This window comes from Sciurus carolinensis, chromosome 18 (assembly GCF_902686445.1).
Source record: "Sciurus carolinensis chromosome 18, mSciCar1.2, whole genome shotgun sequence".
NCBI classification, from domain to species: domain Eukaryota; kingdom Metazoa; phylum Chordata; class Mammalia; order Rodentia; family Sciuridae; genus Sciurus; species Sciurus carolinensis.
The window spans coordinates 29519017-29797384 of record NC_062230.1 but is presented as its reverse complement, the minus strand read 5'-3'; the positions used below and the strand labels follow the sequence as shown (position 1 = coordinate 29797384).

The window sequence follows — 278368 nt, the reverse complement described above, 5'->3', positions numbered from 1 at the left end:
GACATTCTATGATGATTAATTTTTGGCATTGACTTGACTGAATTGAGGGATGCCTAGGTGGCTAGCAAAGCAGCAGGTGTGTGTGCCATGGTTTGGCTCTGGAATGACCCCTGAGTTCAGTTGTTGAAGACTCGGTCCCCAGCTGGTGGCACTATTGGAGGTGGGACCAAGTTGGAAGAGGTGGGTCACTGAGGGTGTGCCTTTGAAGGGTATATCATATCTCCAATCTCTGGTGCTCGCTCTCTCTCTCTCTCTTTATCTTTCTCTCCTTTCTGAGGTAAGCAACTTTGCTCCATCATACCCTTCCATCATGATGTTCTGCCTCACTCCAGAAACAATGGATCAATCTATGATCATGGATTGAAAATTCTGAAACCATGACCCAAAACAAACCTTTCTCTCCTTTAAGTTGACTTTCTCAGGTACCTTGTCACAGTAACAAAAGGCTGACTAACACAGTCTATGAGGATTTTTTCCAGAGGAAATTGGCCTGTGAGTTGGTGGACAGAGCAGGGAAGATCCGCCCTCAGCGTGGTCCATCCAATCACTGCCCACCCCCATGGACAATGAAAAGGCAGATGTAAGGTCCTCTCTCTATCTTTCCCTCTCTCTGTCTCTATATCTCTCACGTTTACTTGTGCTTCCAGAAGAGACTCCCTTCTCTTGCCTCTGGACATTACAACTTGAGGTTCTTTGGACTTTGGAAATTGCACCACCTTACCCTACTCTGGGGACCTGTGGCCCTTCAGCCTCAGATGGGGGTTAGCACCTCTGGGCTCCCTGGTCTGAATCTTCCAGTCGAGGCTGAGCCACATGCCACCTTCTCTGGTTCTTCAGCTTGCTGACAGCTTGTGAGACTTCTCAGCCTCTGTGATGCTGTGAGTCAATTCCCCTAATAAGTCCCCCCATTGTCTCTCTCTCTCAGAAAATAGATTTACTGATTTTCTTGTATTGAAACACCTATGCGTTCTCTGGATAGATCTAATTTAATCATGATATATGATCTTTCTATGTGCTGCTGGATTCAATTTGCTAATATTTTGTTTCTATATTTATAAAGGACATTATCTATAGTTTTATTGTTACATCTGTCTGGATTTGGTATCAAAGTATTGCTGACCTCATAGGATGGGTTAGGAAGAATTGCCTCCTCTTCTATTTGGGGGGAGAATTTGAATAAGAATTAGTGCTCATTGTGTTAGTCAGCTTTCCATCTCTATGACAAAATACCTGAGAATATCAAGTTTAAGGAATAAAGACTTACTTTGGTTTGTGGTTTCAGAGATTTCAGTTCAAGGTCACTTGACCCTGTGACTTTGGACCTTTGACAAGGCTGAAGTTTATGACAGGGAGCACATGGTAGAGCAGAGCTGCTTACCTCATGATGGCCAGGAAGGAGAGAGAGAGAGAAAAAAAAGAGAGAGAGAAAGGCCAGGGACAGGATATATCCTTCAAGGATATGCACCCACTAACCCACCTCCTCCAACCAGGCACTACCCCAAACTCTTTACCACCTCCAAAGAGCACCACAGATTGTCAATCAACCCTTTAGCACATGGTCAAACCATAATGCTAATTATTGAAATGCTCAATTGAATTTGCCAATGAAGCACCATGTCCTGAACTTGTCTTTACTGGAATTTTTTATTGTTACTGATTCAATCTCTTTACTTATAGATCTATTCAGATTTTCTATTTTTTTCTCAAGTTACTCTAGGTAGGTTTATGTGCTTTTAGGAATTTATCCATTTCTTCCAGGTTATCTAATTTGTTGACATATAATTGTTTATAGCACCCTTTTATCATCTATTTTATTCCATTAAGGGTGGTAGTACTCTTTTTATTAAATTTTAAATTTTTATTTGTTCTAATTAGTTGTACATGACAGTAGAATGCATTTATGCATTTTGATGGATCATACATAAATGGAGTGTCATCTCTCATTTTTCTGATTATACACATTGCAGAATCACATCAGTCATGCAGTCATATATGTACATGAGGTAATTTGAGTCTTCTTTACTTTTTTCTTGGTCAGTTTAGTTACAAGTTTATCAATGTTGTTAATCCTGTTGAAGAGTCCATTTTTGGTTCTATTGGTTCTCTTATTTTTCTTTATTTCATTTACCTTCCCTCTTTATTATTTTCTTCTGCTGCTTGCTTTGGATATACATTGTTTTTCTTTTTCTATTTCCTTAAGGTAGAAGAATAAATTATTGATTTGAGATCTTTCACTTTTAATGTAGGTGTTTTCAGTTGTAAGTTCACCTCTGATCTTTTTTGCTGCAACATTGAAGTTTTGATGAATTGTATTTTTTTCATGCTCTCAAAGTATTTTCTAATTTCTTTGTAATGTCTTCTCTCTCCCATTAGTTATTTGAGTTATTATTAATTTTTATGTATTTGTGAATTTTCCCATTTTCTTTCAGATACTAATTTCTAGGTTCATTTCCTCATAGTTGGAGAGAATAGATTCTTTGTATGGTTTTAATCTGCTTAAATCAGACTTGTTTCATGTGGATCTCAAAGAACACCCCATGTGCACTTGAGAAGAACGTGTATCCTGCTGCTGTTGAGTGGAGTTTGCCATACAGATATCTGTATGTCAGGTCCAGTTGCTTTATAGTGTTAAGTCTTCTATTTCCTTTTGTCCACTTGCTCCATCTGTTATTGAAAGTAGGATGCTCCATTGCAGAACGTGTCTATCTTGCCATTCAATGAATCAGTTTTTGTTCCATTTTATTTTGAGGTTCTGTTTTAGACACATCTACGTTTATAATTTTTTGATGGTGTTATCCTTTCATTACTGTATCCTCCATTGCCTCTTAAATAGTTAAAGTCTATTTTTCTGATATTAGTATAACTACTCCAGCTCTTTAGTTATTATTGACATGGAATATGTTTTTATCATCCTTTTCTTTCAACTTCATCTTTGGGTCTAAAGGGAGCATATATAGGTAGCCTTCTTTATCCGTGGAGTCCACGTTAGCAGATATACTCAACTGTCAACTGAAAATATTTGGGAAAAATACTCCAGGAAATTCCAATACGTAAAACTTGAATTGACCACATGCCGAACCCTGTGCTATTTCCATGCGGATGAAGCACTGTGTACGCAGGCTGTGCTGCAGCCTCCACGTCACATGGGTCCTCAATTTCTCTCTAGCATGCACCGTCTGGGCATGGCCCACCTTGCATTTTATTTGTGCACTGTGTAGTTAGGATTGTGATAGTTGCATCTGTACTGAACACATATAGGCATTTTGGGGTCACTAGTCCCTAAACAATACTGTACATAACAATACTTACATAACATTTACATAATACTATGTATTGTAAGAGATCGAAAGATGATTTAAAGTATGTATAAATAGCCTCAGATTTTGGTATCTGCAGGGTCCCCATGGATATTCAGAGATGATGTAGTTGGTGTATGTTATTTTTTTTCATTTTGCCAATCTCCGCCCCTTACTTGGAGAGTTTCACTCATTTACATTTAATGTGATTGCTGATGAATAAGAATTAACTTCTGCTAGTTTGCTATTTCTTTTTGTTCTTCAATTTCTCTATTACTGCTGTATTTTGAGTTCGATATTTTCTAGTGTACCATTTTGATTCCACTCACATCTGTTTTACTATGCATTTTTCAGTTTTCTTAGTGTTTGTCCTTGGGATTATAATTAACATGTTTTTTTCACCAAATATTTATTTACCTATTTTGTTAGTGCATATTAACTACACAGAATAGGTCTCATTATGCATATTCATATATGTGTAGAGCATATTTTGATCATTGCCACTCCATTATCTACTATTTTCCTCCTCTCCCTCCCCCATGATCCTCTTCCTTTTCACGAATAGCCACCCTACTACATTAATGTAATTTTTGTTTCTTTCAGATTCCACATATGAGAGAAAACATGCGATACTGTTCTCCTGAGTCTGGCTTGTTTCACTTAACATGATGATCTCTAATTCCATCTATTTTTCTGAAAATGACATCATCTTGTTCTTCTTTATGGCTGAATAATACTCCATTGTGTATATATATGTAGCATTTTGTTTTTCTGATGAACACCAAACTGATTTTATAACTTGGCTGCTGAGAATTGTGCTGTGATAAACATGGGTATGCAAGTGTCTCTATAGTATGTTGACTTAAAAATATTTTGGAGTAGTATAGCTGGGTTACATGGTATAGTTCTCTTTTTAGGTTTTCGAGGAAACTCCATATTGATTTCTACAGTGGCTGTACTAATTTACATTCCCATCAACAGTGTTTAGGGTTTCTTCCTGCTATCCTCACCAGCATTTATTATTAGTAGTATATTTGATGATTGTTATTCTGACTGGGGTGAGATGGAATCTCAAGGTATTTTTTATTTGAATTTCCTTGATGGCTAAATATGTTGACTATTTTTTTCACGTAGTTATTGGCCACTTGAACATTTTTTGAGAAGTGTCTGTGTATTTCACTTGTGCATTTATTGATAGAGTTATTTGTTTTATGTGGTGTTAAGTTTTTTTGTTTTTGTTTTTTATTTTTTGGGTTTTTTTTTTTTTTTTTTTTTTTTAGTTTTTTATGTTCTGAATGTTAATCCTCTGTTAGAAGAGCAGCTGGCAAAGATTTTCTCATATTCTACAGGCTGTCTCTTCACTCTGTTAATTATTTCTTTTGCTGTGAAAAAATCTTATTATGTGATGTTGTCCCATTTATCAATTCTTGCTACTATTTCTTGAGATATGCGAGTCATATTCAGCAAGTTGTTGCTTGTACCCATATCTCAGTCTTTTGCCATGCTTTCTTCTGGAAGTTTTAACTATTTTTTCTTTTATATGGTGCAGAATATTCAAAATAGTTCATTCAGGTCTTATCCTTAGGTCTTTGATCAATTTTGAACTGATTTTTGTACAAGGTGAGCAATACTGATTTAATAACCATCTTCTACATATGGATGTCTTATTTTCCCAGCATCATTTGGTAAAGGGGTTGTGTTTTCTCCAAAGTTTTAACATCTTAATTTATAAAAATCTAGTTCAAATTAATATGAACTTCAATTGCATGCAAATATTTTACTCCTATTTAGCTCCATTATTGTCATTATGTTTTTGTTATGGAAAATTTCTAATCCCAGTGACTCTGGAGACTGAGGCAGGAGGATCAAGACAAGTTCAAGACTAGCCTCATTAACTTAGCAAGGTCCTAAGCAACTCCAAGAGACCCTGTTTGAAATGAAACATAAAAAGGGCTGGGGATGTGGCTCAGTGATAAAGTGCCCTTGGGTTCAATCCCCAGTACTGCTAAATAAATAAACAAATAAACAAATAAATAAAATAAAGTCTGCATTTTGCATCTTTACATACTGTGTGCCCATGAACATAAATTTGTAATTGCTGTTTTATGAAGCTTTTTTGAATCATATAGGAAACATACATTAATACTGATGTAGTTATAAAATACATTTACCTTTGTAGTTCTCCTTATCAGTATTATTTATTTCTTCATGTGGATAAGAGTTATTTCCCGATGTCCTTTCATTTTAGCCTGAAAGATTCCTTTTAGCATTTCTTGAAGTTCAGTCCTATAGTGATGATCTCTCTCAGTTTTTGTTTCTATGGGAATGTCTAAATTTTAACTTTATTTTTGAAGGATAGTTTTGGAGTTACAGGATCCTTAGGTGTATATTTTTATTTTGGTATATTTTTTCTCTCTCAGGTCTTCAAATATATCATCCTACTGCCGTCTGACCTTTATGGTTTCTGATTAAAAACTCAGCTTTTACTCTCGTTGAAGATCCTTTGTAAGTGACACGTAGCCTCTGTCTTGCTATTTTCAGGATTCTCACTTGCTTCTCCCCTTTTACAGCTTAATTCTAATGTGTCTTAGCATGCATCTCTTTGATCTTGTCCTACTTAGGTTTCATTGATTTTTCTTGGATGTGTAGATTCACGTCTCCCATCAAGTTTGGGAATTTTGGGCTATTATTTCTTCAAAATTTTTCTTTTTCTTTTGTTTGATGCAGAATATTCAAAAGAGTTGATTCAAAGTTTTTGTCTAGTAATTATGACGTCTATTTTTACAGTCGACTTTTGTTTTATTACTCGGTTCAGGATCTGGTCAAGGCAATGTATTGATTTGGTTGTAATGTCACCTTTCATCACTCTCAAACTGGAAATGTTCTCCATCCCTTTTTGGTTTTATTTTTTGACTTTTTAAGAATGGCATTGGCTTTGGTGGGGAGCATTACTCAGATGTCTGAAAGAATATTCGACCTCCTGGGTTTGGGTCATTGTTTCCTCAGGATTAGATTCAGACTAAACATTTTTGGCAAGATGATACATAGGTAATGTGCATACATACATAGGTAATGCCTTTTTAGGGTGTTGATGGTGAAATGAGTTGAAGTCAAATATTTTCAGTCCTGGTGCCCTTTGGATCCATATTCACATTTTCAGGGGGAAAGAATCTAATTGTCCAGGTGGGTTCACATGCCCGACCCTTGAGCAGAAGAGTGAGGACCTTTTGACGGACAGCCTCATGAAGAATATTCCAGTAAGGGAGTGGGTAGCTCTCCGACATAAAGCAGATGATATTTTCAGAAGCAGGAAAAATGGGTAATGAGTAACAAAAACTTACAAGTACCCCTTTTTCCTGTCTCCCAGTGACTGTTGCCATTCACTTGACTTCTATTATGTACACTATTTGACTCCTAGAACGAAAACAGACTTATTTCTCCATGTCCAGGTCACTTTGACAGCTGCCTGCTCTGAGTCTGTGCTTGAGTGTCTTAGAGTCATCTAAAGCAAAACTCCATGTCACCCCCACCCGTCACTACCTCCACCTTGCTGAGGAACGGGATTTATTCTACAGCATCATCGCCCTCCCAAGGACCAAAACCTAAATTCCTGAGCCCTTCTAGTCTTCTGAACTTTATCTCTATTACATAGTTTGTATCCATTCTCACTTTATTCCCACACATACCATCCTAATCTACACCCAAAGACCCGTCTAGAGTTACAAATAAGAAAGGAACAGGTTTTCAGGCCAAAGAAATTTGGTTAGACAAATCTTGTTTGTGAAGAGAAATGACAATTTTTTTTACTGCAGAATTTCTCTCAGCCTTAAACAAGCTGATGTGATTTTTAAAGAGTCGGTATTCTTTTTTTTTTTTTTTTGAAAATTTTTATTTCAAAAAACAACCGAAATATACCATTCTTCCAAATGGTACGATACATTTTTTAATGCCCTTCCCCAACCTAGACAGCAGCTGGCATTTCCTCATTTCCAATCATTTCACCTCTAAACCTCACAAGGTCTCCCACGTTAGCTTTTGGGGGTCACCTCATGTCTGTGAGAATATTTGCACACAAGATATGCGTTACTGCTGAACCACGTGAAAGCTGTGTGCATTATGCCCCATACATCTGAATACTTTGTATTTCCTAAGAATAATGACATCTATTATTTAATAAATAGTCCCTTGATAAGTCCATATGATAAGAGCATTCTTGGATAAAGAAACTGTGGTACATGTCCACCAAGCAATACTGTTTCGTCAAGAAAAAGAAAAAAAAAAAAAAAAAAAAAAGACTGAAATCCTAACATTCATGATAACAGGGGTTATAGTGTTAAGTTAAAAAACAGGAACAGGAAGATAAGTATCACACGATTTCACACATATATGGAATATTAAAAAGTTGGTGGCTGTGCACAGAGAGGCAAACCCATAGTCCTAGTTTCCTGGGAGGCTGAAGCCCAGGAGTTTAGGGACAGCCCAGGCAACATAGTGACACTCTGTCTCAAAAAAAAAAAAAAAAAAAAAAAAAAAAAAAACCAAGCTGATCTCATAGAAGGAAGAGTAGAATGGTTAAGAAAGTCTGGAGCTGGGGGGCGGGGTGGGGGGTGGGTGAGTGGCGCAGGCCTGTCATCCCAGCAGCTTGGGAGCCTGAGGCAGGAGGATTGTGAGTTCAAAGCCAGCCTCAGCAAAAGTCAGGCACTAAGCAACTCAGCCAGACCCTGTCTCTAAGGAAAATACAAATAAAGCTGGGGATGTGCGCCTCAGGGTGGATGCACTGCTACTGCCCGTCTCCATCCATCGCGAAGGAGTTGCAGATTGTCAGTCTCCCTCCTGGGAGGGATCTTACCACACCTGTGGCTTCATCATGGCCGAACGCATGCCAAGGCACTGTGGGTGTTATCAAGGACCGAGCGTGCTAAGGAGCCTCCCTTGCAGCTAAACTGATGGGGACGCAATGGAAGAATTGTAACAGAGGCGGGCACGCAGGGCGGGCAGGAACCTTCCGCTTGGGTGAGAGATGCCGGGATCCTTTCTGGGGAGGCAGATAAAATAGTTACCAGCGCGGAGCCTCCCCGCTCTTCATTTGCAGACTGTGCTGCTTCCAGGCGTCTTCCTTAGGTCAGCGTTCTGCGAGCCCTTATTCATTTCAGGATGAAAAGGAACAATAGCTACTGTCCTCCCAGGGCTTGCTGCACACTGGGCCCTTGACAGGTGAGCTTCCAGAGACTTCCAACATAGGAAGGTAGGCGTCCTACCAATGATCTTCAGGTCCGCTCAGATGCCACCTTCTCAGTGAAGCTAACCTGGATGGTCTCATGTAAAATCGCAACGCCTGCACCCTAGCCCGCCTTCCCAACTCTCTTCACACCCTTACCGCCTTCTCACGCGCCTTGTGATGGACTTACTAAATCTGCTGGCTTATTGCCAGACATGCCTCCACCCTCCTCTGGGGAGATAGTCACCATGACAGATCCGGATTCACTCCTACGCCGTGAAGGATCCCAGTCCTATGCACCTGACCCTTGATGGTCATAGATTCTGCATCACACAGTCAACCAACCTAGAATGGAAAACTGTGTCTGTACTGAGCATGTGCAGACTTTCCCCCACATCATCATCATCCCCTACACAACACAGGACAACGCTCTGCATAACATTTACATGAGAATGGAATTATAAAAGATCTAGAGATGATTTCAAGGACGCAAGGATCTGCACAGGTGATACGCAGATACTGCAGGGCTTACGTGAAGGACTTGAACGTCTGCAGATTTGGGTATCCATGTGGGATCCTGGAAACAGTGCCCCAAGGATGCTGAGGGATGACCTATCACCATTCACAACTTCATTTTTTCTTGCTTTTGTTTTTGTTTTGAGAGGAGGTCTTGCTATGTTACCCAGGCTGTTCTCAAACTCTTGGGCTCAAGCCACCTTGTGCCTCAGCCTCTCAAATAGCCAGGGCTGCAAGTGTATGTCACCGCCCATCCCATGCTGCCTGCCTTTGGCTAGTTCAAGCATCTGGTGATGAATACCCTTGGACAACCACCTTTGTGTGCTTATGGGGTAGGACAGATTCTTACCTAGGGAGAGAATTGCTAAGTCACAAGAACAGGAATAGTGTACATTTTAATAGATACTGCCAAACAACCCTTGCAAAACCCCCACACCTATTGATTCACCCACCACTGTTATGCAAGAGGCCTCTTGGAGGATTGCTGAATTGGAGGTAGGTGTGGGGAGGGGCCCGCGCCTCTGTGCTACTGAATGACTTACACTTGCAGCCACAGACTCTTACTGTTGAAAGGGACAGACAAGTTCATCTGGTTCTGTCCCAACACTCTTCCGAAGGCTGCAGTCCCCTCCCAGACAGCCTTGTTTTGAGTTCTTCCCTTCTCAGAGGCTGGGGTCGAGCCCCCTGTCTCCAGTTTACCCAACAAAGCAGCACCAAGAGGGATCTTATTGCTTCCAGTAAGTTCACTAGGACTTCACCAGAACAAAAGCTACCTTCCCGTAACTCTTTCCCCCACCAAGCTCCATTCTCAGGACCAATATAAAAGGGCTGCTGGCTAATCCTTTTTCTGCATGACAGCTCTCAAGACATTCAAAGACTGTATCAGATGTCCTCTGAGGCTTCTACTTCTGGGATCAACCTTCCCGGATCTGGTCAGACGGGCACATCCCCTGACTATGAATGTGCCAAGCTGGAGGCCCCTGAGCTCAGATGCCCTGCACAAGGGCTTAGGATCTCCCAGGTTTGGGTTCTACTCCCCATTCTCACCCTTTCTAGATGACCCTGAACTTGGCCTTGAGTTTCCTCCCTTGTATAACCATAGTACCCACCCAGTGTGCTGATGAGGCCCTGGGTCATGTGATGACTTTTGTTTATCTCCTTTCTCCATTAAATAATAATAATAAATATTTTCTTCTTATAAAATATATACATATGACTGCATTGGTATCAAGATAAATATGATAAAGGGTTACTTTTATTTCTCTTCTGATTTGAAAAGAACTAAAGTATTTTCATGAGACTTAGAGGTATTGTGACCTTAGGTACCCGGGCTTCTGTGATTAATGCGTCCATGGTCCCTGGTAGCTAGGAGTGATAAAGGGCCTATGTGCCAGGAACATGCAGTGCTCAGCACGACACAAGCTCTGGCTCTTTGTTTGTTTGCTTTTGTGGCACTGGGGACTGAACTCAGGGTGCTATACCACTGAGCTATACCCCAACCCTTCCCTTTTTGTTTTGTTTTGTTTTGTTTTGTTTTAAAATAGGGTCTCAGTAAGTTACCAAGGCTGACCTCAAACTTGTGACTCTCCTGCCTCAGCCTTCTGAATAACTGGGATTACAGGTATGTCACTGCTCCTTGCCAGGACTGACTATTCGTAATTTAATAAGTGATGATAAAAAAAAAAAGATTGTGCAGAGTACAGAGCGTAACCTGCTTTATCAGCCTGGTTGGTACTAACAGACTCACTTGAATGAAGGTAACGTAATTACTGGGCCCATTTGTTCTCAGTCTCACAAGAGATTCTGCCAAGTGGACATGCAGTCTATGACATTTATCTGCAAAAAAGAGGAAATATACATTTATGGGCATGTGCATGAAGAATTCTAGAAAGAAACACAAGACATTAATAATAGCAATTGCCCATTGGGAAATCTTGGGAATATATGAACAGGCACAGGGGTAAAAAGGACACTTTCCACTGTGTCTTTTTTATACTTTTTGATGTTTGAGCAATGACAATGTAATGCTGATTCCAAAACCTTAGTAGTTTTTATTTTGAAATATATGCACACAATTTTTTAAAATCCAGTTTAAAAAGGTGAAAAACATATCTCCTTGCTAACCCAGGAGTTCTTACTAAAAAGATCTAATTTGTCACAAAGGATGTAAAAATCCTCTTTTGAAAATATTATAAAATTTTACTGAGAAACTTTTTAAAGGATATAAATAAATGGATATAAATCAATGTTCATTGATTAGCAGATTTAAGATTTTAAGGTGTTAATTCTCCTTGCATCAATTTATAGATAAAATGTAATTCCAATTAAAACTTTAGGATTTTTGTTTTTGTTTTTGTTTTAGAATTTGAGAATCTGATTCCAAAACTGGTATAAGAATGAAGGGAATGAAAGTAACCAAGACATATATGGAAGAGAAAGGAAAAAATAAATAAAAGAAGGAAGATTTGCTTTACTGAATATTAAAATTTATCCTAAGACTGGACTACAGCTATTAGGATTTACATAATACACAAAGAGTATTTAAAAAGAAGTATGTTGATAAGTTCAACCAAACTAAATTTGGAAATTCTTTGCATCAAAAGAAACTTCAACAAAAGAGGGTTAAAAAAAAAAAAACTCACAGAGTAGAAGAAGGTATTTGAAATGCCTATGTGATGAAGAATTTGTATGTAGATGAAATAAAGAACTTCTTGAAATCATTAAGAAAAAAACAGACAGTTGATAGAAAAATGGCAAGAGACTTGAATGTGCTCTTTCAAAAAGGAGAAAATTCATTTGACCTGAACATATGAAAAAGTGCTCAGCCTAGTGCTGGGGATATATATATAGCTCAGTTGGTAGAGTGCTTGCCTCTCATGCACAAGGTCCTGGGTTCAATCCCCACACCCAAAAAAAAAAAAAAAAAAAAGGTGATGCTCATTTGTAGTCGGGAAATGCAAATTATAAGCACAATGAGATACTAATACACAGTTGCATGTATTATACACTTCTTTTTATAAATGCATACTATACTTTAACATGATTATGCATTTTTAAAAATTATATATATATAAGTTAAATTTTTTTTTCAAACAAAACAAATGGGTGAAAAAGAAACTCTCTGTACCACTAGATTTCTCCCTCCAAACATCTAGTATTCATAGTGTCTGGTGAGGCCTTTTAGAGGTAGTAAGTACATGCTTACAATGGCATCTAAATATACATGGTCACCTTTTCCTGAGACTTACTTACTTGGATTATGGTTTGACTGGGAAGCAGAACCTTATGGGTCCTTGACACTTAATAAAAAGTAATGAGGGGTATGAAAGATGGCAGAATGAGACAAACATCATTACCCTATGTACATGTATGATTACAAGAATGGTATGATGCACAACCATAGAAACAAAAAGTTGTACCCCTTTTGTGTACAATGAATCAAAATGCAGTCTGTAAAAATAAAATAATAATAATGTCAAAAAAAATAATGTATTATTGAGGTTTTACTCAACTGGGGAGCAGGTGGAGAAGTCTATGGAAAACTGCTTCCTCTGTGCATTAGAGCATTTTCTGTTGCTTAAACTAAATGCCTGAGGCTTGGTGATATGTAAAGAAAAAAAGGTTATTTAGTTCAATGTTTTGGAGGTCGACACTTCAAGATTGGGTGGCTCCATTTGTTTGGTCTCTGGTGAGGGCCTCATGGTAGATGACTTCAAAATGGTGGGCTTGTGTACCAAAGAGATTTCATGGCAAGACAGGAAGCCAGAGGGATTCAAAGGCCAGGTTTACTCTTTGAAAACAACTTGCTGTCGTGAGAAATGACTCAGTCTGCAAGAACAGTATTAATGCCCTCTGTGACCTAATTACCTTTCACTAGGCCTCACCTCTTAAAGTTCTACTACCTGAACACCACCAAGCTTCCAACACACACATCTTTAGGAGACACATTTAAACCATTTCTACACAATATCAATCTGCATATGATATTGGGTCCAAAACTGCTGTAGGTCAGCCAAGCTTGTGGTTCCAGATGGGAGATGCTGGACATGAAGTCGGGTAGAGGGAAGACAAAACAGAACCAACATCTGGGGTTTGTTTTGTTTCATTTTTTATTTTTTTACAGTGTGTTGGGGAGGGAACCTAGGGTCTGGCACATGCTCAGCAAGCACTCTGCCACTGAGCCACCTCCCCAGCCCTCACATCTGTTTTTGATGTTATCTTTTTAAAATGACAGTTGTTTTGGTCTGTCTACAATAATAGTTCATGGTGGTTTGCTAGAAAAATTTTTTTCTTTTTCTTTTTTTCTTTTTGGTGTTAGGGATCTAACCTAGGACCTTGCGCATTAAGTTACAATCCCCAGCCGTGGTTTGCTGAAATACTTTAGAGGAAGTTGCAATAGTCATGACATATTAATTTAAACACTGCAGTATACATCTCTTTTAAAAAATCGTGCCTGTCAGTTCTGAAACTTTTTCTCATATTATTTCTTTGATCCTTTTATTTCTCTCGTATTATTTCCTTTGGGGGACACCTCACATCTAAACCATAACAAGGATCCTCCCAATTCCTTCTCTTGGGAGGTCAGGTGACTCACCAGAGTTGTAGGGTCCTTAGAGGGGTCCCGTCATTCATTGGTCCCTGGATGATATTGGAAGGTAATGGTAAAAATAGTAGTCTGTTTTTTCTTGTTTCTTTTCTTTTCCTTATCTCTGGTCTCCAAGTTTCTGTTAATGAACACATAGAAGTTCAGTTCCACCAGTCCTAAAGTGAGATTAGTGGGTTTTAGTTATAGCTTTGGTAATTTTAGTTATGCTTTCCATTTAATCGAGGTCATTATTAGTATTGGCAGTCGGTCTCACTTCCTATCTGTCCTGTAGGTAATGGCTTATTATTTCAAATGAACTTAGGTTATTCCATTAGAAGTATATTTCTGCAAAATGCTAACAGGCAACTGTTTAAAAGTTTTACAAGGGAAATACAAAACAGAATAAAGAAGAACAAAAACATACTTGGTTTGTTTAATAATTCTGAGCTGAAAACCACAATTTTTTGTAATACCACTAATGTACTTTTGATATCGGTTTAACCTCTAAAAAAAAAGCCTGTAACTTGTCATAACTTGTCAACTGAATCACACATAAAATCTTTTGCAAGTTCTATTTCCTTTGAAACTTTTTTATAAACTTTAAATACTTTCATTTACCCAAACCCTTACTTAGGCTTTCATTATCTATCTCTGTGTTCTGGAATCACAGTAACGTTTGCGACACAAATGCATCATTTTGAACAGAACTTTATTTATTTATTTATTTATTTTTGGGTGCTGGGGATACAAACCCAGGGCCTCATGCTTGCAAGGCAAGCACTCTACCGACTGAGCTATCTCCCCAGCCCCTGAACAGAATTTTAAATGAGATCGAGTTCAGTTGCTTTTGAGCCAACCTCACATGGAACCGCAAGAGGCAGAACCAGGTGAGGCTGCCTTCGGACAGATCTTCAAGAGTTTTATAACTGCAGCTAATCCTTGCCCCTTTTAAAATGTCCTCCTCTTAAGAGTATAAGGAAACGAAGTTCACACATAATGTTTTCTGAGTCTTTTTAAGGAACAGTTGGCCTAAAAGCATCATATCTGAAGTATGAATCAAACAGAAAGGCTAAGAGAACTCTCGATTTCGTCTCTTTGTGGAAAAAGTGGCAAGACATGTTCACGTTTTACATTGCCAACCTTTAAATCAATCGGTATCTCCCTACTAACTTTCAAAAAGGACATTCAAAGTCCCACTCTCAAGCACAAAACGTAACATAACTCTTCATATATGGCTTATCAATAACAGCTTACTTTTACCTATTTACTGAATATTAAATGATATTTAAAAATCCCTAATTACTAAAAAGAAATGACTTGGCATGGTGGCACATGCCTGTAATCCCAGCAACTTGGCAGGACGGGGCGGGACTGCAAGTTCAAGGGCAGCCTCCACAGTGTAGCAAGACTCTCTTTAAAACAGGGGCTGGGGATGTAGCTTAGTGGTAGAGACCCTGAATTCAATCCCAGTACCTCAAAAAGCAAAACAGAAATATATGAAAAGTTTTCTTTTTTTTTTACTTTTTTGTTTTTTTTTTTTTTTCTTCTTTGGTTTTTTTGATTGAACCCAGGGACACTTAACCACTGAGCTGCATCCATACCCTATTTATATTTTATTTGGAGACAGGGTCTCCCTAAGTTGCTGAGGCTGGTCTTGAACTTGTGAACCTCCTACCTCAGTCTCTTGAGTTGCTGGGATTAAAGGAGCCACCACAGCTGGCTTCCAGCTTGTTTTGTTCTGTCTCCCTTTTTCCTGGTTTGGACTTTAGGACATAAATCTTACTTTACCATATAAAATAATTTTCATCCAGAAACAATCTCCAAAAACTATGTCCTCATACTCAAAACCTCCTATCTCTTTCCTAATACTTGTTAATTCTTTTCTGCCTTTTAATCTTCCTTAAATTTATCATTTGAAACAATCCTTTAAAAAGTCTGAATTTAGACAAATCACTTCCTTTTTCTCAATGATATAAAATATGTTATGCTTTTTTGCAGTATTTTAAAATCAAAAAGCTCAAATTCTTTGTATTCTTTGCATATACAGTTACATTTGTTAATTAATATTTTAGTTGTTGGTAATATTATATTTTAATTTAATGCAGACACAGGAAAAAGGCAATCTTAAATTGTTTCCCTCCACATATGGACAACTTATGAAAATGCATTGAATAATCTTGAAATATATTGTTTTTTATAGACCTTAAGAAGCCAACAGGTATTATATTTACCAACTGATATTTTAGTATTCAACTTACAAATGACTCACATGTTTTCCCCAATAAGTACACTTATAAATGTTTATCCCATTTATATCAAACCTAGTTTACCCAATTTAATAACTATTTCCAAATTACCCGTGAAACCAAAAGATCGGACCAGCATAACTGACAGTTTAAGTTATTTTTTTTCCTGCCGAAGAAAAAGTGAAGGACACTACTTCAAGCATCCTCACAAAGAAAAACAGTCCCATTTGACTAGTAACTGAGGCAAAACAATACGTTTTAATAATTTCAAAGCAATGGACTTGTATTAACTAATTTATCAAAGATTTATTTAAGTCATGTGAACTAAAAGGCATTTGGGTTTATGTATTTTTTAAATTGATGAGTGCTCATTTGTGTATAAACCATTTTGGCACAACACACAATACACACATGTACCCAAACATACATAAAATAAAAGTAAAGGTTTTACAGCTCTCATTTAGATTTAGCATTTTCAGTTTTCAAAAAGTTAGGTTGTTGATGTTTTCCATAGCCCTAAGCCATCCTTATTCTTAAATCCACACAAAGATATGAGTTAGTTGAAACAAGATGAAAATTTTAGTTCCCAATGACAGAGGATAGTCTAAACATCAGCACAAAGGTGTAGACAAAGGACCAGAAAAGGTTGAAAATGAGGCTTGTTATGTAGAGTTAGCATCTTTTCCTGGCTTAACAGCTAATCAAACTCAGTGTAACCAAGAGACCCTTACCAATGGAAATTTCTTTTATAAAAAGTTAGGAAAATCATGTTTTGGAGAACTATCTAGTTGATGAGTCCCCTTGACTTAACTGGTTTTTCAAAAATCAGAGGTAGCCCTTCAAGGAGTAGGCCCACCCAACCTGAAAAAGCTTCCTTTCCACTTTCCAAAGCGTGGTTAATTGAAATTTTGCCCCAGTACTGTTTTTAGAACTACTTTTTAGAGGCTCATCCGGTGGCTGGAACAAAAGTCAATGTTACAGTCTCTGGGCTTTCTTTCCAGAGAATCACCAATGGGCCAGTCAAAGGAAGAGAAAAAGAAAAAGTTCTGTGAAATGTTTTTTATTGCTGCATTTTAGTTCTACAGAGTAGCAGGTTCCTTTTCACATAATCACACACGCTTGGTTTGTGAGTTGCTCCATGTCAGTCCCCAGTACTTCCTCTTTCCCTCCCCATGTTCCTCTTCCTCTTCACTACTGGTGTATCTTCTATTTATTAATTTTTTTTAAACTGGTACTTCATAGATATACACAAATGTGGAATTTTCTGTGGTATATTCATATATGTACCTAGGATGATTTTGTCCGTTGCATTCTATGGTTTCTCCCTTTTCCATGTCTCCTCCCTCCCCTCAATCTCCACTCCACTGATCTCCCCTCCAGTTCTGTGGGCTCTACCCCTTCCTTCCTCAGCCCTTTATTTTGCTCTAGCTTCTGCATATGAGAGAAGACATTCAACTCTTGACTCTCTGACTCTTTCTTATTTCATGATAATGTTCTCCAGGTCCATCCATTTACCAGTAAAAGCCATAATTTCATTCTTCTTTATGGCTGAGTAAATGTTAGTGAGTATATACCCACCTTTTCTTCATCCATTCATTTGTCAACAGGCACACTGACTGGTTCCATAACTTGGCTATTTCAAGTTATGCTGCTGTAAATGTTGACGTGCCAGTATCACTATAGTTTACTGATTTTAATTCTTTAGGATAAATCTGAGGAGTGGGCTCACTGGGTCTTATGGAGGTTCCATTCCTAGTCTTTTGAGGCGTCTACATACTGCTTTCCAAAGTGGTTGTACTGAGCTGCAGTCTCATCAACAATGTATCAGTACCTTTGTGGCACATCCTCACCAGAATTTATTGTTATTTGTATTCTTGATGATAGTCATTCTAACTGAAGTGAGATGAATTCTGATTGCCAGGGATGTCGAATTTTTTTTCATTTATTTATTGGCCAATTGTATTTCTTCTTTTGAGAAATGTCTGTTTAGTTCTTTCACCTGTTTATTGATCGGTTATTTCTTTTGTTTTATTTTGGTTTTGGTGTTAAGCTTTTGAGTTCTTTATGTAGTCTGGATACTAATCCCCTGTTGGAGGAGCGCCTGATAAAGATTTTCTTCCGTTCTGTAAGCCCTCCTTTCAGGCTCTTAATTATTTCCTTTGCTGCACAGAGATTGTTTTATTTTTTAATTTTTTTAATTGTAGATGGACCCAACACCTTTATTTCATTTATTTATTTTATATGTGGTGCTGAGGATCAAACCCAGTGCCTCACACATGCTAGGCAAGTGCTCCACCACTGAGCCACAGCACCAGCCCCAATTTTTATTTTTTGATTCTATGCCATCCCACTTAACTGATTCTGGGTTTCAAGAGCTTCAGGGGTCTTGTTAAGGAAGTCGGTGGCTGTACCTGTTTGTTGAAGGGTTGTCCCTAGGTTTTCTTCTAGTCGCTGCAAAGTTTCTGTTCTAATTGTTAAGTCTTTGCTCCACTTTGGTTTAACTTTTGCACAGGGTGAGAAAGAGGGATCCAGTGTCATTATTCTACATGTGGATACCCAGTTTTCTTAGCATTTGTTTAAAAGTTGGTCTTTTCTCCAACATACATTTTTGGCACCTTTGTCAAGTATCAGATGACTATACACATGGGATTGTCCCTGTGTCTTCTTTTCTGTTCCACTGGTCTCCAAGTCTATTGTTACACCAGTTTTTGCCACTATAGCTTGGCAGTAGAATTCGATCAGGTACTGCAATTCCTCCAGCGCTGTTATTGCTTGGGTTGCTTTGGCTATTCTGGGTCTTTTATTCTTCCAAATACATTTTGGACTGTTTCTCCTGATTCTGTGAAAAACGTCCTATGCCTTTTGATGGGGATTGCATTGACTCTGTAACACTCTTGGTAATAGAGCCATTTTGACAGTATTAAGTCTACCTATCCAAGAACAGGGGAGGGCTTTGCAAATCCTAAGGTCTCCTTCCGTTTGTTTCATCGGTGTTCTATAGTTTTTATTGTAGAGGTCTTTCCCCTCCTTGGTTAGATTTATTTCCAAGTATTCACAAATGTTGATCATACATCCTCCTACTTTGCTCAATTTGCTTATCAGCTCTAGATAATGGTCTTCTGGTGGAGGTTTTTTGGGTCTTCTAGATAAGGGATTATGTCATCAGCAAACAGAGATAATTTGGCTGCTTCTTCTTCTTCTTTTTTTGGCTTCTTTTTCTATTTCTAGTCCTTTAATTTCCTTCCAGCCTGATTGCTCTGGTTAGAGTTTCAAGGACTATGTTTCATAGGAGTGGAGAAAGTAGACATTCTTATCTTGTTCTTTCTTTTAGAGGAAATGCTTTTTAGTTTTTATTTTTTCATTTAGTATGATGTCAACTTTGGGATTATCATATCTAGACTTGATAATTTTGAAGCAAGTTCCTTCTGTCTATAGTTTCTCCAGCACTTTTTAACATGATGGGTGCTGGATTTTGTCAAAGGCCTTTTCTGCATCGATTAAGAGGATTGTGTGATTCATGCCCTCGATTCAATTTATGTGGTGAATTGCATTTTTTGATTTGCATATGTTGAATAAAACTTGCATCTCTGGAGTGAAACCCACTGGATCATGGTGTACGATCTTCTTAATGCATATTTAATGCAGTTTCCTAAAATTTTATTAAAAATGTTTGCCTCTATGTTCATCAGACATATTGGCCTATAATTTTCTTTCCTTGGTATGACCCTATCTGATTTTGGTGTCAGGCTCATACTGACTTTATAGAATAATTTTTTTCTATTTCATGAAATAATTTGAGGAAACCTGGTTAGTTCCTCTTGAAAGGTCTTGTAGAACTTAGCTGTAAATCCATTTGGTCCTTTGCTTTTCTTTGCTGGAAGGTTTTTAATTGTTGCTTTAATCTCATTGCTTGATGTTGGTCTGTTTAGGTTTTCTCTACCATCCTGGTCCAGTTTGGGTAGGTCATATGGGTCTAGAAATTTGTCAATATCTTCTATATTTTCCAGTTTATTAGAGTATACATTTTAAAATGAGTTTCTAATGATTCTCTGTATAATATAAAACTGCTCCCCTGCCCTTTACGCTGCAGCCATTTCCCTGCCTCCCATCTTACAGCCTAGCTTGTCAGTCTGTGAACATCCTGCTAGCCATTGGTTCATCAGTCAGCCTGCGAGTCTCCTTCTCAGTTATGGGTCCCTTAGCCCGCGGAATTCCAATATTTAGGAGAAGCTCCTGCACCATTCTTTCTCTTTTCCTTTCTTTCCAGCCCGTAGCGGACCCTCTGATCATCTGCCTAAATAAAATCTCTGGCGTGAGTTCCGGTGTCCGGAGTGGCTTTCTGGGTGTGTCACGGGCACCCAGAGTGCCTGCTCCCCTTGATTTAAGGTCTGAGCTGCCTTGGGACCCGAGCTGAGCCGCACTTTTCTTACACTCTGGATTTCAGAAGTGTCTGGGATGACATCTTTTTTTCAATCTCTAATTTTGCTAATTTGGGACTTCTCTTTCTTTTGGTTAGTTTGGTCAAGGGTTTATCAATTACGTTTATCTTTTCAAAGAATCGACTCTTCGTTGCACTGGCCTTTTGTACTTTTTTATTCTCAATTTCATTAATTTTGGCCCTGATCTTAATTATTTCTGATCTTCTGTTAATTTTGAAATCAATTTCTTCTTCTTTTTCTAGGATCTTTAGCTACAGCATTAGATTATTTATTTGGGATCTTTCTGTTTTTTCAGTGTAAGCACTCAGTGTTATAAACCTTCCTCAGAGAACTGCCTTTTACTGTCCCAGAGATTTGGATATGTTGTGTCTCTGTTCAACAGAGTCATTTTTTTACTACTTGAATAGACCAGGTATGGGATCCCCACAGTAGGGGACAAGAGAGTCAGACGCTGCACATGGCAGATTCAAACACTTGCCAGGTTTAGAGCTTCAGAAACCAGAACGGAGCCTGTCTCAGTGTGACACAAGTAGGTAGTTCTGGCCTGGGGACGCTCATACAGTTGGTCATGGCTGGGGCAGAATCTACCAACCATGGTCAGGTGACACCTGACCTGATCCATGGGGTGGCTCTTAACCATCACTGTGGTTTATCTTCCTCCCTAGGCCCCTCTAAAGGGGAAGGTTTATTTATTTCCCTTATTCTCAGTTGAATTTGTGAGTCAGCCCCTCAGGAACTGTTGAGGTAACAGCCCTTGAATAACTGTTTTTAAAAGACAGTGGGACTGGGAGCCAGATAGATCTCTGTCCATTTTCAAATCTATATTCTCTAACTTACATTTGGCTCAAGCTGTGTTACAGAATAAGCTGATTTCTTTTTCTTTACAATCTTGACCTTATGACAATTTGGATGACTTATTATGCACCTGAGGGATGAAGTCTCAGGCATAGACACTGAATTACCCATGATCTGGTCATGTGCATGGTTCCAGGGTTTTCATGTGGTATTCGGGTGGGGGACGGGGGGAAGGAAAGGGGAAGCTAGAAAGAGAAGTCTCTTTGAGTACTCAGTGAGTCTCCGTTGGCATCTGACGTTCAGAGCTGTCCCGCCCTGCCAGTCTGCTGGTAGCTAGGCATCCCTGGCACTGGGATGCAGCCCAATTTTAAATGAGTAATGCTGACTCAGACCTTCTGCAAATTATTGGCAGAAGGTGCATCCTCACCCCTATAAGCAGATCCCTGCTTCCAGGCATTCCTGTTAGGTCTCAGAACCCTCTCTTTTGGCCAGGTGCAGCGTCAAATGCCTGTACTTCCAGTTCATCAGGAGGCTTTGGCAAGTTCAAGGCCAGCCTTGGCAACATAGTGAGACCCTGTCTCAAAATAAAATTTTAAAAAGGGCTGGGGACCTAGCTCAGTGGTAAAGCACCTTTGGGTTCAATCCTCAATGCCAAAACAAACAAACAAAAAACCCAAAACAAACAAAGAAACAGAAAACTTTCTCTTTTGGGTCTTCAGGAAAAAAGAGAAGTCTCAGTTCATTATAAAAGACTATCACTGATTCTTAAATGATTTTGGTGCTCTTAACAACTTGAGGTTTTAAAGTAGCAAAGACAGAAAGACCTTGCAGAGAGTTTTTAAGAGAATTTAGGGGCATCCTGGCTAGGATAAAGTTATATAGTCTTTAATAAAAGTCTATTTACAGGTGATGCCTTATTTTCAGTAACAAATTCAGATCACTGTCTAAGTTTTATAACAGCTTGAATTTAAGAGAGTTTCCCCCACTCTTTGGTCTCAAATGAGACTGGGAGTTGACTCACAGATAATTCACATTCTAGCTGGATCCGAGATAGCAGGTCTTTGCAGCAACATGCATCGGGCAGACGGTTGAGAAATCTATAGGTAATCCTGCAATTGCAGTGTCTGAGCAAAGCGGGAAGGAGAGGGATTTTGCAGAAGAACACTGAGCTCCTTCATGGTTTTAGAGTTCCAAGACCCTTACCAGATTCCAAGGACAGTGTGGACCATCAACTTATTGCCACCTGAATCTACATGGCTTGGGAATTCCCCAGCCACCCACAGAAGGGATTCACAGCAAGCAGTTGACCCAAGTTTATGCTCTTCAAGTGAAGGAGGCAGAGGGAGAGAGACTGGACGTGTGGGAGCATACACAGAATGAGACCTCGCCAAGGCAGAAAGAAGAGTGTTGGGGTGACCTTGCCAGTAGGTGCCTCAATGAGAGCTCCACATTGGTTGTCACTGAGCTGGGCATGGTGTGCACACCTTGTAATCCCAGTGACTTGGGAGGCTGGGGCAGTGGGATTGCAAATTTGAGGACAACCTCGAGCAACTTAGGGAGAACTGTCTCAAAATAAATAAATAAATAAATCAAAAGGGCTGGGGATGTAGCTCAGTGGTAGAGCACCTCAGTATTCAGACCTCAGGACCAAAGAGAGAGAAAGTGAGAGAGGTCCATCAGAGGAGTCCCCAGAGATGGGATGTGCCTTGACTCAAGGGGGCGTCCTTTGTGTGTGTGATGGGAAAAAAATTTCAGCATGCGCCAATCAGAGACACAGGGAAAATTTATTTAAGAAAGTAGATCCACGTTCAAGGGCAAATTGTGTGTGTGTGTGTGTGTGTGTGTAGAAAGAGAGAGAGGGGAGTCGCCTTTGGGGGTAATGCAAGGAATACACATTCCAGGGAGAACGGGGGCCATCCACAGGGCAAGAAGCAGCAGCCCCTTGGTCTGGGGTTGATATTCACAGGGGACAGTAGCCAGGGGCTGACATGGAGGTGGAATGGAAGCAGAGTTCACCATTTTCCTGTACTTTTCCCTGAACTTTCACGTTGTCCTGGTATCGTGGTACTTTCTGTGGGCAAGAAGGAGGGCCAAGGATTGGGGCCAGGAGCTGGTTAGGCTGCTCCCGAGTTGCTTATTTTGCATTACAAAGTTTCATGGGCATTTCCAACAATTCATAGGGGGCTTCTCTTTTTGAGATAGAGTTTAACTTTCTTTTTCTGCATCCCCAAATTCCTATCTCAGGGAGGCTGAGGCAGGATGATCACAAGCCTGGACAAAATAAAATAAAAGCGAGATCCTGTCTCAAAATAAAATAAAAAGGGCTGGGGACATAGTTCAGTGGTAGTGTTTGCCTAGCATGTGTGAGGCCTTGGGTTCAGGCCTCAGCACCGCCAAACAACAAAAACCTCTTTGCCAGAGACATCTGTTCTGGGCGTGATGGTTGCTAACCCGAATCTGGTGAGCCTTTAGATCTAAAGTTTACAGAAAATGCAAGGACAGAGGAACAAATTAAACCAGACCAAAGAAGAAGCAAAGAGAGAAATCCAGAATGTGGGACATTCTACTGCGTAATTGGCTTGTGCTTCTTCAACAGTGCACTGTGGAGAGGGGGCAGGTGAGAGAGAAAGGGGAGAGAGAGAGAGAGAGAGAGAGAGAGAGAGAGAGAGAGAGAGAGAGGAACCGTCTAGATTAAAAAATGCGTAAGAGAGGAGACAACCCAGTGCAGTGTGTGATCCCTTCTTGTGAGAAGCCAAAAGCAGGATCAGACAGAGAGAGTAAAAGTCAGCAGGCAGTTCTCCAAGGTGGCATATGAGGCCCAGATAAAGCCAGCTGCAGAAGGAACCGGAAACAATATTTCTCAAAAGGCTCCTCACAACTGCAAGGTGCTAGAGCGACCCCTTCTTGGAACCACCACGGCTTTCTGACTCACTGAGAAAGTGTGTTCCTTAAAATGATAGATGGTCAGAAAATGTGCAGTTCAAGATAAAATCAAGCCACGTGGTCAGCACCCGCTTACCATCCCAGCAACTCGGGAGACTGAGGCAGGAGATTGCCCAAGGCCAGCCTGGGCAACTGATCGCTATCGCTTCTCAAAATGAAATCAAAAAAAGGGGCGGGGCTCAGTGGCAGAGCACTCCTGGTTGAAATCCCGAGTACCGCAAGGTAAGTAAAATACTATCTCAAGAAGAGCCAGGGATGTCGCTCAGCGGTAGGATGCTTACTCAGCGTGGGGAAGGCCCTGGGTTCAATTCCCAGCACCACATGCAAAATTAAATAAAATGATACCAGATAAAAACAAAACAACAGACAAGGAGGGAGATCACATGTGAAGGTGCAGCTGCTACAGCCACCACCATCGCTTCTGAGGTGGAGGCGCAAGCAGGAGGGACGAATCGCACTGTGCTCCTGACCAAGGACCATCGAACTCCCAGCATGCCGAGCTGGAGGCTGACCCCAACCATCAAGCCCTACAAGGGACATGGATTGATTCTGTCACAGGGGACATTCACTCCTGCCTTGAGGGAATGGCCAGCTGCCCCTGTGGGGAGCAGTTCAGGCCAGGCAGGGAGGCATGCAGAAAAACCTGCACCTCTATCCCCAAGAGGCGGGGAGGAGCCAGCAGCCGGCGGAGGATGGCCTTCCACGGAGGCCACTGCCACCATAGAGCGGGGTCAAGCTAAGGAAGGCCTCAAGGCTCTGGGCTCTAGCCCTTCCCCTCCAGAGTGAGACGTCCTTCAGAAAAAAGGTGCTTTCAGTCACCCTTGGAAAAAAACATCTTTCCCGGTGTTGTTCTGAGCTCCGTATGTTGGCTCGGCGGCCGGACCAAATGTAAGCTCGGTGGGTCTTGGCGGGCACAGTTAGCGGCCAAATAAACTGGGACAGAAAGTGGCCAAAGCAAGCTTTATTGGAATTTGGCTCTGGGGCGAAATTCCCAGACCTGGGGTATAGGGACCCGGAGAAAATTGCACGTGGCCCTGGCTGCCCAGGGATTTTATAGACTGGGATGGGAGGGGGTACTGTTGAGTGACAGGTTGGTGTAAAGGGTCAGTGGAACTTTCCATCCACCTTGCTGCGAACTTTCTGGTCACCTTTGGTGGGCTGGTCTTTGTTCGGGCTGCTCAGCTTTGCCCCCTACAGTCGACTAATTTCCGACCTAACAAGGGGTCTTGGCCCCTCGACCTACACATTGAAGAAAAAGATGGAAGTGGTAGGTACGTGCGTCCTCCATGAACCTGAGAGCAAACGTAGCTGTCGCCTGTGACTTCTCTTTTCTCTGATTCCCTGAATTTTGGCCACTTTGACACACGTGCTGAATATTCTCAGCAACCCAAAATCACCATCCAGGAATGCTTCGTGTGTGTGAGCTGATTTATTTTGGTTCATAGTATCCCTGTTAGGAGATTCTATTCCTCTTTGGGAAATGAAATAAAAGCAAAAATATCTTCCTTGTAAAATGCTGCAGTGAGCCAGGCCTGTAATCCCAGCAGCTTGGGAGGCCGAGGCAGGAGGATAGCTGGTTCAAAGCCAACCTCAGCAACTTAGTGAGGCCCTAAGCAACTCAGCAGGATGAGATCCTGTCTCTAAATAAAATAAATTTTTAGAAAGGGGCTGGGGATGTGGCTCAGTGGTTAAGTGTCCCTGGGTTCAATCCGGGGATCCAAAAAAGAAAAGAAAAAAAAAAAAATGTCGCAGCAGGACCATGCTAATAGAGGAGATTAGATGGTTTTGTTGGATTTTTTTTTTTTTTTTAACTCAGGGGCGCTTAACCACTGAGCCACATTCCCAACCCTTTTTTATATTGTATTTAGAGACAGGGTCTCACTGAGTTGCTTAGGGCCCTGCTAAGTCGCTGAGGCTGGCTTTGGACTCTTGATCCTCCTGCCTCAGCCTCCCAAGCTGCTGGGAATCCAGGTGTGTACCACTGCGTCTGTCCTTGTCTGGATTTCTCCAAAACCCATCTTGTCCTCAGGTGTATGAAAAAGTCCCCCGCTTCACTCTGGAGACAGCTTGGCTTCCACGTCTCATACAGCTCCAGGATTTCTGTGATTAGAAAGTGGAGACTTGGATTGCTGGAGTCCCAGCTCCTTTCAGACTGAAAGGAAAGGCTGGCTTTTGCTGTCCCAAAAGCCCTGCTGTGGGGCCTGTGCTCACACTGGCTTTCAGGCTGCACGGAGAGTTTGCCAGAACAGCGGCCAAGCGAGAAAACAGAGCAAAGAAGTCAATGAAAAGGAAAAATGATTTCCAAAATAAATACTACATTAAAGAAAAATAAATGCACTTCTCCCCAAACAAATAAAATCATACCAGGACAAATGACATCTCTCCCTTTGTCTTGGAAGATCTAAGTCTCTTGGACACCCGGAAGCTACCTGCAACTCCAGCCCTGGTAGAGAACTCCCACTTGTTAAACTTTCTGTGTCCAGGAGCAGAGAGCTCTGGGTGTGCCCTGCCTTGGACCCCTGCACCCACAGTCCCGTGGCGCTCGATTTTCACCTGCCCCGCCCCCGCCAATCGCACGCTGACCAGACCTCGCTAGTGACTGGTGAGGTGTGCACAGTTGCTCTGTGTGTACTTCCTCGTCATAATGAGTGATAAACCCAGGTCAGGCTGACCCCAGGTTTCTCCCTGGTACTTTTTCAGGTTGGACTGAAACAACTGGGTCATGTTTGAAAGTGCCAGGTTTTTATTTATTTATTTTTGCCATGCTGGGGTCAGAGCTCTACCACTGAGTCACACTCCCAGCCAAACAATAGTTTTTTTTTTGGTGCCAGGGATGGAACCCAAGGTCTTTAACCACTGAACCACATCCCCAGCCCTTTTAAATATTTTATTTAGAGACAGAGTCTCACTGAGTTGCTTAGGGCCTTGCTAAGTTGCTGAGGCTGGTTTTGAACTCACCATCCTCCTGCCTCAGCCTCCCAAGCTGCTGGATTATAGGCGTGCACCACCCAGCTCTGACACAGTTCCTTTTTTCTTTTTTTGGCACCAGGATTGAGCCCAGGGGCACATAACCACTGAGTCACATCCCCAGCCCCTTTTAAAAATTTTATTTTATTTAGAGACAGGATCTCACCTTGCTGAGTTGTTTAGGGCCTCATTAAATTGCTGAGGCTGGCCTTGAACTCACAATCCTCCTATCTCAGCCTCCTAAATTGCTGGGATTACAGACATGCTGGCTCCAACACTGGTTTTTTAGAAAGGGTATTTTGGTGGAATCAGGGAAATCTGAAGGTGAATTGAGTTAGATGATATTAGGAAATTTTGTTAGGTGTGATACTGATGTTTCAGTCACATCCTTGGCCATGAGGATCTTGGAGAGGTGCTTAGTGGAATACCTGGGGAAAAGTGTCACCAAGTCGGATTTCTTTCAAATGGTTTCCAAAAAGGAAACCAGTACTTTCTACATGGACAGATAAACATGAAGAAAATATGACAACAGGGGATCAATGGGAGACCGGGTAGTGAACACGGTGTGTTCTGTCGTCCTTCCTACTTTATGTCCGTTTATGTTTTTATTTTTGTTTTTTGTGGTGCGGGGGTCAAGCCCAGGGCCTTGTGCGTGCTAGGGAAGTGCTACTGCACGTTGAAAGTCACACCAAAACCAAAACCAAAGCCTGTCCTTGCACAGGACCCTTGGAGCTCTGGTGCTGGTAGCCTGTTGGAAGGTTCCCGGTTCTCAGAGCCTGGCCCTGTTGGTAGGCTTTAGGGAACTGGGTTCCCTCCATGAGGTCACCGACTCTCGGTTCCTCCTTTGCAAAGTCCTTTTCTAAGCATCCTCCAGACCCAGCAGAGGGAGCATACTACAGGAAAGGGTAGTGGCTCCGGGGTTGGATGCCCACGTCGCCACCTGCCAGTGATGTGCCGTTCACCCCGTGTCTCATCTGTGACATCGGCACAGGTGTAGTTCCAGAGGGGTCCGCTGCCACTGTGTCATCCCTGCCCTCAAAAGAAAGAACTGGAAGCCATCTGGTGGTTCATGGTTGTTGCTGAGGCTGTGAATCCCTTGGGGTGGCCTCTCAAATCCCCAGGGCCTCCTCCCTTCTCAGCGTGGCTGTGGCTCCACGTGACCATCAGCACACAGTAGGCCAGCCTGGCTGTGTGTTGCCCAAGACAACACGGGGAGCCTTGGCGAGGCCCTGGACCCCTCCCAGCCACCTCAGCCTCCCGTCCCCTTCTGTGCCCTGCCCTCGCCCTTGCCCTGTCTTCTACGCTCCGCCCCCTGCTCCTCCCTCTGCTCCTCCTCCCACGTCCTCCTCGTCTTGAAGGTTCCTGGAGGATTCAGGGAGCCTGCGCTTTGGTTTCCTCTCTGCTTTGAGAATCAAATACAGATGGGCGTCCCGGGCCCTTGGCCCTCCTTTCTCATGGTCTGTTGCCCATTTGCTCGTTCGTTCATGGCTTTGTCCACTTGGCTGGGTGTGGACCTGGCCCGGGGCAGGTGGGGACCCAGCAGTTTGAGGCCAAGGCCTTGGAGGCCTCCTCAGAGTGTCTTTGTCTCTCACACCTGCATGGGGTCTGTCCGCAAATCCTACGGGTTCTCCCCTCAGATCAGGCTGAGAATCAGTCGCCTCTGGCCGCCCTGGCTTCGAGCTGGTCCTCATCCACTCTTGGATTCTTGCTGGGGTCGCTAGGCCTTTCCCCTCAGAGCAGCCCTGGGGGTCCACCCCAGCCTGGCAGCACCTGCTGTTCCTGCTAAAACACCGGTCACACTGCTCCTGGGCAGTGCCTTTCCAGGACGCCCTCCTAGGCCTCCCCGCGGTGCCTGGATCCCTGGTCAACCTCCCTCTCCGCCCCCGATCTCTGCTGTCCCCGGCCTTGCTTCTTCCGCCTGTCCTCCGCATTAGCCACGCCCTCAGCTTAGGGTGACCTTCACCTGCACAGCCATGTGACCCTCGCATCCTTATGGGTCACCTCCTCAGCCAGGTCTCCCCTGGTCACCCAGTCTGAAATACCCTTCCTCCCCACCTTGCCCTCTGGATCCCCCCCACCACTTTTATAATTCCTTCTTGCGTTTGATTATTCTAGATCGGAGTTACCCAATATTATACATATTTATCTTGTGAACATGCTAATCTGTTCCTCTTTCTTGCTAGAATTTCAGTGGGGGATTTCAGCATTTTTGTTCACTGAGGTACCCAGATCACGTAGGCCAAGGGTCCGCACACTTTCCTGTCAAGAGCCAGAGAATAAATCTTTTAGGATTTGCAAGCCACACAGTCTCTGTTGCAATCACTCAACTCTGTCGTCGTAGTGTGAAAGCAGCCATAAAAAAATTACATAAACAGATGGGCATGTCTGTGTTCCAATAAAACTTTATTGATAAACACAGGCAGCTGATAATTCACTCACTCCTGTCTGGAACATTGCCTCAATTAATATTTGTTGGTTGAGTTCTTAATCAGCTTTCCATGGCTCTGACAAAATACCAGAGAGGATCACCTTGAGAGGAAGAAAAGTTTATTTTGGCTCATGGTTTCAGAGACTTCAGACCATAGTCACTTGACCCTGTTGCTTTGGGCCTTTGGTGAGGCAGTACATCATGGTGGGAGAGGCCTGTTAGGCCCGTGGTGTCCAGGAAGCAGGGAGAGAGGAAGGGGCACAGGTCCCAATCCCAATATCCCCTCCCAGGGCACACCCGCCCCGTGACCTCCCTCCCTTCCACTGGGCCCCGCCCTCTACAGGTTCCACCATCTCCCTATACTGTTACCACTAGGGGTCAATCCTTCAGCAAATGGCTTTGGGGGAACATTCAGGATCCACATTATAGCAGGAGACCGTCACTGTAGAAGCAGGGACAGGCGGATGAAGCAAATTCAGTGTTTTGTACTATCAAGAAAATAAAGCAGGGGACAAGACAGAGGGGGTAGGCTCACCAGGGAGCCCCACCCCTCTCCCAAGGTGGCCTTGAGCTGAAGAAGGACCGGCTGCCTGAAGCCTGGAGGCCGAGGGTCGCAGGCAGAGGGACCAGCAGAGGAAAAGAGTCAGAGGTGGGGACAAGTTTGGTGTGTGTCCAGGAACAGAAAGCCACCATGTGGTTGCCACACACCAAGGAAATGAGGTTCAGGATGCCTCTGAGCGGTGGGCAGAGGCCAGGTCCCAGAGGGCCTGGAGGGATTATTTTGATGACCATTCTATTTGGGTTCCTTTTATTCTTTTTAAAAACTATTTTAATTATGGTAAACTAGGCGTAACACAAAATTTAACCATTTTTAAGTGGTAGGTCTGTGGTCCTGAGCACTCTGACAGTGCTGTGTGACCCCGGCCACCACCCCTCTCCAGGACCTGCCCATCACCCCCAGCATTAGGTAACCACTCCCGGTCGCCCTTCCTCCAGACCCCGGGACCACCTTTCCACCTTGTTTCTAGGAGTGCGTCCAGTCCAGGAACCTCATGCACGAGGACTCACGGAACATCCGTCCTCGGGTACCTAACCTATTTTGATTGGCACAATGTCGCTGAGGTTCATCCACGTTGTGGCCGGTGTCAGAATTTTCTTCCTTTTCAGGAGGAGTCATATTCCACGGTACAAATGTCTGCTTTGCTTATCCGTCACCCATCCAGGGACACTTGGGTGGCTTCCCCCGGGGCCATGGTGAATAACGCTGATGTAAGCAGGGGCGTGTGGACATCTGAGTCTTGCTTTCACTTCCTCTGGGAGTATCCCCAGGAGAGGAACTGCTGAATCATTTCCCGTGGGATTGGACACTCAGGGCCCTGCGAGGCCACTGCAGGCTGGAGGCTTGATCCCTCTGGCTGCCTCCAGGGTCCCTGACGACAGCGGGGAGGGAAGGGGAAGGAGGAGTCCCTGCAGACGGCCGGTGCAGGGGTCAGGGTGAGAGATGGCGTAGCTAGAAGCTTCCGGCCTGGCTGGGGAGGCCATAAGGAGCAGACAAATGAATGAGTCCAAGAGTACAGGAGATGTGAACGGGGACGGGTCTCACGATCACAGGAAGGGAAGAGAATATAATAAAAGGCCTTCTCGGGCATCTTTTGATGAGGTTTACCGGACTCGCCAGGCTGCGGATGCTCAGCATTGTATTCCCAGATGACTCTGTGGCCAGTGGGTGGCCTCCTGCTCTGAGGTGTTGGTTATGGCCTGGACATCCCAGAGAGGAGGAAGGGGCTTAGGGAGAAGGTGTAGGCAGCTGCGGGGGTCAGTGAGTTGGTGGCTAGGAGGACACTGAGCTTTCTCTCTGCCGAATCCCAGTCGAGGGATTTGTGAAAGTGGCTAATTCTTGAACCCCGGTTTCTGCTCATGGAAAATGGTACTTATTCATTTGGTTTATCATCCATTTCCTCTTCTTCCTCCTTTTTTTTTTTTTTTTTTCTTTCCTTTTTTTGTAGTGCTTGAGGATGGAACCCAGGTGCCAGGCAAGCACTTGCCCCCAGCCACACCCCCAGCAACTCTTCCTCCAGGGAGAGCAGGGATCTGTGTTTGTTCACTATGGCGTCTATGGCGACTCACCCAGTCCCTGGCATATGGCAGGCCTGCCATAAATATGGTTACCTTACTCATTGTTTTAATCGAAACAATTAATCAAAGCCAGGTGGAGTGGTGCACACGGGAGGCTGAGGCAGCAGCTTTGCAAGTTGGAGGCCAGCCTGAACTCTGTCTCAAAATAAAATTCAAACAAAAGAAGGGATGTAGCTCGGTGGTAGAGCGCTTGCCCAGAATGCAGGAGGTCCTGGGTTCCATCCCTAGCACCACACAGACACACTCGGAAATTCATCAGGGTGTGATTTTTACAGAGCCAGGTAACCTTACTCTTAAGGGTCAGGCTCAAAACATTCCATTCATTGATTTATTTTTGTGACACTGGGATTGAACCCTGGGCCTTGTGTGTGCCAGGCAAGTGCTCTACCACTGCCAGAGCTACACCCCCAGATGTTTTTTAAAAAATAATTTGAGACAAAGTCTTGCTACATTGCTGAGGCTGGCCTCAAACTTTTGATCCTCCTGCCTTAGCCTCCCTAGTCACTGGGATTCCAGGTGTCAGCCACCTCCCTCAGCTCAATGCATTTAAAAATTCTTACATGTAAATAAAAAAATACACGTGTGTATGTGTGAATATGTAAATATATATTAGAAACCATGTGGGCCGGGGCTGTGGCTCCGTGGCAGAGCGCTTGCCTAGCACATGTGAGGCACTGGGTTGGATCCTCAGCACCACATAAAAATAAAGGTATTGTGTCCATCTAAAACTGAAAAAAAGAAAAAAGAAAAGAAAAGAGGAAACCACGTAATTACCAGCAGATCAAGTTATGGACCAGCTCCATCTCCTTAGCTGGGTCTCTCGTGCCCTCTCCTAGTCCACGTCCCTAGGGACAACCACTTCTCTGACTTTGACCCACGTGTTAGTTTTGCCTGTTCTCGAACATCTTGGAAATGGTAATGAGAAATGCGCTTTCCTGCATCTCCCAGCTTGTGCTTCCTCTCAGGCTTTGGGGAGGTCCACACACTCCTGCTGGAGCACTCCTGGTGGACGTGTGGGGGTGGACACAAGCCGCTGCTCCTGGAGAGGTCGGAATCTGCTGTGTCACCCTGTGGTTGCATGTTTAGGTTTAGTAGAAATCGCCCAAGTTTATTCCGAAGGAGTTGAATTTGCATGTCTGCGATGACTAATGGTGTGGAAGGCCCTTTCATAGGCTTGCCCAGTTGAAAAAAGGGAGTCTGGAGAGAATGAATGAACAGAGGATAAGACTGGAAATAAGTCCAACTTTGTCACTCGTCCTGCCCCAAATCCATCCCTGGCTCCCTGTTCCCCACCCGCCCCTCCCTGCTAGTAGCCAACAAGATCCTGCATGCTGGGGCCCTTCCCTCCTGTCCCAGGTGGATCCCTTCTATGTCCCTCTCCAGACTCCTGTCACCCCAGCGGTATTTGATTTCCTTCAAGAACCTTCTGTTTCTCTGCTTTTCCATTAGCTGCTTTGGTCTTGATCACGGAACACGATCCCAGACCTCATTTCTGGTACTCTGCTCAAAAGCCCTTTCCTCCAGGAAGTCTTCCTGATTTCCACCCTCAGCAGGCCAGGACCCCTTCAGTCTCTGTTCACCTTTTCTTCCTAGCTCTTATCACAGTTGTAAATACAATTTCTGTGATTATTTGATTAACGTATCTGCTGCCTTATGTAATAATTAAAACACGACAAAAACCCAACTCTCAAAGTTCCTTAAGAGTTTGAATGGTTCCTAAAGAAACACCTGACACACTGGGCGGGATGGCACATGCCTGTAATTCCAGAGACTCCAGAGGCTAAGACAGAGGATCGTAGGTTCAAGGCCGGCCTCAGCAACTTAGTGAGCCCGCATCTCAAAATGAAAATCAATAAATAAAAAGAAGTGGGAGTGCTGGTCGGTGGTAAGGTGCCCCTGAGTTCAGTCCCCAGCACCCCAAACAAAACAAGACACCGGGTGTTTACTAGATGGTCAATAAATGGTTGCTGACTGTATACATGTTGAAGGAACAACAGTGAGTACTGTCACCTGCAAGTAATTATGTCTTAGAAAACTCACTCTGAGGGGGACCTGGGTCAATACAAAACCCCACACAAATCCTGTCTCCTCTCTCCCTTCCCTCACCAAGTCCTTTAGGGGGTCTCAAATTCAAACATGGTTCCTGTTTTAATGGCTTCAGCTGCTATGCGTGTGTGTGTAATGGAAACCACACAGGAGGCAGGGGAGAGGGCCGGCATGCTGGAATCTCAGAAGGTCCACCTCCCAGACCCCGGCCCCAGCTCTGTGACTCTGGCTACCTGGGTACTGGGTAGTTCTGAGGGGACATGGTACAATGTGACCATGATCCATTTCCCTTTCCCCAACCCGACCACCTCAGTTACAAGGTGAGTTTAGTAACTTTCCTGAAAATTTACTCGGCCTCCCTGGGCCTCAGTCTGCTCATCTGCAAAATGGGGAGAATGATAGGCCTTATCTCACGGGTTGCTGTGTGCGTTACACTTTCTTCAGGTGAAATGCGAAGCCCACAGCCTTGGGGAGCTCCCTGTGAGTGTCTGCTAGTTATTATTACATCCCGAGGCCTCAGTTTCTTTGTCTGAGATGAAGATAAATTACCCTGTCATTTCCTGGGTGGTGTTCAGAGGGCTGAGAGGCAGGTGTGCTTCACCTACAGGTGGGGGGGCCACAGGTGTGTGCGATAAAGATCAGATCCCTGGGCCCAGAGCACTCGGGGCTCAGTCTGATCCTGGTGCACCCCACTTTCACTACTTTCTGAGTGGCCGGGAGCACGTCGCTTCGCCCCAGCCTCAGTTTCCCCATCAGTAGGGGGTAGATAACAGGAGTCTGCACTTCCTGCTGGGTGTTCTGCGGCCAGCTGACCCTGCTCCGCTTCTGCCGGTTGAGAACCGGTGACCCTGGAAAGCCGCTGGGCACCTGGTTCTCTTCCTGCACCAAGGGGAAGTGGTCAGGCGAGGGTCGGATCAGGACGCAGCCGGCGGCGCGGCGCACCCGGCCGGGCGTGCGACCCCGCGGGTTTCCCCGCGGGTCCCGGCGGCGCGGGTCGCGCCCGAGCTCCGCCCCCGCCGAGGGGCGCGCGGGCGCGGGCGTGGCCGGCGCCGGGGTCCGCCGCGCTGCCCACGCCGCGCCGGGGAGCGGGCGCCGGGGCGGGCGGGGCGCCCGGGGCGAGGCGCACGGGGCGGGGCGCCGCTCGCATCCCGGTGACGCGGGCCAACCCGGCGGCGTTGCGGCTCCGCTCGCTCCTGCGCCGCCACCCTCCGCCGCCGCCGCCAGCCGGGCCCGTCCGCGCCCGCCCGGTGCCCGCGCCGCCGCCCGCATGGCGCTCCGCGGCTTCTGCAGCGCCGACGGCTCCGACCCGCTCTGGGTACGTGCTGGGCCGCCGCGCGGGAGGAGGACGGGGCCGGGCCGAGGAGGCCGGCGGCGGGCGGGGCCGGGCCGGGCCCCAGCGCCCGGCTCCACGCGGGGCCAACTCGGGCCGCTCGGCTCCGGGCACGGCGGGGCGGGGAGCGCGGAGAGGGGCCTCCCTGCCCGGGGCTCTCGGGTCCACTCACCTTCAGGACCCGGGACGTGGAGCTGGGGGGAGCCGGGTGGTTGGGGGCCCCCTTGCGCCCCTAACACCCCACTACTACAGGGGTGCGCTGGCGAAGGGCCCAGACTCCAGAAGGGGACTTCCCGCCGGTGGGGCTGGGGCTCGCCACCCCCTCCCCCCGTGTTTTACTCCCTGTCACTCTGTAGTGACACGTTTTTGTCATCGTTTCCTTCCTTTCTGCCTAAATGCTCCAGGGCAAGTTTGGGGGAACGAACGGGAGGAAAGACAGGGGAGAAGGTGGCGGATGGGGCTTGGCCTGAGTGACCTGGGGGTCAGGTGTGGGGTACAGCCAGGATGCTCAGGACCCAGGTCCCTGTGGGGTGTGCCTCCGGGCCCCTTAAGTTGGTGAGCCTCCTCCCTGGGGATGCCCCCTGGTTTTACCCCTACTTGGGGAGCGTTCTGAAATGTGGAGGGCTGACCCTGGCTGGGTCCCCAGAGTCCACTTTCTTGATTTAATCGCCAGCATTTGGGGCGTTAGGGTCACTGTAATTCGAGTTGCCCCTTTGTTCCAGGGTGGCTTTCTTGTGTCCTGCTTATTGGTGAACACAATATGCAAATCTGGACACAGTCTTTTGTTTTGTTTAGGAATCAGGAAAAACACCCTTGACTCACAAGAGGTGGTGATTAGCATCCGCAAACCCCCTCTTGTCCTTTCTGTAGTCCTTTCCTGAGTGTTGAAAAGTTCCCCTCAAGGGCCCAGTGGAAGACTTTATTCTTTGGGGGTGTCATTTTGGTTGAACAACCAAGTGCACTTTGAGATGTCATTTGAAGCCACAGAAGTTGGCCATGTGCTCCGGGCTAGAAATAGCACTCAGGGTGGGGAAGAGTGGAGGCTATGGAGTCTCTTCAGCAGAGAGAGACACCTGTGGGTCCCTGTTACCCAGGTGTAACTACAGCAAGGTTATGTGCGCAGGGATCCACAGGGGACCTGGTTTAGCACTGAGTGCTGGAGTGTTTCTGTGTTTATTTTCTCTTAAATTAAGGTGGGGGACAGAGGTGCCTGTCAATCAGTTTCTATCCCGATGTGTCTTATTAAAGGCTGCTGGCAGTAGATGGCTAATGAGTATGTTTATAGTAACCTGTGTCCTGTAATTATTTAACTAAGAAGCCCATGCAAGAAAACCAGTTGGTGGTGTTTGTTTTTTCTTCTTCCGAGGACTTTTTGCTACAAAAACTGTCAGATGGTACTGGTGGCAGTACTTGGCCTTCACCCCTGACATGTCCGTGCTTCTTCTTCCCTCTTGGCCTTGCGGACGCTCTCTGCCCCTCCTCCCTCTGGATCCTAGACCTGCTGGATGCCCCAGTTTCTGGAGGTGGCCTGGAACCAGAGTTGGCGAGTGGGCAGCAGGCAACAGGAACCACAGGAGAGTCGGGTGCAATCCAGAGCAGCTGGCTTATGTTTCCCAGGGTGGCTTGCAACACTCTGGGAGATGCCCGTGAGACCTTGAGAAGCCACTTTGTTGCTCCCTGCCCCTCAGTTTCCTCATCTGTAAAATGGGACCAACAGATGCCTTAACCTCCTAGGTTGCTGTGAAGAGTTAAGGAGTTAATCAGTGGGCAGCTGTGCAGATCACAGAGGTAACCTTTGCCTCCAAGGTGGAACTGGGTGTCCTGATCCTTGTCCTTCCCTGGGGCCCACTCATAATGGGCTCCTCTCACTACCAAAGGTGTGTGCTTAGAAATCAAGGTTGCCATCCCACGAGGGACTTTCTCAGAGCCTGTGCCTGGGCCACTTTCTGCCTCTGACCCCCTGAAATATCCAGAAAAAGCAGACGAGGCCTTCTGAGGACGCCGCCGGCTCACCCCCTTCTGCCGGGCAAAGGCTCTGGGATGCGAATAGAGGACTTTAGTTACCTCAGTGAAAAAATAGAGCTGAGGTTCTGGTACGGGGCTTGTTTTCTCCCCATGGAGGGTGCTGGTCAGGTTTGGAGCTGGTGGGGGGCGGTTTTGTGGCTGATGTTTGAATAATGGTTGGGAGAATGCAATGGGTCTCTCCTGGGCAAGGCCTTTTTTTTTTTTTTTTTCTTTTGCACCCGGAATTGAACCCAGGGGTGCTTAACCACTGAGCCACGTCCCCAGCCCTTTTTATATTTTATTTTGATACAGGGTCTTGCTGGTGGCTTAGGGCCTCGCTAAGTTGCTGAGGCTGGCTTTGAACTTGTGATCCTCCTGCCTCAGCCTCCTGTGTGCCAGTGCGCCCGGCCATTGGCAAGTGAATGTTTAAAGACTATGTCCTAATGTGTTTCATGTCCAGTGTAGAAAAATTGGAAAATACAGGGCAGTGGAGAGAACACCTGGGCCTCAGTGTGGCCTGGTGGCTTGGAGCTGGCGCTTAGCTACCGTGGGTTCAAATCCTGGTTCTGCAGCTGAGGTGAGTCTGTCCCCTTTCTGTGCCTCAGTTTCCCTGCGTGTGGTCCTGTAGCTCCCAGTGAACCGCAGCGATTCGGAGAGTGGCCAGCAAGTCCTTGGCAAGCTGTCCGACGGTGCTGCTTGCTCTGTAGTTAGTGCTTGGTGCGGAGCAGTGGTCGCCACCCACTGGAATTCTCCGGTGAACTTCTGCCCCAGCACCTGCCCGGAGCAGAAAGGAGTCGCAGTTGCGTCCTGGGGTGGAATTCGTTCTTGAGCCGCGTTGCCAGTGGGGTGGGAACTTCGCAGCAGCGATTAGGAATTCCTCTTGGGGGAAGGAGTGGCCTTGGAGTTGGTCTGTTCCGGCCTGAAACCTCCCCTTGGAGGTGTTCCCGGTGCCTGGAGGGAGCCACGCTCTCCCCTCCTGCAGGGATCTGCTGCTTTCCAAACCTGGGCTTTGCGCGCTCGCTCTTGCCTTCCCCTGGGTCTCCCTCCTTCCACACTCCACCCCCCACTTTCTGTGAATTGCTAGAGCTGGAGGGACCTCAGACTGGTGGGGTCCTCCCCGTGCTCACCCCACGGGATGGATGTTGAATCTGAGGCCCAGCATTGCCGCATGACACGGTCCAAGGTCCTGAGGCCTGGGGAACCCTGAAGGGCAGGGCGTGTGCTCATCCAGGGTTCCCGGGTTTGCCCTTCACCCCTTCGGCCTCCCAGAAGGAAGGCCCAGCAGCCCATTTGGCCGAGACCCTCAGGAGGGCCGGGTGCGGCCTCTTCCTCTGAGCCGGGCTGCTCCTTGGCCACAGTCTTGGAGGTGCCTTACCTCTGGGACGCGCTGGTGGGTGACGATCCCTTCCCACTCATGGACTTGACTTCTAGGGTCTGGTCTTTACACAGATGTCCCTACCTTGCCAAGTCCCACAGGAGCTCAGCTGAGTCTGCATAGACTCCAGCCGGGAGCTGTGGCGTCCTTGACTCCTGATTTGCCTCCCATTCTGTATCTGACCCATCAGCAGATCCTGCTGCCCAGTGCTTCCAAACGTATCCAAATCTGCCTTTTTCTCACGACCTCCACTGCTACCGCGGGGCCTGAGCCACTGGGCCAGCTGCCGGACCGAACGCTCGCCTTCTGCTTCTCTCCCTACCTCCACCTTTGACCCCTACAGTCTAATCTCAGCTGGCAGCCAGCGGGATGCTGTCAAGGTAGACATCAGATCCTGTCCGTCTTCTGATTAGAACTCTGCAGTGGCTTCCCATTTCCCTCAGGGTAGAAGTCAGAGGGCTCATGGTGGCCAACAGAGCCCAAGCATCTGGCCCCTCATCCCCAGCTACTTCCAGTTCAGCCACATGGCAGCCAGGCCTGCTCCTGCCTCAGGGCCTTTGCATATGCTGTTTCCACTGCTTGGAACACTCCCTCACCTTTGTGGTCTTGTTTGGATGTTGCCTTGCACAGCCTTTTTCCTGACCCCTGCCACTTCCTTCATGTTCCTTTCTCAGCCCCCCATCCCATGGCTCTGTTGCCTTCAAATACACTGAAGTTTTTACTTACTGTGCTTACTCTGTACATTTCCACCAAAGGATCAACCTTCCCTGGGATTTACAGCTGTAATCCCAGCACCTAGGTGCTCAGTAAATGTTTGTTGATTGAATAAGTGACCTAAAGCTCTAGAATGGTTTTGGAGCTGCCTGAAGGCTTCTCTCCAGAGGTGTTTGGGGTGCAGTAGTCTCTCTACCGTCTGGAGCAGGTGCTCAGACTGAGCCCTCAGCTCCCATCAGGCTACTTCTGTTTTGCCTTGCAAGGGTCCAAATGGGGTCGCGTCCAACTCTTTCCCAGTGGCTCGCACACAGTAGGCCCGATCAGTACTTGAATTTGAGCACCCCAGTTGTGTTCTGAGCGGGAAGGGGGGAGGTGGATCTGGCCCCCGTAGGGGCTTGGCCTTATTTTAATTGAATGCATTGCTGTGATTTCCAGTGTTTACTCTTTGGAAGAGTTCAGAGAAGCGTCTGGATTTCTGGCTTCTCCTCCAGGGTCAGAAGATCCCCGGGCCTGGCTGGGGCTCCGGGTTGCCACAGCCCTGCTCCTGCTCCCGGCTGCTGGCTCCATGAGACTGAGTCGGTCGTCGTCTTTCTCTGTCCTTTGCCACACCTGTTGGCTGCCCTCGCTGAGGGAGCCCGGCACCTGTTGGTATTTGAGTTGGCATCTCCTGTTTTTAGCCCGGCCTTCTGGTGACTGGCTGGGACCCATCTGACTGCTGGATTAAAAGAAAGTTGTTTCCTCTTTTTTGGGGGGGGGGGGCTGGAGCCCCGGTCCTCGTGCATGTAGGCAGGTGCCCTTCCACTGGGCCACACCCCCAGCCTGGCACCCCGACTCTGGCCGCCTGGTGGTGGCGGGAGGGGGAGGGATCTGAAGCAGGCCCCATTGTACCTTGGTCCAGATGTTCATGGTGGTAGTAAGGCCTAGCTCTCACGGCCAGGTCTTAGTGGCTGGTCAAACTCTGCCTCCTAGCATAAAAACTTGGCCTGAACGTTTTGGCAAAACTAAATAAATGGGTTGGGATAGTAGGGACGGCTGGAGCATCGCCAGGCCGGCTTCCCTGGCTCTGCTGGAGCGTGGACCTGCCCTCTCCTGAGGGCCAGAGGCAGAGCGGCCCTTTGAGGACCCCACGGTGTGGCAGGGGGTGAGGGAGGTGTGGAGCCTACTCCTCAACCTTGACCCCTGGCTCGGGCGAGGTGGCCTCTGGTGTGGGAGTCGTCCTGGGCACCGGGGGATGGTTGGCACCTGCCCTTGCCTCTGCCCGCTCGATGGCAGTGACACTGCCCCTCGTTGTGACAACCAGGGAGGGCCCAGGAGTGCCGGGTGTCCTCTGGAGTGGACCGGCGGTCACCTGCTGTGGGGGCCTGGGGGAGGCCCGGGGCAGCCTGGCGTTTCCTGGAGAGGTCAGTGGAACTGGCAGTGTGGTTGGCTTACTGAGCTGCCCTGCAGGAGCTTAAGGAGCCACTAAGGAGGCTAAGCTCCAGGCACCGCAGAGGGGCCTGGGCGGCCCAGCCTGCCCGCCTGTCACTGGGCCTGGATTTCTTCCCGATGGCTGCCGTTCTTCTGGAGAGGGTTGGGGACAGGTTGCAGTCGCGGAGAAGAATGTCCTCCCGTGGAGGCCGGCTTGGAGGCTTGCTCCTTCATCTTCAGCTGCCCAGGACAGGCAGTGACAGAGGCGAGACTGCACTGAAGTGTCCCCAGGGCTTAGTTGTGGGATTCATCTCCTGGCGCTGTAGACCAGGCCAGTGGCCCTGGACTGGCGTCCGTAACCCTCAGCTAGTAATGGACTTTTGCGGGAACGCCCGCCTTCCTCTCGCTGTGCACTAGCCTCTGGGCCCGGCCCGGCTCCTGTGGGCCTCGGGAGAGTCCTTGGTGCAGGTGCTGTGTGGGCAGAGGGCTTGTCCTGTGCCCAGGAGCAGGAACTTCGGGGTGGTGTGTGAAGGCCCGGGATTCATTCTCTTTTGTCTACAACCATTTTTCATTCTTTGATTGACATAGATGATGATGATGATGATGATGATTTATTAACTGAGCATCTACAGTGTTCCAGACACTGGGGATACAGCAGTGAGCAGGACAGACGGGCCCATGTTCCTTTGGGGCTTGCCCTTGGGGTTGGAGATCGCGGTGAAGGCTGCAGAGTCCCTGGAAGAACTGGGGTGGGTGCAAGCTGGAGAGGGACACCCTCTGAAGGCCTTTAGGGAGAGGCACATTCCACGGAGACCTCAGTGTCAAAGCCTGCCATGCAAGGATCTGGGGGTGGGAGGGCGGGAACAGGCCCTGGGGAACTTGATGTGGAATTCACCTCAGAGGAACGGCAGGCCTGCCCGTGGAATCGCCTGGAGCATTCTGCCAAACAGGAGGCACCCACAAGACGTGGGGGTCACAGTGAAGGGCTGGGAAATTCCACGGAGGTTGCTGGCCCTTGTCCCCAGAGGGGAGGGAGCAGTGCTTGGTCCCCAGCAGAGACACGGCCTTCTGATCTATGATCCTTTTACATTTGAGTGAACTTCAGGTTTTTAAAGTCAAATTAAGCGTATTTTATTTTTTTCCACGTGACTCATCTCTGTCTGAGAACCTTGGCTGAGGTGGAGATGGGACTCCCCCTCCCCAGCTGCCTTTGATGCTCATGCAGAAAGCTTTTCCTGACCCACGAAGATGACGAGGTACTTCCTAGTCTAGTGGTGACTTTTCTACAGATTACTAGAAACTACTTTTAAAACTAGATGCGATTGGCCCATCTGATCAGCTCGAGGAGTTTCTTGTGCTGTGACTTTTTTGAGGTTGCTGTCACTTAAACCAAGGTGAGCTGATAAAGGGAAGGTCAAGGTTGTACTTCCCCTCCTGGCTCCCAGAAGCAGCCATTGGTAGTTTCTTGAGGAGAGACCTTCTAGAAAAATCTCAAGCTTGTGCAAAGATCTGTGCTGATGTGTGTGTGCTTACATACCTGCCCCCTCCTCCCCCAAATAGGTTCATGTTCTAAATGCTGATTTTCTTTCCGTGTTAAGTACATGCAAATCGAAAGAAAAAGGAAATAGCGTTTTGGTATTAAGCCACACACTCGTCACTTAATAGCTGAGCCCTGTTCTCACCGGTCGCCTCTTGGTGGCTGTTGGGGTCATTTTCAGCTCTTGGGTGTATTAATCACTGCTGCCTTGCTGGGCAAGGGCCGTTCTCATGTATGCAAATCTATGCAAATGACTCAGCAGACTTAGTTCTCCGTGGGAAACTGCTGGGTGGAGGGATGTTTCCGTTTTGAAATTTGAGAGTTAATTGCCATGTTGCCGCAGCAGGCGGTACTCCCACTAACAGACCCACCAGCAATTATTAAACACCTATTGTGTTCCTGGCATGGGTCAGGTTGCTTCCTGTAATGTGGGGGCTTAGGTGGAACCTTACATTCCAGAGGGTGTAGGTCGGGGAGCCCCAAGTAGGAAGGTGTTTTGATTTTGTTCCAGTGTTTAAAAGAAGCATTTAAATTTTGAGCATTTTTGACCTGTTATTTAAAAAGCGCTCTTAAGTCAACGAGAGAACACGGGTAAAGCTCCCCTCGTGATCCTACCTTGCCAATGTCACGGCAGTCTAGTTTTTCCACATAAACTTTCTAGTCTATGCGTAGAGTTTTCTGATTTCAAAAGTGAGAAAACAAACCACATGGGGATATTTAAACGAGCTTGAGCAAGTGCCTAGTCTGACCCAAGACCCAGGTGTTGTTCCGGTCCTTTCTCTTTACTTGTCGAAAAATTTGCACACTTAGCTAATAGGGTTAGGGTGAAGTGGAGTGTTGCCGTTCTCTGCTGTTTTAGCACCACACACAGGGGTATGCAGAGCCACACCGACCCTTTCTAGGGGTCGCAGCCTGTTCTGAGTTACAGATTGACGACAGCTGAGCTATGAGCCTGTGATGGATCCATCATTGCTTGGGTAGAATTCCCATTTTTTTTTTTTTCTTTTTATTCAGCAGGCAATGGCCAACGCCTATCTTTGTACCTGGGTCAAAATCATGTAAATTTTTCTCATGAATAATATAGGCTGGTTATTTTCCAAAAGGAGGCTGATCCTAATGGCACTGTGTGGAAAATTCACGTTTCTCAGCAGTTTTCCAGCACTGAACGTGACCAGATCTTGTTGATTTGTCGAGGGAGGAGAGGCTTTATTTTCGTCTGCCTTTCCCTTAGAGCTGGCAAACCTGTGCACTCCCCGGTGACTGGGTCTTCCTTCCTGTGGGCCTGCTTTTGGGGTGTGCCTGATGGGTTGGTCTTCTCTGGTTAATTTGCAGGGTGCACTGGGGGTCTTGACCCTCTGTCGTGTGTATCGTAAATATTTTTTCAAGGCCAGTATTTTTTCCAGTCTCATCTGTTTGTGGTTTTGCAGGGTTGCACTTGTAGATCGGGTATCTTGTGTTTTTATTTACCGTTGTAAGAATTTTTCCATGAGCTCGGGCGTGGAGGCGCACACCTGTAATCCCAGCAGCTCGGGAGGCTGAGGCAGGAGGATCTGGTGTTCAAGGCCAGCCTCAGCAACGTAGCGAGGCCCTAAGCAGGTTAGTAAGACCCTGTGTCAAAATAAAAAATAAAAAAAAGGACTGGGGATGTGGCTCAGTGGTTAAGCACCCCTGAGTTCAATCCCTGATACACACACAAAAAAAAAAAGTAAAAGGCATTTCCCCACGTTTCTAAACAACCCTTGTAATTTTACCTTTAAGTGTCCAGCTGCAATAGTCTGTGGACTGTAATTCTCGCCACTAGACCTGTGGCTTGACATTTAGGTGCTGTGTTGTTTTTCTTCCTCCCTCCCCCTTTTCTCCTCTTAAAGAAAACGTTGATTGAGTGATGTCTTGTGGCTCCTGTGCCTTTGGCTTATTTCAGTGAATGCATTTTCAGGAGTGGAATGAATGACTCAGGACCTTGGAAAGGTGACCCTTTAGCTTTTGCCTTATTTTCTAAAAGAGAACACTCACTGTCCTGGCGAGACCCAAGGATCCCCACTGTTGTTCTTGGGACCAGCTGTGGGCTGGGTGGGGCTCAGTGGTGAGCGCTTGCCCTGTGCCCGGGCCCTGGGCTCCACCCCCAGCACTGCAAAAAAAAACGGGGGGTAGGTGATGCCAGGCAGCTCTCTGGTCCCTGCAGGCCGGCTGGACGCGGCGGCCACTTGGCGCTGGGAAAGGTGACCTGGTGGTTATAATTAGGCCGCTGTCTCTGGGAGCTCGTTGATAAGGCCTCTTAGTTCCCTTGCCAGGACCTGCTGGTGAGAGGCGTGTGCCGGACCAGTGTCTCCAAGGGTGGCAGTTGAGCCTGCCTGGGGCTCTCCCGTCCTTTACTTTTGTCCTACCAGAGGCGTGGGGAGTGCAGGGGGCTGTTTCACCTTTGGTGTTGGGGACAGAGCTGGCCCACCTCCAGGTCACCTTGTCCTTGGTGGGAGGAGGGACAGGAGAGAGGATCTGCCTCTGGGTCAACCTCTCTTTGCTCTCCAAAGGCCCGTGAGGCCAGGAAGGTGTAGCCCCAGAGAGAGCTGGGGAGACTGAGGCCACCCTGGGCTGGTTACTTCCCTTCTGGGAGCCTCAGTTTCCTAATCTGTAAAGTGGGCGCCGTGACCGTGCGGGGATCTCACAGAGGAAAAGAGATGGCACTGACGGGGTACTCAGTTCAGCACCTGGGTTCAGTGGCCACTGTGGGAGGTGCCTTGCAGGCGCCAGCTGGGGTCCCAAGGAGGCGGCTGGACAGGCAGGGACAGTGGTGGATGGGCCAGCTGTGGAGTGAGGATTTCTGGTGTTCTCTTCCCGCAGCCTCTGGGCCCAGGCCGGCCTTGGCAGCCAGGGTGGAGCCCAGGCGGACATCCTGATCCATTCCTGGTTCATCTAGGGGGCCAGAGACTGCTGTCAGTTGCCCCAGGATGTCGTTGGAAGGGCCCGGTGATGCCCTTGAGGAGTCTCCGTCTGCCCCAGGCATCAGGGGTCAGCACTGAAAGGGGACTGCCTAGGGGGGAGTTCATCCTGAAGGTGTTACTGTAGTTCAGGATTAAGAAAACCGCAGAACCGCCTCAATCGGGGCGTCCACCTGAAGCCAGGCAGTGACGACTCTGAGCTGCTGGTGTCCCAGGCCTAGGAAGCCCCTGGTTTCCTGATGACCGTGAACACGGCAGTGACTGGATTACTTAAAGGGCCTGTCATCATCTGCTTTTCCTTGTGTGACACTACAAGAGGGAAGCTGTAGAATGAAAAAGAAAGGGGGAGGGAGCAGGTGGAGCTCCTCCGACCTTACTGTGCGAGATGCTTTCTGGGTTGGCGGGTTGGAGGTTTTTTTTTTTTTTTCCTTGTGCTGGTGCTGGGGATTGAACCCAGGGCCTTGTGCATGCAAGACTCACACTCTACAAACTGAGTTATATCCCAGCCCCAGGTTGGTGTTTTTAATTTCCAATTTCCTCCACAAAAGCTGAATATACTGTACTTTTATTTGTTTGGCAGTGCCGGGACTCGAACCCAGGCCTCGTGCATGCTTGGCAAGTGCTCGACTGCTGAGCTACACCTCCAGCCCCTTAGTAATTTTTATTTATTTGAGGTGCTGGGGGTGAAACCCAGGGGTGCCCTACCACTGAGCGGCATCCCAGTCCTTTTAATTTTGAGACCGTCTTGCTGAATAGACGAGGCTGGCCTTGAACTAGGGATCCTCCTGCCTCAGCGTCTGACTAGGAGAGCCCTATTATGGCACGTACTTTATTCTTCTTTCCATTGACTTGTCTGTCTTGGCTCCATCCCATTTTTCTTAACAGATATGTACTTGCAGGTGAAGTGTAAACACGATCCTAATTAAGTACTTTGCTAATAATTGTTCCCCTTGAGGCAGTTGGTCAGAGCCTTACTTTTTAACCTCTGGGTACAGAGTCATCCTGGGAAGACGGACAGGACTTGGGTGGGTGGGTGGGTGGGTTTCCCGGACCCTCGACGAGGCTCCTGGTGGGACAGAGACCCCCTGAGGCCTGGTATCCCAGGCTGAGTTGGTCCCATGGTGGCCCCATCCCATCGACAGTCTCCGAGGGTCTCCTGAATGTCCTTGAACTGGACTCTGCTGGGAACCAGGGTGTGTAGGCAGGGTCTTCGTCCTCCTCGAGCTTGGCCAGTGGGAGAGATGGATCAATAAATGGGAACTCGTAACCACGGGTGCTGTGGAGGGGGTTACTGGGTGCTCGGGAGCGCAGGGAGGGTTTGATCTGGCCAGAGGGAGGAGACTCCCTGAGCAGGGAGCTTGTGTGCGAGCTGGTTTGTCAACCTGGCAAAGACCTCAACTGCAGGGGCCCAAGACGCAAAGTAAGTGCTCTCTCAGGTTAAAAAAAAAATCTCAGCTGGCAGGGCATCTCTGTCCCTGGAACAAGGAGACCCAGGCTGCTCCATCTCATTGCCCTGTTGCCTTGGGAAGGGGAAGAGGGCGCACCCTGCTGGTTGCCCTCAGCTTTCCTCCCATTGGCTAGTAGCTAGTCACATGAGCACATCTAACTGCAAAGGAGGCTGGGAAATGTAGTTTTCTGAACAGGTGAGTTCAGCCATCATTGCTAGTGAATAAGGGAGAACAGATATTGCAGAGCTACTGGCAGATCTGGCTCCATGGGCAGGAGGAGGAGGCTGGAATGTTCTAGGCCATGGAAAACATGTGCAGAAGCCCCAGCATATCAAGCGCGGGGGGGTGGGGGCCTGTGTGGCTGGAGCTTGGAGGGAAGGGGGAGCCTGGGGCCGAGAACTGGTGTGCAGAGCTGGGAACCCCCGGGGAGCCTGGCAGTTTCCTTTCCCCTCTTCTTGCTTAGCCAGCAGCTCCGAGGCAGGAGTGTTTGACACAGTCCTTAAAGGCAGGTGTTGGAAAAACCAGCGATTTAAGTCACTTTAATCTTTGCTTTGTCCCTTTTTCCCGGTGACTTTGGAAAGTGTAATTTTGTAAATAACAGACAGGATCATTCCTGTGTGTCCTGTAGGATGCCACACCCTCTCTGTGCAGTCTTTGTTTTAGGCCCACGGCAGTGCTCTTTGGGTCCCTGTTTTAAGGTGGGAAACAGTGACACTCGTTCAGGCTCACACACCAGCAGGAGGTGGAGGCAGTTTTCCAGCTCCCCCGCCGTGGGACCTGCGCTCCAACCTGTTGGGTTTCACCTCAGTCCTTTGAAGTCCTCATGATTTTGACACTTGGGTCTTACCTCATAGTGGTTTGGATTGCAGTTGACTGCAAGAGATAGACAGCCTGGCTCCAGGGGTCTGAATGTGAAGGGTTTTTTCTTTTCTTTTTTTTTTTTTTTTAAACCTATCAGGGCTTCCGGCACCTGTGGCTTTGCTCTCAAAGCTGCCATTTCTGCCATTTTCATGATCTTTTCCTCAAGGCCCCAGAATAGCTGCTGCAGCTCTCACCACCACATCGAGGTTCAAGGTAGGAAGAAGGGGGAGCCAATACCAGCCTCATGTGTCCCCTTTTATTTAGGGAAGCAGAAGTCTTCCCAGAAGGCCCCTCTGCCCACGCTACTGACTCCTCATGTCTTCTTGGCTTTACTGAATCATCTGACCAGTCTGGCGCTGGCGGCAGGAAGAGTGAGCCCTGGGTTTTGTCCTTGTCTGGGGGGCGGCGCAGGGAGGGAGGCGTGCAGGCTGTGACGACTGGCTGACTTGGTGCTGCTCTAGCTCAGTCATCTTGCATTCGACTGCAGTACATCCTCACTCAGCAAGCCTCCTGCCACTTCAGTGTCTGTGAAGTCACAGGGTGGTCCTATTCAGCACCTTCGGGTGGCCGGTAAGGCGGCATCGCATCTGTATCTGCAGGGCGTTGGTTCCGGCACCGCCCCTCCCAGCCCCACGTCCCAGGCCCGCCCCTCGGGCGACCCCAGGTGTTTGCACACGGCCCTTTGCTGGATCCCTTATTGGCCCTCACAAGACAGGGAAGTGCTCCTGGACTGCCCCGTTTAGGGGCCAGGGGCCAGAGGAGCGTGCTCTGTGGTCCCGCCGGCTGTCCGTCACTGCTGCTGGGGCCCTGTTTGCTCCTGGTGGCCGTGAGGCAGCCACACTGCCCCGTGGCCTGCTCGCTGGCTTTGGAGGTCTCCTGCGGTCTGCGGCACCGTTGGGTGCAGCCCGAGTTCCAGGTACACCTGCAGACGTGCGCCAGCCCGCAGACCCAGGGGCCCCGACGCCCGGCGGTTGGGGTCAGGGTACCTTGGCAGCTGAGTCTGTCCAGGTGGCTGCTTGGTAAAGAGCGCTGCTCAGGGAGGACGCTGCTGCCCTGTGGCCAGCCAGGAGCCCGACTCCTGGTGACCACGTGCTGAGGGAGGCGCCGTGCCCAGGCCAGTGGGTGATTTGACGGCTGCCTCTCCGTCTGGGTTTGGCAAACACAGCCTGGCCCGGGCTTGTGCCCCGTGAGGCAGGAAGCAGCCGGCGGGCGGAGGTGCTGGGGAGCCACCTGCTCAGGCCCCGCGACAGTTAGACCCGTCCTTCCCACTCGAGTTAACGGAGGTGCTTCAGGGCCGGGGCCAGGCGTGGGGATGTGGCGATTGTCCCCCTGGAAATAGGGGCTCCGTGCTTCCCCTTCGTGATCTGGACACTTTGACCAAAGCCTCTCGCCATTCTGAGCTGGTGCAGTTAGAGTGGAGGCCGCACCCCGATACAGACACAGACGTGCCCCACGTCCCGGAATGCAGGCGGCCGGCAGCTGTGACGTGCATCCCAGTGCTGGAGTCGTGGCCTTTACAGGACAGACGGACAAGAGTGGCGGGCCTGGCCTGTGTTCGTAAGCAAAGGAACATGGGTCTTCGAATCAAGGCTGCATTGGTGATTGCGTCCGGTGGCTCCCTCCTGTGTGTTAACCCTTTATTGTAGATTGGAACTGAGTGCAGTGGACACAGACCACAGCAAGTGAGACAGCCACTGTCCCTTTCTTAGGAAGGCCACAGTTATAGCCACATTTAGAGGAATGGTACAGAGAACCACTGCATCCTCCATCAGATCCTGCTTCTGCTGCTCACTGGCTGTGTGACCTTGTACAAATGACTCGACCTCTCTGGGCCTCCATTTTCTCATGTGCAAAATGGAGAGAAGAGGAGGGCCTCTCTGAGTTGTGAAATGGGTTAACATGCTGTTGATGTGCCAGTTCTTTTGCTGGGATGTTCTGTTCTTACCAATATGGCTGTACCATCAACATCAGGGGCATCGCTTGGTCCAACGGCGTCCTCACCCTGGTCAGGAGCAAAGTCCCTGACGAGTCCAGAAGGGAGCAGAGGTGCAGGAAGTTGAGGCAGTTCTAGGAAGGCCGCACTCAACCATGGCCACTGCAGGTCCCCAACTTCCCGCTTAACTGTGATACCGTGACGTGCTGGGACCTGCATCCGGGCAGTTCCAGCAGGGGCTGGCCGGGTTGCCCTGAAGCCCCTCGGAAGGGAGGACGGGCTCTTCTGCCTTGAGCACATCCGTTCCTTGTAGTCCCACTGAGGCTGCGTCGTGGCCCCTAGGTCGGCACCGACGGCCCTGGTGTGTCTTGTCCACGATGGGCCTGCAGTTGCCCATTTCCAACAGGCCTCCTGTCCACTTGGCTTCATTCTTACAAGCCAGGAGTTTTCCTGGGTCTTGCCGTTGGGATTTTTTTTTCCTGGTTGTCCATGACCTTTATTTCGTTTATTTGTTTTACGTGGTGCTCACACTCGAACCCAGTGCCTCACACGTGCTCGGCAAGTGCTCTGAGCCACAACCCAGCCCCACTGTGGTGATTCCGTATGAAAAAAGTGGGCTTTGAATGGAGCCCAGCCTCTCAGCATGCTGGGCGGGCGCAGGCGCCATGGCCTTGTCCTGCCTGGGCCCTTGGACCTGGCTCCCAGGGAGGCGCTGGGTGCCACCCTGGGGACGAGGCCTCAGGCCCCCCGCGGCGTCCCGGGGTGCTCGCTGGGCCAGTGCCTCTCTTCCTGTGTTTGAGTCCTGCCTGGGCAGGTGAGCTCCAGGGACCGGTGAGCGACAGGCGGGAGCGAGGTGAGGACTCACAGCCTTCCTGAGCCCCGCGGTGCCCTGAGCAGGGACTGTGGCTGTGCCCACTTCACGGACGGGAGGCCCGCAGAGCTGCTCACTCCGCTGGGAAGCGGCGCAGCCGGTGGAGAGCAGGCTGCCTGCTCCAGAGCCCGGCCAGGTCCCCCACCCCGAGTGGAGGGGGGCTAAGGAGGCACACGGACCTTGGCTGTGACGGACGGACGGCGGGGAGGCCTCTGCCTCCCACCGTGTGGGAGACCGTGTTGGGGGGAAGGTGCAGCCCACCGGGTGGGCGAGGGACTTAAAGGCCCAGAATAGCCCGAGAGGCAGCTGGGTGGGTGTGAAGTGCGGAGCCAGATCCTCTGCGCCAAGGGAGGGGCCTGCCTGGCTGCCGGGCGTGGGCGTGCCCTGCGCTGCTGGTACAGCTGCTGCAGCTAATGATTAACTCATGGTGCTTCTTAGTCCCGGGCACTCTACCAAACGCTTCCCTCTAAAAGGGCCTGGGGAGCCAGGCGCGGGGCCCTCGCCTGGGTCCCAGCTCCTCGGGAGGCCGAGGCAGGCAGACCTCTTCCAGGTCAGCCTGGGCAACTCAGGGAAACCCCGTCTCAGAATGCCACAGCCGGGGGCTTAGCTCAGAGGCGGAGCACTTGCCCAGTGTGCACAAGGCCCTGGCTTCCATCCCTAGTTCTAGAAAAGAAGCAAAAAACCGGCTCCGTGAAGTCAGTAGACATCATTCCCATTTTACAGTGGGGAAGACTGAGGCCCAGAGGGGGCTTTATGACCTGCACAGGCCACACAGCTCCTATGTAGCAGAGCTGGGCTGGAATCCCAGCCATCTGACCCAGATTCCAGGTTCTCAGGCGTGGGGCCATCCCACTGCTGCGATCGAGTGTCCCCAGTGGCCACCACAGTGAGTGCGAAATGGGCATCAAGGTGCCTCCCTGGTGCACGGCTGGCAGGAGCCCCTGGGGAGGGCCAGAGAGGGGTCTTTCCCGGCAGCTGTGTCAAGGACCAGCCAATCCGGGAGCAAGACAAGGAAATCTGTCTCTAGGAGCCTCTGGCAGCCTGGGCAACTCAGCAGGACTCTGTCTCCAAATAAGAAATAAAAAGGGCTGGAGGGCTGGGGGTGTGGCTCAGGGTAGAGCACCCCAGGTCCCAGCCCCAGTACCAACGAAAACAAAACAAAACCCAGAGGTGGAGGTTAGTCTCTCCATTGACTCGTGGGTCCTGGAACTCAGAGAGGTCGGTTGACTTTCCCAAGGCAGCACAGCCAGGAAGTGGCACCGGTCTGCTGCTCCAGAGCCTGCCCTGACTGCCAAGCTGGACCCCTCCTCAGTGCTCCCCGCTGCAACCTGTCCTCATTGCCATTGCTGCCTGGCAAGGACGGAGTGCGGGTGAGGGTGTCTGGGGCAGACCTTGGGGTGGGGAGGCGGGCGAGCCAGGAGGCTTCCCAGACGGAAGGCTCCAGAGCTGGGTGGTGCACCGGTGGGGAAGGGGCGCCTCCAAGGGGGCGGCTGGCGATGACAGTGTCTCTCCAGTTTCCTGTTCTAGCTGGATTCCAGCGGGGAAGGGGGAGTCCTAAGTTTTCCGTCTTGATTTCACAATTCCTGGAGGTTTAGCAATAACCGGGTGAGACTCGCTTTCCTGGGGAGAAAGTTTCTGTTAGTTGTTGATGAACCTTTTTTGCGGTGCTGAGACTTGAACCCAGTGCCTCACACGTGCAGGCAAGCGCTGTACCACTGAGCCACAGCCCTGGCCCTCCCGGGGAATATTAAGTGAGACTCAGGCCCTCACTGTGGCCCTGGCCTGTCCTCTACCTGCAGGCCTTGAACTTGCGCGGGGACCATTCCCCTGGGACTCCTCCCTCCCACCTCTTCACAGTGGTGGGTCTCTCCTCGATTTTACCTCCTTGAGAAAACCCCATCTGACCTCCCAGGAGGAAATAGCAGCAGCAGCTTCCACTGATAGGGTGGTCCCTGGGTCCCCATCTCCTGTCACCTCAGTGACGTTGTCCCTCTTGGGAACATGACCTGCAGTCACGAGCCAGCCCTCCTGAGTGGAATGGACCTCTTCCACTCAGGTGTGCACCCTGGGGCCGGCTGCTGTTTTAGCCACTACTTCTGCAAAACAGGGACCGTGCACCCACTTCAGAGGCTTGGAGTGAAGAAGTCATTTGACATGGAATTTTATCTTCACAATATCTCTGGAAAAGCAGGTATCCTGCTTGCCCTGAGGATGAGGAAGTGGAATGTTCCTTTCCTTCGCTTTGTGAGTTAGCCCCTCTCTCCTTTTCTGGACACCTCTTGCTGTTTTTGTGTATCTTTTGGATGCCTCTGTGTGCTTCCGAAATTCTCCTGCTCAGGTGTTCCTCAGACCTGGTGTTAAGACCTAAGCTGCTGAGGGGTGGGGTTCTCTTCCAGGCCTGCTGTGAGCAGGGCTGGGCAGGGGGAGAGGCCCTGGATGTAGGTGGCAGGGGTGGGACCAGATGCCGTGGATCTCCACTGGGGTGATCACACCCAGAGGACACGTGGCCACGTCTGGAGACAACTCCATTGTTGGCGGTGTCTGGGGACCGTGGTGCCTAGCGGGGAGAGAACCAGGGAACGCTGGCACCCACCCTGAGCACAGGACAGACTTTCCCTAAAACCTCAGCAGAACTGAGGGTAAGAAGCCCGAGTTAAGGGCCGTAGCCACAGGAAAAGATGATGCATTTAATTTTTTAAAACAAATGCATATGAGTCTGCTTTTGATGGTAGGCTCTCCCGCGAGGTGGGAGCAGGGTGGTCTGCGTGTGTTGAATTGTTTTGGGGGGTTGCAAGGTCCTCAGGACAGCACAGGTTCAGTGAGAATTGCCCGTGGTCAGAACGACCCTGGGTCTTGCTCACCTGCTTTTGTTTTGAGGAGGTTTGTCAAGATACAAGTCACGATTCACCCATTTCAAGCTCAGGGCTTTTAGAATCCAGAGTCATGTCAGGGCCAGGGGAGGTCAGGACATTTTAATGCCTGCGCAGTGACCATACCCCCCAAGACCTGGGGCTGTGCCTGGACCAGGGGCCTCCCAGGTGGCCTGTGCCGGGTTTCTCTGGCCATGCCTCCTTCTGGTGTGGCTGTAGGTTCTGCAGGTATTTCATGTGCCCAGGGACTGTGCAGCCACTGGGGAATGAGGGTCGAGGGACACCACCTGAGCATTCCGTGTCCTCTGGGAACTGATGGGGTGGGGGAGCGAGGTCTGTAAAAATAATAATCATAAAGGAAACGGCTCGAGACTGCTGGCTGTGTCCCAGGGCGGGTCCAGGCCGTTGTGTCACTCTGGTGAAAACTGGACGTTCTATAAATAGCATTCCCTGTAGTGCGCAGAGCGCAAACCGCCAGGAACACGCGCGCCTTCGCGGGGCCGCGAGCAGCGAGGGCAGACTGGGTCCCCGCAGGCATTACCCGCCCGGCCTCTGTCCGCGCTGCCAGCGCACCTGGCCGAGCCCTTTCCTCGGGCGCCGCGACCCCGCCGCCTGCGCGCAGCTTGGGATCGGGCTTTCCCGTGTTTTCTTTGGCTTAAGGAGCAGTTTCTGGGGGAATTCACTGTGTCATTGTTTGGAATAGCAAGATTGGCCGCCTTCCGAGGGACGGCCAGCAGGGCCGGGTTCCTGCGGTCCCTCCACCCGCGGAGCCGTCCAAGGAAGCGCGGGGGCGGGCTCCAAGGCCCCAAGCCCAGGCGTTGGGTGGAGGGCGCAGCTCCGGGCACGAGGCCCCGTGGAACCTCCTCGCTGGGCCTCCGCCGGTCCAAAGGGACTCGGGAGAGCTCAGCAGGTGGCTCCCCGCAGGGAGTGGGCGGTGCGTTTGGGGCGAGCCGGTGGCGGGTGATCACTGGCACTCTGCACCAGGCCCCATGCAGCTTGGCGATGTGGTGGGCGGCAGCAGACCACTGGGGAAGGCCAGGGTAGTCCCGCAGGCTCTCGGGAATTGCAAACTTACCCTCCTGGGTGCTGTCACAGCGGTGGGAATCGGGCACAGTATGGCCCCGGCCATTTGTGGGGATGCTGATAATGTACTCGAGAGTGCTGATGAGTGACCACTACTGGTTTACCCTGTCTGTCTGTCTCTCTCCAGGGATTGAACCCAGGGGTGCTTAAACACTCAGCCACATCCTCGGCCCTTTTTATTTTCAAGAAATTTTTAGAGCAGGTCTCGCTAGATTGCTGAGCCTCCAGTTGTGATCCTCCTTCTCCAGCCTCCTGAACCTCTGGGATTACAGGTGTGCCCGGCTGTCTTGCCCATATTTCCGGGTGTGCTCCTTCCACTTAAAATCAGATAACTGTAGAGCAGCCTCAGGCGGGTCCTCCAGGAGGACTGCGGAGGCATTGGCTGCGCTCAGGAGATGACGGCTCCGTGCGCGTTCTTGCCTTGAAGACCTCCCAGGGGCACACGCTCGGAGGCCAGTACAGTGCTTACCACAAGACAAGGAGCTGACAGCCCTCTGCGTGACATGCAGTGGGTTTGTTTGATTGAAATAGGGTCCTCAGAGTTGGTGACTTGGGGCTGTTTCTGTGTCGGGCACTGTCCCCACATGGTGGCTGTTTAGAAGCATCTCTGGCCTCTGTCCTCAAAGTACCGATATCAACCCCTTGTCCACCAGCCCCCAGGTCCAACAACCAAACTGTTTCCAAGCATTGTCAAAAGTCCCCTGGGAGACAAATTGAGAGCCGATACGTTCAAACATAAATCTGTCACTCTGAGTGACAGTCGGAATCCCCAGAGTGGCCTGGGAGTCCTATACAGCCTATTTCCTCCCTGCCTTCATCTCTTATTGCCATCGAGACATTTTGGTGTCTCCGAGATGCTCTGCACAGTCCTGCCTCGGGCCTTTGCACGTGCTGTTTCTTCTGCAGGGAGCACTGTTCCCTCCCCGCATGGCCACTTGGCTTATTCCTTGTTTCCTTCAGTCCTTTAAACTACCATCCTCCGCCTGTGCTTCTCCCTTCTGTGCCCCTCTGTATATACAGTCCCCATATCCTTTGTCTTCTCTACTGTCTGTCCCCTCCCTAGGTTGTCACCTCTGGGAGGCCAGGCCCTTTATTCCTGTTGTCACTGCTGGGTTTTCCACCCTAGGGACAATGCTGTCTCCATCTGTCCTGTTCCTGCCGTGTTCCCAGATGCACACGGCCCTGTGCCTGGCACATGCCTGAGCCCTCACGGGTCCTGGGACATGACCCAGGGGTTCAGTGACGCTCACGAGTCTCACGGGAGGAGAGGAAGCAGCTGGAGGGGCAGGGTGCTGGTGGGAGGGGCCTCGCGGTGCGGGGGAGGTTGGTGGTCCCCGTGGGCCGGGCAGAGGGCGCCCGTGGTGGGCGGCCGGCTCTGACCTGACCTCTGGCGGGGAGCGCTGTCAAGGCAGGAGCTGGTCCTGTGTGGGCTCCTCACCTTGCCGCAGCCCGGCGCCTGGTTCTGTCTTGAGCAGGAGGTTTTGGGGCGCTGGCCAGGCAGGGCCGAGAACGCCTTGGCCCCAGGCCTGCCTCCCCAGGCGCTGGGGTAAGGTCTGGATGTGCCCCCTCCCACATTTCTGAGCTTTATTCTTAGCTCTGATGAGTCAGAGGGCAAGGGAAGGGTCACTGGGCCCAGCAGGGCGGCCTTGCTGCCAGCCCTGGCACCTGGCGCCTCCCTGCTCGGTGCCCTGGCAGCCCGGCTCGCCTTGCCGTGTCTGGGCAGGGAGCCTCAGAGCTGCCCCGTCCTGACTGTCCAGGGCTGGCGGGAACGAGCGCCCAGGCTGTGTCTAAGCAGGATCAGCGCCTGGCAGCCCGCAGGCCCTCTGCCCTCCTCTCCTCACTGTCCTGACTCACACCCAGGTGCTCTGAAGGAGGCCCTCACCACGGCCTGTTGGCTCGCCCTTGCCAAGTGGGCCCGTCCTCGGTTTCAGGCATGCCGCCGGCCAGAGGCCCGTGCCAGCCTGCTAGGTTGGCGCCAGACTCCCCCGCGGTTGCCCCAGGGACTGTGGTTTTCCTCCCTGTCTTTGGGTCCCTCCGTCAGAGGAGGATGACACACTTCTGCCTGGAAGGCGGCCCCATGGTGACACGGGAGCCCGTGACTCTCGCACACAGCCCTGGCGTACGCGTGGCACTTAGCAGGAGCTGCCGTCTCAGTATTAAAACTTACTAGCAGTGGTGCACGCCTGTCATCCCAGGCCCAGGAGGCTGAGGCAGGAGGATCGCAAGTTCAAAGCCAGCCTCAGCAACAGCGAGGTGCTGAGCAACTCAATGAGGCCCCGTCTCTGAATAAAATACAAAATAGGGCTGGGGTGTGGCTCCGTGGTTACGCGCCCCTGGGTTCAACCCCTGGTGCCAAAATGACAACAACAAAACCCCAATAACTTAGTACCTGCAGCCAGGCCTGTGGGGCACACCCTGCCTCAGCCCCAGAGCCGACCCCTCGGAGACCCCGAGCCGCCGCGGGCTCACTAGGTGGAGCCTGGATGGGGCCCTGTCCTGCCTGCTCCAGGTGCCCCGTCCCCGCTGGTGCTGTCCTGCGTGTCCCTCCGCCTCCCTCCCCCAGGGCCCCTCCACCCCCGTGTCTGCAGAGCTAGCGGCACTCAGGGTTCAAAATGCGAAGGAGAAAAGGCCCCTGCTGGGAGCCGCCCTGCCCGCCCTGGCGCGGCCTCCCGGGCCCTTCCCTGGACGGCACCGCGTCCCAGTCTCCTGCGTGGTTTTTGTGAGCACCGCCCTGTGGGGCGAGCCGTGCGCCTGCGCCCTGCCTTCTCACGGGGCCTCCCGCAGTGCACGTGGCGCAGTCTGCGGGGCGAGCCGGGCGAGGCGTCCGGCGGGTGGACTGTGCTGCCGCTTCTCCCCGGCCCGGTGCTCTCCTCCTAGGCCACACGGTGACATTCGGGAGCCCCGTGGGTGATGGCTGCAGCTCAGTGAGTTTGAACGTGGTGCTGTGCAGACTGTCCCCACGGCCCCTGTCACAGTCGCACCCTCCCTTGTGATGAGAACACTCCAGTCTGCTATCCAGTAGATGCAGGGGGCTGGCCGGGCTGACCGGGTGGCGGCCCCTGGCATCGCCTCACCTGGGTCCTGGAAACTTGGCGCCTTCGACCCGCCTGGCCTGCTGGCGGCTGCCTTCCCCCTGGGCCTCCTGACCTGGCTTCCTTGGTCTCCGTGAGTGGGACCCCGCAGCACCCTCCGCGCCTGGCTTTCGTCACCTAGTGCGTGTCCTCCACGCTGCTGCTGCACGGCAGACCCCCCAGCGGCTCTGAAGCGGATCCACGTGGCTGTGCCCGTGCTGGACGGCTGGTCTTCCCTGGCCGGCACCCAGCTGAGCCTGCGGGGAGCTGGGATTGCAGGTGGCCCTTGTGGTCTGGGGACACCTCGGGTCTGGGGCCGGTGTTGCCCAGGATGGCCGCACAGCCGCGTGGTCCCACCTCAGAGGTCAGGCGTTCTGAGGTGGAGGAGCGCAGCGGGAGGTCACAGGTCTGAGAGTGGCGGGGGCTAGCGCCTTCAGTGGGTGGAAGGAGCTGCAGGGAGCCTTGCTCCCCGTTCTGCACAGGTGAACCTGGAGTCTTGTTCTGGACGGCCGCTGCCTCGGGGCCCTGGGCTGGGCGGTGTGGCCATGGCCTTGTGAAGCCCCGGGAGGCCCCAGCACCTGGTTTCGGGGCTGGGGAGCTTGCTGCAGGCTCTCTGGGGTTCAAGTCTGGCTCTGTCCCTCCTGGTTGATGAGCTGAGGCAGTTGGCACTGACCCTCTGGACTTGAGAGTCCTTGCTGGGACAGGAGGGCGTCTGAGGAGGCCCAACCCAGAGGCCCGTGGAGGCTGGATTGGGCGCCCTGCCCGGCGTGGCTGCAGGTGCTGTTGTTACTGGCGCCCAGTGACCGTGTGCTTTCTCTTGTTCCCAGCTCGGCCCTTAGAAACCTCTACCCCCGAGTTCCTGCTGCTGTTTATTTATTTAAAGTGTGAACTGGCCTGGGGATTGTTATCTTAGAGGCAGGACGCGCAGCATGAGAAATTCACACAGGGCGAAAGACAATAAACCAGAAGCTAATGATAGTGTCTTCTCGCTCCTCGGCCGTCCCCCGCAGATGAGCCACGGCCCCTTCTAAGAACGTCTCCTTTCCAGCCCCAGCGTCTCCTCCATGCCAATGCTAATGGGAGCAGCGGGGGGTTCCGTTTCCTTTTTACATGGAGGCGTCTGTTCTTGGAGTCAGACTCCTGGCTCTGCCTGCCGCGTGCCGGTTACACGCGTGCCCGGGTCTCAGCTCTGTGTCTGTAAAATGGGTGGATTCACGCCCCGCACCTGTGTGCTGGGTTTGCCCTGATGTCCAGCCCCAGAGTAGCACCTGGCGTGTGCCACTCGTGACCTCGGGGAGCCTAGCCTTATTCTCCCCTAGGTAGAGTGCGGCCTGTGCTTTTTCTTTGAGTCTCTGCTCAGAGGTTGTTCCCGACTGGGGACCTTTTTCCTGATGTAAAATCCGCACCGTCATCTCCAGGGCCTCTGCCGTTGGCGGGTGTGTGCCATGTCTTTACTTGGTCGAGTCCACCTCTCTTGACGGAATTGAACTGTGAGAGTGGAGATGTGGTTGCCAAATGAGACTGGCACCCCGTAGTCCCCGGTAAATAACCGACTGGTAGAAGCCTGATCATTGCAAGTCATTGAAATGGTTGGTCTGGAAAATGCATTTCGGTCCCGTGGGGTGGGCGGTGCCCAGTGGGCTCTGCTAACCCGGCGAGAGCTCCTCGTGCGCTCTCACGCCGAGCCCGGGTCCAAGTCCAGTCCTCACCCTGCCCACCCTCTCCCTGGCCTTCCCTCCAGTCCAGAGCTGACCAGCTGGTCCTGGGCAGCGCTGCTTCCCTGGTCCTGGCCAAGGCTCTCTCTGGAAACTGTCATCCAGGCTGGAGGGGCGGGGCAAGGCCCAGGAGAGGCCTGGCCCTGGGCACTTCTGAGCCAAGTGCAGTGGAGCTGGGAGGCTGGTCGCGGCAGGGTGGCCTGGGCAGGGCTCCCTCTTGCCTGTGTCCACAGGACTTAGGTGCTTTCAGAACCTGACCTAGTCGTGAGGCACAGGTTGCTCCTGGGGAGGTCCATGGAGTGGAGTTTGGGCGGGCATGGTGGGCAGGACCGGGGCTTCCCCAGGTGCATGCCAGCCAGTCCTGCAACCGTGACTGCGTGGCGAGGAGGGCTGAAGGCGCAGACACGGCTGGCCTCGAGTGGGAGGGCCTTCGCTGGTCTGGTGGGTCCGTGGAGGTGGAGGCTGGGCCTGGGGGCCGGGCCTCTGGAGGCTGGAGGCTTGCAGCAGCTCCGCCGGGAGCAGGTGAGGGCCATGCTGAACTCAGAGCTTCCTCCGGGCAAAGGCTGGGGCCCGGGAAGGCTTGGTTAGGGTGTGTGTGTTCCCTGGCAGCATGAGCGGCCTGGCATGGGGCGGGTCCCGGCCTGGCACTCGGCTGAGCACCCAGCTGGCCACTTACAGACCTCCCATTTTGGTCAGGGTCTCGACTTCCCTGTGTCCTCTACCACACGGGAGGCAACAGCCTCCTTACGGGGTCCCAAGGATGACAGGAGTCGGTTCACGTCAAAGGCACAGAGATAGCACCTGGCACGTAGTCAGTGCTCAGTTAGCGCGGAGCTGCGGCCGCGCGACCCCCAGTGCCGTCAGGGTGTCACCTTGAGAGTGTGTTACAAAGCCTCACCTGTTTCTTCACTGACGTGAGGCACGCACCGCAGTGTGGCCTTTGAAGAGATTCTCATCTCCCGGTGCCTCGGTTTCCTCCTCTGCCAAATGAGTTAGGAGCTGTGCTGCTGGGAGGACTGAGTGGGGTTTGGCCTTCTGTGGAGACTTAAATCGGGGCCCAGAGAGAGGATGGTACCAGCCGACACCATAGCTGGAGTCTGATGATCTCATGAAGCCCAGGTGGACTTGGACTTGCTCCCCTGGTCCTCGAGGGGACATTAAGAGGCCACTGGGCTGCCGGGCTGTCCCGTAGAGACTGGCCTTGGTTGGGGGTTGGGAGGGTGCACTCTCACGGTCACACTTCTGGGGGATTGGGGTCCCTGAAGCCCTGGGGTTGGGGCTTCTCTCCTGAGCTGCGGTTCTCGCCCAGCAGTTGGGTCTGTAGCAGAATCAGAGTCGCGGTCAGGCTCTCTGAATTAGGAGGGCGCCCTGGGAGCGAAGACCAGGGTCCCTGACGTCCCTTGAGTGGGGAGCCCCTCCCTTGATCCTTAGAGCAATGCCGACACCCACCATTTCCCCGGAGCCCCCAGGAGAGACGGCCATGCTTCTTGCCTCCTCCAGTCGTGGAGGTGAGGTGGGTGAAGGACACATCAGGATCTGGCTGGTGAGGGACACGCAGGGGACACCTGGCACCCTTACCCTCAAGGTCAAGGCTGCCCTGCCCGATGGGTGGGCTCTGGGCTGCTCCCTGCCACAGTGAAGGTCCTGCTGAGAATCGGTCTCCCTCTTCTGTCCCCGTCCCTTCCTTCCCTTTCTGCTGCCCTCTGGGTGCAGGTGACCTTCTGGCTTGGAGCAGGCAGCCAGCCGCTCCCGTCCCTCTGTGGGGACTGCCCTCTTCTGCTCCCGACCTCTCCTCCCAGCCTATGGTGTCCTCAGATGGCCCAGCTGTGCCCCTGAGCTGATGTCCCTCCAGAGCTTTTCCTTGTCTTTTGCACTTGACCCTGGACTGGTGGTGGCCAGGGCTGTGATCGTCACAGCTGCTCCTAGGAGCCACCGCTCGTGGGCTCAGTCTGTGTCTCACATGGTCCCCTGACTCCTCGCCAGAGCCTCCCTACCGGTGTCCTCCTGTCTGCTTGACCAGGGAACCCTCCGAGGCTTGGGGAGTAACACCACCCACCCAGCATCACACAGGGGCAGGGTCTGACTTGGAATCCACACCCACCTGATCAAGAATCCAAGGCTGCTCGCCAGACTGGTTATTAAACGAACCAACCGACTGAGCAAAAGCCCAACAACCCCAAGCAAAGCGGGAGCTGGTGCTGGGGAGGGAGGTGCCTGGACTGTCCGCGCGATTCAGGCACGTGCTGGGTGAGGAGGGTCAGAGTGAAGGTAAAACAGGGCGGGCACCGAGGCCTGCAGTCCAGGCTGGTGATGGACGAGGAAGGTGGGCATTGCCGCGGCAAGAGGCCTCAGAGGGAGGGCGAGGTGTCCTGTTTCCTTTTGTAATCGGTGCCTGGTAATCGCACGGTAGTGGTGGGCTCCTTGGCACCTGTCCGCGGTGTGCACCTGTAAGGCTGCGCCCCAGCCGGCCTGGCTCGCCAGGTCCCCGCCTCCCTCCCTGGTCCCTTTCCCGGTCCACCTTCTCTTTCCATAAGTGCCCCCCACCTTTTTCCTTTGTCCCCCCTGGCTTCCACGCGGGAGAGAACGCGACGCCCTGCAGCTGAGTTCCGCTGAGATATGAGGCTCTCGGGTTCCACCCGTTTCCTGCCAGCGGTGCAGCCTCGTTCTCCATGGCCAGCCCTCCGCTGTGCACCTGCCCGCATCCTCTCGTCCGTTCCTCTGTCAGTGGACACCTCGCTGGTTCCTGTTTGGCCGTGTGAACTGTGCTGCTCTGAACGTGGTGTGCTGTGTCCCTGTAGTGCGATGGCTGATTCTCCAGGACCAGCACCGAGGAGGGGTGCAGCGGGGTGGCGGGTGGTCCCGGCCTCGTCTTTGGAGGAGCCTCCCTGCTGGCTTCCACCCCACCCTCAGTGCGAGAGCGTTCCTTTCTCCCCACGTCCTCTCCAGCATTATTAGTATTTCTGTTCATGATGGTTACCGCTCTGACTGGTGTGAGATGAGATCTCAGTGTGGTTTTGATTTGCGTTTCCTAGTGGCTAATGACGTTGAATATTTTTTTCACGTATTTGTTGGAGGTTTGTATTTCTTCTTTTGAGAGGTGTCTGTTTATCCTTTGCCCACTTATTAATTAGGTCATTTATATTTTTGGTGTTCCGTTTTTTGAGTTCTTTATACATTCTAGATACTAATGCTCTGTCGGAAGAGCAACTGGCAGAGATGTCTCCCATTCTGTGTGTTCTTCCTTCACATTCCTCTTTCCTTTGCTGTGCAGATGCTTTTCAATCTGATGTCATCCCATTTCTTAACTCTTGGCATGATTCCCTGAGCTGTCGGGGTCCAGAGGATAGGTGCCTGTGTCGGTGTGTTGGAGTGTTGACTCACGTTTTCTTCAAGACGTTGCCTACTTTCTGATCTAAATCCTAGGTCTTTGGTCCATTTGGAGTTGCTTTTTGTGCAGGGTGAGAGATCAGGGTCTAGTCGCGTTCTTCTGCATGTGGATAACCAGTTTTCCCAGCACCTTTTCTTAAAAAGGCCGTCTTTCCCCCAGTGTGTGTATCTGGCACCTTTGTCGAGGGTCAGCGAGCGTACCTGGGTGGGTTTATCTCTGTCCCACTGGTCTGTGTGTCTGACCTTTGCTGAGGACCGTACTCTTTTTGTGACCCCAGCTCTGTAGATGATTTGAAGTCGGGTATTGTGGTGGCTGCAGCATTGCTTTTTTGGATTAGTATTGCTCTGGCTATTCTGGGTCAGATGAATTTTGGGACTGTTTTTTCTAGTTCTGTGAAGGAAGTCATTGGTATTTCGATGGTTGCATTGGATCTTACTTTTGGTAATGGGGCCATTTTAACAATATTAATTCTGCTTGTCCGTGAACGTGGTAGTGGTGGTGGTGTCTGTCCATCTTCTCATGTTTTGGAGGAGGGCTCCTTAGTGCCTTCTTATCTAAGGTAGGGTTTGAAGGATGAGTAGGAGTTGGGGCAGAAAGACACTGCAGAGAGAGGATCCAGCAAGGAAAGCACTCATTAGCTCAGATGATGGGGGAACACCTTTAGGAAAAGGATCAGGGCTTCCCTGAGTCTCCAGGGCCTTGGATACCACCTTGCAAATACCTATTTGTGTAAATACCTGGGTTGGCACGTTGGGGAGCAGGGCAGGAGGAAGCACAGACGATGCAGGGGGGCCTCAGGAGTGGTGGCAAGCCTCAGTTCTCGGAGGCAGTAGGGAGCGGCGGGCTCTGTGGTCCAGAGCAGAGGTGACCCCATCTGTCTCATTTATTTCTGTTTTTGTGCGTTTGTGGGGCTGGGGATGGAACCCAGGTTCTCATGCGTGCTAGGCAAGCATCCTACCATTCCTTTTATGAATGAAAGTATGTGAATTTGTGGCGTTTCCTCTGAGCAGAGTTCGCCCTCTCTGAAACAGACTTGGACGGGTCCCCAGTCCTCTGCCCCTGAGAGGAGGAGTTGAAGCTGCGGGGAGGCATGTTCTCCGTCAGGTGGGCAGCTGGTCTGGGAGGGGCTGCCCCGGGCCTCGTTAGGTGGAGCACAAGTGGATGTCACCTGTGGGGAGGACAGTGCCTACCCACATTTCAAACGTGTGCCCTGTGACCCAGCAGTGGCACTTCTAGAAAGCCGCGTCACAGAAACTCTCACTCGGGTGCGAAAGGAGGACCTTCCAGGCAGTTGGCGTGGTGCCGATTGGTTCAGGAGCAGCCCGGATGCTGAGGCGGCGGGAGAACCATTGGAAGTCAGGTGCGCCCACCCGAGGAGCTCAGAGCGTGCGTGACAGAGAACCAGGGTTCGTGCAGGTTTCAGGTGGTCGCAAGGTGCAGAGCACGGTGTGGAGTCCGCCTCCTTCCACCCAGAGCCGGGCCATCTGCTTGCGCTACGTACACACCAAGTCGTTTCTGGAAGGATACGGAAGAGATGGGAAGTGGTTCCTTCTAGAGAGGGGAACTGGGTTGGGCGGAGAAGGAACGAGGGAAAGATTTCGCTTCCACCTCTTTGCTCAAAGGAAGTTAAGACGCCAGAGTTGAGGAAGTATTGAGTTAAGAACGCTCAGCGTGGAGCAGAGGGCGTCTCAGGGTCGCCCCGGGAGAGCCCACAGGCTGTGCCTGGCATCTGCCTGGAGGGACGTGGAGGGAGCGGGGGCTGGTGGTCGTCAGCGTGTCTACGCGTTGGGCGGGCGGAGAGGCCGTGAGTTAAGGGGGGAAGACTTATTATTTTTTTAACACCATCTACCATTTTAGGTAGTTTGGAAAAGTTTGGAGGCGCCACGTCTCCCCTATTCAGTGCCACAGAGAGGAGGGGCTGAGTCGCAGCCTGGGTGGTGGATACGTGCGCGCAGGTGGGTGCGCAGGTGTCCGTGGGGCGTGGCGGGGGCGGCGTCGCTTTGGTGAGGGCTGGCAGTGGGTGGTTAGGTGTGTCTGCGGCTGCGCACCTGCCTTTAGTGGGAAGGCCCTGGGGGCGGTGGGGAGGGTGGCCTGCCGTCCCCATGGTCCAGGCCGGGAGCCGGTGGCGGGAGCCGTTCTCAGACGCGGACCAGATGGAGTGGCCGACCCGGGTGCTGTTTCCTCCCTGAAGGGCCGAGGCCTTTGGAATCAGCCTTTTCTGGCAGCTGCAGAGAAACTGCTCTGTGAGCAAGGGCCACCAGCTGTCTGATCCTTTGTCAGCGTCACCTTAAGCATTAGCAGGAGCGTGAGACCAATTAAAGTCGTCGGGCTCTAATGGGAACCGGTGCTGTCCACGCTGGAATTCCTCTGCAGAGGCCGCCTTCCAGACACCCGGCTCGCAGAGACCGGAGCTTCCCGGCCAAGTCGCGGGTGCGCTGCTGGCCCCAGAGGGTTGGCTTTGCGGTCACGCCTGGTTCCCAGTTCTGGGAAAGTAGACCTGTGCCTGACGGAGTAGCCACGCTTCTGAAGAACCAGTTTAGGGACTCGCTCTACACCTTGATCTCGCCTTGATAAGTCTGTTTATTTTAAATAGTTTTATAGCCATCACAACTATTTTTAAAATGCATCGTTCAGTAGCCACAGGTGTATTCCTGGTGTGTGTAACTCACATGCTTTTTTGGGGGAACATACATTTTAATCACATTGTCACCTTTTTTCTCTCTTTTTCTTTTTCTTTTTTTTCTCAGTACTGGGAGTGCAGCCCAGGGCCTTGGGCATTCCAGGCAAGCCTCTGTCACTGAGCTGTGTCCCCAGCCCTCCACAGTTCCCTTTAAGTGCAGCAGCACATGCCTGTAATCCCAGCAACTCAGAAGGCGGAGGCAGGAGGAGCTCACGTTCAAGGCCAGTCTCAGCAACTCAGTGAGGCCCAGTCTCAAAATAAAAAATTAAAAGGCCTGGGGATGGGGTTCAGGGGTTAAGCACCCCGGGGTTCCGTCCCTGCTACCAAAAAATTTTTAAAAATTAAAAAAAACGAGTCCTGCTTGCTTCCTTCCCTTTCTCTGCGTGTGTTCGACTGGCTGGTGAAGCCTGTCCGGGCGCGTGTGAGGTTCCTGGAGCGCCTCACTGGTCTCACTGGGTGCTGGTGGGCAGGCTGTTGGAAGGGGAGATGTCTGGAGAGCAGGTGCTTTGTGGTCACCACGGTGGGCTGGAAGAGAGGAGGGCCTGGCAGCCACTGCAGTTGCCTGGGACTCATGGACCTGGTCCAGAGACTGGCTCCTCCTGACTCCTGCTGCTGGGTATGAAGCAGGAATGTAGGCCCAGATGTTCTGATTTTTTTTTTTTTTTGGTACTGGGGATTGAACTGAAGGGTGCTTCACTACTGAGTCACATCCTCAGCCTTTTTGAAAAATTTTAAAATTTTGAGATACGGTCTTGCTAAGTTGCTTAGGGCCTTACTTAATTGCTGAGGCTGGCCTCAAACTTGGAATCCTCCTGCCTCAGCCTCTCCATCTGAGATTACAGGCACACACCACCATGCCTGGCTCAGATGTTGATTTTCTTTTTTTCTTTTTTTTTTTTTTGGGTGCTGGGGATCAAACCCAGGGCCTCGTGCTTACAAGGCAAGCACCCTACCGACTGAGCTATCTCCCCAGCCCCCCCAGATGTTGATTTTTAAAAAGGAATCTTTTTATGAGATGGTCTGATTTTAAATGTTGGCAGCTAACCTAATTTTTAAGAAAGCATGCCTAAAGCAACAACAACAAACCATCGGTGGGCTAAGTGGCCACTGAGAGTCAGGCACTGTTTCAGACTTCTCATTTCACCCAGCCTAACCACGCAGAGACGGGAAATGAGACCCCCCAACCGAGGGTGATAACGTTTCCCACAGTTGTACCACTACTCCACCAAGAGATCAGGCCTCGAGTTAAATTTAAGTGCTCCATGATAAAACTGCGAGTGGAATTAATTCTTGGATGCCTCCATCTGACCTAGTTATGTACGTGCGTATCATTTTAAAAAAAATCTATTTGGCATGTGCTGTGTGCAAAACACAGTCCTTTTTTTTTCTTTTTCTTTTTTCCCAAGTGATTGGAAAGTCTTGTTTCTGCGGCTGGAGGGTTTCGTGGTAAAAGGCGGGAACTGGACCAGGTTGCCTGAGTGTGAGTCCAGCTGCAGAGCTTGGCAGCTTTGTGACGCTGGCCTGTCATCGAACCCGTCGTGTCCGTTTCCACATCTGCAAAAGCAGGCAGGGCGTCCTCAACGCACAGGGTCCGAGGAGGTGCGGGTGGCTGAGCACTGGCGGAGGGCCTGGCACCCACCTGCGTTTGGGCCTGAGCCCTGCGGCTGCTGCTGCTGGTGACAAAGATGACAGAAGTCTTCATTTCACAAGTCAAAGTGACCCCAACGACCCAAGGCTTCTTCAGGATGCCAGACTCTCCTCCAGGGCCCCTTGAAAGGCCGCTGGTTGTGCTGCAGGACTGGCCACAGGCCTGGGACCTCGTCTGCTCTGCAGGGGTGACAGAGGTTGCCTGTTCCCGCGACCTGCGTCTCCTTCCCGCCGACCGCGCCCTGCTGGAGGGTGCGGACTCTGTGGTTCCGCGGCGTGGCGCGCCTGCCGCCAGGGCGCTGCCGCTGACCTGTCGTGTCTGCCCGCAGGACTGGAACGTCACCTGGCACACCAGCAACCCCGACTTCCCCAGGTGCTTCCAGAGCACCGTCCTGCTGTGGCTGCCGTGCCTCTACCTCTGGGCCTCCTTCCCCCTCTACTTCCTCTGCCTCTCCCGACATGACCGGGGCTACATCCAGATGACACCCCTCAACAAAGCCAAAACCGTGAGTCCTGGTCGTCCCGCGGCCGAGGGTGGGCACCTGGGCGGGGCAGCAGCACGCTGGGTCGACGCTTCCGTCCACTTACCTGTCTCAGGTCCATTTTTTCTAGAAGGTGGAGCCACGTGGTAGGCAAAGCCTGGAGCTCTGGTGGCCAGGCGGGGCTCGGATCCCTGCTGTGCCACATCCGGCTCAGCGACCCTTGAGCAGAGTGACACCCCCGAGCCCCACAGGAGCAGACAGGAGGGGCTTCCTCCAGGGCCGACCGGATCAGAAGGTCTTCCTCCCTTGTTAAAGTCATTTGCCTTTTATTTTATTTTATTTTTCAACTTCTAAAAGACTTTTTATTTTGCAAGTCATTTTTTTTTTGTTTGTTTGTTTGTTTTGTTTTTTTGGCGGTGCTGGGGATCGAACCCAGGGCTTTGTGCTTGCAAGGCAAGCACTCTACCAACTGAGCTATATCCCCAGCCCAAAAGACTTTTTATTTTGAAGTACAAAATTGCAGCATGTCGAGAACCACCCCTCCCGTGCCCGTGCTGATGCTGATTTCCAGCCTTTAGCCGTTGTGCTTGAGGGCGGCTTCTGCTCTCTCCACACGCGCGTCCTCTTATTCTGAACCATTGGAAAGAGGCGGCGTCTGCCACGCCTTTGCCCCTCACTGCTTCAGAGTTTATTTCCCCTGAACAGGGATCTTTGTTGATGTGACCACAGTACAGAGATGAAACAGGAAAGTCACGAATGGCCCAGTGCTTAAAAAGAATGTCTCTTGTCTGTGTTCTGGTGTTGTCCTTTGCCCTACCGCTGTTCTTTCCAGCATCTTCTCCCTCTGGTTCAGAATCCAGGCTACAACCCTGTTGCTTTTAGTCATGTTTATCTCTTGAGCTTCTTTTAATTTGGAAGACATCTTCACCTTTCTTTATCTCTTAGGACATTGGGGTATTTGAAGAACAGTTATAGTGTAGTACGTTCCTCAGTTTGAGTTTGAGTGATGTCTCCTCCTGATTCTGCTCAGAGAACTACAGACGAGCCTTGTGTCCTGCTTGGCGTGTTTGTGTCAGCCAGCTTTCTGTTACTGTAAGAAATACCTGAGATAAATCAGCTTATAAAGAGGAAAGGTTTATTTTGGCTCACAGTTTTGGAGGCTTCAGTCCAGGGTTGGGCAGACCCACAGCTTTCGGGCCTGCGATGAGGTTGCACGTCATGGCGGGATGCGTAGCAGAGCAAGCCATTCACTTCATGGCCAGCAGTGGAAGGAAACAGAAAAAGAGCAGGGTCCCCAAAGCCCTTCAAGGCCACACCTCCAAGTCCTGAAACTCCCCACTGGGGGAGGTCACTCTCAGCAGCGCCCGCTGGGGACTGGGTCTCCAGCCCGTGGCCCCTGGGGCACATTCCAGGTCCGCAGGAGAGCAGCCTGCCCTCTGGAGTTGTGTGCTGTCCGTCTCCTTCCTGACGGGCGAATGTCAGTCACTTGGTCCGGGTGCTGCCTGGCTTCTCTGTGTTGGGGCCTGTCCCCACGTGAACTGACAGGTGTGTTGAGAGCCAGCAAATGTCGTGCTCCTGGTCCGCCTCGGTTCTACTTTTTTGAGATGGGGTCTCACTGTGCGGCCCACGCTGGCCTTGAGCGTTGACCCTCCTGCTCAGCCTCCTGGGGAGCTGGGCCACAGACACGTGCCGTCCGTCTCGGCAGTCGCGGTTCCTTTTGAAGCCGTACTTCCCAGGACCCTTGGTGAACAAGCAGGCTTGGATGATTTGGCCAAAGCCCCTGCCTGTGATACCCCGTCCAGACCTGTCGCGGCGGTTCCGGCCCCTCTTAAAATGTCACCAGCTGGGCAGATGGAAGCCACGGTGCGGCGCCCCTGCAGGCCTGTCGGGGTGGCCACTCCAAGCTGTGGAGCGCGGAGCCGCGTGGACTGGGCAGGAACGCGGAGTCGAGCAGCCGCTTTCGAGGCGCCTGGTGGCCTGACCTGGTGACCCTGCAGCCCTCTCCTGGGTGTTTGCCCGAGGAGTTAAGAACTTAGGTCCACACAGACCTGCACACACGTGGTCACGCGGCTTTTCTCATGGTGGCCACAGCTCGGAGCAGTCGAGATGCCCTTGAGGGGACAGAATGAAAGAAACCTGTCGTGCGCCCGGACAGTGGGCCGTACTCGAAGGAAACGAGCCCTCGAGCTGTGGAAAGACGTGGAAACCCAAGTGCACCCCCGGGAAGCCGGTCTGGGGGGCTGGGGTGCAGCTCGGCGGCGGAGCGCTTGCCTGGCCGTGCGAGGCCTTGGGTTCCGTCCCCAGGACGCAAAACCAGCAGGAAACCAAACCCCAGAGCAAAGACAAGCCAGCGTGGAAAGGCCACAGAGTGTACGGTCCAAGCCGCGTCACCTTCTGGAGAGGACACAGTGGCCACAGCTGACAGATCGGGGTTGGCCGGGGTGTCGAGAGGGGAGAGGTCAGCACAGGTGGGGACCAGGGCAGCGAGCCAGTCGATAGGACCGTGGTGATGGACACCTGGTGTCGCGCCCTGGGCCAAGGCAGGGCGGGCTCAGAACAGGAAGGAAGCACCTGTGGGCGGATCCGGGTCCCTCGTCGTCCCTGGACCCCCGGGCGGGATGCTGGTAGCCCGGAGGCTGTGTGCGGGGGGAGCGCTGCATCCCGATTTTTCTGTGAACTTAGCAATACTCCAGAACAGTCTTAAGAACTGTCGCCTGCCTCCCACCTCCCTGCCCTCAGCTGGACGCGCCGTCCTCCTCAGTCCTGGGAGCCCTTTGTACCTTTCTTGGAGAACATCATCTCCTTTTTGGAGATCATTCAGATTTTATCCCCGCTTTGCTCAGAAACCCTCCATTAGCGTCCACTCCTGGGAGTAAAGACCCAGAAGGCCTCCCAGTGTCCGGGGCCCCCGGCTCCGGTTCCTCCTCCTGCTGCGCTCCTTCCACGGCAGCCACAAACCCTCGGCCCCACCCCGGGGCCTTTGCACTTGCTGGGCCCCTGCTCAGGGGGCTCTTTCCTGCACACGCTCCCTTCTTCCAGCTCCCCTGCCACCTGGCCACGGGCCCCCGGGCACTCTGTCCTGCCTTCTTTTCTGCACAGCCCCTGTTGCTCTCTGGCGTGACGCTGTGTGCGTTTCCGCCTGTTTCTTGATGGTCATCTTGCACTGGAGCGTCGGCTCTGGAGGCAGGGACAGTGCTGTGACCTCTGTTGTTGGCCTCGGGTGACGGGGCTGGCCGCGTGGCTCCTGCGGAGGGTCATGGAGGCAGCGGAGCTCTGGGGTTTTGGTGCCGGGAGGATGTCGGCCAGGCCAGTCCTGTGGGCAGGGGAGCACGTGGCAGGCTGGCCACAGACCGGCGTGTGCGTGAGGTGGCCTGCTGGCCGTCCACCCTGGCCGGCTCCGTGTTCCGGGCACCGTGCACCGTGCTCTACCTGAGGAGCGTGGCTACGGTCTGGGGTTGGCTGGGTCCCCAGGCGCAGCTCCCGTGGGCTGCGTCCCGTCCCCTGCCGTCCGCGTGACTCGCGCCTTCCCTTGCAGGCCTTGGGGTTCTTGCTGTGGATCGTCTGCTGGGCGGACCTCTTCTACTCTTTCTGGGAAAGAAGTCGGGGTATCTTCCTGGCCCCAGTGCTGCTGGTCAGCCCGACCCTCCTGGGCATCACCATGGTGAGTAGGAGCCAGCTGGGAACCTGGGCCATCCGCCAGGCGCACGGAGGCCCACGGTAGGAGGCCCACGGTAGCCGGCGTGAGAAATGAGAAGGTGCAAACCTAGAAACCTGAACTCTTTTCAGAAATCCTGGGGACTGGCTGCTGGGAGGGGCGGTCAGAGGAGCTGACCACAGTCCCTGCCTGGCCTGCTGCCCACCGTCCTTCCCTGAGGCGGTGGCATGTTGTGTTCCATTGCGTTTGCCGCGGATCTAGGACTTTTCCCAGCTCCTGGCTGTGGGATAGGGTGGGATACCACACTGAGCAGGATGCAGCCCTGCCCTCCAGGGGTCCATAGTCGGTGGGCAGTGCAGACGGAGAGCAGTTTGTTAACGACAGCTGATCCGCCCAGCAGCTTCTGCAGGGGTGGAAGCTGAGGCACAGAAAGGTTAAGGGCGTTGCTTGAGGTCACACAGCTAGCAAGCAGATGAGTGAAAGGTGGGAGCCCAGCCTCGTGCTTTCAGTGGCTGATGGTGCAGCCTCGGGGCTGTGGTCGGAGTGACCGGCTCCGGATCCTTGGCAACCTGAGGAGCCCGCGAGGTTCTTGGAGAGCAGAGTCCTTGGGGTTGGAGGGGGCGGTGGCTTAGGCAGGCTGTTCCAGTAGGGAGGACGGTGTGTCCAGAGAGGGGACAAGCTGTCCTGTGAAGCAGGATCCCAGTGGAGGTTCAGAAGAGGGGGCAGCAGACACAGTCCCAGAGGTCAGGGAGGCAGCGGGCAGCCAGGCTGGGGAGGCCCTGGACCTTGCTGTGTCGGACGCAGTGTTTGTCCTGTGCCCTCCTCCGTCTGAGACCCTCTGAGCATGACCTCCTTCACGTGTGTCTGCTCTTTCTCCACGTTTTATAGACGAGCACACTGAGGTCCAGAGAGGTGAAGGAACTGGTCCAAGGTCACACAGCCAGGAAGCGGTAGAGCCAGGCCAACACGCTGCAGCACTTGCTGCGTGGTGCAGTGTTTGTGGTGACTCTTGGCTTATTGTCTGGCTTTCCCGCTGAGGGTGGCTCCTAGTGACTCTCTGGTTCCTAGGAGTGGGACACAGGAGGCAGTTGGCACAGTTTTATCCTCCCCGTTCCCAGAGGTCGGGAGGTGGGGCGTGTGGCGTGGCTGTGTGCACACTGACTGGAACGTGCGCAGCCGGCCGGGTGGAGGTGGGGAGCCGACGGAGCTGAGGCCCCAGGCGGTGCCGGCCGAGGTGGAGGCTGCCCAGCCCGGCTGCTCGCGCCGCGGGCGGGCGGGAGGGAGGAGGCCAGCCTGGGCCTGGTGGCTGGAGAGGGGTGGGGGTGGGGAGATGGCTCAGACGGTGCCCGCGGGGTCTGCGTACCCGGCATCTGTACGCAGTCAGGTTCACCTGCCCCGAGGGCCGGCGCCTCTGCCCGCGTTCCCTCCGGCCACCCCTGTGCTCACTCCCTCCCGCCGCCCTGTTCAAACCCGGCGGCCGAGGTGTCTAAAACCCCTGACGAGAGGCGGCTGCCCTGGTGACGCCTGCCAAGCCCAGGCCTGGTGTCCCCGGTCTCCGGTGCTGTCGGGGTTCCTGGCGGCTCCCTCGGGCTGTGGCACACCTGGTTTCTGATGTGGGCGGCAGAGCCCTGCTGTGCCCACACCACCCTGCTGTCCCGCCTCCCTGCTCGGGGCACTGGTTACGGGACGTGGAGATCGCTGCCCACCCAGGTTCCTGGACTCCTGGGTTCTGGCCACGGCCCAGTTCTGCACCCGTGTTGAAATCCCGGGTCCTCAAGGGTGAGGTTTTGAGTGGGGTGAGGCAGCCTGACGCAGGGGGACCATGGCCCCCAGGTGGAGAGTGAGTTCCCAGCACAGGAGGCGAAGCCAGAGCCGGTGTGAGGGGAGGAGGCCGGCACCAGGTGACCCCGGTAGACTGAGCCCAGGTCTCAAGGCAGAGCCGGGGTGTGGCCGAGGGGCTTGGGGAGGAGGGCGGGGGGGCGAGGACAGGGCGTTCCGAGCCGCGCCCTGGGGAGGCGGGAGCAGCTGTGGGTGACCTGCCCCTCCTGAGTCTGGCTGGACACCCCAAATGTTCTGCTTCTCCCAGTGCTCGGCCCCTGGGGAGTGACCACAGTGTCATCTTATTTCAAGGAAAAGCAGATTGATGGATTTTCTCTCCCTGAGTGTTGTGTTCAGTGGAAGCAGTAGCCCACATACTGGGGATTGGGTCAAAAGCCCCCCACCACAGTCCCTCTGCACTGTTGGTACTGATGACTTCTTTGAAGGCGAACTGTGTGGCCATGGGTAGGTGGTGTTCCCTCTCTGGACCTCTGTTTCCACATCTGCCAAGCGAGGCTGCTGGCAGTTAGTATATGTGAGGGTCTTTGTGCGGGACACATGTAGCAGGTGCTCAGGGAAGAGCGGTCCTCCCTAATTACCATTGATTACAGCAGCCGGGATTTGAACCCAGGTCTTTGTGGCTCTAGATCAAAGGTTGGTGCCTGGCCCTCTGCTTGTTTTTGTAAATAAAGTTTTATTGGCACAGGCAGTCACGTCCATTCATTTTCATGCAGTTACTCTCACGATAAAATGGCAGGGCTGAGTCGTTGGGGCAGATGCTGGTATTTATGATGTGATCCTGTAAGGATCTGCTGAACTGGCCTTTCCCCCAGTGTGTCCATCCGTCCTGGATCTGTTATGGTCTCATTAAATCCTGACAGCTCTCCAGGTGGATGCTGTTGCCTTTGCTTTGCCAATAAAGGGCTCCAGAAGGTTCCTGGACTGGCCCAGAGGCACCTGGTGTGACAGTGGAGCTGAGCTGGAGCTGACTCTCCTCATCCCCTAGGCCCTGGACCCTGGGCCTCGGGTCCCGCCCTCCCTGAGCCACGCCCTCTCTGCTCCTCTTCCAGCTGCTTGCGACCTTTCTAATCCAGCTGGAGAGGAGGAAAGGCGTTCAGTCCTCGGGGATCATGCTCACCTTCTGGCTCCTAGCCCTCCTGTGCGCCCTCGTCATCTTGAGATCCAAGATCATGAACGCCTTAAGAGAGGTGAGTGTTCTCTGGGCCTGCATGCTCTTGCACGCTCTGCGGAGGGACGCCTGCTGGTCTCCGTGCGGGGGTCCTGTGTTGCCATGGCAACCATGGGAGGGTACCGCAGAGGCCAGCTCCTTCCCCAGGGACCTGCCTGTTCCTCCAGATAATCATCAGGTCAGTTGTGGTGTTCGTTCTAGAACCTTCTTTCTGGCCTCCACTTGTCCGTGTGGGTCCTACAAGGGCAGGAACCACGGGCCTTAGTGGTGTCACTCTGTGAGTGGGACACACCAGCTCCACGTGTCTTTGGCCTGGGGAGAAGAACAGCTGGGAGCAGGATTTGCAGAGTGGCCGTTTCCCCGGGGGCCAGAGACGTGTCCCCAGGTCTGGCTGGAGATGTTACTTGTGTTGGCGGCTGCGTGCTGCTCCCAGGAACTTGAAGCGTGTGCACCTCGAGGCTCCTGGCTGCTCCTCCCTGCGGCCTGGAGCTCACCAAGGCCCGCAGGAGGCCGAGGCGGGAAAGGAACAGAACGGTTATTGAGCGCCCACAGCATACCGAGTAGCCTCTTGTTAGCGTTGAGGGCAGCAGATGTTTCCGAGTGCTGCGCGGGGGACCCAGTGTTCTTCAGGAATAATCATTTGACGGCTCTTGGTGACTGACGGCCTCCTGGACCTCAGCGCTAACTCACATTCTGGGTTGGACGCCTCTTTGTGACTGGGCATGCTCCTGTGTCCTGGGGGATGGCCTCCCCCTGCTGGGTGCAGTCACACCCCTCCCCCACAGATAATGACAAATGTGTTCCTAGACTGCAACTTGATCCCTGGGAGGTCCTCTTGGTTGAGGACCATGGGTCTGTTTGTAGGTGGGGAAACTGAGGCACGGAGAGGTTAAATAAGTGAATAAGGTCCCACAGCCTGTTCGAGCTGGGCCAGGCCTTAGACGAACCTCAGTTTGACTCCCGTGCCCAGGCTTCCTCTTGCGCCCAAGATGCCCTCAGCAGACGGGTGGGCAGGGTGAGCACAGGACAGGCCCTCTCTTCTGTCTCAGGAGGGTCGGGAGGCTTCAGCCTGCTGCGGACCTTGTCTTGGTCCGCTTTCTGTTGCTATACCTGAGTACACAGCTGGGTGGTTTATAGAGCACAAAGGTTGCCGCGGCTCGCGGTTCTAGAGGCGGGGAGCTCCAGGGTTGCACGGCTGCGTCTGGCCAAGCCCACTCGCTGGTGGGGCTCTCGGCAGAGCCCCAGGCGGCTCAGGGTCCAGGGCCAGGCGGAGCCAGCGTGGGTCTCTCTCATGAAGCCCCTCGTGCCGCCCTGGGGCGTGGGGTCCCAGACCAAAGCTGTTACTGCAGGATCTGGGGACGCCGGGCTCGGCTGTCCAGGCGCTCCTGCAAGTGACCTTCCCCTCCCTGTGTGCCGCGCAGGACGCGCAGGTGGACCGGTTCCGCGACACGACCTTCTACATCTACTCCACCCTCGTGCTGGTCCAGCTCGTGCTGTCCTGCTTCTCAGACCGCCCGCCCCTGTTCTCCGAGACCATCAACGACCCGGTGAGTGTGACCACAGACGCGTGTGCCAGGGCAGCCATGCTCGCTGGCCGGCGCGTCCCGGCTCTGGGCCCGGGCCCCTCGTCCCTGCAGGACCCTCTGTCCTCATCTGCCCATGGACAGTGGCGAGGCTGGGCGCGGACACGCCTGGGCCTGCTCAGAGGAGGGCCCGTTCGGGGCCGCAGGTCAGGCCCCTGAGCCTGCGTCTCCTCGCCTGCTGGGGGCGGGAGAGGTGTGAGCAGGTGCTGGGGTGGGCGGGTTTCACCTGCACAGATCCACCAGGTGTTGCGGGAGGACGGGAGGCTCGGCAGACCAGGGCCGTCCCCCACCTGCCGCATCCACAGCCGCTGAGGCGTGTGGCCCGGCCTGGCCCCAGGCTCCTGCTCCACCACCCCGCCTGCCTCCTCCAGGACCTGGGGTTCAAGGCCTTTGTGTCTCGGGGCAAGTCTGCTAATCCCCTGGGGTCTCCTTTCTCCCCCCTCCCACCAAATGCCCAGTGCCAGGGCCCCAGTCTGGGATGCGGCTGAGCCTGATGCTGTCAAGGGGGGACAGACGGTAACCCAGGACCCAAGAGTACATCGGGGGCGGGCAGCATGGAGAATGCCTGGGCAGCCTCCGGTCAGAGGGTCAGGCTCGGCCTCTCTTGAAAAATGCATGTGAGCAGATGGCTCGAGGGAGGGAGGGAGAGGTCCAGGCAGAGAGGCCGAGAGTGCAGGGCCTGGGCCCGGAGCTGGCAGGGAGCATGGAGGGAACCGCCCAGCAGCCAGTGTGCTGGACCCTGGAGAGGCAGGAGAGGCCTGAGGTGGTCCCCAGGGGCAGAGGGTCTCCGGTGGTCCGGGAGCTGTGTGGATTTTCGGGAGTGTGTCTGGAAGCCTTTGGAGCGTCACGTGAGGCTCTGTTCCTGGTCAGCCGCTGTCGGTGAGCGAACGCAGTGGGAGCCGTGTTCTCTGCCATGGGCTGTGGCTCTCTGCCGGGTTCGCCGTGAGCCCCTGAGGGACTGGGTGGGGCCGGGCTCAGGCGCCTCGGGGAGAAGCCGACGTAGCCAGGGCCGCGGGAGCCCGTGTCCGGGGCCCTCACAGCTGCCCTGGTCTTGAAGCTGCTCAGGGAGGAGCAGGGTTGGAGAGAGGAGCAGGTGTGCGCGTCTGCCCGTGAGTTCACTGCGCGTGATTGTGTGTTCTGTTGTGTTTGCACGTGTGTGTAGGGGTGGAGTGTGAATGTGTCTGGGTGTGCACGTGGGTTTGGGCTCGCACGCGTGTGAAGTTCAGAAAGGCAGAGACTGTGCCCGCGCGCCCCGCCGGATCCTCCTGCCCTGGCCCTGTGTGTGGGGGGGTCAGGGAGCGCTGGTGCCTTCGGTGGTGGGCTGTGCCGTGGAGCAGGGTCACGTCACGCCAGCTGGGCGGCCCCATGCGTAAACAGAGTCCAGGGGTCTGACTGGCCAGGCATGGGGATCACCTGGCCCTTGACACTTCCTGGGAGAAGTGGGGTGTCCTGGGAGCCTCACGGAAGGGGTCTCAGCTCTCCTGTGGGGCTCTGTGCGGAGTCCCTTCTCTTCCCTGGCGCTGGTGCTGTTGCTGACTGGCAGAGCTGACCTGGTCCTCGTCCATACTGTCTGTGCCCCCAGCAGGCCGGCCCAGGGGTGGCCTGATGCCTTCTTGGGGTGGCGTGAAGCTCTTGGCTCGGGCAGCTGACAGTGGGACCGGGACGCGGCACGGAGTCCTTCTCTGCACCCGCGAGCCCACCTTGTCCCCAGTGATCCCTCCTGACAGCCGCTTGTGGAGCAGGCGCGCCGTGTCGGGCGGCAAGGACTCTGGAGGGAAAGGCGAGCAGAGCCATCCGCGAGGGTTGTCGGCAGGCGATGCTGTTCACACGCGTGAGGGACTTCAGCGTCTCAGAGCGCCTGTCTGAGGGGGTCCCGGGTGGACACGGGAGACGGCCACCTCTTACTCCATTTGTACAGGCGGACCTGTCGCACGGTCCTGGGGATTGACGGGGCTCAGCCAGGGGTTCCGTCACAGTCACATGGTGGCTGCGGCTCCGGTCAGCCCTCTATCTGGCGCCGGGATGAGTGCAGACCCTGGCCGGGCCCTGGCCTGGCCGACACCCCGGTCGTGGCTGCCGCCTGGCCATGGCACGGCAGCTGGTCTCCCAGACTGCGTGGTCCAGGTGGAAGCTGTGTTCCTCTCAAGGACCTGGCCGAGAGTCACGGGGCGTCCTGCACTTGGTCAGGGTCACGCTGGTGGGGAAGGGGCCTGAGGGCCTGCCTCTGCACGGGGCGCGCTGGGCCTCGCTCAGGAGTTATGCTGGGCACCGTCCTGCCGCCTCTGGAAGACACAGGCCGCTGGAGGGAGCTGCCGAGCAAGCTGCAGACAGGTGGAGGCGGGCAGGTGGAGGGGTGGCCTGAGGAGCAGCTCGGTTTGGGACTTGGGACAGGCCCCTCCTCTGTTGGGACCTCCAGGTCTCCTTGGAAGTGGACGGCAGCCCGAGCAGGTGCCGGCTGTGTGGCTACCCAGAGCTGAGGCCTTGGCCTGGGGACACCGTCAGGGTCCATGTCCCCAGGGCCTTCGGGTCTGAGTCAAGGTGGAACTTGAGAGGTGGGGCACCCAGCCCTGCCGCCCCAGGGCAGCAGCGGCCACTGCCTGTCCCCAGGGAGGCTGGGCTGGGTGGGGCTGCAGGCTGCCTCCTGCTGAGTCACCCGGTCGCCATCCCCCCGCGGGCCCTTGGCCCACTCTGTGACTCAGATGCCTATTCCTGTCCTGGCTCCCCAGGGGGACTCCTCCCATCTGTCCTCCCCACCCTGGGGCTGCCTGGGCTTCTGGGAGCCGGGGTGTGACGTAGAAAGCCTTCCGGGGCTTTCCTAGGCTGCCGCCTGTCCACAGCCTCTCACTGGCACCAAGGCTGTGGGGGGGGATGGGGTGGGAATCGGAGCCTCGCGAGGTCACTCGGCAGACCCTCCTACTCTGAGTGGGCTTCCGGGGCCGGTGGCCTCTGCACAGGTACCCGGGGCTTGTTAGGGGTCCCGCCCCAGGCGCCATCCAGACCTCTGGAGTTGGAATCTTCTCTAACAAGAGTCTCTGGTGGTTCAAAACGCTCTGCCCGTTTGGAGCAAGAGAAGCTTCTGTCTGTCCGTCCAGTACAGAATGCTCTCCACCCATGTCTCCCGCATCAAGAGTGGCAGCTGAGGCTGGCTAACCCGCCGTCAGGCGTCTGTCTGTCTGTCCAGCCAGCCCAGTGCTAACACTCTGGACACGTGATTCCTCCTCTGAGGCGTGGCCTCCCTCGCCCACGACTGCTCCCCACAAGTCGTTAGCCAGAGTTCAGCGGCTAATTCCGTCCTTTTTCCTAGAAGTGGAACTTCCCCACAGTGACATTGTGGTCTTGGGTTACTCTCTGATGAGTGACCGAAGCCCAGGCCAAGGTGCAGGACATCCCTGGCCCGGAGAGGTCCCTGGCGCCCCTCTGTGATCCTCTCCGCACCTGCCCGGGGTCCGGTGGTCTTGGACTGTTGATTAAGTCAGTGGTTTTAGTTTTTGGCCCTGGGGATTCAACCCAGGGCCGCTTTATCACTCAGCTACACCCGCAGCCCTTTTTGTATTTTATTTTGAGGCAGGGCCTCGCTAAGTTGCTGAGGCTGACCTGGAGCTTGGCGAGCCTCCTGCCTCAGCCTCCCAAGTCCCGGGGATGAGCCCGTGCCCCACCACATGACCCAGCAGTGTGCACTCTTCTCTCCCATCCGTCCTCCTGCTGTGGTCATTCGGTTATTCCCCGTGGTGCCAGGGTGGAGCTGGGTGGATGCCAGCAAAGCGGAGTAGCAGCAAAATAAACCAGCGACTGCGAAGCCGGGATCGAAGGCATGAGGGCCTCTGCCTGGGGAGGAGGCTGGGGGCGGCGGCCAGGTGGGGGCTGTTCCCACCAGAGGAAAGCAGCCGGGGAGGGTCCAGTGGGGAGGGTCCAGCCCCTGGCGGAACGTGGGTGTTTGAAGAGCGCACACATGTGCTCGGCTCTGCGGGGGGGGGCCAGGACAGGAGGCTGCCGGGGAGAGCCCGGTAGAATTCTGTGTGCGACAGGGACTCCGCGTCTTATTCTGTCCACGGTGGGAGCCCATGAAGGTTCCGCACCAGCTGAGCAGCCCTCAGTTTGGGCGTGCTTTTGGAGGATCCCTCGAGCTGAAAGGAGGAAGGTGCATTGGACTCGGGAAGGTTGGCACTCGCAGCCCAGGCACCCAGACAGGCCAAGAGGGAGGCTGGGACGGGCAGGGAATACCGGGAAAAGAAAACGGGCAGGTTTGTGGGGGAAAGGGCGTGGCTGAAGGATCCAGGTGTGTGCTGCAGAGAGGAAAGGGAGGGCCCGGGCAGGGAGGGGTTTGTGCAGCTGGCGTGCAGCAGCGCAAACAAATCCAGTGTTTACGCTGTGCTGGAAAAATCTCCTTGCTGGATGTTTAGGTTGTCCCAACAAATTGTAAGAGCAGCTCAGCACACTGTTTATTAATGTAGTTAATCCTTTCAGTAGCCCAGCGAAGCAGGATAATGAGATGAAGACACAGAGGGTCAGGGTGGCGTGTGTCACTTGAGCGCGCAGCGGTGTTGCCTGGAGGACGCAGGCTGCTGGGCCCACCTCCATGGTTCCTGAGACCGTAGGTTCGGGTGGAGCCCAGGCATCTATAACAAGTTCCCAGGTGCTGCTGGGGTGGGGCACGTGAGAACCGCGGCTCTGGGCCTCCTGGCCGCTTCCTGCACCTCACACTGCAGGCAGGGTCTCGGTGCAGCTCTGAGCGACCCGCAGAAAGCCGAGTGGGAACTAAGCGCAGAATCAGAAGCAGGGGATTTCTGACGCACGGGCTGGAACGCGGCAGACCCAGCCCAGGTCCCCAGACTGTCCCAGGTGAGATTGTTCGTGACCAGTTCTCAAGGAATCGGTGTTGGGGGCTGTTGGACCCAAGTGGTTTTGGCCTCAGGGTTTCTGACCTTGCCTGGCCACACACAGGCCCACGTCGTGCTGAAGAGTGTGTCCCTCTGCCCTCTGACTGTGCAGTGACCTGGCCCGCCCCCTTCAGCTGGGCTCATCCAAGTGGTCTTCCTTCTTAGTGAGTGAGGGGCCGTTGACAAGCCTCCTTCTTCCCACCCTGGGGGGTCATGCTGCAACCCAGTCCCTGGGGCCGGGAAGCCCCCCGCCCCCACTCTGTGGTTTCCCTCTAATGAACCCCATTAGGAAGTCCTCAGTGGTTCCCCTGGACGCTGTGCCGCCGGGTCCCGAGCCACTGGCCCGTTCTTTCCTCCTCTTTTGCTGGCAACCCTTGCTGTGGGCAAGTCCAGCCGTCTTTATTATCCGTAAGACCTTGCATGTCAGACGGAGGCTTCCAGAAACCAGCTCTCAACTGACACGTCTCCCTCTCTGCCAGGGCAGGAGCACAGTGGTGGCGTTTCTGGGCTCTGCCCTGCTCCCGAACTTCAGATCATCCGAGATTGAAGGGAGGGAGATCCGGGGAAGCTCGGGAGCAAGCGCTGTCCTGTGTCCGGCCCTCCCTTCTGCCTCTGCAGGCATCCGCTCCCAGTGCCTGGGACTCTGACCAGTGGCAGCAAGGGTTGGTCTCCACGGACCCCAGGGGTCTTGTGGCTCTGGGAGCGGGTTCCGTGGAGCCCCCTACCTGTCTCTTGTCCTTGTTAGGTGAGGATAAGGGAAGCCAGGCTTTGGAGGGAAAAGATGGTCCTCTGGGCCACGCTTCACCCCTCAACAATCACGGTGCCTTGGGGCTTCGAGGTGCGATATAAAGAGGGACCAGCCGACTCTATTTAAAGGGGCCGGCTGGGAGGTGCCTCAGGTGCATGCCTGCGTTCTCTTTGGCAGTATTCAACTCCACTTTTCCAGCTGAAGAGCAACCACATGGATGAATGAGTGGATGTGATTGTGTTCCAATAAAACTTTATTCAAATAGCCAGTCTGTGGGCTGTAACACACCCCCTTCCCACCAGGTATGAAACATCTGATAGGGAGCTAGTGTGTCCACAGCAAATGGCCGCCATTGGGGTTCCCTCCCCTTCCGGTTTTGCCGACACCTCTGGGCAGATGTGAGTCCCATGCCTCTGTGACGTGCGTTTGACGGGCATGGAAGCCTTCGTGATTGTTCTCGCTGCCCATAGTGTTGCCACAGCTGGAGTTTTCACTGCGCCAGGCTCTGTTCGAGGTACTTAGATTTAGTCTCATTTACTCTTTACCCTTAAGGAACTTGCCCAAGGTCCCACGGCTAGTGCAGGGCAGGGCTGGGGCCCAGACGTCCCTCCCGGCCACTGGCTGCCTGTGGCCCACACCCAGCTACCCCTCTGTCCACACCCTGCTGTTCCCCTTATTGCGTTTCCCTCTCCGGCTCTGCCTTTAGTGGCATCTTGGTGCTTACTGTCCACGTCCACCAGGGTGGGAAGCCACTCAGGGCGGGGCCTTGACCTCTCGCTCCCCTGTCCCCAGCGCTGAGCCCTCCTCCTGGCGTATGAGCAGGTCCTCCCACGTGTTTGCCTGAAGAGTAACTGAGTCACTGCCAGCTGCACCCACCCCACCTCCCCGCCCCGCCCACAGCACCTCGGCTTCCAGCAGAGGGTAGAGCAGGCCACAGTCGAGGTGACCAGTGATCGATCCTGGAACTCACCCCCTGCCGTGGGAGGGGCAGGCCTGCGGGCAGGAAGGGCTCCACCGTTCTAGGAGAAAATCCAGGCCGCAGGAGATACTTGCCTCCTCCTTGAGTAATGTGGCCACTTTGGGAAAATTCCAGCTTCTGACACAGCCCCAAGGACCTCACTCGGCCCTCCTGGCAGCCCTGGGAGGACTCCCATTTTCCAGATGTGAAAGTCAAGTCTTGGAGGCGAAGGGACTTGCCAAGGGCTATTTAGCTAGAGAGTAGCAGAGTCAGGATTTGAACCCAGGTCCTCCAGGCCCCCCAGTCTGAGGTTGGTCTGGAAGAGGCCTGTGGACCAGCTGCCTCCAACCTAGTTGGCTAAAAGTACGCTTATGCCAGGGCCCAGCTCAGAGGCCCTGGGCACCTGCCTTAGCAAACTCCCCAGGAGATGCCACGGCAGCCAGGGCAGGAGCTCTCACCCCTCTCAGCCCAGGCTGCGGATTGCTGGAGGCGCTTTGCCTGTAGCTTTTACGATGAGCACATAAACTAGTGGACTTCACCCTTGTCACCGTGCAAACATTTCAGTGTGTGTTGCTGGAGGACATGGATCAGCTTTTGTGTTTATTTTTAATAACTTTTTTTTTTCCAGTACTGGGGATTGGACCATTTGGCCGTCCTCCGCTACATCCCAACCCCTTGTTAAATTTTTTTCCTCTTTTTTTTTGAGATGGAGTCTCACTGGGTTGCTGAAGGTCCTGCTAAGTTGCTGAGACTAACCTCCACCTTGCAATCCTCCTGCCTCAGCCTCCTGAGTTGCTGGGATTATAGAGATGCACCAGTGTGCCCAGCTATTTCTGTCAACTTTTAATTTTGAAATGGTTTGTTTCCAAAAAGTTGCAAACATATTAGTGTTTCCATGTACATTTCCCTAATGACAATGTCCGAATGATAAAGATCTAAAAAAATACAACTGTCCAACCATTATCTGGTTGAAAAATATTAGTTATATCTATATGTATTTTTTTTGTACCAGGGATTGAACCCAGGGGTGCTTAACCATTGAGCTGTATTCCCAGCCCTTGTTATTTTTCATTTTGAGACAGGATCTCACTAAGTTGCTGAGAGCCTCGCTAAGCTGTTGAAGCTGGCTTTGAACTTGGGATCCTCCTGCCTCAGCCTCCCTAACTGCTGGGATTACAGGCATATGTCTCCATGTCCGGTGACAGTAATAATAAATATCAAATATTCCACTGAACTGTTGTGTTGCAAAATGGTTCATTATATCATTAGATAATATTATGTTATTCCTTTAGTTCTTAGAATTTTCACATTTCCCTCCTCTCTTTGATCACCCTGACCATCCTTTGGAAAATGGTGCTCATCATTTAGAAAAACTGGGGGAAAAGTTCTTGTTTCCCTTTTTCCCGTGTGCACCACAATGACCTGGCTTCCTGAGCATCTCCTCACGAGTGACACCAGGGTCTTCGTCTTTCTAGCCCCAGCATCCACGTGAACTTGCGTATTGAACAGTGGTGCTGTGTCTTGGAGCATCTACTTACTCTTGTCCCCTTTTGGCCGGTGGGCGCTGTTTTGGGTCGCTCCTGGGGCTTCTGAAATCCTGGTCAGTTGGCGTGCTGCTGGGCGTGGCTGGCGAGATGTTCTGGGCTTATCTTGCACATTTCCTGACCCGCAGTGTTGCCAAGAAGAACTTAGAAGTTTAAAACAGAAACCGCATTTTGACTGACGGCCAATTCCAGCCCCGCCCAGCCTAATCTGAATGTCCGGGTGGCAGCCAGGTGCGGTGCTTCCTGGGAGCTCCTGGCCCGGGTGGACAGCACGTGGGTAGAGCGCCCTGTCTTGGCTGGCCCTGCCACGTGGCTCGTCTCTGCCGGAGGAGGCGCGTGCCCCCCTGCTTCCACTAAGGCTATGCTTCACGTGTAGCTCTGGAGGTGTCTGTGGTGACAGTGGCCTTTGCAGGTCCAGAGGCTCTGAGCTGATGTCCCTTCCCATGTCAGCTCATTGTCTAACTGGGAAGCAGCATCTCTGGAATCTCTGGAAAGAGACGCTTCTGACAGCAGCGTGGAATCTCTCCAGGATTCCCTGTGGCCCTTAGGATGGAAACCGAGATTCCTCCTGTGGCCTCCAGTGAGATCAAATACAACCCCCACCGTAGGCCGCTCAGGCCCTGTCTTTGCCCTGGAGTCTCTGCCTCCATCGGCCATCGGGCCTCTGCGCATACTGCTCTTTGCTGGGCAGGGCTTGCCTTGTCTCTGACTTACCTTGCCTTGCTCGATCTTCAGATGCCAAGTTGACCCTCTGTGACCCTGGCACACTAGATGGGTCCTTTATCCCCTTGCCTGGACTCATTGGTGGCACTGACCTGCCCTGGAGGCACAGGGACTGTATTAGATTCATTTTTTGTTTGTGATCATTTGGTTCCTGTGTCTCTCTGGAGCCTGATTATTTGGGACTCACATCCTGGCTCCTCCACTTTTAGCCTTGGGAAAGTCATTTCACCCTGTCCCTCTGCTTCTTTAACTGCAACACAGGAATGATACCTCTGTTGTAAGGGGGTTGTGAAGAGTAAATGGGATGATTTGTGTAAGGCACTCAGGACAGAGCTGGCCCGAGGAGCAGGCCAGCAGGAGTTATCATCACTATTATCACTGTAGGTGCCAAGCGCCACAAAGACAGGGTGGTGTCTCTACTCAGATTCGTTTATGGGACTCAGCACATAGTAGGCACACAGGAAATATTTGATGGATAAGTGTAGCGGAGCTAAGCATCCATAGGGGATATAAAATCATGTAAGTGTTTAGCTCTTTGTAGAGTGCCTGACACATAGTAGGTACTCAGTCAGTACCTGTTCAATGAATGAGTGAATACAGTGGAGGATAATAGTGGCACCAGTTCATGGGGTTGTCGTGGGAGATAAGGCAGGGCTCAAGTGCTTTGGAGAGTGGCGAGCACATAGTAGGTGCTCAGGAAGCACTTGCAGAGAGAGCGAGTCCACCATGGAGAAGGTGACCACAGCTCGGGGCCCGTGTGGGTTGCAGGTCGGGTGGGCTGGCCCTGTGGCACTGTGCGCCCGCCAGGTACTCTCGGGATGTTTGCTGGTGACGCAGGAGGAGCAGCTGGGTCTCTTCCTCCCGGGGCTCAGGAGAGGAAGCTAGGCCATGGGCGAGGACGGCGGCCCTGGCAGGAAGGGGTCTGCTCTGCAGCGATGGCAGTGTGACATTGTGTACCCCTCCTCCCCACCCTGTGCTCTTCTCTACCAGAATCCTTGCCCGGAATCCAGCGCCTCCTTCCTGTCCAGGATCACCTTCTGGTGGATCACAGGGTAAGGCCAGGGCCCCGGCCCGCGGCGGGTGGAGGGAAGGACAGACGAATGCGTCTCGCAGCTCCGCTCACAGCCGGAGTCTTCCGGGGCTGGGCGCCGACTCTGTCCCCAGGTTCACGAACCTGAGTGTGACGTCCACACAGACCTCAAGTTGCTGTCCTGGGGACGCGGCTGCAGCTTACCGAGCCGTCAGGGCCTCTCAGGGAGCGAAGAGGTGGGGACATGCATGTGTGTGGACGGACAGAGGCAGAGGGCTGCCCGGACGTGGGTGACGAGGTGGATTCTTGGTACGGCTCATGGGGTTTTTCTAGAAGTCTGATTTTATTTTTTGAAAGGTGAAAATTTTAGTTTTGTTTTTTATTCTCAAAGTCCTCACATAGACCAGTACAGATCAAGCATCCCAAATCTGGAATCTGAAATACCCCGAAATCCAAAACTTTCTGAGCCCGACCGTGACGCCACAGGGGAAGATTCCTCCCCTGGCCTCAGGTGACAGGTCACAGTCAAAACACGGGTGCACCAAAAATCGGCACAAGGGGTCCTCCAGGCTGCGAGGAAAAGGTGTATTGGAGACGTGAATGAATCTCGTGGGGCTGGGGCTGGGGCTCAGTGGTAGAGCGCTTGCCTGGCATGTGCGAGGCACAGGGTTCGATTCCAAGCACCACATATAAATAAATAGATAAATACATATGTGCATACATACATACATACATGTGCCGTGTCTATCTACAACTAAAAATATTAAAAAAAAAAAACGAATCTAGTTCTCAGACTGGGTCCCATCCCATCTTGTTTGATACATATGTGTGCAAATGCTCCGAAACCTGAAATTCAAAGCACTTCTGGTCCCAAGCATTTTGGATGAAGGAAGCTCCCCTTGTCTCATAAAACTCGACAGACTCATCCCTTGATGATCACAGTGCTTTGTCATCGCTGCCTTTTAAACTCTAAACTGGAGGTGAACCGGCGTCACCCTGGTGGCTCCTCCTGATTATTCCACGCGTCTCTGTAAGCGAGGCCTTCTTTCCTGGGCAGCCTAACGGAGTTCACTGCAGTTACTGAACGTGTCCTCCCGTCCGTCGATTTGGATTTTGCCAACCGTCAGCTGCCTGGGGTGGCGGGTGGCTGTCACGGGGGTGCAGACCCGGGCCCTGGGGTATGGAATGGGCCCTGCTGCCCGCTGCCCCCACCCACACTCACACTGTCCGCCTTTGTGTCTTGGCCCCAGGTTGATGATCCGGGGCTACCGCCAACCCCTAGAGGCCAGTGACCTCTGGTCCCTGAACAAGGAGGATACGTCCGCTCAAGTTGTGCCTGTGCTGGTGAAGAACTGGAGGAAGGAGTTTGCCAGGTCCCGGAAGTAAGTGTGGCTTCCGACACTCCCAGGGCAGCCAGCCATGCTCTGGGGTGACCCGTCGCCTCCCTCCGCCACTGCGCCTGAACGCGGACTGTGCTGTGGCCCCGTGGCCTCTCAGGGCTTCGCTGTCCTGGGAACATGGCTTCCTTTCCCTGGGCCGCAGTCTGCCCAGTGGGTTAGAGCCTTTTGGGAGCAAAGGCGATTTGGGTGGAAAAGAGAGACAGGGTCTGCCCAGGTGCTGAGTGACTCTTGGTGACATGCAGCAGGGCCCTGTGACTCTCCTGAGTCCGCCTTGGTGTTTCGCCTGCCTCCGAGCATCTGGCACGTTCCTGAATGTTCCTGCTGCTTGGCTGTTTCTGTTCGGCCTGTCCTGCTGACCCCAGGGGGTAGGATGGAACTTGCACCAAAGCTCTGCCTCTGTCTGGCCCTCAGTGGATTGGCAGCGGGTACAAGTGACTGCTGCTTTTGCGGGTGCACTCCCGGCCCTGGGGCTCCGCTGGCGGAGCAGGATGCTGGGAGTCAGGTACGCGCTGAGGTCTTGGCTTTGCAGCACCAGTGCCGGGTGAGGTTAAAACGAAGCGAGGGCAAGAGTGACCGAGGGACTGTTTTAGATGTGGTGGTCAGGGGCCGCCTCGCTGAGAAGGTGACGTTCCAGCAGACTCTTGTCAAAGGAGGAAGCGAGTCTGTGCATATCCAGAAGGGCTCCCCAGGTGGAGGGAGCAACCATGCCAAAGTCCTGAGGCGCCCGTGGAGCAATCAGGGGGCCACATGCTGGAGCAGAGTGAGGGCAGGGTAGGAGGTGTTGGCGATGCTCCTGGGCTTGATTCCAGGGCGGTGAGGAGATGGAGTTTTGCAGGTCGGTGTTGTGACCTGAGCTCTGTCGTACAACACCCCCTCGGGCTGTCCAGGAGGAGGTAGGTTGTAGGAATGAGCTCGGAGGTGGGGCCAGTGGGGGCCCTTCACTCTGGGCCTCCGTTTTGTCCTTGGAGTGTTTCCTGAGCAGGGGAGGTGGATGCCATCTGGTGAGCCGTGCCCTCGTCCTGGGTGCTCTTCGCGTAGTTCCAGATGCCTGAGGAGTGTTTATTCATCGGGGCTGGAGGCACCTGTCCCACCAGAGGGACGTCATGAGAATTGGCGTCCGGGGAGCTGAAGCGGGTTCCCCAGGGGCTGGCTCCTTTGGTATCTGGGACTTTAGGATGCTCAGCTTGGGGAGAGGTCACTTGCTTTGTCCCCAGAAGGATGAGCCAGATCTGGCCCCGCCCCTCCTGAGGATGTGGAGGGGTAGGGACGACGAGTGTCCCCGGACCGGAAGTTCTCGGCATGTGCTGCTGCATCCAGGGATCTTCAGCTGGCCTAGGGGGTTGCAGCCAGACCCAGCCTGGGCTCCCCGGGCTTTGAGGAAGCAGGGAGGGCCTCGTGGGCAGGAGGCTCTGCCTTGGCGTCCTGGCCCCTGGCTGCTCTTGGAGGCCTGGTCAAGCTGCCCGCCCGCCCCAGCCTTGGGCTGGACACCCAGGGCTTTGCTGGCTTGTGTTCCCTGCAGCCCGCGGCCACCCGGAGCTTGAAGCTATTTCGGATGGTGGTTGCTGTTGGCATGGGTGTGAACGGGTTTGGCAGGTTTTGAAAAGAACTTAGACATAGTTACCACTGCCAGCCCTTCCACTCCCAGGCAGGTGCCCAGGAGGGCTGGAGACCTGCGTTCCGAGGCTGCCATTGTGGTAGCTGAGGCCAGAAGCGCAGTGCAAGGTCTCTTCAGAGGTGAGCAGGTGTGAAAGCCGTGGTGCGCTCATAGCACGGGCTCCTGCTAAGTCCAGGAAGGAGCCCTGAGACACAACACAGGCGGGATCTGTGAAGGGAACCGACAGCAAGGACATAGCCGTCCCTCCATGTCTGCAGCGGATTGGTTCCCGGACCCTCCTTGGTGTTCAAGTGTGCAAATAATCTACTGGTGTATCTAATTTAAAAAGGATCTATATGCTCTCCCTAGACTTGAATAAAAATTAAGGAATTTACAGTAAGGTGAGATGTATTTCAGTGTGTGTTACACCAACTAAATCCCAGCTGGCCCCTTTGTGTCGGGAGATCGTGTTGTCTGAGGACGACTGGAAGCCTCCTCACCTCAGAGATGAGATTTTACAAAGCACTGACCAATACTTGGCAAGGTCCGGAGCAAAATACTGTCTTCTCTTGATTTGCATAGTAGTTGCAGTCCTAAAAAAACTGAAGTGTAGTTATCTCCCCTTGTCTGCAGTTTCACTTTCAATGGTTTTGTTTCTATGAGTCAACTATGGTCTGAAAATATTATATCTGAAATTCCAAAAAGAAATAGTGCATAAGTTTTGAAAAGTACACCCTCGTTGCACAGTCTCATTCCTTTGCCTTGGGTGTGAACGATTCCTTTGTCCAGTGTATCCACACTGTATATGCTACCCTCTCTTTAGTCATTTAGTAGCCATCTTGATTATCCGATCGACGGTGCTTGTGTTCAGGTGATCCTTAGGTAGTGGCCTAATGCTGCGTCCCAATGCCTGTGTCATCGACCTCTCACTTCATCTTATCACATAGGCATGTGTCATCTCACTCCATTTCAAGGAAAGAATAGTACAGGAAGATATTTTGAGGGGGAGAGACCACATTCACATAGATTTGATTGCAGCGTATTGCCATTGTTCTGCTTTATTAGACGTTAATCTTTGTACCTGACTTAGTTCAAACTCCATCACACGTATATACCTCCAGTATGCAGCGTTGGGACTGTCGCCGGTTTCGGGCATCCGCTGGGGGAATGGGCTGTATTCCTCACAGGTGAGTGGGGGGACTAGTGCGTATTTAAATAGGCACCCTGCATAGACTTCTGTCTGGAAATGGGGGTAGACAGAGGCAATGCCGGCAGCCTGTGTTTCTGCGTGGATGCCTGATGGAGTAATCGTCCTCCTTTGGGACCGTCTTGCACAGGACAGAAAGGTACAGAAGAACTGGAACCTGGGCCCGGGTCCTTGAGTTCGTAAAACAAGGCCTCTTGAGGACCTGTTTTTCTTTTCTTAATTTTTAAATTTTACTTGTTCTAATCAGTTGTACGTGACAGAATTAGTGCATCTATACGTTTTGATGGGTCGTACATATATAGAGTATAATCTCATTTTTCTGATGATACGTATTTTCAGGAACAAAGCAACAGCTCCATCTTGAGTCATTTACATTTGTTACTCAAGTCCAGCTGAGGTCCAGCCAGGACCACGCGTTCCTTGTGGGACCTCGTGTGGGGGCCTAGAAGCAGGTTGCTGCTCCCACCTCCCCTCCCCACATGGCCTCACTCATGATCGGAGGAGTGAACGCGTGCACGCGGGTGGATGCGGGACTTAGAGGGCGGAGGCCAGACTGAGGGCGCAGGAAACCCGGACGGGGAGGCTGAGCCCCTTTCAGGACCGGGCCTTTGCAGAAACACTAGCCACTGATCTTGTTGGACAAGTGACAAGCCATCAGGAGCGCCTCACAGAGCTCTTTTGTCCCAGCCTGTCCACGACAGAACCCCACAGTCTTTGGTTCTGGAAGGGAGTGTAACACTTTCCAGTGCGCCCATGGTGGGGGTTGTTCTGTCGACGGAAAGGGCTGAAGGAAGCAGAAGCGAACAAAAAAAAATGAAAGAATGGCTTAGTCCTTTTGAAGTGACCCCCCATGCAACGTGGGACATGGAGACAGAACGTCGGGAGAGCCCCTGGAGAGTATTTTCAGGTCCCTCCAGGTGGTCTGGGTCACGCATGACCCTGACTTCTACGGCTTCGGCTTCGTTGCAGCTTGGTGACGTGGACAGACATGAGCGTGAGGGACTCCATTTTAATCTTGCCTGGTTGGCCGGGCTCCACAGGAGCTTGGTCAGGACGGGGCCTCCTGTGGTGTTCCTTCAGCAGGCCCCTGTGTCCCATCCCACCCCAGGCTCTTGCGGCCGGAGGGTGGCACCTTGCTTCTTCCCTCTGCTCCGGCCTTGCTCACTGGCCCTGCCTGGAGCGCCCGTTCCCTCCCCAGCCGCACCTCCTCCCTCCTCAGGGCCGCCTCCTCCAGACAGCCCTGTGGCAGCCCCTCGCACGCAGCTGAGAGCCCCCTTGGCTGTGGGACCTTCCCTGTGCCTGGTGCACAGCAGGTGCCTTGGTGGGCTGCGTCCAGTGAGCCAGGCCGCGTGTCTCCCCGTCCTTGGCTTCCCGCCCGTCTCTGCCTCTGTGCTGGCGGTTTTCTCCTGACTCAGACCTTCCCCGTCCTGCCTGCTGCACTGCTCAGAGGTTCTTCTCCACCTCCCTCCTCTGGGCCTCTTGTTCGCTGGGTACTTTCCTTGGCCCACACAGCCTCCCTGATCCCTTCCGCTGCTCTTGACCCTCCACCAGGCTGGGGCCTCCCTCCTCCGCCTGCCAGAGACCGTCTCCCTGGGCCTCCAGCAGCCCATACCCTGGCCACTGAGGACAGCCCTGGGTTGGGGTGGCCCACGTGACTCTCAGGAAGTGGTGCAGAGCTGGCCAAGTAGGTCTCTGTGGGTAAAAAGAAACTGTACTAAAAACCCTGGCTGGGAACCCAGCTTGGAGGAAGGAAGGACCCCGAGCAGGGGAGATCCTCAGGCTATGACCACACGTGGAAACCAGAAGTAACCAGGACTCATGGCTCTCCTCCCCAAAGACGTCCACCCGCTGGTCCCCAGAACCTGGGAAAAGGTCATGTGGCCCTGCAAGGGTTCCGTAGCTGTGGTTAGGTTAAGAGTTTTGAGAATGCTCTGACCCTCTGGACAGGCTTCCCTCTAAGAGGAAAACGAGATCAGAGAGAGAAGATGCTCACTGCTGGCCCTGGGGGTGGGAGGAGGGAGTCACGAACCAGGAAGTGCATGTGGCTTCTTCATTCAGGGGACAAGCAATGGGTTCTCCTAGAACGTTCAGAAGGAACCACCCCAGGGGCCGACTTCAGATTTCCTACTTCCAGAATCGAGAGATAATTTGTTCATGGAAGAATGTTGCTTTGACTGTTTGGGGAAAAGAGAGCTGGGGTGTATCAGTCAGTATCTATTGCTGTGTAACAAGTTACCCCAAATATAGCAACTTAAAATGACAATGGACACTGGCTCTGTGTTTCCCTGGTCTGGGATCAGGGACCACCTTGACCAGGGGGTTCTGGCCCGAGGGCGCCCAGGAGTGGGTATCCTGCATCAGCAAGGGCTGTGTTCATCTGGAGGCTCGACTGGGGCTTGAGGTACAAGGCCTGCTTCTTGGTTGTGTTCAGTTGGCAAGTTAGTGCTGGCTCTTGGCAAGGTCTCAGCGGGGGCATCTCTCCAGGACTGATGGAGTGTCCTTGGGACATGGCATTGTCCAGGGTGAGTGGCCCAAGCAAGGCAAGATGCTGTTTTGCAACCCTGGTTGCAGTATGCGCCGGCATTCCCACAGCTCGCTGCTCTGAGTGGGAGGGACTCCCCGGGGCACAGGTGCCAGGGGGCGAGAATCACTCAGGCCCCCGCGGGTGAGGGTGACCACGCAGTTGGGCCTACTTTACCCAGGGTTACCACGTCTCTGTGAGGGCTGCCTGGCCCTCAGCTTGTACCTGACAAGCGAGTGGATTGGATCGTGTGATGGTTTATGTTCCCTGCCAACCCCAGCGTGAAGTAACAGTTAATGGTATATAGTGCTGATCGTTCGGCACTTAAAAAATACATTTCAAGCTGGGTGTGGTGTTGCAGCCCTGTAATCCCAGTGACTCAGAAGGCTGAGGTAGGAGGATCACAAGTTCAAGGCCAGCCTGGGTAACTTAGCAAGGCCCCAAGTAGCTTAGTGAGCCTCTGCATCAAGAAAAAAAATAAAAAAGGACGGATGAGGTACAGCTTGGTGGTAGGGCACCCCTGGTTTCAATCCCTAATGCCGCAAGTAAATAGATAAATAAGTAAACAAGTATTACAGATCGTAAGGACTGCAGGTGTTCTTTGGCTTGTAGTGGGATCAGGTCCTAGTAAACCCCTCGTAAGTCTGAGAATGCTGTAGGTCAGACGTGCACGTGACGTGCCCAGCCCAGCAACACCACAGCCTGGCAGCCGGGCGCACCACGAAGGGCTCCTTGTTTCCCCTGGTGACCAGCGGCATGGCTGGCTGGGAGCCTGCTGCCGTGGTCCAGAGAGCACCAGCCCGGGGAGGGATCCGAACTCAGAATCCAAGCGCGATTTCTGTTGCAGACACATGGCTTCTGCCCCGTTGAGACGTTGGCCGTCCACCAGTCTAACTGCCCTTAAGCTAGGGGCCGTCCGTCCTCTTGTGGTGGTAGTTTCATTGAGGTGCAGTTTGTACACCACTGGGCCCGTGCATTGACGAGGTGCAATCCGGTGATCCTTAAGTAGATGGAGAGTTGTGCGACCGTCCCTTCACTCAGTTCTGGAACGTTTTCGTCCTTTCCCAAAAAATGCCTCAGAGCTTAGCTTTCCCCCCAATCTCCCAACAGCCTCGACCCAGTTCCAAGCAGTCCCTTCTCTACTTCCCGTCTTCATAGATTTGCCTGTTCTGGACATTCCACAGAAATGGTATCAGGGTTTCTCCCACTTGGTGTGGTGTTTCCAGAGGGCGTCCATATTATCACATCTGTTGGGGTTCCATTCCTTTTTATGACTGAATAATATTCCACTGCACAGAGATCACACTTTGTGTATCCATTGCTTCAGTAGCTTTTGCATCACTGACCAAGATAACCCAACTGGAACAGCTTAAAGGAGGACACATTCATTTGGGGTTTATAGTTTCAGAGGTCTTAGTACATAGACGGCCAACTCTGTTGCTCTGGGCCTGAGGTGAGACAGCACATTATGGCCAACGGACTGTGGAAGAGAGCTGCTCAGCTCATCGCAGGGCAGGAAGCTGAGAGAGAGAGAGAGAGAGGGAAGGAGCTGTGGGGCAGGTGCACCTTGCAGGGCACGTCCCGGTGCCCCTCCTCCTCCAGTGCCCCTCTGCTCATAGTTCCTGCCCGTCATTCAAGCGAGCGTGGACCGCCTGGCTTCCGCTCTCACCGTCTGAGCATTTCACCTCTGACTATCCCACGTCAGCGCAGGAGCGTTTGGGGACCCCCCATCCAAACCGTCACAGTCCACCTCACGTTCCTGCATTCGCGGGGGTTTTCAGGGGACAGCTCCTGTCAGACCCTGACGTCCACTCACCAGGTGGCAGACTCGGTGTCCCGTCCTTCCAGCCGTCGTGAACATCGCTGCTGCGGACGTCCCCCGGCAGCGTGCGGTGGGCACGTACACAGGAGCGGAAGTGCCGCGTCTCAGGGTGTCTCTGATTTTGCAGGCGCTGCCTAGCTGTTTCCAAGGTGACGACGTCGTCTCCTGTTCCCGCCCGGGCGTGGAGCGCTGACTTCTCCGAACGTTGCACATGCTTTTCTGTGACTTGACTCTGCTTCTGGCCATCTCAGCGGCTGTGACTCTGTGGTTCTGACTTGTGCTTCCCAAGTGACGAGACCGACCCACGTGGCCTGTGCTTGTTGGCCCTCGGGTGCCGCCGTTGGAGACTTCTCTGCGAATCCTCGGTCCTTTGTCAGGCAGGGCGTCTCTTCCTCACTCCTCAGGTTCTGTGCGCGTTCTGGACGCAGGGCCCTTACCGGGTTTCAGGTCTTTTCTCCCGTTCTCTTGGTTCTCCTGGAACTCTCTCCAGAGTCTTTTGAAACACAAAAGTCTTTTCCTGTGACGTCCTGACTACCTGTTTTTCCTCTAACTTTGAAGAGACTGTCCTGTCATCAGTGGGTGGTCTCGACATCCTTGCCTAAGATGAGGCAGCTTCCTGTGGACTCCAGGTTCTGCTGCAGCAATCGCTGTGCCTGTCCCTCACAGGCTGGGGCCCGACATCTGCTGTTCTGTGGTCGGTTCTGAAGCTGGGAAGTGTCAGTCTCACCCTGATTCTCTGGGGCGGTTTTGGCTATTCCAGGTTTGGTCTCTGAGGGGGACCGCGTGGCGTGCGTAAGCCAGTTGGGCCCTTCACGTGTGTTAACTTACTCAGTTTCGCAGGCAGCCTAAGAGGTAGGTTCTGCCTCTGTCCCCATTTTATGGATGAAGCCACGAAGGTCTGGAGAATATAAGCGACCTCCTACAGCCCCACGGCTGGCTGATGGCCAAGCCATCATCGGAACCCGAGTCCCATCCACCGCCCCGGTGTGAAGCTGTCCCTCCGCGAGGACTTGTCTCGGGCTCCGCCCTCCCCGGGGCTGGCGTTCCCTGGCCTTCTCCCCAGGGGCTGGCCTGCATCTCCGTGGACCCCACCAGCGCTTTATCCCTCCTGTGTTGCAGGCAGCCGGTGAGGGTCACGTACTCCTCCACCAAGGACCCCGCCAAGGCCAGGGGCAGCTCCCAGGTGGACGTGAGCGAGGAGGCAGAGGCCCTGATCGTCAAGTCCCCGCAGAAGGAGCGGGACCCCTCCCTGTTCAAGGTGCTGTACAAGACCTTCGGGCCCTACTTCCTCATGAGCTTCTTGTTTAAGGCCATCCACGACCTGATGATGTTCGCCGGCCCCGAGATCTTGAAGTAAGAGCCCTTCCTTCCTCCCTGCTCCCTGGCCTCCGGGCCCACCTCTCCCTTGCTGTGCCACTCGGGCTGTGGGGACCCACACTGTGTCTCTGTCTTCCCCGGCTTTGCTTCGTGCTTTGCTGAATTACTGAGTTAAGGCCCATGGGTTATAAGTAAGAGAAGCTCTCGGAATCCAGGGTGGGGCGGACGCGGGACCTTGAGACCACCGAACGCAGCCAGTCCTGTGAGCACCAGGGCCGGGAAGTCAGGGTGGGCGGCTGCGCCCCTCCTTGGTCTCCCTGAGGCTCAGGGTCCTTCTCGTTCCCTCCTCACCTCTGTCACTTTGTCCTCGACTCGGGTGACTCTCTGGGGGTGAGGCAGAGCAATCGGGGTGAGGACCCCAAGGCTGGGCCGTGTTGGGAGAGGCTGGCCGCCCGTGGAGCCTGCAGCCCGTCGCCGTTGGCGCCACGGGGCTGGCGTGCCCGCCTCACCTGGCTTGGAAGCCACCCTCGCAGCGGGCAGCCCGCTCAGGCCGCTCCCCGCCCTGCCCGCCCCTCGGCAGGCTGCTCATCAGGTTCGTGAACGACGCGCAGGCCCCCGACTGGCAGGGCTACTTCTACACGGTGCTGCTGTTCGTGAGCGCCTGCCTGCAGACGCTGGTGCTGCACCAGTACTTCCACATCTGCTTCGTCAGCGGCATGAGGATCAAGACCGCCGTCATCGGCGCCGTCTACCGCAAGGTGGGAGCCCCTGGGGCCTCCCTGCGCTCCCGCCGCCCCGGGGTCTGCTCCACTTGGGGATTTCCAGCCCTGCTTCTGGAGCTGGGCGGCGAGGGGCCCGAGGTGACCCCGGGGGCGAGGGTGGAGACCACTGGCCATGGTCGCTGGTTTCGAGGGCCACCCCTGGGATGTCCGTGCCCACCTGTCAGCGTGGGTACCCGTGTTGCAGAGGGGGCTGGTGGTCCTGGTGTGGGGTCGCCCAGGCTGCCTCCTGGCTCTCTGGCTGACTCTCCTCTCCCTCCTCCTGAGCTGAGCAGAGGCCGTTTCCTGCATGATGGAGTGCGGAGCCGGCACGTCCAGCTTTGCACCTAGTTAGCTCTGGGTTTTCTGGTGCTGGGGTGGAACCCGGGGCTGGCTGCGTGCTAGACGCTGAGCTACTTCCCCAGCCCCTCGCCGGACCTCAGAGGAACCCAGTCGCCTTCCAGTCCCCTCTTGCTGAGCCTCTGGGGCAAGGCCCCTGCTTGGCCCTCGGCCTGGGAAGGGACAGCTAGGTCTCTGGTGCCCAGCCCTGTCTGCAAACTGGACTCACCTGCGGAGCTTCCTGCCTGCTGCCCAGGCTGTGCCCTGACCAGCAGATCGGGTCCCCTGAGGGAGGAGGGGCAGGGGTTAGCGTTTCACACGCCCTCCGCGCTGCGTGGCAGCCGCGCTCTAGGACCAGTGGCCTGGGCACGCAGCACTGAGCCAGCCTCCCCGGGGACGCTGGGTGACATCGGGTGAAATTCTGGTTGTCACAGTGTGTGTGTGTGTGTGTGGGGGGGTATTTAGTGGTCAGAGGCAAGGGAGGCCCCTAACTGTCCACATCACCCTGGACGGCCACAGGAAGGCTGATTCAGCCCTGGGTGTCAGGAATGCCAATCTGAGGGACTCTGGCCTCCACCTGTGACCTTTGCTGGGGATCGGAGACCAGCGGCCCGAGCCAGGCCCTGGAGCTTGTTAGAAATGCAGAGTCTCGGGCTGCCCAGCCCTGCTGACTCGGAGCGCGTGGCCCTGCTCGCCCCGTGATGTGTGCACACTCGAGTGCGCAGAGCCCGCTCTGGGGGTACGCTGAAGACCTCCAGGTGGGAGCTGACGGGTGCGAGTGTATGTGGCCAGCCCAGGAGCGTCCCCGTCCTGTCCTGCCGGGCGAGCCTCGGCAGCTCCGCCCACCCTCCCTTGTCTTCCGCAGGCCCTGGTGATCACCAACTCGGCCAGGAAGTCCTCCACCGTCGGGGAGATCGTCAACCTCATGTCCGTGGACGCCCAGAGGTTCATGGACCTGGCCACGTACATCAACATGATCTGGTCGGCCCCGCTGCAGGTCGTGCTGGCCCTCTACCTCCTCTGGCTGGTGCGTGTCCTGCGCTGTGCTCTCGGGTGTGGGGTGGCTCCGCGTGGGGAGGGGGTGTCAGAGATGAGTGGCCTCTGCTCACTGGTCTTCATTACTGTTGTTTCGTGGTGTTTTCTGGCCCATGAACCCCTCCTGGACAGTGCTTCTGTCCCGAGTTGTGGGGATTGTGTCCTCGTGGGTGGCCTGGTGCATGCTCACATTCTTCTTGACGGTGTGTGTAATTAACGACCCTGCAACATGCACACCACGTCTCTCCCGCTGTGCTCAAATGTGAACCAGAGTCGCTCATTAGTCCCTAATGGTGTTGGTCAGGACTGTGGATTTCCCAGAAATCCATCTTCACCTAAGCAATTGAAGGAATTTTGGGGGTTAGTCAGACCTGAGAAACCCAGGGATCTGTCTTCAGGCATGGATGGATCCAGGAGCTCAAGCCCTGTTTATGGACTTGCTCAGTGGGACTTCCCCAGGCGGCTTCCATACTCGTACCCTGTTTGCAGAGAGCAGTGCCAGAGAAGAGAAGCCTGCGTTGCTCTGCCTGGTGCTCCCCGGGGCACTCCAGTTGCCTAGTACAGTCCCGTCCCCGTCCCTGGGCCAGTCTGCTGCCCAGGAGGGGTCTCTGGCCGGCCAGCCTGCCGCAGGTGGAGCTCTTGTTGTGGAACATGGGTCTCTCCACGTGGATGGACGGTTCACAGAGTGAAGAGATGCTGAGCAGGCCTGAGCCGCCCCTCTCGTTCCTTCCCACCGGGCCTTGCGGCCCCTCCTTCCACCAGCTGGGGTCTCCTGCCCTCCCTCAGACCCTCCTCCTTTTCCGAATCCCAGCGGCTGCAGTGCAGGATTTATCTCAGGGCGGTGCCAGTTCCTACGCCCCACGTGCGTGGGCTGTGTGTGCGCCTGCGCATACTCCAGTGTGCACACAGCGTCTGACCTGGCTTTGTATCTTGTGGGTTCAGCCCCAGTCGGGCCAGGTGCACAGTAGGGACCTACGATTATCTGTCAATTTGACTTTGATTGACACTTTTCATAGCTATAGAGAGCAGAAGTGAATGAAGTATTGATACTAATGAAACTTAAAAAAAAAATTGGAATTTTCTTTTTCTCGGTGCTGGGGATAGAACTGAGGGTCTCATGCAAGTTGGACCACTGAGCGACATCCCCAACCTCAGAACCCAGAACATAAATCTCTAATGATCCCGGCAGATACCTGGGGGCGTCTCTGTTCCCAGCAGGTGCTCCCACGGGGGTATTTTGGACACCTTCGTGAGAGCCGCCTTCAGGGCTGGCTCACACGGCACAGAGCCCAGCTTCCTGCCGCCGCTCGCTGTAGATGCCGGTTGGCAGCCGGGTCCCATTTGCGCTCCACCTGGTAATTCTGTGCTGTGAGCCCCAATCTCATGAGAGGCTGGTAGCACCCCACACCTGTCGTGATGACAAAAAATGCGTCCAGGTGTTGCCAGGTGTCCTGTAGGACAAATTTATCTCTGCTTGGGGACCATTGCTTGAGACCAAAGTAGAGTTTCTCTTTTTGACATAAACACCGTAGAGGCCCCAGAACAGACTACCTGTATTCAAATTGCGCCTCTTCCATTTCCAGCTCTGTAACCTTGGAAGTATTTTTTAGGGGGGTGGTACTGGGGATTGAACTCGGGGGCCTGCGACCACAGAGCCTATTTTGTATTTTATTTAGAGACAGGATCTCACTGAGTTGCTTAGGGCCTCACTTGTACTGAGTCTGGCTTTGTACTTGTGATCCTCCTGCCTCAGCCTCCCAAGCCTCTGGGATTACAGGCGCGTGCCACCACCCCGCCCAGGTTGGAAGTATTTCTTGATGTCCTCACTTTCTGCATCTTCAAATCAGTGATGACGGTGGTGCCTCTCATCATGGGACTCCCGGGCCTGTTAATTTTATTAATGCAGACTTCGTGGATAGCACGGGCCTGGTATGGAGACGTGCTGGGGCCATTTGACCACTGGTATTTGCTCTCAGACTTGCTGCCTCAGTTATTGGAGGGAGTCACCTTCAACCTGGAGGGCCAAGTAGTTTCTGTGGGCTGAGGTGTGTCCTGCTACCGGGTGGCTCAGCAGCAGCACTTTCCTAGAAGTGGGAGTGGAGGAAGGGGAATACTTTGCTGGGCTAACTAGGCTGCTCTCTTCCTCAAAACCTAAAGGAGAAGCCGGTCCCGCTATCCTGCAGTCCCGGGGTGGTTCAGCTGAGGAAATGCACGCGGGGCTGTTTCCTCAGGGATTTCTGTATTTGCGGAAGCTGGAAGATGTAGATCTGTATTTGGTCTCAGCGGCCGACCCCTTTCCTGAGACGGTTGATCGCAGATGGGGTCAGAGGGCATGTCTGACCTCTATCCACACCTCCCCAGACCAGAAAGCGAGGACACTGACATTTTCCTGACTGGTTTGGGGCAGGACCTCACCTGGACTGATGAGGAGTCTGTGATCTCAGTTATCCCTCCGCGCAGAGCCGCCTGTTGTACGGCTCGAACATCAACACGTTTGACTTGGGACTGCTCTGCAGGTCTTGCTGGGGTGTCAGGAAATACACGACCTGTGCAGCTGTGTTCGGGTCCCCAAGGCCACATCAGGGTCCGTGTATCACTAGGAGAACTCAGGATCAGCCCGTGGTTACAGCCAGGGCTTGAGTTTATTATAGCCCAACAGCAGTGGACACGGGTGCTGAGGGTCGGGTCCAGGGGAGACCAGCCAGCAGTCCTCCCCCAGCCGAGTCCCTAGGATGCCCTTGATTGCCCAGCCGCGGTTAGAGTCAGGTGTGAGGTGCTCCCCAGGGCTCCCACTGGGAGCTGGTCACAGAGGCACGCTCTGGCGCCTGTCAAAGCTCCAGCCTCCCAGGAGGAGAGAGGGTTCACCGAGAGCCGCGTCATGTGTGCGGTGAGCCCCTCTCCTCACTAGTGGTGAAAACCCTCCTGAATCCAGGTTCCTAGACCCCAGCTGCCAGCCGCCAGCCAAACTTGTCAGCAGCCTTCCGAGCAAGATGAGTGGCCAGGCCAGCTGTGTTAACTGCTTTCTGCCCAGTACCTTATTATCTTTTTTAAGTTCTACAATTCTAGCCGGGCGTGGTGGCACATATCTGTGATCCCAGCAGCTCGGGAGGCTGAGGCAGGAGGATCACAAGTTAAAGCCAGCCTCAGCAACTTAGTGAGGCCCTAAGCAACTCAGCGAGACCCTGTCTCTAAATAAAATATAAAAAAGGGCTGAGGATGTGGCTCAGTGGTAAAGTGCCCCTGGGTTCAATCCCTGATAAGGAATGAGGGAGGGAGGGGGAGAAGGAAGCTAGTTCTCCAGTTCTTAACCCAGCCGGCCCGAGGGCTTCAGATGAAATGGCTCGTGGACTTGCACGTTCCTAAAGGTAGGGGAACCCCATAGCTGCAAACGCCAAACACCCATCGTTGGGAAAAGACGACGCCTGCCCAGAGCTCCCTTGGCAGTGTGGGGTGGGCCCCACGCAGCAGGGGTCAGGCCCTTGCCTCCGCGGCTTGCTGAGCGCTGGGCTGTCTGTTTCCTCAGAACCTGGGCCCCTCTATCTTCGCCGGGGTGGCTGTGATGATTCTCATGGTGCCCTTCAACGCAGTGATGGCAATGAAGACCAAGACCTACCAGGTAGGGCGTCTGTCCTAGGCTGGACCTGGCCTGAGGCCTTTCTGCAGGAACATTCGCCAGGCTTGCCCTGCGCGGGCCCTGGGGTCTCAGCCTCACCTGCCCGTGGGGCTCACCTGGGAGCTCTGGCGAATGCGGATGCCTGGGCTGCGTTCCTGGGTTCTGCTTTGCCACAGCCTGGTGTCCAGGTGTATCGGTTTCCCTGGTGGTCCAGCCGGAAGCCCAGGGGAGAGCTCCGAGACAGACCCAGGGGGCCGGTGACCGGCAACCACAGCGTCTGCGGGTCTCCAGGAGTCCTTTCTCCACAGAGCTCCGCGTGCCTTATATTTATGTGTTTACAAGAGTTGAGTCAGAATAACCCTCTACTCTGCCCCTGCTGAGCTCTTGTGCACAGGGCTAAACTTTATTTTTAGAGATAGTTTGTATTTCTTAAGCTTTTAAATACGTGATAATAGTATCTATCTATTATCTATCTATTACTAAATACTATTAATACTAAATTAATACTATTAATACTAAATAGTATTTAGTCAATACTAAATATTTGTATTTAGTACAAATGCAAAAAATAGTTCAAAAAATCATTCAAGGTGCTGGGGAGATACCTGAGTTGGTAGAGGGCTTACCTTGTAAGTACAAGGCCCTGGGTTCGATCCCCAGCACCCAAAAAAAAAAAATAGTTCAAGTGACGTGGATCTGTAGGGATTAAAGGGGGAGGCCCCCTTCTTTTCCCTCTCAGCCACTAGGAATGCATTGAAGCAAAGTGTTCTAGAACTTTCTGTGTGTCTATATGCACACCCGATTGACTGCAGAGTTAGGTTTGGTGTGTGCCTGTGCTTGGGAGATCACCTGGCCACACTGCTGGCCCACCGTGGGATGTGAGCCGAGAGGCCCTGTGGGCTGGGCGGGTGGCCTAGGTGAGGCAGCAGATGTGAGGCCCTTTTGTCCCCGAGGTGTAGGCTTCCCTGAGCGGCTCACCTCTGAAACAGCTGCCTTCCCTGGCATCCGGCCGTGGTGTTGACGGCTCCCCCCTGTGACCCGTATGGTCCTCGTTGGCAATAACAGCCGAGCACTTGTGAGGTGATCAGACCTGATAGGGCAGTGGTCGGAGCTCCGTGGTGGAGCCTGCCTGGCCTCCAAGGCCCTGGGCTGCCCCTCAGCACCGGGAAAGATGATACTAAAAGTTTGTGGCAGCTCTCGGGTGTGGGCAGCCGCTGGTCAGGAGCCATGCCGGCTGGCGCAGAACGTTCAGTATGGTGACAACTGTGGGCTGCCTGAGCAAGAAAGCGGAGAAGGGACGTGGCCCCTCGAGTTTGGAGCAGCAGGGTGGGGCCCACGTCCCGGCTCCGCGGGGCACCCGAGGGACTTTCTGGCCTTTACTCCTGGTTCTAAGTAGAGTGGGCTTCTCTAAAGTCCTTCTGGCGTGAGTGAAGCATGATATGGAGGGTCCTTTGGCGTTATCAGTAGAAGGCCATGTTGAGAGTAGCAGGGAGGCCAGGTCAGGGGCGAGTGGCCTGCCTCGGCGTGCTGCTGACCCCGCTTCTCCGTGAAGGTGGCCCACATGAAGAGCAAGGACAACCGGATCAAGCTGATGAACGAGATCCTCAACGGCATCAAGGTGCTGAAGCTCTACGCCTGGGAGCTGGCCTTCAAGGACAAGGTGATGGCCATCCGGCAGGAGGAGCTGAAGGTGCTGAAGAAGTCTGCCTACCTGGCGGCCGTGGGGACCTTCACCTGGGTCTGCACACCTTTCCTGGTGAGTGGGACCCTGCTTTTCCTGGGTCACGTTGTTTTCTGTTGTTTTTTACACACACGTTTGAAAGGTGGCCTGTTTTCCGTGAGCCTTCTCTGGTCACTCCCTTATAAAGTCTCCGCCCCTCCAGCCCCTCGTATTTTACTCACAGCCCTTTACAGCTTCTGGGCAGCCAGTTAAGGAACCGGTGCCCTCGCTTCCTTCCTCATTCTCTCACAAGAAAAATATTAGCTGAACCGGGCACTGTGGCGCACGCCTACAATCCCAGCAGGTCAGGAGGCTGAGGCAGGAGGATCTCAAGTTCAAAGCCAACCTCAGCAACTCAGCAAGACCCGGTCTCTAGATAAAATACAAAAACAAAAAGGGCTGGAGACTTGGCTCAGTGGTCAAGTGCCACTGGGTTCAATCCCCAGTACCAAAAAAAAAAAAAAAAAGTTGGCTGAACTAAATGGCAAGCTTGCTGCCATGGTTGATCCAACCATGGACCCAGTTCCTTGTCTCATTGTTGCCTGGCCACACACGGGACTGTCGGTGACCCCTGCACCCTGTGCAGAGTGGTGCTGCTGGGCACTCTCTAAAACTTATTTCATTTTCTGTCCCTCTGCACCAGAGTGTCAGCTCCAAGGGCAGGGGTTTTGATGTTGACCTTGACTGCTATGTCCTCGGTGCACCGCAGATGCTTAGCAAATACTCGTTTACTGTAAAAAAAAAAAAAAAAAAAATTCAGATCACACAGAAAGATATAAAACATAAAAGCATACCACTGCACAATTATTACCAAAAATTTCAAAATAGTGCTGATCTTGCTTAAAAATAATTTATGACTAGACGGGTGCAAGATTAGGATGCACAGAATACTTGTAAATAGGTGTTAATGTGGTGGCTACGAATATGCAGCAAAATACAGCATTGTCTTCCCCTCTCTTTTTCCTCTCTGCAGTGTGACAGTTTTCTTTCTTTTCAGAGAAAAGCTTAGAAGTATTAAAATATTTTAATACATTCAAATGGAACACAGTATACATAGTGTTCCGCCTTGGCTCATGCTTGGTTTCGTTTCTTCTTGTGAAGCAGGCTTGTCTCGTGCACGGATACACCAGGGTGGACTGAGCTGCCTCCCACGGCTGGTCATCTGGGTCGGTCCTGGTCCTGGGTCTTTGTGTTTATGATTCATGCCCACTGGGTGTTCTGATGCGTGTGTCTGGGGTACTTCCACCCCCGCCTGGCCGGCTCTAAGAGGAGCTAGCCAACAGCGCGAGCTAGAGGTGTACGGCGTTGGCCCCAAACCTAGAGACCATTGGAGATGGACTGTGGAAATTCCCCTTTAATCCCAGCCGGTCGCAGTTAAGAACAGTAGGGAAGAGCGGAGGACGACGGGGGTTCAGGGCCCTCCGCACTCTAGTGTGTGTGTGTTTTGCCATCTTTGTGTTTTTGACCGCGTCATTATTTTTTGGCAGGGTGGGGAGGGCTGCTGGGGACTGACCCCAGAGCCTGGTGCAAGCCGAGTGTGCCTTCCGCCACTGGGCTATAGGTTCTCTCTCTGCTGCCTAGACTGGACGAGAACTCCTGGGCTGGAGCGAGCCTCCTTCCTCAGCCTCCAGTCGCTGGGCTGACGGTGTTCTCCCGACACCCAGCATCAGGTTTTCTTTCACTGTTGTGTTCCTTCTGAGTCGTGTGGCCGGGGTTCGAGGTGCACCACAGAGTCTACCTGTTGCAGACCCAAAATACCTTGAGAGCCGGGTGTGGTGGTGCACGCCTATAATCCCAGCGACAGGGCGCTGAGGCAGGAGGCTGGCAGGTTCGAGGCCAGCCTCAGCACCTTGGTGAGACCCCGTCTCCAGATTAAATAAATAAAAAGGGCTGGGGATGTGGCTCTGTGGTAAAGCACCCTGGGTTCAATCTCCAGTGCTGCGCGCGCGTGTGTGTGTGTGTGTGTGTTTGGAGAAAACACACAGCATCTGTGCTAAACACACAGACGTCATCCTGTCATGCCCCCTGAAGGGAGCAGTACCACGCAGTTGGCCCAGCGTTTACCCGGCGTTAGCCATGTGCTGCGAGCAGTCTAGAGATCCAGGTTTACAGCTTGCAGGGGGCTGTGGTCGGTCATGTGCAGACACTGGGCCCTTCTGCCCAAGCCCCTGGAGCACCCTTGGACCTCAGTACCTGTGGGGGATCCTGAGCCAATCGCTTGTCGCCAGGGGCGGCCGTGTGTGATCTCCAGGAGTTCCTGTGACCCGGAAGCACACGTTTCTCTGACGCGGAGGCTTTTCCGTTAGGGTTTGCGTTCTGACGATGGCTTTCGTAGGCTCACCTTGGCTCGCCCTGAGTCTGGAGCCCAGGACAGCTGGAGGGGGCGGGGGTGGGGCGAGCGCGAACTTGCGCCATTTCAGAGTGGCCCAGGGGTCGTTGGAGCACAGCTTGCCCAGCTGGATTCTGGAGGTCTGGGCAGGGCTCCACGTCTGCACGCTGACCTCCCGGTGCTGCTGTGCTGCTGGTCTGTCTGGCCTGTGCCCCCACCCGCTGGAGTCCCCTCCCTCTGAGCGTGTGGCCTGTGGACTGGCAGGCAGTGTCCGCATTGCCCGGCTTCTGGAAGCGCAGGCCAATGGAGACAGTCTGGATTTTAGGAAGCGCTGAGGCTGGTTTGTGTCACATGAAGTTTTGAGAGACACTGGCCAAAACTTCTCCTTAAAGGGCCAGCTGGTGACTGATGCAGGCCTTCTGGGCCACAGGGTCTCTGTCACTAACGCTCCTCCCTCTCGGGACTGCAGGAGCAGCCACCAGCGAGACGGAGGCAGTGCTGACCTGCATACGTGTGTCAGTGCACATTTACATAACTCACCTGCGTCCTGAAGGATCATCTCGACTCCCTAACCACTTAAGATGTGGACTCTGTTCTGAGTTCTGACCCGTCTGAACGGGTCTGGGCCTGGCTGTCTTCTCCAGGTCTGCACATCTGCCACATCTTCCCTCAGCTCACGCTGGGACCTGAAGCCGGGCCTGCCACCTCCCTGGCCCCGTGTCTTCACGGGAACATGGATGGGTTACATCACAGGACGCCAGACACAGAGCCACGTCCCTCCCTCCCACGCTCGAAGCAGATGTCCAGCCAGGTTATGATCAGCAGCCCTCCCTGTGCCTGTGGCCAGTGGATTGGAACTGGCACAAGTCTCTGGTCTCCATGTCCCTGAGGTCCCTCAGCCCTGGGCTGGGGGTGTGCTGTTGGCTCTTCTCACATCTCCGTGCTTCAGACTTGCCCCGGCGGGAGCGAGACGGGCAGAGGGATCGCTCTGTGATTTAAGTGACGTCACACTGGGTCCTCGTTACAGGGGGAGTTCATTTTATCATTTTTCCTTAAACTATTAACGGTCTCTGCATTCGGTGTAACGGAGGTGCTCTTTGGTGTACGTGGTAGATTTCCTATTACTATTCCGTGGCGCGGGGATGAACCAGGGCTCTCCCTGGCTAGACCAGTGCCCCAGCGAGCTCTGCCCAGGCGCATCTGATTCAAACAACAGGAAGTGATGTGCTCTGGTGGCGAACACCCCAGGCCATTCCAGATGGCCTGCAGCAGAGCGCCCTGGACACTGGGCGCAGATCTCTCTGTTTCCTGTGCTCTGTAGAAGGTCAGCCGCGTCCCAGCCCCCACCCACCGGGTGTCAAGTAGTCCCTACCCCACACTCTCCAGTTGTGACCATCAGAAGTGTCTCCAGACATCGGCCAGAGGTCCCTGGCCAAGGCCCCGGCCCGCCTTGCTGTCTGCCCACACCGGGTTCTCTTGTGCGTCTCTGGAGTCGGTAGCAGTGGGCGTGTGCGATACGTGGGGCCATGTGTCTTTTATTTCCTTTTACGCTCTGCAGATCATACAGAAGGTCAGTGCTGCTCGAGTGGCCTGAGAGGCAAAGGTCTGAGGCCACGGGAGGTGACGGCCCTCCTGGGTGGGGGTTCTCACAGCCCTCGGCTCTGTGCACAGCTCCTTCACAAAGCTGCGATTTCCAGGATGTCGCCGGAACGCATGCCGGCCTCTGTCGTTTCCTGGCCTGGTCCGGTCCTCCTCGGGAAGCCAGGGCAGAGACGGACGCTGGAGAGCCCAGTGGCTGCCCTTGGCCCCCTTGACTGCCTCTCAGTTTCAGGGGGGTTGGAGCAGGGTGGAGGCCCCAGGCTTCCAGGGACAGAGGTCATGCAGCCGCTTGGGGAGGAAGGAGCAGATGGGCCTGGTGTCAGCTGCAGACCAGGCCCTGGCGGCGGCTCCGGGCCTCGGACTACATCAGGGTGAGGTATGTGGCCGCGTTCCCTTGGCAGGTGTCCACCTGTTCTTTCCACTGGCGGATTCCTGTGCTTCGAGGGTGGTGCCGTGTTTACCCAGCAGTGGGTGTGACGGAAGCCAGGGCCTGGGAGATGGGAGCCGCTGGGGGTGCCAGCCGATGGGCGGACGGGACCGCTGCCCCGGAAGGCAGAGCCTGGCCTCTCTCACGACCACCTCGCGCACTTCCAAAAATGCGTTGGCTCAGTGCCGTGTGAGCCCCCGCCTCCTACCTGCCTGATTCCTCCAGCGGGATCCTCATCTTTCCACGGGGTGCTCATCTGACATGCAGGCTCCTGTCTGCAGAGCGGATGGCGCACCCTCAGTAAACGCTCAGAGCAGCCAAGGAGTGACGGAAGTAAACTCTGTTCAACGGGAACCGTCTTGTGTGGGACGGAAACCTGACTCGGATCAGCTAGCGCAAGAAAGGGGGGTTTGGAGAGACACAGAACCAAAAAGTCTGGGCAAGTACTTCAGAGCATGACTGGGGTTGCAGGCATGGCTGGATCTAGAGGCTTCCGAGATGATGTTGGGGAAACTCACCGTCTCAGCTCTGCTTTCTCCTTGGTGGTTTCTTTGCACCTCAGCGACCCCTACAAGCAGAGAGCTGCTGCTCCCCACTTTTTAAAAATTATTTTATTTTATTCATTTATTTATTATTACTTTTTACTGTGGTGCTGAGTGTTGAACCCAGTGCCTCACGTGCTCAGCAAGCACTCTACCACTGGCCACAACCCCATTCTCCCCACTTTTTTGACAGGATCTCACTGTGCTGCCCAGGCTGGTCTTAACCCCTTGTAAGACCTACTGAGAAATGGCAGTTTTGAGTCTGAGTGGTAGGGAAGGCTCGCCGTTGTAAATAGAATGGTCAGAGACAGAGATCACAGAGGGAGTAACGTTCAGACAGAAGTGAAGGGCCAATCCGTGCAAAGGCCCTGGGGCAGGGCTGTGGCCACCTCTGTAGGTGGAATAACCACAGGAGCTAGCCTGAGGGTGGGCGAGGGGGAGTGTGACCGGAGAGTGGAGCGGGTCAGCCAGGTTGGAGAAGAGCCTTTGAATCAGGTGGACCCTGGGACTCAAGTGGAGACTTTGACATTTATACTAAGTAAAATAAGTTGGCTTTGGAGAGGTTTTTTTCCTTTTTCCAATTGAGAGAGAATTCACCATGGTACGATTCATTGGTTATTCACATAACTCTCCTTGCGCATCCAGGGCCTTTCTGTCACCCGAGGGAATCCTGGGCTCGACAGCAGGGGCACCCCATTCCCGTCCTCTCCGCTCCCTGTCTTTCACCAGGTGTCCTCCTGTCTCTGGCCATCGCCTAGCACGATGGTTTCAGGCCACGTCCAGCTGGTGGCGTGAATATGAACCGCCTCGCTGGCCTGGCCATGAGCTCAGGGCGGGAGCACTTGCCCGGCGTGTGCAAGGCCCTGGGTCCAACCCAGCACCAGAAAAAGCTGTGCAGAGCCCCTGCCTGCTTGTGGCTGAATCACATCCTACCGCATGGCTCCGTTTAGAGGGTGTCGGTGAGGGATGTCAAGGGGGAGAGGAACGGGAGGTTGCTCTGCGAGGACAGCTGGCACGCGGGAGCTGCGAGCTGCCTGACCGGATAACCGTGGCGTACTGTGTGCTTTTTTCAAAAAGCTGGAAGAACGGATTTGGAGTGTTCTCCATAAAGAAGGGGTAAATGTTACGGAGACAGATAGTTCGACCTGACTTAAGCAGGACGCGGTGTAGACAGGTACCCCAGCATTCCACAGTACCCCAATCATATGTATGATTTTTACATTTGTGCACATCAGTTAAATAATTTTTTTAAATATTAAGAAGAAGAAGCACAGTACCCTGGGTCAGCTGCCAGTATGTCAGGGCTGCTCAGATGTGGCCGTCCCGGGGACCACAGGTCAGTGGCCTTCAGAGCTCTGCCCCTCCTGTGGGCCTCTGCTCGGCTGCACTGGCTTGTCAGAGCCACGGGAAGGAGACCAGCTCTGCTTGCCGTGGTGGGTCTTTGGAAGGAGGGCCTGAGGAGTTCGCACCGGGGCCTCTGCTCGGGGGCTGGTCTTGCTCCCAGCCATCCTTGAAGGCCTGTCCTGAGCCCCATTTCATAGACGGGAAAGCAGAGTCTCGCTCAGAGAGGTGGAGCAAGACGCCCAGCACCACACAGCCGAGCCGTGGCAAATATGTGGCTTTAGTCTTTGAGGTCCGCAGAACCGCGAGGCAGAGGGCTGACCGTGGACAAGGCCCGGGCTCAGCGTGCCTCTGCCCACCTCCTGGTGGTCGGCCCCGAGCTCCCAGTTCACCTCCCCCAGGGAAGGCCGTTGAGGGCTGCAGGATCATGGCTGAACTGGGGACGGAGGTTGTTGTCCACTGCTGGGGTCTGGCATTTGCCAGATTGCTCATGACACAGTCCTGGGAGAGCACGCAGGTCCTGCTGCCTCGTCCCGTGCCACCTGGTGCTGCCCTGGTCCCAGCAGTGAGGAAGGGATCCACCAATCCAAACCCATCAGGCTCCCTGCTCCCAGGACGAGCCGCCTCACGGGCCTGTTCAGTCCCTCCCGCCACCTGGCAGGGCAGGGGGGGTTTGGGGTGCCATGCTCCCATCTCAGCCAGCCCAGATCCAGGTGGTCTCTGTGTGCCGGTGGGCACCAGCCAGGCACAGGTGAGTGTCTCAGTGGGAACAGGAAGGGCTTCCCCAGGACCCGGCCTGGGCTGTGTGTATGGAAAGCAATCTTTTTGTCAGGGTCCTGGGACAGGAAATAAACTTAAGATTGTTGTGTTAGTTGCTTTGCTGTGACCCAAACACGCAACAGGAACCACTTAGAGGAGGGGAAGTTCAGTGGGCTCGTGGATTCAGGGCTCTGAGGCCATAGCTGGCTGGCTCCTTCGCTCTGCGCCTGAGGTGAGGCTGATCAGGGACCAGTACAGGAGAGCTGCTCAGCTCAGGAGTCAGGGAGCACCTGGACGAGGGGCGGGGCTGCAGGCAGATGCACCCTGCCAGGCGTCAGTGCCCACCTCAGCCCCGCCCACCTGCCCAAGACCCTGCCCACCTGCCCAAGACCCCGCCCACCTGCCAGTCCTTTCCAGCAGCACCGCCTGATGGGCTTCCCCCTCTCACAGTCCAGTCCTCTCCTCTGAGGTTGCCGCACTAACAATACAGGGAGTCGGGGGCTCCTCCTATCTGAATCTCATAGTCGTCTTGAGGGTCCCTCAGCCCCAGGGACTGGTCTGGGCACTGAGGACACATTTGGGCACAAGACAGTTCCTTCAAGGAGTTGGCCTTTCAGCGTCGGGGACGCTGACTCTGAAGTTGCCATACGAGGTAGGACAGGTGCCCTGCGGTGCAGCCCGTGTCAGGTGGAGCCCAGTGGGTCAGGGTGGACGCTGGCTCTCAGAGGCTGATGGGGTCAACCAGACTGCCCTGGCGGGGTCCAGGCGGCTTCAGGTGGGGGAGCTGCAGGCCAAGGCCGGGTCGGGGAGAGGCAGCACGCTGACCCGTCACTGGCTGTCGGTCCTCGGAGGGTGGCGTGAGCCCCTGCCTGTGCCAGGTCTGCCCGCGTGGCCACCCCCTGCAGCACGGCCGTGGCTGCCGGGGAGGGCCTGCCTTGTGTGGCCGTGGCGTCTCCTGCTCAGCACTGGACCCTGCTTGCAGGTGGCCCTGTCGACCTTTGCTGTCTACGTGACGGTGGACAAGAGCAACGTCCTGGACGCCCAGAAAGCCTTCGTGTCCCTGGCGCTGTTCAACATCCTCCGCTTCCCTCTGAACATCCTCCCCATGGTGATCAGCAGCATCGTGCAGGTACCGGAGGGGGGGGGCACAGCCAGGGGCGCGTGGGCCCCGGGGCTCCAGGAGGCCCAGGCGAGAACCGTCCCCGCTGCAGTCAGGCCCCAAAGAAAAGAAGACCTTACACCTCTCACGGGAGCCCTGGTGCCAGCGTCTGAAACAGATCTAAACGCGAGGCTTTCCCGGGCCCGGGAAGGGACTTCTGGAATGTTCCGTCCCCTCCCGATCCATCCGTCCTAGCCTGTTTTTTTCTGAACTGCGGCTGTGGACCCCCTTAATAGATGTGACCAGTCCGATAGACCTTGACCCCTCCAGCCCGCCAACCTGGCCTCGTAGGATCCCCCCACCCCTGGCTTCCATGGCGGCTCCCTGGACAGAGGAGACCCTCCTGTAGCCCCTCCACCCGCCTCTCCTGAGCTTTGTGCAAATCCACTTAAATTCCATTTCCAGCCACACAGACGCTTCACCCTGAAGATCCGGTCGTACGGATCTGGTTGTAGGCTTTGCCAGCATCGGGAAACCCTTCCTATGAGGAAGAGTGTCGAGGACCGGTGTCCCCATCCCCAGGGCCCAGCGCCTGCGTTGCTGCTCCCTGGCCTCCTCTGACCCCTTCTCCCTCCGCCCGCCTGTTTCCTGCTGTCTTGGCTGGAGGATTTTCAAGCAGGTCTCAGGACCTCTGGGCCCTTCGCCCGTAGGTACTCCAGCCTGCTTCTTACGTCGTCTTGACACATCGTCATGCCAACACAGTCCCCAGTCATTTCTTAAAATAACCTGGGTCCTGCTGGAGGTCGCAGGGGCACTGGGTGCCCTCTGCCCCCGGCCTGTCAGAGTTGGGCCTCCTGCCTCAGCATGTCACTTCCTGGAGCCCCTTTTTTCCTCGGGCCGCCCCTCACTGCGTCCTTCCTCCTTTCTGCCTTTTGCGGGCTCTTGAAACAAGGAGAGACGCCGTTTCTGCTCTGCAGGGACCTGGAGGGAGGAGGAGGATGTGAGCTGTCCCCACCCAGGGGAGCCACTGAAATCCAGTTGCCTATGTTGTGCAAAAGTGCTTTTTGAAAATAACGATGCCCCATAATTGCTTCCCACCCAGGCGAGCGTCTCCCTCAAACGCCTGAGGATCTTCCTCTCCCACGAGGAGCTGGAGCCCGGCAGTATCCAGCGGAGGCCCGTCAAGGACGGTGCGTGCCCTGGGTCCCCGCGCGGCTCCCCGACTGGCTCCTCCGGGGCTGCCCTTGGCTTCGGCTCTGCAGCACTAGGGCCAGAGACGGGGAGCCAGCCCCCAGAACTCCCCAGGGCCCCTGGAACTCCCGGGGCCTCTCTTACCTCCCCGCCCCAGGCCCTTGAACGTGCACTGTGGCCCCCCGGGGAGGTGGCCGCTGGGTCACTACCCCTTTCCCTGAGGCCAGGTTCCAGGGCCCAGGGCCGGATTCTGTTCTGGGTGGATGGACAGGCGAAACTGCAGTCTGGCCCCGCTCGACCCCCGCCAGCTGTGTCCGCCTGGGCCTGAGCCTCCGGCTCCTCATCTGGACGAAGGGGTGGGGGGCCCTTCCTCTGGCAGGGCGAGTCACTGGTGGGCTCGCTTGTTTTGTGGACGGTGACTAAATCACACTCTCCCACCGGTGCCCGTGAGCAGGGGTCCTGTATGTTGCCTCTGTGGGAACTCAGTGTTGTCCTGGTGGCAGCAGCCGCAGTGACCACCATCACTTCTGTGATGTCCCCGCCGTGCACGGTCATCCCCCAGGGCGCCAGCATGCTGACCGACCTGGCGCTTGGCGCTGCGCACTGAGAGGGGCCAGTGGGACTCCCAGCTCACAGATGAGGAAACTCGCTTGAGTAATTAGATGGTTCAGTGAACGAGGAAGTCCGAACCCACAGCCCGGCCGGTTGGTGGAGTCTGTGCTCCCAGCCTGGGTCAGGTCACCTTCCGAGATTTATGAGCAGCTACCACCCGCCAAGGTTCCTGTGCATTCCCTCCTGCAGCCCTCGGGTTGATTCCTTTGTCAATCAACCCTATTGACAGAAGGAAAGAGGCACAGAGAAGTTAAGTAACTTGCCTGTGACTGTCCAGCATTCAAAGTCCCACTGTCTGGCTCCAGAGCCCAGTAAATGCAGTTGTAGGACCAAATGTGTGTAGACACTGGTCATCATGGGTGGGCAGTGCCTGGTGCCTAGTAGGCCTTCAGATGTCTTCAGTGACATATAAAACCCCTGACACGGCAGCTGTAGAAGGTGCCACACAAGCCAGCATGGTGGTCGTCCCTCCTCTGGTGCCAGTGGAGACGTGATCCCTGCGTCTGGGCCCCCCGGGCGCAGGCTTCTCCTCTGGGCGTGGTGACGTGGGGCCTGGAGGAGTGTCGTTGTTGAGGACCGTCTCGGGGACCGTGGTGCCAGCCCGTGCCTGCCACGCCCACTCCATCTGGTAGCTTCCACCTGGTCTGACAACCGACAGTGTCTCCAGCGGTTGTCTGATCACCCTGGGGGGCACGGTGGCCCCTGCAGAGAGCCGCGCCCAGGGGTGCTGGCACCTGCTCCCTGCACCTGAGGACGGGCGCCTTCCGGGAGGTTCTCTGCAAAACGTGCACCTTAACCTGACGCCCAGGGGGCCTCTCGCGCTGAAGTTCTCAGCTGCCAGGGTCAGGGCCCCGGCCCGCCAGCCCCCTGCTCCCTGGGGTGTGTGCCCACTCTCGTGAGCCCGAACGGCCCCCCGGGCAGCCCAGGCGCCGGGTCCCAGGGTCCTCAGCAGATCCTGACCGCAGTGGCTTCCGGCTGGGAAGTGGGCTTGAGTGGCATTCAGAGGCCCTGGGCTCCACCCCAGAACCACCCAGAGGCGAGGAGGAAACCCAGCAGCTCCCTCTGGGCTGGGGAGGTTGGCTGGGTTGGCCAGTGGCTTCCTCTTGCCACAGGCGTGTTTCTTGATGTGGGGAGTTAATTCTCCATTTGACAACTTACAGAGAGACGCCCCTGGTAGCTCCAGAGGTTTCCAGGTGGCTCCAGGGTGACAGTGAACCGAGAGCAGGGAAGGGAACCTGATGGGGAGTCGAGTCTGGGGCTCCCCGGGGGCCAGGTCAGCTGGGCTCCGTCCACCCTCAAGCCCCACCCCGCCCACCTGCGCACCGCCTGCTCCACCTCTGCTTGTTGGAGCTGATTGCCACTGGGGTCCCCGGGAGAATGAGTGACAGGTGTCCCGAAGAGACTGAGTGACAGGTGTCCTGAAGAGACTGAGGACAGGGGTCCCGGGGAGACTGACAGGTGTCCCAGGAGACTGAGGACTGGGGTCCCAGGGAGGATTAGGACAGGTGTCCTGGGGAGATTGACAGGTGTCCTGGGGAGACTGAGGACAGGGGTCCCCAGTAGAGTGAGCAGGCAGTGAGCAGGCGGGTGCTGGGCAGAGGGAGAGGCTGGGGGACTGGGGCTGAGAGCCCACCCTGAGCTTGAGGAGTCCCCGGGTGGGGTGCAGTGCCAGCCACGGTGGTGGAGAGGATGGGCTTGTGTCCCCACTGACCTTGGTGCTGCTCAGAGCTGTCCCGTCCCGCCTTGGACAGCGGGCAGGCGTTCCCTGAGCACAGGGTCACCCCGTGGGCCCCCTGCCCTGTGGGCATCTGGAGGGCATGGCTTCCTGTCCTGGGGGCCTCGCCCTCCCTGAGGCTGCCTCCCGCCTTGTGGGTCACAGCCGGCTCCAGGGCTGCGGGTCCCTGTTCTGTTTGGAAGCGGCTGACGAGGCTAGAGGAGGCCAGCGGCTGGGCCGACCCCTGGGGAGGGAAGGGCGACTGCCGGGGACTCCGTCCCAGCCTGACGCGTGTCTCTGGTGCTTCCAGGCGGGGGGACGAACAGCATCACCGTGAAGAACGCCACGTTCACGTGGGCCAGGGGCGAGCCCGCCACGCTGAACAGGTAAGCCGGGTGGGCGCTGGCGGAGAGCCGTGGGCCGTGGCAAGCGCGGGTCCAGATCCCAGCCCCTCACCAGCTCTGCGACCTGGAGCAGCCTCCGCTTACCCATCTGGAAAACAGGTCCAGCCACCCTGGCTCAGGCTGTCCCGAGGGGCAGGTTAGAGGTGCCCAGCACCGAGGGCTCCTCTGGGGATGAGCACTGGCAGCCTTGCCCGCTGGGCAGCAAAGGGGAAGTCTGGTTTCTAGCTAGCAGCTCCTCTTCCGGGTGTGCTGCGATCCGGGGCCTTCGATGGCTGCTCAGGTCTTTGTCCACCCTCTGCTCTGCCTCCCTCTGGGCTGCTTCACTCTGACTCACCCTGGGTGACAGCAGAGGCCCCCACACTCTGGGGACATCTTCCCGCAGCTGGAGACCTGCCTGCCTCTTACTGGTCCAGAACAGGTCACGTGCCCCTCCCTGAGCCTGTCACTGGCCTGCAGGGCCAAGGTCTGGGGTGACCAGGCTGGTCCAGGGCTGACCACGGCCCAGAAGGGAGCTGTCTTCCTGTCCTCCCAGGGTCCCCCTCCCGCCCAGAGCACTGCCCTTACCTTTCTGCAGCATACCAGCATCAAGGGAGTGGCTCTGTCCCCGTCCCTGTCCCCATCCCTGTCCCCGTCCCTGTCCCCGTCCCTGTCCCTGTCCCCGTCCTCGTCCCTGGGCAACTTGTCAAGTGCCTCTTCTCCTTTCTGACTGGTGACCTTGAGGAGCAGCCTCCTTAGGGAATCTCCAAGCACAGGGCCAAAGGGACCTTTGAAGGGGCCCCGTTCACGCTGTGCCCTTCAGCACTGCCCCTGGCCAGCGATCAGGTGCTGCTGTTCTCTCGCGCCCTTTTGAGAAGAGGGTCTGCCGCTCTTTACCTCATTGAAAACTGGAGGTCGAGGAAGTTCCTCCTCCCGTGCTACTTAAATTCCTCCTCCTCCGCTCGAAACTCCCTCCCGTCCTGCCCCACGGCTGCCCCGTCCTGGGGCCTCGCCCTCCCTGCGTCCCTCCCTCCCAGCAGTCTGGAGCCCTCCTGTTCAGTCCCCTGCTGCCTGGAGACCCCGGACCTTGCTCCACTCGGGCCTTCCCTCTCTAGCCCGTAGGCGTCCTCCAGTCTCACCCTGACATGGCCCGCTCTTCTGCAGCCTGGGTTGCAGTGTCCTGCCTCTGGGGACATCTCTTACCCAGCAGGCTCAGCTCCCTCAGGGCGACAGGCCCCGGGCTCCCTCGCTGCCTCAGCACCTATGGGGCCTTTTGCATCCAGGCACCTGCCCGCACCTGCCCGCACCTGCAGCCCCGGGCGCAGACCTGGCGGGCCCTGGAGGGACGTGGGTGCAGGTGGCCCGGGGCAGCTGGCTGAGCCAGGGCCTGTGGTCATTGCAGCATCTCCTTCTCCATCCCGGAAGGCGCCCTGGTGGCTGTGGTGGGCCAGGTGGGCTGTGGGAAGTCCTCCCTGCTCTCGGCGCTCCTGGCGGAGATGGACAAGGTGGAGGGCCACGTGGCTCTGAAGGTGAGGCCAGGGCTGTGGGCGCGGGGCCGGGGTCCAGGGCCTGCCCTGCGCGTGCGACGGGAGTGGCGGGCCTCCCCGCCACCCCTCTGTCCGGCTCGCTCGCTCTTCCCGCTCTTTCCTGGGCCTCCCGGAGGATGAACTGTGTTCTTTTGTTGCGTTTGGGGAGAGGCTGGTGGGGAAGCAGGAGGGCCCGGAGAGCGGACCCCAGTTCCGAGCCCCCTGCGTGCCAGGCCGTGGATCCTCTGGCCTGAACGACGCCTTGCTGTGCACGGGTTTCAGCAGGAAGCGTAGAGTGTGATAAGGGGAAGGACTGGCCCCTTTTACAAGCCTCCCGTCAGTCTCCAGCTCCCCCCAGCCTCCACGGGCCTTCACACCTCAAGGAAGGAAGTGAGATCCTAGGGGAGGCAGGAGGAGGTGCTGCTCAAGTCCCTGAAGACGGGAGGGCGGCCACCTCCCCTCCCCGCCTCGGGCAGTGCAGCAGGCTGGGCATCACCCACCAGGATCACATCATAGCGCCAGGGAGCAGTCGGGTCCATTCTGACGTGTGACAGGCCTCTCCTGTCCCCAGCGACCCCTCCCCGTCCTCTTCCACTGCAGAGGTCGGAGCGTCCCCTGCTGGTAGAAGGGTGCCTGGCGTTCAGGAGGCACTCAGTCCACGTGCAGCAGACCCTCAGGCTCCCCGGGCCTGCGTCTTCCCTGGTCTGCCCCAGGCCGCTCTGTGCCTTCCCTTCTCTGTGGCTCCCCCTTCTGGAGACACGGCAACCTGGTGAGAGTGACCCTCGGGCTGGCGTCCTCCTCCGAGCCACGTTTCTGAAGGAGCAGTTTTCGGTGGAGTGTTTGTTGGATTCTCGGCCTGCGCTGGAGGAAGGCCGGGCCATGGCCTGTGGACTCAGAGCACTCCGAGCGCTGGACCCCCACGGGAGGGTCCCCGGATCTGAGCCTGGGTTCAGCCTCTCCTGCTGCAGGGACAAGTCCCTTAAGGCTGGACACCTACCTTCCTGCAGGGTGGGCTGCGCCCAGTGGCCTCGCAGGATGTTTGGGGAATACTTGTCCCCAGGCTCCGCCCATCGGGCCCCCTTGGAGATGGATGGCAGACAGAAGCAAAGGCCCTGAGAAGTCCTGCAAGGAGAACCCTGTCCAGCTTCCTTTCTGGGTCTGCCTGCCTCTCCTCCTAGTGCCTGAAAGGGCAGACATCTCGTCATTGTGGGTCCCAGTCAGCTGTGATTTTGAGAAACGCTCTGTCATTGCTTTAAAGTCCCTGTGACGGAGCCAGGTGCGCTCAAGTCGGCAAGGCAGAAAGTCTCGGTGGCGGTAGGCTGCGCTCTGCCTTCTGGCTCTGGTTCGTTAGCAGCGGCTTCCGTAGCAGAGCACGGTGGATGTTTGGGGTCAGATCATGATTCGTGACCGAGACCGGTTGTTTTGCCCTGGGGAGGGAAGTGCTCGAGGCCTAGTCTTGATTTTTTCCAGATGTTTCTCTCGGTGTGCCTTGTGCATACCTTGTCTGAACGGCTTGTGGGTTTTAGGGTCGAGGCCTTCTGACGTCTTTGCCTCTTACAAGTTAGGGTATTGCAGCGGGCACTTCAGTCAGAGAATGTAGGTCAAGGGTCAGAGCCTCTGGTTCCCACGCTCTGCCTTGCCCAAAGGAGTTCCTTTACTTAAGAGCCTTTAGTGGGGGCACCGTGGTGCACACCTGTAATCCCAGAGACTCGGAGGCTGAGGTAGGAGGATCCCAAGTTAGAGGCCAGCCTCAGCAACTTAGCAAAGCCCTAAAAAACTTGGTGAGACCCTGTCTCTAAATAAAAATAAGGGCTGGGGATGTGGTCAGTGGTTGAGCGGCCCTGGGTTCTGGCCCTGGGTTCCACCCCCAGTACCAAAAAACAGCACAAGAATCTTCACGAGTCCCCGTTGCCCTCGTGTGAAGTCAGCGTGGCCTCTGCTCAGTTCTGCCTGTCTTCCCCTCACGCTGTGCATCTGTGTTGCGGCTGTGCTGCTCTCTCTGTGCCCAGCCCCCTCCTGGGCCCTTTGCCTGGGCTGTCCCCCGACTCCGTGCCCCTCAGGACCTCCTCCCGTGACTAACGTACTCTTCACCTTCCTGGCCTCTTAAAATTGTTTTTCCCAATGTTAGCACTTTTGTTACTAAAACACAAAACAAAGGCCCTCCCGGCCCTCGACCTCATGCTGCGCTCCATGCGCACATCCCTGGAGGCAGGAGGGCAGCGGCCCTGCCTAAACCTCCCCAGGCAGCCTCCCCACCTCTGGGGTGAGGCCATGCCTGCCCGCCGAAGGCTGTGGGCACCCCTGATGGGATTCTGGTCCCGGCAGGGCGCCCGCTCTGAGGGCGGAGCTTGTTCAGGGTCAGGGTGGTGGTCAGTGGACACTCGGTGTTCACCTCCGCTGCGTCCTCGGGCAGGTCTGGTGTGACTTGGCGTCCCTCTCGGTGGAGCAGCGTGGGCTGAACCGGAGCCCTCCCCTGGCAGGGGCTGGGCAGGCTGCCGTGGCCACGCCCGTCCACCCATCCGTCCCGCCCTTCTCCCTCTGCCCCGCAGGGCTCCGTGGCCTACGTCCCGCAGCAGGCCTGGATCCAGAACCATTCCCTCCGCGAGAACATCCTCTTCGGGCGTCCGCTGCGCGAGCGCTACTACAAGGCCGTGGTGGAGGCCTGCGCCCTCCTCTCGGACCTGGAGATCCTGCCCAGCGGGGACCGGACGGAGATTGGCGAGAAGGTCAGCATGGCTCGGCACCGGCCCTGGTCACCTGAGGAAGAGCCATGGGGTCCTAGTGGCTCACACGTCAAACCCTGGCTGCTCTGGTCCGCTGACGGAGGCCCCGCTCCAGGCCCCTGGGCCCTCACCGGGGCCAGGGTGAGGCCTCAGCGGCCGCCCCAGGGGAGGCTCCTCTGTGGCCACAGCAGAAGCCCAAGAGAAAGAGAAAAGGGGAAAACCCGTCCCTTGACACACACTGTCCCATCTACCCCCAATGCAAGCCACAGGGAGGACAGGCCACCTCAAGATGATCCGCCGCCTGCAGTGTTCCTTGGCAGGACGCAGGTGGGAGGAGGCGTGGAGGCTGCCCGCGTCCACGGCCTGTCGGGTGGCCCACACCCAGCACTTCTGCAGCAGGCCCACCAGATGGGGCTGAGGCGAGAGGCACAGAGAGGCTGAGTGACTTGCCCCAGGCCCCCAGCCGGGGAGACTTAGGGAGGGCCCTGCGCCCTGGTCTTCCATCACTCCGAAGAGGGCTGTGCTTTGTGCTTCTCACTGACCCAGCTCCCCTGCACCCACACCCCTGCGCCCCAGCCTCCAGCCTCACCAGCCCACTGGCCTGCTCTGGCGCCCCCTGGTGGCTGTCGGTGTGAGTGCAGGGCGGGCTGGGGCCACTGGGTGCACGGAGCTGCCCTGTCCCCAGCAGCGGTTCCTGGCTCTCATTTGGCGAATGAGTTCTTTGAATGGAGGTGAATCTGTGGCTCTTTGGAAAGAAAAAACAAATTCTCGCCAGGGAGCTCTGCTCATCCAGGGCGCGAGAGCCGACGCGAGCGGAAGCAGGAGCGGCCGAGCGGGGTGTGGGTCCGAGGCCCAGGCCTCCTGGCAGCCCTGGGTCCTCTGTCTCCTGCCTCTCGTTCTGCCCCGGGCGACCCCTGACTGCCCCTGTCTAGGGACAAAATCTGGAGGGAGACGTATGCCCAGCTCAGCCTGGGTCCAGTGTCTGCCCTGGACAGGACGCTGGGGCCAGAGGGACCAGCAGAAGGAGCTGATGGCCAGGACCCCTCTCAGTGCACGGAGGTGGTGGGCTTCTCCCAGCACCGGGCTGGGCGGTCACCCAGCGGGTCTCCGCGGCGGCGGCCTAGCCAGGTGTCCTGGCCTCGGCCATCTGTGGCAGTGGGGTGGGCTGCGCTGGCCCTCAGCGGGCGGAGCACAGGCCTGGTCAGCGCCCGATGGAGCCTGTCCGCCCCAGTGGCTGCCCGGTACTGACAGATCAGAGCCAGGCTCGCCAGGGGCTGCGGCCACTGACGGCAAGACGGCAGCCTCGCCGGCAGCGTGGCTGTGTCCCCGGTGCTGCCCACCAGGCGGAGGCCCGGCCTGCCCTCGAGCGCCCTCGCCCCTCCACGGCTGCGGCCTGGGGCTGGACCTGCTGCCCTGTGTCTCACGCGCAGGGCAGCCCGGGCCTGGCTGCGCCCACAGCACCCCAGCAGGTGACCCACCCTCTGCTTTGTCCCCCAGGGCGTAAACCTGTCCGGTGGCCAGAAGCAGCGCGTGAGCCTGGCCCGGGCCGTGTACGGCGACTCCGACATCTACCTCCTCGACGACCCCCTCTCGGCCGTGGACGCGCACGTGGGGAAGCACATCTTTGACAACGTGGTCGGCCCCAAGGGGATGCTGAAGGGCAAGGTGCCTGCTGCGGAGGGGCGGCCAGCAGCGGGTCTGTGGCCGAGTCCCTGTCCTGCCATGGGGCTGTGGCCAGCAGCGGGTCCGTGGCCGAGTCCGTGTCCTGCGGTGGTCCTTGCGTCCACTTGCTTGCTTTCTGACCTGGCCTTGAACACTTTCTCGTGCCCTCTGGGAAGCCTTCCTGAGGCACCGGGTGCACTTCTCTTTATAGGGCCAAGGTTTTGCAGTGGCTTCTGGGAAGCGGGAGGGACAGTGAGGTCTCCAAAAATCAGATGGCCACCTGCAATTGTCCTGGTCAGCTTCCTGCTCCCTCTGGCCTTGGAGGTTCTGTTCCCCCACCTGTAATCCCAGCAGCTCCGGAGGCCGAGGCAGGAGGATCTCGAGTTCAAAGCCAGCCTCAGCAACTTGACGAGGCCGGGAGCAACTCATTGAGACCCTGTCTCTAAATAAAATATAGGAAGGACTGGGATGTGGCTCCGTGGTCGAGCCCCTGGGTTCAGTCCCTAGTACCAAAACGACAGATGCGTAAACAGCAACCCTGTCCCGGCCGAGCCTGGGGCGGGGTCCCCGCTGGCCTTGTTCCCTCGGCACACCCATGCGAGGCCAGGGAGCTTCCCTCACCCGCCTCCCGTCTGCTCTGCTGTCTGGTGACCCCCCTTGGGTCACGGCAGTGCTGGGTCAGACCGTCCCCCCGCACGCGTGCTGACGGCTGGTTTCCGCCTACCCCAGACGCGGCTCCTGGTCACGCACAGCGTCAGCTACCTGCCGCAGGTGGACGTCATCATCGTCATGAGCGGGGGCAAGGTCTCCGAGATGGGCTCCTACCAGGAGCTGCTGGCGCGGGATGGGGCCTTCGCCGAGTTCCTGCGCACCTACGCCAGCGCCGAGCAGGAGCAGGCCGCGGAGGACGACAGTAAGGGCCGGTCCTCGGCTGGGTCCCTGGTGGCCACAGGGGGCAGGAGGGTGGGAGGCGGGTGGGAGGTGGTGGGCCCCCAGGAATCTGGCGGAAGACGCCCCAGCTGGGTGCTGAGTGGAGAGGGGTCCGGTGCTCTGCGGCCAGGCGGGGGTGCAGGCGGACGTAGCTGCCCAGGACACGGCCAGGGCTCCTGCAGAGGAGCCTCGGAGCTTCAGGTCCTCCTGCGAGATGCAGGGCAGTGGGAACCGCTGTCCCTCTGACTGCTGAGGCCCAGAAGAGCCTGTGCCCTGAGGGTCCACGCGCCGGGAGCTGACGCGCTCAGTCGGCGGGCTGGGCGCCCGGCCTGTCCTTCCAGCCCCGCCTGCTTCCCCGCCGACCAGGCTCTGTGGCAGCAGGAACGTGGCCAAGTGCCCAGAGCCGTGGGCCCGCACCGTGCGGGTGCTTCTAAGGCATCCGATGGACAGTAGCTCATACTACTGCCCAGGGAAGGTGACGGTCCCTGGGCTCTGCCGGGTCACAGTGGACCTGCCTGCTCCCAGCCCCTGGCCTGTCCTGTCCCAGCCCTGCAGCAGGCTAGACTCGTGGTCCCTGCAGGTGTCCGGGCTGGGTGGCGTCCAAGGCCGCTCTTCTCTCTTGCCAGTCGGTTCCAAGGTCGGGCTGGTTTGCCCTCTCGGGCGCCTGGGTTCCCTTGGTCCACGGGCATCCGCAGGACCTCTGCTCGCCCTGTCTGTGGCCCGTGTTAACATGGAATGGGAGGACGCACCTGATGCTTTCTCTGTGCCCAGAGGACCACACCGTCAGTGTTGCCCTCTGCTTTCTGCCGCCTGCCCTGCCCCTCCTCAGGAGACTCACAGGCTCCCTGGGCCTCTGGGGCGTGTTCTTTCATACGTGTCCCCAGCAGGTCTCAGTGGACTTTCCAAGGGGCGGCTGCACTGAGCAACTTCTGGGGGCAGGGAATGGACAGCGGGTCTGTGTCGTGCAGGCCCAGCCCCAGGGCCTCTGGACCGCCCAGGAAGGGCTGTGTGCTGCTCATTCGTCCTGCGGGGATTTTCGAAGCACCTGCTGTGTGTCAAGTTCTGGTGTTGTTTTGCGGACTGCTGTAGAAGGCCACAGACGGGTGGCTCACGTAACAGTCTGTGCTGGAGGCTGCAGGGTGTCGGCCGAGGCTTCCTCCTGGGGCCCGAGGGAGCGCGTCCAGGTCTCCCCTGGCCTCCGGGGCTCCGGCACCTCGGCGCCTTCCCTGCTTCCTCCTCGCGGGGCAGTTTCCCGTGTGCCGGGCTCCAGATTTGTGGTTTCACGAGGAAGCCGGGTCCTGGAGGAGGGCCCACCCTGTGTCCATGTGACTGTCCCTGGCTCCTGGCCTCTGCACAGATCCCGTCTCCAAATGCAGCCATGTTCTGAGGTGCCGAGGGTAGGACTTCAAGGGATGACATCAGGGGACATCAGGAGCTCAGAAGCAAAGAGCAGCAGGCTGGGGAGCAGCCTGGTGACTCAGGAGGAGGCAGGGCGGTGACCTGGGTCGGGTGGGAGACGTGGGGAACAGCAAGTGGGGGCCTCAGGACCAGCGCGCGCTCTGAGTGTCTAAGAAACAGGAGGCTGAGGCCGGGCGACCGGAGCGGGTGTGCAGAGCAGCCAGAGGGGTGAGGCAGCAAGGAGGCCGCCGCAGGGCCGCACCCCAGGATTCCGGACTGGGTCTAAATGCAGCGGGGAGCCATGGATTCAGAGGGGAAGCAGCCGCCGGCAGGGCTGGACCTCAGTCTGGTCCACCCAGGGCTCCTGTACAACTCCGCAACTCCAGGGCTTTTTAGTAAGTGTAACGCACCCGGTAAACCCTGTGACCGTTCGTTGCCAGCAGCTATGGCCACGATGGCAGGGCATTTGTGTGACCTCTAAGGAAACCCAAGTCCATCAGCAGCCACTCCTCTGACACCTGGGTGACCTCAGATGTGCTCCCTGTCTCTACAGAGTGGCTTCCTGGCCTTTTCACACCCTGGGAGCTGGAGGGCATGTGCTCTTTCACCAGCATCCAGTCTGTGGGTTCATCTTCTCGTAACTTCATTTCCTTCTCTGGTTGTGTAATATTCCATTCTGTGGGTGGACTGCGGCCGGCCTATCCATTCATCTGTGGACGGTCATTTGGGTGGCTTCTACTTTTTGGCTGTGAAGGAGAATAGCCCTCATGGTTTTGCTGCTACAAACCCTCATGGTTTTGAAAGAAAAGTCGTGTTTTTGACTTTTTGCCTGTGTGACAGCAGCAGTCGCCTCAGCTTCTAAATTCTCTGATGACAGTGACTTTTGACATGTTCTTGCTTTTATGGTTAGGAAGTTCTGCCCTAAGTCTAGCCTCTCTGCTCTCTGTGCAGATTTTTCCATGCCTGTCTCTTAGTCTGGATCGTGGTGACTTCTTAGTCATCGTATCTCACTGACCTGCCCTGTGGGCTTTAGACAAAAATACCCCTCTGCTTTCCAAAAGTACACGTCTGGGTTTAACTGAATCTTCTTCCCAGAATGAGGTTGGTGGGTCTCTTGCTCCTTCCTGCTCCTCCCTTTTTTTGGGGGGAGGGTGTCGTGGGATTCAGCGAGGGGCACTCGACCCCTGAGCCACATCCCCAGCCCTATTTTGTATTTTATTTAGAGACAGGGTCTCACTGAGTTGCTTAGGGCCTCGCTTTTGCTGAGACCAGCTTTGAACTGGAGATCCTCCTGCCTCAGCCTCCCCAGCCCCTGGGATTAGGGTGTGTCATCACCACGGGCTCCTCCTGCGCTTTTACCATCTCACACTGGGTCGGCCGGCCTGTGACCTCTGCTGTTTCCCCGCCCTCCCAGCCTGCAACACCCCGTCCCCCGGAGCAGAAGGTGGCGGGCACCAGTGTCCTCGTCATTCTCTGCACGCCAGTGGGTCACTTGGTGACCAAGTCCTGCCTGGCCCCTCTGGGTTCATTTCCCTGATTTGGCCGCCCAGCCCCCAGCCCCATGGGACGCAGCGCTGTCCTCAGTCTGTGGGCCTAAATCAGACTGGGCGGCCCCTTACCGCCTCCCAGGGGCCCTGTCCGCTCAGCTTTGGCCCCTGCGCCTGCCATCTGGGGTCTGCTGGGGCCACCTCTGCAGCTCCTCCTGGTTGGATCATCAGGTCATTTAGGACCCGCAGGCCGAGGTGGGGTGGGGGCTGGCCGGGAGGTGCTGCCCGTCTTTACGGTGCAGACTCAGCAATGGCTGATGGCTGCTGCTCTGCCTCGCAGCTGCCTTACCTCGGTAGAACGTTGCGTTACTCTATTTTTTTTTTTCGGCTGCACGGAGGAGGGAGCGCGGGCTTCCCGCGTGCCTGGCAGGTGCACCCGGCTGCACCCAGCCCTGGCCCCTTGCTTTCTCCCCCCTCCCCGCAGGGCTGGGGTGGAGCCAGGGCCTCACGCACACTCTGCACTGAGCTGCCCCCACCTCCCTGAGGTCTTTCTCAGGAACCTGAAATCTGGATCAGGGACTCTGGGCAGCAGGGCTCCTGTCTGGAGCCTGCCAGGGGTCACTGCGGGGGTCAGGCCAGCAAAGCGGTTCACAGCCTGCAGGGCCAGGACGGAGCATCACGGCCCAGGGCAGGCCTAGCGGGAGCCCAGAGGCCTGGTGTGCTCCCTGAGGCCAGGGCCTCCGTGCCTCGCCCCTGGCAGAGGGTCGAGTCCCGGCCCAGCTCCTTGCACCTCGTTTCCAGTTTTTTGTCTTTTTCTTTCTGATTTTGAGGTTCCTCTGCTCATCGTGGGCCTTTGGAAACTGCAGGAGATTCGGGAGTCAGTGGGAGGTTGCCGTCCTTCCTCCCTCTGTGTCCACCCCCTGGGGAGCCCCTGGGCTCTGGGCCTGCCCCTTTTCTCGCTCCCTCGCACCCTGCCCGCTCCTGACGCCCAGCAGCCGGGAGCCCCTCCCGGACGGCACATTCCTGTCGGCTGCCCTCCTGGCTCTGCTTCCTCTTCTGACCGTGGAGAACTTCAGGAGCCGAAGCTGGAGGTCCAGGCTGGCCAGGGCAGCCGGTCAGCTCCGTTTTTGGTCAAAAATGAGGTGTCGGCTGTAAAGCAGCTGAGTCGAATTCTTCCCTCAAGGGAGGCCGGCCTTGCTGGCCCTGGTCCAGGCCGAGTTCCAGAACCTTCTTGAGTAAAGCAGCCTTGGCATGAACAGGAGCCCTGGCAGTGCCCGCTCTGAGGGCTGCCAGGCGAACGCAGCCCAGGCTGCTCTCCGCCGTCCAGGCAGGGACGCCTCCTGGCTCAGCTCTCGGGCAGCCGGGGGACGTCCCTGGACTGACAGGTTTCGAGGGCTCAGGTGCCCAGGAAGTGTAGAGTGTCTTCCCGCTCCCTGGCCCTGCTCCGCCTCATTCCTTGAGGCACGTGTGGTGCCCAGCAGCAGGTACCACGTCTCCCAGCACGCTGGCACCCCCTCCCCAGAGACCTAGTCTCAGCATGGCTTGCTGGTCACCTCTGTGTCCCCAGGACTGAGGACAGTGCTGGACAGAGTAGCTCTCAGTCATGTGCTGAGTGAGTGAATGACTGACACCTCAGGCCTGCTCTGGGTGGCCAGCCAAAGGGTCAGAGTTACCTGAACACAGCTGAATGAATGGCTCAGATTCCCAGAAAGCACCAGCTGCTTTTACCCGCCTCTCTCAGGCCGGTTTGGAAACCTGCTTTGTGGAACTAGACGGAGAGGGCCCTGCCCTTGTGGCATTGGGAGGTCAGCTCTGCTTGTTCTGGCCATCCCCTCGTCCACCTGCCCCTCAGGTGTGTATCCTGGGAGCCTCTGTGTGCTGCAGAGCCACCTGGTTTCTGGACCACCATGTGAAATGGTGCCCCTTTCCCAGTTGTTCAGTGCACACCACTTATAACTGCACATGGCTGCTGGGTGCTGGGCATGGTGTCCTGGAGAACTCGCAGTCTGATGGGGAGACAGACACTGGATGGTCAAGGGTGTCGTGGTGGTAAATGCAGCTGCGAGGGAAGCCAGCCGGGGCGGGTCCTGGATTCCGAGCCTCGCCACCTTCTCTTCCCTTTCTCTTGGGTCCTGTGTAGGTGGCCAGCGTAAGGTTGCAAGGGGGCCTGGGCGCGCTCGGGGGCATCGTCCGCCCTCTGAGCACAAGGCTGCGGGCTGGTGCTGGCCTCCAGCTGCCACACCCGTCCCCTCCGCTCTATCTTTCTCTTTCCCTCTGGGGTCTGGTCTGCTGGCTTCGCGGGCACCCCGGGGGAAGGGGCTGGTCGTGGGTGTCGCCCTTGCCAGCGATCACTCGGCTCATGTGGGAGAGGGAAACCGAGGCACAGGTCGGGAGGCCTTGCCTCCTTTCAGAGGAGACCGTCCTGCTGACCCCTCGGGCACCTCGGGGGGACTCGGCGGCGCCCTTGGGTCCCTAACACTCCCTTGGGTCTTGTGCCTTCCAGGCAGCAAAGTGGTGGACCTGGAGGAAGGAGGTCAGTGGGCCTGCGGCTGGCGGGGCTTGCGGGCTGCCCGAGGCTGCGCGGGTGGACCGGGGGGCGCTCACTACCGCCAGGCTTGGCAGGGGGCAGGGGGCGCCTGCCGCTCCAAGCTCCTGCGTATGGCCCGGACCTGGCCGCGCTTTCTTGTCTCGTGGGTCACGTTTGCCAGGACCCGAGGAGACCACGCGGCATGGCTGGCGCCCCGTGGGTGGGCAGCGGGGCAGCGGTTGAGGGTGCCAGCCTGCGTCCAGGGCAGGGCAGGAGGTGACCCTCAGTGACAGAGCGGGCTGGTGCTGTTGGGTGGCCGCAGGGGTGGCGGGCTGTGCTGCCTAGCAGAGCCCTGGACCAGGCTGGACCCCTCCTCGCGGCAGCCCTGTGGGCGAGGTCGGGAGGGCGGAGGACAGCGGTAACAACCCAACGGCCAGGCTGCACATGGGCCCGGGGACCCGCAGAGCTGGAGGACCTGCAGGGACAGGTCACCTGGGGATCCGTGTCCTGCAGCCGCCCAGCAGCTCAGGGGCCTGGCGCTCGGACTTCCTGCTGGCAGCTCCTGGCCAGCCCTCCTCCTCGGCCCTCGGGCCTCCCTCTCGCCGTGTGCAGTGTTCCAGCCGCCCCCGTGGTTCCGCCTCCCCGGTGGAGCAGGCCGGCAGCTGCGGAGGCCACCGTGGGGAGCCCGAGCAGGGGCCGGAAGGAAGGCGCGGCTGAGCGGGCGGCAGGGTGCTCCCCAAGCGAGTGCCTGCGAGTGTCCGCGGCCCCTCCTGCTGGCAGGAAGGCGCTTACAGTGGCCCGGCTCCCAGCGCCCTGCACGTGCCTGCACCGCTGCGTGGGCGGTCCTGCCTGGGGTGACCCTTCTCCCTGCGTGGTGTGTCTGTTTCGTTTTGGGTGTTGTCGTTTAGTTAGAAAAACAAAACTGACAGTCGGATTGTCTGAGCCTTTGATTCTGGTCCCAGCTGTGGCTAGAGTTGCCTGTCGCCTGGACACAGCACAGGTGCCACAGTGGCCTCTTGCACGGAGCTCCGACGGTGCCCAGGCCATGCCTGAGCCTGGCCAGCACCCCTCGCCTGCTTTCCAGGGTGGGGCCTGCTGCTCCTCCAGTTTTGCAGATGTGCTAGTTTGGGCACAGAGAGGTCTCTCACCTCCTCCAGGTGCACAGCCAGGAGCTGAGAGCAGGTCCCTTCATCCCCGTTACCTGACTGCCCTGGAGCTCAGAGTCCGTGGGGCCCCGCCGGACCCAGGAGCAGGGGCAGCTCTTCATTTATAAACGCCCCCGGTGGTGTATCCGTAGCCAGGGTCGACAGCCCTGTGTCCTGGAGACGAGCGCTCCCCAGCCCCTTCCTCTTTCCTTCCTGCCGGCTCTGTGGCTCCCTGTGGCCGCCCTCCAGCCTGGTTCGTGCATTCTGTGTTTGTTCATGTGCCAGCAAGTTCCTGGGGTCGCGCTGGCCAGACTGCTGGCCGCATACGTGTCCCCAGCGGTGACCTCTCTCCTGGGTCGCTCCCCTGCTCTCCGAGGCCAGCCCTGGAATGGGTCACATTCACAGTGAGCCATCGCGGTGCCCGGGTGGTTCCTGAAGCTGGATGGCTTCTCCCGGCACTGGGCAGAGGTCCGGCTGCCGTGCCCCAGAGTGGCCTTGGCCGTTGGTGACACGCTGAAATGCTCCCTCCTCACCGGGGCAAAGCCCTGCCCTGGAGCCCGGGGCCTCCCCATGACCTGGCCACCAAAGGGGTGACTCCCAGCACTGCCGGGGCCTCTGCCCGGTGGCTGGCGCCCCGGTCACGCTGGTTGGTTGTTCTGAGCATCCCCTGCCTTGGGCGCTTGGGCACCGGGGCTCTGCCCTCCCCGGGTGGCTCCTGCCGCCACCTGCTGGCTGAACCTGGCTGGGCCGGGCCGGGTCTCACCATGCTGCCACACAGGGGCCAGCTGGAGCCCAGGGCACTCAGCCGAGCGGCCTTCCAGGGCGCGGCAGAGCCGACCCTGCCCCAGGGACCTGGCCCAGGTGGGCCTCCTGCCCTCGCAGGGCAGCTGCCAGGCGATGCCAGGATTGGGTCATCTGTCCGCAGCACCCCAAAGCGGCCTGAAGCGCTGCCTGTCTTGGGCCTTCCCCAGCTCCTCAGGCCCCCGCTGTGCCCAGCTCCTCAGGCCCCCGCTGTGCCCAGCTCCTCAGGTCCCTGCTGTGCCCAGCTCCCCAGGTCCCTGCTGTGCCCAGCTCCTCAGGCCCCCGCTGTGCCCTTCTCCTCTCTCCCCAGGGCTGACAGGCCTCGCTGGCCCCGGGGGTCCCGGGAAGGAGGCGAAGCACATGGAGAACGGCGTCCTGGTGACCGCGGCGGGGAAGCCGCTGCAGAGGTGAGCTGGGCGGGCCGTCCGGGCTTCCCAGGCCCCGCACGCGGAGCTGCCTGCCCCTGAGGGAGGAGGGACAAGGGCCCGCTGCCCTGCCTGGCCGCCCAGGAGGCCCGCAGCTCCCTGGGACCTTGCTTTCCCACGTGGAGGCCTCCGCACAGCCTGCCACCCTTCCTGCCGGGCAGCACTGCTCTCAGGGCCCCGTGGTGGAACCGCTGTCCCCGCGTCTGACGTTGCAGTTCCCTCCTCGGCACTCGGCGTGGGTCTTGGCTCAGGTCCCTCGGAGCAGCCCGGAACATTCCCGCTTTGCCAGCCAGCATCTCATTAAAAGCAGGTGGCTGGCCACAGCTGTGTTAGGGTCCAGAGGAACCAGGCGCCACACGGTGCTGCAGGGACTGCTGAACGGGAGGTAGTGACCGTCATCTCCCCTCGCGTGGGTGAGCGGAGCAGAGCTGCCCCTAAGTCACACAGCTGGAGAGAAGCTGAACTTGAACTTGACCTCGGTCCCGGGGTGATGTACTATGTAGCGTGTCAGCCATACTGGACGAGAGGGTGGTGGAGCCGCGGTTGATCTAGAGTGGGCTGAGGATGGTGAGCCAGCATGGTGCTGGCCCGGGTGGGTACGCAGTGGTGCTTGGCTGTGGTCACCTCCGTAGCTTAAGTTCAAGTTCCGGACTCCAGCTCGGGCCTGAGGCTGGGAGTCTGGAGCCCCTCTGTCCAAGCAGCGTGGGCTTGTGAGGTCCTAGGTCACACAGCAGAGGCCCCAGGTCCCCACCCTAAGGCTGGCTCCTGCCACCCGTGGGCCCAGAGTGGGCCCGGTCCTTCCTCTGCTTCTGCCAAGCGCCCGCTTGGGCTTTTGAGTTGGGGGCCGACCACCTGCTTGAGCTTGGCCAGAGGCTGGTGGGCAAGGGGAGAGTCCCACCTCACACCCGGTCCAGGCGGGAGGCGCTGGAGACGCCCAGCCCTGGGGCCTCTAGCCAGGGACCCGTTCTGGGCTCGGGAGACTCCTGAGGGCGATGAGCAGGAGCGGGAGGACGGAAGCCTCCGCTGCCCACCAGTGCTGACTTTGGCCCAGCCCCTCGAATTTCCTACCAGTAGCTGGACCTTTTCAGCTTTTCCTGAACAGAGTGATAAAACCTGCCAACACAGTCCTGAGTTCACGGGCACCTGGTGGCCGGAACGGAGAGGCCGGCTCCTGGGGACGCTGCTCTTGGCTGCCCTTCGCTCCTGTTCCTGCCCCCAGGCCCTGCAGGCCCGTGGTGGCCAGGCTGTGGCAAAGGGTCCGCGAGGCTTCTGGAGAGCAGGCCCGGGACAGGAGGCCTGTGGGGCCGAAGGGAGGCCGCGGGAAGGGCTGCCATGGCAACTGTGGACAGCTCGAGCTCCACGCCCCGACCTCCCGTCACCCAGAGCAGCTGGGAGAAGACCAGTGTCCCTGTCCACTTTCTGTTGCTCCAACTCGGTGCCACAGATGGGGAATCGGGAAGAGGGCAGTTTGGCCCACGGTGGTGGTCAAGGCCAAGCGTGGTGTCCACTGGCGGCCTTGCTGTTGGCAGAGTCCCCAGGCACTGCAGAGCTGACACACGGAGACGCAGGGTGCTCAGGGAGGCCCGGCCAGAGCAACTTAGGGCAGACCCGCCAGAAGTGACCTGTCCACTGCAGGGACAGGTGACTCCGTCCACCAGGGCAGAGGCCACCTCTCACTTCCTGTCCCTGAGGACCGTAACGTGGGCAGTGGCCTGAGGAGCTTGCGTGCACCCCGTCGTTCACCTGTGCGCCGGAATGTCCTGTCCTGGCCACCCACCGCTCAGCCCGGTGCTGGCCCGAGGTGAAGGTCCGTGTCTTGCTCTGCAGGCAGCTGAGCAGCTCCTCCTCCCGCAGCGGGGACGTGAGCCGGCAGCAGGCCAGCACCGCCGAGCTGCAGCAGGCCGGCGCCAAGGAGGAGACCTGGAAGCTGGTGGAGGCAGACAAGGCCCAGACGGGGCAGGTGGGTCGGCGCCGGGCACTGCCGGGTGCCAAGGCCAGGGGGGTGAAGTGACGGGGCCAGGCCACAGCCGCGGCAGGGTGGAGCCGGGGTGGCGCCCCGCGGAGGCTCTGCTAGCTCCGGCCTCCGGGCTCCGCCTGGGGTGCAGAGGTGGCTGCGGGCTGCGCCAGGTCCAGGGTGAGAAGGTGGACGGGCCACTCAGAAGAGCGTTTCCATTCTCCCCCGTCTCCCCCTCGCGATGGCGTCAGTGAGGAGCCCACGCTGGCCTCGGGTGCGCCCGTGTTCAGCGTCTGGTGACCCCAGCCTCCGCCAGGAGGAGAGTGGGTTTCGGGCCCGTGGTCTTCTGTGTTCTTTTTGAAGAGAGCGTCTGTTTGGGCAGGGGTCCGTAGCTCTCCACCCGGGTGGGGACCCGAAGTTCATTTTCTTCCTTTCTGTCTTTTTTTTTTTTTTGGGGGGGGGAGTACCAGGGATTGAACTTGGGCCCTTAGCCACTGAGCCACGTCCCCAGCCCTTTTTATTTTTTATTTTGAGACGGGGCCTCGCTAAGTTGCTTAGGGCCTCACTGAGTTGCTGAGGCTGGCCTCAAACTTGCAATCCTCCTGCCTCAGCCTCCCAAGCCGCTGACTTTACTTTCAGAAATAAATGTGGTCAAGAGAGGACCTGGGGTGCAGCTTGGTGGAAGAGCACACGCTTAGGGTGTGCAGGCCCTGGGTCCATCCTCAGCACCCCAAAAATAATAAGTAAAAAAAATAAGTTCATGGTCGAAACCAAAGCCCCCGGGAAAGGCAGGAGGGGACCAGCTGGGTGGGCCGTCCTCAGAGCCCCTGGGTGTAGCCGAGTCCCCGGGCACCCTCCGCCCGGCCTCTCCTCTCTGGCCGTTGCGGCCAGGCCGTGGCCAGACTCCTACCTCCAGAGTGCAATCTTAGACCACAGAGGTCAGCTGGGAAGGAGGCCGCGGGCACTGTGTCCTCCTCACAGTCAGCCTGAGGGCGGGGCCGGCTCACAGGCCCGGCCGCCTCGACCCACTGCCCCCGAGGAAGGGGTCCCAAACCCTGGCCGCGGGCGAGGTACCGTGGCAGAGCGAAGGGACGGAAGGGGAGTCAAGGACGCAGTCCTTCCGCATGGGGCCCGTGACCGTCCGCCAGCGGCAGTCGTGTGGTCCGTGGCCCCCGGTGGCTGAAGGGACGCAGGCCCCCCAGCAGAGGGCCCTGGTGTTGGCGGCACCGCGCCTCCGCCCCCGGACTCCACAGGAAATGCAGAGCGAGGCCGCCCCACGTGCCCCGTGGAGCCCAGTGCGTGCCCAGCAGGGGAAACCCACAGCCTGGTGCTGGTGTGCAGGGCAAGTGCCGTGGTGGGCGGGCCCCGCTGTGGGAGGGAGGTAACACTTGGTTGCTAGGCAACATGTCGCACCTTCCCATTTGCCTAGAACTCTGACGGTCCTGGAATAAGATCAGAGTCCTGCCTAGGAGCTCCCGGGCCACCTGCTCCTGTCTCATCTGGTTCCTCGCTGGCCTACACGGTCCTCCTTTCAGCCACCCTTTCCTCCTTTCAGTCCCTCAGGCACGCCACGCCCCCTCATACCTCAGGGCCTTTGCACATGCTGATCCCTCTACCTGGATTCCCTCTTTTCCATTTTTTGGTGGTGCTGGGGATTGAGCTCAGGGCCTCATGCATGCTAGTCAAGCACCCTACCACCGAGCTACACCCCCAGGCCTTGGTCGATTTTTAAACGTCACTTCCTCAGAGAAACCCTCCCCGTGCCTCCCCACCCTGGCTTAGGCCAAGATGCCTGGCTTTATGCTCGCGTGGAACCCCGGGTCCACTGCAGCCCTGCTGAAGAAGAGTCCTCTGGGTGACTCTTCATGGGCAGCCGGCCGGAGGCTCCTCCGGGGCAGAGGCCTCGAGGGCAGGGTGCTAGAGGTGGGCAGAGGAGGGCAGGCGGCTGCTTGGGCCGTGGCGCTGACCTGCGTGGCTGTGGCTGGGTGTGTCCGGCTGCCCCCTCGCGTCCCCAGGTGAAGCTGTCCGTGTACTGGGACTACATGAAGGCCATCGGGCTCTTCCTGTCCTTCCTGAGCATCTTCCTCTTCCTGTGCAACCACGTGTCCGCCCTGGCTTCCAACTACTGGCTCAGTCTCTGGACGGACGACCCCATTGTCAACGGGACCCAGGAGCACACCAACGTCCGGCTGAGCGTCTACGGGGCCCTGGGCATCTCTCAAGGTGGGTGCCCCCCAGCGTGGAGCCCCCATCGCCGTGGGTCTGCTCACAGTGCGTCCCCACGCCCGTAGGGGCGTAGGGCCCCCGGCCGGGCAGACCCAGGTGGACAGACCCTGTCCCCTAGACCCTCCCTGGCCAGGTGAGCTGAAGGCGTCCTGTGGCCTGGGAGGTGAGGCCCGTCCGCCCGCCTCACAGGGGGGCAGGTGGAGAGCCCAGGCCACCGTCGGGGGCTTCCGCCAGGTCTCCCCTGTGTTCTGATGGGGGTGTCCACACGGACAGTGCCGGACGGCCTCTGGAGACGGCTCTGGTCGTCACTGCAGGCCAGGGTGTTCAGTAAATAGCCTACTGTGCGCAGGCCAGTGTCCTGCCCCAGGTCAGCAGCGAGCTGTGGAGGAGCCCTGCCGGGCCCTCCCAGCACCCCCGTGGGGTCTCCAACCACCCAGGGCCGCTCGGGGCTGAGGGACAGCGCTGACCAGGTGCCTGGCTCCGTGCTCCCCGCCTTTCGTCTGTGAACTTCCTGTCCTCGCAGCAGCCCCATGATTAGGAGCTCCTGTCTTCCCCATTTCAGAGATGCAGAAATGAGGCCCAGAGAGGTTAAGTGAGTTGTCCAAAGTCACGCAGCTAATGCAGGGCAGAGCTGGCGCTGAGCTCACACTCTCAATCACCGTGCAGCGCGTGAGCTGGTGTTGACGGGCTCGTACGACTGTTCACACACGTGTCCGTCATCGGTGACTCGTTCATGTGCATAGAAACGTGGTGCTAACACGCGAGCACTTCTGACCTGCCGGCAGTTCCAGGTGGGGTCCCCATTGTGCAGACGAGGAGCCTTAGGTGTAGAGAGGCTCAGGGACTTGTGGGAGGGGTCCCCAGGCCGGCACGTGCCCAGCATGCACCCTACTCAGATTGCTGGCAGGAGCCGCCAGGCTCTCCTGCTTCCTAGGAAATGGCTTCGGGAAAAGCCGTCAGTAGAAAAGCAGATGTGATGCCTTCGGTTTTTCAACCCATAATCTCCCCTTCCCTGGCCAGCAGGGCAAAGGACTGTGGCCTCCAAATCATAATCGAGAGGTTAGAGAACAGAGAGGGTGTGGTGCTTGCCTGGGCTCACACAGCAGCTGAGTCTGCTTCCCAGCATGGAAACCACAGGCCACAGGTGCTACTGCAGTTCCTGCTGGTTACGGCCGAGCTGCTCTCCAGTGGTCAGCCGCACTCCCAGGGCCCGAGAGCCGCCTGCAGCTGGCGGCACCCTTGCTGGGCGGCACAGAGGGAGGACTTGTGTCCCTGGAGGAGCACCGGCCCTGGGACGGTGGCGAGCAGGTGGAGGATTGGCCTCGGTCCCAGCCCCACCGCTTCTCCCCTGCAGAGCACCCCAGGGCAGAGGAGTGCTCCTCTGGGTCTCCCTGTTCTCATCGTAGAGACGAGAGACTTGCCCCTAGTTGCTGTCAAAGTCAGCGCAGGTGCCGGGCGCAGAGCCGCGGTGACCCGGCCGCGGCCCCTCCCCGCCCTGGCGCCTCACCCCCCCCCCGCCCGCCCCGCAGGCATCACCGTGTTCGGCTACTCCATGACCGTGTCCATCGGGGGCATCTTCGCCTCGCGCCGCCTGCACCTGGATCTGCTGCACAACGTCCTGCGGTCGCCCATGAGCTTCTTCGAGCGCACGCCCAGCGGGAACCTGGTGAACCGCTTCTCCAAGGAGCTGGACACGGTGGACTCCATGATCCCGCAGGTCATCAAGATGTTCATGGGCTCGCTGTTCAACGTCATCGGCGCCTGCATCATCATCCTGCTGGCCACGCCCATCGCCGCCGTCATCATCCCGCCCCTGGGCCTCATCTACTTCTTCGTGCAGGTGAGAGCGGGGCCTGACGCGGGGCCTGACGCGGGGCAGCCACCCGAGGGCTCCTTCCGTCCCGCGGCGGGGCTGAGCCTTTGCCTGCAGGGCCTCGGTCTCCCACACCTAAGTGAATCGTTCCTAGCTTGCAGTGACCAAATGCCCATTCCAGTAAGTTCAGGGCTGACGTGGGCACTCCAGGAGTGTGTCGATATCCCGGTTTCTGTTTCTTCTCCTCGTCCTTCTCTTCCTAGAAGACTCCCATTCTTAATCGGTCTCATGGTCCAGGATGGGTGCTGGTGTTCCAGCCATCACAACTATGTTTCAGACAATGAGATCAACTTTAGGGGAACAGGACAAAGGAGCAGATGACTGCCGAGTCAGCAGGACCATTTACATACACCTACTGTTCAAGAACTTAGTCACATGACCACTGTTCTGTGCAAGGGAGGCAGGGACGTGCTGGTTTTAGCTGGGCGTGTTACAGTTCCCAGCAGAAATGCCCCTCTGTCAGCCGGGATTGCTGAGCCGAGGAGGTGTCGCGTTCCCGGTTGACAGACGAGCATGTTGAGGCTCAGAGAAGAGAAGCGTCTTGCCCAGGGGGTGGAGCTGAGCGTGTGAACCACCGGTTCTGTCTGGTTCCCAAGCCTGTGTCCTTACTTGTCCCAGAGCACTGACTGCAGCAGGGGGGCGCTGCTCACGGGACGGTAGGACGCTGGCCGAGTGTCCACCCACACGGCTCTGTGGCTCCGACCCCGTCACCTGGGTGATTGGGGGGCACTCGCCAGGACGGGCTCGGAGGGAGGCCCTTCCCGGCCCCGCACCCTGCGCCTCCTGAGCTGGAGCAGCTTCGCCTCAGAATCGTAGCCGCTGCCCAAATCCGTCCTCGTCCCGGCCGGGAGACTTTCCAAAGGCCCCGAGGCAGCACCAGCCACCCAAACGCGGTCTCGGAGGTAGCGCAGGACCTGCCGAGGGCGGCCCTGGGCACGCCGGGTGGAGGAGCGTTGGGTCAGCCTCGAGGGGTGGCCTGGGTGCCGGGCCGTCCTCGCACCGCTCCGTCGTCAGCCGGGGGCTGCAGCCCATGGGGTGCTGGGCACCCTGAGGGCGCTGTGCTCCTCTGGGAGGTCCTGGCCACGTCCCGCCGTTGCCCGCCTGGCCCTGGGGGGCGGCCCGGCGCCGACCCGTCTCCTCTCCTTCCGCGCCCAGAGGTTCTACGTGGCCTCCTCCCGGCAGCTGAAGCGCCTCGAGTCGGTCAGCCGCTCCCCCGTCTACTCGCACTTCAACGAGACCTTGCTGGGGGTCAGCGTGATCCGGGCCTTTGAGGAGCAGGAGCGGTTCATCCACCAGAGTGACCTGAAGGTGGACGAGAACCAGAAGGCCTACTACCCCAGCATCGTGGCCAACAGGTGCCCGCGGGAGGGCGGGCGGTGCTGGTGCCTCCTCCCGGGCCTGAGTGTCTTGGTGCACCTTGCAGAACGCTGGGGAGACTGGGGAGGGCAGGTCGTAGTGCCCGTCCCGAGCGCAGGGAGCCAGGTCAGTGTTCAGTGCCCCGGGGCGTGGCCACGCGGGACAGCGTTCCCCTGGAGCCCCCGGAGCAGTCCAGCTGCGCTCCCGTGACCCCGCTCCCCGGCAGGCAGACTGCTGCGGGGTATCTCTGCACATCGTCCCAGGTGAGGGGCCTCGCTCGCTCCTGAGGGAGGTGTGTCTCGAGCAGCTGGCACACACTAAGCTGAACCACATCAAAATGCCATGCTGCAGATCAGAAGCGAATGGCATCAATCAGATTCTTTGCTGAAGGCAGACAAGTGTCTGATGTATCCATAAAATAGCCTCCTCGTCCATTTTCACCCTGACAGCCTGAGAGGTGGCCTGGAGGTGACCCAGAACCAACCATGGGCCTGCTTGACACAGTAGAGAACTGGGTGGAGGGAACGTAGGTAACTTCCCTCGCAGAATTTTTAGGGAGTTTGTCAGAATCTGGCTTCGTCTATGGGATGATGCCACACGCAAGGGTCAGTCACACAGATCATATGGACTGTGGTGGAAAAAAGGTCCTACAACACCATCTCCCTAAAGAAATGCAAAACACTTTCCGTTTTAAAACGTGAAAGTAGTATTTCTCATGCTGTGTGATATCTTCTGAGTTAGATTTGAGCACACAAAGCATCTGTTTGTGTTTTTAAAAGGTAAAACATCCTGGAATCGGGATGAGTCTGGGAACACACTAGGGACATTGAAAAGTGGTAGCTCTTTTCTGGATCCGTCTCCTGCCCAGAGACCTCGTTTAAACCAGATCTGCCTCTCACAGCTGATGACTTCTTGGGACCGAGGAATGTCTAGGGCAGCATGTTTTATGCACGCGTGTATTTTAAAGACTTCCTAAGAAAAAGCCGGTTCATGATATTTAGGCGAGCGTGTGACATTTCGGGAAACGTGGCTTCTGGGGAACGCTATTTTAATCCCTGGCTTGCCAGGCTAATGCAGAGTTACTGACAGGACGCCCCGGGCGCCTTCTCCCGGGGGCCAGGCCGCACGTGTGATGAGCAGAACGCGATGGCCCTTCTCCAGAACTGTCAGGGGGTTATTTCAGTTAGCACGTGGGCTCCCCTCTGCCCTCGCTGGCCAGAAGCCAGGTCCCTGACACGCTGACGTGTGTGTCCGCCTGCCTGCCTGTCTCTCTGCAGGTGGCTGGCTGTGAGGCTGGAGTGTGTGGGCAACTGCATCGTCCTTTTTGCCTCCCTGTTCGCGGTCATCTCCCGGCACAGCCTCAGCGCTGGCCTGGTGGGCCTCTCGGTGTCCTACTCGTTGCAGGTAAGGGGGGTGCTTTGCCTGGGTGGTCACAGCCTCCTCACGGGGGGTTTCAGGTTCCTGGGCCTTCGCTTCAGGTTCCCGGGGGGAGGAGAGGAAAGGGGCTGAGTGTAATTTGAGAAGCGGGTACAGAGCCTGGTGACCGACCACAGGAAAGGGATCTGGCGTGTGGCCAGGATTCTCTGTCAGCCAATAAAATTCCTCGATGGCTTGAGGGGACGCGTTCGTTACAAGGGAAGATGGTTTGGAGACTACGCGCATTCCTCCAAGTGCTGCTTTGGCTGCATCTCGTGACTTCTGACACTGTGTTTTCATCGTCATCGAGTCGAGGTGTTCTCTAACTTCCTCTCTGATCGCTCGAACAGCTCAGGGGTCATTTTGAAGACTGTGGTACTTGAGAGATGTGTGGCAAGTCGGGGCGGTGGCTGTGTGTGTTCCTGCGCTCCTCGTATCTGGAATATTTCACCGCTCATGACGGCTTCACAGAAGTGAAAGGGCGCGGCTTCTGCCAGAAACCCCGCCTGCCTTCCTCCCGCAGGTCACCACGTACTTGAACTGGCTGGTCCGGATGTCGTCCGAAATGGAGACCAACATCGTGGCAGTGGAGAGACTCAAGGAGTACTCGGAAACCGAGAAGGAGGTACAGCCAGGCCTGACCCCACCCCTTGGCCTCGGTGCTGTGTGCACTCTGCCCGAGGGGGAGGGGAGCTGGACCCCCACCAGGTGGAAGTCCATCCTGTACTTGTCCCAGCTCTGTGAACACCTTCCGCTACTCTCGGGAGAAGACCACTCCCTCGTCGGTTCAACCTGTAAATGTGCACACCTACTGTGTGCTCCGGGTCGCAGGAGACCTCTGTGAACAAGCAGGGGCAGAGCCCGTGCTCACAGCGGGGTGGGCCGTCAGCACTCAGCAGGAGACGGGAGCAGGGCGGGCACAGGAGACACGGGCCAGGAGGGGCCACACTGACCTCAGGTCTGTGGAGGCGAGGGAGCCGGCCCAGCGGAGCCCGTGGCACGAGCGGACTCGAGATTCCTCACTGTCCCCTTCCGTCCCGCCCCCCTGTGAGCGAAGGCTCCCTGGCAAATCCCGGAGACGGCGCCACCCAGCACCTGGCCCCACGAGGGCCGAGTGGAGTTCCGGGACTACGGGCTGCGGTACCGAGAGGACCTGGACTTGGTTCTCAAGCACATCAACGTCACCATCCACGGGGGAGAGAAGGTGGGTGTGCGCCGTGCCCCCGCCTGTTCACGGCTGGCACCGGCCGAGGCCAGCTGCACGTGACCGGCCCTGTCATCTTCTGGTCACAGCCCAGTGCCGAGGCACAGGGCTGGGTGGTGGGGCTCGTGGAAATGAAGGCAGTTCAGTGTGCCCAGCAGGTGGCATCTGGGACCCCAAAGATCAAACGAGAACTGCAGGTATGTTTGGGGGGAAATAAGATCTGACATTTTGTATAAAAACTCACTTCCTGCTTTGCTACAGTGTCAGACTGTCCGCCAGCTCGGCCCCTGCCACAGGCCCGGCTCTTTCTAAGCCAGACACAGTCCCACGTTCACTTGCTCCCCGGCCCGACCGCGGGCCCCGCTGGCCCCGTAAGGCGTTGGTTGGAGTTGCTGTCGTGGGAGTGAGATGACGTCACGGTTACTACTGGGGACGGCTGGAGGGACGTGTGAAGCTGGGATTCTAAAACCTTCCTTCGGTTCCAAGCTATTCCCGGAGGACACCCCTGCCTGAGAGCCTTGGGGCTTCCTCAGAAATCAGGCCACGGGTCTTCCTGGCCATCGGCGCTTCTGCCCATGGGGATTTGTTGAGCCGTCCCCGCCCTGGGCCTCCCAGTTTCCCACGAGCCGATTTCCCGGCCTCATGAGCAGGGAGGGCAGGCAGGCGGGATCCTGGTGGGAACCGTTAGGCGCTGGCTGCCTCGGGACGTGGCTGTCGGGGCAGAGGGAGCCCAGGTGGCCCCATAGCCAGGAGCCGCATCCCCCCAAGGGAGACGGGGTACAGGATACCAGACGGGTGCAGGGGATCTGCTGGAATCCGAGGAATTCCAGCAGCTCAGGATGAGAAGGGAAGAAGACGCCCGCGGCTGCGCGGCATGCGCCGAGGGGCACAAGATGGCGCCCCACTGAGCTTTCTGCCCGCGGCCCGTCTCTTTGGAGGCCTCTACCCATCTGTTCAAAGAAGGCATTAGCTCCTTGGGGAGCCTGGCAAGGGGAAGGGGTCCTTTGGCCCAGACAGCCCCTCGAGGAGTCTGGGGAGCTGGCGAGGGTGAGCGTGGCGGGGTGGGGGACCGGCTGGACACCCTCTGGGCCGGACACTTGGCAGGAGCCCTGCGCGGCTGCGGCGACCCCAGGTCCTGCCCCGCCCACCTCACCCCGCCCTCCTGTCCTGCAGGTCGGCATCGTGGGGCGCACCGGAGCCGGGAAGTCGTCTCTCACACTGGGCTTGTTCCGGATCAACGAGTCTGCGGAGGGAGAGATCATCGTCGACGGCGTCAGCATCGCCAAGATTGGCCTTCACGACCTCCGCTGCAAGATCACCATCATCCCCCAGGTGCGGTCTGGGCAGGGCCCAGGGCCATGGCGCTGGCCAGGCTGGGGTCGCGCTAAAGTGACGTCGGCCTCTCCAGCCGCCGACTCAGTCCATCCAGATCAGAAGTTGGGTGTGTTTTTTGTGGTTGTTGTTTGTTCAGTTGCATCTGAGCCAGGCGTGCTAGTGCACACCTGTAGTCCCAGCAGCCCAGGAGGCTGAGGCAGGAGATTCAAAAGTTGAAGGCCAGCCTCAGCAACTTAGAGAGACCCTGTCTCAAAATAAAAAGGACCGGGTGTAGCTCTGTCGTGGCGCGCCTGGGCCAAGTCCCCGAACCACACGCACACAGGCCTTTGTCCTTCACAGGGTAACAACTGTGCGCGTAGCATTTGCACCGAGATCGGTGGAAGTCACCTAGAGATGACGCGCCACGCAGGAGGGTGGGAGGCGGCCGTGCGCGGATGCTGTTGTCGGGGAGACCTGAGCATCTGCAGAGTTGGGGTCCAGGATGCGCGGCCCCCATGAGATGCCACCTCTGCCAGCTGTGGGGTCAGGAAGAGAATCTCTAGTGCTTCCGAGCTCTAGGCAGCGATGAAGAACCTTCTAGAGCCGTCCCCCTGGGAGGCAGCTCCCCCGTTGCCTGTCTTTTTCCTGAAGTTTCCTCCGAGAGTCTCTGTGGGAGGAGGTGGGCCGAGGGAGGAGTTCACCGGACTTCAGGACCTCCGGTGCCTGGCTCCCTTCTGGAAGGTGCCCAACACGTTTGCATTTTGAAAACTGAGAAGTTCTCTGAAAATAGAACCGTTTTATCCCATGAACCTGAGGTTTTTCCAAACCCACATTTTCACTGGGAACATCTCCAGAGTTAGGGGTCGTGGGGGCTCCGGGGCCCTTCCTCTGGGGTTCTGGGCACCGCGTTCTGCGCCCGCGATGCCCCCGTCCTCGGGACGTGCGCTGACAGCCCCTGCTCTCTCCCGAGCAGGACCCCGTCTTGTTCTCGGGTTCCCTGCGCATGAACCTGGACCCGTTCAGCCGGTACTCGGACGAGGACGTGTGGACGGCCCTGGAGCTGGCCCACCTGAAGAGCTTCGTGTCCGGCCTTCCCGACAAGCTGAACCACGAGTGTGCGGAAGGCGGGGAGAACCTGAGGTGGGCGGGGAGCGGACGCGGGCGGAGCTGCTCCAGGCACCCACCTCGGCCGGGCGGTGTGGGAAGACCGTCCTCCTGCGTCTGCTGAGCTGGGTGGGAGGCCCAACCCCACCGCAGACAAGCCGTTTGTCCCTGCACTTCTGGAGCCTCAGTCTCCAGACCTGTAAAGTGGCCGCACGCCAGGCCTCTACCTGGAGGCGCGATAGCCAGGCCGGCAGTGCATTTCCTCACACCAGCGCCTTGGGTTGCGGGCGGCCGTCTGTCACAAAGAGCATCTGTGGCCCTGCTCTGAGCCCTCAAGCCACCGCCCCCTGCAGCTGGGCCCTTCTCCCAGGATCCTTAGGATCTGCCAGCAGCTAAGGGGTTAACGCGTGGCACAGCTGGGAGCCTCTGGGGATCCTGTTCCAGAGCTATCGGTCACTGCTAGATCGCCATGACAACAGCACCGCTTGTGCTGGCCAGTGGCAGTGGTTGGCATGCTGGGGTGGTCTTCCTGGTGGCTCTGCTGATCTTGGCGGGCTCACTGGTGTGTCCAGGGTCAGCTGGTGTCGGCGGACCTTGGTCTGAACTGGGGCAATGAGGGTACATGCCGTGTGTCCCTGATCCTCCAGCAGGCCAGCTGTGGCGTGTCCTTGTGACGGGGAGGCACAGAGTGAGCCAGCCAGCGTGCAGTCCCCTCCAGGCCTCTGTTGGCCTTAGGTTTGCCAGCATTCCCTTGGCCGAGGCCAGAATCAGACAAAGGGCCCTAGAGTTGGACACGGATGTGTGGACGTGGGGCCATCTTTGCTGTCACTACAACAGCCATTGAACTGGACCAGTGTTTGGAATGTCGCCTCTGAGCCTCTGGGGCTGGTCCTGAGCCTGCCGCTTGCTCAGGAGATGGCTTAGTGATGTCTGCCTGGGCGCAGGCCTGGGAGAGCGTGAGCTCTCCTGGTCGAAGCAACACCAACACCAGGCTCAGGCCTGGCTCAGGGCCTGCGGGGTTGACCTGTCTCTGGCCTCTTCCCTTTGCAGCGTGGGGCAGCGACAGCTGGTGTGCCTGGCCCGGGCTCTGCTGAGGAAGACAAAGATCCTCGTGTTGGATGAGGCCACGGCGGCCGTGGACCTGGAAACGGACGACCTCATCCAGTCCACCATCCGGACGCAGTTCGATGACTGCACGGTCCTCACCATCGCCCACCGGCTCAACACCATCATGGACTACACCAGGTGGGGCCCTCACGGCCTCCGGCTTAGCCCGTCACCAGCTCCTTCGTTCCCTCACCACTGTCCTGACGCTGGTGGGGCCTCTTTATCCTGGGTAGCGCCAGCACATCTGTGCAGGGCTTCGGCTACGTGCCCAGACCTGTTCTGGGTGGTGGGGACCCTTCAGGATGCTGTCAGACAAAGCTCCCACCTTGGGGACCTGGTCAAGAGACAGGATCAGAGGGCCCGTGATGTGATCTCAGAGGACGAGGCATGCTGGGGAGGTACCCGAGGGCACGGGAGCAGTACCACGCAGGGCCCGGTGCCCGTGGCACGCTGGAGGCACGGCACCTGGGGCCCGTGGAAATGTTCTATTTTTAAAATTAAAAACATATATGTATATATATTATTATATATATAATATATTATCTATATTATATATATATATATGTAAGCCTGGATTATGTATATAGCCAAGCCTGGATTACAGTCGCCTCTCTACCTACACACTCAGAAAGTAGAATTGATAATATTTGGTCTGGAGAAAGTGACCACGGAGGTATCGGGCCCAGGATGCACAAAAGCCATAGCACAGTGCACACTGGGGTGTCGGAGGGGGAAGGCCCTTCCACAGAGGTGACATTTGAGCAGAGTGTGGAATGAGGAGACAGAATCAGCCAGAGGAAGATCTAGAACAGGGATCAGTCTCTTTCTGTAAAGGGCCAGAACATCTTCAGCATGGCCAGATGAACGGATTTGGCCACAGCTACCCGGCTCTGATGGGGTGGCAGGAGGCAGCCATAGGCCACACAGAGATGAGAGTGTGTGGCTGTATTTTAATAAAACTTATTCATAAAATCAGGGGGCCAGAGTTGGGCCATGTGGTTTGCCAACTTTGTATCTAAAGGAGGAAGAATCTAAGCAGAGGGCACAGCTGTAGGAGCCCTGAGGTGGGGAGGTGCTTGCTGGCCTTGAAGGCTAGCAAGGTCATTGTGCTTGGGGTTGGAATTGAGGGGACAGTGGTGGGAGGACAGGGCCAGAAGGGCAGGCAGGGCTGGACCTGGAGCACCATGTACCGCAAGGAGGAGTCTGGAACTTAGAGTGCCGCGTGGCTGCTGGAGGGTTTACGTGTAGGGGCGATCAGACGTTCTTTAAAGTTTGCAGAGCACCTCTGTGTGACGGGTCCCCTTCTGGCACGCCTGAGACCCACCAGAACAGTCTGAAACGAGGTCAGGAAGGGTTGGTCACTGTTGGATCCTATAAGACCACCTTATGGACCAGGGGTCTGCAGATTACAGCCCCAAAGCCAGATCTGGCCCACTGCCTGTCTTTATAAATAAAGTTTTATTGACACGCAGCCATGCCTATCCGTTGACCTGTCATCTCTACTGCTTTCACATGATAAGTGCAGCAGAAATGAGTTCTTAAAACAGAAACCAGAGCTGAAGATACCACCTGGCCCTTTTCAGTGAAAAGTCGCTGACCCCTGTTGTAGAGCATGCTAGGCTCTTTTTATTTCATTCTGAGTGCCATGGAACAGTGACTGTGAACGGTTGACGGTCGCTGTTGCCACTACTCCCCTGTCACTGTCACCTCCCCCACTGTTGCTGGACAGGGTGGGCTCCTGATGAGGAGTTGTCTCACGGCAACGTGACGTTGGCTGGAGATGGACCGAGGGTCCTGGCGGAGGGTGTCAGTGGCGCCTTGGCGGGTGGACCCTTCCTGCCTCTCATGTCTGCATCCTCCCCCTGCAGGGTGATTGTCCTGGACAGAGGAGAGATGCGGGAGTGTGGCGCCCCCTCTGACCTCCTGCAGCAGCGAGGGCTCTTCTACAGCATGGCCAGAGACGCCGGCTTGGTGTGAGGGCCCTCGGAACTGCAGGGCCCACGTCCCTGGGGACCCAAGCCTCCCATACAAACCAAAAAATCCAAACCCAGAAACCAGAACAGACACGCAGCAGCCACCACCTGGCCCTTGCCCAGAACGGGCTTGAAGAAGAGGAGACGCGGAGAGGCGCCCCCAGACACGCGCCCCGCCGGGCTCTCCCCGTCCTCACACCCCGGGACGCACACAGCTCGTGGTGCACCCCACAGGGGGGCGTTTGGCGGCCAGACTTCTGGAGAAATCGACTGTGTAAAATATGCTAGTGACCAAATGCTACCAGCTGCCTGGCGGCTCCAGCCAAAGCCTGTGGAGTCCAGGTCACTGGGATGCTCCCAGTCCCCCGCCTGTCTGTCACCTCTGACATCCTCGTCTGCTTCCAGCGGGAAAGCTTCGTTTCCTTGGGACTGCAGCTGCAGCCGAGGGGCCTGGTGAAAATCCTTCTGACCCTCGGGTGGCACTCCAAGGCCAGGACAGTCCTCTTGCCAACCATCTGGTCTCCCAGGCCAGTACCCCAGCGTGGCTTCCGCCAGGATTTGCTTCAGCTGCCGCAGGCCCCCTCGTGCCCCCAGGCACCAGCTCGAGGGGACTTGGCTGGACCCGGAACCCCAGACCTCCCGCCTTGCCCACCTTTCCTGCCGGGGCTTCCTTCCTGGCCTTCCTGCGCTCGTTACCCAGCGCCAGGGCGGGTCTCCTCCTCCCGGTACCCGGAGGAGATGAAGGTCTACTCACGGTTACGAAGCATCCCAGGTGTTACCCGTTGGTACCAAAAAGAGTTCAGTCTTCTCCATTTTAGATTTTAATTTCTCACCCTTGCCATCTGCCTGGCTGCCAGAGAGCAGCCTTGCGGAGAGTTTGACATTTAGTTCCTGATTTTCTTCCAGGATAAGAACTCATTCTTTTTTTTTTTTTTTTTCAAGTCCTGCTCCAGGGGAAAAGATCATCTTAAGAGTTTAATTTCTTAGGAGGAAGTATCAAGCCGAGGAGCAGCATCCCCAGGGAGTAGCCAAACCTGGCCCTGCGTTTAGCATTTGGTCCATGTGTCTTTGGAAGAAAACCAAGAGGGGGAGTCCTTCCCAGAGGGTCCTTTAGGTGTCTCGGTGACAGACGAAAGCGAGACCCCTGAAGCCAGCGAGAGCTCCCTCTGCTCCAGAGTTCATACTTGCTCTGAATCACGTTGCCGTCTTCAAACCCAGAGAAACATCTTTCTTCTTTTAAGTGGAAATATATATTTATTTTTTGTAAGTTATACCATTCTTTCACGTTAGAGAATCCAAGTTTTTCTTGGGAATCTTTTTGTAACAACTTAACACTGGAAACGTGAACATTTGCAAATAATTTGCAGTAAAAAGAATACTTTATTTCTTTCTAAACAACTGTTCTGTTTTCTTTCGGGTGTCAGCAAAGGTGGCTCCCAGACAGAGTCGGGATGTGGCAGGTGTGTTCTTCCTAGAGGGAGCTGGGTGGGATTCAGCAGGTGCGCAGAGCCTGGGCTTTGGGGTCAGTGAATCAGAGTCCTTCCCTGGTCACCTGTCGCGTGATCCTGCTGCCACCCCCGTTGCTTGGTCTGTGGAAAGGGGCTGGTCGGAACTACCTCGTGGCGTTCTTAGGAGGTTGAGCCGTGGTATTTGCAACACGTGGCCAGCTCAGGTGCTCAGGCATAAGTCCCATGTGGCCAATGTTACCCTGGAACCTGCCTTCGTGGTAGGACAGACCAGGCTGGGCTGCCATGACCCATGAGCCCTAAAGTCCTGGGAAGTGAGCTCGAGGGTTTACATCCCACTCTCCCAACACTTCAGGGCCGGCAGCCTCCAGGGCTGGCTTCCGCGTCCCCAGAACAGAGGAAGCGGGTGGATGAGTCCCGGAGCAGACCTGAAGCAATCCCACTCAGCCCCTGAGCCAAAGTCAGGCCGCGTGTTTAGACCCAGCCAACAGGGGATGCTGGAAATGGGGTGTGTGCGTGGGAGGCGGTTCCTCCCCGTTCTGATGGATAAGTTTGGGTCACGAGACGGGACTGTGAGTCTTGGAGTTCGTGAGCCAGTGGATACCCGGGGGCACGCCCTTTATGCTACGCCAAGACCGTGCACTTAGTACATGTGCAGATGGAACATTCTAGCACTTCCATTGTCCCCCCATGCACTGCTGTTCCCTGAATAAACCATCAACTCGCATCAGAGACTGCAGATCAGGAAGGCAGCCACTGAATCAAAGCTGGTGAGGTTTTGGCCATTTAAACTCAGTCGGATCTGCTGGTGAGGAGTCTGGATTTTAGGCGTGAGGTGTGTCCCCGTTTCGGAGCCTGTCCCCCTGCATTAAAACCCCAGGTCTGACTGTAGACAGGTCTCTGAGGGTTGGACCTGGTGCGTGTCTAGGGGTTGTTGGGCTGGGCACAGGCTGCTCAGGAGAGACCCAGGGCTGCGTTTAAGTTTAGCCTGCTTTGTGAAGAGACTGCTGAGCAAGGCCTTACCCGCCAAGGTAAGTGCTTCGGTGTCTTGAAGGAGAAGCGGCACTCAGTTTTCTTGTGCACCTACTATGTGCCTGGCTCCAGGCTCTGTCTGCGAAACTGTTGGAGGGCCCCGGCTGCTCCTCCATCCCCACCCTCTGTCTGATCGATCCAAGGGCTGATTTGGTACTTTCTCCAAAACATCCAGGATCCAACCACTTCTTCCTCCCTTTGCTGCCTCTGGCTCTTGTGTCCCTACAGTGGCTTCCTCAGTGACCTCCTGGCCTCTGTCCCTGGCCACCCCCTCCTGCTGGCTTTCCGGCAGTGCCATGGTGATCCAGGACACGAGCTGATGGCCGGCTCCTGTCGGCTTGCCCCGAGGGCGGCCCCTGGCTCCGCCCTGTGCATCTGAGCACCTGGCTCTGCCAAGCAGGGTCTCTGTTCCTCCTGCTGCCGTCTCTGCACAGCCCAGCACGACCTGCGCAGGCGGCTGGACTCGCCACCGGGAGCCTGGCCTGCCAGGTTTGCCCTTCAGGAACTGCGGCTTCTTCATCCGCACAACTGGGGTCCTCAGGTCCCCCTGGCTGGGCCTTGGTGAGGACAGAAACAGACCAGGTAACACCCCTGGACCAGGCCCAGCCCCGAGGACCCCATGGACCCCATGGGGTCAGTCACGTGCCCTCCCTCCCTCCTGTCACGTGGTGTGCAGGGAGCCCAAGTGCCGCGTGTGGGGGAGACGTGGCGGACAGTGCAGGGAGGAAAGGAGGCTCCCGCCGTCCTTGGGGAGTCCAGGTGGAAGCGGGCCCTTGCTGTGTGCTGATGCCAGAGAGCCCAGAGGGGCAGCGTCACCTGCGGGTCAGGACGTGGCGCTGAAGCCTGACTGGCGGGGACACCGACTTACAACAGGCCCTTGGTCCCAGTCTTCCCCTCTGACAGAGGCCCAATGGCCCGCGCCGCGGCTCAAGAGGCTGAGGAAGGAGGCTCACGAGTTCGAGGCCAGCCTCAGCAACTTAGACTCTATCTCGAAATAAAAAATTAAAAGGGCTGGGATGTGGCTCAGGGTAAAGCAGCCCCGGGTTCAATCCCTGGTACCAAAAAAGAAAAGGAAGAGGGTGTAAGAGAAGCTCCGCCCAGCCCTGGGTCCTAGGACGGGCACTCACAGCACTACCTCCTCTAGCTGGGCTCACTGGCCACGTGGCAGGCACTTCGAGCAGCCTGAGGCCGAGAAACCTGCGGAGGCAGGCCCTGGCCGAGGTCCTCTGAACGCGTCCCTGCCAGACCCGTGCTCCTCCCACGAGCCGGGCCTGCTGGCAGGAGCCTCTGGCAGGGGGACCAGTGGCCTGGACAGCCTCCTGGCTGCTGTCCAAGACTCATGGTGTGGGCCAACAGCAGCCTCGCGAGCAGGCTCCAGGGTGCTGCTCCCACGCGCCGACCACCCGTTGCCCACACTCGGCTCCCTGGTCTATGATGGAGGCTCTGGTGGCCAGGAGCCACCCCAGCTAAGCTCACCTCTGCCTGTGACCACTAGGCAGGGGTGCCAGGTGGCTGCGCTGCTGGCAGAGGAGAGCAGAGTGCCCCGGGCAGGGCCGACCCTTTCTCTGCAGTCTCCCCATCTGCAAAGCAGAGCTGGGAACAGGTTGTCAGAAGGGGCCGGTGGCTGGGGGTGGGGGCACCCCGACCCATGCCGAAGGCACCAGAAGGACCCGCTGCCTCTACCTCAGGGCAAAGGGGACTGAAGCTGCTCCCGGGATTCAAGCCCAGCGCAAAACCCATCAGCAGGCGGAGGCCCTCGGCTGCGGGGGAGCAGCCCTGAGTCCCGCCTGGCACCATCGGGGTGACTGCGTGCAGCAGGTGACCCATGGCAGCAGGACAGCATACTGATCTGACACACGCACCCCAGGGGACAGATGGCTGTGTATGAAACTTTTTTTGTCACGATTAGAGGGACACGCCACTGGCACCTGGCAGGTCCAGCCCAAGAACGCTGCTAAACACCCTGTGCTGCACAGGACGCCCGGCCAGAGTGCTCCTGCCCCACGTCACTCCTGGCCACGCTGCGAGGCGGGAGCATCCCAGCTCTGCTTCCCACCGCATCCCGCCTGTCGCTGGTTTATCCTGACGGCAGCGCCTGGGTCGGTGAGGAGCCCCGACTCGCATGGTGAGGGTCGGGGAGCTGGTTTCTCGGGCTGCCCTTCACACGTGTCTGTGTGACCTTCGACTCGGCCACCTGAGACTCCCTGGTCCTCTCCTGGTGCCTGGGGCTGATCTACACGTCTGGGCGTGAGCAGGACGAGGCGCTGAGGTGGATGGGCCCTGGTTAAGGCCCTAGGTACCGTCTGCAGCACGAGTCTGACCAGAACCCTCGGGGCCTTCTGATGGTCGCAGGGGCTCCCCTGGAACGGAGCAGGGGTCTGGTCTTTAGCAACCACGTGCCGAGTCCTGGGCGGGTTCTCCCGGCTGGAGCCCCGGGGTCCTGGCAGCTGGGAGCTGGGAACTGAGTGTGTGCCGTGCTTGCCTGTGCCTGGAGGGCCCTTTCCGTGTGGGGACCTGGCTCATGTGTCCAGAGGGGACAAGCCGGGAGCTCCTCTACAAGGAGGTTCGGGGCACCCCTTCCTCCTCCTGGCCGACACTGAAATCATGGTTTCAAAATATCCAAAGGGAAAACCCATCAGCAGCTGTGGGGCCAGCGGGAGGTGGGTGTGGCCGCAGGTGGCAGCAGGAGGGGTCCTCGGGGTGGGGCTGCTCCTTGTCCCCGCGGTGGGGGTGCCCTGTGAACGCACGAGCAGAACTGGAGGCGTGAACAGGGGCTGGGCCGTGTCCCTGTCGACACGTGATCTTGCACGCAAGTTTAGCAAGATGTCACTGAGCCCAGAATGTCTTCAACACAGTTAATTTGGAAGAAGTGCACACCCCTGGCCCCAGGAGTCGGGTTTAATTGATCTGGGCTGGACCTGAGTGTGGGTCTGTTGCCAAGCTCCCAGGTGAGTCCGGCGGGCACTGTCGACTGACCCCAGAGTGGACGGGGCTGAGCTGGCCTGGCCCAGGCTGCCCTGCAGCTTGTTGGGTCCATCTGGGTCTGATATTCTGTGAAAATCGGCACTTTCTGGGCCATTTTCCTCCTAGAACAGAGTCTGGACTTGACACGACAGGAAGCCACTGATGACGGCCAGGTCACTGGCATCTCTAGGACACGGCGGGCTCTGAGGGCTGTCCAGCCAGGGGACCGTTGAGGGGCCCGCCTCAGACCAGGCCTGACTCCTGAGCCAGCCTGTAGAACAGGCCTTTGTGGGCCAGCAGCTGGGCTGGGCTGCCGCTCTCTGCCACCTGCCCCTTGTCCATGACCAGCACCCTGCAGGGAAGGAGACGGGCAGCTCTTGGTACGGAGCCCGGGCCCTCGGCAGCTGTGCCAGCCCGCTCCGCTCCAAGGTCTGCTGCCCAGAACTCCCAACTTCCTGAGCAGCTTCCTCTCGGCCACGTCGGAAGCAGGTGTCCTGGGCCCGTCCCTCCCCTCTGGGCATCCGTCTTGCCTGCTGCCTGCCGAGCCTGTCACAGTGCCCCCCAGAGCCCTTCCAGCCCACCCAGCCCACCTGGCCCCGTGGGCCCCACCGCATCGCCCTGCCCCCTGCGGTGGTTCCGAGGCTGGTCGGGGAGGCGCCTCACCTGCTGCAGTCCATCACCGAGCGCAGGCGGTGGGCGATCAGCAGCACCGTGCACTGGGCAAACCAGCCCCCGAGGGCCGCCTGCATCTGCAGCTCCGTCCCCGGGTCCACTGCAGCCGTGGCCTCATCCAGGATGAGGATCTGGGTTTTCCGGAGAAGGGCACGTGCCAGACACAGGAGCTGCTTCTGACCCACGCTGCAAAGGAGGGGGACAGTCAGGCGGGAACGTTCCCTGGGGGCCGCGATTCACAGGGCAGGCCCACGACGGGTCCCAGGGGAACGTTCACCTGCGGGCCGCGATTCACAGGGCAGGCCCATGACAGGTCCCTGGGGTGGCTGCAGAGTGCACCTGAACGCACGCGTCCCCAGGCTGAGCCTGGGGTCCCTTCCTTCCATGGTTGAGTAGCCTGACTGCACGCAGGTCACTCGCCGCGTGTGCCTCGGCTCCCCACCTGTGAAAGGCTACTTCCCACTTCCGTTCATGGCTGCTTGTGCTCGTGGTTTTCCTCATGCCTCAGACCCCTTCTCGGAGCTGCGTAGATACTGACCACCTGAGCGGATCCCGTTCTCTGCTTCTGGCAGAGGAGTCAGGCACCGGGAGGTCAAGTGGCTTGTCAAGGTCATGGCGTTGGTTGCTGATGGAGCCAGAATATGAACCCAGGACCTCTCTCTGACTCGTGGGTCCTCCCTCACTGAGTAAAGTCACGTAAAAGCACGTGTGCTTGTCAGAGAAAACCCTCAGACAGCAACTGCTTCTTAACTGCAGACAGGGAAGTAGAAGTTCAAGGTCATACGGCCTGTGAGGCCCTGGACCCAGGCAGGAACTGGCCTCTGGGGATTCAGTGTGGCTGGCCTTTCCTGCCAGGCTTGGCTTCCTCTCAGTAAACCAGTTCTTCCACGTAGCAGGGCCTCTTTATTACCGTTTCTTTTGGTGCCAAGTTTTGAACCTGAGCTCGCTCTACCACCGAGCTACACCCTAGCCCTTTTTACTATATTTTATTCATAAGCTATCTTGAGACAGGCTGGCCTTGAACTTGGAATCTGCCTGCCTCAGCCTCTGAGTCATTGGGAGTACAGACATGTGCCCCCACGCCCGGCTCATCAGGGCCTCTTTAGAGAGTCAGACCTACCATGGCCATGTAAGCATCTGGTGCCTGGGCCTGGCCCCAGCCTCACCACTTACAAGCTGGGTGGCCCTGGACCAGCCTCAGGCCTCAGCTTCCAACTCTGTGAAATGGGATCAACAAGAATGTGGCTTTGAGGGTCCCGATGAACGTCGACCATCTCCTGCAGGCCAGGCAGTTTCACCAGCTTGCTTGTCTCCTCCCAGGTTGGTACCGTTAGTCCCATTGTACAGACGAGCAGACTGAGGCCCAGGACATTAAATAACTTCCTACATCTGGAAGTGGGGGAGCCTGGATTCGAGCCCAGCAGTCTGACCCACCAAGATACGCTGCCTGAAACCATCGCACCCACAGGCCTTTCCCAACACGCTCACGGCGGGTGGGTTTTAGGTGCGGAACATCTTGGTTTGCAAACACCTGTCCACCTGCGTCGGTAGCATCCTGTTATTCCCAGTAGCCAGAGGTGGAAACCACTCACTCGGGGCGGACAGGTGAGTGGATGCAGTGTGGTCTTTCCATGCGATGAAGTATCATTCAGCCTTAAAAAGGAAGGGGATTCTAACACCAGCTACCGAGGAACATGGAGGCCACTGTGCTACGTGAAATAAGCCAGGCACAGAAAGGCCTCTGCTAAGCCCACGCCTCTGAAGTACCTAGAGCCCTCAAACCACAGAGATGGCTGGCTGGGGCAGGGGAAGTGGACAGTGAGGCTTATTGTACACTTTCCATTTTGCAAGAGGAAGCGTTCTGGAGACCTGTGGCGGGAGTGGATAGTCATGCATCGTGCAATGACGGGGCTCCATCCTGAGAAACGCAGATCCGTGTGTACAAACATCAGAGTGTACTCGCAGCTGAGACCGCTATGACGTCGCTGGGTGATGTCATCTCCCGGGAACACGTGGAGATGCAAACTGGCGCTGACCGTCTCGCACCGCTAAGCTTCGTCTTTTTGAAGGTTAAGATGATAAGTTTTGTCGTGTGTTTTGATCACACTTAAATTCTTTTTAGAAAAGGCACAATTCTGATGTCACTGAGCCCCAGTGAGCGGGAGTTCAGTGCCCAAAGGATATTTTGTAGCAAAATAAATACCGAGTGGGATACAGACCGTAAGTCCTTCGGGTCAGTTGAAGTTGCATTTGGCCATCAAATAAATTTCAGAAGCCAATTTAGCAGAAAGAAACTCGCTCTTAAGATTGGTGTTGGGGCTTGACCCCAGGCGGGGCAGGGGTGGGGGGTTACTGACGGAAGGGTTGGTGGTCCCGGGAGGCGGGCGAGGGCGCCTACCTCAGGTCGTCTCCCTGGCTGGCACATTTGTACTGCAGCTGGCCAGGCAGACTGGCCACGAAGGCCTTGAGCTGCACGGTCTCCAGGGCCATCCAGATGGCTTCGTCCGTGTGCTCCTGCAGCAGGTCCAGGTTCATCCGCAGAGAGCCGGGGAACAGGATGGGGTCCTGGCGAGAGGGGCGGCGCGTCAGGGCCGGCCACGCCCCCTCCGCCCGCCCTCCCGCAGGGGCCCGGCCGCACCTGCGGGATGATGGTGATCCTGGACCGCAGTACGTGCAGCCCCACGTGGGCGATGGGGACCCCGTCGATCCAGATCCCGCCCTCGGCTGCCTCCTGCAGCCGCAGCAGGGCCCCAGCCAGCGAGGACTTCCCGGCGCCCGTCCTGCCCACGATGCCCACCTGCAGGGAGCGCGAGGACAGGCGACTGGGACCAGGCCTGGCCAGAGGAGGGCAAGGTCATGGCGCCTGTTTGGAAGGTCCCTGGTGCTGAGGCTCCGCCCGTGGAGGACCGTCCTTCGGGCACCGTGGCCACCTCTCCTGGCACCCTCCCCCTTCCTTCCCCCTCCCCACACTCAACATCCTCCCCCTCCCCCGTCCCCGCTTTGCTTCTTCAAATCTGGTCTCTCCTCCGTCCCTCTAGCCAGACCCTCCCTCCAGCTGACCCCTGTCCTGTCCACCCCTCACCCTTCCATCTGCCCATCCGTCTGTCCCCTTCCTTCCTTCCTCTCATTTTTCTCTCCCTCGCTACTTTTCTGTCCTCAGTGCCTGATGTCCGGTGGGGTTCAAAGCTGTTCAGCAAGTGACATTCGTGGGTCACCCCTCTGTCTGCCACACATACTTTAAAGCACAGGGAATACAGAGATTCAAAAGTCCTTGCTCCAAACTGGGCACCGTCCCATCTTGGGAACAGTGGGGTGAACACTCAGGACCACAGCAACCAAGGCAAGGCAGAGGGTGCCCCTGCCGCCTCGTGGGGCAGAGGGGTCAGAGGGGGTTGCGGGGAGGGTGTGCTTGAGTGGGATCTTGAGGGATGAGCCGGAGTTCGGGGAGGGAAGACTCCAGGTCAAGCAGGCCAAGCAGGATGCCAGCACGCTGTGCCCACCCGGCCCAGAGGCGGCTGCCCCATCAAAGGTGGCTAAGCCCTGGCGGAGCAGTAATGAGGTGCCAAGTGCAGGGGTTCAGACTGTACCCCAGGGCAGTGGGGGGGGAGGTTTCAACCGGGGTAATGACATACTCAAATGCAGAGCCCTGGAGACCAGGTGGAGGTGGTGAGGGGGGAGGCTGGGGGCTCAGGGGAGGCTGAGCAGGGTGGCAGGGAGGGAGGAGCATTCCAGGGGGTCCCCACTCGGCGCCTGTAAAATCGGACATTAGCGCCTTCCTCGCTGGTTGGTGAACAAGCCATTGGTGATTCAGTCACGCGTGCGTCATGTTTCCACAGCACTCTTCGTGCTGGGGGCCTCTCTAGGTGTTCCTCAAATCTCACAGCAACTCAGAGGTCAGTACCATTATTCCCATTTTGTAGATGGGAAAAGTGAGTCCAGACATGAAGTGCCTGGCCCAGGCTCACTTGCGGCAAAGCCAGGAGCCCCTCCCACACACACAGGACAAGGAAAATGGAACGCTCTGCTCTGCCCAGCACGTACTAGGTGCTCAGTTAAGGTTACGGGAGGATGGACAGCTGGCTGAGGACATGCCCAACGGAGCAGATTTGGGGATGAGTCCAGTCAGGAGGTAGTGGGTCTGAAAACAAGGAAACCAGGGTGGGGGCCCTCGGTCGGGGGCTGCCTCCACAGGTGCCGTGGGAGGGGCGCTCACCTTCTCCCGCGCATGGATCCTGAGGGACACACCCTGCACAGCCAGGGGGAGCTCCGGTCGGTGTCTCAGACCAAAGTTCCGGAACTCGATCTGTCCCCCTCGAGGCCAGGGGGGCCGGGCTGCGCAGGTGGGCAGCCTCCAGGAAGCCTGGTGAGGAGGGACACAGGGTCAGAGAGGCTCCCTGCCTCCCAGGCTTTCCATGGAGGCCGCCTCCCAGCCTGTTTCCCCCTCTGCCAGGTGGGCCGAGTTACGGCTGTTCTTCAGAATCGTCGAAATTCAAGGAGACGCTGGGACACAGCCATGCTAATGCCATAAAACGGTGCCCTTTTCTCCCTGGTTATATTATTAGTCACCGTTGATGGCGAAAACATAGTCAGCGGCAGGAGAGTCTCCCCTTTGTGTCTTTGAAGAGAGCAAGCCAGCGGGTGGAGATCAGCACGGCCTGTGCTACCCCTGTAGCACAACAGATCCTTCCACCCTTGAGCCTTGGCTTCCTCTGTGCAATGGGACAGTAGGAGGAGAAGACACATCCTGAGCGTCTGCAGTGGGTCACACACCATGCTTGGTCCCCGCCGCACGGTCTCATTGGGCTCTCTCGGTAAAGTCGTATGTTGCTAGAAAGTTGCCTGAATGTCGGGATAGTGTTTCTCTAACAGCACTACCTGGTCCCTCTGTTGCTATGGCACTGTTGCTAGGCAACTGTTGTTATGGTGGAGCGATGCTGCCGAACGGTGCTGTAGTGTGCTACAACACTGTGGTTTCTTGCCTTGGCACTGCTGCTCCTGGCTCCTGGTCCCCTGTCACTCAGACGGGTGACCTGCCTGGCTCAAGCTGGGAAACAGGATTGGTGACCGTGACTATCGCCATTGCCCTGGCTGTCACTCCAACCCACAGTCATGGGGCTAGTGACAGAGGAAAGGGTGCGGAGTCCGCAGCCCACTGCAGAGCCGGCCCTGCGCACTCCCCGAGGGTCCGGCAGGCGCCCGGCCGCTCACCTCCTTGGCCGTGCGGGCGTAGTCTCGGAGCCGCTCTACGGACACGATGCTGTTCTCCAGGTCAGTCCAGCTGCGAACAACCCACTGCAGAGTCTGGGTCACCTGGTGCGAGAAGACACCTCAGCCAGGTTTCCCCGTGGGCTTGAACCAGCCCACCTCCCTGCCCACACGCCCCCGAGGTGGGGCTGGGAGGCTGCATTCAAGGAATAAGGAGGAGCCATAGGAACAGGGCCGTCTGAGGACCAAAGGGACAGGATTTGGCTTCCACCAAAACAAGTCCCTCCCTGCCGCCCGTTGAACCAGGACATGCAGAGCAGAAAAAAACCCTCTGACGTTCACTGCTCCAAACCATCTTGATATAGGGGGAGAGACAGGACCAGAGAGGGCGCAAGGCTCTCCCAAGGACACAGAGTGTGACCCAGGACCAGATTCCATTCTGACAGCTTCCCAGGGCTGGGCCCCCAGTGATTTTCTGTCATACCTGGAGCTGCTCTGAGCTCCCCAACCAGGGCCCGTGGCCAGTTCCATGCTCCGGCCTGCCCTCGTCTCCCCTCTGCCCCGGCCCCTTCTGGCCACCTCGCCCTCTCCAGCCACCATTTCCTGATTGATGAGCCTCTAACACAGCAGGGATGCCCCCTCCGTGTCCCTTGGGGCCTTTCCCCGGGACCCCTCTGCCTGGTGCACTACCCCTGTACATGCCGGCTCCCCTCTCCCACTTCCTGCAGGCCACGGGGGTCCTCAGAGTCCTTCCCAGCCTGTGGATGGAGACATGCTGCTCACACTCCCGCCCCCAGCTGCCCGTACCCCGCGCCTCCTGGGTGGCGGCCTGGACAGCATTAAATGAGCTACTGTTCACCAAGCTCTTAGAGGAGTGCCTGTTGACGAATTCCTCTTGGGTCAATGTCACGACCCGACATTATTATTAAGAGCTAACAACAACAACAAATCAGTACTCTGGAAATGCACTCTGCACTCCGTCTCAGCTGGTCCTGGTGACGTGAGGAGACGGGAGTGCTGGCCACACTCCAGGGGACCCTGGGAGGTCTCTGCCCGAGGTCTGGAGCAGCACCCAAGCTGGTCCCGCTCACCGACCCGCATTCCTCACTGCCTGGCCATGGGGCGCAGGCTCGAGGGCCCTACTGGCAGGGGTCTGCCCCGCCCTGCCCAGGCTGGGGCTGCCGGGTACCTGCAGGGCGGCCGAGACAGAGAAGCCCACGAGGCCAGCGCTGAGGCGGGCCCTGCTGAGCGCTGCGCTCATGGCGGCCACCAACACCAGCCCGTTCCCCAGGAGCTCCATGTTGGCCGCCAGCCACCTGTGGAGGGAAGCCGGTGAAGCAGGGTCAGCAGGCACCCCGTCTCTGGGACCCACTGCTCTGGGAACAAGGACTTGTTATCATGGGCAAGATCCCAACCTCTCTGTGCTTACGAGGCACCATCCATACAGCAGTCCCTGCTTTGTGGCTTACATGTATACAGAGGGCTCAGAACAGCGCCAGGCATACAGTAAGCACGTTACAAATATTACCTGTGAGTAGTTATTTACTCCTCATCGCCACCCTGAGCATGGTTTTGGTGTGATACATGAAGCTCAGAGAGGCCATGTAACTTGCCCAGGGTCAACCAGCTAATAAACAGCAGAGCTGGGCTTTGAACCTGTGTCTCTCTGTGCTCAAAGCTTGTGTTCTTGTACTTAGGAGACCAGGGATGCTAGGCAGCTCCTTTGTTGCCAAGGCAACAGAGGCTGGTCCGGTTGCCTGGCAACAGAGGCTCCTCCTTCTATCTCCTGTTCACTGGCTTCTGGGGACCACGCGGGTCAGGTTCCAGATGCTCAGTGTGAGCCCAGAGACCGTCCAAGGGACTCAGTCTCGGCTTCGTTCCCCAACTCGCCATGTGAACTTGGGTTGGCCACCTAACCTCTCTAGTCACCCAGCATGACCTCAGTCTCACCCTCTGCAGACACAGATGGATTACAGGCTCTTCTCTGCCCCCAGGATCTGCCTACCTGTCCACCACCAGTCGCGGGAAACTGACCCTCTGGTTTTCATCCACGAGAGCATCGTTCTGAGCCACAAAGAGGCCCTGGGCTCGGAACGCTCTGACCACCTGGCTGCCCTGGAATGTCTCGGCCACGTGGGAACACACAGATGAGTAGCTGGCCGACTCCAGTCGCCTCAGCTGGCATGAGGTGGCCACATACAGGCTCTGAGATAGGAGGGGGAGGGTTGGGGAAGAGAAGCCAGAGACACACAGACGGCTTCCAGACGCCCCAAGTGTAAGATTCTAGACCAATCTCTGCTACCAGTTTACTGTGTGACCTTGGGCCAGTTTCTCACCCTCTCCGGCTTCCAATTTCCTTGCAGAATCAGAGTTCCGAGATTCTTTTGAAAATCACTTGTGGAGCTTTTAAAATCTCCACGTCCCAGAACTACTAAATCAGGATCTCTGTGTGACATCACCCTATCTTTTAAAAGCCAAGGTTCAGAAACCACCAACCTGGTTTTAAAGCTCACTACCCAGCGCTGGGGTCAGCTCTCGCTTAGGGAAGGTCATTGTGGGAGCAAAACCACCAGCAGCAGTCAAGGCAGCTGGCCAGTCAGATGTGCTCCTTCACCCGGGAGTCAGGCCAGGTGAGGCCCGAAGCGGGCAGGAGGAACCGCCTCTGCCCAACACCAAGGCCGTGCGCCTAAGGTCCCGCATCCCCACCGAGGCCCTGGCTGATGGGGTGCTGCTGCTCCCGGGGCCACGCCTGGGAACCAAGGGCACGGTGACCTGGTGGTGGCTGGGCCACCACCGGCAGGGACAGCCACGACAGTCTGTTCTTGCTTAGGCACGTCCAGGGGCGTCTGGCCCTGGCAATGCAGAATCCAGCCTAAGCAGTCGGTGCGGAGACCCTGCAGTGCCTTCTGGGCTTCCAGGCCAGGGCAGAGGAAGCCGCAGCCGGCATGGCAGCAGCAGGCCACATCAGACACTGGGGCCTTTGACGCGGCCGATTGCAAGCTAGAGGTCCTCAGATGCCAGGTGCCCGACTGTGGGGACTGTGCCCAGGCTGGCATCCAGGGCCAGTCCAGGGGCCCAGCCGGACAGACCCTCTCACACCGAGTCCAGCCCAGGGGCAGGGCTGCAGAGCCGCTGGGAGCCCCCAGCTCTCCCTACCTGGAACCCAGCGTAGAGGAGCACCAGGGGCAGGATGGCCAGGATGGCCAGCGGGGTGGCCATGGAGACCACCAGGCCGACCTCCAGGAGCCCGAAGGTGTAAATCAGCAGGGAGCGGACTTTGTCGGGGATGTCCACGTCCACGGTGTCCGTCTCCTTGGAGAAGCGGTTCAGCAGGTTCCCGACGGGCGTCCGCTCGAAGAAGCCAATGGGAGACCGAGCCACGTCCCACAGGAGCCTTCGGAAGAGCAGGCCGGACGCCCGGACCCCTCCCAGGAACACGGCGGCCATGGAGGCAAACAGCCCGATGGCTGGAGAGAGAGGAGGCCCGCGTGAGGCCGAGGCCGCGGGAGCCCCCTCAGGGCCTGGGCGGGTCTGCCCCCTCCCCAGGCGCCGCCGTATGACCGGGCCTTGGTGAACCCCCTTCCAGGGGAACGAATAGTTCCCCAAATTCATGTCCACCCAGAACCTCAGGGTGAACCTTAGCGGGAAACGGGGTCTTTGCAGATGTAACTAAAGATGGTTCTGGACTCAGGACACGTCCCAACCCAGTGTTGGGTATCCTTAAAAGACCAGAGGACACAGGGACATGAAGAAGATGATGTGGGGACAGAGGTGGGCGCTGGAGTGGCACGTCCACCAGGTGGGGACGCAGCAGCCACAGAAGCCAGGCCAGGGGCTGTGGTGTGTGCGGGGTCCTCCCTCAGACCCTCCTCAAGGAGCCGACCCCGCCGACACCTCATTTTAGATTTCTGGCCTCAGAGCCGTGAGAATCCGTTTCTGCTGATCTAAGGGCACCGAGTTTGTGCCCTTGTCCCCATGGGTTTTCCAGCAGCCCTTGGAAGACGCCACTGACAGGTGCCACCTAAGGGCAGCTCAGCCGGGGAAGGTCCCCACCGGGGACGGGGTGCCAAGGGGATACCAGGGCTGGGAGTCCCCGTCGCTTCCTGACGTCATGGCCGTCCTGGCGTCTGAGCGCATCGCCCGGGGTTCGGGTGGCACCGGTGCCAAGAAGCCCCCTAGCTGCCTGCCTTGCACGCGTGCAGACACCCGGGGCACTGCTGGGCACAAGGCCTGCATGGCTGGCTTGGGTGTTGGCGGTAGGACCTGCTCACTGCCCTCTCAGAGTGCGCTCCCTGGACCCGCTGCCCACCAGGCTTCTCAGGACACCAACCCACCCGTGCTCGGAACCTCTGCACGCTCTGATGCTCACACGGTGACGGGTCTGCCTAGTGACGTGTCTCAGAACACCTCCCCAAGGTCACCAAGGGACAGGACTGCAGGCCCTCGCCCATGCCAATCTGCAGCCTGGATGGAACAGCTCCATTCCTTGGCTCTGGAGTGGGGCAGCTTTCCACCCTGGCCAATCCAAACCCCTGGCCTTGGTTCAGCCAACACGTGACCTAACGGGGCCAATCAGACAAGACCAGGGATGCGCTAGAACTTTGGGGGAAGAGGTGCTTGCTTTTGGGAGGTGGCCACGCTGGAGCTGTGGGATCTCACCTTAGCCCTCAGAGAAGCCTGCCTGAACAAGACACCGTCACAGAGGAGGAAGAGGAGCCCTCAGTGGAGTCCTGGATGCACCAACCTGAAGCTACTACCTACAGGTACCAGTCCCGTGAGCTAAGAAACTCTCTTGCTGCTTAAACAAGTTTGAATTGGACTAAATTTTCTGTTCTTCGTATTCAAAAAGAGTCATAACCAGTCACTCTCTTTGGGCTGGGATGGTAAGACCTGTCCTGAGCCATCAAATGACAGGCGGATGTGAAAGGATTTTGAGAAGGGAACGTGCCACCCAATGGGGCTTTCCATCATTCCCAGGGCTCAGCTGACTGCCGAGTCCCCTTCTGATCCCTCTTGACTAGCCGTCGGCCTCCGGGGCCGCACGCTGCACCCAGCTCTGGTGAGCAGGTCTGAGCGTCCTCACGCTTTCAGATCCCATGTCCATTTGATGGTGGGGTGGGGGTGCGGGTACTGATAAGCTCACGGCATTTTGGCGATTTGGCCAAGGTCACCCAGTGGATCAGGCTGGAACCACCCTTCAAAGAGAAGGCTAACCTCCCGCGTTTGCCCCGGGGTTCCCTTCAGCCGGCTGTTGGAAGAGGAGGAGGAGCAGGGGCTGGGGACAGGGTGGGAGGGTGGGGGGGCAGTTATAAAGGGCAACATGGGGACCCTGTGGCACCGGCTCTGGAGGTGGTGGTGGCTGCACCGGGGTAGAACTGCCTGGTAGTGAACGCACACAGGGGCACAGGTAAGCCTGGGCCAGTCTGAGGGAGACCAACGCACTGCCCAGGTCAGCCTCTGGCTGGGACCCAGGGTGTTTCTGCACAGGTCACACCGGGGGAAACCAGGCAGAGCGTGCAAGGGGCTCTCTGCAATATTTCTTAAAACCGCATGAGAACCTACAGTCATTGCGGTAAAGATCTCATTTTTTACTTAATTAATTTTGGGTACCGGGATCGAACCCCAGGGCCCTTAACCATGGAGCCACATCCCAGCCCGCTTCATTTTTTATTTTGAGACAGGTTCTCACTAAGTTGCGTAGGTCCTTGCTAAGTTTCTGAGGCCGGCCTTGAACTTGTGATCCTCCTGCCTCAGCCTCTCAAGTAGCAGGGATTACAGGCCTGCACCTGTGCCTGGCAATATTTCAATATTTTATAAAAGGGGAAGATGGGAGGCGACCGGCCCCGGTGTGTCTGTTAGGGAGGGGTCTGGCTCCGTCTGGAGGCTTGGGGAGGGGAGAGAGGACTGTCAGCAGACGGACCTGGGTGCCGGCCCCTGCGTGTGAGGAGCAGCTGGGAGAGTCTGAGGATTCCAGAGCAGGCACAGTGTCCTGCCCGGTGTCCCCACCTCCTCGGAGCAGGAGGGCGGCAGAGGCGCGACCTGGCGAGGGGTACCTTGGAGACAGCCGAGGAGCCCGAAGACCCAGCCCCGCAGGGCCGTGTGCGCCTGCCGCCCGTTCACGACCGGGTCGTCAGCCCACAGGCTCAGCCAGTAGCCCTGGCAGAAGGAGGCCGCTTGCTGGCAGAGGAAGAGGAAGAGCGTGTAGAGGCAGAGCGGGGCGCCCACAGCCCGCAGGTAGGTCAGGTACATGGCGGCCTTCACCTGCAGCACGAGGCAGGGGTGAGCGGCGGGAGCACCAGCCGACCTCAGGTCTCAGCCTCCGCCGGGAGCGGCCTCGGCAGCCTGGAGGCCCCGCTGTACAGACCCCGGGGGCCTCGGGAAGCTTCGAGGTGAGGGCTGGTGACTTCCGTTTGGAGCATGTCCTTGACCGTCTATCTGGGACAGGCACGTGTCTTTAGGCTCACAACCCCTCCGCTCTGCGGATGAGGACGCTGAGGCCAGGCGCGCAGCCGCTCGCTCCAGGTCCCCCCCCTGCAGACCCGAAGCTCCCCGGCGCGGCCACAGGCCACCTCCAGGAGGCACGCGCCCTCCTCTGTTCTCTGTGCCCCCAGCGCTCCCTGACCTCACACGGTCAGCATAAGCGAGTGGATGAATGAGCGAGTGGGCGGGGGGTAGATGGACGGGTGGAGGGACGGGTGGACAGAGGGATGGATGGTGGGGTGGGGGGACGGGGCGGGATGAACGGAGGGAGCACGGGTGCGTGTGGGCAGATGACGGGCACAGCAGAGCGCCACGGAAGGGGCAGAGCTTCAGCCCGGGGCCGCCTAGACCTCGGCCCAGGTTGACCAGGGCACAAGTCCCTCAGCTCTGCAGAACCCAGCTCCTCGTCTCTAAGGCGGAGCTCGCAGCATCTGCTTTTCAGGGCGGCCGCGAGGCCGGAGAGACGGGGCGGTCTGGGATCTCGCCGGGGCCTCGCAGGCGCTAGTAACGGTGGGTGTCCCCCACCCCACCCCACCCCGACGCCTGTCTGCCAGGGGCCCCGGGCTCCAGCAGCAGTGGCGGGGGAGGCAGCCACTGGGGGTTACCCGGCCATGACGCGCGCTGTCCTCTGCTGCCGGCTGTCCTGCCCGCTCAGGGTCATCTTGAAGAACCGCCATCTGGCCTTCTGAAGTGGTGGCATCCCCTCCAGGGGTCGACCTGATGGACCTGTCACTTAGCAGAAATGAGGGCGCGTCAGTCTCCCCGTGGTGGGGGTGCCCGCCCTGCGCACAGGTCACCACTGAGCCCTTGGGCTGGCCCCCAGCCGTCCCCTCTCCCAGCGGACCTCTGGGGTACCCCTTACTATGCTAACCGCCATGCAGGCCCCACGTCACCCACGCCCGCCCCGCCAGAGCCCTTCAGCCAACACAGTTTTTAAAAAAGTTTTTTTGATGGACACAAATGCCCTTATTTAATTTAGTTTTATGCGGTGCTGAGAATCGAACCCAGTGCCTCGCACGTGCTAGACAAGCATCTACCAGAGCCCCAGCCCCAGGCCCAACATTCTTGCGGCCCAACCATGGAGCCTTGTTTTCATTTTTGTCTAAGCTCTGCTGCAATTATTCTGTTCCTTCTGTTTACCCTAAGGTCTGTCAGTCCAGCCTGGCAGAAGGCCAGCTTTGCGCAATTCAGATGATAAAGTTTTATTTGTTTTTTGCAATACTGGGGATAGAGCCCAGGGGCTCTCTACCACTGAGCTACACCCTCAGCACCTTTTATTTATTTTGGGACAGCCTCACTAAGATGCCGAAGCTGGCCTCAAACTTGCAATCCTTCCACCTCAGCCTCCCAAGTAGTAGGGATCACAGGTGTGTGCCACTATGCCCAGTTAAGATTTCCTGAATGTTCATCTGTGGATGAGGGGCTGACTTAGCCACTCTGTGCCTCAGTTTCCCCAGCTATAAAATGGAGATAATGTCTGTCATGTATCCACCTATTACCATCCACTTTTGGGAGTCATCCATTGATCCCTCCACCTACCCACCCATCCTCCCACCCATCCATCTACGCACCCACCCATCCACCCACCCATCCATCCACCCATCCATTCACCCTTCCATTCATCCACCCATTCAACCATCCACCCATCCATCCACCCATCCATTCACCCATCCATCTACCTATCCATTCACCCATTCATCTATCCATTCATCCATTTACCCATCCATCCATCCATCCATCCATTCACCTATTCATCCACCTATCCATCCACCCATCCATCCACCCATCCAACCATCCATTCATCCATCCACCTATCCATTCACCCATCCATCCACCCACCCATCCGCCCATCTACCACCCATCTATCCGCCCATCCATCCACCCATCTGTCCATCCACCCATCCACCCACCCACCCATCTGCCCATCCAGCCACACACCCACGTCTCCACACCTACCTATCTACCTGAGGATTCTTGGGCAGGATTGCTTGTTGTGTCTCTCAGGGGACCTCTCAGGGTGGCTAGTTGGGGTGGGAGGAAGGCCTATGCCTAGCATGTCCCCCCAACAGCTGGCACTTAAGTCCAAGCCACCTGGCACCCAGTGTCCTCTGCTCTGTTTCCCAAGACCACCCTCCATGAACCGGGCCAGCTCAAAGCCTGCTGGGCCCTGTCCTCACCAGCCAGCACCCCATGACGCCTCCCCGCCGGCTGGAGCCTTTGCCTCTCCTATCTGTCACAGTGTGACCGACTTGAAGGCCTTCATCATGTCAGAGGGCAGAGCGTCCACCCTGTGAACTGGCCTTTTGGGAACCTCATCACCTGGCCAACGGACTGAGGGTATTTGGAGTGTTCTCCACCCTGAGCAGCCGGGCTGCAGGGAGGCACTGCTGCCTGAGAGGCTGTGGTCACAGCGACCCTGCTTTGTGCTCAGCCTGGTCCACCCACGCCCAGCGCCTCAGTGGGCTCACCGCTCTGGTGTGTGCTCAGGCCTCCTGCCTCCAGGGGAGCCACCAGGGTCACTGGCACTGGCCACAGGTTCTGCTTCTGCAAGGTCAGGGAGTTCCGTCACATGGTGGGGTCACATTACAGGGTCCTTGTGCCAGCTTTGACACTCAGTGCAATGTGACCCTCACCTCTGAGCACCGTTCCCCTGATGTGGCCCGTGCTGCCTTTGTAGCCCCCTCGCTCAGCCCTCCCTCTGGGTTCACCCAGGACCTTTCCCTTCTTCAGCCATTCCTCACTCATCCAGCAAACTTAACTGAGCACCTGCTACGTGCTTGGCGTTAGCAAGACGGCAGTGAACAAGTCAAGTTGCCTCTGGTTTCTCCAACAACTTTGCTCAAGCAGTTCCTTGAACCTGGAATGTTCTTTTCTGACCAACTTGGACCCCACCTCAGGTGCCATCTCCCCCAGGAAGGACCTCCCCCCAGCTCTCCAGTAACCAAAGCAGAGCTTTAGTAGTTCAACCACAGACCCATTGTGGGCTGCTGGGATTTGGGGCCTGTTTGTCATACGGCACTGTCCCTGCAAAAACTGACCAATACAAATGGGCAATGCTGTCTCCAAGCTCCTGGACAGTGACACTGTGGATCAACACTGAGGCTCTTGAGGGGGTGGGCCCGTGCTCAGCAGCTGTTTCCAGAACAGGGAGGGCAGCCTGTCGCTTTGTGGCTGGAAGGCACATTCCTTGGTCCGGTTGCTTGGGCTCCCATCCTGCACTGCCACTAATAAGCTGCACGGGTCACGTTGGACCAGGTCCTTAACTTCTGGACTCAGTTTCCTCATCTGGGAAATGGAGACTCTAGGGTGCCAACCGCACAGGGGCACTGTGCTCATCTGCCAGGTGGACTGCAGCAAGCTGTCGCGAGCTGCTGCTCTGCGCTCACTGTGGGCCTGGCGTGGCTGGCTGGGCCTGCAGAACCTCACTGCTGACCAGCCGGCTCTGTGCTCTCTGGTCCCTTGGGAGCCCAAGCTAGCTAGCACGGTCGCGAGGCACCACAGACCTCTGGCTCGGCCTGCGAAGCAGCTCTGAGCCTGGACTCTGGGATCTGTCACCCTGAGCCAACGGGGCAACGTCCTTTGCCTCAGTGTTCTCATCTGTAAAGTGGCAGCAGCAACTGCCCATGCCTGGTGGGGCCGTCATGAGCCGGTGGAAGAGCGCCCGATCACAGAGACGCTGGGCTCAGCCTCTGCCTCTCCGTGGGGGAGAGGTGACCTCTCGCAGAACCGTCTGCTTCCAGGCCCGGGCCCACACCTACTGTGTGCCCAGGGGATTCGTGCCTTCTCCTGGGGTGGCAGGAACCGGGGGCAGAGCCCAGGAAGCCCCGCTCTACCTCCTCCTGCTGCAGCTCCTCGCTGCCTGGCTCCCTCCAGGAGGCCCATCAGCGCCCCCTTCCTGCGGAGAAGCTCCTGGTAGGTGCCCGTCTCCGCAATGGCGCCCTCCGTCAGCACCACGATCCAGTCGGCCTGGGGTAGCACGTGCAGCGTGTGGGTCACGAGGATCCGCGTCTGGGCGGGGAAAGGGGGGCGTCACACTCCCGGCCTGGCAGGGAGGGGAGCCCCGGCTCACAGCGGGAGCACGCCCCTCTCCTGGTCCTGCCCTCTGTCTGGGAAACAGCGCAGCGGACCGGCTCCCTCCAGCTGTGTCTCAAATCCAGAGGACTCGAGGCTCATCTGGACCTGGCCCAGGACTGAGGCAGAGCTGGGCAGGCAGGGCGAGCTCAGCTTACCATGGAGTTGCCATAGCAACCATGCGGGGATCCCTGGGAAACCACCGAAAGCCGAAAATACCCTCCGTGTCATCGTCAGCATGAGGGCACATGGTGGAGCCTCAGTTGCCCCCTGTGATCATGTGACTGGCCGGGAGTCGTGACTGCCTGTCACTGCCCAGCATCACCAGAGAGGATGGCCTGGCCAGCCGCAAGCCAGGCAGGAGGTCCCCGATCAGAACTCAAGGTCTGGCTTTACGCTGGATGCCTATCGCCTGGGCTCCGCCACAACGCGAAAAATCTCCCGGTGTAACCGCAGACGTGTGTGCAAGAAAGGAGTGCGCTTGGCTTCAGCAGCCCACAGAACTTTCCCCCAGGCAGACGGCGTCTCCAGCCACAAAGCAAGTCCCAACGACGCAAAAAAATTCTAAATAATTTCAGGCATCTTATGGGTTTGGAACGGAACGGGACTAGGAATCGACCGCAGAAGATTGAACAATACGCTTGTGAATGATCAGTGGGTCATTGAAGAAATCAGAGGGGACATTAAAAAATTCCTAGGAGCAAAAGCAAATGGAAACCCAACATGGCAGAATCGGAGGGAGACAGGGAGACAGAGCTAAGAGGCAAGTTACAGCTCTGAGTGCCTGCTCTAAAAAATGAGAGATCTCAAGTAAATAACCTAATGATGGGGCTCAAGGTCTTAGGAAACCAAGAACACAGCCAACCCCAAACCAGTAAGAGGAAAGAAATAACAAGGGTCAGAGCTGAAATGAACCAGTGGCTAAAAAAGCAATACAAATGATCAGTGAAACAAGGAATTGGTTCTTTGAAGAGATAAGGAAGATTGGTAAACCCTTAACCCAACTAGCAGAGAGAGAAAGAGAAATAAAATTAGAGACGAAAGGGAGTATTATATCACTGAAATCCAAAGAAACATGAGGCTGTATTTTGAGAACTTATATTCCAATAAATTGGAAGACCTATTAAAAATTGATAAATTTCTAGACACACAACCTACCCAAATTGAACCAAGAGAATATTTTAAAAAACCCATAACATTGTCAATAACAATCAATGAGACTGAAGCAATAATGGAAAGTCTCCCACAGGGAAGCCCAGCACCAGACAGATTCACTGTTGACTTTCACTAGATCTTTAAAGAATTGGCACAAAAGTTCCTCAGACTAGTCCATGAAATAGAAGAGGAGGGCACACTTCCAAACTCCTTCTACAAAGCCAGGAACCACCAAATAGCAAAACTAGATAAGGACACAACCAAAAGAAAAGACAATTACAGACCAGCCTCCTTGATGAACCCTGATGCAAAAATTCTCAATAAAATACTTGCAACTTGTGGAATTGCAATAAAATGTTGCAATTCAACAGCACACTGAAAAGATCATCTGCTATGATTAACTTGGTTTCCTTCCAGGAATTCAAGGATGGCTCAACATATGCAAATCAATGAACATAACACAGTACTTTTAAAAAGCAAATGATAGCAATAGATGCAGAAAAAGGCTCTAAACAAAATTCAACACCCCTCCATGATAAAAGTTCGGAAAAGCCAGATGGAGAAGCGCACGCCTGTAATCCCAGAGACTCGGGTGGCTGAGGCGGGAGGATCGCAAGGTGGAGGCCAATCTTGGCAAGTCAGTGTAGCCACTCTGGAAACAGTATGGACATTTCTCAAAAACACCAAAAATAGAACTACCAAATGATTCAGGTTTATCATTCCTCAGCACAGACCCAAAGGAATTAAAGTCAGCATCCTAAAGGAGACATACAGACCCATGTTTATCACCGCACAATTCACAAGAGCCGAGTTATGAGATCAGCCTGGGTGTCCATCCACAGACAAATGGATAAGGAAACATTGACACACACAATGGAGTGTTATTCAAGTCATAAAGAAGAATGACATCATGCCATCTGAAGGAAAATGAACAGAACTAGAGATCATGTTAAGTGAAATAAGCCAGACAGGAAGGTGGGCATTAAGTGGAATCCAAGGGTCGGGGGAAAGACGTGAAAGTAGGAAGGTGACTCTCAGAGCAGAGGAAGGGGGCCAGGAGGAGGAGGAGGTGGCAAGGGATGGTAATGGGGGCAAATAAACCCAAAGTACAATATTTGTACTCTAAATATTCTGCAATCTAACCCACTATTCTGTATCATTAAAATGCACCCATAAAAGAGCATTGTCTTCGGTCACTAAGATCTGGGGCTTATTTGTCATGTAGCAGTGTCACAACCACAGCTGACTGATACAAAGGGCCAGACCAGACCCCAGGAGGGGTGGTAGACAGACTTGGGTTAGGACTGGATTCTAAGGGCTTCTGCTCTTGCCCTGTGAATTCTGACATTCGTCCCCAAACTCACTGTCCCCTGGAGAAGCCCGCCAGGCCCGATGACACGGGTGAAGACGTGCTGGCCAACATGGGCATCCAGGGCTGCCAGGGGGTCGTCCAGCAGGTACACGGCAGCCTTTCTGTATACAGCCCGGGCCAGGCTCAGCCGCTGCTTCTGGCCCCCGGAGAGATTCATGCCCTGTGACCAGAAAGGGACAGGGACACACATTGGGGTCATGCCAGCTTTAACACCCGCTCCTGGCCAGCATCCCTGACAGCTCCCGGGGGGAACCACCTCACTCGCCATGTCTCCTGCCCCTCCTGGCTCACGGCTCCATCTGGCATGGCGTCCCCAGGACACCCCTTTGTTGAAGGTGCCAGTCGGTTCCCCGAGGCCGCAGGCAGCAGCAGGTTTTTGGTCCTTATTTCTTTTCATTCAGCCAGTATCTACCACACGGCCGCTCTATGGCCCGCCACATCCGCCTGCTCTCCTGATCTTTCATTGCAACAAGGGCGGGGTGAGAGACGGAGAATCCAACACCCAGAGCCGTAAACCGTGAGGCCTGCGGGGTGGTGTGGAACGCCAGGGAGAACTGCGATGCATGCGTTGTGTTGGGCAGAGGGATGAGCCGTGTGGGCGAGCTTCCCCGCACGGGATGGCAGGTGCAAAGGCCCTGAGGTGGAGATGGGCAGAGAGACAAGTGGGACCTGATGGCAAGGACCTGATGGGTCAGTTGGGACTTTGTCTTTGAGGGAAATGGGGAGCCAGGGGGTTCTGAGCAGAGGCAGGAGTGGTCTAAGCACCCTCTGCCTGCTATGGCAGGCCTGGTCAAAGGCCAGCAAGGGGTCTCCCCAGCGATGCAGGGAAGGGCTGATGGTGGACGGAGCCTCAGCGGCTGGGTCTGGTGCGGGGTGCAGGAGGAGGTGGCTCTAGGCACCAGATGTTGGTCCAGTACAGCTGGACAGATGTGGAAGGCAGGGCACCCCTCCCTTCGGAAGCACTTCCAGGTCTTGCTTCCTCGCCCTGCCTATGGGCCACTCTCTCACCCTCCTTCTCGGCCCACAGGGGGCTCCCAGAGCCTCCCCTCAGGAGCCTCGCCGCCCCTGGACTTGGCCTCGTTATTGGAGCTCTACAGCTGCACCTGACGGTGGGATCTGCTGGCCACGGTCGCCCACGCTCGCCCCACCTGATGGTTGCCTGTCCAGGGGTCCGCAGACTCTCTCTGTGAGGGGCGGGATAGTGACTATGGCCAGCGTTGTGGGCTGGACTGTGTCCATCACAACTGCTCAGCTCTGACCTTTGAGAGCAAAAGCAGCCATAGACCTTAGGTGAATGAATGGGTGTGGACGTGTCCCAATAAAACTTTATTGATAAAAAGAAGCAGTGGGCTGGATGGGGACCCTGGGCAGAGTTTTTGCTCCCCCATAGTCCAGATTCTGTTTGCTGGACATCTCTGCCTGGATCCTTTGGAGAAGCTCAGAGAGGGGAGGCAATTTGGCTAAGGTCACCCAGCAGGTGGCGGGGGGGACAGGACAGGAAGCCAGGTCCCCTCACTCAGACAGCCCCTCAGCACTAACCCCGCGGCCCTCTGCCTCTGCCTTAGCTTCTGTCTCCAAGCAGTTCATGAAGAGTGACCAGCTCCCAGGCACCCTTGGCCTTGGGCTGGTTCTTCCCCAACCGCCCGCTTCCCTGGCCCCTCTGCCCCTCCACCACTTTGCCCACCGGTCAGGGAGGCAAGGTCCCTCCTCCACTGTCTCCCCGTCCCGAGACCCTCACCTGCTCTCCAATGGGCGTGTGGATCCCCGCGGGGAAGCTGTCCACGTCGGGCCGCAGGGCGCAGGCCTCCAGGACCTGCTGCAGCCAGGGCAGGTCCCGCTCCTGCCTGAAGCACACGTTCTCCACGAGGGTGGCGTTCTGCACCCAGGCCTCCTGGGGCACGTACGCCACGGGACCCTGCAACAGCCGCCCGGGTGACAGAGGTAGGAGAACGGAGGGAAGGGGAGCCGGGCGTGGGGGGGCGGGCGGGTGCCCGTGAGCGGGGCTGCGAGGGGCACAGGGTGGGGCACGTGGGCACGGGCGGCGTCTTAGCAGCCGGACGGACTCACCTTGACGCTCACAGACCCCTCCACCTTCAGCAGCTCCCCGAGGAGGGCAGAGAGCAGGGAGGACTTCCCTGCCCCCACTGGACCCACAACCGCCAGCAGACAGCCCTGGGGCACGGCCAGGTTGATCCTGGCCACAGAGGAGGAGAAGCGTCCGGGTTGCCCCCAGTCTGTGCAGAACGGTCCCGGCTCAGCCGGCCTCTGCTGCCCGCCGCTCCCCCGCATTGCTCCCCACAGAGCTGAAGGCTGCGTCCCAGGCCCATCCGTACCCGTGCAGGCAGGGAGGGCCGTCCCGGGACCAAGCGAAGGTGCCGTTGTGGATGGCAACACAGTCCTTCCCAGCAGCTGCAGGGCACGGAAGCCAGTCATTACGGGTCACTCTGCCCCGAGGCCACCAGCCAGTGCCCAGGAGGCGGCAGGAAACCTCCCAGGGAGCCAGCCACTGCCACTGGCCCAGCTGTGGGTGACCCTGCAGGGGTCTGTGTCCCACGGCTATCTAATTCAGGATGAGGTGAACCGTGGCCCGGGACCCAGTCCTGCCGGCTGCCTACCTTTTATTTTTTGTGTGTGGGGGCACCAGGGGTCGAACCCACAGGCACTCATCCACTGAGCCACGTCCCCAGCCGTTTTGTATTTTTTATTTAGAGACAGGGTCTCACTGAGTTGCTTAGCACTTTGCTTTTGCTGAGGCTGGCTTTGAACTCGAGATCCTCCTGCCTCAGCCTCCTGAGCCGCTGGGATGACGGGCATGTGCCCCTGTGCCCAGCCTGCTGTCTATTTTTATGAACAGTTTTGTTGAAACACAGCTTTGCCCATTCATTTCTTTATTTTGAATGACACTGTCCTGCTAAGATGGCAGTGACCAAATGGCCCAGGAGCCTAAATGATATACAATCGGGTCCTTTACAGAAAAAGTGGAGTTTTGATGTTTTATCATCCGATTCAGGGCTGTGGCATGGGAAGGAGGCATAATGAATTTTATTGGGACAACTGGAGCAAACGGGGACCTCCCTCTGCCTCCCTGTGTCCCTGGGTCTCAGACTTCATCTGTATAACGAGAGGAAACAGATCGGTTTCCAACCACACACCACCTGGAAAGATCTCAAACACAGCGAGCCCCCGGCTCGGGCCGACAGATTGAATCAGAACTTCCAGCGAGCGGGAGCTCAGACCTGAGCTCTTGGGTCCCTTAGAGACTCATGGGCTCCCGGTACCCTCGACCTCTCCAGGGAGGAGAGCAGGCCGAATGCAGAACGGCCGCTTCCACGTGAACCTCCGAGAGGAGCCATCGCTGTTTGGACACGTGCCCCTGGGAGCTCACGGAACGTGACCATAATGGAAAAGCCATTCTCTGCTCATTGGAACCTCAGACTGAACTGGGCATCCTGAGATTTCGTTCCCGGGTCTGGTCACCCTGCTCGTCACCTGAGGTGTGGGGTTCCCCTTGCTTCCCCAGGGGCACCTCACAGAGCGTCACCAAGAGGGTCAGGGGAGCTGGCGTCTCCAGGGGTCACTTTGACCGGTGCTGGCTGGGAGGTGCCCTTCCGTCTGGCTGCGGGTGTCTGTCACAATCACAGTCTGGTCTACGTTTGGGAGAGTGAGACTGCGGCCCCAAGCAGGCGACCAGCTGGGTCAAACTTGTGACCAAAGTATCCCTCAGGGGTCTGCGGTCCTGTGGCCCTCCTGGGGGCGATGACACAGTTGCCAGAGACCCCAGCCCATTAACTGACCCCAGCCCATTAACTCCTAAGCCCAGGTGCTGCCGTCTGTTGCAGCCCTCGGGACGATGCTGCAGAGGGGACCTGCGGCCAGGGCCACATGGCTGGGGGTGGACAGCCCGGAATGTGAACCCAGGACCCGGGCCTGGACTGGGATCACACTGACGGGGACGGGCAGAACTCTGAGTGCCGGGCTCCCGGAGGCCCCCGCGCTGCTTCAAGGGTCCTGCCAACAAGCACCGCACCTGAACGCCGGGCTCAGGCTGAGTGCCCGGCCCTGTGCCGCGGGCAGGACCTGAGCCCATCCGGCCCTCAGTCAGCCCGAGGGCAGTGGCCTGCAGATGGAGCGCCACGGCTCCAGAGGTCACAACTTGTCCAGGCCGCCAGCTGGTCAGCACCGCAGCCGGGATTTGGACCTGGCCGTCCACTGTCACTGGCTTAGCGTCTGAATAAGCAGGTGGACCAGAGGCCTGAGTCACGACATGGAGGGGTGGTCCGGGGACAGGTCACCCCCACTGCAGCAGCCCCGCCGTCTCCCCAGGTGGGGACGCTCTTCCTGTCCCCGTCCCCCATCTGTCCCACGCCCCTCCCGCTGAGCGTGGCGCTCACCACCGCCGGAGGCGCTGCGGCCCACTGCGCTGGGGTCCACCTCTTCCAGGCACAGGAAGGCGGCCAGACGGTCGAAGGACACCCGGGCCTGGGGAAACCGGAGCCCCAGGTCACCCAGCCGAAGGGCAGGAACTCAGCCTCTGGCTCAGGTGCCCGGGGCCCGTGGCAACAGCGTCCTGTCTACGGAGCCCTACGCGCGTGCCAGGCGTCGGCACAAAGCTTCTGTGGGCACACGGGGGTGGGGACCGCAGGGACCTCCCACCTCGGCAGGACCCCAAGGATCCAGCTGCCTTCCTGCAGGCAGGTGCCCGGAAAGGCTGGTGGCTCCCCCCACAGCCCGCCTCCAGCCAAGACGCGAAACCCTGCCAGACGCTGTCCACCGGGGGGCGCCCTCCTGGGTCCCAACCACACACCCATCTGTGGGGACCAAGCGGCAGCCCTGCCGATACAGCAGCTCCGACGTGCAAGGGTGGCTCCTTCCCCTTGTGCTGGGGATGCACGCGGAGGGGCACTCGGGGCCGCACAGGCAGAGGCGGACGGTCTCTTGATTAAAGGGGACCTGGGAGGCTCGCCCTGCGCTGTGAGGACAGGTGCTGAGGTCCCCGTGCCCGCGGCCACTCTGCTGCACTGCCCCGCCCGTCTCCCGCCCTCTCCTCCCGGCCCCACCTGGACAATGATGTGGGCGGAGAAGGGCAGGAAGGCCTGGGCTTTGTTGAGGACGCTGAGCACGGTCAGGGTCACAAAGGCTTTCTCTGCATCCATGGTGTTCTCCTCGGCCACCAGAGTGTGGACGGCAAACACGACCAGCGCCACCTGGAGAGGCCCCGGGGCTGACCCTGAGACGGCCGGCCACGCCGCGGGGTCCCCAGGGGTCCGCGTGGCCCAGCCGCCCGCCCCGGCACGCCCTCCCCCGGCCCAGGCCCTGCAGGGGAACGGCGACATCACCAGAAAGGTGGACACTTGGAAGGACACCAGGGACACGGAGAAGAGGAGGGCGGACATCCTCAGGGCACCCAGCTCCTGGCCCCGGATGCGCAGGACCCGCTCCAGGAAGGCCTCCTCCCAGCCGTGCGACTTGATGGTCCTCATGGTCCTGAGGACGGAGCTGGTGAGCCCCGCCCGGGCGTCCTTCTGCCTCATCTGCTCCTCCTGGGACCCGAGGAGAAGACGGGGAGGGACACGCTCGGATTCTTCCCGGCAACGCCTCTGGCCACCCTGCAACCCGTCCCAAGGCCACCGGCCGCCCAGCCCGTCCATCCCAGTCAGAGTCCAGGCCTCCCTGGTCCTCCGCCTGGCCCGCCGTGCTGGGGGAGGCAGCCACCAGGAAGCCCTGGGGCCCAGGAGAAGAGGCAGGGCCCCGAGCCAGCCTGGAGGGCTTCCTGGAGGCGGGGAGCTGCCTGAGGTAAAGGAGGGCAGCACTCAGGGAAGGGTGCATGGACCTGGTGGGGGACGGAGGTGGGCCTCTGAGACAGGACCCCAGGGTGGCCAGAGGGGAGAGGGGGCCGGGTCAGGGAGAGTTGCCGGGGTCTCCTGTGTCCGGGAAGCTGCTTGGAGAACGTCTTAGCAGAGGCCACACAGGAGGCTGGAGAGGCCTCGGGTGACAGGTGGGCAGGGCGGTGGGTGGAGGGGACCATCAAGTTCCTCCCGGGGATTTATTGAGCACCTTCTGTGTGCAACGCACTATTCTAAATGCCACGCCTGCTAGGGGGCAATCCCTGTTCCCGAGAAGCTTCCAGACTAAGCACCAGACCGTGGGCACCGGCAGGTTCTCAGGACCCCCTGGCTGGAGAGCAGAGATGAGCCATGGCAGCCGGGCCAGGGCAGAAGTGGGGACCCAGTGGGGGAGGCCCGGGTCAGAGGCCGCGGGCCGCAGAGCCACTGTGGAGGGGTGGCCCTCTGGATGGGCGCCCAGGTCTGAGTGGTGGGACAGTCGCGCCGTGGCCTGGCCAGGCCTGCGGGACCCCTCCCCTCCCCGTCTATGGCACAGCTTGGCCCGGGACCCGTGAGCACCCCACTTCCTGATTGGCACGTCCCTGCTCCCCCAGCCAAACCTGGTGGTGGCTCCTCTTCTTCGTGATGAAGAAATTCAGAGGGAGGAGGCCCAGGAAGACAGCGATGGCTGTGAGGGCGGAGGGTCCGAGAAGCTGGGGACAGAGCAGGCGGGGGACACGAGACCCCCGGGGATTCCGTCAGACGTGGGTCCCAACAGAGGCCGATGTCAGGGTCGGGGGCTCACGGGGTCCCCGGGGAAGACGCCTGAGGAACACGGGGGTCCTGCCTGGCGGGAGCTGTCCACCTAGGGTGGGCGGGGTCGGGCTCCGGGGGTCACGCCTGTCGCCAGCTAGGGCAGGCGGCACTCCTGGCCAGAACGGTGGGGTCCAGACGGCCGGGATCCAACCCGGGTTCAAATTCTGGCCCTGACACTCGCGACCGCGACCCCAGGCAAGTCACTCATCCGAACAGCGGGAATGGAGCTCTTCCCCGCCCGCGACTGCTGGCTCGCGTCACCCCGGGGAGGGCTGCCAGAGGCTGCCAATCACCCGACGATTCACACTGGGGTCGGAAATGCTCGGCATCAGTATGTCCCACGCAGCGCTGGAGACATGCCCATGCTGCGCGACTACCCGGTTGGTGGGAAGTTCACATGCAGCAGGAGACCCTGTGGGCTTTTCTGGGCGCCCCACCCAGCTTTGGGACTTGGGGGTCGCCGTTCCCTCAGCGTTGGTTTGCCTGGAAGCTGTGGAGGTGGGGCAGGACCAATGATTTTTAAGTGATGGGGACCTTCCGAGATGCCGCCCTGGCCAGCTGGACCTGTTCTCCAGGCGAGCTCCACCTGCTCCAGGGAGGGGCCGGCCAGTGTCCTTCATTTATGAGGCACTGGCGCCACCCGGTGGCTCAGGGGAGAGGTGTCGGGAGGCCAACCGCAGCGCCCAGCTGGGGCGGAAAAGGTTCGGAAGGAAAGGACTCTGTATCACCCAACTCTGGCACCCGCCTGCTCAGCCTCCTTAACCAGCACCGCGCGGTGACCCGCTGACGTAGGGACTGTCTGTCGAGGGCCGGGTGACGCACCCAGGGGGAGCACTTGCAGAGCTCTCGGCCTCTGGATTTTATCAGGGTCACGTCTCCTCGCTCAACTGCTTGGGATTTCTCCACGTGCCCTTCCTCCCTCCCTCCCTCCCTTTACTCCAAATAGCAGCAGCCAGTGTGTCTACACTGCACGCAGGCACCGCCTGGGTGTCCTTGCTGAGCCCCTGCTGTATGCAGGGCCTCAGAGACAGAGTGAGCCAGTGGGAAAGTCCTGCCCCAGGTCCTGTGAACTGGCACCAGAAGGCAGTTAGGAGCACCTGCCCCTCACTCGTGACCCACAGGCTGCCGACAGGCCCACCAGGGGCGCTTAACCTCTGAGCCACGTCCCCAGCCCTTTTTTATACTTTACTTTGAGACAGGGTCTCACTGAGCTGCTCAGGGCCTCGCTTTTGCAGAGGCTGGCTTTGACTCGCCATCCTCCTGCCTCAGCCTCCCAAGTGCTGAGATTCTGTGCCCGGCCATAAATAGAATTTCACTGGAACCCGGTCACACCCAGGTGCTCAGGGCTGCCCGTGGTTGCTTTTGCACTCTGAAGGCAGAACTGAAGAGTCGAAAGCGTGACCCAGCGACCCCCTGAGTCTCAGATGACCGCTACCCGGTCCCTTATCGGTAAGGCTGTGAGCCCCACATCCGCCCTGGAGCAGGACAGCAGAGTGGCTCAGCTGGCCCCGCAGCTGTCCTCACCCCACGCTTAACTACAGTGACCCCTGCAAGACCCGCGGAGGAGCCATGTGCCTCTGTCCTGGGTCCAACACCTGAATATGAAAATCAAAATTCTCCAAGACCGGAAACTTCTTGAGCACCAGGAGGCTGCCAGCGGGAGAGCCCGCACTGACCTCGTGGGACAGGACACCGCCCAAACACAGGCGCCCCGAAAATACTGTCTGAGGCCAGCTTCTGAGGCGCTTTCGAAACCTACGTGGATTTGCTGCTCGGACCTGGGTCCCCTGGCGAGTTCTCACTGGGCGTAACGCAAATGTCCCGACCTTGGGGAGGTCGGCCTCCGCCACACCCAGGCCTCCGAGTGAAGGCCGCGCACCCTGCGCACCCGGTCGCACCCCACGATTCTCAGCCAGGGTGCTGCTCCCGGTCACCCCCTCTTTTGAGATGGAGAAAGGGGCCCGTTACTTGGTAAAGCTTCATGGTCAGGAAGAGGTCTGGGCAGGATTCGAACCCAGGCAATACCGAGAGGGTCTGGTTTTAATAAAAAGAGAAACTTCAATGCCACAAAACAGAAGGGGGTCAGAAAAAGTTCTCACTCTCTTTTTCTGGCCTCACAGTTGCTTTGTGCTTTTTAAACACCAGGTAAGGGATTCTTTCCCTGAAAAAAAAATGGTCTTTGACTGTCCCTCTGCTGGTGGTGAGGATGCCCCACTTGAAAGTGTGCGAGTCTGCCTCCTGGTGCCCCAAGAACCTCCCGAGAAGCCTCCATGCATCGTCAGCATCGCCACCCTACACGAGGGGAAACCGAGTCCCAGAGAGGGCGAGCACCCTGCGCGGGGTCAAGAGACACCATCCCTAGCCGGGTGTGGTGGCACCTGCTTGTAATCCCAGTGACTCGGGAGGCTGAGGCAGGAGGATTGCAAGTTCAAAGCCAGCCTCAACCACTAAGCCAGGCCCTAAGCAACTCAGCAAGGCCCTAAGCAACTCAGTGAGACTCTGTCTCAAAATAAAATATTAAAAAGGGCTGGGGATGTGGCTCAGTGGTTAAGTACCCCTGGGTTCAATCCCTAGTACTGAGAGAGAGAGAAAGAGAGACTTCTAAGACTTCTCCCATCCACCAGCCCAGAGTGTGCAGATGGAGGCCGCAGATGGAGGCCGGGAGGTGGTTGAGGGGGAGGGGGACGAAGCTCACGCCCCTCCCCCTGTGCCCCACACACCTGCCACAGGTAGATGAAGCAGATGACGATCCAGAGCAGCAGCATCCACAGCCCGTTGAGGTAGAGCACGCTCTCCGTGAGCCGCTGCAGGTCCACAGACAGCAGGTTGACCACGTCCCCCACCGCGCTGGCCTTTCTGGAGCTGCTGGACAGGGCCAGGACCTGGGTGGGAGGGACGAGGGGGCTGAGGAGGAGGGAAGGAGCCTGAGAAGCCCCTCAGCCCACCGCCCAGGGCTGTCCTGGGGACGCAGGGGCAGGTGAACAGGAGCTCTGGGGTTGCTCCAGGAGGTTATGGAGAATGGTATTCCTACGTACGAGGCAGCTCCCCACGGAAAACGGAGGGACAAGAGGGAGGGGAATCGCCAAACGTTACCCTCTCCCAGTGCGCCCGTCCCAGTACCAGGGCCCTGAGGGAAAAGCAAACTCCCCCTTCCCGGATCCATCCCAGCATCTCCACCAGCTGCAAACATTCGCCCCTTCCCGCCCCAGAGTCTCTCGAGGGAAGGAGGCCGATACTGAATGCCGGACCCTGCACTTGACCTTCCTTCCCCCGTCGCCAATTAGCCCTAACAGAGGCCCAGCAGATGTTGGACCTCTGGAGACAACGGATCCCAGAGAAAGGAAAGCAACGGGCAGGATCTGAGACTCAGCCCTCGGGTCTGGACTCCTCTCTCCCCAGAGAACCGTGAGCCTCAACCCTTTACAACCACCCTCCTGAGCTAAAGTTCTAACCTGTGCCTCCAGCCCACGGTCCAAACTGCACGCCCGCCGTCTCCGGTCAAACCGCAAAACCCAGACTCCTTCCTTCTGAACCCGGGGCCACCTCCATACCCAGAAAACGGCCCTCCCGCGTCTGATGGACGGGCCTCGCTGCAGAATCGAGGAGAGCTGGCGGCCCGAGGCTGCTGCCCGGCTCCCGCCTCCGTCATCTGCGGGCCACGGGCTACACCTGCAGCTCTGGCGCGGGAACGATTCACGGCACAGATAGGGACACAGAGCCACGGTCACTTGCCAAGTGCCAACCAGCCCTGTGCTCAAGGACCAGCTTCCTGGCGTCCAGGAAGCCAGCAGCGGTGTGCCTCACTCACCCCCAAGGCTGCGGACAAAACCCTCTCTGCTCTGGAATCCCTAAGGAAAACATCCCCAATGAAACCAGGACACGCGATGCCTGACTTCAGAACTGTTAAGAAGGAGGGAGGCGGTACAAGAACCAATGAAAGTCAGAGGGCTTCCAGACGCTGAGTGAGGATCAGAAACCAGGACCGGCAGGCAGGGCAGATGTGGGCCCGACGGGTGGAACCACGTCGGCAAGGGCTTCACGTGCCTCTGACGCCCAGCTGGCTCACCCCGACCCTGGGGCCACAGTGGACCCCTTCCAGCGTGACGTCAGACTCTACCTGCAATCCTCCCTCTGCCGGGCGCAAGGGAAGGAGCGGGCTGGGGACGAGGGTAGAGAACTACACAGGGCCGTTCTTTAAAGAGCCACCACCTGTGCCCGCCCTGAGCAGAGCACTTGCCCCAGGGACCGGCGTGCCCACCCGGAAGGAAACTCAAGACGTTCACAGAGCATCCCTCTGGGGCGGCTGGGGCGGCCAGGGGCGGCCCTGCGGGGAGAGCGGAAGGGCTTCCCACCCGGGATCAAAGGCGCTTCCTTTTTGGCTCAGGAAACAGGCGAACTCAGAGACCAGAGAGGCCCCGCCCAGCTCCAGCTCAGGGGGACAGAGCAGGCCGGCCCGGCAGCGTGCCAGGGCCATCCAGGACCGTGCCGTCCCTCCTCCCAGGGCGGCAGCTCCCTTGCGGCTGACCCCCCAAGAGCCAGTACCCGTCGCCGTCCCCCGGGCCTGGCCTCCAGGGTCCCCGCGGGAGCAGAGTCACGGTGCAGACCAGCCCGCGGGTGGTCACCTGGTCCCCGGGGTGGCTCCACCATCAGCAGGGCTGCCTGGTGACAGCGGACAGTCCACCCCAGCCCGACTTCCGCCCGGCCAGGAGGCTGTCATGGGAAGGAGTGGACGCTCCCAGATGAAGAGGTTGACGGGATGGCGCTCACGACCCGCCAGCCCAGGAAACTGAGGCGCAGACGCTAAAGGGCGTGTCCAGAGTCACAGGGCTGGCGTGGGGTGTGGGGGCCGGGAGTGACCGGGGGCTTCCCACGGGGCCCAGCCCTTTCTATTTTTTCACTTGGAGAAAATGCCTTGCCAAGCTGCTCAGGACCTCGCTAAGTTTAAGGCTGGCCTCAAACCTGGGGACCCTCCTGTCTCAGCCTCCAAAGTCACTGGAATTGTGGGCATGTGCCACTGTGCCCACTGAATGTCAGCAGGCTAGTAAGTGTCTAGACCAGGGCTGGGAACCCCGGTCACTAAGGCATGACCCGGCCAAGGCAGGGTGTTGAGTTGACCTGGGAGTAGGAACCCCAAGTGCAAAAGCCCCGCCCCAAGGTGGGAGTACACCTGGCCTGTCTGAGGACCTGAAAGGAGACCAGCATTTCCGGAGGAAGATGAGCGTGGGAGGAGGAAGAGGTGGGTGATGTGATGAGGTCAGAGAGGTTTCAGGGTCAGATCACACAGGGCCTTACAAGAATAACTAAGGAGGTGAGAATGCAGGGAGAGCACCTCTAAGTGAAGACTCTGCTCTCAGCCACCAAGAGCGTAGGGACGCCACCCTCCAGCCTGCAAAGGCGGCTCACCTTCCTGTACACCAGGCCGGTGATGGCCGTCCGCAGCCTCATCTGCAGCACCTTGATCCTGAACATGTAGTGCTGCTCGAATACCGTCTGCAGGCAGGCCGAGAGGAACATCAGCACGGCCAGGAGGGGCCCCTTCCAGGCCGGGGCCTCGGGGTCGCCCATGAACTCCAGAAACAGGCTGTGGGGAGGGCAGCTGATGAGGCCAGGCCCCCGAGCAAGTGGCTGCAGCGTCCGCACCCGGCTCCTTCCCATGAGGCCTTGCAGCTCCTCCTCCAGGCCGAGTCGGGTCCCAGGAGACGCACCTGGGGAAGCCCTGAGCCCCGTGCGGAGACAGCGCCCCAGGAAGAGGTGGTCCGCGTAGAGGGGGCCCCAGGTGGGTCCCCGTCCAATCTGACTAGTGTCCATCTGGAAAGGCCACGCAAGGAGGCAGGGAGGAGTGGCCTCGGGAGGCCTCCAGAACCGAAGGACAATGATTTCTATGGTCGCCCACTTGGTGGCGCTTTGTTATGGGGACACTGGTGACACACGCTCAGCCCTGCCATCTGGGCTGGCCAAGCAGACGTGCTGGAGGTGACGGCCAGTGCCCAGCCGCAGCCTCAGGGCACACGCCACCCTCGTCCCCTCTCCTGGAACCTTCCGAGGGGCCGGGAGCTGGAGACCCACAGGGAGCGCAGACCAGGCGTCCGGGGTGACGCTCCGGGGCAGCTGGTCTGCAGGCTGCAGCAGAGCAGGGTGGGCGCTGCCCTGCCCGGGCCTGGGGCCCCCAGCACCGCAGGACGGCAGGAAACTGACTGGCACGGCCAGGCTCACCCGTGACACCGACCAGGAGCCGGCCAGGGACACAGGAGCGGAAAGGAAGGCCCACCAGCGGACCTGGCCCAACGCGCCCCCCACGACCCCAGGTCGCGGCCCCCGGCCCATCCCCCCCCACGACCCCAGGACGCGGCCCCCGGCCCATCCCCCCCCACGACCCCAGGTCGCGACCCCCGGCCCAACGCGCCCCCCACGACCCCAGGTCGCGGCCCCCGGCCCATCCCCCCCCACGACCCCAGGTCACGGCCCCCGGCCCAACGCGCCCCCCACGACCCCAGGACGCGGCCCCGGCCCATCCCCCCCACCCCCGACCCCAGGACGCCACCTGCACACTCACTCTGGGGGCCTTTCCCAGCCAGAGGCAACTGACCGGCGCGGGAGGGTCTCTCCCTCCTCGGGGCACTTTCTGACCCCTTCCCGCCCTCCGTGACCCGCCGGGGCCTGAGCACCAGCTGGCCAGGCAGAGGAGGAGGAGCCCCGGCCCGGCCCTGGACGGACGCGAGGGCCCCTTCGCAGACGCCCTACCTGAGGAGCCGGGGAATGGTGAACCTGCAGACGTCGCTGACCACAAGGCTGAGGGTCCCCAGGAGGAAGGTGGGCTGGAACACCCGCCAGATGGCCCTGAGCAGCGGCCCCCGCTGGCTCCCCTCCTGCTGCAGGAAGGCGTCGGTCTCTGCTGCCTCCGTCTCCACGGCCTCCACGCCGCCTCCTCTGCTCTTAAATACCTTGGTGCGCCTTTGGGGAGAGGAGAGGGCGCTGGGGTCTGCCCACAGCCGAGCCGCCACAGCAGGTGTGGCCCCCAGGGTCCTGTTCTCCATGACGGGCAAGGTGGGCAAGGACTCTGCCAGCTCCGTCACCGAGGACTCAATCACAGCAGGCAGCAGCCTGGGCAGCCACGGTCTCGGGGCCACTGGGGGTGGGGGGGGCGTGCAGGCACTCCTGTGTCCTCCCAGGACCCCTGCAAGCCTGGCGTCCCCCGGGCTGCACAGACGAGGAACCTGAGGCTCAGAGGGGCCAGTGCACATGCCTGAGGGCTCGAGTCTGAGGCTGGAACAACCCAGACCTGATCTCCACGACCGTTTCCAGAGCCCCATGCCGCTTCCTCCTTTCTTTTTCCTTTTTCCTTTTTGTGCTGAGGACTGAAGACAGGGGTGCTTGACCACTGAGCTTCACCCCAACCCCTTTTATTTTTTGAGACAGGGTCTCACTAAGTTGATGAGGCTGGCCTCAAACTTGCAGTCCTCCTGTCTCAGCCTCCGGAGGCACTGGGATTACAGGTGTGGCCGGCTTGCCCAGCACCTGGGCACTTTTGGACTCCTCGTGCTGCCCCCTTGGAGGAAGCTCAGCCCCGTCCTCACCCCATCACCACCGACCAGCCTGTTCAGAGCAGGCTGAGGACCATGCTGATGTCCATGGGCCCCAGCAGTCCAGTTCTAACGGCCTCCACGCACAGTCCCTTCCTGTCCAGGGGCCACACGCAGAGCTAAGATGAGGGAGGGGGAGGCAAAGTGGGAGGAGCCGGGGCCCCTGCTAAGGTGGTTGGTCCTCAGTCAGCAGCAGCTGAGGTGCTGTGTGGCCTGGGGAAGAGGGAGCCCCTCTCTGGGCCTCGACATCCTGGTGTGATAAAGGGCGGGGCTGGCTCTGCTTCCTGCGTGCCTCTGGCTCCGACTACCTACGGGGCATTGGTGATTTCCACACCCACGTGGACGACGACCTGGTGGGGCGCTGGGCTCAGCCGTCCACCTTCATGACCCCGCCTCCTCCCTGGTGGCATCCGGGGCTCCTGGTCGCCCAGGAGAGAGGGAGGCGCCCGGGCGGCGCCAGCGCCTCAGGCCACGGGAGGGTGGGCAGGGATGGGCGTCAGGGCCACGTGCCGCCCCTGCGCACCAGGACACCCCACTCCCACCACGGGAGGAGGAAAATGGAGACGCTGGTCGCTCAGGGGCCAGACCCTCACTCCGAGGCCAAGGTCCAGGTCCTTGACCTCGTGGCTGGTGCTGAGACGGCCCAGGTGGGCCTCGGTCTTTGGGGGTCAACAGACCCACCAGGAGTGGGAGTTAAGAGCAGCGTCCGGCTGCGGAGTTGGGGGAACATGCCTGAGGCCAGAGGCTGAGGTCAGCTCCCACCGGAGGCCCGCCCGGGAGCCGCCAGGCTGGGCTCTGAGCCGCTCTGACCGGCTGTGCGCTGGGGCCACGGATGTGCCCACTGAGCAGGCGAGGAAACCGAGGCCGGGACATGGGCCACTCAGGGCGCGCCCCAGCCGGCCCTCTGCCTCCTGCTGGGCCCACGTGGGCGCCTCCCTCTGGCCCCAGAGCCCCAGCAGCCTCCCTTTGGGCCGGCAAAGCGCTCGGGGAGGAAGCCCCTCCAGCCCGAGCTGCCGGCCCTGGGGCAGCAGAGGGCAGGCAGGCCGGGACGGGCCTGGAGCAGCGTCCAGGGCTGGACGGGGCCGAAGGCTGGGCGGGCTCCGCTGCCCGAGCGCCAGCCCGAGCCCGGGCGGCCAGCGACTCACCTGGGGGCCTCGCCACGGGTCCTGGTCCATTCTCTTTCCAACTGGGAAACCAGCTCTTCGGAGGAGTTTTCTTGCTCAAGCGACCAGAAGTCTCTGGGTCCCAGCGGCTTCCTGTAGCCCCTCCAGAGCAGCCTGTGGAAGGGGCAGGGAGGCAAGCTGCTCCTGCCGCCCAGCCCGGGGCCCGCCGGCAGCCGTGTGCCCTTGGGCAGGGCACTGCAGCTCTCTGTACCTGCCGGGCCCGGGCGAGCGCGGGCAGTGAACCTCAGCCTAACAGCCGCAGGCGCCATGGCTTTACAAAGACGGTCTCATTTACCCTCACGGGAGCCCATCTGCTAGATCGTTATTGGCCCATTTTACAGACAGGGCAGAACACAGAGGATCAGAGAGATGAATTGACTTAACCAAGGGCAAGTGACATGGCAGGGGAAACAGACCTCTCCCTGGGAGCCAGAAGTCCAGGGCCAAAACTATCACAGTGCAGGCAATCGAACCCCTCCCTCAGCTTTGAACACCCCTCTTCCTCCACTGGCCCAACCGCCGGCCTCAGGACCTTTGCACATGCATGCCACGCTGCTTAAAAATCCTTTCCCAACCCCTCCCCTGGCCATTTCTTCCCCGTTACCTGAGCTTAGCTATGACTTCTTAGGAAGGCCCACGTGAACCTCCCCAGCCCCAGCGGATTCCACTATAACTGCCCACGGTTTCCTGAGCCTCATTTAAAAATAATGCTAGTTGCAATTATGATGACTTTCTTGGTCTAAGTGTTTACTTGGTGTCCTGCCTCCAGCAGATGACAGGTTCCATGGGCAAAGGCAGGGCTTGTCCGTCTGCCTTTCCTGTGTTCAGCACAGTTCTGTGACCTGTGTGACCTCGGGCAGGTCCCTTCCCATCAACAGGTTTCAGTTTTCTCACCTTACAGTGAGACATTTCTGGTGGTTGGTCTGAGTCGAGGCTACGGACTTCTGAAGAGGGAGCGTTGTTTTCTCTGATCTTTCTGGTGACGCAGGGAGGCCCCTCTGGATGTCGGCTCTCTCTCTGGGACTTGCCCAGTGCCCTTTTCTAACACAGAGTGGACTTGGCCCGGCCACCGGCCCGACCGGGAAGTCCCTAGCGCTGCCTGCTGCTCCCTGAAACCGTTTTTGGAGTTTCCTATGGGACAAGGGATTTGATCGATTTTCAAGTTTGGACAGGGATGGGAGGTTCCTTTTATAAAAGTTCATACAAGTTAAAAAAAAAAAAAAAGTGAGTTTTTAAGAGGTGAGCTCTCCAGGGGAGGGCGATGGCACCCCGGTGTGGCTGGTGTCAGGAAGGGGGTTCCTTAGTTGTTCAAGCTGAGGAAGCGGTGGGAGACCCCCTGGAGCTGTTTAGGAAACGTCCACGCTCTCACGCCAGTTCCACGCGCCCAGAGCCCCATGCTCTTTGTTTGCGTAAGGACCACTTTATAAAACACCCACCATGTGTCGGGCCCACCCCGGCGGCGTCATGAACTTTATCCTATTTACTCTTCACAGCCCATGAGGTGGAAGTTGTCCTCATCCCTATTTTATAAGTATGGTGACTGAGGCCCAGAGAGGTTAAGTAACCCGTCTAGGGTCACAAAGCCAGGAAATGGCGGGGCCAGGATTCAGGTCTAGGTGGTTGGGTGCTACTGAGGTTGGGTGCAGTGTGGTTGGGGAGGGGGTCTGGTAGGTGGGCACCTCCCCAGCGCCGGGTGGGCTGGCACTAGGCCCTGGTGGGCCCCTCGGGCAGTAGGGACTTGGTCTTCTGCATCCTGGTGGTCAGCACATAGTAGATGCTTATTAAATGTCAGCGGATCAACTAAAGCTGAGTGATAGATACAATTTGTGGAGCACCTACTGCGTGCAGGCGCTAGGTCCTTTCCATTTCGTGAGGGCTAAGCGGAGACTCCGGGTGTTTGTGACATGGTCCGAAAGGGGCAGAGCCAGGCCTCCCGTCCAGATGCGCCCGGCAAATGGGACACGGAAGGCCGAGGGGCGGAAAGCCTGGCTGGCCCGTGAGCCTGGGAGGAGCCCCACGCGGGTCGGGCGGCGCCGCGGGTGGGGGCACCCCATCCCGCCACTGTGCTTACCCAGAAGCCCACCAGAACATGGCTCTGGACGGGAAGGAGGCCGCCGCCTCGGGACACGGATTCTGCAAGAGAGGAAGGTGGGGAGGGGAGGCCTCAGCTCACACCCAGGGCGAGCGGCGACCAGGGCCAGGGGGACGGGACGGACCGGCCACGCGCGTGGCACCCGGAATGCACAGCGAGGGCACCGGCTCTCTGCCCGAGGCGGACATCAGGGGCTTGGGGCTCCCCGGCGGGCCAGGCGAAAACGGAGCGAGCCCAGGGCGGGCTGCGTCCACGTGGGCAGAGGCGGGAGCTGCTCAGAGGAGCCGCGGTCAGACCTGGAGACCGGGGAGCGAGGACGGGGCGGAGGGAAGGGCGTCCTCAGCCGGCCGGCAGCAAGCGCTGCGGAGGAGGCTCCCGGGGACTCCTGTCGCTGCCCAGTAAGTCGCAGTCTCCCTGGTCACCGCGGCCCCCAGGCGCCCGCGCTCTGCTCTTCAAATCCATCCCTCAGCCCTTGGAGCACTTGTAAAGATGGTCGCGGGCAATTCACAGCCTGCGTCAGCGGTGCCCGAAGTCCCCTCCAGGGTCACTGCCCACCCGTCTGTGCGGTCATGTGACGGCTGATGGCCCAGGACCGGGACCCCACGGCTTGCCCCCCCCGCAGACGCTCATCAGCCAGCGGGAGCCTGGGGCGGGGGCAGCACGCTGGGCCTCAGACCCAGGCCACCGTCAGTCTCTGCAAATGACGTTTCGTCAACGCACGGCCGTGCCCATCCGGGGACATGTTTCTCTAGGCTGGTTTTTGGGCCACCGTGGCCGGCTGCCTCAGGAAGCCTAAAATATTTCTGTCTTGCCGTCTACAGAAAGAGCTGGCCGGACACCTCCATGAGGAGGAGAGCTGTGTCCCCAGCTGCCCGAGAGGATGAAGAGACCGAAGCCCCAGCCCCAGGTCGACGCCCTCGGACCCCGTGAGGCTTGACCTGAAGCGGCACAGGGACAGAGGGGACCTGCGACGGGGACCTGGAGACTCACCGACTGCTGGGCGTCCTTAGGGAAGAAGGGGGGCCAATCCACCAGGCAGGACAGCACGAACTCCGCCACCACCAGGGACAAGCACAGGTAGGTGGACAGGTGGCGGAGCGGGTCACTCCGGAAGCCCTGCAGGAGAGAGAGCAGAGGTCCCGCTGGGCCTGGGACAGAGGACAGTACCTGAGACCTCTAGGGCGGGAGGCGGAGGAGGGCTCCCGAGAGGGTACCACGCCAGGAGCAGTGCCCGGCCAGGGGACAGGGCAGGAGCAGTGCCCGGCCAGGGGACAGGGCAGGAGCAGTGCCCGGCCAGGGGACAGGGCCAGGAGCAGTGCCCGGCCAGGGGACAGGGCCAGGAGCAGTGCCCGGCCAGGGGACAGGGCAGGAGCAGTGCCCGGCCAGGGGACAGGGCCAGGAGCAGTGCCCGGCCAGGGGACAGGGCCAGGAGCAGTGCCCGGCCAGGGGACAGGGCCAGGAGCAGTGCCCGGCCAGGGGACAGGGCCAGGAGCAGTGCCCGGCCAGGGGACAGGGCCAGGAGCAGTGCCCGGCCAGGGGACAGGGCCAGGAGCAGTGCCCGGCCAGGGGACAGGGCCGGAGCAGTGCCCGGCCAGGGGACAGGGCCAGGAGCAGTGCCCGGCCAGGGGACAGGGCAGGAGCAGTGCCCGGCCAGGGGACCAGGCCAGCGTGTTTGCAAGCCAGAGCCCCCAGCTCTCCCGGGCGTCCCGATTTGCAAAACCTGACACGCGCACATTCCGTCTAAACAGATGCCGGGCCGGGGCCGGGCCTGGGGTTTGCCCCTAGCTGGGGACGACCGGACGCAGAGCCGGGACAATGAGAAGAAGGGACACTGGAACCTTTCCTTGGGCCCCAGGAGGGCCTTTCTCTACTCCAGCTCCCCCGCACACCCCGCCTCCCCAGCCGCTCCCTCTGGGCCTGAGTTCCCTGGTCCACGCAGAGGGCCACGGGTTTCACTGAGCATGTACTCTGTCCTGGACACACATAGGTCTACCACCTGACCCCAGCTGGGGTGGACTTCCTCCATTTCACTCCTGGTGAGACCAAGGCCCAGCGCATAGCAGCAGCTGGGATCAAGGGTACACAGACGGCACCAAATCATGAGCTTTTCTGCTGCTCTACTGCAGGGGTGGACAAGAGACCAGACTGGAAGTCCAGTCCAGTCCCCTGGTTACTGTGACGGAGGTGGGGACACACAGGGCTCAGGCCAGGAATGTGAACGTGGAAGCTCTGGGGAGGCAGCCAGGCTTCCGCAGGCAGAATAGAAGCCTGTGGCTGATGGGCCCTTCCCACCTCGCTGGAGAACAAAGCTCACAGGGCAGAGCCCAGAGAGGCAGGAGACCCGGATCAGTCACGCCCAGGAGACCCCAGAGAGGCCTTGGTAAGTTCCCTCTGACTTTTCCTTTCTCTTAAGCTAGTGTGAGTTGAACCCTTGTTAGTTAACAGCCCTAATTTCAAATCAGAATCCCTCTACTCTCCTGTGATTTTTGTTCTTGCTTTTACATATTTTTTGCAGATCGTAGACAATGTGATCCCCTGATTTCACGTGGCCCACCTTCCCATTGCTGAGAGGGGGCGGTCTGGGGATTGAACTCAGGGGCACTCGACCACTGAGCCACATCCCCAGTACTATTTTGTATTTGATTTAGAGACAGGGTCTCACTGAGTTGCTTAGGGCCTCACTTTTGCTGAGGCTGGCTTTGAACTTGCGATCCTCCTGCCTCAGCCTCCTGAACCACTGGGATTACATGCATGTGTCCCCACACCTGGCTCCATACTGCCACTTTTGCCACTGTTGCTATTACAAAGTCTGTTCTGAGTCTGGGTGAGATTTAGAGCTGGCCTCAGCACTGCTGACCATGTGACTGGAGAAGGTCGTTCCCTCCTCTGAGCCTCAGTTTCCTCGTCTTTGAAGTGGGCCTGCTGGACTCCAGACAGAGCGCTAGATAAGACCTAAGTGCTCCCTGCGCCTGCGGGTGGCTGGAGCTCCCGCGGCCAGAGGGATCACTGTTTCTACTCTGAGTTCCCGAGGCCGATGGTGGCCGCCCCCCATGACGTGGGTGACGATGCTGGCAGGACTTCCTCACTAGGTAAAAAGGTGCTCTTTAAAAATCTGTCCTTGGGTCAGAAAGACGTCCCTCCACTTTCTCCTCCTAGGAGCAGGACAGAGCGACCACATGGCTCAAGAAGTGATGGCTGGCCACCTGCCGCAGCCTGGTCATCGGCTCCCGGGCCACAGCCTCCGCCACAGCCTTGGCAGAACGCTCTGCAGAGGCAGGCGGTTCTCCATGGGTGGGTGAGTTTGCCCCTCCGGGGACATTGGCTGGGTCTGGAGGTCACCACATTGGAGGGGGGCTGCTGCTGCTAGTGGGAAGGGGCCGGGAATGGTGACCCACGTCCTGGGGCACACGGGGCCATCCCCCGCCTGCCCCCTGCCAACAGAGAAGGTCCAGGCCGGGTGGGCAGAGCCCAGCTGTGGCACCTAGGCTGCACCTCCCTCCCTCTGCAGAGAAGACGATCCATCCGGAACCCCCGTGCAGAAAGTGGGTAAGAGGCACGGGACGCGGAGGGCGAGTGTGTCGGGATGGGCGCACGCGCGTGCACGCAGGGAGGTGTGCGTGTGTCTGTGCCCAGCCCGACGCGTGAGTGCTCTTCCGTGCTGGTGTGGGGCGGGCGTGTGTCCAGCGGCAGGAGAGTGTGTGACGCGCGTGTGTAAGACAAGGGGACGCGTGTCACTAAAACAAGCACTCGCGACGACGTGAGGAACCTCGGGCAGTGAAACCAGCCAGGCGCCTCGCTCACGGGTAGAAGCAGGGACCAGGGTCCTACAGACAGAGCCCACTGTGGTGGGCAGAGGCCGGGCGGGGGCAGGAGGAGGTGGGGGAGGTGGCTCAGCAGGTACAAAGGGACCAGAAGAAAATGTTCCAGCCTTCTGTTGCCCCGGCCAGGATTATAATCAGCAATATCGAATATTTCAAAAGAGGCGGAAGAGAGGAATCTGAAAACACTACCCAGAGAGAAAGTGGACGAGGAGTGATGCGCACGCCAAACGCCCCGACGTGATTTTCAGGCAAGGTATCTGTCGTCAGGACGTCACATTGCGCCCCATGGGCTGCACAAGTAGTACGTGTCAGTTAACAGCAAGGTCAAGATTGGAGGGGACGGTGGTGCTTCTAAGTGTGTTTGTGCGTCTCTGGCGTTTAAATGACTGGGGTGTGTGTGTCTCTGTGTGGGGGTCGAGTGATGTGTGGGAAGGACAAGGCGGCCATACTGCTTTCCCCAGGGGCCCAGGGGCCCACTTACCCCTCTCAGAGCCTGCTGGGTGGTGCTGGTGGCTGGCCAGAGGCAGCAGAGCAGCCAGTACCCAAATAGCAGCCCGGAAGCCCGGACTCCCTTCTTCCTCTCGACGTGAATCAGGAACACGGCGAAGCTCTGGACGACAAAGTCCAGCTGGGCCCCTCGTGGGGGTGGGCGTGGGGGCAGGGTGGGAAGGGAGGCACCGCTGTTCCCCACACTCCCCACCGGGAGCAGCCAGGAGCCAGCCGGGCTGCCCCAGAGGAGGCCATTACCATGGTGGTCAGCCACACCGTCGGGTGAATAAGGAATTCTGGGGCCTGGGGTGTTCCCTGCTGGATTTTCCAAAGAGGGACAGCCACGTTGAAGGCACACAGGAGGATGAGGGCGAACCCAAGCACCTGGGGAAACAGGTTTAAGTGAGGCTGGGGTAAAACAAAGGTGGGGGCAGAACCCACCTCCAAATGGACCGTGGTTCCGCAACATCCCCAATAGGACCCCGTAATAAGCCAAGGTCACACGTCATCAATGTGTCAACAAGAAGAATACACGGGGCGAGGGGGGGGGCACTGCAGACCAGCCCCTGAGTAAGTAACAGGCATCAGGGCTTGAGTCACACCACGCCCCCGCCAGGCCCCTGCAGGGTTTGGGGGCTCCTGTCGCACCCCAGTAGTGTCTGCTGTCTGTTTATGTACCGCCTGTGAGCGAAGAATTTTTTTTTTTTTTTTTTTTGCGGTGCTGGGGATTTGAACCCAGGGCCTTGTGCTTATGAGGCAAGCACTCTACCAACTGAGCTGTAGCCCCAGCCCAGAATTTTTTTTTTAATGTACATTTTTCAATCATTGAAAAAAATGCAAATGCAGCATAATACGTCATGGCATGAAAATGAGATGAAATTCACATTTCAGTGACTACAAATAAAGTTTTATCGAAACGCCCTCTTGTCTATTTCCTCTCTGCCCTCCGAGGGTGTTTAGCGCTGCCTGGGCAGAGCTGAGTTTGGGCGTGCGATGTCACCACGCAGCCCACAAAGCCTCACCTAGCCACCACTGGGCGTTTAGATGGTGGGCAGTTCAGCCAGAATGGATGATATCGGGCTGAACGAACTTGAAGGAACATTCTCGTAGCAGTTTGGAGGTCAAGGAGGTGAATGAACGCAAAGGTGCACGCTGGGACTACCAGCAGCCATCTAACACACTAAAGCAAACAGAACAATTTAAAAAAAGGTTCAGTAGTACCCTCGGTGGACAGGCAAAAAGAGAATTGTAACTGGACTGGGTGAAGCTCAGCGACGTCCCCAGCACCAAAAAAATCAGATCAAATCAAATCAACTGTTCAAGTTTTAAAAAGGCAAAATCATCTTGTGTGCCAAAGTACTCACCAGGCACCAGGAAGCGCCAGGTTAAGATACCTGTGCACTAGGGGGACATGCGTGTCTGTTTTACCATCGGGGGAACTTTGGTCCAGCGAGTCTACCTCGGTTGCCTTTCTAGTATTGATCTGTTTGCTCGGTGGGTTCCCTTCTCGGCACTACCCCACGTGCTCCCTGGTAGGCGTGTCCATCTTGGGGTCCCTGCCAGGTTCCCGCTCGCTTCCCAGCACCCCCCTGGCGTCTGGTTTGGGCTCCCAGGGGTGGAGGCTACCATTTTCACTTTGAAGAGTGGGGACATCCGGAGGTAGCCCCTGCCATGGCGCTGGATGTGGAGGAGGTAGATGGGGCCCAGGATCCAGAGGTACAAGGCGGGCAGCCAGACCCCTGCGGATCTCAGGAAGCACAGGCTCAGGGGGCTGTAGACAGCAGGCTCCCGCTCTGTCTGGTTCCAGACCTGAAGGACAGCAGGAGGACCCTCAGAATGGACCACTATGGGGTCCCAATCTCACCTGCCTACAGGAACAGCAAGTGCTGGGGCCTCCACCATTTAGCTCCCAGCACTCTTTGGGACACTCCTGAATTCTCAACTCTTCTGTCCTCACGCCGACCCTACGAGGTCAATTTGGCAGAGGAGGAAGCTCAGGCCCAGAGAGATTGAGTCCCTTGGCGGAGGATACCCACTGGGAAGTTGCTGGTGCCGGAATCTGAAGCCAGGGAATTGTGTCCTGGAATCCAGGACATCTGGATTCATCTTCCATAGTGAGGGGTAGGCACAGACTACCACTCCTTATAAGAGCTCCAGGAGGTAGGTGCTACTGTCCCCATTTCACAGATGGGTAGACCGAGGCACCGAGAGGAGAACTGTCTCCCTCAGACCCACACAAACAGGAAGTGGCAGAACTGGCTCCCAGGCAGGGGCGCCTTCCTGGGAAGCTTGCTCTGTTGGAGGTCTTTATCTGTGACTTTTATCTCCATCTTCCTGCTGGCCTTCTCTAACTGGAGAAGTTTGAGGTAGGAAGTTTGGAGGACACGGCCACTTCAGGGTTCCACTCACCGCCCTTACATCTCTCTTCTCCAGCTGCCCTGAACTCAACCTCTCTGACCCTCGGTTTCCTTCTCGTAAAAGCGGGGTTATGGAATCTCCTAAGGACTGAGTTCCTGGGTTAGTAGCAGTGAGCTCTGAGCGCAGCGCTGGCTCAGTTTACGTCGCCTCTCCTTGCTGCCCGTCTACCAAGCCCAGATGCCTGGAGCTGACCACCCTAGGCACGTCCCAGGAACACTTGGGAAGAGAGCTGAGGGCCAGATGGCAGAGGAAGCCAGGGAGGCAGGGGGTCCAGCAGACCGGAAGGGGCTCTCCGCGGTGGGAAGGGCTTGGGGAGGGTCCCCTAGCTTCATGCAAGGAAAGCTCGCAGCCCCAGTCGCTGGGAGGTCGGAGGCCCCCTAATGGTACTGGGCTCTCCCAGACGGCTTGCTGAAAGGGGTCGCGATCCTATGTCGCCTGGATTGTAACTGGAGAGCAGGTCTCTTCGCTTCCTGGGGTCAAGACTTTGGCGGGGGGGTTGATAATTCCCTTCCTAGTATCGCAGCCCAGAGACCTGCGCCCAAATCCAGCCGCGGAAAGGAGAGGAGAGTGGGGCCGGGCGCGCACTCACCCCGGGGCCTCCGCACGGCTCTCCAGGTGCAGCCATCGTGCGTCCTCTGTGCGTTCGTCGGTCCGAGCGTGGGTCTGCCTGTCGGTCCGTCTCTGGGCAGGTCCCTCCGCTGCGCTCGGCAAGCCAGGGGCGGGGCCGCGCGGGATCAGAGGCCGGGGGCAAGGTCCGGCCCCGCCGCCAGGGAAAGGAGGCCAGGTGGTGGGGACGCGCAGGGAGGCCCAGGGATCCCATTGGGAAGGGGGTCCCGGCATCCCCGAAAGCGCAGTGACACCCCCAGGCTCGTACCCCGCCCCCTGCGACAAGTATTATCCCAAACACTTTGGAACCAGGAATTTCAGGAGTTTATTCTGATGAAAGAACCAACAGGCGTTTGTCGCAGGAGTCTTGGCAGCGGCCAGGGTCCAACAGCCAACAACCGGGATGGAAGTGGTCTAGATGTAGGGCGCTGGGGAGAGTTGAAGGTGCTTAAACTTTTTACAGCCAGCAGGGAGGCTGAGGCAGGAGGCTTGCAAGTTCCAGGTCAGCCGCAGCACAGTACTGGGCACAGAGAATGTGCTGAAGAAGCCAGCAATTATATTGGTTTGGTATTATCATTTGGTGCATGGGCTAATAACCAAGGGTTTATTCATTTTATTTTATTTCTTGCAGTTCTGGGTTTTGAACCTGGGGTGCTCTGCCCCTGAACTACATCTCCAGTCCTTTTTTATTCTGTATTTTGAGAAAGGGTCTGGTTAAGCTGCCCAGGCTAGCTTGGAATGTGTGATCCTCCTGCCTCAGACTCCCTAGTGGCTGGCATTACAGGTGTGTGCCACCGTGCCAGGCAGAAATCAATAGCGCAAAATGCCACTGCAGAGACGTGTTAATATGGAACGCTGGTTGTTAAACACTGTGACAAGAGATGGTAGGATAGAAGGGTATGATGGTCTTATAGAAGAGAACGGGCAGGGGTGGGGGGGAGGGGAGGCCTAAATTGGGGAAAGAGGAAGTCTTTTCTTCCTGTCCCGAGTCTTACAGCAGGGCGAGTGGCCTTGTGTCAGAATCCACTGCCACTGGTCTTTAGAAACGACTCTGTGGCTCTGTAGTATGTGCACAGAGGGACGCAGGCGCACTAAGGCAGTGTTTTTCCTGCGATGAGCCCAAACTCCCTCCAGGATTGGAAGGAGGAACTCAGCTCTCGGAGACGCACACCCAGATCTGCGTTTGGGTGAAGAATTAAAACCTCTGGACCCTCCTGCCGCCGGCTGTTTCTGGAGGCCTCTGCCGCATCTTCTCCTCCAGTCTCACCTTCTGCTGGGCCTCCAGAGCAGGGCTTCCCATAGCCTCATTTCCTGTTTCTCTGAGTCTCCCGACTCCAATCTGGAGTCCAGGCAGTGTCCCTTCAGCTGCCGCCTGTTCACGTCCTCTGGAAGAGAAAGAAGGTCACGAGGAGCCCAGGGTTGGTTCTGGAGCTGAAGGTGGCAGGTCTGCTGTTTGCTCTCAATTCCTGTCTGTTTATTTGAGCTGCTTTGGGTGGAGGTTGAAGGAACTTATATGGGGAAGCTAAAGCCCCCTTTCCCTGCTGGCTGCTGACCCCACCCCATTGGCTTAGCCACGACCCTACTTCCTTGTATGTTTGAAGATGAGTTTGAGTTTGAAGGCCTGGTGAGGAAGTCAGACGAACTCGCGGGAAATCAGCTGGGATGAACCACGGAAAGGACGTGGGGATCCCAATGCCCATTCTTAAACTCTCCGAACCGCCGGTGGCTGCATGCAGAGCGTTCTAGAAAATTCTTTCCCCTTGGCTCCCCATTCTGGAAGAAGAGGAGTTTCTGTAGGTCCACACTTCCTGACAGGTGATTTTCAAACCCCTGGTGATCTGCTGAGACAAACCAGGGCTTCATGGTAGGGAGGGTAAACACATCTGCAGAGTGGTTAGAACAAACCCCACTAAAGAACTTAATTATTTAAATGGGTCCTAAGACTGAGTAGTTGAGATCTCACTGTGTTTTTAGTGCAAACGCAGCAGGAGAGACTGAAATCAGATGCGCCTTCGGTGGTGCCTGCTGTCAGGCCCTCATCGCCTGCGGCCACTGGAAGGTTCCGACCACCACTCCATCTGATCTCAGGGTGATCCTTAGCCACCTATTGCTCCAGTTTTAGCTGCAACGGTGATAAAAACAGTGGGAAATCTCTTATTTCATCATTTAGAAACAAAATATAAAGACTTTCAAAATAAAGCACTTTTTTTTTTTAAAAAAAGGAGCAAAATGGAAATACTTCAAATAGTAGGTTAGAAAACAGTTTTTGTCTGTTTTGATGGATCACTTATAATTAAATTCTTTCTATATATGGTATATATTCAGTCTTTTGAAAAAATACAACATGCTGATAGTTGAACTATTTTCAGTCAAAACGCTTTTAATCTAGAATATGAATCCAAAGTAAACCACATGTGTACCCCAGGCTTATGAGAGGAAAAAACCCTTTTGAAATCTGTTTCTATGCAGATAATAGAACAGGGAGTAAAATAAATTTTAAATGCCTTCTTTAATATTATGCTGAACTTGAACTTGTTTTGGTTTAAAATTTTCTGGTCGTTTATCACTGAAAATGCACCAACGTGCTGATTTCTAAAGGACTTATTGAGGGTACATGACACTTGTGAACTATTTGAGTTAATGAGATTTGGGAAAGCTGTTGGATACCTCGATAGACGAAAGTCTTTCGTCTTTTTCCAGCTGTGATATTGAACCTAAGGTAGAACTCGGCTCCTGAACCTAGAGCACCTGCCAGAGCGCGCGCGGAGTCCTCCAGGCCCCCAGGGGGCAGAGGCGGTCGTATTTCCTTGCCGAGCATGCGCCGTTGTTCTCTTCTGTGGGCGTGGTCGCGCAGTGCGCCTGCGCGGCGGTGGGGCGGGGCCTGGTCTGTCACCGGCCGAAGAGGAAGGAGCCGGCAGCGTGCGGAGTGAGGGGCGGGACGGGGTGGCCTGCGGAGGGTCGGCGAGGGAGGCCGAGCCATGCGGGCGGGCCGGGGCGCGGGGCCGCCGGGGCCCGTGGGGGTCGCCGCCGCCGTGCTGCTGCCGCTGCTGCTGTGCGGCGTGGGGCCGGCGCGCGGCTCCGAGGACATCGTGGTGGGCTGCGGGGGCTTCGTCAAGTCGGACGTGGAGATCAACTACTCGCTCATCGAGGTGAGCGCCCACCCCGCGCGCGCCCGGCCTCGCGCTGTGACCCCGGGCTGGTCGCCCAGCCTCTCTGGGCCGCGACGGCCTGGCGCCCGGCACCGCGCGGCGTCCGCCAGCCCACGTACGCGCGCAGCCTGCGCGGCTCTGCAGGGCTGCGCGGCCCACTGGAGCCCCGAATCCAGGCCGCAGCCCCTGGGACCCTGACCCCGTTTCTCCAAAACCTGGACTGCTTCCAGACCGTGCAGACCACGATTCTTATCCCTCGGCGCCACAACCCGAGTCCCCACCCCCTCCCAGGTCGGGCCGTTGCTCCCCAGCTGCTTTTTAAAGAACCCCGTAACCCGTACCCCGTAGATCGTATTGGAAACTCTGCGGGTGGGCAGATCTAGTTTTATCCCTGCCCCCAACTCCTTTTCCTCTGCCAGCTGTCTGACTGGTGTCCTGGGTAGTCCCTGGAATGACACTAGAGATTTGTGTAGAAGTTTTCTTAAAACAGAAATTTAATCGTAAGTCTCTATTAAGTGATTATCATCCCAGTGGGATTGTGGCCCAGAAAGCTTCTGAAAAAGAGGAAGGAGGCGGGAGGGATGGAGGTAGGCTTCCAGGACACCTGTCAAGGTGGATGGGAAAGAGCCAGAGGGAGGGCTGGACCTCATTTCCAAGAGGGGACTGGTAATGGGACCGGAATCTGGAGGGAAAATGGAAGAGGCATAGATCAGATCTTTCCCCTTTCTTCAAATCACATCCCAGGCAGAGGTGCCAAAGAGAAGGAACTGGGAATGGACCCACAGGCCGCCTGAAGGCACCTTTGAGCCGCTCCAGTGAGGGCAGAGAAGGGTGCCCCCGCAGTGTTGTGCAAAACAGGCTGCTGAGGATTGGGGGAGGGGTGGGAAGTGGATGGCAACACTTTTGACCTGGTTTTGCTCCAAAACCCAGTTTTTTACCTGTAGGATGGTGTTGGGAGCGAAGCAGAGAGACACCGTGATTCCCTAGAGGAGGATCTGTTGTCATCCCAGGGCCCCTCTGTCTGCTGTTCCTCTATCCTTTTAAGGGCTCCTAGGAGCTGCTGGGCACATGCTGGGTCCCCATGCCACCTCCTGGGTGGTACAGGGCATTTCAGAAACTGCCTGCAAAGCACCTAGAGTAAAACAAGACACTGTTGCAGGTAGTTTGTAGTTTCCTGGGGCTCTGGGGGAAAGGGAAAGACCCCCCGACCCCAGTACTAATAAGTGACCTCTAGCAGAGAGGTTTTGTGACCCATTAGGAAGTGTGTCTTTCGAGCCCTAGGGCTGCCTGTCCCGAGGGTTGGCCACGTATTCTTTTGTACTGGATGCTCATTCTTCCATAATTCCTGGTTATGAAATCAGACATTTCATATGTGTGATCTCAGTGTGGGTTTATGTTGCCATCCAACGTCCTGATCTGTACTTCATGAGAGAAGTCGGTACTTCATGGCTGCTACTCTGGTGATTTCCGTGTTCCAGAGGGTGAATATCCCTCTAGTTTATGGAATCATTAGCCCTCCTCCCAGATCCTGACTACCTTCACTCTCTCCAGCCTTCTTCCCTTCTGGGTGCTTTTGCATCCTGTTCATTCAGCCAACAACTACTTGTTGAGCCTGCATATCCTGCAGCCATGTCCCCAGTGTCCCAGGTGGGGATGTAGCAGTGCAGTGAGGGGATCAGACAAAAATCCTTGCTCTCAGGGCGCTGATCTTTCTGTTCCTTAACAGCAGCCTGAGCTGTTAAGAAAGACCATGCTGGTCGCTGACATTTCAGCAGTTGGGAGATTTCACCCTGAAAACGGAATTCCTGATTTCTCTGGAAAGCCAGCTGGTCTTTGGGCTGCAGTGGTCTGCTCGGGCTGCTCCGGGTCCAGTTAGAAGAATGCCTGTTGACATTGCCTCCTTGTCCCTCTTGGCTGGTGGATTTCCAAACCCTGCTTTGAAGTGTATGCATCTGAATCTCCTTATGGCCTGAAATAAATTCATTTTTGTATTTATCAAGTACCTAGAGTAGACAGGGCCCTATTCAGGCTCTGGAGTGTAAGCCATGGGTACTGCCCGTGGAGAACTTGGCCTGTGTTCCTTCACACTGGGCCTTCCCCACTGTGCAGGTTGAAAGTTTGTTGCTGTGTATGTCTTAGTTGGTTGACGCTCATCTCTATATCTTGGTCGTGGAGAATTCACATTTTATAGATGAGGCTCCTAGATGCCAACAGTCCCAGCTGCTTCCTTTTACAGATGTAGAAACTAAGGGTCAGAGTGGTTCAGCCATTCAGGAGTGTGTAGGCTACTTTCCTAGAACTCAGTCTATGCCCTGCTGATTACACGCGTTGTTTTCTTCAGGCATTAAGTAGTAATTCATCTGAGCCTGTGCTCCATGCCAGGTGCTTAGTATACACTGGTGTGAATCCGCTCAACCACTGTGAAAGAGAGCGCTTCTCTCTACCCCTGAAGAAACAGCCTCTGGAGGTGAAAGGTCCAGCCCAGGGTCACCCCGTATGTGGAAGATGCAGATCGTGCTTGTGCCTCTTATCAGGTCACTAGTCTGTGCCTGCTAATGCTGAGGACACACAGTTTTAGTCCTTGAGGAGAGGACATACAGTACATGTCTTTGATCTGTTTTTGTTCTGAGGATGAGAGAGAAAATTAAGTTTATAGGTCAATATCCCACTAGTTTATGGAGTCATTGGCCCTCATCCCAGACCTCTGGGAGGAAATGTAGTGGGGCTCAGGAATCTGTGTTTTGAACAGCAGGTTTGCTTCACTAACAGAATTTGATTTAGAACCAGAAACTTACATGAATAAAATAGAGACAGCCATTCAAATAAACTGAAAAGCCTTGAGAAGCAAGACTTTGGGGTGATTTTAGTTGGTTTCTACCCTGAGAACTGTCAGATCAGGTGATTTGGGGTGGCTTCGACTTATTTTCCTGTCCCTGATGCCTGATGTTAATTGCTGGCATGTGGCAGGCCTGCAGTAAGTACCTGGCGACCGATACACTCAGGCACGATGTGGGGAAATCTCAAAGGCGATGTGACCTGCATTTGCTCTCCTTCCTTTCCAGATAAAGTTGTACACCAAGCATGGGACTTTGAAATACCAGACGGACTGCGCCCCTAACAATGGCTACTTCATGATCCCCTTGTATGATAAGGTGAGGAGGGGTGAGACTTGCCTGCTTGTCTCTTATGATGGGAAGTAATAGCGGGGCCCTCCGGTCTGCGCCAACCAGGAACATGGCCTTTCCCACCCCAGTGATGCTCAGTGGCTTTGTAAATGATTCGTGGAATATGGCAGTGCTAGCCAAATTCCAAGGGAGATAACTTATTCATTCTTTTATGTTCCTGTTTATTAGTGCATTGTAGTCACACATGGTGGCAGGGCTCATTCTGACCTCTTCATCAGTGCCTGTGACGTAGTTTGTCCAGTGTGCTCCCTTTCCCTCCCTGCTTGCCTTCCCTGACCCCTTTCCTCTGCTGGCCTTCCTTCTGTTTGTTTGTTTGTTTGTTTATTTTTGCGGTGCTGGGGATTGAACCCAGGGCCTTGTGCCTGCGAGGCCAGCACTCTACCAACTGAGCTATCTCCCCAGCCCTGTTTATTTATTTTTAGTTGGTGTGTTATAGTTATATATAAAATTGGGACGCATTATGAGGAATTTGTACAAGTCCTGAGCATAATTTGGTCAGCTTCATTCTCCAGAGAGAGGAAACTTCTAAACTGGTGTCACTGTGGACGAGGTCCCCAGGCCTGCAGGTTCATTTGCTAATGACTGGAGACCTGGTCACAGCCGTGGAGGGGGCTGTGGTTACTTAGGGAGCAGAGACTGGGGCTGAAACCAACCCCACTGCAGTGCTGCCCAGGTCAGCCTGGACGCCGAGAGTGCCAGCGTTGAGAAATGACTTATTAGAGCCCTTTACTTGTGAGCAGCTTAAAGTATTGTTCAAAAAATGGCAGGAGTAGCCTGCATTTTCATGGCTCTGTGAAAAAACTCCAGCTCTCTCGAGGTATTTGAAACAAATATGTACCTTTGCCCCTAACTCCACACCTCCCTGTGTAGTAACAGCCTTTGGTAAAGTCGTGGTGCGCCTCCACAGTGCTCTCTGCTTACAGTCAGAAGACACGTGCACATACGTGTGTGCGGACGTATGGACACATGCATGTGACGTGCATCTGTGCACGTCTTACACAGCCTCGTCCTCCCCCACTGAGCTCTTTACGCGGAAATGTACATTGACAGGACGTTGAAAAACCAGTCGACGTATGTAGTTGTGTGTGTTTGTTTTGGTACCAAGGATTGAAGCCAGGGCTGCTCTACTACTTCCCCAGTTCTTATATTTTATTTTGAGACAGAGTCTCACTAAATTGCCGAGGCTGACCTTGAATTTGTGATCTTCCTGCCTCAGCCTCCTGAGTTGCTGGGATCACAGGTGTGTGTCCCCACACCCAGCCATATATACTTTTAATTTTGACTTTTTTAATACAAATGAAATTGAACAGTCAGAATTATTTTGCCATTTGATCTTTTCCCCCAGTGTAATGAAAGCTTTGTGTGGGGAAGTATTTCTCCCTTGCATGCTTTACCACCAGCATGTATGTAGATCTGCTGCTGTCTTTTTAATGACTGTATCAAATGTCGATCAAACCCACACTGTAATTTATTTAACTACTCCCATTGATGGGCATGCAGACTTGTCCCAATTTAAAAATTATTATTAGCAGCACAACAATCAGTAGTCTTGAATTTACATCTTTATGCACAATGTATGGATTGATTACTAGAGATGATTAACTGGGTCTTGAAATCTGGTTTGTTTTTTTTTTTTTTAAACTATTAATATCGATCTCAAGAAACCAGGGTTGCTTAGAAAAACCTAGTGTTGGTGATTTGGGTTCCTAAGGGTGCTTGCCAACCCTGCAACCCTAGGCATGCCAGGGGTTAATGGAAGACTTGGTTAATAGTACATTGAGTATCAAAAGATGCGGGAGATGTGATTTCTTGTCTTTAGAATTAAAAAATGGGCTTCAGTACATCTTCTGGTTGCTAGATGGTGTTTGGCTTCAGTTCGCAGCATCTGGAGGGAACCCAAGAGTCACTGTCGTTCATAAGAACACTGCTTATGCCTAGGATTTCATTTCAGGCGGACAAGGTAGATTAAATGATAGCACTCAGTTACATTAAACTAGGGTCATCGATTCTCATTCCTTTAAATGCCTTTTTTTTTTTCCTTTTAGGGGGATTTTATTCTGAAGATTGAGCCTCCCCTAGGGTGGAGTTTTGGTAAGTTGGCTGAATAAGCAGACACACCTGGTCAGGGGTCCCCTTGTGTACTGGACGTCAACACAGGCTGCAGAGCGAGGCGCTGTTGAAACGCGAGGGATTCGCTCTCTTGTGAAGGGAGTTTTTAGTTTTTGTGTTTCTCCTTTCCCTGGCTTTCCTGGTCCCTTGAGCTTGGGTTGCCTTCCGTCTACCGTACGGCTGTCCGTCATCGTAAGAAACAGGTGTCTTTTCGTGTCTGTACCTCCTTTTGGAACCTGGGCCTTCACGGTTTCACCGAGTGGCATTGGAGCAGCACAGAGACCAAGAGGGAGGGCTTGGTTCTTATCCCGGTGCGGTTTCTTTTTAGCACTCTTAGTTTTTTTTTTTTTTTAATTAATTGAAATGTTTGACCTTTTAGGTTTGACGTTAAAATCCAGGTCAGTCTGTCTCCTGCTGCCCTGGGGTGGAACCCGGGCCTGGCTGGTGCCGGGCCAGCGCTCTACCCCTGAGGGGCCCCCAGGTGGGCCTCACAGCTGGGCCACAGCTGGGCAGGTGACTTCTCGCTGTGCATCACAGCGGGTGTGGTCCCTGCCTCAGGGTCCTGGAGCACCACAGGCCCGTGTTCGCGTGCAGAAAGGCTGGCACCTGGCGGGCTCCAGGCCCTCCTGCCTCTCGGCACCTTGGAAAGCTGGGAGTGGGGCTGAGATGAGAAGGGAGCTGCCGTTTGGGCCTTGGTGACATTTTTAGGGGAGACTTGTCACCGGTAGAGACAGGTGGGTGGCCCCAGTGCCCAGCTTGGGGAGAGGGTGGGGCCACCATCATTGATGTCAGAGTCCCACCTGCAGTAAGGGTGTGGTGAAGCTCGTCCTGTGGAAGAAGCTCCTTCTCTGCTCTCGGCACCTGCCTGGTCTGTTGCAGAAGGCCAGAGGGGAAGCCACCCCACCCCTGGAGGCAGAGGCTACAGACTCGTGGCCTGTGGCAGTGTTTTTTTGGTACCGGGGATTGGACCCAGGGCGCTTAACCCCTGAGCCACACCCCCAGCCCTTTTTTTAACCTTTTATTAGAGACAGGGTCTCCTGAGTTGCTTAGGGCCCCACTAAGTTGTTGAGGCTGACTCTGAACTCAGAATCCTCCTGCCTCAGCCTCCCGAGTGGCTGGGATCACAGGTGTGACCACCATGCCGGGTGGTGGCAGTGTTGGTGTTTTTGCTTTCTCATTCCTGCACCTTTGCCAGGGCCTTATCTTTTGATAAGCTTTTGGGTTTTTTTTTTTTTTTTTTTGGTGCTGGGGATTGAACTTAGGGGTGCTCCATCCCTGAGCTACACCCCCAACCCTTTCCTGCGTGTTATTTGAGAAAGGGTCTCACTAAGTTGCCCAGGCTGGCCTCCGTTGCTGTCCTCCTTCCTCAGCCTCCTGAGCTGCTGGGGTTTCAGGCCTCCCGTGCACCACTGGGCCCGGCCTTGATAAGCTTTTTTTTTTGAATTATGAAATACTTGTAGGAAAGTGCACTGACCGTCAGGGTCACTCATGAATTTTCTTTCCTTCCTTTTTTTTCTCTTCTTTTTTTTAACGTGGCGAATCATCGCAAAGTGCTCTCTTCTGTGTGACGGCCGCCCTGGTAGAGAGGACAGTTCCCAGCACCCCTTAGCTGCTCACTGACTGCTTGCCTGCCCACGGGTGGCCCCTCCTGACCTTCTGAAACCATAGGAGCATTTCATGCATTTCCTAGAGCTTCACCTACGTGCCAGGAGAGCGGCTGCTGCACGATGGGGCCTGGCGTGCTCAGCCTCAGCAGGTGCCTCCAGCGCCATCTGCAGCGCAGGCCCCGGGCCGCCCACAGCCCCGCTAGCTTCCCGTCCTGCATGGCGTCCTTCTGTCGCTCTCTGGTGGGGATAGCTCGGGTCTTGTCGAGGTCTCGGTTGCGTGTCTCTGGCGGCCAGTGAGGTTGGACTCTCCGGGCGTTGTGTCGACTCGCCCCGCCGAGAGCCTCTCGGGACAGGCCCAGGTCCTCTGCCCTGATGTTGGGAGCCTCCTCTGTGTGCACTGCGCCTGTGTCTTCGTCTTACCTCATGTGAAAACCGCACGGTTTTTCTGTTTTTCTCTATTGCTCCACACTCTTACTAATCTTCCAAAAACTCTTCTTTAAACCCTACTGGAGCAGACTCTGGTTTCTTCCCCCAAATGGAATTGATCACCAGTATTGAAAGCTCGGAGGTCCCGTGACATCCGCACGGCGGCAGCTGGCCTCTCCCTGCCCTCGCCCTCACAGGGCTGTTTCGCTCACCTCCTTCCCATGTGGCTCTGCGGCCTGGGAGCTTGAGGTCCTGGTCTAGCTGGGCTGGACTCACGAACTTGGGACAGATCCGGAACCTGCTTTGGGAGATTAGCGTGCTGTCACTCGCAAACTCTGTGACGGTGGAGGTCCTGTAGCCCTTCTGTGCCTGTTCACCCCTCAGTGAATGATCCCATCTCCTGAGCTAGCTATGGGGTTGAGTGCCCTTGGCTCAGTGCCAGGTCCACAGCGACCGTGTACCAAATGGAACTGGGGCCACTGAGTTTTCAGTGGGGCTCCAGGGTGGACCTGGGCGGAAGGCCTCTGCGAGCTCTTGCACACTCCTAAGCCCGGTTCCCTCTGGGGCAGGAAGGCAGGTGCTGGGGACAGCCTGGGAGGGAGGTTGTGCCTTGCAGAAGTTCTTGCACCCTTGGTTTTGAATCATGGGAGCGTATTCAGTGCTCCGCACTGAGGGGAGCGGCCTGGCCGTGCGGGTCTTTCTTGTCCCCTGGCGTCCCAGCACTCACCTCACCCCTGTGTCTTGCCCGCCCTCTTCTCCCCTCCCTGCTTCCCTCCTCAGAGCCGACAAACGTGGAGCTGTACGTGGATGGCGTCAGCGACATCTGTACCAAGGGCGGGGACATCAACTTTGTGTTCACGGGCTTCTCTGTGAACGGAAAGGTTCGGATGGGGTGTTTTGTCAGGGTTAGGGGGTCTGTGGCCCTGCACTCAGTTGTGTGTGGAACGGGGTGAATGGAGGAGGCAGGTTTAGGCTGCTGGCCGTCCCCACCCAAGAGGACAAATGCCCACGGTCCTTTATGGGGCGTGGAGTTGGAAGGCACCTTCCAGGACCCGCGGGCCAGGCTGGGCCAGCCGAGGCTTCCTGGGCGGGTGAGTGGCTGCTCCCGCCCCTCCTGGAGCAGTGCCTGGTGGGCGGCTCCCGGGTCCTGTCTCAGCGGCCTCCCTCCCTGCCGTCCGCTGGCCCCAGGTCGCGACGTGCAGTGTCCCGGCCGTGGCCGTCTTCGTGCAGGCTCTTTCTCCTGTGCTGAGAGCGAGGCCCTCAGCCACGTCACGTGTGGGCTTCTCGTAGAGGTGGGCCGGGGGCTTTTCTTGCCGTCTCAGTGGCTTATAGACCAGTGGTGCCTCTTTAGCAGGGGGTGTGTGGGTTCAGTGAAACAGGGTTATTTTACTGTCACCGTGGGCTCCCCACCCCAGCCTCAGGGAGGTATCCATAGTTTATGTCATCTTTCCAAAGGGCTCCTCGGCCCAGAGAAGGCTCCAGTTCCACTGGGGCAGGGCACAGTGGCAGTGCCTCACTAGAGCTCTTCCCCGCCCCGTGGTCCTCACCTCCTTCTGCACACAGGTCCTCAGCAAAGGGCAGCCCCTGGGTCCCGCGGGAGTTCAGGTGTCTCTGAGGAACACTGGAACGGAAGCGAAGATCCAGTCCACAGTCACGCAGCCTGGTGGAAAGTGAGTGGCGTCTTGTCGCCTGGCCTTGTGGCTGAGCTGGGCCGTGATGGGGGCTGGGGGACCTTTGGATTTGGAGGCTTGGGTTCAGATCCTAACTCCTGGCAAGTTCATGCCCTTTGGAGCCCCAAGTCCCATGTCTGTGAGATGGAAGTCGTTTTGTCCTGTTGCACCTGATTAAACATCACTTAGCACCCATAGGGCACCTGCTGTAAGCCAGGCACTTAGTAGGTCCTCAGGTAACAGTTGGGGCTGACCCTGAGCCTGGCAACCCAGGTTTGCATCCTGGCTCCTCCATTGCTAGCTGTTCGATTCGGGATAAGTCACTTAACCCCTCCGTGCCTTGGTGTCCTCAGTTGTCAACAGAAATGATTGTGGAACCTGCCTCCTAAGGTTACTGGGAAGATTGAGTTGATATTGCTTCAGACTGACTGGCCTGGATTATATGCTTAATAAATGTTTGCTCAATATAGGTTAGTGTGATTATGATTTAAAAACATCATTTTGTCACATCAAAACCATTTTAGTTGGAACTGTTGATTACCTAATTAACCTTGCCGAGTGAAATCTGAAGCATTTATTTAATGGATCTATATAGTTGCAAATGTTGATAGATGTGCCAAGATTAATGTTCAGACTGATAATTTTAGAAGCGCTCAAATCATTACTAGCTACTTCAATACAAGACGGACTGAATGGCAAAATCAAAGTTTATAATGGGCTTGCCAGTAAGTTATCCAATTTAAAAATTTTGTTGAAATTATTTTTCATTTTGAAATAACCTTTCCCTTTTCTTGATTGGATGCCTTTTCACTCCTGGTCTGAGGCAAAATGTGGCGCTGCAATTAATTTCCTAGGCTGCGACAGGTCGAGTGTCCCTCATCCAAAATGCCTGGGACTGGAACTGTTGCAGGTTGCAGGCCTTTTTGGATTTTGGGACATTTTCATACAGTGTGTTATGTGATGTCTTGGGCCGGGGCCCAGGTCTGAGCATGGTCCCTTGTCTCCTCCACACCTTATGAAGGTGATCTTGCACAACGTTTTGAAACAACTTTGTACGTGAAAAGTTCAAAGTGTGGACTTTTTGACTTGGAATCATGTTGGCCTTTTGGGTTTCAGGGCATTTAGGTTGATTTTCAGATTAGGAATGTTCTTGACGTTACCAGAAAAAGTGACTTGAGTTTTCTGAGTCCCTTTCATCTGCACTAACTAAACCAGTGACAGCGATGGCAGCCCTGGGACTCCAGTTGCCTGGAATTGACCCTCTAGTCGCCTGGGGACCATGAAGGTTAAACAAGTCAGAATCCAGCAGTGACCTCTGCAGCCGCAGCTCAGCTGGCTGTGACCTCAGTTTGCCTGGAGCTACCGAGTCACTGTCCCTGGCTACGGTTTCATCATAGTTGCTTTGCAGGAGAGCCCAAGAAGCTTATGTTCATCTCAGATAACAGATCTGAGCTCGGGTGCAGGGCTCCAAGCTTGTCACCCTCTGTAACCACAGTGTAGTGTCCTGTGGGCTTCCTGCTCAGCCTGGGGCTCTTCACTCACTCCTTCCCGCTTCCCTCCTTTGCTTCCCTCCCCACTCCCTGTCCAGCTTAGTGTGCTGTGACTGGTCCCTGCTGACCGACGGTGATGTTTGGTGGCAGGAGTCCTGGAGTTTAGGGAAACGGAAGCCCTCATTCTTCCCATCAGCACGTGGGACGGCCTTGCTGGTGCTCCCAAGCCTAGTCAGTGACCTTTGTGGATTTGCAGAGGGACCAATTGACTGCACTCTCTTGACCAGCCAGGGGACATTGGGGATAACTCGGGTGTTATTTCCTGGTGCTGCCAGTATTAGTCAGGAGATGAGAAACCCGTGGGCTGTTTAGAGAGAGCTAACTGTGGCTTGTGTTCCTCAGGTTTGCGTTTTTCAAAGTTCTTCCTGGAGATTATGAAATCCTTGCAACCCATCCCACCTGGCCGCTGAAGGAGGTGAGTTTTGGGCTGTCTGCAGCCACGCCAGTGACATGCTGGTCTGCAGCCCCCTTTGGTTTAGGATGTGAGACCTGGGGATTTCCAGGTGTTGGTGTAGAACTAGCGGTGCTGAAGGAGGGGTGTTTATGGGATGGAACCTGCTGCCACGCAGGGGCCACTGGTGTCAATTTCAGTTTTAGGTGGCAGTGTTGCTCTCTTACTTGCGAGAACTCTCTTATTAGCTATTGCTATTTTAAGCTAAATCAACACCAGAAATGCCTGATGAGATAGACTTCTTTGTTGTTCTTTTTCAACTTGAGACATATATTTATAAATATACTGAACAGTCTAGAAATTGTTGTGCACGTGCCCCAGGAGAATGTATAAAATACTTGTAGCCTGGTGTGGTAGCACCCTGAAGTAGTCCCAGGAGCTTGGGAGGCTGAGGCAGGAGGATCACAAGTGAGAGACCAGCCTCGATAACTTAGTGAGACCCATTTCAAAACAGTCGAAAGACAGGAGATTGTAGGCACTCGCGATAATGCCATTGCAGATCCAGTGGTATGTAGAAAGATCATGAAGTCATGGTGACCCTGATGGTGTAGAGGAGGAAGGGAGACGGCATGCCAGGGTCTCGAGTTGTACTTTTATTTCTTTACCTGGCAGGAGGACTTGTAGGTGTTCTTCAGAGTTCTTTTTCTAGCTTCTCTTGACTAAAATAGTTTACCATAGAAGATCCTCATAGTGAGAAGCATAATAGGTGAGATTGTGAGAAAACAAAATAGCGTTTCAAGACATCCTGACCTTTTAGCTTTTGCATTAGTTCTGAGGCTACTTGCTCTTGCTAAAGAAGCCCCAGAATCAGTGTTTCCATTTATAGGCTTTATGATTTACAATTGATGGTACAGCTTCATACCTAGATGTGTCTATATCCTGTTATGACTCTGGGTTTCAGGTTACTCAAACACCTGTAACCTGGTGACTGAGGAGGCTGGGGCAGGAGGATGGCAAGTTCAAGACTGATCTTGGCAATTTAGCAAGAGCCCTGTCTCAAGATAGAAAGTAAACATAAAAGAGTTGGGATGTAGCTCAGAGCTTAAGCACCCCTGGGTTCTGTCCCCAGTACCATTGCACATAAAAGCAAGTTTTATTTAAAACTCAGAAGCCTCCACATAACACACAGGATGCAGAATGATTTTTGGTTTCACGTTGTGTGTTAAGAGTATGCGGAAAGGAACTTGAGTTCATGAGATAAAATTCGATGTAAAGTGAAGCCCGTGGTTGGAAGTCAGGATCCTGTCGCCTGTCGTGGGCGGTGGTCAGTGGGGAACAGGCGAGGGGCATCTGCAGCGTTGGTTCTGCCCTCTGGCTGGGTGCTGGTCATCGTGTGTGCCAGTCGCCACCCCCAGGCACGGGGTGTGTTCACGTTCTCTCTCGAGGAAAGCGTAGAACGCGTGCATGCTGCCAGAGTGGAGAGTCCAGCACGCTCACGTTACAGGCTGGAGCCTTAGGGTACGCAGCCTGGGAGCAGAGCTGGACGTCGGGAAGGGAAGGGCCACCACGGGGACACGGCCAGTGGCATTTGCTCCACCTCCTTTCTCTGCACCTGGGGCACTGACAGGCCTCGCAGCCGAGCCGGACAGCCACCCTGGATCCGTGGCTTCCGCGCCCCTGGGTTCAACCAACTTTAGGTCCACAGTGGTTTACCAAAGCTATACAGAAGAAAAATGGCCCGTTGACTGCTTTCTTGTCATTGTTCCCTAAGCAATCCATTATAACAACTGTTTATGAGGCACTTAGGTTGCTACAGTGTTACAGACGATGGGGGTGAGTAAGGTCTCAGGACGGTGTGGGTCACGTGCAGATCCCCGCCCTCTGTCTGAAGGCCTCGAGCACTGTGGCTGGGGCTCTGGGGGTCCTGGGGCCTGTGCGGTTTCACACACTGCTTTTCCCAGTGAGTATGTGGCACATTCTCATGTCGTTAGGCACCTGGCAAGTGCTTGTGTTCGGGAGTTGAGACCTTTCCCTCTCGTAGGCGAGCACCACGGTACGCGTGACCAACTCCAACGCCAATGCTGCGGGTCCCCTCATTGTCGCGGGCTATAACGTGTCTGGCTCTGTTCGGAGTGATGGGGAGCCCATGAAAGGGGTGAAGTTTCTTCTCTTTTCTTCCTTAGTCACCAAAGAGGTAAGCCCAGGAGAGCAAAGGAGGCGAGGGCATGCGTGTGGCGGGCGGGGACAGCAGCTAGGGTCTGCTGTTGGAGGTGCTGGTTTAGGTCATTTGTTGCCTCATGTTTAAGAACATTGTGTGTTGACGCACAAGAAATTGGATGTGTCTGCTGGGGTGTGCCGTTGAGTGGACAGCGCTCAGGCTTTGACATCAGACAGACACGGGTTCAGAGAAGCCATGGGACCCAGGGCCACTCACTTTGCCTTCTTGAGACTTTCCTCATCTGGAAGGGAGAGACCCTTTGTCGGGAAGGACATCCACATCCCTTTTGCTGAGAACACTATGGCAACTTTCAGCTTTCAACTTGAGCATAAAGATTTTGTTTCTTTTATCTGTATGAACATGCCCTAGATTCTAGGAGAAAAAAATACGTATATGTAGAGATGAAACTTATGAAAGTTGTCCTATCGCGTGGTGTGGCTCTTTGGTGTAATTGGGTCACGTAAATAATAAAGGAGGGGCTGTAGCTCAGTGGTAGAGCTCTTGCCTAGCACGTGTGAGGCACTGGGTCTGATCTCAGCACCACATAAAATAATAAACAATAGAAGTACAGTGTCCATCGACAACTAAAATAAGTGGTATATATATTTATATAAATCTATAAAACAACAACAACAACAACACAGGAAGCCTCTCTCCCCGGCACAGGACGTCCTGGGTTGCAGCGTCTCCCCAGTGCCCGGGTTCCAGCCCCAGGACGAGAGCCTGGTGTACTTGTGCTACACGGTCTCCAAGGAGGATGGCTCCTTCTCCTTCTACTCCTTGCCCAGTGGGGGCTACACCGTGGTGAGTGGGCGGCTCCCTGTCTGTTCATGTTGGGTGCCCACAGTACCAGGAGAGCCAGCGCCTGCCTGCCACCCCATGAATGCTGTTCAGCAGTCGCTGGTCGAGTGTCCCTAGCCTGAAAATCCAAGATCTGAAATCCTCCAACTCCAAAACTTCAGGTGCTGACTTGATGCCACAGGTGGAGCATTCTCCACCCTGAAGCCTTGTGGCATGCATAAAATTATTGAAAATCGCGTCTGTCAGTTACCTTTGGCCTCTGTGTTCTTTATGAGGCACAGGTGAAGCATAAGTATAATTTCCCATTTAGACTTGGGTCCCATCCCCAAGATACCTTGTTATGTACATGCAAATATTCCAACGTGCGGAAAATTCTGCAGTGTGAAACAAGCATTTTGTATGAGGGAAACTCAAGCTGCCCTCAAGGTGGGACACGGTCCCCTCAGGAGCAGCTGCGGTAGTTACAGGGCTGCCTCTTAAAAGCAGCAGCCGTGCAGTTAATGTTCTTGGCCTGACTCGCCCCCGTCATCTGCAGGCTGTGGGATCGATGGCAGTATTGATGGTGGATTGTGTTGTGGTTCTTGGTGATGAGCAGACTCTTCCTGCAGGTTCCGTTCTACAGAGGGGAGAGGATCACCTTTGACGTTGCCCCTTCCAGACTGGACTTCACAGTGGAGCATGACAGCTTGAAGATCGAGGTGAGACCCCCGTCTTCAGGGGGACAGGTGCCGGCCTTCCCGACCCTGGGCACGTGTGTTGCAAACATGTTAAAAAATCAGTATTTCATCCAGAAGGGCCTTTGGAAAAAACGGCACCTGGAACCGTCGTCTGGGACCTGCCGTGCGCCTTGCCCGTCCACACGGGGCCTTCTTCCTGGGGCTCGAACTCTTCGTTAGAGCTACTTCACTCCGGAGCTTTCCTGAGAGCCAGTGGCACATGTTTTAGGTCCTCTTCCAGGACTGGGGATGTGGCAGTGACCCAGAGAGGCCCATGTTCCTGTCCCAGGGAAAGAGCCAGTGCCTGGGCAGATGAGGGTGTTAGACTAGGAATTAGGGGTGATGTGGATATAAAGCAGGAAGGATGGTGAGACAGTTGGGGACAGAGGGTTGCACCCCGTGGAAGGTGTTCTCACAAGTCCTTACCGTGAAGGCGGCACTTGGGCAGCAGCCTGAAGGGGACAGATGTGAGAGCTGTACTTGGATCTGACAGGAGAATGTTTAAGGCAGAGGAAACAGCAGGGCAAAGGTCCTGAGGTCGGAGTATGCCTGGAGGATTGGGGCACCCGGGGGGCAGCGTGACTGCCAGGAAGGGACTGAAGGCAGAGCAGAGGAGGAGGAGGGGTCGGAGTGGTGGTGGTCAGATTGTCCAGGTCCTGCTGGCCCATGTGGCCTGTTCCTCTGGAGCATTTGGGTCACTGGAGGCGTCTGAGCAGAGGAGAGGTGCGATGGGGGCAGGTGGGAACTGGGGCTGCTGAGGAGGCCGTGGCAGTGACTGGATGAGACCGGCTGAACTGGGCCCTGGCATGGGACTGGACGGAGACCCTGACGCAGACGGTGATTGTGGTTTTCGTTGCACTTACGTTGTCTTTAATTACAGAAATAGAAAATAACTACTGTAGAAAATTTGCTAGATAGAGCAAACCTCCAGAGAAAGCGAATCTTTCCTAAATGGACCCCCCAGGGTTAGAGTCATTGAACAGATCATATCTTAGCCATTTTCTTTTAATGTTAGCTCTGAAAGTGCCGCGTGGAAATGGCGTCCTCTTGTAGGCGCTCGCTCTGGGGTCACATGCACAGTGGAGGCTGCCTCTGCTGTTTGAGATCAGTGACCGTCTGTCCTGCTGCGTGCCGCAAGGGGAGGAGGGCCAGGAGAGGAGTCTGCTTGCTTCAAAGGGCTCGCCGGGAGGGGTGGGCCGGGTGGGGGACAGTCCCAGATTGTGGTCAAGAGCAGTCTTCAACTGCAGTGGATGGAATTTCGAGTGAGGCCTGCGGGTTCCATGAGGTCAGGGCCACCGAGTCTCATTCCTCTGTTTCCCTGGTGTTGGTTTCAGTGCCTGGCACAGACTAAGTGCCAGTACGCAGAACGTGTGTTGGGTGCAGGTCAGAGTAAGTGGCGAGTGGGTGGGAGGACCGGATGGTTTTGGGAGGGTCCAGTTGACCACCTGCATAGAAAGGAAGCCGCCTTTCAGACGCTGTTGCGCATGTGCACGTGTGTGTGTGCTCATTCAGAAGGTATTTATTGAGTGTCTGCTGTGTACCAGGTGACTAAGACAGAGGGTCCCTGTCCTCAGGGAGCTTCTATTCTAGGGAGCAGGAAACAGGCTCTCAGAAGTCGAGCCAGGATAGTTCAGGTATTGCGGCCTGATGACGGTGAACTGAGGGGCCAAAGGTCAGGGTGACTGGGCCCCATGACTCCAGAGAGAGCCCAGGTGTTCACGGGGAGGGTGCAGACAGGGTCAGGGGAGGCACAGGTCGGGTCGTGAGTGGGGAGTGCAGCCCCAGGCGGAGGAGGTCAGGAGGGGGCTCCTGGACCTTGCAGAGCGGAGTCCCAGGACAGGTTGGTGCTGGAGGGCAGGCGGGCTGCAGAGTGATGCTGGGATTTGCCCTTGGGAGCCTGGAGGAGGGCAGGTGGATTGGGCAGGAGCCGGTGGGCTGGGGACGCTGCCCTCGCCTGGAGCAGCCAGTGGCCTTTTTCATTCATCTGTCTGGCAGACTTCCGTCTCCTGGGGACACAGCGGCAGGCACTGGGGGGTGGCCAGACCCTGTTGGGAGAAGGGGGGCAGTGACTGGCGGGCGGGGCCAGACCAGGGACGGCCTCTGTGGCCCAGGCTCCTGAGACCGGTCTCCATTCTTGTTTTCCAGCCCGTGTTCCATGTCATGGGGTTTTCTGTCACCGGGAGGGTCCTGAACGGACCTGAAGGAGAAGGTGTCCCGGAGGCAGTGGTCACTCTGAACAACCAGATCAAAGGTGGGCAGCCACACGGGCCCTGGGCCTGCTTGGCCAGGAGATGGGAAGGGTGAGGCGTGAGGCTGTGAAGGCCAGGCGCCTCCGTCCACGGGTGGGCTGTGTGAGCTGTGTGTCCACGCTTCTCAGTCAGAACGAAGGCCGACGGCTCCTTCCGCCTGGAGAACATCACCACAGGCACGTACACCATCCACGCCCAGAAGGAGCACCTCTACTTTGAGACCCTCACCATCAAAATCGCCCCCAACACGCCGCAGCTGGCTGACATCGTGGCCACCGGGTGAGCTGCTCCCAGAGGCTGGGAGGACCCCTTCCGCCTCCTGCGGGTTTCCGCCAGGGGTCTTCAGAGTTAAAGGGTCTGTTAGAGCAGGAAGCCGTCCTCCAGGTCGCCTTCACGTCTGTGGGGCCTGTTTTGCTGAAGCTGCACCTTGGGGATGTTGGAAGGCGGCATAATGGATGGTCGAGTGTTGGTCGGGAGGTGCCCTGCGTCATTGGCATCGTTCCTCCTGTGTGGGGAGCGAGCCTGCCTCCAGGAGGGACCTGCTGTGGTCCAGTTCTTGCCCTTGGATGCCCTGAAGCAAGATCGTGTGGTGCAGAGATCCTGACCCTGGAGTCAGATCCTGGGCGTTCCGCCCCCTGCACGAGCCTGCAAGGCTGGGAAGCTGCCATCCTCCTTTTGACAGGGACGGGGCTCCGCCTCCGTGACTTAGAAGGGTGCAGGGTACAGGGGCTGTTGGGGAGGGGGCCGCCAGAGCAGAGCGTGCAGTCTCAAGGTGGCAGGTCTGGGCGGGAGGGAGTGTGAAGTACAGAGCAGGTGAAGGGCCGTGAGCGGGCTGGAAAGGCCCAGGCGCAGATCTCAGGCCGCTCTACCCCGGGCGTGACGTGCTGTCTCCTCTGGGCCGAGGGGCCAGGAGCGGTGTTGGGCATGGAGGTAGTAGGGTCTGTTTCCACCACCCCAACCCAACACCACAGATGGTGACGGCACAGAGCAGGGTGAGCTGGAGGCCCCTGTCCTGTGGTGTCCCAGCCGGCAGTCTGGAGAGGGGGCGGGGAGAGGCTGCAGGAGGCAGAGCAGCTGACTGGGAAGCCAGGGCTGGGAAGGCAGTCAGGGTCCCGGCTTGAACGGCGGTGGCTGCGGGTGCCACAAGCCAGCTGGGCCCTGAGGTTCGGCACTGGCCACCTGGGTCTGAGGACCACTAGGTGGAGCCCCTGGCAGAGGCTTGGATGAGGCTTGGATGAGGCTTGGATGAGGCTTGGGCCACAGGCAGCAGGTAGATGGAAGCAGGCAGAACTGGGGAGCAGTGGACGAGAATGGAGGGGAGCCAGGGGAGCAGGTTAGGTTGGGAGGAGGAGAGTCAGTCACCGGCTTGGGAGAGTCAGTCACCGGCTTGCTCACTGAGGAGGCCACCTGGACTGTTTGCTACGGACAGTGGAGGTCGAGGTCAGGGAGTGCAGTCAGTAGTGACTGGGAGATGGAGAAACGGATCTCCGTCTGATAATTCTTGGGTTTAGGCGCCCCTGGCCCCCCAGCATTTTCTAGCAGCTGCTCTGGGCCAGGCCCTGGGATGAGGAGCCCAAGTGAGCGAAGGTGGGCTTCAGTCTTGTGGTCAGGCTAAGGCAAACTGTGTGGTTATGTTCTGATAGGTGTCACCGGGCAAGGGACCAGGTGCCGAGAGGAGCTCAGCTGGACGGGAGCCCTGGAGGCTCTGGGTTCCAAGAACTTAGTGGAGACCAAGGTTGATACAGGCTTTCTGAGCAGGAGAGCAAGGAACAGCCAGCTGGCAGGGTGGCCGGAGGCTGCGTGGGAGCGCCTGCCTCCCCAGTCCTGGAAGCTGTGGACGGAGGTTGGCAAGGGGTCAGGTGGACCGTGGCACTGGGTTTTTTTTCTCCTTCCAGCTGCTGGGTGGCGGAGGGACGGTGGAGACGCCAGCCTTTGAGTGGCGGGCCGATAGGAGGCTGTGGTGACCATCCTGAGGAGATACTGGTGCCTGGGACCGGGCGGGAGGCCCGCCTCCTGGAGCAGCTGGGCGGAGGCAGGAGATGGAGACGTGCCATGTGTGCGCTTCTTTAGGGAATTCGACCAGAGAAAGAAAAATCACATTTGTTGAGAATCTTTGGAAAACCCGTCATTTTGTGGGGGTGGGGAGGGGAGGCACACTGGCCTTTGTAGCACGTGGGCGTATCTTTGCTTTTCTCACGTCTCTTTTTTTTTAATTAATCCCCAGTTTATTTGAAAAAGCAGACTCTTTGACCTTTGTTCAAATGATTGTAAGCATAGAGTCATCTCATCATGTACCAAGGTGACCAGTGTTTGTCCGTAAAGATCTTAAACCCTGTCACATTTATTGAGATAGGTCCATCTTCAAGGACTTGGGCCAACTCCTCAGTGGAAAAACCAGTGTACATTTGAGGTGTAGGGATCTGGGGCCTTTCTCTTCAGTGGAGGGTGTGAGCTGAAAATAGATCTACAATATTCACAATTTAGGGAGGCAGGAGCTTCACCTGGGACAGAGAAGGTGGCGCGTCCTTTGGCGGGTAGATAGGACCGCGTCCAGGATCTGTAGGAGTAGTGCCCTCCACGTTCCCTTCCATCCTTTCAGCCTGAGGCGGGGGAGCGGGAGGACCGAAGTGCATACCTTTGGCTCCAGCAGGGCCTGGCAGGTTTTGTCCTGCAAAGAACCAGAGAGTGAACATCTTCAGGTTCATGGGCCGTGTGGTCTCTGATGAAGACGGTGGCAGTGGTCTGGGCGTGGCTGTTCCCCGGCTTCATCTCTGGGCACTGAAGCTTGCATTCAAGCAGTTTTTTTCTATGTCATGAACTATCATCCTTTGGATTTCTTCCCTTTTTTTTCTGTTTTACGACCACTGAAGAGTGTAAAAACCATCCTGTCTTGTGGCCCGTACAGACGCCGGCGGCGCGCCCGCCTTCCCGTGGGCCCAGCTCATTGACCCCTGCGGTGGCGGCCAGCGAAGCAGCAGCTGCACCTTCGCTCATTGCTTCTCTGCCTTCTGCCATTCTGCTGTTCCTCCCACTGTCTTTCTTCCGAAGCAGAGTGGTTATTCCGGCATTTAGCGTACCCTGTAATTGTCAGATCCAATGGTCTTTATCATCTTTCTGTCAAAAGAAACAACCGATTTTTCTCTAAAGTGATTGTTTAGGATGAGAAAATACAGCCCAGCGAGGGGAAGAGGCCGTGCGGGCTCCAGTTGTGATCGGTCCTCACTCTTTCCCACATCAGCTCAGAGCCCAGGAGCATCACCAGAGGGTGGTGGTCATTGCAGGTCCTTTTCGGGAGCAGATGTGCCTTCGCCTGTTCGTTGAAGGATGCTCTGGAGCCCTTCAGCTGGACTCTCAATCCCAGTCGTTGCCCGTTGTTAACAGAGCATTTCAATTTTAAGTTGCTGTTGTGCTTCTAGCTCCTGAGGAGTCCATTTCTTTCTGGCAGTCTGTGTTTGCTTTTACCTGCGCATCGTATCTAATCACAAGCAAGGAATACACCTGACCCGCCTTATTTCATGGCCTGGCTAAGGCCACCATGTCACAGCAGCTGGCAGCTCTTGCTTGCTGTCAGGGCTGGCCCACGTCCACAGTCCCAGGCTGTCCCACTGTCAATGATCCATTTATCTGAAGCATTTTTGTTATCTCCAAATATTCTGAAATTTGCTTCTGCAGTGGGGGTGGGGTTTGTCTGATGTCACCCAGCACACACAGGGGGCCACCATGGTCCCCTCTTCCTTCTGCAGGGTGCTTGTTAAAGTGGAAACCACCTGGGCTGCATTCTGTCTGTTTGGTCAGATTAAACTGGTCTCAGGCACAAGGGCCAGAAGAGGGATCGTTTGGGGGTGGCTAAGAGTCTCTCCTGCTGTAATTGAGTTCTCAAGCCGGAATGAATGGTCTTCTTACAGGTTCAGCGTCTGTGGGCAGATATCAATCATTCGCTTTCCTGACACCGTCAAGCAGATGAGTAAATACAAAGTGGTCCTGTCGTCTCAAGACAAGGACAAGTCTTTGGTCACCGTGGAGACGGATGTTCATGGATCATTTTGCTTTAAAGCAAAACCAGGCACCTATAAAGTCCAGGTGTGAAGAGTTCTGTTTTATTTAAAAACAAAAACAAAAGCAATGATTTTTAAGAGTTGTGAGCTAAAATGGGTTTGCAGGGCAGAAGGACACCAGCTCAGAGATACCACAGCAGGCCTCTCTCCTTTCCAGTCTTCCTGTGTGCTAGGGGCTGGTGTCCCGCAGCTGTCACTGTGGCGGGCTGAATCCAGGAGGACCTCAAAATGAGCTGCTTGTCAAGGGCAGCTGAGGCTTCCACAGTGCCTGGCTTCTAGCACCTCAGGCGAAGGTGGAGCTTCTCATTCCTGTCTTTCCTTAAATCGAGGCAGCTGGTCGGGAGCCTTGTGATTGGTCCATCCAGGCAGGGCGAGAAGTGGGGCAGCCCTGGCCTGCGTCCTCACCTCCAGGGGCAAGGCCAGAGTGTGGCTGGGCCCAGTGAGTGAGTGGCAGGACAGCCAGAGGGAGACCTTGTCCCTGGCCACAGGCTTCTGCACTCCTCCCTGGGAGGAGCGGGCGGGCCGCGGGGCAGGGATCTCCTCTGGGGTAGAGCGGGATCCCTCTGGGACGGGGCTGGGTACGGCGGGCTCCAGCAGTGCGCTATGGCCGAGCTCAGCCTCTGCTGTGCACGCGCCGGGCTTGTTGCAGGCTGGCTTTTCCATCTAAGAGGAAATGTTCCCTTCAGCTTGTTCACGGGTCTGCTGGGATTTAAAACTGGGCCTGGAAATGAACCTCTGTCCTTCAGCATCTGCCTGGTTTGGGGCCCAGGTGAATGTTCTAGTGCCCGTGGGCCCAGGGCCAGAGAACCCTGGTACACCCCTGATGCCAGTCCTCGTCTGTCTGCAGGTGGTGGTCCCTGAGGCGGAGACCAGGGCAGGACTGATGTTGAAGCCCCGGACCTTCCCGCTCGTGGTGACCGACAGCCCTGTCATGGACGTGGCCTTTGTGCAGTTTCTGGCCTCCGTGTCTGGGAAAGTCTCTTGTTTGGGTAAGAGGTCAACTGAAAGCAAGAGCAGAGTGTGTAGAAGACGTCGGCAGGTGGGCTGGGGCTGGGGACCCCTTTCCTCCTCGGGAGGCAGGGAAGGGGAGTGCTGTTCCGGCGGAGGGGGTTTGGGACCCCATCGTGCACACAGTTCTTTCTGAATCATTGTCATGGGCGGTCACCAGAAACATTCTAGAATATTCTGCTTTGGCTCTGGAAGGAATCCGTAGGTTTCTTTCTCTCTCCTGACTAAAGGAGGGGGAATCCGGCCCAGGTTTCAATCCCAGTTCTTGTCCTCCAGCTCTGAGACTGCCTCGGTTCTGTCTGTAAAGTGGTAATAGTGGTACTACTCCCTCGAGGCTTCGAGGGGCCGCATGCGATCCTGGCAGTGGCAGTGTGGCGTCACCAGAGGAGCTGAGCCTCTGGAACCAGACTCCAGGGCTGCACCCCTGCTGGCTGACTTTGGGCACATTGCTTAGCCTTCCTGAGCTTTTGAGTCCCTCACCTGGATGTGGAGCTAGCAGTGTGTACCTCCCAGAGTCCCGAGGCTCCAATGCTTTAGCGTGTGCCAGCCTCGGAATAGTGCCAGAACCCGGGGGGCCATGTTCGTCTTCCTGTTGGTAACGTGGTAAAGGCCCAGCTCCTGCCTGGTGCAGGACGCACGTTCTGTGACCATTCATCACCACTTCTCTGGCTCCTGTTGGTGCTGCATAAATGTCACCTGCATTTCATCTTGTCTGAGTAGATACTGTATAATGTCACTTTCTCTCCCTTCTCTCCTGGCTCAGACTGGAGTGCACACAAGTCCGTGGGCCTTCTCTCTCCCTCATGCCCTTGTTGTGTGCTGCTGACCTCTGGCCCCGGAAGACTGCTTGGAATCAGGTCAATGCACAGGCTCTGAGCCCTGCGGCCGCTCTGGAGAGGCCTGCCAGGCGGAAGGGCGTGCTTCCCGCTGTGACAGCAGTCACGTGAGGCTTCCTGTCTTTCCTCGGCAGATACCTGCGGCGACCTGCTGGTGACCCTGCAGTCCCTGAGCCGCCAGGGCGAGAAGCGGAGCCTCCAGCTCTCCGGCAAGGTCAACTCCATGACTTTCACGTTTGACAACGTGCTCCCTGGAAAATACAAAAGTAACTCTTCCTGCTTCGTGAACTTTCCAAGTCACAGTACTCATGCGTCTCAGCTGTGCCCTCTTGTTGAGCGCTTCCTTGCCTGTGACCTTGACCACAGGGTGTGCATTGGGCCTCGATGCTGGAGGCACCTCATCAGGACAGTTGCCCGCTGCGTTTTGGGGAGGGTGTCTGATGCATGCCATTCAAGCTGTGGATGCCAGAAGTGAGAGTGGACATGATTCCACTGCTGTCCACCTTGGCTGTGGTATTATCTTGGCAAATTACTCCCCCCTCCCGAGACTCAGGTATTTTAAGTGCCACCGAGACTCAGTTTTCCCATTTGTAAAATGGGCACACTGCAGCCTTCCTGTGGAACACGAGGCTGAATGAAGTGAGCTTACGCAGGTGCTGGTCCTCACGAGGTGCTGCCAGCGGTGCTTCCTCTCCTGCCCTTCTCAGGAAGCCACCTCTTGCCTGTACTTGCTTTTTCAAAGATCAGCTTGTAGCTGCGGCTGCGAGGAGCTTTTAAAGTAGATCTCTCTCTGGGAACTACGTTTTCTGTCACTGGGGTCTGAGTCGACGGTCCGAGTCTGCCTACTGGCATTCGTGAAAAGTCTCCCCGGAAGGCAGCCACGCGCCTGTTCCCACGTTGGCTGGGCTGCTCAGGAGCTGCGGGGTGCTTGGGTAGTGCAGCCCTGCCCAGCTGAACAGGAGGCGGGCCCCGGGTTGTACCCCTGGAGACTGAGGCAGGGGTCCCTGGAGCCTGGGCAATATAGTGAGACCTCCTCTCAAAAAGCTGAAAAGCTTTACTGAACGAGTCCGCTCTCTGGCCCACTTGGAGTTCTTCATTGGTGATGTTACTGGCCATGGTTTCAACTTTTCTTTTTCCTTTGGTACTGGGCCAAAGGAAACCCGGGCGCTTAACCACTGAGCCACATCTCCAGCCCTTTTTAAAATTTATATTTAGAGACAGAGTCTTGCTAAGTTGCTTAGGGCCTTGTTAAGTTGCCGAGGTCGGCCTTGAACTTAGGGTCCTCCTGCCTCAGCCTCCCGAGCCGCAGGGATCACGGAGTTGCACCCCCGCGCCGGCTTGCATTCGGCTTTCCTTAGCAGTAGCCTGCTCCAGCGTTGCCCTCCCGCGAGAGCTCCGGGCCGGCTGGAGGCGTGCCCCGGCCCACGCTCTCCCCGTGGCGCTTGCCTCTGCAGTCAGCATCGTGCACGAGGACTGGTGCTGGAGGAACAAGAGCCTGGAGGTGGAGGTCCTGGAGGACGGCGTGTCGGCGGTGGAGTTCAGGCAGACGGGCTACATGCTGAGGTGCTCCCTGTCCCACGCCATCACTCTGGTACGCGGGGCGCGGGTCCCGGGTGCGAGGGGTGCTGGGCTCTGGAGCAGAGGACCACAGTCCTGTCCGCTTGCCGCTCTGTGCCTTGGTTTGCCCACCGGGCAGGAGAAGCGCAGTCGGCAGCCCTGAAGTCCCCTGGTGGGAGGAGGCCTCAGGGGACCGCCTTGTCCTGCCCAGCCTCAGTGACGGGCGCGCGGGAGCCCGTGGCTGGGGCGGCTGCTCGGGTCCTCGTGGGGACCTCGTGGTCTTTGGGTTTCTGGGGCGCACTGCTAATGGGTAGTGAGCCAGCTGCTCCGGGGCGGCGACCCCGGGCAGAGGCAGAGCTGTTCCTCCCGAAGGCCTGCGCTGGCCTCGGGCAGCCTGCCAGGTGGCTTCCAGGAAAGGGGGCGTCTGCGTGGTTCACGCCGAGTTTTACCTAACTTGTTGGTATCAATCGGTGACAAATGTCATTGTCAAGCCTCAGTCGAGAGATGGAGGCAAACGGCCTTTAAATGGCTTCCGTGACAGGCCCTGCAGAGTCGCTGGTGTTCCCAGCGCAGCTCTGACTGCCGCAGACCCCAGCAGACGTTACTGCAGAGAGGGTGGATCAGTGCCCACCTGCCTTGCCTTTCCCCTGATGTGGCCTCACGATGGCCAACGGGGCCTCGCTTGGCCCTGCGCCCCGCTCCGCGCGTTCTCGGGCCCCTCCCTCGGGGCCCTACCGCGCTGGGCTCCGCAGTCCCGCCCCAGCCTCGTCCCTCCCGGGCCCCTGTGCCTGCTGTCCCTTTCTGGAGGGCCGCGTCTTCCCCAAGTGCCTGCAGTCTGCTGCTTTCTCATCACGAAGGCTGCAGCCCCAGTGTCACCCGCCCAGTGGCCTGGGAATGGCAAGCAGGGAGCCTCACGGGCTTGTCCTTCACCCTGCTCCCTGTTCCTTTTCCTCTTGGCTCTCTTGCTTCCTACCAGAAGTCACTAATTTACCTGGTGACATCCTGGTGTTCTGGTTTCCCAAGTTAGAAGGTGAGCCCCCTGAGAACGGGAGCCCGGCCACCGCCTCCCGGGGCCCAGCCTGCTGTCTGTCACGTAGCAGGTGTCAGTAAACAACAGCTGACTGAGTGGAGAGAGCACGTTTTGTTGGGAGATTTTGAAGGTTTTTAATTTTCCTGTGGCACCCAACCGCTCTCATGGTGAACGGGCCGGACACATGACTGGCTCGGAAACAGAAATAGTATTAATGATCGTGTGTCTCCATCTCCCTGGTGAGTCACCGTGCCGGCTCTGGTCCCTCAGGAGTTCTATCAGGATGGAAATGGACCTGAGAACGTGGGCATTTACAACCTCTCCAAAGGAGTCAACCGCTTCTGCCTGTCCAAGCCCGGTAAGCCTGCAGGATTGACGTGCTGCCGGTCAGGAAAGTGAGGAGGCCCTGAGGCCGGCTTCAGAGGCGGCGTCCCTTAGGTTGGGTCCCTGTGCAGCCGGCCGTCACTTCCAGTCGCGGTCAGTGCTGTCTTTCTGTCTCTTCCCTGCGGAGGCGCCGTGCTGGAGGATGCTGCTGGGTTCTCAGGTTTGACTTGGGTAGAGGCCGCCTTTAGAAACAAACGGGAGAGCACGCCGCCCTCAGGCTGCCCTCGGTCCTTTGAGTGCGGCATTTATGGCCAGCAGGGGGAGGAGCTGAAGGGGATTGTGCTGAAGTGGGTGAGGGTCTTGCCAGGTTGCCCACGCTGGCCTTGAGCTTGGGATCCTCCTGCCCTAGCCTCCTGACCCACACCTGGCTCCGTTTGAATTTTCTGATGGGATTAAACCTGCACAGCCTGTCTAGTCACGAGGGCCGAGGTTTCCAGGACCAGTTCTTGAGCTATTTCGTTCCAGTTCTGGGAAGCCACCAAGTGGTAAACTGAGTGAAGTGAGAATTCTAGAGGATGTGGCAGCCTCCTCGTCTCCTCAGCGGGAGGGGCAGTGGAAGCTCTGTTGCTGCATCAGGTTTCAGTGTCTCAGACCTCGCCCCGCCACGGAAGGCCCTGGTCACCTTCCCAAAGGAGCTGGAGAGGTCTTGGTGGCTCTGAGAGACTGCTTCGTGAGTCCGTTCTCAGGTCTCACGTGAAGCCTGATCAGCAGGTTGCTCCAGGGGAAGGACTGGCTGGCTTGGTAGAAGAGCTGGAGGCCCTTCAGCAGCTGCTGGGGTCCACCTCCTCAGGTTGATGGAGACGGGGTAGTCACCTCTGGAGAGGTGACTACCACCAGAGCAGGGTGGACAAGAGACTTGTTACAGCTCATATAGCCACTCAGAATCCTGGCCGTGTCCCCAAACTGCTAATTCACAACCATGCTTGGTTTCCCTGTACATATGCACAGCCAGCAGATACTTACACACGTGAGCTTGCGAGGGACGAGGACTAAACAGTATGCCGTTGGCAGTGACCTTTCCTCATAGCGTCCCTTTTAGGGTTGAGTCATCTTCCACCTTGCTTAAAATCTTCAGTGGCTTCCTGCTCTTAACTTTCCTGAGATACCGTTTGCCTGCCACACAGTTCGCTCGTTTAGGGGCGCGGGTGTGGCTCAGTGGCTGAATGCTGAGTTTAATCCCCAGCACTGCGGGGGAGACAAAGAAAGAAAAAGAAATTTTCCCATTTCACATGTAGGATCTGCCAGGTGCGGTGGGGCATGCCTGTAATCCCAGCTACTGGGGAGGCTGAGGCCAGAGGACCTCAAATTTGAGGCCAGCCAGGACAACTTGGTGAGACTGCCTAAAAATAAAAAGGGCTGAGCTGTAGCTCAGGACCAAGTTCCCCTGGTTCAACCCCAACACCTTAAAAAACAAAGAGACACCCAGTGCAGTGATCTTTAGTGCACTTGCCAAGGTGGACAGTCGGCACTGCAGCCCAGTTTGGGGCGTTTTTATGACCCCTGGGAAGGTGCGTGGTTCTCCCCATCCCCAGCCCGGGCAGCCCCTCCTTTCCCCTCCTGGTGCATCTGTCTTTTCTGGGCCTTTGACATCAACGGTGTCGTTCGGAGCAGGTGCTTTGGTTCCTTTGGTTTAACAGCGGTCTTGAGATCCGTCTGTTGTAGCGTGGCTCAGTGGCTTGCTGCTCTTGCTGATGGCATCCCGTGTGTGGGCGCTTACCGCCTTCTGTGCGCTACGTGGTGGTTTCCATTTCTTGGCGATTCTGAGCAGTGTTGGCACGAACGTCCTTGTGCAGGGTTTTGTGCCGTGTCCATATCTTGATTTTCTTGTTGGGATGCCTTGGAGTGGAGTTGCTGGATCGTATCCTGCGTTTCTAGCTTTGGAGGAAGCCACGTGGTCTCGGTGGCTGCCACCCCACGTGCACACGCCTTCCTGTTTTTCCAAGCTCCTGCCAATGTACCTTACCGTCCTTTTGGTTCACAGGTGTCCTGGTGGACGTGAGGCCCTTCTTACTGTGGTTTTCAGAGCATTTTCCTAGTGAATAGTTGAGGGGCTCCTCTTGGTTCTCAAGATGGAGCACAGTCCTTAACTCGACCTTGAGCTGCTGGGTCACCTCCCCTGAATACCACTTTCCACTCCAGCCGCTGTATCTTTGTGTGTCATTTAGACTGCCTTTGGCTGCAGGTGACAGAATCCGAACCACAGTCATCAGTGGGGTTCACTTGGCTCAGTGAGAAGAGCTGGCACGCCGTCACTGGCACGGGTGGCTTCTGGTGGGTGTTGGTGCTGGCGTCTTGAGTTCTGTGGCCCCTGGACCTTCTGCCTTAGGCTTCCCTGTGTCGGAGGCAGGAAGGCGGCTGCGTATGGGCCAGGCCTTCCCACGGAAGGCCCTCCTGCAGGAAGCCTCCTTACGCCCCGCGCTGGAACCGTGGCGCAGTCACTGTGGGCTGTAAGGGAGGCCGGGCAGATGAATTTACCCTAAGGCTGGGCACGTTGCCGCCCTGTGACCAGGGTCTGTTACTGAGGGGGTCCTCGATGACAGGACAGGTGGCTTCCTGACTCTCAGCGGCCACACACAGCACGCTGGCCCGAGCTCCCCGCCCACCTGCCCCGCTGCCTCCCTGGGCTCGTGCGGGCCTCCCTCGCTCCGTCCCGACGCAGCACCACTTCCGTTCCTTTGCGCGTGGACCCCGGTTGGCCCTCGAGTGGCAATGCGGTGCCTGTCTGCAGGCGGGCTGCCCACCAGGGTGGACCGGGCCTCTGTGTCTGCACGGCCCCCGCAGGAGCCTGGGCTGGGGTGCTGTCGCTGCTCGCTGGATGGAGAACAGCTCGGGGGACAGGGCCGGGCACCTCTCCCTCCTGCCACTGCCCTGGGCTCCGTGCGATGGCGACAGAGCGGGCTTGAGCCCCTCAGCTTTGTGTGTTGGAGATGTTGGCTGATGACCATCTGGAGGAGCAGGTGCTCTGCTTCCTCCTGACGTGGCTGTTCCCCTGGCAGAGGGTGAAAGTGCCCAGTCCGAGGGTTCCTCCTCGCGGGCTCAGGGCGGGAGGCGTTTCCTGATGGCGTGTGGTTTTCTGGGCCTTCCCCTCGCCCTGCTCCCTTTCAGGAGTATTTGCAGGGCTTCCGTGTGGTTATCTTCTGGATCTTCAGTAGAATCTTAAGTAGAAGTGTCCGTGGGCTCCTTTGCAGCAGACGTGTGTGTGTGTGTCCTTCCCGGGCGCGTGTGTGTTAGCGTGATCTGCACAGGTCACTACTGAGTCCTCATTCATGGGAACTGGGAAACCGGTGCTGGCGAGTGGGACATGCGGTGGGCTGGGCGCTTGGTGCAATGCTGTGTTTGGCCGCAGGAGGTGCTGTCTCCCTGCTGCTCCCACCGTGGCACATCTGTGCCCTCGGGTTCTGAACGAGCGCCCGGCCTGCTTAGCCTCGTAGACACCATCTCTGAAAACGACTTCTGATTCCCGTCACAGGTGTGTACAAGGTGACGCCTCGCTCCTGCCACCGGTTCGAGCAAGCCTTCTACACCTACGACACGTAAGCTCGGCTGGGGCCTGGTGGCGTGGCGTGCCTTCTATGGAGGAGAGCAGGTGATCGGCTCTCTTCCTTTGGTTCTGAGAACAAAAGGCAGTCTTCCATTTTCTTTCTGGAAGAGGCCGAGTGAGGCATTGAAGTGAATCACTAGATGAGACACGGTGGTACTGAGCACGTGGAAGTAGCCTCTGCTTCCCGAGAACTCTAGCTCACCGTGGGAGGCCATGCTTGCGAGGTGTCTGCGCGCAGCCTTGTCAGCTCCCAGCCCTCGCCGCTGGGAATTCTCCAGCCCACGTCTGCCGGGTTTCACAACTGCGGGACCCACCGGGAATCAGAAGTGTAGGCTTTGCAGTGCAGGATGAGTTACTCCTCATAGGCCTGGGTGGCTTCCCAGAGCTGTCAGGTCCGTGAAGAGCCCTTGACGCAGTGCGTTTCCGGTGGGGAGGCTGCTGTGGCGAGCGCTGCTGGTGTTCCTCTGAGAAGGACCAGGTAGCGCTGCTAGCGGATTCTTCCGCTTCTCTGATTTATAGGTCTTCACCCAGTATCTTGACGTTGACAGCCATTCGCCACCATGTCCTTGGAACTATCACCACTGACAAAATGATGGATGTCACTGTGACTATCAAGTAAGACGCACATTCCTCGCTGGGTGGAGTGGACGGTGCCGGGGCGCCTGGGGTTCTCTAATAGGTACAGAGAGCTACTCTTGGCTTCTCCTCTCTGGGCGGACATACAAAGGGCCGTGCCCCTCTCGCATGACAACCACACATTCCCAGCAGCGGATCCCTTCCTTTATGAATCAGGAATTAGCTGTGGGTGAGGAAGAGCCTCTGACAGCCCGATTCCCTATCTTAAATTCTCTTTGAACTCTTTATGCTTCTTTGCTAAGGGAAAACAGTCTCCAGGTCTCATTCTTTGTGTCTCAAGTGTTTTAGCAAATTCAGACATTGCCAGATTTTCTTTAGACCTTTTCTTGGAAGCTTTGGAATTAGAGATGGCACCTGGTACGAAGAGGGTCACAAGGGAGAAGGTGCCGGAAAGGTAGCCTCACCGAGGTCGCGTCCGTGTGAGGGCCACCTGAGTGGAATTCGTGCAGTGTGATGAGGTTTCCTGAGACCCTACTTCTCTCAGGAAGTGGGAGTCTGGGCAGTATGGCTGTCTGTCAGATAGAACAGGCGCCGAGGGACTCGCCGGCTTTGCTCTAGTGCAGGCTGTCTTTTTGGCCGCCACCTGTCGTCCCTCCATGGCTGCTAACAGTCGGGAGTCTTCATGGCCACAGCCCCTCCCCCCGGGAGGCTGCTGGGAACTACAGACTCCAGCTGCCCTCAGTGCTTTGGGGTTGACCCTGGGGCTGGGGTGTCCAGGAGGGTGGCTGGTAGGGGCCATTGGTCTTGTCCCATGGACACCACTGCCACGTTACAGTGGAAGGTGGCCTTTTGTTTGAAAGAGGAGCCCTGTTGCTGAGCAAATGGACAGAAGTGGCCTAAGGGCGGGGCCAGCTGAGCAGGGTCCACGTGAGGGCCCCACACAGCCAAGTGGGGAGCAGGGGACAGGTCACAGGTGAGGCTGTGTCAGGACGAGGTTCGGGGAGGGACAAGAGCTGGGGGAAACCGTGGTTTCTGCTGAGGGGACTGAAGGGCCAGCCAGGCTGTGGGGGGGGCTGGGGTGTCACGCCTGGCACTGGCCTCCTGTGGTTTTCCTGCTTGGGAGGTGTAAACAGGTACCAGACCCTGCTCTCCCCAGCCGGCACTCGGTACCTCCCCTGGGCTTCCCCACCCTGCCTCTGGGTCCTTCAGGAGGGTCTTGGTGTTGTGGGCTTGTCCTCCGCTGGACCCGCCTGCCGGCCCCTTCTGGGGATCCCAGGCTCACAGGGTCCAGCCGGACCACAAGTGGCTGCCCTGCAGGCCTGCTTGCAGTCTCCCCCACGCGGGCGGCTGTTGTCCCGCGGGCTGTTCCTTCACCCTTTCCCTCGGACCCCATCCGGCCATATTCTGCAAACCCGGGCTTTTCATAAAATCAAAATATAGCTGCCATCTAGTCCCTTTCTGAAGTTTTATGGTCGCACTGTGGTCAGATCACTGGTCACTTGCCTGCTCACCATGGCAGCTCTCTGTCTATCTCCCGTTCAGCTGCTGCCTGGTGACAGCCTGTTGTCCCTGCAGTAGCCCAAGTGGCTCTCTTGGTGCAGGTCACACCCTCCCTCTTCTTAGATCCCCCACAGCTTCCGTCCCTCCCAGAGTAGAGCCCACGGCTGGCACCACCCCATGGGGCAGTCGGACGCCTGTGGCCTCCGACCCTCTGCCTGGTCTGGGCTTCTTATGGGTCCCTCTGCCCCGGTTTCACTGGGCTCCTTGCTGTCCCTGGAGCGTCCGAGTGAACTTGCCCTCGGGAACCTTGCTGCTGTGCCCTTGCCTGAGAGCCGGGGCTCGCGCTCTCCTGCCCCTGGTCAGAAGACCTGGCCTGCGCCTGCAGACCCTCCCAGGGCCCTGCCCGCCCTCTGCCGCCTTGCGCTCCCCCTGCGCACACCGCTGCTGTTCTGTGCTTGTCTCCCCTCCCCCTCACGCGGATGCCCTGGGTGGGGGACCTGCCTGTCTCCTGAGGGCCGGGACCCCTGCCCTGGAGTAGCCTGGCTCTCCAGCACGTGGTTCACCGACACAGAGGAGTGTGGAGACCCACGGCCCTTTGTCTGGCCATCGAGGTCAAGGGTGCTTGATTGCAGCCCTGCTGCGCTGGCACCTCTCCACCACACCGCCAGGTTCACCTGACTTCTTTGGATCATTGTGTTTGTGCGCCACCTTTGCCCTGTGGTGTGGTCCTGCGTTTTACTCAACGGCCCCACTGGCAGAAGGGCAGGTCCCCACAGCCCCCCCGCCCCTCCTCCAGGTCCTCCATCGACAGCGAGCCAGCCTTGGTCCTAGGCCCTCTGAAGTCTGCGCAGGAGCTGCGGAGGGAGCAGCAGCTGGCGGAGATCGAGACCCGCCGGCAGGAGAGGGAGAAGAACGGCCAGGACGAGGGCGGGGAGGGGAGGGCCCGGCCCCCGGGGCAGGAGCTGGTGGACGAGCTGCAGGGCCCCTTCTCCTACGACTTCTCCTACTGGGCCAGGTGAGGGCTGTTGCATCCTCTGCGTCCTCTGCGTCACCTCTGTCCCGAGGCATGGCCGAACTCAGGTGCTCCCCCTCCTAGGTCTGGAGAGAGGATCACCGTCACGCCCTCGTCCAAAGAGCTGCTCTTCTACCCGCCTTCCATGGAAGCGCTCGTCAGCGGAGGTGCGTCTCCCGGCGTGGAAGTGGGTCTTGTGTGTGCTGCTGCTGCTGCGGTGACCTGAGCCCCAGCCCCTGGGCGGGGGGCGGGGGGATTCCTGCAGAACTCGGTCTCCGAACCTGCGGCTGCCATGGCGATGGGGTGGCAAGTGAGGAGCTAAACCACCCGCTGCTACAGTGCAGGCTGCGCCCTGCGTCCCGCCTGCTCCTGGGCTGTCCTCTGACAGTGGTGGGAGGTCTTCGGGGGCAAGTGACTGCGGTAGCTGCGACGCCCACGCGTTCTCCTGGCCTTCTGGCCTGTTACGTGGTGGCCGTTTGCTGGTGCTCAGGGCGAGTGGGCTGGAGCGCGGGGTCCGGGGAGCCGCCCGGCCTCGTCTGCGGCCGTGGAGGCTTCCCCCTTGTCTGTGGCCTGTGGGAAGCGGGGCAGGTAGCAGTGACGTGCCGCCCTGAGGTCCGCCCACAGGCCCGGGCAGCTGGGCACGGACGCCATTCAGAGTGAGCACCTCGTGTCTGATGCCCCAGTTCCAGGCCCTTCTTTCATGGGAACCCCTGACTGAGCGGCTCCCCTCCCGCTGCAAGTCCGTCCTGTCCGTGGACTTGTTTCTTCCCCGTCTAGAAAGCTGCCCAGGGAGGCTGATCGAGATCCACGGGAAGGCGGGCTTGTTCCTAGAAGGCCAGATCCACCCGGAGCTGGAGGGGGTCGAGATCGTCATCAGTGAGAAGGGGGCCAGCTCGCCCCTGATCACCGTCTTCACCGACGACAAAGGAGCCTACAGGTGGGAGGCGCCCTCGGGAGCCCCGGAGCCCCGGAGCCCCAAAAAGCTGGCCACTTCCCGGGCAGGCGGTGCTGCTCCAGGGGTGGGAGCCGGGACCGGCCCCATGGTCTCGCCTTCCTCCCTGCAGCGTTGGCCCCCTGCACAGTGACCTGGAGTACACGGTGACCTCACAGAAGGAGGGCTACGTGCTGACTGCGGTGGAGGGGACCATAGGGGACTTCAAGGCCTACGCCCTGGCCGGAGTGAGCTTCGAGGTAACACCGAAGCTGCTTCCAGGGCGTGGCAGACACAGGACAGTGGGTCAGCACTGGGGCTGTGGGCAGGAAGTGGCCAGGCAGAGTGTGGCCAGCAGAGGGGAAGCCAGGCCAGGGTCAGCACACCTGAGGACTTGAGGTGACGTGCCCTTTCCTGTTAGTTACCCTGGAGACGGGGCAGACCCGCCCTGTGGCCGCCACCTCCTCCCGGGAGGTATGTCATCTCGGCTGAACGGGCTCGACCGGGTGCCCCTTCTCTTCCCCAGATCAGAGCTGAAGACGACCAGCCCCTCCCCGGGGTGCTCCTGTCGCTCAGCGGTGGCGTGTTTCGTTCCAACCTCTTGACTCAGGACAATGGCATCCTGACCTTCTCCAACCTGGTAACGTGTCCTCCTGGGGGGTGGCCTGCCTCTCTTCCCCAGGGGCGCCGGGCCCGAACCTGGCCAGGGGTTGCTTGACGGCGTGAGCTGGGGAGCTGCGTGGAGGGGCTTCGGGGTCTTGGGACCGCAGCTCGAGGGGAACTCCCTTCCTGGAACGTGGTGTTGCTGGTCGCTGTTCCCTCCTCCTCCTCCCTGTTTTCTGGTCACCCACTTGTCACCAGGCCGTGTGATTAATTGCCCTGGCCCTGGTGGTTTCTCCCAGGCGCCCTCTGCTTTACCGCAGGATCCTGCTGCTGCCATCTGGTCTTGCTGGGTGGTTAGCCTGCATTTCTGTACCAAGCCCGTTCCGCTGGGGGAGGACACCAGGTTTCAGTTGAGACGGACCCAGGGTCCTGGCTGGTGGGGATTCAGGAGGTGCCTGTTAGTGGCATCTTCCATCAGCCACGGGAATGAAGTGACTTGGGAGCCAGGCAGGCAGCGGGACACCTGGCAGGTCCCGGCCTCAGGTCCTCCCTCTGCTGCTGACTTGCTGAGTCCTGTGAAGCCAGTTGCTTGTCTCTCTGGATCTTCCCCTCACAGTGTTGAAGGCCCCTGGGGATAGCCGCTGTGGTTGCCGGTGGCCACCGCGACTGTCCGTGAGGGCAGCGGTCTCCATCTCTGCCTCCTGCCTGGGAGCCCCGGGCCCTCGGCATCCTTCGGGTCCCCAGGCCTTGTGCCCTTCCCCGTGGCAGCGGGCTGTCTGTGCTTGTCCCTGCAGAGCCCTGGCCAGTACTACTTCAAGCCCATGATGAAGGAGTTCCGCTTTGAGCCGTCCTCGCAGATGATCGAGGTGCAGGAGGGGCAGAACCTGAAGATCACCATCACCGGGTACCGCACCGCCTACAGGTAGGGCCTCCCTCCTGCCTCTGCCGGCGCCGCGACACCCGCTCCTGCTGCTGTGATCGGGAGGTGGGATGAAGGTCGGTTAGGGCTGCCCCTTCGGACGGCTCAGTGTGGTGGTCTGTGACCACTGCCCATCCTGAGGCCTGAGAAAGCATATTGGTCGCTGGAAAGTTTAATTTTTAAAGTTTTAAACTCGATTAAATTTTAAAAAAGGGAAATGCATTTCCGTGAGCATCGCTTCAGGTGTTGAAGGGTCAACAGCGTGGAGTTTCCCTCTTACTGACCTTGGCTCCTGGCCACCCGAGATCCCCTCCGGGGGCAGCCGTCATGTCCGGTTTTTCTGAAAACTTGCAGAGGTAGTTTACGTGAAGGCTCCAGGTAGACAGACGCTCACTAGGTGCAGCGGGATGGCAGGCGCGTGCTCGCCGTGCACACTGTTCACACCTGAGCGTGGAGGAGGTGATCAGGAGCGGGTTGAGGGACACATGGGGGTCGTTCTCCAGTTATTTTCCCACTGAGTGCTCTAATGTTTAAATGAAGATCAGCAGGAATGCCACAAAGCCTAGCTTTTTCGAGTTGATTTTCCAGAGCATCCCTCGGGTGGACGAGAAGGGATATGGGTGCAGCCCGTCCTGGGGGCAGGAGGCAGACGGGTCACGGGCGGTTCCCCTCCGAGCAGTCCCGTGCCGCCTGTGGTCCTTCGTGTGTTCAGAACGTGTTCTGCTTTTTCTGCCGTCACACAGTTGCTATGGCACAGTGACATCTCTGAATGGAGAGCCAGAACAGGGCGTGGCGGTGGAAGCCGTGGGGCAGAAGGACTGCAGCATGTACGGAGAGGACACTGTGACGGACGAAGAGGGGAAGTTCAGGCTGCGGGGCTTGCTGGTGAGCGGGTTTCCCTCGCTGCGTCCCGCTGTCTCCTGGCGCCTCCGGGCCTCTGGAGGACGGGGGAGGCCTGGAGCCCCCCGGTCGGAGCTTGAGTGACAGTGTGCTCTTCACCTGGCCAGCACACCGGCTGGGGCTCGTGGCAGAGAGGCTCTGAGAGCCCGGGTGTGGCGTGGACTCTGGCTGGCATTGAGCAGCTTGGTGTGTGTCAGGCCAAAGGTTCACGGGCCAGAAGAAAAGTGTGAGTGGCCGAGGGTGACCGGGTGCCCGGCAGGGAGCGGTGAGGATGGGGAGGGGCTGGCCCAGGTGAAGCGGGCAACCCAGCGCTCAGCTCCAGCTCCCGCAGCACTGGGGAGACAGGCTGTTGCCAGATGGCTGCAGTCTTAAGAAGAGAAGTCAGAAATCCAGTTTCCCTGTAAAACTGGTTTTTTAGATATTCATGATAAAGGAAGGAAAACCCCGCCATTTCCCTCGTGGGCCAGACGAGCGGCTCGCTGGTCCCGGCTGCGGGGTTGCCGTGCTGGCTGAGGAGGTCTCTCTGCCGGTTCCTCGGTCTGCACTTGCTCACCTGTTCGTTGCTCACTCAGCAGACACTGAGGTTATGTGGAAGACCCCCAGGGGCTTGCTGTTTGGTCACACGTGAGGTGAGGGTGTGAACGGCGCCTCCCTCCTGGCTGAGGGTCAGCACGCTGGAGCGAAGTGTCTGCCCTTGAACCCGTGAATGGCCTCCTGCAGGCCGTGCCCACCAGGGCTCTCCTCAGGACGGGAGCAGGGCCTGCAGCCTGTGGTCCCCTGGCTGGGCCCCGCCCTGGCCAAGCCCTGCCTTCCTGGTCACCTCACCCTGGTTGCAGGAGAGCTGCGGGGCTGTGGGCCCTCCTGGTTCCTCCCACGTGCAGCTTGCCCAGCCGTGTCCTCTTCCTGGGTCTCAGACGTAGCACACCTGATTGGAACTGCACGTGGTTTCTTCCCACTGCAGTCGATTTCCATTATATCTGCCGCCCCGGCTACTCCCTTGCTCGTCCATCATCAGGGCTCTTCAGTGTTCTTAGGGGTGCCCCTGGTGGCAGCGTCCACCTTCCCAGAGCCAGGCCACTGTCCTCAAGGACTGCCCTTTGGCCTGTGTCATGTCAGTTTTGGAGCTGAACTTCCCTTTGGTGGCCAGCTGGGGCCACCTAGCAACTTCGACTCTGGGTAGGAGGAGCACCTGGCCCTTGGTTGATGGGTTGATGTGACCTCGTTGCTCAGTGCCCATCAGGACCTCCTGGGGGAGAAACTGCACATTAGATGGTGTCGCCAGAGGCTGGGCAAAGCCCCGAGACTGCAATGGGCTGGTCAGGATCAGCACGGCTGCCCTGTTGGGAGTGTGGCAGGCCCAGGCGCCATAGGGGGAGAGCTGGGGCCGCCCGACCCAGCCTCAGCGCCAGTGTCTCTTTTTCTCCAAGAACGGCTCCTTGGTCTCTTCCCCTCTGAGGTGCACGTGGGATGGCTGTGTGGAGCCACCCCGGAGCTGCCATCCCCACTGGGCACGGCTCTGTTGGCCGTCATAGGTGATTGTTCTTAGTGGGTGTGTCTTAAATGAGTTATTGTCTCTGTGAGTCCATGTGCCCACTCTAGCATTCAGGCATCGTGAAGAAAAGAGCAAGACCCCAGAAGGGAGGCCGCCCAGAGCCCCCAGGGGAAGCGGCCCTGGCTGGCCCACCAAGAGCCCCGTCCTGCACCACCAGCCACGGGTAGAGGGTCGAGTGCCTGATGTTAGGCAGCTGGAGCCCTGTTGTCCCTTCTCCGTGCTGGTTTAAAGCTGACAGCCCCTTCTTAGGTGCATCTAGGTGCCCGTGACCTTGACCCTGGGTTTCAGATGAGTGCTGGGTCTGCCACACTGTGGTGGTCAGAAATCGGTGTTTTTAGTTTTTGGAATAACACCTTTTTTGGTAAACGTGGCCTATAAATCTGAGCAGCAGAATAGAAAGCATAAGCAAGAAAACTTAGAAGAGGAAAAAGCCTCAAGTCCTACCTCCTAGGGATCATATCTGCCCTGAGCCTTTGGGGGTCATTGGAAACGTGCCCTGGGGTGTGTGCCCAGGAGGGCTGGGGCCGTGTGGCCAGCATGGTTCCAGAAGCACAGGAGCCTGGGTGCTTGAGGGGTGAAACGAGGAGCCAGCTCCTCCTCCTCGGGTGGAAGGAGGTGGACCGAGCCGGGGCAGAGGGCATCAGGACGGGCGACCAGCGGGCTTTGTAAAGGAAGTCCTGCGAAGGTGGACAGGCCAGAGGTGGGGAGGCGAGGGTCGGAGTGTGCGGGTGGATGTGGAGCCGGGCGGGGTGGCCGTTCTTCCAGCGGGTGACTGAGATGTCCTTGCAGCCGGGGTGTGTGTTCCACGTGCAGCTCAAGGCCGAAGGCAATGACCACATCGAGCGGGCGCTGCCCCACCATCGGGTCATCCAGGTGAGGACGCACACTGCCCGCGACCTGGCTGGTCGCCTCCCTGGTCCAAAGTCCCTAGTGCCTTTTGTCTGGTGGGGACGCTAAGGCCCAACCCAGGACCTCTCTGTAGTGTCCTGCTCACGGGCAGCAGGACGTGGGGTCTTGACTGAGCCGTGCTGCTGCCCTGCGTCGAGGGGATGTGAGCCCTTGCCCCTCGCTCCCTGCTGCCCAGCAAGGGCTGATGACGCTCGGCCTGGGGAGGGTCTCAGCAGGGAGAGGTGGAGGCAGCATCTCAATTGGGGAGGGAAGAGAGGACGTGGGCTTGACTGGCCGCAGGGCCACCAGGCTTCTCAGATTCGGGGGCCTCCCCCTGCAGCGTGGTGGGCCAAGTCATTGGTGTTCAAGGTCACGACTTTAAATCTGTCCCCGGAGGGCAGCCCCGGCTCTTCCCTAAGCAGCGCTTTCCTTGAGCACCCTCACTGGGCAGATGGGAGGGCCGGGGTGGGACAAGGGGAACTGCTGCTTGGTGGCTTCATTTAGGTAGCAGTTAGGCATGAAGATTGGGAGGGAGGGTCGGGCCCTTCAGCACTGGGGGTGGAACCCAGGGCCAGCCCTCCACCATGGAGCTGCGTCCTCTTTGAAAGAACTGATTTGAGACAGGGTCTCACTGACCTGCCCGGGCTGGCCTTGACCTGTGCTCCTCCTGCCTCAGCCTCCTGGGCAGCTGGGACTCCAGGTGTGTGCCCTGGCGCCAGGTCGCTTAGGGTGTTTTGAGGCGTGGCTGGCTCATGCCGGGCATTTTCAGCAGTCAGATGGCTCGTCGCACACCAAGGTGCCTGGCAGCGTCTGCCTCTGCTCTGGTGCCTTGCGTGGGCTGCGGCTGAGCGGCGGGAGGGGAGCCGGCCAGGCGCTGCGGCTCCGCCCTGCTCCCCCGGCTTGCTCCCTATTCAGAGAAGGCGGGAACTCTGGCTGCGCGGAAGACGATGGCGGGTAAAGAAAACTTAGGAGAGGAGCACTGTGCCCATCAGACACGGTGCCTGTGGGCCAGGCGGGGTCGTCTGCCCGCGTGACCTTGGGCGTGGGGCGCCCCTGGCGGTGTCGGCAGTGCCTCAGCGCAGCCCTCTCCCCTAGGTCGGCAACAACGACATCGATGACGTGAACATCATAGTTTTCCGGCAGATTAACCAGTTCGACCTAAGTGGAAACGTGATCACCTCCTCTGAGTACCTTCCCACATTGTGGGTACGTCCGGCTTCTCCCGTCTGAGGCAGGGCCCTCTGAGCAGAGGGAGGAGGCAGTCGGGCTGCGGCTCCCGCTGCTGCTGAGGGTCGCGGTCTGGACCCAGGACCCTGCCCTCACAGGCGCGTTGGGAGTGACCCTGCCCCCTGGGAGGGTCGCGATGAGGTCCGTGGCTGCAGAGAACGGTCTGGGGTCCCCAGGGGAGTGGTCTCAGGTGCAGGGCCGTGACCCTAATCTCTGCTCTGGGCAGCGGCTGCAGGCCAGGGGTCGGTTCTTCTGGTCCCTGGTTGAGCAGTCTTGCCACCTCGGCCAGGCCCTTCCTTCCTGTGCGCCTCGGTTCCTCCTCTGCAAAACCAGGAGCCGGGACTCAGCGCAGCTAAGCTGACTGTCTGTGGCTAAGGAAGAGCCCTCAGGGGACCACAGTGAATGCCCGGTGGCTCACTCAGAGGCCCGAGCCACTGCTGCTGGGTGCAGCTGGGGGCGTGGCCAGGGTGCCCGTGGCCACAGGGGGTGTCACGCTCTGAGGAGACCCGGGAGCTGGCCTGTGCGGGAGGGTGGCAGTGTGGGCACTGCTCCTGTGCCCCCACTCCTTGCCATGTTGGAATTGCAGCCCAGCCTGGGCATCACCTCCTGGTTTTCTGGAAGAAGCTGGGGGTTTAGTGATCTGAAATCACCTAAGTTTTAAATTCCTGAAACACAGAAGGCATGTGTGGTCTTAACCGCGGCCCTCTAGCTGTGACTTCTGTCCCAGGAAGCCCTGTGACGTGTGTGCTGGGAGGGGTGCCGGTGAGCTCTCGGCGGCCGTCTCTGGCATCCCTGCCGCAGGCAGCCTTTGACGTCAGCCAGGACTGGGCCTTCCTCCTCCTCGTGTCCCATTGCACAGGCTGGTGGGGACAAAGCCTGGAGAGCCACTCAGTGGAGCTGGGTCATGTGACACGGCAGCGGCCCAAGGTGGGCAGGACCCAGGCTTGCCCACGTTGAGTGGCCTCGGGTGACAGCTCCTTCGCAGGGCAGTGACGTGTCTTGTCTCAGGCTTGCCTGATGTTTGTGAAGTGCCCGTGGGTGCCTGGCTCACTGTAGGTGTTCCACAGATGCGTGGCGGTTCCTTTGATTACCATCATGACCCCCGTGACTGCTATTTTGAGCCATGGCCAGGTGACCTAGTCTAGAGCCTCACTTTTCTGTGGTGGCACGGACCTGGAGCCTCCGACTGGGACAGGCGCTGAGCCCGTCGGGAGGGGAGGGCCGGTTTGTCAGCATCCACGTTTGCGAGGCCCCGCTTCCTGGAGAGGCGCCGTCTGAGGACAAGTGACGTGTTCCTCACGCCTCAGTTTCTCAACTCGGCCTGCTCACCCTGCTCCCAGGTGAAGCTTTACAAGAGCGAGAACCTCGACAACCCGATCCAGACGGTGTCCCTGGGCCAGTCCCTCTTCTTCCACTTCCCGCCCCTGCTCAGAGACGGCGAGGTAAGCTCCCGCCCGCACAGCTCTGTGGTCAGGCTGGGGATCGCTCGCTGTCCCCTGTGCTGCTCTGCAGGAGCACGCTCAGTCGGAGGCCGGGCTCTGCCGGGATTGCTGTTTCTTAATTAACTGTTTTTCTCCTTACAAAAACAATGCATGTTCATAGCAGATTTTAAAAAAGAGGAAAAAAATCTGACAAAGTCCCATCATGCAGAAATGACCACTGCTGACGCGTTGCTTGGTGTCCTTTGGGTCTCTTTTCAGTGTGCTCAGTGCAATAAAAAATATATTTATTGTGATAATTCAAACCTGGGACTGCTGGTACGTTGTTTTGTAATCTGTGCTTTTCAGTGAAGAGTAGAATATAAATTCGTTCCCCATCATTAAGTCTTTTACAACATGGTTATAACTGATTGCCCAGTAGCCCGTCCGTAATACGGGAACAAGCCCTAGTTGGCCTAACCAGGGCCCTGAAGTGGGGCACGCTTTACTCTCTGTGCTCTGGACACATTTTCTCATTCTGCCTTGGCCGCCAGGTTTGTACTGAGAAATCCACTGATAGACGTGCTTCTTTTGCTATTTTCAGAATTCTTTTTGTTTGCAGTGTTAGGAATGGACCCAGGGCGCATGCGTGCTAGGCAAGCGCTCTGCCACTGAGCCACAGCCCAGTCCCCAGAACTCTTTTGTAGTTGACAGTTTATCAAGCATCTCGCACCGTCTCATTTAGACTACCTTAGGTCCCACTTCTGTGGTGTCCTTTGGGTTTTGTGGATCTGGACGACCATCTTGCACCCCAGAACTGAGCAGCTTGTAGCCATCATCTTGGACGTCGCCTACTGATCATGACAGTGTTTATTATCAGCTCTACTTGGATGGAGCTGATGGTTGTCGCTGGTGTACTGGGAGCGAACTTTGCGAAGGCTCTGGTTCTCCCTGCTGGGCTTGGGCCAGTGGTGTCTGTTGTCCTCTGTGGTGGGAGTCCACCTCTCCCGACTCTTTGGGCCTTCCTCTGTTGGAACTAACAGAAGAGTCTATCGTGGAATTTGGGGTTCCCTTGCCACGTCTCCAGGTGGTGGTACCTTTGGATATAGTTGCCTTCCACAGCAGCGTGGAGACACCTGGGCCCTGGGGTCAGGCCTCTCCCAGGTTCGGAGCCCGCGGGCTGCTGACCAGGAGTGGCCCTGCGTGGGCTGCTCTTAGCCTGCTCAGGCTCAGTCTCCTTGTCCAGAGAAAGGGCTGCTGACCCCGGCCTTCCCGTGGTGAGAGCAGAGCGCAGAGGTGGGCCTGACGGGCACAGCGCCCAGCTGCTGGTTGGCTTGGCCCACGGGGCTTGGTGTCTCTGGACAATTCCAGAGCTGTGTTTCTAGAATGCGGGCTTATAAGCCACTCAGCGTCACCCTGGGCAGTGGCCTCCGCTTGGCTGATCCCGTCTCCCTCCATTTGGTCACCTTCCTTCCCTCATCAGAACTGGCTCGTGATGGCTTCTGTGTTTCACAAAGTCAGATCCTCAAAGGACTCTAATTGTGGAAGTTGAAATTACTCATAAAAAGTACCTTATCAGAAGACACGGTTCAGAGACACTGGGGACTGTCACTGTTGGAGCAGTCTGCAGGGTCACAGTGCTGAAGTCAGCAGCCTTGGTGTGGGCGTGCAGACTCGGGGGTCCTTTACGTCACAGCTGTAGGACGGGCGTTAGGCTTGGTTGGCTTTGCAGAACTGTCATTCACCAAAACCACCCTTGTGTGTACAGCACTACGTCGTGCTCCTGGACTCCACGCTGCCCAGGTCCCAGTACGACTACGTCCTGCCGCAAGTCTCCTTCACCGCCGTGGGCTACCACAAGCACATCACCCTGATTTTCAACCCTACGGTGAGGAGGAGGGGACTTGGGGAGCAGTTCATGCGTGGCAGGAGGGGACGGACTTCCCAGCCTAAGCTCCTGGCTGTGGGTTGGGGCAGTTGTTGACCGTCCTGGCCCTGAGCTGCTCTCCCCCTGGGTTCTGGGTTCTGGATTTCCCCAGATGACTTTCTGCTTTTCCCAGCACTGAAACCTGCTGCTGGGAAACGTGATGGCGGAGAGTGTATGTGGCGTTCCGGGCAAGGGCTCAGGAGGACTCGGGGAGAGGCTGGCCCATGCTCCTCCATCAGGAGGCGCCTGGTACCTGGCCCACTCCACCCTCTAGAACCAGCTGTCGCTTGCAGAAAATAGAGGACAGAGGAGCACAGAAGTGCCCCCAGAGATACAGGACAACAGGGTCAATAGGTGTGCTTGACCACTGACTTGCCAGGGGAAGACCAGGCCGGACAGGTGGTCCCAGTGCCTGAGATCAGAAGACGCCACTCGGCTGGTCAGCCACCGCAGCACGGGCCCCACTAGACCCTGCACCCTGCAGACTGAACAGCAAGCAGGTAGAACAGGCACCCGTCTCGCCTTCCTGAGGTTGTTTAGATCAGGATTCTCCAGGCGTGGTGTCAGAATCACCCGGAGATAGAAAGTCACATCAGTGACAGTGAAAACAGATTCCAGGGCCTGACCTCAGGACTGCTGATGCTGAGCTTGGTAGGGGGGAGAGTGGAGCCAGGAGTCCACGGGAAACCATACTCCAGCTTCACAACTGCTGTGTTGGTCGGTGTTTCTTAGGTCTCTTCAGTGGGAAGAGTGGGGATTTTTATTATCTTTTTAAGGGCAGTTATATGTGGAACAATAGATTTAGGTAGTCTCTATTCATTTTTCACAGCCGCATGGTATTCCTTTTCGTGGACATACCATATCCTTAGTCCATTAAACAGGTAAAACAAAATACCTTAGCCTTGGTAATCAGCAACGAACATCGATTCCTCAGGGTTCTAGAGACTGGGAAGTTCAAGATCCAGATGCCGGCAGGTTCAGTGTCTGCTGAGGGCTGTTCTCTGCCTCATAAATGGTGCTTCCCAGCAGGTCCTCAGTTGGCAGAGGGGTGAACAAGCTCCCCCCAGCCTCTTGTAGAAGGGCGCCGGCCCCTCCACGAAGGCTCTGCCCTCGTGACGTAATTATGTCCCCAGAAGGGGTGACGCCCAGTCTGGTCACTGTCACTCTGGGGATTAGGCTTCCCCATGGGATCAGGGACAGGCACATCCAAGCCTTAGCTCCCCGGCTGCTCAGCAGCGAGGGGATCCCTTTGAGAGGCGAGTCCCACGAGCGTGTTGGGGCGCCCGTCCCTGGCATCTGGCCAGAGGGCCGTGCAGTGGGATCTCAGCGGGTCCTGCAGGAGGTGGCTGTGGTGTCTGGGGACAGGGGCGGCCCGCAGTCCTAGGTGAGGCCTGGCCTGGAACCCAGCCGACTACCCCAGGCCTGCTCCCCGCTCTCGGCTCATCCCGAGTCACGCCTGTGCCGTTCACCTCTGTGGACGTCGAGAAGCGAGGGGCTGCAGGCCTGGGGGAGCCCGCCCTTGTCCTCCCGGTGTGAGCGGCCGTCCTTCCCCCCACGGGAAGTGCCCTCCTCTAGCCCCTCGTCCTCGGGGACTCTGCCGTAGAGGTCAGGAGGATCCACAAGGGGGCTCCCGTGGGTCACATCTGTTTGTCACGTGAGCAGGTAAAGTGACGGGATCCACGCTCTGCTGCCCCTGCTTGTCAGGGGCTGGCGTCAGCCTGCCGTGTGGGGGTGCTGTGTGGGCCACTCGCCGTGTGCGGGGTGCCTGGGTGTCGGGTGTGGCTGTGGAGGCCGTCGTGGTCTCCTGGGCCCCGGCGGGCGAGGCCCGCTGCTCGGGCTCTGCTGTCTGCACGTGGCTGAGGTTCCCGGAGTCCACCTGTCTCACTGGGTGTTGTGGAGCCTGACCTGCAGGGCGTCTCCAATCAGCGCGGGCAGCAGCACGGGGCGCGTGGTCCTGGGTGGAGTCGGGCCCGCACCTTGCTCTTCTCCGGGTGGTCACTGGCCACCTGCCAGCAGGTCTTCAGGGACACCAGGGTGTGGCTCCGGTCACTTCTGCCCGTGTGCTGCAGGGAGGCCGTGAAGTGGCCCTGTTCTCATGGCCCGGGTGAGACCTGGGAGGAAGGAGGGAGTGGCTGCTGGGGCAGAGCAGCCACCTCCACTCGCGTCCTCGCTGGGGTCGGTCCCTGGGCCAGCGTGCGCATCCCCTGCCCTGCGTCTGGAGCGGCGTTCTCCACACGCCCTCTGAGACGAACCCCGTGGGCAGCGTGGACTCCCTCCGCGAGAGCCACTTGCTTCTGGGCTGAGGGCCCTGCCCCTGCATCCCCTCCTCTTCTTGGGTCGTGGACACTCAGAGGAAAGGAGTCCGTCCTGGCCCTGGGCGGGAGTTTCAGAGGCGAGGCCTGAGGGTTTGCACGCAGAGGATGAGTCAGACTGGCCCGTGTGGCCTCGGTCTCCCCGGATGGCGAGGTGGAGACCTGGCGTCCTCGGTGGCCCGGATGGTGGGTGAGTGAGGGCGTCAGCGAGCGGCGGTGTCGTGTCCTTGCAGAGGAAGCTGCCTGAGCAGGACATCGCACAGGGGTCCTTCATCGCCCTGCCGCTGACGCTGCTGGTCCTGCTGGCTGGTTACAACCATGACAAGGTAGGCATGGCGGGCGCACGGGGCCCCTGGGGGAGCGACATGGAGGCGTGGCCGCTGGGTGGACCCGAAGGCCTGAGGTCCCACGGTCTCCTTTAGGGCACGAACCCCAGGGACCCTCCTGTCCTTACTCCTGGAGAGGCCAGCCCATCCCGCCACCCTCTGGGGCCAGGGCCTGCCTGCCATGAACTCGCGGTGCTGGCCGTGCCGGGTGGGAGGGCCGGGTGGGAGGCCAGCACCTCCGGGCGGCAGCTCCTGCATCTCCCTGCTCCCTTCCAGCTCATTCCCTTGCTGCTGCAGTTGACCAGCCGGCTGCAGGGAGTCCGAGCACTGGGCCAGGCAGCCTCTGACAACAGTGGCCCCGAGGACGTGAAGAGACAGGCCAAGAAACAGAAGACGCGGCGGACGTGAGGAGCAGAGGCCGCTGCCGTCCCCGGGGAGCATCGACCAGCCTCGCCACGCCGCCCGGCCCCATCATGGTGGTCCCCTCCTCCCTTCGTGTGGCCTCGTGGTGCAATGCAATGAATGGACCCTCCTGTCACTCTGCTGAACACAATTTATTTTCTGAGTTGAAGATAATTTATTATTATTATTTTTGTCAAAGACGTATTTAAGCTGTGCTGGCGTGAGGACGTGACTCTTAGTCTTGAGCGTCATTTGCAGGAAGAGTCCCAGTACACGTGGCGTCTGGTGCAGGATGAAGGTGCCTCTGGTCTGTCCTCTGCCCGAATCCCCTTGCACTGAGAGCCTGCTGGACCACAGCCGCCTGCGCCCGCCACCGGGAGCATCGATTAGGAGGTGAAAGTCAATAAACCGCCCGTTCATCTGTGTTGTAGCCCGTCTCGGGTGTGGTTCTTGGTGACTTTGGCATATGCTGGGGTCACGGACTGGGATGCGTCCTGGGTGAATTGGGAGGGGCCTGAGGCCTGGGGACAGCAGGCGTGGCTGGGGAAGGCCCTCCCATCTGCAGGGAGCTCACTGCCGTCCTGGGTAGCATGCGTTCATTTTCTAGAGAAGCCAGAAAGACAAAACTCTGTGCAAAGCCTTCCAAGCGTCATGTCAGTGACAAACTGTTTTAAAAAGCTGCACGCTTTCGGCCATTCAAGGCGGATGTGTGCGGTGCTGTCAGAGCCGCCGGGTGCAGATGTGCTGTCCCGTGCTCGGCCCTGCCCGGGCACGTGCCACTCGGCTCCTGCAGAGGGAACGCACCTGTCCACCCAGTGCCGACTGCACCACGCAGGCGTGGAGAGGACAGGGCGTGCTGGATCCCTGCCTTCCTGGCGCAGGCTCGGCTTCGGTGAGACGGGCAGCCCAGGACAGGGCGGTGCAGCGAGCGGAGGGGGCTCGGAGCGGAGGGTGCCCACCTGCGGGCCCAGCGCGCTCCTGGGTGGGTGCTGGAGCTGAGTCTGGAGGGCAGGGCGCAGAGGAAAAGCAGGTGGGTCCCTGGCTCTCAGGGCCACCACAGGGCTCTGCTGCTGCCTGGCGCGGGGCGCCTGGGTTTTCTGTGGCTTTGCCCGCTCACCACGGGGAGGTGCGCTGAGCCGCCTGGGACAGTCGCCCGTCGCCGTTCTTGGAGTGGTTTTTAACTCTTACTCCCAGAAACACCCCTTTTAAATGTTAATGGGGCTTTTTATTGATGCCGAGTAAAGGTTAAGCGCTTGTGGAAGACAAGGAAATGTCAGCGTGCCTTCCAGTTCCCGGGGCCAGCACGTAGGGCAGCCTTTCCTGTTGCTGGCCGCGGTCACCTTGGTGCCCGGATCTCCGTGTGGCAATTCTGAGTGCATTGGAAGCTGGGCCTCTGCCGTCGCCCTCTGCCCCTCTCGGGACAGCTCTGATCCTGGGGAAGGGAACCCCGTTCACTGGGGCTGGAGCGGGGTGCACCCCGTGAGACAGACTTCTTCTTGAGGAATTAAATAACTGTCTAAGCGGGTTCTCGACAGACGCCCGCCGCACACTGGCCTGTTGGAAAGGTCCTAAGACGACCCTGCCCCTGAGCGGGGATACCCCAGAAGCACCTCGGGGCAGCGCCACCCCAAGGCGATGCCTGAGGGGCTTGGTTCCCAGGTCCTGGCGTTGGGGTCTGTCTCCAGCCAGCAGGGGGCGCGGAAGGGCCAGGGGACATGGCACGCGGGCTGGGCTGGGGGATGCGGCCTGGGGCCCGACCTCCCAGGACCACCCGGGGAGGAAGGTTGGTGAAGGGAGGAAGAGCCATCGTTGGCCCTCGGGTCAGGGTCACCACAGGCGCCGCGGCCTCCTGCCTGTCCCGGGGGTGCTGCTGGCTCCTTCCCACGCTACCCTCACTCTTCACGGCCCATTTACCGAGGGGAGCTGAGCCCAGAGCTCCAGCCGCTGCCATCTACTCCCTGGCCAAGTGGAACGGAGCAAAGGAATTCCATGCCAGGTGGCCTGGGGACAGTCCCGAGGTTCAGAAAAGGAATGTCGTGTGCAGGAGATGTGGGCGCGGCTGTCAGGAAGCCAGTCGGGGCACGGTGACGCTGGCTGGCCTGCGTGGAGGCTGCGTCCCAGAAGCTGAAGCTCCTCCAGCGTCGCTTCCGGACCGTGGAAGTGCGAGGCCGGACTCTGCAGCACAGGTCCTCGATGGCAGGACTCCCCCGTCCTGAGCCAGAGCGACCCTGAGGAAGGGGCACAGTGACTGAGTGGGCGAGGCCGTGCTTCCAGTCCCTGGAGGCGATAGCTGGCCAGCCTCAAGGTGACCCCGCGACCCACACTACCCTGTGCATGGGCCTCTCCCTCACTGAGTCAGGGCTGGCCCTGCGTGATACATGGAATGTGACCAGAGTGAGTGGTGACGTGTGACCTCTCAGGCCAGGTCATAAAGGCACTGCGCTTCCTGCTGGGGGGCTGGGAAGCCATGGACCTTGTGGGAGAGCTCGGGCAGCCCTTTTAGGGGACAGGGACCCTGGCCAAAAGCCAGCACAGCTTCTCAGCCTTGTGGGTCAGCCACCAGGCGAGCAGATCCTGCGCCCAGTGAGGTCTCCAGATGGCAGCAGCTCCAGCCACATCCGACTGCCACCACGGGCAAGTCCCTGAGTCAACGCTGCACAGCCAGGCTCCTCCCAGGTTCTCGACCCAGAGAATCCACAAACGTGATACTATGAGTATTTCGTGCCTCCTCAGTTTGAGGGTGACTTAGGCAACATTAACTGGAACCTGGCTCAGGAAACACCTGTCCCCGAGTGGATGGCGGGAAGAGTTTCCTAAGAAACAGACACGTTTCTAGTTGCGCTTTAGTGATAGCCCTTTTGCTTTCAAGTGACAGACACTCAATGTCAACTAGCTGAGGCAGAAGGGGGCACTTCCCCACTGTGTGACAGACCCCAGGAGTGCCTGGCTTTGGGCATGCTCGGATCCAGGCTCCGCCCCACTGGTTCTGCTTCCCTGTTTTGCCCTTGTTTTATTTATTTATTTTTCCATCAAGGAAGGTTCTCTGCTGGTTCTCTGTGGCCACTTTGCTAGAAACTGCCGGGCACATCCTTTAAGCTGGGCCCAGACTTGTTTGTTCAGCCCCTTCTCGGGGGCAGGGCAGAGGAGATGCGGTGGCATCTCAAGAGCCAAGTGGGGCCCTTGGCTTCTGTGGAAGGGCAGCAGAGGCCCGTTAGCAGGCCCTGTGGAAGGAGCCCCTCCAGCTGGAAGGTCGTGTCCTCCTGGGGAAGGGGAAGGACTGAGGACAGGCTGCAGAAGCCACGCCATGCCCACGCCAGAGGTACAAGCCCCACAGGCCACGCCCACGCGAGGGGGGTCCATGCCCCACCAGCCACGCCCACGCCAGGGGTCCATGCCCCACCAGCCACGCCCACGCCAGGGGGGTCCACGCCCCACAGGCCACGCCCACGCGAGGGGGGTCCATGCCCCACCAGTCACGCCCACGCCAGGGGTCCACGCCCAGGTCACGCGGTGCCTGGGATGGTTGAGAGCGGGCAGAGCCCTCCTCAGCCGGGCCTCCACCTGGGGCGTTCAGAGGCCGCTGTTGTCCACAGCCTTTGGGACGAGTGACTCTTTCACTGGTCTGCTTTTCCAGATTGGAAGGTTTTGTAAGATAGGACGAATGCATTGGAACGAGTGGCGCCCAAATCTGTGCGGAATCCGTGCCTCCCTGTCGGGTTCCTGCAGGGGGTAGAGAGGAGATGGCTGGGCCGGTGGGAACATGGAGGGACATTTGCTGCCTACTTAAAGTGGCTCGCCTAAGTGATGCTCGGTGCTCAATGTGCTTTGGGGGATGAGCGGTCACGACGGCAAAGATTGTCCTCCCAGAACTGCTGAGGTGGATGACGTCAAAGACCGGGACCGGGCCACGACAGGGCTTAGCAAACTGCAGCCCTGGGGCCACACCCTGCCTTGGTACGAGCCATGTTGGGGGAACACAGCCACCGCAGTCCCTTCCCACCCCTTCTGTGGCAGCCCGGGCCCCACAATCCCAGGGGTGCGTGGTGGTGGCACATCTGGATCTTTACAGAAAGTCTGCTGAGCTCCGGGCCAGTGGGGGCTTTGCCAAGTTCAGTGGACAATTCAGCAAACACCCATGGACCCTCCCTGGGCTGTGCATCAGCTGGTAACCCGGAGAGCAGGGTCCACTCGGAAGCCTCGTGCTGAGGAGGGAGGGACAGGATAATGGATAATGACAAGTTAGGAAAAAGAAATAGAACAGGCACTGTGATTGAGTGCTGGTGTCAGGGAAGGTCTCAGGAGGTGGGACAGGAAGGGGACAGCCGTGCAGAGATCTGCAGGAGAAGGTGCCCAGGCCAAGGGACAGCAATGCCCCCCTCCCCTCCCCCACCCCTCCTGCTCCTATTCTCCATGAGAAACCCTGGAAAGGAGTTGGCTCAGTTGCAGTTGCAGTGGGAGCTATTGGGGAGTTTCAGTGGAGAGATCTGGTTCATGTTTTCACGTCATTACTCTAAACACTGGGGGACTGGGCTGCCGGGTGCAAGGGCCCATGCAGGGAGGCCAGGAAGGATCATGTGATCCTCCTGCTCAGCCCCCAGGTCACGGCTGCGCCACTGCACCTGGCACCCTGCTCCTATCCAACGACCCAGGCTTCTCGGGAAATCTCCGTTCTAGGACTGAGGCAGGAAATAGATTAGATGAGCCTGGAGCATCTTGTCCTTCCAGAAGGTAAAGGGTTAACCAAAATGATGCCACAGGATGGGCCCCCGGGGGACACAGGAGCCAACCGAAGGGCTCCCAGTGGGTGAATCTGGAACAATGGTTCCATGCTGATAAAATGGTTGGATAAATGGAGACGAGCCTCCTCTGTGCAGAGGAATTCAAGTGACCAGTGGCCACTCCATCCCAGAGCCGGGGAGCGTCACCCCTGTCTGAAGCGTGGGCTGTGCTGCGTGACTTTCTTCCAGAGAGCGTGACGCGAAGGAAGGGGAGAAGGAGCGACTTTACAGGGTGAAGCTGATGACAGCCAGCTCACGCTGACGACCAAAGTGAGTGTCAGCAGTGACTGTCATTTGCAGAGACGTGGCCTGGTAGGAAGGGGTAAGAACGGGGCTCCCCTCTGCAGGGCCCTCCTGCGGACACGCACCCTGTCTAATCATGGAAAGAACATCAGAGACGTCCAGGTGAAGAACGCCCCACACCCTGACCAACACCCTCGAATTCTCAGTGTGGCATCGTGGCCAGGGTCCGGAGCAGAAGGACAAAGGGAATCTGCAACAAAGGGTGGACTTCAGTTAATGAGAACATATCACTAGACAGAGCCCATGGGAACTCTGTATTATCCAAAACTGTCTAAAATAAAAGGTTTCGATGTTTATTTTAAGCAAACAGTCAAATAGCAGCAGCATTGTGTGCTCAACTTAGCGCGTCTTACCTGGTCCAGTCTTGGGCCTGAACCTGTACTGTGCCATCTAACCTTGGCTGCCCGACCTTTGCCTGGCCAGTGACCAACGTTAGCAGGTGAAGAGTCCAAGTCCGGGTCATGCCCTGTGGCCGTGGAACAGCTCAGCACCGGCTCTGCTCAGGGGTGCACCCGAAAAAGCCGAGGAATGGGCTAAGCAGGGGTCAGCAAACCCTGGCCACGGGTCAAATCCAGCTGGTGACCTGCTTTTGTCAATAAAGTTTTATTGAAACACAGCAGCACCCATTCATTTCTGTATCTTCTCTGGACGCTTTTACGACCAACCCTGGTGGAGTTGATAGTTGCAGTGGAGATCATGGGACCCACAAAATATTTACTGTCTGGCTGTTTCCTGAAAAAGTTTGTGGACCCCTGGGGAGGGGGCAGAAGTTGTGTCTCAGCCGCAAGGGAGAGGAGCTGCCATCGAGGGCCACTTCGGTCTTCAACAATAGAGCATGCAGCTGGGCCAGGTCCAGGCCTCGCTTCTGTGGGACAGAGACGGATATTAATATCGCGTGGCTACGACCTCCTGGCTCCAATGGCTCCACTTCATTTCTGCTCTCTAGTCCCGGGCTCCTGTGTGGGGGTCAGGCCTCTGTCTTCCTCTGGTTCCAGGACTTGGCGCACATCGGTTCTGCCAAGTGATCAGATAAAAGAGGGGCTCCTGACACACGTGGCTCCTTTTCTGTCCTTTCCTTCCCCTCTGGACATGATAAGATCATAACCTGGCGTCACCCTGGTCTCTGGGAAGCAGGACGTCTTTGTCTTGCTTTCCTTTTTAATCTGTCGTGACCCAGTGAGGCAGAGTGAAAAAAACTGTACCAGCTTTGAAGCCAGACTGGCCCGAGAGCAAGTGCTGGCCCTGGTATCGATGGGGCCGTGCCACCTGGGGAGGGCTGCCTGGCATCCCTGAGCCTCAGCTGTCCAGCAGTGAAGTGGGGACAATGCCCGCATCACAGGGTGACTGAGGATCGTGTTCGGTGGCCGAGCCCTTTGCAGAGACACGCTGACAGTCAGATGGGACCCAATGCGGGGATGTGCCCGTTGGTCACAGCCAGTCCTTGGGGTGGCCACAGCGCCTGGTCTGACTGGTCAGTGCTCGTTCTGTGTCAAGGGCTCGCTGTGTTGAAAGTCTCCCCAGGTCTACCTGGTGGCTGCCACCGAGCCCTGCCTGGGCCCTGTCTGCTCGGCCCGCTCCCTGTTCCCGGTGCTGGAGTGCTGGCTGCTAAGTGCTCACAGCTGTCCCCTTCCCGGGACCTCTGGGAGGGAGCGCTGGCCTCCCTCAGCCGTGGTGGGTGATCGCTGAGGTGGCCCGCATGGCCGCCAGCAGCTCACAGCCAGAGCTCCTCCTGGGGTCAGGCTGCACTGCAGGGGCTCCCTTCTCAGCGCTGACCACGTCTGCACCCTCTGGTCCCCACTTCCCTTCTGAAATCCCTTCCTCAAATGCCCACACCCACCCAAGTGGTCACTTCTAACTGGTTCTGGGGACGCTGTGGAGGGAGCTGAGGGGCATGGGCGTGGAGCTGGTTTGTGGGGCCTGCAGGAGGGCAGGACCCTGGGTGTGACTCGAGGAGTCTGTCACGGACTTTATCTCCCTGACACATGCAAACGGTGATGGATGGGTCCCCTCCTGGGGCGCCGTGGGCCTCGCTGGGACCCTCGTCTGCCGGGAGACCAGCGGGAGTCGGGTTTGGCGGATGCGTGAAGAACACCGTCCTGTGTGCGTCGTGTGTGTGCAGGGTGACACAATGGGGTGAGCCCCATTTCTGGCCAGGGCCCCAGCATGAACTGGGCCTGCTCTCCTGCTGCCCAGGGCCCCTCAGACGGTGGACAGCTGGCCGATGCGAGTACCTAGCTGGCCTCTTCATCAGGACTCCAGCCCTTCCCCACCATATTGGCCTCTTGGCCTCTGGGCACGACTGGCCTCTGCCGGCTCTGAGGACTTGCCAGGGCTCCCATCTGGTCTGGGAACTGCTCTCCGGCTGGGCACAGCCTGCTGACCACTGCCTGCCTGGCCTGTGCCTTCTCCGTCCAGCCCAGCTTCACCCGGGTGGGTGACAAGGATGAGCTGTCTTGGGAGACCAGCTGGGGCAACCTGGCTCCTGGACCCTGTTCTGTCCAGGACGAGGAGGACGCTGTCAGCGGCTGCCCACCAGCCCCATCCGAGGCCTGCCCAGGCTGGAGAGCTTCTGCCGGGCGGTGGGCTGGAAGGACGTTCCCCCCGGGCAGTGCGCTCGTTAGCACGCCTGCTTGCAAGGACTCGCTGGAGCTCGGAGGAGCGCAGGGAAGTGTCTCAGGGTGCAGGACGGAGCGGAGGCAGCTGGGCTTCAGGAGGCCTTGGACATTGGCTGAGCCCTTCTCGTCAGAGGCACAGGGCTAAGGACTAAGTAGAATCTTCTCATTCGATTCTCAGAACAAATGGGTGAGGATATGGAGGGTCAGGTAGGTTAGCGCCTTCCTGGGAATAGGAAATACCATCGCTGGGACTTGAAGGCGTCTTCCTGACCCTCCAGTCTGTGTCTCAACCCGTGTCACAGGTAGGAGGTCACTACCCTCCAACACGTGTGTATAGGGATGGCTGTGCTGCTGTAACAAGGAGCCCCAAATTTAGTGGCACCCCCCCACACACATGCCTAGAGTAGGGGGTCCTTTCTTTCTCATGCTACAGTTCAGGACGGTGGTCCCAGGGGAGGGTCATGTCTGTGTTCTGCAGTCACTTTGGTGCTCAAGCTCACGGGTCTCTGGGGTCTTCGCTGTGGCTCCTAAGGTCACCTCTGAGCTTGGTGGAGTGTGCGGTGGGGTTTCATGGGCCAGAACAGCCAGCGGCACATCGCATTTCTCTCATTCAGGAGACTTGAACCCGTTTCTCAGCCCTGCCCAGTGCAAGGGCTGCTGGGAAATCTGGTCCGGCTGTTACCGGGGAAAGGGAAGGACTGAATTTGACGGGCTGCCAGCCGAGTCCCCGGCACACAGGATTTTCATTGTTTCTGAGTCTCCTGCCCCTTGTTAGTAAGACTTGGAGCCCTAATATATATTCCAGTTTTATTTGACACCTTTCATTTATCATAATCCTTTTTCTGTGTCTCGACTGAGTTTGGATAATGATCACGGTTAGAGGCTGCGGATGCCAGCAGACAGTTAACGTGCTCCGGATTTCTCTTTTTTTCAGATAATAAGACAGTAAACACCTTTATGCCAAACAACCTTTGCTACCATCGAATTGTTTCTTTAAATTCTCAGGAGTGGGAATCCAAGTCGCATGACAGCACATTTTGACGGTTTTCCCATCCTTCTCACCTTATTGCTTTCCAAAGGGTTTGTAGATATTGACAGCCGTACTCTCGTGTAACCAGCATTGGGTGTGGCGGTAGTTTTTAAAAATAATGGAGTTGGAAAAAAAATGGTTCCTAGTCGGGAGAGGTGATGTACACCTGTGCTCCCAGAGGCTGAGGCAGGAGGATCACAAGGTTGAGGCCAGCCTCAGCAAATTAGTGAGATCTTGTCTCACATTAAAAATTAAAAAAAAAAGGACAGGGGAATGTAACTCAGTGGTAAAGAGCCCCTGGTTTAATGCTCAGTATAAAAAAATCATGGGAGGGGATCATGGGAGGGGAACATGGGAGGGGACCATGGGAGGGGACCATGGGAGGGGATCATGGGAGGGGACCATGGGAGGGGACCATGGGAGGGGGACATGGGAGGGGGACATGGGAGGGGGACATGGGAGGGGACCATGGGAGGGGACCATGGGAGGGGGACATGGGAGGGGACCATGGGAGGGGGACATTTGAGGGGATCGGGGAGTGGACCATGGGAGGGGACCGGGGAGGGGACCGGGGAGGGGTTTCCACTGCTGCCTACAGAGCCGCCTGGCAGGAGCGCAGAGACCAGGCCAGCGCGGGAATCAGGAGCAAGGCCCGCAGGACTTCGCCAGCTGCATGAAGAAGCAAGAAGACCTGCCCAGGAGGTCACCACCGACTCTGGGAGGGAGGCCTGTTACCTGCGAGGCCTTCGGGAAGGTGGCGGTGGGCGCTCTGGGGAGAAGCCGCTCCCGCACAGAACTCCTCGGCCTACTGCAGCTGCCCAGCTCTGCCATTGCGCTGGCAAAGCAGCCACCGCCTTCCGGACACAGGTGGACGTGCTGTGTCCCCATAAAGCTTCACAAGGCCGGGTGCTGGCTGCGGCTGGACGTGCCGACGTCTGCTGGAGGAGACGGGGTGGGTCCGAGTGGTCCAGAGGAGACCTGATGGTGGCTGCCTGGGTGGCCGAGGAGGAGGTGCACAGGGCTGGAGGCCAGGGGTGGAGTCAGCATGGTCAGCAGTGCGGGCACCGCCCCGCTCCGCAGGAGTCCCAGGGGACGCTGGGGCTGGTCCGAGGGGGACCTGCGTGTCAGGTGCGTGCGATTTGCTCACTGTCCGCGGAGCCCAGATAACCTGTCTGAGGAGCCGTGAGGCCAGGGTACCACCTCTGTAAATCTGGCCCAGGTGTCCCGGTGACGCCATGCTGCCACCCTCTCCGGCTCCGCCGAGGACGCTGACGGGTGCCCAGTCCCTCCGGAGACTCCCATTTCCCTCCAGAATCTCTGCTGGGGCACCTCTTAGGATGGGCCCTCACCTCTCCAAGTCTCCCCTTCTTTCTCAAGGTGTCCCCAGTGTTAAAACGTCCAGATTAGTGTGACAAGTATCGCTGAGTCCCACTACCCACGGGGAGTGTGACCTGGACATGCCGCTGTTGCCTCCGAGCCTGGACGGAGGTCCCGTCCCCTGGGGTTGGGGCACTGTGGGCACCAGCCCTGGCCACGCCTCGGGGGTTCCAGACCACCCCTTCTTCTCCAAGGAGGGGCGGGCTTCCCGGCCGCCGGCGCCACCTTGCCGTCTTAGACTTTTACACGACCTTCCTCTGACCTTTGGATATTTTGGTTCCGATCCGCTAGGTGTCGGTTTTTACGGTTGACCCTCACTTCAGCTTTAGTTCCCAGGTTTGGGGGCGGCGGGAGAACCCGCCCCTGAGGTGTCCAGAGCTGCCTGGTCTTTCGCTGGACTCCGCAAGCCCAGCCCCAGCAGGGCCCGCGCGGGCTGACGGAAGGGGCCTGAGACCCCCTCACGGGCAGCCTGGGTCCACAGGCTCCCGACGGGCACATTCTGTCCTCCCCGGCCAGGTCCAAAGCCTGGCGCACAGTGGGTGCTCAGTAACTGAAGGGCGAAGCCTCCGTGTCACGGTCACCGTCACACTCAGGGAAGCTTGCCTGCTGCGACCATTCCTCAACCCTGTCACTGGGCTGTGGTTTGGGGACCAGCAGCCAAAACCAGCCTTTCGTTTGTGGAGCTCAGTGCCGATCACCAACGCAGGGTCCCTTGCTGCGATATCGGGAATGCGAGGACCGTGACAAGAGAGCATTCGTCTGAGCACGGGCCCTTCCGACGGTCCCACGCCCCTGCCGCGGCCCAGCACCGCCTGGAGACGCCGGCCGACCGGCTGAAGCCCAACCTCAGCCCTACCGAGGGGACTCGGGTGGGGCCCTGGAAGCTTCTCACGCACGAGAGCATCTGAGTGGGGTCCAGGGGTTCAGCCTGGGGCCGCCACGCAGTGCCTCCTGGGCTCCCTGAGTGGCTGACTGGCTTTGACGACAGAAGTCATTGCTTCAGCAGCTCTGGGCCCAGGCACCGGCCCAGTGTTGGCTCGGGAGCCGGCCCATCCTTCACGTGCCTCCCTCTGGCTCGGGAGCCATTGCTGTGAGCAGGCGACGTCTCCCTTAGCAGGAGTGGCAGTTTGGATGTCCTGCGGGGCTGGTGGTGGGAGACCCTTCAGAGAGCGAAGCCGGGCGGGAGGGGCCCGAGCTCCCTGTCAGGGGCTGTGAAGTCGAGGCCGGGTACCCCCGCGACAGGAAGGCCTTCTAGAGGGGTCGGGCGTCCAAGCGAAGGTCCCTGCTGCGGGTGGCTGTCGCTGCCCGTCTTGGCGTTCCCACGCTCCCTTCTCCTGCCTACGCCTGTCCTCACCAGGCTCTGCAGAACTGCAGGCTGCAAGGAGCAGGGAGGAGACCCCAGCCCCCGGCAGGGGGAGGCCTTGGATTTTGGAAGCGTAACCCACAGGGCCGAAGGGTCTCTGGTGACATGGTGTGTGGGTTCAGGCCTGGCAGCACATGGTCCCCTGGCCTTGCCTGCATTCTCTGGCTAAGTGACGTCGCACTGGGGCCGGCTAGTACCTGCTCATGAGAGCCAGCTGTCACATCTTCAGGAAGTCTGCAAACCGGCTGACATCATGCTGGCAAGCTAATCGAGGCCCCCGCCACACCCAGACAGCAGCTCCTCCAACGTCCGCCCCACGTGCTCTGGCCTTCATGTTCCAGGGCTGGCCAAACGCTGGCCGCCGTCTCTGCTGCTCCCTGCCATGGAGCTGGGCCTTCCAAACACTGAGGCACCGCTAAGACCCCTCTTCAAACCCTGATTCTTGTGATCAAGTCAGAAAGGTTCCAGCCTCAGTAGCAAGAATGGGTTTACTGAAGGGACAGGAAAGGGGAAGGGGACAAGGGAGAGAGTGGGTCCTCTGAGAGAGGAGAGGGATAGTGTGTCTCTCCTGTGCGCCAGGTCCCAGAGAAGTTTCCAGAGAGTCCTGCCCAGGTCCTCTTCTTGAATTTTGACTGACAGCAGGGTGACCTCAGACTTTCAGGTCCCCACTGTCCTGGCAACTCTAGGTCACCTTGGCCTCTGCTGACCAGTCCTAATTGGATTCTCAGCTGTACACTCTTACGGATTTTATGGGGACTTACAGATTTTAGGAGGATGATCCTTATCTCCCAGAGTTTTAGGATCTGGTCACGAAGGTCTCCCCAGGGTAACTTGGGTTCCTCCTATGGACGTTATCCGGGGCCTGCCTTTCTCCTGGGTGAGCCGTGGTTTGCAGGGAACGTGACAGATCCAGTCCACGGAGGCCAGGCAGGGCTGCGGGCAAATTGCTTCTTGGAAAAGAGGGCATGTGGGGTCGGCACCGGGCCCATTTTGCAGAATTGCTCTCTTCACCTCCTGTTCCTGCCGTCCCATCTGTCCATCCCCTGACATCCTTGTCTGATGGTTTTCCAAAGTTCTAGAATGCTCTTCTGCCCTCGCACAGCGCAGGCTGAGTGGGCTCTGCCGGTGACTGACAGGTGGATGAACTGCCCAGCACCCCTGCCTCGGCTGGGAGTCTCATCGAGGGTCTCCCAGCTGGATGAAGCCCGGCAACCCACGGCCAGGACGCGTCTCCTCGGGCTGCCCCACCTCCTTTTGTGCTCCCCACCTCTCTGCCTGCTTGTCTGTCCCTCCCACATAAACTACTTGAACCTGAGTCCTTGGCCTCACCTCTGCTCCTGGGGGAGCCCAGTCTGAGACTGAGAGCAGCTCAGCCTCTCCAAGCCTCAGCGACCTGGTCAGAGGTGGGTCACTTGGTGTCTCTCGGGGCACAGTGGAGTGTGAGGCTGACCCCAAGCAGAGACGGGTGGACTTCCGGGTGCCTGGCACGGTGCCTGGGACGTGTGCAGAAAACAAGGACGTCGGCACCTCCTCCTGGTGAGCACGGCAACCCAAGCCCACGTCAAGCTCTGGTGAGCCACACCAGACTCAGCAGCTTCTGGAAGGGATGGAGTTGCTGCACTGACCAGGCCCTGGGGCTAGGGACTTAGTGACCTCACACCAGGATGCCCACTACCCTGTATCAGTCCATCTGCCACCCTTGTGGGTGCCAGTACCTCTTGGTGACGTGGTTTCATTTTGTCCTATAGAAGAGCTACTCTCCAGGGGCAGGGAACTTGGAATGAGTGAGGTAAAAAAATCAGGGCTGCACTAAGCCAGTGACATTTGAGGATTATTTGACACCGAAGTATGCTGCCCTCACCTGACTAACACAGAACTGGGCCCACCTTGTCTAGAATCTACAAAAGATAGGTATTGATATCGCTCCTGAGGTTCAGAGAGGTTGAGCAACATTCCCTAGATCACCCAGCTGGCACAGGAGATTTCGAGATTCAAACCCGGTTCCGACGGGTCCTTGAGCCTGCCTGCTGGCCTCCCTGACCCCGGGGGCTTGTGGGACGTAAGTGAGGGTCCAGAGGCGGGAGATGACAGTGGAATTGACAAACAGGACTATGTGGAAAGGGGTGTAAATTCTGCCACCTCAACATTTCACAGTTGCCCAAACCGCAACTGTGAAATGTCACAGATCACACGGCCTCGCGCGAGTGCATCTGCGCTGGGATATTTTCAGACGAGCGGTTTTGGAGCTTTGCTAAGCACCGCGGATGCGTCTTCAAAGACCCGCTTCGTATTTCATCCAGGCAGGAGGGCAGGCTGACAAGGCACGCTCATGTCCCCCCAGGGCGCCTGGTATTAAAGGGGCACGTGCACCTCTGAAGGGCAGCTGCTCTGCATCTGGCCACCGCTGGGACTGTGCACCGCGGGGACGGGCCTTGGTCCTCCGCCCACGGGCTCCTCCGCAGCCGCGCTCCCTGCAACCTTCCTTGCCGCCAAGTGAAACAAAGGCCAGTGTCCCCAGCACGGCCTCCCTCTCTTGGGAGCCGCCTCTGCCCCCCGCCATGCTGGCCCCACAGTGGGGGCTGAACAAACACCCGCCACTGGCGGATTTTAACTCAAAGCCCCAAAGCCACAGCGCTCTGGCTCCCTGGCGGCAGGTGATTGGCCTAGAGGTTGGCATGTGACCCAAGCTGGGCCAATCAGAGCTCTTCTCTGGGATTTTGCTGGGGGAACTCAGGGAGAGTACTGCCTTCTTCCCTAGACGGCTGCTGCCGGAACAAGGCCGGGGCTGTTGGGAGCCACGCCTGCCAGAGCAGGAGGGAAGCTTCTCTGTGGGGAGAAGGCGGCAGGCAGAGATGGTGACCCCGCTGGAAATTCGAGAACTTGGGTTCCGTACACTTTGCTCTTCTCATCCCTTGGCCTTTGGTTACAGTCCGGTGGAGACGCAGCCTCTGGAGCCAGGTCAAATCCCCTCACTGACCAGGTGCGTGGCAGCAGAGTTGACCTTCTGTGAAATGGGATAGATAAGAAGGCCCAGCTCAGCTGGGTGCAGGGGCCTGTGCCTGTAATCCTGGAGGCCTGGGAGGCTGAGGTAGGAGGATTGCAGTTTCAAGGCCAGCCTCAGCAACCTAGCCAAGACCCTGTCTAAAATTTAAGTAAAAGGGCTGGGGATGTAGATTAGTGGTTAAGTATTTCTGGGCTCAATCCCAAGTATTCCCCCCCCCCCCAACAAAAATAGTCCACCTGAAGGGGCAGCTTAAGTGAGATACATTCAAGGTACGGGGAATGGCACTTGAGAACCGTAAAATGCTTCATAAATATTCCCAACAACAGGTAATCATTATACCTCCTAATAATGAATATTAATAGCAATAAATGCAGATTCTCTTTGGGGGGACTGTAGCAGGGATTGAACCTAGAGTGCTTTACCCCTGAGTCACATTTTCCAGCCCTTTTTATTTTTTAGAGACAGGATCTCACTAAGTTGCTTAGGGTCTTGCTAAGTTGCGGAGGCTGGCCTTGAACTTGAGATCCTCCTGCCTCAGCTTCCCAAGCTGCTGGATTACCGGTGTGTGCCTCTGCACTCAGCAAATACAGATTCTTTAGTATTCTTTGAATAGGGGATCATCTATCACTTGCAATAGAAGGCAAACAGAAACTCTTGAGAGTCCTCCAATAGTTGGAGGGGCTGATGTTGGAACCAACGCAGTCATTCATTGGGTTCAGGGACTGACTATCAAATACACTCCACCAATGACCGAGAGCTGCACCTCCTTTTTTTTTTTTTTTCTTTCTGTGCTCTACCACTGACCTACCTCCCCGGTTCTTTTTATTTTTTTTATTTTGAGACAGGATCCTGCTCAGTTGCCCAGGCTGACCCTGACCTGGGTGTTCCTGCCTCCACCTCTGGAGTAGCTGTATTACTAACATGGGCCTCCGCTCCCGTGAAAACTTTGGACAGGAAGCGGAGGCTTGGTAGGAAGGACTTGGGAGCAGAGGGGGCAGAACTTCTGCTTCTGCTGTGGGAGGGAGCGAGAAGCTAGAGCTGGGAGTCTCTTCAGACTTGCAATCAGAGGCAGGAAACAGCCACCGCTCTGGGTGTGTGGCTCAGTGGTAGGGTGTTTGCTTATTAGTTGCAAGGACCTGGTTTGATCCTGAGCACCAGATACAATAACAACAACAAAACCCAGCCCTTCCCTGCAGGGTTGAGTTAGACACATTCAGAAAATAGTGGGAGGAGCCAAGGACAGGGGGTAGAAGTCCTGGTAGTTGGGGACAGGAGCTAGAAGTCTTGCTCATGCTTTTCAATACACTTGTCCTCTTTAGCTTTTTATTCTGACTGGAGGCTTCTGCTCAACTTTGTGGTGAACGTGGCTTCACCAGGAGCCACCCTGTGGCACTACCAGGGAGAACATCTGAATCCAGAGATGGAGAAATAGACCCCCAAGTACTGTCTGAGCTCCTGAATCCAGCCATCCTTGAAGCCTGCTCTAGTCTCAGACTCTTGAGATCTGTGAACCAATGAATTCACTGTTTATTTAATGGATTTCAGTCAGTTTTCTGTCACTATGCAACAGAAAGGGACCCGGCCAATACCATCTGCAAAATAATCAAGCAAGAGCAGGCACCAGCTATATTTAAACTTCTAAGACAATTAGATGCTTAAAAGGAAAAGAAAATCGCCGGGCTGGGGCCTGAGCATGCGTGACCCTGGAGAATGATTCTGGACCATGGAGGAGCGTGAACTGTTAAGCCGCGGTCCACAACCTCAGTCCGGAGGCAAGGCTGGGGCCCAGGCCGGGGAGGAGGGCGGCAGGGCAGACTGGCAGTCGGAGCAGCAGAGACATAAATCAAGGCTTGGGGACTGACTGGCCCGCGTTTCCGTGGAGGAAGAAATGCGGGCAGTTCAGGACTGATGGATGAGAGGGCTCAGCTTGACTCAGAGGGCCCTGGTCGTCAGGAGGGCTTTGCTTTACTCAGCCAGAGTTGCTGAAAAGATGGCGAAAAAGAGACGGTAAGATAACCAAGGGATTTTTGTATTCTAGTTGATTTCTGTCCTAGCAGCAGCTTCGTGTGCTGAACCGCTTGTTTCTTTCATATGTGGTATTTGCTCCTTCTAGCCAGGGATGCCATACACAGCTGTCTGTGTTCAGTACTGCACAATTCCAGGGCAAACCATGTGCATCATAATGTAGTCAAGTCACACTCCTCAGAATTGTGCAGCGCATAAAACCTTTGCAGCATTATGGTTCAGTCCTGTTCCCAACAAACGGTGAGGGAACACAGAGAGGGTGGGTGACTTTCCCAAGATCACACAGCTAGAGGATGGAAGAACTCCAACTTAAACCCAGATCAACTCAGCTCTCGGTGACTTAGAATGCCTTCTAGGATGAGTTCAGTTGCCTGTTACATCCTGGACCTAGAAAGTGGGTCACCAAGCTCCCTGAAGATAGTGGTCCCCCGGCATTGATCGTAATGCTCCCAGCTCTTTGCACAGAACCTGTAGCCAATGGGCGTTTGGCTGAATTGGAAGTGAGGAGAGGGATCAGTTCCCTGAGGACCTCATCTGGGGCTGGACAGAGAAGAAAGGGCTTGGACAGGAACGAGTATCTTCTAGTTCCTGGTTGAAAGAAATCCAGCCACATGCCTGGAAGTCGATGACAAGGGAGGATTTCTGCAGACCTCGCCCAACCTCGAGAAGGTTCCGAGCTGCTGAGTGCACGGCCAGGCCTGTCTAGTGGGCACCTGAGTGTCCTTCGCTGTCCCTGAGATACAGTAGGCGCTCAGCAATGCGTGTGGAATAGGATTCGAAAAGAACCAGGCCTTTGCTGAGAGAGGCTTCCCTGAGATTCTTCGCTGGGGGTGCTGGGATCCAGGAATGGCAACTTCACCTGGAGACAGAAGAATCTGGGGGATTGGTTTCCGGACGCTCCCGGGACTCGCGGACTCACAGATGCCCAAGGCCCCGGCGTGCAGGTGTGGCGTTTGCATAGAACCTATGTAATCCTGCTGCGTGCTTTGAACCATCTCTGGATTACTCCTGCTGCCTTAGACGGCCTAAGTGCTGTGCAAGTAGTTATACCGTGTTGTCTAGGGAATCTCGACCAGAGAAAAAAATGTTCAGTACAGACACAATTAAAAAAGAATCACAACCTGTGGTTGGTTGAACCCATTAGCTGCAGAGCCTGTGGATACAGAGGAACAACTGTGTAAGACTGTGGAGGGATCTGCTCTTTCTTTCTGGAACTGGTCTTCAAATGGGACCGTATTTGACCTACACATGGGTTTAAGTAAATTTGAATTAGAAGCAATGTCTCAAAGTTGGAAGAGTTGACATAAAGATTCCTGATTTTGATCTCTTTTGGTGCTGGGGATTGAACCCAGGGCCTTGTGCTAGCAAGGCAAGCACTCTACCAACTGAGCTACCTCCCCAGCCCTGATTTTGATCTCTTAAGAAGCAGAAGGTGGGCAGGACCAGGTGAAGCAACTGTCCACCCTAGGTGAGTGTGGATGCGCCAGTCTGCCACAGTCCCCACCACTCCCTATTGTGTGGCTTCTCTCACTTTCGTTACTGGCTGGTTCTCATACACCTTTGGGATTCTTATTCCAGAGCTGATGCTGAAAGATCAGCCAGTTTTGGTTTTTATTACAGCTTTTCACTTAAAGTGAAAATGGTCTCTCATCCCTTTGTGGAGATAAGAAAATGGAGTCCAAGTACATTAAAATACTAGTCCTGGGGCCACACGGCACTGCGGTCTGGTTCTGAAGTCAAGCGTTTTTCTCCTTGGACTATGAGAACATCTTGCACTGCCCTTTCTGAGTTGGCCACCAGGAAGCTCAGCGAGCCACATCCTCAGATCCAGGTGAGTAATCGACCTTCTGGCTCCTGTGTCTCAATTCTCCTTCCATTCTGCTCTTTTCCTCCATTTTTACCTCTTGTTCTAAAATCATTTTTCTCTAGTTCCAATTTTAAATTTAAGAATCTATCACAGATATTTCTGGGAGTCTCCGGCAAGTTCCAAGTGAGTAGTGAATGAATAAATAAAACGCAGTGGATGTTGAGGATTCAAGACAGGCCCGGGTCACACCGCCCTCCCTGTGGGAGGCCTTGTCACCTGACTGCCGGATGCTGGCTCTGTCCTTGTCAATTACCGGGAGGTTTCTCAGCTTTGCGCCAGCCACAGGATTCGCTTTTCTGGCATGGAAGTGTTCCGGGCTGCTGGCCCTGAGGGTCCGCCTGGTGTTGGGCGGGGTTGGCAGGCTCTGTTCTCGGCAGGGCGGAGTGGAGACCGGGGCTCCCGCTCTGTCTCCCACGGAAGGGCTGAGGCTGCTCCTGCAGAGGCAGGGAGCACGTGCCCGCCAGGAAGGTCTGGCTTCTTTGGCTTTGAACAGGCTTTGAGTCCGTCCCTCCCACCACGGTCCACTGCCATTTTTTTAAGGAAACAGTTCTGAGCAGAACCGGAGCTGGAGGTGAGAACTGGAGAGGAGCATCTTCCCTGGGTCCGGCTGCCCGAGCGGGGAGGGGCTGCAGGCTGCGGTTCCTGTGCCGCCTGGGGCAGCCCGAGCCTGTTCCCCTCGGATTGGAAGTGGATCGCCAGTCCCGCCCCCGTGGCTCCCAACCACGGCTCCCCTTGCCGCTTCCTTGGCCGCACCGCAGGCTGGGCCCTTCACGCGCCTCCTGCGCACCCCAGGTCCCAGCCGCAGTGTCCCCGAGTCCTTCCCGGGTGCCTCGGCCTCAGTCCCTGATCCTTTTAGACAAGCCTGCTTTCTTCTTGTCTGACGCTGGACACTTGAAAATATTCCTTACACTAGATTTTTAAAATACACGTGTTATCATCACACCACGAGCTGATTTCTCCTGGCGCCTGGAAAATCCCATGTGGATCGACTCGTGTGTGTCCTGCTTCCTAACATGTCCCCAGGTGTCTGGCGCATAGCAGGTGCTCAATAAAAGGTCATTGAACGAGTGGACAGTCAACCCAGGGTGAGTGTTATCTCTGGGTAACTGTTCACACCAGCGGCTACTATGTATTAGATGGGGACACGGTGTTGACACTTATTAGCCAGGGTCCTTCAGAGGACCAGAGGGTCCCAGAGGACACAAGCACAGCCGTGCCAGGGCATCTGTCTAGGGGAATCGACGCACGCGATCTTGGAGGCCTCCCAGGACAGGCCGTCTGCACTGGGAGGCCCTGGGAGGCTCAGAGGTCAGAGAACCTGGGCAGCTGCTGGCGGAAGTCCTGGGGCCGCAGGGCAGGAGGACCTGGAGGCCACAGGCAGGGGAGGAATGTGTCCAGCTCCAGGGGACAGGTGACACGCTTGTCTGTCCTCCCTTTGCCTTTCTGATTGGGTGGTGCCGTCCACAGTCACACCGCTGGTTTCTGGGGACTCCTGCATCCAGCCGAGTGGACAATAAAATCGAGCATGGCTTTCGCGGCCGCCCAGGTCCTACAGAGTGAGCGGGCTCGGTCATTCCCACGCCCCAGACGAGGAAGAAGCCCGGGTTCGGCTCCGTGCTCATGGCTCAGGTTTTCTGCGCCAAAGCTGGGCTCCTTCCTCCTGGCCGGGCCACTGTGTGGGAGGGCTCCTCGCTCCCCGGGGATTTATGTCCAAATTTGGGAGTCCTGCAGAGACGGGCAGAGAGAGCTTGTGTAGTCTCTCGGGGACACAGGATGGGACCCGTGCAGGAGGACCAGCTGTCTGCAGGCTGGGCTGGGTGGCCTCCCATCAGCTCCAGGGCTGGGTTTGTCTCTAGCTTTGGTGCCAAACAGCTTCAGATCCTGCCTCGTCTTCTCCTACTTTTCTGAGCCTCAGTTTCCTTATCTGTGAAATGGGGACACCATGATCTGCCCTGCCCGTTTCCTAGAGCCCGAAGGAGCAAATGATGTATGTAGAAAACGGTCGTCTCGTTTAGTTTTACTTATGGTATTAGTTTTGCCTATTGCTCTTACCACAGTTCTCCAGCAGACAGACGGTCAGTGTTTCTCTTTCCACCCTTGAGTTGTTTGCAAGTTATTTTTGAAAGTCTTTGAAGTGTCCTTTTCTGTATTTGGCAAAAGCAAAATGGAAATTGATAGCATTGCCACCTCCGGCATCGCCCTCCTGGCTGCCTGGCCGGGGACGCCGGGGAAACGTGGGTTCCTGTCGAGGGCGGCTGGTTTGTTAGTGTGTGAAATCTTCTTGGGAGACCCACCAGCTCTGTTGGGGGCGGCTTCACGTTTCCTTTCCTCCTCTGCCCCCTCCTGCCAGTGCCAGGTCGCAGCCCCCTATCTGGATTTAGAAATCCATACAGCAGGAGTCAGGCCACAGCCTGGCTGCCTCCAGCTAAGGACTCCTCAGTTCTTTGTCATGACCGTGGGCCCGCGGTCTCCTCCTGTCCCTCCCTGTCACTCATCTCCAAACACGTGGCCTAACTCCTCAAGTGCCCTGTGGTTTACAGGGTGCCGAGGACTCTGTTTCCCCATTATTGTTATGGGTGGCTCCTTCCCTTTTTTCTTTTTTTTCCAAGTCCCCACTGTTGTGGCAAGTCTAGGTCACTTTGGCCTGTGCTGACCGGTTCTGATTGGATTCATTCTTTTGGCCCCGGGGATTGAACCCAGGGACACTTAACCACTGAGCCACATCCCCAGCCCTTTTTATTTTTTAATTTTGAGACAGGGTCTCACTAGGTTGCTCAGAGCCTTGCTAAGTTGCTGAGGCCAGCCTCAAACTTGCAATCCTCCTGCCTCAGCCTCCGGAGCGCTGGGATCACAGGGGTGTGCCATGACCCTTTACGTGTCACCTTCAGAGGCAGCCCCTCCCTAAGCCTCAGTCAAGAATAAATCCCCTGCATTCTCCAGCGTGTGGGTGTAGTCAAGCCTCAGGGGTACCAGATAAAAACAGGGTGCCCACAGAAGCTTGAATTTTAGAGAAACAGTATGGAATTTTCTAGTACCGAGTGGGGCATACTTGCCCCACTTAAAAATCACTGATTGCTCATCTGAATTTAAAATTTGAGTGTCCTGTGTTTTTAGTTCCAGTCTGGCAGCCCTTACCGTCAAGGATTCTGCGTGCTGACTGCATGGGTGGGAGCCAGGGCCTGTGCTTGGTGCACAGTAGGTATAAGTGACGTCAGCGTCCCCCTCTTCCGCCTCCCCTTCCCCCTGCAGTGGCTCATTTTTCCCTCCGTGGAGTGTTTTCTAGCAGAGGGGCCGTCACCTGGGTCCTTAGAATCACATGAAATATTCTCTGCTGCAGCTTCGGCGGCCGATCGCCGAGGCGTTTGGCAGGGGAACGCAGTGAGTTATCACGGAGCGTTCCCTCCAGCGCTGGGTCATGCAAATATTTATTGCGAGTGTTAAATAATAAATGGAACAGCCTGCCCAATGGTAAATCTGTCATGTTTGGTTTCAGCCAGGAGTTGTGACGGTTCTGGAATCGCTGCCCATTTCCCTGCCTCCGCCTGCCCTCCAGAGGGGCAAGGCAGCAGCGCGGCCCCCAGGGCGGGATCGGCGGGCTGATTAGACGCCTGGAAGCCAGAGGGGCGCAAGGAGGCTCGGCCAGGCGTGGAGGCTGGCGGGTGAGGCAGGTTGAGGCCCAGGAATTCAGCCCTGGAAAGGCCGCCAGGCAGCCCCGCATCCCCTGGTACCCGGGTCTGGGGAGGCGTGGTCTCATTGTGCGCATTTGGAGTTTTCTTTAAATACTCCTCGCGGAGCTGGCGACAGTGACACCCCGGCTGACCGGCCAGTGCCGGCAACTTTGGGAAGTGGAGTCAGTGTCCTGCCGCATTTCCAGACTGGTGGTGGGGGTGAGAGGAGCGAGCCCACCCTGAGCCCCCGGCGTGGAGGAGGCTCTGGACTCACAGCCCTTCATTCCACCGCGCCGAGACCGGACCCCCCGACCTTGAGCAGGACCCCTTCCCTGCGCTTGGAGGCTGCGGACGCGGGCAGACCCTCCTCGCCGAGCTGTCCGGGGAAGAAATGATGGAGCGGCTCCCAGGCTGGACGTGTGGTCCTGGTGATGGAGGCGACCACAGTGGCACTTGGGACCTGGCGAATGACTGACCGGGGCCAGCCCTGAAGGTGCGCAGTGGTCCAGGAGGAAAGGAGCCCAGACTGAGCGGCCTCCCCAGTCACGGTCCCGGAGTCTGGGCGGATGGTGCTCTGGCCACGCGGCTCCTTAATAACTTCAAATATAATGGTCTTTCTCCACCTGCCAATCTGCCCCATGGGGAGTGTGGGGCACAGACCTGTCCCCGCTTGGCCTGGGACAGTGGTGTCCTCCGTGGTGAGCGGCGCAGGTGGAGTCAGCGTTGGTGCCAGGCAGGAAGTGGCGCTGGCAATATGATGGAGTTTCACCAGAGGTGACCCTGCGGTCCATTCAGTGCCCTTCCACCCCGAGCAGGTGGCTCTGGTCCCCGCGTGTGTCTCAGGCATCTCCAGGTGACGCAGAGAGGGGGAAAGAGACCCACCATCCACTGGGCCCTCTCAGGAGCCCCGGCTGACTTTCCCTGAATCTCATTGGTTGGAACCGCATCACAGGCCCCGTCCTAAGCCAATCACTGCAGAGGAAAGGGAATCACCGATTGGCTCCGGCCAGCGGTTCTGAGTGTGCTGCCCAGCTGCCCAGGCCAGCACGGGAGCGTCATCCGGGAACTTGACTCAGGCAGGCCACCGTCTGTGTCAATCAGCCCCTCACCCCGCCCCGCCCGGGGGGCCTCAGACGGACACAAGCCGAGAGCCTCTGGCCCGGAGCCAGTGAACTTGTTTGGAGACTGAGATTTGCATTTTATGTAATTTTTCTGTGGGATGAGACTGTATGATGATTTTGGTGTTTTTCTACCCACTTCAAATGGAAAAGTTGATTTTGACTCCCCTCCATAAGAAAGCAGGTGGGGACAGAACTGAGACCCCGGGTGGACAACCCTTGTCATGGCTGATCAAGAGCTTCCCTGAAACCGGGGAGCTCAGCTTCCCTCAAAAGAGAGCCCCGATTCCCTAAGAAACTTGGCGTCTGATTGACAAGAAGAGAGGCATCGGTTGGTGTATCCCCTGGTGCCTAGGTCCCCATCCGGGTCCCCAAGAACCAGATACCGTGTTTTTAAGTCTCACCTTGGCTTTATTCCTTAGGTACAGTTTTTAGCTTTTCATTGAAGGTAGTTTTCCACGTCCTGAAAACCTGGACTGTAATTTGTCCCTTACCTGAAATTCCAGCCCAAATGCCCAGGTGGCAACAGAGCAGAAGAAGGTGACAGTCGTGGTGTCCAATATGCTGTTTCCAGTTTCCTGCACGTTCTTTGTGACTCTGAGACAAAATTCCTGCTGCGACTCAACAGATGGAGCAGCTGAGGACCCAGCCTGACCCTGCGCCCGCCCCCCCTCTGAGGTCTCATCCCAGTTCTGTGCCGGATGCTCCCCGAGGGCGGCAGTCCGGGGCTGATTGTCCGCCTGCCTCCTTCCTTCACGGAGTTAACAGCCACACTGATGATGGCCAGGGCCACGGCAGCGTGAGCAGCCACTGTCTTCCAGTCCCCGTCCTGAGCCCCTTAGGGACCCTGTCTCCCTGAATGCGCACCCCCCGCCCCGTGTGACAGGTGAAGAAACTGAGGCACAGAGGAGGCTGGCTGAGGTCGCTGCTGTCACATGGCGGCCAAGCCAAGGCTGGAGCCCAGGCCGCTGGGTCCCGGGCACAAGCTGGATGATCCCTAGAGACCCAGCGTGAAAGCGCGATTGGCAGAGAATATCTGCGGACTTCAACTCGGCCACTCTTTTCTCGCTCCCTCCCTCCCCCATTCTCAGTGTTAGCATTTCAGCTCTGGTCTTTCTTCTGTTGCTTTCTGCCTGGTTAATGGAGATCCAATATCTCCATTAAAGAAACGTACCTCTGGATTTCAGAACCACTATCGACCTCCCTAAATAAGATGCCAGGCTGGAGAGGAGAGCACTGTGCTGCTTTCCCCTCCCTGGCTCAGAACACAGGACAGAAGCTTCTGTGACTGGGCATGTGCTATGAACTGAGCTGTGTCCCCATCACATCCACACCTGTTACCCTAACCAACAGAGAACCCCCGCCCCACCCCAGCTGCGGCCAAGTCACTCTGGGGACCATTTGCCTCTCCGGGGACGCCGCTAACCCTGGTAGGAATGAGCTCTTTTGTGGGTGCCCAGTTCTCTCTGTGGGGGGCCTCCGGCCTGCCCCATCGGCTTGGGGAGGGAGCTTATCTCCGTCCATCCATCAAATCGGTCTGTTCGCCCAACGGTCCATGTTTTCCCCACCTGTACATCCCACCCATCTGTCTGTCCACCTGCTGTCCTTGCCCTGGGGAGCTTTATGTTTGGAAGGGACCCCTTTTGGCACACAAAAAGGCCGAGTCTGTGAAGGGGACTATTCCTCAGTGTCTGTGACCGAGCCTGGTCCCCTGGGCAGGGTCTGTAGGAGGGACTCGGAGTCCAAGCCCACTTCTCTCCACCTGTGAGGGACCGAGATGCTTCAACAGGCGGAGGGAGTGACAGCATTGGTACCGCCCAGCGGGTTCTTTTGGCTTCAGGGTCGCCCGAGTGCGTGAGGCTTGGGCGGGAGCGTCCTCCGCCCTGGTCTCCGTCCCGGCTGTCCGTCCGGCTGTCCGTCAGGCTGTCCTGCGCACACCGGCGGCGCCGTCCTCAAAGAGTCGCTGGTGAAGGCCACGGGCAGGTGAGCTGCATCTCGGGCCTCGGGAATGACAGCGGGTGCCGGGCTCCCCTCTTTGCCTCGTCCCTTCTGGTTGGAGTCTGGTGTTTTGGGGTTGCCAAGCTGTAGAGCGCAATCATGTTTGCAGCTACAGGTGGCAGGAAGTTGGGAGCCAGGGGACGAGTTTTGGCATGCCACTGCGGGGCTTCCTGCCTGCCGGTGGCCGCCCCTGGCCACCTCTCTGGAGTCAGGCCTCATCTCTAGGGCAAGGCCGCGCTCCCGGCCTCCTGCTTCCTCCTCGCCTCCTGGAAGGGCTCCCTCTCTCTTCTGGGGCTTCTCAGCGGCTCTGAGCACTTGAATCGACTCCTCTCCCTGAAGCTGCTGCCAACGTCCCGAGCTACTCTACCTACGGGTATCTGTACCCCAGAGATGGCGGTCGTGGGGTTCTGGCCGTGGAAGTGGACCCTGAACCTCAAACCGTGCCAGGCCTGGACACTGTGGACCGGGTGGCTGCCATTTTTAATTTCTCTCGGTTGACGGGATGGATGGACCGGTAGCCCTGGTGCCTGCTGGGTGTCACCTCAGGACACCGTGTCCTATCCACCCACGCCGTGGCTCCCCGTGGGTCAGCGTCCCTGGCCTTACTCCCGTGGCCGAGGGCCCCCGCCTGGCCTCTGTGGACCCACCATCCCCAGCGCTCAGGAGCCCAGTTACCAGACACCCTCTGCCCTGTGCGTCTCCTGCAGAGGACGGACGGACGGCCCCACAGAGCCAGCCGGCTCTGCCCGGGACCCAGCAGCACGTTCCCGTTCACTTCTCTAAGTGGGGGTCCTGCGGGGTCTCCTGTGGAACATTCTCCACTGGCGGGTCTCCTGGGCGCCCTGTGCCCATTTTGCTGGGCCTCTGGTCTGCTCCTTTACCATCTGCCAGGGCTGCCCTGGCATTTCTACGGCTCTCCCTGGGCCTGCCTCGGACACCAGCCTAAGCGGCGTGTCTGTGGTGTCCTCAGCAGGTCACGAGGTCCCTGTTCGTGGGGAGCACTCCCATAGGGGGCTTCTTCGTCCACCTCTACGTTCCAGCTTCCTGGGCCCAGCCACGGCAGGACGGAGTCCCCGTATCACCTGGCTGCTTGCGAGGACATACTGGCTTGTCTTGCGATAGCTTTTAAATAGGGTCCCTTTCCTTTCCGAGCAAGCTAGAAAGTTCCTCAGTCACGACTCGTTGACTCCAGTCCTTGGTCTGGTGTCCGGGAGACCAGATGGGGATGGGGCCGAGGGAGGCTCTTTGGCTCACAGGCTGGCGCTCTGCGCCTCCTCTGAGGTGACGAGGGGACCCAGGCTTTAGTCAGGGGGTAGGGGGTCTCGTTCCCAGGGTCTCCAGTGAACTGACGCAGCCGGCCGCTCCCCACTAGGGCCCTGACCTGGGCATTGCCGACCTGCTGGCGTTGGGACTGGAACCTTCTCCGGAACTGCACCTCCTTTGCGGCTGCGTCCTGGGCTTGATGGGCAGCTTCGCTGCTCTGGCTGCGGGAGGCCGGACTCTGCTGCTAAGGAGCCGTGGGTTCCTCACGCGCCCCCCGGGCGATTGATTCATGGTTCTCAGGCATCGTTCTCTTTCTGCCACAGAGAAAATTCCCAGAAATGACCATTAGAGTCCATTTTCGTTAGCTGCCACTCCGGGGTTGGACCAGAGTGAGGACCAGGCGGCCCGCGCAGGCTCGCCTGGCAGGGGGCACTTGAACGACCTTGAGAGCAAACTCTTCCTTACATGTGGCCCCTCAGACCCCCGCCTGCCTCACCTACTCCGGGCCTGAGCGGTCACACCCGCCTGCCCCCAGGGCCTGCCGAGGATCGCCACTGTGAGAGGTGGACCATCGCACCACTGTGGCGCGTCCCCAGAGACTAGAGTCAGCGATGGGGTCCTCATCCCGGCCCCAGGGGCCCTGCCGTGGAGCCTGTGCTAGTGTCTGACTCCGGGGACTGAGGTGGGCGCCGGCTCCCCCAGGTGCAGATTTACCTGCAGGGGCCAGGGCAGCTGGTGGGTCAGAAGAGAAGCTGATGGTGACCAGGTGTGACCGCAGCCCCCGCGGGTCCCAGTGAGAGCTGGAGTCCAGGACCAGCTCTGTCCAGGCCTCGGCTCCAAACCGAGGCTCACGTGCCAGGCCTTCCCGTTGGACATGGGTCACTCCTGAGATGTGGGCTGTGTCCTTGGCAAGTCGTGTCCCTTCTGTCCAGAGAGGTGTCCAGGGCGGGCTCGGCAGGCCAGCGTCTCGGCAGCTGAGCAGGGTCTGGGCAGGAGAGGGTGGCCTCGCCCCTCCCAAAGTCACCATCTGTAAAGATGTAGACTGAGCTGGTGGTGGTCTCTGGGCCCGCGTGGCCCCTTCCTGCGGTCACCCACCCTCCTCGTGGCCTCGTGAGGGCTGCCGTGTTCCTCCACGTCGACCACCTGCCAGGTTGATTGGCCCAGAGGAGGGCACCTCACTGAACCTGGGACCACTGAGGTGCCTGTCTCTCTGGCCACCCGCGCTGGGTCCAGCCCTAGGCACGAGTCCCATGCAGTCCCTGGGGTCTGTCTGTGAGACAGGAGGTGTTGCTCAGCCCCTTCTCTGAGGCTGGGAGCCCCCGGTGGGGAACGGGGAGCTTTGTTGGTTGCAGATTAACGTTCTCCTTTTCTATCGAACCTGAGAGGTAGCACACAGGAGGTTCACTGTAACGTACGATGACAGTCCAGCCATCTTGCGTTGCGAAGCCATGTGCTCAAAAGGCAGCCGTTTAAAAATTCCCCAGCAGGTAGCCGGTCACAACGGTAGCCTTTTCCGGTGCCCTCCCCAATTTTAAATCAGCTAGTCGTGTAGATCATAACCCTGACCTCCTCCTGCGGAGCGAGGGGCAGTACTGCCTCAGGGATAAGAGCAGGCTAACTTCGGGCCCAGGCGTGCTTGCTGGCTGGACTCCCTTTGGTGACACATCTTCCCGCAGGAGTACAGCTTTGCCTTGCTGACCCCCTTCTGGGCACCTTTAGTTTCTTGCAGTGCCTCGGTGTTTCTAACAGTTGGGAGGAGGCCGCGTGGGAGAGGAACCTGATACAGGGCAGGCAGAGATGAGTCTGGGTGACCCCCAGGGCCCTGGATCCAGCCGTTCCTGAAGCCCACCCTCTTCTCTACCTTTCCAGTGCTTTGGCTGTTTAATCTTCCCTTTAACCATCATTTTGACAAATCCCCCTTTTCGTGCAAGTGAGTTTGAGTTGGATTCTTGTCACTAGTAATCCAGGGAATCCTGACATGTATCAGATTGTAAGCCCTTCTTTTAAATGTGGCTCATTTCAACTTAATGAGTCCCTATAAGGTGTGGCTCCAGAGGCTGGCGACTGGGGGGCCGGGGGCTATTTTCAGCCCTCAAACATACCTTGATGTTTACAAACTCGACTTCACCATTGGGAGATTTAATAACAGCTGGACTTTGGTTTCGCTTACAGTGTTGGAAAGTCTGGCACGTTTCCACTTGGAAACAATCTGGGGGTACAAGAAGCAGCCGCCCCTACCTTTCAATGGGGCATGCCCTCCAGTCTGCCCAGACCCCACCCTTCTGAGCAGTTGGTGGTACCAGATAAGAAGACGCTGCTTCCCTTCAATGGGACACACATTCCAGTTTGCCACAGGCCCCACCATTCCCTATTGCTTCTCACCTCTCCTTTCTTCATTCCTGTGATGTTTTCCTATTCGACAGGCATTTTCACGTGTGGCTCCTGTTTTATACAAATTCATGGATTGTGTGGCCTTTCCTGACCCTGTCAAACCTCAGGTTCCCAGAGGGTCAAAACAGATACCCCACTTCATGGGTCTCAAAAAGCCTTGCTCTGAAATCGCAGGGCTGGGCATAGGTGAGTCATCATCACTGTTAACAACGGGAAGCAGACTGTCCACTCCCCGCCCCCAGGCCCAGAGGGCACCTGCGCCACGGACACGGACAGTGGCCATTAAACTATGTCAGCTTGCGAATCGACAGGTTCACCGTGTGAACTGAGAGGAGCCGGCAGGCCTTCTGCCTGGGCACCGACACCTTACACGGCTCCTTCCGTGACTGGCATTTCTTCAGGGCTCTGAGTCGACCAGGAAGGACAAACGACCCCCTGACTTGTCGACGGTGTGACTGGTTGTTCCAGCTGGCGTCCCGTGTGTCCTGCCGTCCCCCTGCCACCCTGAGGCGGAGCTTGGACCTTGGACAGGTTTGTTAGAGTGGGTGAAGGGTCTCTCCCTGGCCGCTGTCTCTCGACCACACTGAAACCATCTGCGGGCCCAGCTGAGGGTCGCCGAAGCACCCTGCCGTGATCTGAGTGACTGCCTGGACAACACGGTGGCTTTGGGTGGTGGTGTGTCTGTGTGCCCGCCGCCGGCACCCCGACGCTGGTGTTGCGGTGACTGTCCTTCAGGCACACCCAGGACCAGCTGTGCCCCCGCCTGCCTCCTCTGGGTCTCCCCTGCCTTATGGACGCTCCTGGGTGTGCCGGCGGTTTCTTTGTGCTCGTCCTCAGTCTGGGGTGGTCTCCTGGGGGCTTCTGCCCTGCTCTCCTCTCTCCAGACGCTCCTTGACGACTAAGGGGCTTGCAGGACCTGACTACTGAATTCTGAAAGCAGCCTCCTGGTTCTCAGGACCCCGACGGGGCCAGCATGGCTTCGGGGAAGGAGAAAGACCTTGCAAGAGAGAATCCCATGAGCTTGAGTCCTGGCTTTACCACTTACTAGCAAAATTCCACCATTTATGCACCTCTCTGAGCCTCAGTTTCCTTATCTGTAAAATGGGGATAATGACGACACCTCCACCTTGCTGTGCGGATAACAGTGTCTGGCACAGAGGGACTAGAAGGAGCGCGTGACCGTCTGTGGAACAGATCCAAAGACAGATTGACCCCTGCTGGCCTCGAGCCTTGTGAACTGAAATCACATCACCTTATGTTTTGGCTTATAGCCTCCCTTCCTCTAAAAGGCAAATTCAGAGAATGATCTAGAAGTTTTCAGTTAATCAGGGGCTTGTTGTCCTCTAATGGCTTCACCTTGATTTTAAGATAAAGACCAAAATCCTCAATACCTTACAAGGGCCTCTATGGCCAGGGTCCTGTTCGACTCTCCAGCCTCACATCCCACTTCCCTGGCACACTGCCCCAGGGCCCTTGCACATGCTTCTGCCGAAAGGCCTTGGTCCACAGGAACTGCCCACTCCACTCCTATTCATCACTCAGAGCCCAGACGCTATGTCCAGAAGCTCCACGACCCCGTGCCTCAAGCCCTATTCTTTCCCTCTGGAGACCCCCTGTGGTTTCTGATTATATATTCATTATCCTCTGCTAGACTGTGAGTTCCACGTGGCAGGAACCAAACCTATAGGTTGCTCACTGTGGGGTCCCCACCACCAGGCAACTGGCCCTCAATGGCCGATCACGGAGTAACAATTTGCTGGCGAGCTGGATGATTGATGGGTGATTGACTTGCTGTTTTCAGGGTGTGTGCAGTCAGGATATTTGCTGGGGATGGGGGACAATTACTCTTTGAAGAAAGAAGGATCCAAAGACAAGTCCCCGGAGGACAGGAAATGGCTATGGCGCTGAGCTGCTCCTGGCACTGGGCAGTGGACCCGTAGGGCATGCGCATGCGCAGTCTCAGCCGCTGTGGGCTGTGAACAGCTTCCTCCTCTGGAGGTTAAGCCGCTCCCAATTCCAGGGCCAAGTCCTATTTGAGAACAGACCTTCTGCTGGGGACAGGGGTGCCTCCCATCCGACCAGCCCCTGGAAAGGGGTCCCTGGGATGCAGGTGACCACACCCACCTGAGGATTCTCCTGGGATGTGCCCCCTAGGTTCCTGCCTGCTGTCGAGAACACACGGTAAATAAGCCACACGTCCACGTCTCAAAGCAAGGCCGCCTACTCTTGATCAATTTGGGGAGGAAGCAAAAGAAGATTGGGAAGAGAAAATAAAAACGAGCCAGCGTTGCACCACCTGGAGATAACCACATTAACATTTTGCACATATGTTTCTTTTAAAAAATATTTGTGTTTCTGCATGTGTTCTATTTATACCGGATTTTAATTTGATTTTTTTTTCAAGTATCAAAAGCACGATGAACAGATCATGTTCAGGAAAGTGAGCCCCTTCCTGCCGGGAGGCTCAAGGGCGGGGTCCTGGAGCCTGGGCTGCTTCCTGTCCCCTCCGTGAGTATTTCTCCAGTGGCCAGCAGGTGCCAGGTGCTGAGCAAGGTGGGGGATCACCGTTGCACAAAAGTGACCTTGTCCAAGCCTGTAATGTCCCATTTATACATGTAAAGTGCTGGGCACAGCGTGGGCTCGCGGGACCTGGGACCCCAGTGATTAGCATTAATTACCTTTTGGAATCTCATCTACGTGTGCTGATATTCTCATGTTGCCAAATCAACCGAAGAGGCAGGGAGCTAAATTTTTGCAACACTCCATGTCCATTAAAAGGATCGCTGTAAAAATCTTCCATTCCCTTAAGTTCATATATACCTAATTGAACGTGAGCCCTTTAAGGCCCAGTCTTGGTGAGGCACACTCTGCTGCCTCTAAGGGTAGCTCGGCTGTATTACCGGGAAAACTTCCTATTCTTCCTTCCCCCACACCCCTTCCCCTCCCTTCACTCCCCTCTACCTACTATAAAGTAACTCTGTTCTTCCTTATCTCCCCACCTTTAATGTGAATTAGCATCCGCATATCAGAGAAAACATTTGGTCTTTGGTTTTTTGGGTTTGGCTTATTTCACTTAGCATGATGTTCTCCAGTTCCATCCATTTACCAGCAAATGCCATAACTTCATTCTTCATTAAAGCTGAGTAATATTCCATGTATATCTAGGTTGGTTCCATAGTTCAGCTATTGTGAACTGAGCTGCTATAAACATTGATGTGGCCGAGTCACTGTAGTGTGCTGATTTTAAGTCCTCTGTGTATAAACTGAGGAGTGGAATAGCTGGGTCAAATGGTGGTTCCAAGTGGTCTGAGGAATCTCCATCCTGCTTTCCAGAGTGGTTGCACCAATCTACATTCCCACCAGCAATGTGTGAGTGTACCTTTTTCCCCACATCCTCACCAATATTTATTGTTGCTTGTATTCTTAAAAATTGCTATTCTGACTGGAGTGAGATGAAATCTTAGAGTAGTTTTGATTTGCATTTCTCTAATTGCTAGAGATGTTGAACATTTTTTCATATATCTATTGATTGATCGTATATCTTCTTCTGTGAAGAGTCAGTTTCTTAGCCCATTTATTGATTGGGTTATTTGTTTTGTTGGTGTTAAGTTTTTTTGAGATATATATATATATCCTAGAGATTAATGCTCTATCTGAGGTGCATGTGGTAAAGATTTTCTCCCAATCTGTTGTCACTCTCTTCACATTATTGATTCTTTTGCTGAAAAGAAGCTCTTTAGTTTGAGTTTGTCCCATTTATTGATTCTTGATTTAACTTCTTGGGCTTTAGGGGTCTTATTAAGAAGGTCCTAGGCGGACACAGTGAAGATTTGGGCCTGCTTTTTCTCCTCTTAGGCGCAGAGTCCATGAGGCCAATTTTTATCACCCATTTTTTTTTTCCATCATAGCAGGGAAATCCTGACAAGGTACTGGGAGGGGACACTTTCTCCATAAGATGAAATGAGCCAAGATCGGAAGGTGACATTTTTATTTGCCTTATAAATGGAGTGGATACAGTGGGCGGTTTGTGAATGGGATGAAGGGCTCAGTTGAGCAGAAAACCCAAACCATCCCCCTGGGAAGAGGCAGGGCACTTCCTTGCTGGATGGGGGTCTGTTGGCGTTGGGCACTCTGGTTTCCTGTGCCCATCTGGTAACCAGCTGGCGGTGGGCCTGGGTACTGTGCATGTTCTTTGAGAACCTACCAAAAATGTTTGAGATCTGAAAAAGTCGTGATTGGTTCCAGGTTACAAATACAAATGGCGACATGGAAATTAGCAAATTTGTAAAAATTACCTGCAGATGCTGCTACCTGGCCTGTATCACTAATGGGTGAATTCAGTGTTCACCGAGATTTCATTACATCTGAAAATGTGAGTCGTTAGCATTTCTCACTTTCAAGAGCCTCTGAGTTAGGTACAATTGCCCGGAAATCACATCCAACCCCAAATTAAATGAGTCACTTATGGCCAAATAATTTCAGGAGCAAAGTTTAAAAATGCTCTCAAAAATGTTTCTAGTGAAAAATCTGTTTACTGTGAACCGCAGGCATCTTTGTGCAGACACCCTCTGGATCCTCTGGGGCTGGAGAACCCCTCGGGGTCCAGGCCCTGAGGTACCATGGCGTGGTATTTGCATGTGGCCCATGCATATCCTCCCGCCGACGTCAGTCCTCTCTAGATGACTTGCCGTGCCTACTACAACGTGGGTTTCGTGTCAACACGTGTATCGTTCAGGAATAATGACAAGAAAAAGTTGGCTATGTTCATATTTTGGCTGGGATGAAGCTCCGTGGTGGAATGCTCACCTGGTACACGCATGTCCCTGGGTTGGAGCCCCAGCACAAAAAAGAGGAGGAAACATTTCCCTCTGAAGTGGGTCGAATCCACAGGTCTGGAGTCCAGGAATACGGAGGGCTGACTGTGGTATGTTGGGATGGCTGGGCCTCCAGAAATAAAGGTGTCTGGAGTGTCCGGAATTCTTACACAGGACTCGCATCCTTCCTCCCGCTGAACCCACAGAACGGGTTGGGAAGAAGCCATCTCTCAGGGTGGCTCTTGTTCTGCACTTATCCGTTCCCTTCCCCAGGTCTCTCCACGCTGGCCGTGGGCCTGCTCTGTCCTGAGGGTGGATGCAGTACACCTCTCCACCCTCGGCCCTTAACTGACACCCTTTGACCAACCCATGTGGGAGGACACCACCTTGTGAGAGGCTTGACGTGCGCTTGTGTGAGTGGGTTTGCCTTCCTTTCATGAGGACAGCATGCCCTAGTCTGTCACTGTCCTGGAGAAGCAGCCGAGTGGCACTGCCTGCCCCAGCCTGCCTGCCGGCCTGCAGCTTCCTGCAGACGGCCTCCACCCACACGCCCGGCCGAGAAGCAGACGCTGAAAGTCACGATGGTTTGTTTCACGGCATCGTTGGGGCCATCGCTGACTGCTACAAGGCCCTGCACACAGTGGTGCCCACTCACTTTCTGAAGGAATGACCGTTCACTGTCTCCAACCACGTTGCCAGGTGTTACTTTGAGCTGTGTTGCTGGGTCTCAACTCTGAACACAAGCTCGGCTATTCCGCACACAGTCTGCTTCCTCTGCTGACTCCTGGTCCCCCTGCTCTTCACACGGACAGCTCTGGCTTCGAACGTGACTCCCTAGGAATAACCTCGTCTGAAGCGTTATTTAAGAGCCTGCGCGGTGGGGCCTGCTGTTGGTGTGTCGGCACATCCGCCTTCCCTGTTCTCTTCTGAAATAAGACTGACTGCTTTCCTTTCTTCCTCCCTCCCTCCCTTTCTCTCTCTCTCTCTTTTCCTTCCTTCTTTCATTCCTTCCCTCCCTCCCTCCCTCCCTCTTTCTTCCTTCCTTCTCTCTTTCTTTCTTTCTTTCTTTCTTTCTTTCTTTCTTTCTTTCTTTCTTTCTTCTTTCTTCCTTTCCTCCTCCCTCCCTCTCTCCCTCCTTGTTTCCTTCCTTCCTTCCTTCTCTCTCTTTCTTTCTTTCTTTCTTCCTTTCCTCCTCCCTCCCTCTCTCCCTCCTTCCTCCTTCCTTCCTTTCCTCTTTCTTTCCTTCCCTCCCTCCCTCTCTCCCTCGTTTCCTTCCTTCCTTCCTTCCTTCCTTCTCTCTCTTCCCTCCTTCCTTCCTTCCTTCCCTCTTTCTTTCTTCTTTCTTCCTTCCCTTCTTTCTTTCTTTCTTTCTTTCTTTCTTTCTTTCTTCTTTCTTCCTTTCCTCCTCCCCCCCCCTCCCTCCTTCCTCCTTCCTTCCTTCCCTCTTTCTTTCTTCTTTCTTCCTTCCTTTTCTTTCTTTCTTTCTTTCTTTCTTTCTTTCTTTCTTTCTTTCTTTCTTTCTTTCTTCTTTCTTCCTTTCCTCCTCCCTCCCTCTCTCCCTCCTTCCTCCTTCCTTCCTTCCCTCTTTCTTTCCTTCCCTCCCTCCCTCTCTCCCTCCTTGTTTCCTTCCTTCCTTTCTTCTCTCTCTTCCTTCCTTCCTTCCTTCCTTCCTTCCTTCCTTCCTTCCTTCCTTTCCTCTCTTTCTTAAAAACTTTAAACTTAGAGAATAAGTTTCAAGTACGGCTCAAGGAACGCCCCCTCCTGAACCTCTTTCTGACAGGACGTCCCTCGTCTCCCAATACTGTAGTGCGTGTTTTTTGCAGTGAAGGTCCTTCTCCTGTTGGGTCTTAATTCAGCCGTCAAGGTCAGGAAATTAACACGGACACCCAACCATCTAATCCCTAGACCACATCCAGATTTCACGGACTGTCTTGGTAAGGTCTTTGGTAAGACGTGATCCCGGCAGGATTGCAGTAGCATTTAGTGGTCCTGT

At 56.8% G+C, this 278368-nt stretch overlaps 3 protein-coding genes across 8 annotated transcripts; 2 read left to right on the top strand and 1 right to left on the bottom strand.

The window, feature by feature from the left end:
- Positions 1-34779: 34779 nt before the first annotated feature.
- Abcc1 (ATP binding cassette subfamily C member 1) lies at positions 34780-144566 on the top strand. The gene is made up of 31 exons (XM_047532782.1): positions 34780-34930; positions 66815-66991; positions 70503-70628; positions 73511-73648; positions 75051-75176; positions 85053-85114; positions 86343-86474; positions 94756-94989; positions 95534-95711; positions 96916-97077; positions 100609-100701; positions 102251-102454; positions 110398-110544; positions 111617-111704; positions 114342-114417; positions 115814-115940; positions 118487-118663; positions 120158-120325; positions 121052-121235; positions 128921-129017; positions 130863-130995; positions 133005-133212; positions 134745-135055; positions 136244-136443; positions 137722-137848; positions 138384-138485; positions 138918-139064; positions 140238-140396; positions 141352-141518; positions 142533-142727; positions 144458-144566. The coding sequence occupies exons 1-31, from the start codon at positions 34883-34885 to the stop codon at positions 144564-144566; spliced, it is 4602 nt and encodes a 1533-aa protein (XP_047388738.1). The 5' UTR covers positions 34780-34882.
- Positions 144567-145227: 661 nt separating this feature from the next.
- Abcc6 (ATP binding cassette subfamily C member 6) lies at positions 145228-193874 on the bottom strand. Of its 5 annotated transcripts, none has more exons than XM_047532780.1 (31): positions 193770-193874; positions 192389-192571; positions 191021-191146; positions 190755-190883; positions 187443-187568; positions 186432-186493; positions 184343-184474; positions 182359-182568; positions 181021-181198; positions 178338-178499; positions 175422-175514; positions 174316-174519; positions 174037-174183; positions 173371-173458; positions 171313-171388; positions 171047-171173; positions 170718-170894; positions 168972-169139; positions 166215-166389; positions 164850-164925; positions 162987-163113; positions 161955-162162; positions 159058-159368; positions 157907-158106; positions 157091-157217; positions 155905-156006; positions 154910-155056; positions 153335-153493; positions 153095-153261; positions 150688-150882; positions 145228-150376 (listed from the first exon to the last, which is right to left on the bottom strand). In XM_047532780.1, exons 1-31 carry the CDS (start codon positions 193803-193805, stop codon positions 150268-150270), a joined length of 4527 nt encoding a protein of 1508 aa, XP_047388736.1. In that variant the 5' UTR covers positions 193806-193874; the 3' UTR covers positions 145228-150267. The 5 variants fall into 5 exon arrangements, with proteins under 5 accessions (XP_047388736.1, XP_047388737.1, XP_047388733.1 ...); XM_047532781.1 differs by having other exon boundaries at positions 162987-163107; XM_047532777.1 differs by having other exon boundaries at positions 174037-174519.
- A 2808-nt stretch (positions 193875-196682) lies between these two features.
- On the top strand, positions 196683-243191 carry LOC124970200 (nodal modulator 3). Of its 2 annotated transcripts, none has more exons than XM_047533371.1 (31): positions 196683-196935; positions 199998-200087; positions 202166-202211; positions 205043-205143; positions 205826-205932; positions 207825-207897; positions 209915-210067; positions 210758-210895; positions 211501-211590; positions 213754-213859; positions 213986-214136; positions 217763-217937; positions 218760-218901; positions 219891-220022; positions 221211-221347; positions 222614-222701; positions 226197-226260; positions 226788-226883; positions 229141-229359; positions 229441-229523; positions 230134-230293; positions 230421-230547; positions 230814-230927; positions 231685-231812; positions 232553-232694; positions 235051-235134; positions 236245-236355; positions 237717-237818; positions 239563-239682; positions 242267-242359; positions 242657-243191. In XM_047533371.1, the coding sequence occupies exons 1-31, from the start codon at positions 196765-196767 to the stop codon at positions 242765-242767; spliced, it is 3654 nt and encodes a 1217-aa protein (XP_047389327.1). In that variant the 5' UTR covers positions 196683-196764; the 3' UTR covers positions 242768-243191. The 2 variants fall into 2 exon arrangements, with proteins under 2 accessions (XP_047389327.1, XP_047389326.1); XM_047533370.1 differs by having other exon boundaries at positions 242636-243191.
- The last annotated feature ends 35177 nt before the right edge of the window (positions 243192-278368 follow it).

Excerpts from the sequence above, each read along its gene's own strand:
- Abcc1 (XM_047532782.1), top strand. The coding sequence starts at position 34,883 with ATGGCGCTCCGCGGCTTCTGCAGCGCCGACGGCTCCGACCCGCTCTGG. Across the intron at positions 66,992-70,502 it reads CCCTCAACAAAGCCAAAACC|GCCTTGGGGTTCTTGCTGTG; the intron begins GTGAGTCCTGGT and ends CTTCCCTTGCAG. Across the intron at positions 70,629-73,510 it reads CCCTCCTGGGCATCACCATG|CTGCTTGCGACCTTTCTAAT; the intron begins GTGAGTAGGAGC and ends CTCCTCTTCCAG.
- Abcc6 (XM_047532777.1), bottom strand. The coding sequence starts at position 193,805 with ATGGCTGCACCTGGAGAGCCGTGCGGAGGCCCCGGG. Across the intron at positions 192,572-193,769 it reads AGCCGTGCGGAGGCCCCGGG|GTCTGGAACCAGACAGAGCG; the intron begins GTGAGTGCGCGC and ends GCTGTCCTTCAG. Across the intron at positions 155,057-155,904 it reads ACGCCCGCACGGCCAAGGAG|GCTTCCTGGAGGCTGCCCAC; the intron begins GTGAGCGGCCGG and ends CCTCCTCACCAG.
- LOC124970200 (XM_047533370.1), top strand. The coding sequence starts at position 196,765 with ATGCGGGCGGGCCGGGGCGCGGGGCCGCCGGGGCCCGTGGGGGTCGCC. Across the intron at positions 213,860-213,985 it reads TCTGAACAACCAGATCAAAG|TCAGAACGAAGGCCGACGGC; the intron begins GTGGGCAGCCAC and ends CACGCTTCTCAG. Across the intron at positions 230,928-231,684 it reads TCCTGACCTTCTCCAACCTG|AGCCCTGGCCAGTACTACTT; the intron begins GTAACGTGTCCT and ends TTGTCCCTGCAG.